The sequence below is a fragment of the Lycorma delicatula genome, chromosome 11 (assembly GCF_047948215.1).
Source record: "Lycorma delicatula isolate Av1 chromosome 11, ASM4794821v1, whole genome shotgun sequence".
Lineage (NCBI taxonomy): Eukaryota > Metazoa > Arthropoda > Insecta > Hemiptera > Fulgoridae > Lycorma > Lycorma delicatula.
Genome location: NC_134465.1, coordinates 80,999,263 through 81,282,868, shown reverse-complemented (window position 1 = coordinate 81,282,868; position 283,606 = coordinate 80,999,263). Strand labels below are relative to the sequence as shown.

Here is a 283,606-nt window from a genome sequence, read left to right as displayed (position 1 = left end):
ACTATAAGTGATTTATAAGTAGAAAAATGGGAGATAAACCTTCATCTGGTGTGAAAACGGACTGTGAAAGGTTGTTGAAACACTTTGCAAGTACTGGTAGTTTGTTATATAAAGATTTTGTTAAAGAATGGCAAAAGATTTTAGTTAATTTGATGATGGTGAGAAGTGTATAAAGTAAAAACTGCAGATGAAGGTAAATAATTATATAAAACAGAAATCTGAGGATGTAGGATATAGTAAATAAATCAAGATTAAAAGATTCGTACAGAACGGAAAGGAATTGAGAATTGCAGTAAACCAAGAAATGGGCAAATACTTATACTTACATCATACTGCAATAATACTTTACGTAAGTGTAGATATTCAAACAGAATTATAAGTATTTATTCTTAAAATAACGAAATAGATTTAACTTGTAAGAGTATGTATTTCAGGGCAATGATTAACTATGTTTCCATGAAAAAGGTTATTAGATTGATATCTTGTTGAAATAATTGCGTTTCAATATTGTTCATTCTCATTCGTGTCTCTTAATTATTATTTGATGTAGATTTCTATACCTGCATGATAAATCGAGGTAATCACAGCTAATATGGACTTCCTTCACTCAGGTGTGAGAGAATGAATTATTGTCATTGCCTCAAAAATTTGCTACATCTATTTACTTTGCTAATCATCTTTTTTTTTACCTACTGTGATATTTTTGTCAGTTGTTTATATTTCCTTGTGAAAGTGTTTACTGAATATCAAGGTAAAGTCATGTTTTACATAATTTCAGCAAAATCTTGTCTAAGTTTGTTCCAAGACATTCCATTTTTCATCCTATAGATTAAAAAAGACATTCCATTTTTCATCCTATAGATTAAAATTTTCCAATCTCTTTTTCATATCAAAAACATCCTCTGGATAGATGGCATCTCAAGTAATAAGCCTGTTACAACATAAATTGATTTGCTATTTTTCTTATCTTAACTGAATATTGTTTACCTTAAAAGCCATCCATCTATGTTTTATTCTAATTTGCAGACAAGTTCAGACTGAAAACATAATTTTTTTTTTTTAGAATGAAAACAATTCATAAAATATTTTCATTCTTCTGAAATGTAACATAGATGATTTCATCAAAATTCTTATCACTCAAGCTAGTAGTTAAACCTTAATATTCTTTTGACCTTCAGAAAATGTCATTTGATGGCTAGCAGACATGAAAGTTTTTAAAGCTTAACGAAAAAAAAATTTCATAAAGATGTAAAACTAAAAGTAAAAATAATTAAGACAAAAATTAAAAGTTGTTGCATATTTATGCATTGTTTTGTCAGTTTACAACTAAATAATTTTGTAAAAATAACTATGAAAATTATTATAGCAGGATTTTATTTGTTTTTATGGCTTTACTCCATGAAAAATGACCCAGCTAAATGCCAAAAAGTACAGTTGAAATAGAATCAGTAGATTCAGTCATTCTTATACTTTGAGAATTGAAATTTATATATTAGATTTATCCACTGTTATTGTTTGTATTTGTGATAAGGTGTTCCTTTTATCTCATCTGTCAGGTTTATAGACTTCAGTCTAACACATTAATAAGAGTAAACATTGTTTCTCAATTTTTAGTCATGAATAAGATGGAAAACCACTGAATATAACCTGATGGTCAAACGACATTTAAAATGTCTCGAAGAATACCATCCTGGAAAATGAAGGGTTTGAAGTAAGGCCAAATTTAAATAGCATTAGCCGTATAAAATAAACTGGTTCCTATAGATCATCAGAGTTAACAAAATTTTTGAACTGTTGAGATTTATCGGTGGATAATGATACAATAATATAAAATGTTGCTTTACATTTAAATGTTTAAGTAGTATGAAACTATATCATAGTCATTCATTTGAATTGTACAAAAACATGTGTAAAATCTACTTCTGTAATGCAACACAGTAATGATTTTCATAACATTTCATTCTGATGTGAGAAACCAATAAGTTTTTTTTGGTTGGGTAAAGGAGAACAACTATTTGAATCATTAAAAGCAATTTTCTTCTGACATTTTTGGGCTAGAATGTCCAATATGGGCTTATTTTAAGGCTGATGAAATACTTTCCATACGACATGCATTTTCCTTTTTTTTCAATATTTACCATAATAATTTCCAATGATTGGTTTTCACATTATCCACAGCTTCAATTGGTATTAAATTCTATATCTATTACATTAAAACATGTATTTTAATAATTTGTCATTTTTATTTGAAGTTATGTTTTCTATTCTGAATGATATTATGAGTGTGTGTAAGTTTTCCTGTTCAGTACTGGAATTATATACATATATATATTTAAATTACATATATATATATATATATATATATATATATATATATTTATTGTATAATTTTTTTATTTTTCATAATGTTGGCTGGCAGTCAAAACCTGCTAAATTGTTTCACTAGGAAGCTAAAAGTTATCCTCATTATTAATTCATAATTTTTCAAATATTATTAAGTTGTAGTGGTCTCAAATATTATAAAACCATGATAGTAGCCATATTTTCTTTGTAAATAAAACTTAGCAGATTTTGCAATGGCACCTAAAGCAGACATAACAGTTTTTTCAAATGCTGAAGGAAATTTAGCCAATAAAAGATCATAATAACAGTAAAATTTTTTATTGTTAAAAATTACAAGTTTTATAAAGAAGAAAATTGCATACTCGTATAATAACTTTTTAAACATTTCTTCTTAACTTCACTGTTCGTACCAAAGTTAATATACCAAACGCACATCAAAAACTTCGATTAAACAAAATAAAAAAAATTATAAAAATTAAAGAAAAGAATAATAGAAAAAATACTAAAAACAGAGGTAGCAGAACTTGCAAAAATATGAGAATTTGAACTCCTTGAATATAATTATTACTCATGATTTAAGCTGTCATAAAATGAATTGTAATCGGTTGGAATGAACAATTTAAACTGTTGAAAGATGGTTGTACTTTTGTTCATAATTTTTCTAGTCTTGTGAGTATAATGCTTTCAGAAACTTTGTATTTTCTTCTCCAAATTTGCTGAAATGCCTAGGAAGAGGTTTCCACTCACATATTTTAATTTATAATAAATTCCATCAGAACTGTATCTCATAGATCTGATATCAGTTATGTTTGGATCTCCTGCACTACATCCTGGCCAAATAGACAATACATAATTTAATCCTGACCTTTCCCACAAAATTTTTGAATAATTACAATATTCAGCTTTTGACTCTGATGAATAAAAAAACATTAGATAATGTCAAATTCCTATACTGATAGGGGCAACCATCAGTAAATAAGAGACGGTTTCACCTGATTTTACACAAGTCTTTTAAAAAATAAAATTGCAAACAACAAAAGAAAATTCTTGGGAGATGATACCACCTTCTGATTCATGTCATAAGTAGCAGTCCTTTTTTTGTAACTATAAAATGTAAAATTATCCACACAGAGTTTGTTTGTAATAAATAGCTGAAATTTTAAGGTTTGGTTCCATAAGCACTTTTCCTAAATCCATTGTGAACACATTAACCCCTTCATTACTCAATTATCTTGTTCCTTCTCTTTCCTAGCATCCCTTTTATTTTTTATGTAATTATTATAATCCTCTTTAGTTGTATTTATAACTGGTGCACAGATGACACTGGTCTTTTTTCACAGATACATGACAAATCTAAACTTTTTCAACATTTGTCCAACCGTCTTGAATCTAAAAGTTGTTCTTTCTTGTGAATACATTTCTTTATATTTGAACAATTCCACTTTTGAGTTTCAAACTGTTTCAAAGTATATTTTCTCAGTATCATGACAGCGATAATGGGATTCCATTTTGAAAGGTCATAACTAAAAATCTGAGGGTGATGAAACTGCTTTCAGTTTTAAGATTCAGCATAAAAAATAGATTTTAATTCACCTACTTTTACCTCAATTCCAATTTTTATTTTTAATTATTATTTTAATTTTAAATTAAGTTATTCTGTTTTATTTTGAAAAACTGATAAATAATAATGTTTTATGACGAGGGGAAAATTTGTTTTGCCTACAGTAAAAAAAAAAAAAAATCAGAAACAAGTTGAACATAAATCCCCTTTTGATATTTTGTCAGTGTGTTGGCAATAAATGTTAAAACAGGACCATTTGTTTAAAAAACATTACAGTTTTAACATCAGGATCAAACTTTGTAAATCACCTATTACAGGTTCAAAATTAATGAACAAAGATATTAACCATAACAGGAAATTTAACATATAGCATTTTATTGTAATTGCAAATATGATGGAACAGAATGGAGTTTAAAAATGCACTAAATTTGACTTTGACAAATGCAACATATTATATGAACTGACATAATACTCAAAAAGTTATCTGTAAATATTTTAATTAAAATACTGATTCTAAATTTCAGTTAGACAGAACTACTGACTTTTTACAGTTTTACTATGTATTTTACGTTACAGAACACTAATAGTATAGATTTGACTAAAAAAACCAGCCATCCCATACAGAATTTAGCACAGTTTAACTAAAATATATAATTTTCTATAATATATTACTGCAGTTCCTCTGTAATAAATATAAACCAAGCTATAGCAACAGTTTAAAGTTCTACATTAGGCAAACAGGATGTAGTATCAAACAATGAACAATAAAGACCAAAATCTCTTTTACAGTGATATACAGGTAATATTAGCTAGCCACATCATAGAAAAAGTCACAAGTACTATTATAAACAATCTCAGTTCTGTGTATACTCAAAAAAGGATAAACTTAGTTTAGTGAAACATTGTGAATACAATATAAAAAAACACATAAAATTAAACATTAAATTAACAGACCATGTTGATTTAATAGACTATTAAATCATATCCCATGTAACTTCCTAACAAAAAATTATCAATACCTGTGGCTATTGATACATGTGAAATGATACCATTTATAATGTCATATAATAGAGGATGGAAAGTGGCAAAACATGGTTGAGAGAGAGAGAAGGAGGGAGAAATTATGTAAAAAAAATTCAGGCAAAATATCTTCTTTCTCTGTATTTAAAGAAATTGTTCGACGTATAACTCTCACTTTTAATTATCATGGATAACATCACGTGTAATCCAATGAAAATTATATAATACAAAACTTCATCCGAAAGGTTTTATAAGTTGGTTTGATTGTTTTTGCACGATCTATAAATGCAAGTAAAGTAATGAGTGAATGCGCTTCATTTGTGCATATAACACATGTTACCGTGACTAGAGTAATCTGAATAATATACTTACTTCATTGTCATCCAAACTTTGACAGTCCTTATTTCCTTATTTCTGTGCTGTGTATGTCATAAGGAGACAAGACTTCGCACGAGCACGGAACTGAAACAACAGTACAGCTGTTTTTTGCACTGCAGTCTAACGTGTGACGAGACATGAATTCATCATTATGAACGGGAATCAAGAAGACAGCATAAAGTAAAAGCGTAAGAATTCACGGGGCAAAAATTTCCGAAACCGAACATCGGAAGAAGAAATCATGATGACAATCTTTTGGTATGCAAACACCTCGTTTTTTGTCGATCATCTAAAAAAATCAACGAATAATAACTACCGCATACTTCTGTGACGTGCTTATTATTAATAAAGTTAAGCCAACAGAGTTGAAAAAACGCCCTGGATCTCAGCGCAAAGGCCATAATTCTACTTCAATATTAACTCAAGATTATTAGCAGACACTATCTCCCAAAGCGGATTAATGCCTTATCAGTTTACACTATTAATTCAAATAAATATATCCGATAACAATTTCAGCAAAAGTATATGACAGTATGAATATTTAAAATTATAAACTTCTAGAAAGAAATATATGTTAAAAAATTTAATATATTGAATTATGTACAGTTTTTAAAAAAATTGAGTAAATAATATGAATTATATAAATGCTAGAAAACATTGTCAGAAATTTGTTGATCGTTGTACAGAGGAGGTTCAATAGATCGACTAAATACAATAGCATATTCTTTTATGACGACAGTAAGCAGCTAATTACATCGTTTACTCGGGAAGGTGTATTGATGTAAAACAATTACATTCTCAATACAAATTGGAATAATCAAAACAAATAATTAATACATTTTTCAACGTAAACCGTGGCAGTTCTTCGTAGCTACAAAATTTTTCTTTTATTACACTGATGAATTTTAAAAAGATGTGTACTTTAAAAAGATGTGTATGAATATCTATGTATCCTACCATCTAATGTATAATATCTATAAAAGTAATTGATTTTTATAAGATTTTCGCCCCTGCCAGCATATAAATGAGATCGTGCAGGAAAATATAATGTTCTCAAAATATTGCTATTGTATAATGAAATATTTTACCTTTTGGTAATTATATAACTACGTGACATCGTATCGTCCCGTAACTCAGAATGAATTAGGAATTACGAATATAAGTTGGCTGTCATTATTTTACTAAATGACTTATGTAAATGAATCGCATACTCTAATGTTAAAGGGCGTCTGTTTGTATGAGAAATTCGTTTTCTCTCTGGATGCGCATTCACTTTATATTTTTACTCTCCAAACAGAAATATTTAAAAACATTAAATATTCGATTACCATACCTTTTTACTTTAAATGAATTTAACGTTTTAACTTTTTTCAAAGTTATTTTATTTTATAAGTAATGAAGTTGATGCACTAGTTTTTCCAATTTGCGTCCGTGAACGGAATATTTCAAAATGTGTCACTGAAGCGAAATATGACACGGGTTATTTCTTTTTGATTAAAATTACAACAATAACCCTAACACAGAACGTCAATTTCAAAATTTCACGAATTTGCACGAGTATAAATTGTACACTCTCCTTATAAGCGTATGGATTTTAAAATAAGTTAATTCCTTTTCTTGTGCTTCTTTTATTTCTTCTCTACTTTCGGGAAAATAAATCCAGTCTGCATCATACGAAATATATTACAATACATTAAATACTGAATTTTAATTTCTTTTAGTAAAAATTAATCTACTTTAGCCAAAAAAAAATTAATATTATGTTCATTAATTTTATATCCAAATACTGTATATATACACAAGTGAATGTATTTAAAATATATATTTTAGATTATAACGGATAAATTAAAAAAAAAAAAAATTATTTCGGTGTCGAAGGCAGAAAATCATCACTCTACTATTATGATTTGATATTCTACATGATTTACTTTATCTAGAAAAAACGTTGTACGCTAACAACAAAAATGTATCCTAATTATCACATTTCAAACTATTTTAACTCTTTTTTTTTTTTAATTAAAAAGTAACCGTTTTAAAATGGTTATTATAAAACTTCTTTGGTCATTGATATACTCCAAACTTATCAGCATTTATTTTTTTTTTTACTAAAAAATTAATTTAAACTACTATCCGGGATAAAATTTAAAGGTAAATAATATAAAAAAAGAACAACTCATATATATATATATAAACCAAAAATAAAAATAATAAATTTAACAAACAAAGAGGATTGTAAAAGGCTCCTTCTCGGATAACAAAAAAATAAAATTTTTTAACGAAATTCGTAACAGTATTAAAAGGTATCTAATATACCAAACTTCTAAGTAATAAAAATACCCGGTCCACAACTTCTTTATCGTTACCCGGGATTCGACGAACGTTCCTGGGCGATTTAAATTTACGACGCAAGGTCGCATAACGGATATAATCCACAAGGATCTGGCGCACAGTCATGAGGCAGTTGCATCGTATGCATATCGGTGCGTTTACTGCTGATATCAGATAACCGTGAGAAACTCTCGTATGTCCTATCCGCAATCGGCAGAGGACCACTTCCTCAGGACGATTTTTCTGCAGAGTCCTATGGCAACACAGAATCCTTAATGTGCCGGAGTTAGTTACCAACGGTAGCCGTCCAGTCTCCTTGCCGCTTTGCTCGAACAGACTGTTTTATACAATTAATAAAGTCAGAAGCAGCAGCACGAGTGGTAAAGGGAGGTTAATTGCATGCGTCTTTAGTAGCGGAATCTGCACGTTCATTCCCACGTACCAAGGAATCCCAACAGAAACTTCTTTGTTTGTTGCGATGGTTCGACTCACTGATTGCGTTATAGATTTCAACGACCAAGGGATGTTTAGAGTAAACATTTTCTAAAGTTTGGAGTGCACTCGCTTCACGACTCGCTACAAATAAGGATAATTCGGTACTTAGGGTTAATGATATTCACAGTATAGCTATTGCGTCAGGGTTTATCTTGGAGAGCATATAATGAAACGTTTGCTGGAAGACGTTAGGTGGTGTTGATTGTTTATTGTAAATCGTAAGGTCAAACGTAAAATTTGTAAGGTTGATTCCCAAAGAATCGTGTCAAAAGCCGGGTGATTTGGCTGTTCTTGAGGCAGGAAAAATAAGAAACCAAAAGCTGGTCCCGTTTATCCCAAAGTGATAGCTCACCACAGTCAGCAAGTAAGCTTGCGACAGGGCTGGATCTAAATGCATTTTTGGCAAGCCGAAGGAAAGCATGAGGTACAGCATCCGGCATTTTAAACACGGTATGACGCGCTGAAGAGTAGGCGACACAACCGTAATATAAAGGATACCGAAATAAGGAATAATAAAAACGTATCGTACATGACCGATCGGCTCCCCAATTAGTGTTGCTAAGAACTCGCGGCATATCTAAAAGTTTGGAACATTTTGTTTTTAATTCTTTCATGTGTTTGACCAAAGTAAGGCGGCTATCAAAAAATAAACCAAAAACTTGATAAATAGTTAGTCGGACTTTTTATTTTTACGTCGGTGAAATCAACTAGAACGATTATACAAGGCATTTTGAACAGCGTATTCTATTTTTGTTTCGCGTCGATTTCAGCGGCAGTTCGCGGAAAATGGATCCGATCGGGAGCTTTTTCCGTTAACCTTTGCAGAACATAGTCGACTGTTTTACAGACGACAGTTCTATGTAAGCCACAATCTTTGCTGATGCCGCTTTGAAACCCCGGATCAAGAAATATTTTCATCTTCTGATAACAATTTAATCCTTCACCCTTTCCTTTATTTACCTCAGACAGAAACCGATTACATAGATATTCAACCGATTTTGTTTGAAGCAAAGATATTCTTTATATCTGCTAGCGCCGAAAGGATCTACGCTCTATGTAAATTTGCGATTACGCATAACTCATCCATTTTACAACGCTCAGCACTTGATTCTACTTTTTAGATCGATCTGATCGATCTGTTAAAATTTTTGTAGTAATTAAAAGAAGAAAAAAGCTATTATTCGCTTCCTTTTTAAGTATTTACAGATACTAAAAAGTATTTATGTGTATTTTACAGAAAATACTCTTCAGGATGGTAAATACTCAAAAATTTATAAAAACCAAAAAATGTTAATTTTTTTTAAATTAGAAGATATGTACTTCATCGGTAGACATGTACTGCCCGTATTTAATGTAAAAGATGTTACATTGCGTGGAATATTATATTTAGCATTCCTGATGCTGAGTATATATATAAAATTTTTAAAACTTTACTGAACGACCGAAAATTACATTTTTGAAAAAATCTTTGTATTCATCACAACTGAATTTTCAAAACATACGTAGTCAGTTTTTCTTAATTTAATAAATATTACTAATACTGATTGTAAATGCCATGTTGTTTCATAAAATATCGATCATTGACGTTTCCAATAATATTTGATGTAACATTGTACAGCAAATATGATTACGCATTCGTATGTATGATTAAATTCCATAAAAGCATAAATTTTTTAGATGACCTGACATGAATCACGAGTTACTTCTAAAACTGGTAGAGTCATCCTCAAGAATAACAAACATTCCGTGCCGCATTTACTAAGAAATGTGAGGACTGAAATGTTTCCTGTCGCCTTATTCATCGCGTCAAACATATCAGCATGCCGAGTCCGCACAAAATATCAACTAATATTTAGCTGACAATGGACTTTCAACTGTGCTCCGTAGGAGTCGCGGCTGTAGAGCTAGGTCACTTTCAGTATCTGGAGTTTTCGCCTAATTAAGGTCATATGATTGTTAAAAATAATTGTTAACGATTAAAAAATAATATTTAAAAAAAAAAATTTTTTTTTTCAAAAATCCACACCAACCTCCAAAAAATTCTGTTTTAGTCTTCTGCTATGTTTTGACGACACAGGTGAGCGGTAGAATTAAATAAATGAATAATACTTAAACTTGGTGTGCCCCGGTTTCGAACTCGATCAACCGGTCGACTCGGTACCTGCGTTAAGCCTCGAATGTCACTTAATCCCAGCCTTCCGCTATCGTTATCGTTCTGCCGTTTCTGGTTTTATGTTTCTTTTACTTATTTTAGTTTTCGTTTACATTATAGTCGGATTAGCTGTTTTAAGTTTTCTTTTGTACTTTGTCTCCTTTGGTTTTTAGTTTCTTCTAAACTTTAAAAAAAATGTTTAAACCGGTGGCTTTCTTTCATTTATGTGATACTTTAAGGTTGTTTCTTAGCTCTTTTTTTGTGAAGCCTCTTTTAGTTTTATAAATGTTCAACTCTGCGGTTCTCAAAAATACATTTTTTAAAGTCTATATTGTTAAACTTTCTTTTTAAAATTTTGATTTTTTTCATTATATCTAACGAAAATTATTCGCAAACTTTGTTAAGTTTGATAGTAAATTAATAATTTCAAGATAAATTTAATACAATTTAGAAATCAAATCTAATAACCCGATAATTTCATTGCAAAATCAATTTTATTTCACCCAAATCGGTTAAAAAAGTTTGGAAATATTTTAATATCTCCCATAATATTAAAAAGTCCGTCTGACGTGTTTTCTTTTTCTGAACGGGTAGGTACAGAATGCTCTTAATTATTAATTCAAGTGTTAAATACATTTAGAAAAAATAAAGGAGTCAGAACAATCGACTTATAAAATTTTACGATGAGAAAAGATGCTAATCGAAGGATCGAAAACTGAGTTTTGGATTTTTTAAATCTGTTAATCCATATAGCTAATTTTTTTCTGCAATCTTTATGAACGACTAATTTTTGTTAAAAAAAGTGGTCGCTTATACTTTTAAAAATAACAATATCTACCTTTACAAAACCGGACGACGGAACTGTTTTCGTTTATAACTCGATACTATATTTACGATAAAAGGATCTTCTTATGGTATCGTTTTAATAAATTTCCAAATCGTTTGAAAAATCTTCCAACCGATGTATTTAAAATAGAATAAGAGACTTTTTTTTACGGGAACGTTAATGAATTTTTAGATAATATTAATTAAAAAAACAACAAAAAAACACGATTTATCTGTTTCCCGTTCAACGTGTACTAAAAGATGCGCTCAAAGTAATCTTTAATACCGAAATTTTAAATCATTTTGTAGTAATCTTTTATATTTAATGTACATTATATTTTAACATTATTTCACGCGTTTGTATTTAAATAATTAATTTGGATTTCAAACACATCCATTTTTTACAGAATTTTCGAAGAAAATTACGGTTCTAGTTTCGGTTACACGGTGAGTGTGGGATTGAAATTGAATTTTCTTTACTTTTTGAGATATCAGGAAATTTAATCGAAAAAGTAGCAGAAGAAAATAAACGTTAGAGAAATTAAAAAGACAGGAATGTACAGATATTCACGAAAAATATAACAAACTTTCAGGACTTGTTCTAACACTGTAGGCACAAAACAACTCGGCTTACCGGTCTCAAATTAAGAAAAATACACTTCCAGAATATTGTATTTAAAGGAAAACATTCAACGTGGTTCTAGCATTCCACATATCGGTTATCTGTTTAATACAGAGTGATTCACCAAGTATATAACAAATATTTAGGACGTGAAATACCGGTGAAAATAAAATTTATACTAATATATGTTCGGAAACGCTTCGTTAACGAATGTCGGTTGGCGAAAGATTTCGCCCTGCTTTCTGTGCCTTCCATAAAATTAAGGGCAGAACGAAGAGGTCTTCGGAAGTAGAAGAAGGAAGACCAACCACTCGCCTCAACATCACGGACTGGAGTCCGGAACAGAGCCCAGCAGAGATGCGTCCTGAAGGGCAGCCATACCAGAAGCGGATGAAGAGCTTCTACACAACCTCTCCTATTTCAAAACTTACAATAAGACAAAATAACCCAGCAATTGCGACTCCTCCGGAAAAGGGGACGCATTGCTCCCTCCTTATAGCTAGTGCCCCGTTGTGGCGTATTCCTGCTAGCCTATTAAAGAGTTAGCACCGAAAGGACTTCAGTGGACGGTCTGAAGGGGAAATACGTCGGAAGGACAGGCTTTATAAGCCTAGCCTTCCGCGGTCGGCCCATGAAATGGGTTCGATAACGCTGGTTTAACAACGGATTGGAATGCAATTAAATCCGTCTTAAATTCACTAAAATAATAATAGACAAAACTTGAAAAATTAGATCCGAGATTAAAAAAGATAACCTTTTAAAAAAAAAACAAGCCCGATTAGAATGATCCAGCAGCAAGGGACTCTGTCCAGGTTCTGCGATAAAGTAGGGAGTAATAGACTCCTGCCAACTTTGCATTCCATTCCATTCCTAAAATTAAGCTAGACTGTAATACTGGCATCCAAATTAAGGGAGAAGTTGTAGTTTTATATGAAATCTGACCTGAAAAATTGAAAAACGTAGGTCTTAGAATTGTATTTTTTGAGAAACTGTGTTTTTGAGAAATTTGGTGTAATAAAACAAAAGATTGTAGTTGAAAAAAAAAAACACTATTTTACGTTTGGTTTAAAATAACATTGTTAAACGGGGATAAACACATTAAGGTTTTAAACAAAATCTGTAGAGAATTTGATTTCGAGTAAAACAGTACGAATAAACTGCACAGAAACATAACGCAAACAAAAGAATTTGGAAGTTTATTAAAAAAAATATTTGAAAATGCGATAGATTTTAATCGGTATTAAACGAAACAATATGTTCAAAATTACAAAACAAAAGAATTAAATATTTTAGAAAAATAAACGAAATAGAAAAAAAAATCAATAAAGCAATAAATCAGTTATTTTTAAAGCTAATTAATAATTAATTTTATTTAAATTTATTTAGATTCCAACGATTAAGGTTTGCATTTGAATAGTAGTAAATATTTATTGCTGTTAACATTTTGTTTCGTTTAAATGCGTAGTTAAAATCTGCCACATTTTGAAATATTTTGGTTTAAATAAACTTCAAAATTCTTACATTTATTAAAAAATAAAAAATAACTATTAATTTGTACACATCTTTACGTGAGACTACATCATCGTCGCTTCTCCTTTAAAACCATATATATATATATATATATACTCACGAAATTCCCTCTCTTTTCTATTTCACCTCTCCCCCACCATTCCAATTCCATTTCGGTTGTTAATAATACGCTAGTCAATTCAACAAACTGAATATAACTGTCTTTGATTTAGCTTATCCCTTTTATAAAACTTACTAGTAAAACCACTGTCACACGTCGTATTTATTTATAAATAAAAATTCTTGTTCAAGATATGAATATAAATATTTTAGACGACAATAAACCGACAAATGAATATTTAACCGCCTTACATATAAATGGTTTTAAATCCTAGATAAATAAACACAATACGGTTCAAATTGAAAATATTTCATGTATCGACCGTATTTTCCTTAAAAGTAACAACATAAATACCGTTTTGAAAACGGAAAAAACAGATCGCTTTTCCACTTCAGTGCATACTAATGTCGACAAACCAAACAAGCTTAAAAGTAATTCGACCATCACTAACGTAACTAAACTTAATTATGAAAATTTAGAACAAGAAATATAGATAAGCATTTATTCTAATAACTCGGATAATATAGCCGACTCGGTGAAAACTTTCACTACCACACTGACAGAATACATAAGAGATTACGCTTATACATTTATGATATCCCGTAAAAAGCAACCGCTTAAAAATGGACAACCCCACGCACAGGAAAGAAAGACAGTAGGTTTACCAAAAAAATTAAACAACCGTTTAATATCAGAATGAAAAAGAACTATAAAAAATACATTTATTTCGAATAATGTAATTTCAAAATAAAAAATTGAGTATTTTAATAATAAATCTCTGAACGTATAAGGTAACGCAAAGAAACCTTGCAAATATATTACCCAAATGATAAACCCGATAAACGATGAACGTCAACCGAAAATCGACTCTGAAATCTTAAACGATCACATTGTGAGAAATACGCCAAAAAATTATCGAACGATAATATAAATATTAAATTTTTTATATAAATATTACATCGATGACATCATGTCCTGCAGCTAGATTCGCTACCGAACCGCTGATACTAATGAAATCTATAATACATTATTCGTAATTTAAAAAGTAATTTATTTATCGCCAAGAATAGAGAATTGAACTGGAATCTGTCTGAATAAAATTCAACTTTTATTGTAAATCTATGGGAATCCACACAAATGCTAGACAGTTTTTTTTTATCCGCAGAGGAGCACATCTGCCATTTCAGTTTAATAAATTTATCAGAATAAAAAATGTATTTAGGAAATTCTTTTTTAATCATAGGTCCTAAGTCATTTTTTTTTAACCGTGTTCCTCAGTCAGATAACGTACATAGGGAAGTGGTGTTTATAATTTCGTTGGCATGTTAAAATATCAATTTTCTTTTGTTATTTATTAATTTGTTTTTATCCAGATTAATTTTTAACCGTTATTATTATTATTATTATTATTTATTTTTCCATGAAAATAAATCATTACTTTAAATTATCTCAGATAAAAATATTAATTTTATAATTTATCAGAGAACAGAATAAATTTTTCCAAACATTTTTTACAAAAATACTCAGAAAAACATTTTTTCATGAATTTTATACGATCGCTTACTTAGTGATATCGTTAAAAATTAGTCTTATCGCTTGAAACATAGGTATACAGTTTTACAGGTTTGAGAGTAAATAAATTAGTTTATAGTATCTTCTCTACGTTCTACTGAATGTAGCAAATTAGACGTGCATTAATAACAAAATATAAAGAACACAAAATAGAATAAACCTTTTTAAACCTCCTCGTGGAAACTGAATTATTACGTAAAGTTACGAACCGCACCAAACAAATCCTAACTTAAAATACGGATAAAATTTGCGCGATCCACCGCTCAGGAAGACAAAAATTGCTAATTACATGAATATTATTCTCATTAATAGTAACATTTCCGTTGTGTACATTACGTAAAAGATTTGGACTTACAATATTAAGTCCAAATGATTGAATTACTTTTAAGATCGTTTTGGTTAATCGATATTAATATGTGAAAAAGCGGTCTGTTGTTCATAGGCCGCTTTTCAGTACAATCAATAACCATTATCTTGTAATTTGAGTTAATAGCCTAATAAAAGTAAATAACAATAAATACTGTAAAAATAATTCATTTTTTATCTGATGTTTTCGTTTCGCACCGACTGAATCGAGGTTATTTATTAATTAATTACACGGCAGCTATATTTTAGGTTATATCGATGCTGACAAACCGCGATAGACAATAACGTATTAAAAAAATACCGGTAAGGAGTAACAAATCGACTCACCCGGTATATTACTGCACTAATGCAATCGCACACGTTGCAGTAAAACTCACTGCTACAAACAGCAGCTAGGATAGCCCTTATCCCGAACATAATACAACAACGAATTTTTAACCGTTGACCTAACTTGCATTTCGAAACGGAAGCGGTTTATTGCATTGTTTCTCAAGCTGTGGAGCGCGCTTCGTAGGGGGGCCTGATAACATTAAATAAGAGCGCGAGCATATCGAAAAGAAAATATTATTAAAAAAATGTATTAATTTGCCGAAAGGAAAGCAAAATAAAATACATTCTTACATAATAAATAATAAAATATACATTTACACTGATATAATACATTTATAACTAGTTTAATAATTATTAGCGACTCCCTTGGGCCCGTCTGGCAGAGTTAAGTTTTTTAAAGGAAGGTTTAATATTCGAAACAAACACTCTTCTTTTTTCTATATTCTTTTTCTATATTTAGCCGAGATTTATATTTTGCCTTCAAAGCAGCCACCGCAGAAAATCCGGTTTCGCTAAGGTAGGATGTTGAAAACGGTAACCGTACACGAAACGCTCTTGTTTTTTGTACAAAATCCATCTACCCCTAACAAAATTCAAACAGCGATTTTTAATAGATTGTCTTTTGCTTACGCCACTTTCTACGAAGACTATGAAGATTTCTTCGGCATTTGAAAGCCCTTAGGTAGTATTTTGGAACGGAAACCTAAGCTACTCGTAACTTGCTATCGAGTTTTCATCAGCAAGAAAAACTTTTTAAAATTCTTTGTCGGCACCGCTAAATGATTTTCAACGGTTAAAAAAACAACTTTTAAATTTTTTTCTTCGGCCCTGTAAGTTTTAACACGTTCATTCGCATTTACAAATATTTCTAGATCTTTTTACTTTAAATTTCTGCTCCGCTATTCCAATTTTCTACAAAAACATTAAATTTATCACTCGTACCAAACATATGTGTATTTGCTCCGTGGAACTGAAGATTCAAGGTATTTAATTTCTCAAATATATCGACCGAGTAGGTCAGTTCCATCGTAAATAAACCATCTCGAAACTTCTCGGCTTCCGGTCGGTTTTCCTCTTCTACAAAAATAGTGATTTTATCTCTTAATTCATAAACACGTTGAAAAAATTTCCCGTGTGATAAACATATCGACCCGCAATGAGATAGTAACGCTGTGAATGTACTGCGACCGTGTCTTTACGAAGTGCAGAAAAGATTCTTGATTTTAGGGGTTAGCACAATACACAATATTCAGACCGCGAATCATTTCTTTGGAAACCAGAGCTTCTCTGCGGATCATTCAATATATCCAGACACGCTGTGGAGATTTTGTTTCGTAAGCGCTTTGGAATCTTAGAGACACTGAAGGAGCACCATCGGTGCATATTCCGACGCAATTTTTCTACTCTACGTTTGCCTCGTTTATAATATCATTTAAAATAGCAAATAATGCGAGCGCTGTTGCTTCGAGTTCTATCGGTTTGCATTAAAGGTGTTCTTCTACCGTTGACATACCATCACAAAATCGCAACATAGTCAACGAAATACTTTCTGCTATTTATCGCTATCTGTTGTCTCATCAAGCTGAATTGAAAAACGTTTAGTCACGCGACTTCCCGAAAAGCTGATGCTGTACATCTTCAGCTACATCGCCGATTCGACGGGCAACAGAGTAATTTGATAGAGGTATGGACTGCGATTGTAAGTTTTCACCGATGGTGTGAGGCTTTACATGAAACTTTGTAAGAGGCAAGTACGGCTTTTTTTCACAAGGTATTTTTTACAACGATATTGTCTTTCGTGATTTTAATTTTAATCCGAATAATTCTCGGGGTTTGTTACCGTACTCGCTATGAAGCGTTTCCAAATGTCGTTTAAGTTTATTAGGTGTCATGCTAACTGCTGAAAACCATTTGAGCAAATGACACGCACGGCTTTTCTTTTTTATTTACTTCAGTACTAGTAAATCCAAAATTTAAGATTTCTTGAGAATATTTTTTGATTTTATTTTCAGAACCACCCTCCTCTGTGCACCTGTTGATGCTTCAATATCGTCTAATGCTCGCTTACACCCGCTTAAAAATTTATCCGTGATTCTGTATAAATTTACCGCCGTGAATATTTTATATCGTTAATCGCAAATTACAACATACGCATTCACGATAGATTCGAATAGCGATATAAGGATCGACTCGACCGAGGTGCAGCATTTATACACGTTTGCGCAGACGTTCCAGAATTTTCGAGACGAATCGGAACTTATCGCGAAGTCGCGAAAATATCCAATATGGCGGACGTATGACTGAGAGCAATAGAGAGGCATCGATTCTGGTTTTGTCAATGCAGCGGGCGGATCGGAGTCGGCAAATATCAGTAAACTTACTTATTCTTGGCAATTTGTAAGGTTTGTAATTAAGGTCGTGTGTAGCTTTCATGTCAAAATACTCAAAATACATATTTATTGTATGAGAGGGGCGATGAAAATTATGATTGAAATTTGGGTCGCAAATACTGAAAGGTTGAAAAACGCTGTTTAAAGTAGTAAACCAATAACACAAAGAAAATAAATATTTCTTACATCAGTAACCATTTTAGAGCCGTAACAAAATAATAAATACAGTATTGCGAATCACGTACAAACTGCTGACGCATCGTTATTTGTAATGTACGACATTATTTGTGATTACGCTTGACATGCCGACACCATCAAACAAGTAAAGTAATAACATGTATCAAATTATTTTTAATTTATTTTTTGTTATCAAGATTATAATTTATAATGATAAATTATAAAATATTTAATAAAGATTACGAAATTCAAATAATGTGCAAACTACTTTAACATCATAAAAATGATTTACTATAATACTTTTGAAAATAATAACTATTAAAAATAAAATAATAATAATAATAATAATAATAATATGTGTGTGTGTGTGTGGGTGTGGGTGTGTGTGTGTGTGTGTGTGTGTGTGTGTGTGTGTGTGTGTGTGTGTGTTATACTGTAAAAATGATTACTATTTTTTCACTGAAATTTCGATTTTCTTTTATCTTCACTTTCGTGAAGAAATTATATATATATAATATATTATATATAAAATATGTATATAAATGTGTAAATAATATATATATATATATATATATATATATGTATATAATATATATTATATATAAAGTATGTATATAAATATGTAAATAATATATATATATATATATATATATATATATATATACACCGAAAAGTTTTTGTTGAAATTAAATTAAAAAAATATTCAAAATTAACATCAAAGAATAATAGCTGCATATAATTTTGTATTACGTTTATCAAGTTACTAGGCGATAAACATACCTCGCTAAAATTGTTATAATTTAACTAGTAATGCTTTCTACTATGTATTTCAATTTACTCAATGTATTTCCAAAAAAATATTCGCATCCTGCGAATGTAAACAACGTCGAGGAATACATAAACCGGTAAGTAGAAAATTAAATTTTTTATAAATAATTATGTTTACTGCTAGAACAATTTAGATTCGGAGTAACAGTACAAGGTGAAAAGATAAAGATGCTACGATTTGCTGATGATATAGTAATTCTAGCCGAGAGTAAAAAGGATTTAGAAGAAACAATATACGGCATAGATGAAGTCCTACGCAAGAACTATCGCATGAAAATAAACAAGGACAATACAAAAGTAATGAAATGTAGTAGAAATAACAAAGTGGACCGCTGAATGTGAAAATAGGAGGAGAAAAGATTATGGAGGTAGAAGAATTTTGTTATTTGGAAAGTAGAATTACTAAAGATGGACGAAGCAGGAGCGATATAAAATGCCGAATAGCACAAGCGAAACGAGCCTTCAGTAAGAAATATAATTTGTTTACATCAAAAATGAATTTAAATGTCAGGAAAAAATTTCTGAAAGTATACGTTTGGAGTGTCGCTTTATATGGAAGTGAAGCTTGGACGATCGGAGTATCTGAGAAGAAAAGATTAGAAGCTTTTGAAATGCGGTGCTATAGGAGAATGATAAAAATCAGACGGGCGGATAAAATGACAAATGAAGAGGTATTGCGGCAAATAGATGAAGAAAGAAGCGTTTGGAAAAATATAGTTAAAAGAAGAGACAGACTTATAGGCCACATACTAAGGCATCCTGGAATAGTCGCTTTAATATTGGAAGAGCAGGTTGAAGGAAAAAATTATGTAGGCAGGCCACGTTTGGAATATGTAAAACAAATTGTTAGGGATGTAGGATGTAGAGGGTATACTGAAATGAAACGACTAGCACTAGATAGGGAATCTTGGAGAGCTGCATCAAACCAGTCAAATGACTGAAGACAAAAAAAAAACTGCTAGGATGTAATTTATTAAAAATATTTCACTCACACCCACTGACAGACAGAAACAGGGAGAGATTGAAAGGTTGCTTGGGACTTACGTACTACTAAAAACGCAAAACATCATTTGCACTTTGGCGCAAGGTCAAAGTAGTAGTAAACAACACGTTCACCGCATGAACTGGAATACGAGTGAAAAATATGTTTAAATTATTTTTATTATACTACTAAAAACTTCCTAGAAGCTATATATTTAACGATGAAGATTAAATATATGATATAATTATCATTTATCATTAAGATAAAATGATAAATGAAAAAATGTCAGAACTTGCCGGGAATCGGACAATTATCGAGTAACTATGCTCGTTATAATGATGGAACTATCTTAATTTTTATTTCCGAAATATGTCAGACAAAATTAGATCGTTCTTTGTGTCCTTCATTTATACAGTTGATACAGTTTATACAGTCTTCTTTAATCGTAGTCGAAAAGAATCGATTAGCCACCGATGATAATTTTAATTTAATTTTATTTAATTTGAAAAAAAGCCTACACAATTTGTAAGAAATATCAGTGTTTTGTAATTTCTTCCCAGCAACAGTTTGGTCAGCACAGGACCCGAAACTTTAAACGAGCTGAAGAATGCGGGTTTCAAAATAGTCGGCATATTAATTAGTAATTATATTACTAATATTATATATTAGTATTAAGCATATTATATTAGTTTATAAAAGGTTTCTATAAATTATAATTTCCGCTTAACAACAATTATTAGTCGAGATTATATTCTAGCACTTTCGGTAAATATTGTTTCCATCTTCAGGAACATATGTTAATTAAATATATATTTAACAATCATTTGTTAATTAGATGAACAAGAGATTGTTATCTGTTATGAATAGCGGTGTAATGAATGAAAATACAAAACATAATAACAATATAATTCGTAATAATGCAATTAATTGGGAACATAAGTTTTGAGCGGACTTACTCAACACTGCTAATATTGAATTTAATGATAAAGAAAGTAACATTATTAAACACCCGTACAAATTAATCTATCAATTTCAATAATCAATCTTTATAAAACAAATATTTTAGAAAAAATTTCGTATATATTGTAAGCCGTTGCACCCCTTAAAAAATCCCGAAACTGTTTTTTCGATATATATCTGAAAGAGTATTTTGTAAGCCCCAATCTAGCGAATACGTATCTCGTTTAATATAGTCGGAAAGGGGGAAAATTTGCAAGGATTGCTCAAATATGCTTTTTTTACTTTTCTTATTACTTTTATGGCTGATTTTCAAAAAATGAAGAAACTTGTTTTTAAATATTTAAATGAGAATTACATACGCCAAAGACCAAGTTGATATCTTCATTTGTTACTAAAAATAAAAAAAAAAATACTAAGTTTCATTGTTACTCCGTTTTAACTCTATATACTGGGAATTTAAAGAAATTCATTTTACTGAAATGGAACACCGTAAGAAGAACAAAATTCAAAATTTCATCCGTTTTTCAGTACTTTTACTGGACGTTAATGAATCAGTCGATCATTCAGGACATGTTCTTTTCTATATACCGGGTGATATTTCAGTACGGGAATAGCTTTATACTGCGTATCTGAGAGGTATTTGGAAACGGAAAGAAATGGAGTTCTACATAATTTTAAAAAATCTGCCTTAAATTTTGTTTAAGTCTGTTTTAATCTGTTTTTTTTTTTTGATCTGATTTTGTTTTAATCTGTTTTTAAATTTTGTCCGCCGTATTGAATCAATTTTTTTTAAATAGGAAGTTGGACGTATGACGCATGATTTCAATGGTGAAAACCGTTTTTCTGTTAACCTTCATGGTCGAGGTATAAGCAATCATATTTTCCATGACGGAAAAATCGTGTTAACAATAAAACGAGGTAAACGGGCTGCATGAACACTTTTATTGTACTTTACGTTCATAATGCATACAATAATGATTTTTAACAGATGCTACGATACTGATAACAAAAAAAAAATACTGATCGTAAAAAAAATTGCAATAAATAATTATTCATTATTCAACAAAAAAAAAAACAAAATGGAAAAATATCGGTAGTTTTGCTGAAATAATATTTTATGTACTTTTCACTTAAAAAAATGTGTATAATATAATTTAATAAGCGTGCAAGGAAGTCAAATGATGTCCATACCATTAAGATGATTAGCTATTGAAAACTTTAGTTTAATTGTGGAAAATTGTCCAGATACAAATCTCGAATCCAACCCAAGACCTTTGATGTAAGATGTAGTAAGCAAGCACGCTTTCTGTGACACCGACTCAGCGATATTACATTTTTATTGTTAATTACACTTCGATTTTTTAAATTTCTGCTTTAAATTAAAATAATATTTATCAGAGTAAGTAATATTAGTAATATTTATCAAAAAAAATCTAATGTGGACACCACATGACTTCCTTGTACGTTTATTAAATTACATATACACATTTTTAAAAGTACATAAAATATTATTTCACTAATAACTTTTTTATCGTATTTTTTTATTGTTATTATTGAATTATTATTTATTGTATTTTATTTTTTATAATCAGAGGTTAATAATTATTAATAAATTAATATATTTAGACTAAAAAAGTTAAAAAAGGGAAGAAAATGATGCAAACAAAGAAAGAATAAAACGATTAAGAGCGGATGATGAATAAAAATGGAAAAAATTTGAAAACTAGAGAACGTATACGCAAATTAAGATCAGAAGAATTATATCAAACCAAAGAGCGATTAAATGATCGGCAACAAAAAACAAATAAACGAAATGATCGACTCCGACTAAGAGAGAATATTGTCTGACAGTATCAGAGGAGTAATGAACTAAAATATAAGAAAATATTTTGCAATTTATTAAAGATCGGGCATGTATGCTTCAGTTTCTATGTTGTTCTTGTGAGAGTCTATTTTTCAGTCGCTGTAGTTAACTTTAATGTAGATAAAATTAAACGGAAATTCAGAATAATTAAATAAAATTAAACAGAAATTGAAATAGAAAATCCAAAAATAATACGATTCTAAATTATAATTTTCAATTAGTATTAAGAAATCAGATGTTTAACCAAATCTGTTACATATACACATGTGTAATGGTGCCTATTAAATTACACATACACATTTTTAAAAGTACTTAAAATTTTATTTCAGTAATAACTTGTGATTTTTTTTTTATTATTGAATAATTATTTATTGTATTTTTTTTTACAATCACGGGTTAATAATTATTAAAAAAATAATTATAATTAAAAAAAAAAAATTTTAAACAAAAGGAGATGAAGTCTTATTCAAACCTATGTGCCTTCCTTTATAAGCTCCAAATATTTCATTAATTAAAATTTTATTTGGCTATAACTATGGAACCACTGAAAATAAGTATTCCTTATGATTATTACAGTTGAAAATCTCTTACGATATATCGTTGAGGGCTTATTACTGCAGTTAAGAAAAAGTCCAAAATCAAAATGTTTTTGGATTTTGGACTTTGTTGAATACTTTTGGTTCAGTCGATTGCAGTCAAAAAGGAAGGTGCACAACTAGATTTTACAACAGTCCTGTATCAACATGCTACGTTTTGAGTCGTACATAATCGTTTTTGAGTCGTAATACGTAGGTACGTATTTGTACAGACGTCACGCCGAAACTATCAAAATGGATTCAGGGATGTTCAAAATGGATATTTCCGTTGAAATCTGAAAACCGAAATTTTTTGCGATCTCAATACTTTACTTCGTGGAAGGAAGTAAAAAGGATTATAAAAACACGCAGGCGAATGTGCTTTTATGTATACGTGCAATCATCACGATATCATGTGCTGTTGAAATTATATATATATATAAATTGAATATTAGATAAAATTAAATAACTGAAAGCCTTACCATTACCCGTTCATGTACCGTTGGCGATGTTCTTCAGCTAATACATACAGGTTAATTTTAAAAGTCGCTTTCATTTATTATATTGTACATCGTAAGTTATCACGATTAATAAAAAGAAATCACAACAAAAATATCGGCTAAAATTTTTTGTCGAATAAAAAAATTAATAATAAATCTGACCATCTAAAATAAAATCCGACCGTTTTGATCTGCAGAATACATTAATATAAGTTAAAAAAAGTGCCAAAAATTTGTAAACTATTTCGTACTGAACGATACCTTTCTAAAATAGATACCTAATTTATTAATCACGAAATGCAGACAGGCAAAAGATTTCGTTATTAACAGAAACGTAACTTTTAAAAAAGTTAGATTAGAACTTCAATAAATATTGATACACGAAATAATTAATAAGCAGCAATTATTAGAGCACATATAAATAGAAATAAAAAGTTTAGTCTACCAAAGAATCCGCAACCGTCTTCTAGTTATCGGTACTTTTTTGAAAGCAAATCGTTTTTATAAAATAATCTATAATAAATTTTATTTAATTTAAATTAAAATAACAGGAATAAAAATATGTTTGGCTAAGTTAAAAAAAAATTATTTTTTAAAGCCTTACAAATCGAGCAAAAATAAAACGTTTAGTTCATTAAACTACCATAATTCCTGCTAATACTTGTACTTAATAGCGTAATATTTTTCTTAATACAAAATACTGTTATTCAAAGAACTTACCTAGTTACATGTAGAATTCGTCGTTAGATTCACATAAAATTTGATAGTAAACAAAATTTGATACGGGTTTAAACACGGTACTACATATCGTAAAGAAATACATATTATTACTGTATTTGACAACGTTAATCGTAAATAACACTTACATTAGATTAATAAGTTATCAGAAAGAAAATATCACATAATATGCTATATAAGTTTTGTTTATTTTCACTATAATCGCCGTATATAATGAAAGGAGCTAATAATATTATAATCAAATATAATTTTTTATCAACGTAGCAAATAGTTTGACACACCAGTTGTTTTGACGAACCAAGTCGAAGGAGGAGAGGTCGAATGCACTCATAGCAACTAACGCTATCTTGTGCCATTTCTTCGTACACTCCCTCTCACAATCAAAATTATGAGCAAAGTTATCAGTTAGTAATTTTTTTTTTTCACTCTATCTTTGTTAAGAAGCCATCTTTTTATTTAAATTGTTAGGCTTTTTTACTTCCTTGTACGAAATAAAGAAAGTATTGTGATCACGAAAAATTCCTGTTTTCAAATTTCAACAGAAATATCCGTTTTGACTAGTTCGGCGTGACGTCTGTACGTACATATGTATGTATCTCGCATAAATCAAATACGATTAGCCATAGGATGTTGAAATTTTGGATTTAGGACTGTTGTAACATCTAGTTGTGCACCTCTCCTTTTGATTGCAATCGACTGAACCAATAAAGTCCAAAAAAATTTGAATTTAAAAATTTTTCTTAACTGCAGTAATAAGCCCTCGATGAGAGATTTTCAACGATATGTCATAAGTGATATTTATTTTCATCGGTTCCAGAATTATAGCCAAAATAAATTTTAATTAATGAAATATTTGGATCTTACAAGGGGAAGGCACATCGGTTCGAATTCGACTTTATTGAATTTTTTTAACTTTTTTTATTTTCATTTACACGGTCTTAATGTGATGAATAAAACTGATAGCCGGATAAGCATAATACGCTACGAACTTTCGCCAAGCTGAGAAATACTCTTAGATTTTCAGCCTAAGGGTAACGTTTTTTTTAATTGATAATACCCAGAAAAACATTAAACATGTCAGCTATCGTTCAAGCCAAGAATCGGACCCAAAACCCTCAGTATATCATTCGGTTTTTCCGTTACGGAGATGACAAAATAGATTACAAAATCCGAAATCCGACTAAATCTAATTCCATATTATTTAATGAACTTTCAGTTTATTTTTTGGATTGTTTCATTCATCGAGAGCCAAGTATTATTTAAGAACGACGAAATATATTTTAAAAGATCTAAATAAAATTAAATTAGGATTTACACGTGTAATAAAGTGTATTAATAAATAGATCTGTGGGTGTACAATATCCATTTGATTTTGATATTGCAGACGGGCTTAACAGTAAAGTACCGAAATCGGCTAGATATGATAACTTTGAAATTTAGATATAATACTAATCATTACCTCTTTACGTACCATTTGTAGTTTTTATAATCTGTCATAACAGATGTGGCTTTGTTATTTTTCTTTTTGAGCTGATAACTATTAAAGTAATTAGAGAATGCGCTATTATAAATTTTCCAGATCCTAACCGAGTAACGAATCCGGAACATTTAGTCTAGCAGGTAAGCAACTACCTCTCTAATATTGTAGAGGTCACGTTACATCTAAAAAAAATAATACTATTTTTTTTTAATCCCTGATTTCATATTTAGACAAATACAGTAATAGTTAATAATAAAAAATGTACGCGTGGGTGAGGGTCCGTATTTACATGTATTTGATTACTTATATAAACTGATAATTAGGTGTAATTAAATAATAAGTGAAAATCTCATTATAACCCCTTTGTGTCTGGTTGGCTGTTAGAGTAATACGTACATTTATAGTGTAAGTGAAAATTTATTCTCATTAATATAAGTTCCGCAAGATTGATAATAAATTTTAAAAATAACAACAGTAATTTAGTATTAGACAACGCATAATGGATGGTCTAGTTAAAAAAATTGAGGGTGAAAGAAGCAGTTTGCGAACTAAATTTTAGATGGAATAATTTTGTTGTTTAAAAGTGTGGTTGTTGTGTCTTACGGGCGATGGTCGTTAGAGTAGGGGGGGGGGGGAAGGAAGACAAACGTCATGATGGTAAACTAAAGAAATACAGGCAGTTGTTTAGTCTTGCATTATTGGCGGGAAACTGTCGGACATAATTACTCAATTCACCGTACCTTTAAAGCCTCTACCCAACAGTGTTCTTTAACCTAACGTAATCAACGCATCCATTGTACATCTGTATTGGTATATTCCTTATTACTGATTAAGGTAAGTTTTATTTGCTTTTCTAATATTAGAATTTTTTAAACAATTATTTGCAGTTATTTTATTCTTTGTTTATATTATTCAAATAAAATACGAGTAAATTAAGCAATATTTTTAACAAAAATTCTTTCGTATAAAGATTAGAATTACTGAACAAGAAAGCACTTCAGTATAATGTAAATACACCTTAAATAAAATTTCACATAAACACATACACAAAATATTTTATTAAACCTCCCCTTTGAGATTATTGAGTGCGATGTAACACCCGATAAACCGTCTTTATTCTGTTCGTTATTTACACACAATTACTGTCATTGTATTTACTAAATTAGTATCTACTCAATATTCCATTTTAAAAATATTTATTAATTAAAAATGTTAGAATCCAGTTTACACTTGTTTATTTTTACGAAATAAATTAATAATTATTTATCTTAATAATGTATCTAAATAGCAGTGAAACTGTGTCGAAAAAATAAATAAAACGAATCACGTTATATATTAGGTTATTCGACCATTAATTAAGAAGGAAAGTAAAATATATTGTGTATCAAATTAACTGTCTCATATAAGCAAAATGTATTTCACGAGGAAAAAGAGAGTTTTTAAGTATCGAATTTAATATTTCATTTTAGATATATTAACAAGTTTTAAGTCGGGTAACGAGAATGAAACGTGCTACGCAAGAAAAAATTTGCATCGGTATCGTTATCAAAAATATACTCTGATTTACTGGAGCTCCTTAGTTCGATTCCCAAGTAGCTTACCGTTTGTTCACCGATCTCATTCGTGTCGTTAAATATTCATAAATGAATAGATTTAAGAGGATAGGTAGTTTGACGAACTTATCATTGTTCTGTCACTCAAGAAAATATTTTTAAATAGCGAAGGAAATAGTGAATATTTGTAAATAGTGATATTTTTTGAATAGTGTATTTTTTAAATAGTGCTCTCTCTCAAAAATTTGAAAATTTTATCTGATTTAATTTTTGTAATTACAAAGGTTTTGCTATAACAAATTTTGAGTGAGAAAAAAAAATTATATTTATATAGAACAGTATATTTCAGTATTTATATATAATTAAAATTGTGCGCGCGCGCTTCGGTTACTATACACAGAATACTATTCTTAATAGGGAGGGAGCTTGTATATGAAACAATTCTAACATTTTGTGATTGACAAATGCTATGTTGCCATTTATACTGATTTTTTTCTTCCCTGTTGACTCTTCACCCGCCAAAATCGGCATCTCTTATTTTACTCCGTTGCGTTTGACTTATTCAATACCTTTACATAATAAATCTTGCAACCAGTAAGGAAGATGAAAAAAAAAAAAAAAAGTCAGTCTTAAATTCTCATTCAACAATATGGTTGTACTATTAATGATTTTGTCGTTTATGTAGTAGTGTTAAAAAGTTTAAAAAAATCATACTTAATAACTTTTTTGTTTATGTTAATTTTTTAATTTGTATAATACAGTTAGTAAAATGATCACTGATCTTATATATCCGATCTGTTGATTAACCGGACCTACATATTTTATTTATCCGTAAAATTTACATAAATCATTGCTTGATTTAAGTACTCGAATTATCAGAGAGATTTTCTTGTAACAAAATTCAGAAATAATTTGTGATTCAAATTAAATATAATCTGAGATTAATGTTTATTAAAACGTCGATTATTTGGACCTCCATATCTCAAACATTTTGCGACTTAAAAGCGATGACAAATCTAAGAGAACTTTGATAAATCTTAAATAACGTTTTTGTTTATGGTAATTTTTTAATTTGTATAATACAGTTAGTAAAATGATCACTGATCTTATATATCCGATCTCCTGATTAACCGGACCTACATATTTTATTTATCCGTAAAATTTACATAAATCATTGCTTGATTTAAGTACTCGAATTATCAGAGAGATTTTCTTGTAACAAAATTCAGAAATAATTTGTGATTCAAATTAAATATAATCTGAGATTAATGTTTATTAAAACGTCGATTATTTGGACCTCCATATCTCAAACATTTTGCGACTTAAAAGCGATGACAAATCTAAGAGAACTTTGATAAATCTTAAATAACGTTTTTGTTTATGGTAATTTTTTAATTTGTATAATACAGTTAGTAAAATGATCACTGATCTTATATATCCGATCTCCTGATTAACCGGACCTACATATTTTATTTATCCGTAAAATTTACATAAATCATTGCTTGATTTAAGTACTCGAATTATCAGAGAGATTTTCTTGTAACAAAATTCAGAAATAATTTGTGATTCAAATTAAATATAATCTGAGATTAATGTTTATTAAAACGTCGATTATTTGGACCTCCATATCTCAAACATTTTGCGACTTAAAAGCGATGACAAATCTAAGAGAACTTTGATAAATCTTAAATAACGTTTTTGTTTATGGTAATTTTTTAATTTGTATAATACAGTTAGTAAAATGATCACTGATCTTATATATCCGATCTCCTGATTAACCGGACCTACATATTTTATTTATCCGTAAAATTTACATTAATCATTGCTTGATTTAAGTACTCGAATTATCAGAGAGATCTTCTTGCAACAAAATTCAGAAATTAATTATAATTCAAATTAAACATAATCTGAGATTAATGTTTATTAAATTGTCTAATATTCGGATCTCCATACCTCAAACATTATGTGACTTAAACGCGGTGAGAAATCTGAGAGAAAAATAATTATTAAAATGCTGAAAAAAAAATCGCTTGTTTAACCAAGACTCAGATTTAAACAAGTTTGTATTTATAACGAAGTTATTAGTTATGTAATTTCACAGCCGATGGTAAATAATGGCGTAATGTGCTAACATTTAACTTATCACTCCTTCATTCGAGATTTGTAGGATATGAGAAATACCAAATCTTGCTGGGAATAAACCCAGAACTTTCCATTGACGCTACTACTCTCTCCGTCGTACGTGTTTCCTCAGCATCATTCAGGAAATGCTATTATTCTGTTTTATATTTGGGCTAGTTATAGGCTGAAATTTTTTCATTGTATTTTATTCATTTATTAATTATTAACTCGTAACAAAAATAAAGCTAATTGGCCAACCCGTTAATTTAAATAATTATCGATTCCTCGACTGTTCCGCTCACAAAATCGTTTTTCTGCATTTACACTCTCAGGCTGTTCCTTCATAAAAATAAAGATTACAGGAAAGTAATTTGGAAGTCATAAAATCTTTGTAGGCATTTTATTAAAAGTGAATTAAACTTTAAAAATTAATGATTGTCTCCTCCAATAATATTTTATGGGGCCCGGTGTATATGATTTTTTTGGCATCTTATAAAATTGTCTTTTATAAATTTTTTATTATTATCATTTTTTTAATTTCAGAAATTAAAAAATAATAAATTGTATTATTTTTTATTGTTATATTTATCAGAGACATGATTAGTCATAAATAAAGTACGATTCATTTGTCCGCTTGTTTAAATGTAAACATCTGTCATTTTTTTCTTAATTGTTAATGAACGAACTTAATTATTGTTAAAATTATTAATGTATGAATCTTAATTTCCTTTAAAATGTTGAAGAAATAACATTAGTAAGTTCTACGTCTGTTCTAGCTAGGCAGCATATTTAATATACAATTAAAAATGTGAACTTAATTAAAAGTATGAAACTATTGCAACAATATAATGAATGATTAATTCAATGTAAATTTCAAGTAAGATACTTGGTTACCCGGCAGTTATTTAATGTATACACAACCAACGAATTACTCCGCGGCTGGAATTGTTGTACAGGTATATACACCCTTCCCTGCGGTGAAAGAAGTAAAGTTGTCATTTGTACGACTGAACTTCATTTCCGTTTTCAAAAGGGTAGTTACGTGAAACTGCTTCTTCCTAATTCTCCTTAGCGAATTCGCCAGCCGTAACTCTATAACAAATTGTTTTCGGACATAAGTTTGTAGAACTTCTTAATTTCAAGCTCTGGAATCGGTTCCCAAGTTTTTTCACTTTCTTCCTATATCATTTTGTGTAGGTATATGTATATATAATTACATAAATTAAAATATAAAATCTATAGTTTATATTTTTTATTGTTTTTAAAATCATCATTTACGGGAAGATATTTTCTTAACTAAAAGTTTGAATAAAGTTTATAAATTCAATGCGTCGATGAACTTGAACGTTTAGAAATATCTAGATGGGATTGCTCTCCTGTCGCAGTGAGAAATATAATTTTTTTTATTTTATGAAATAATTTCAAACAATCGGTACACGGTTCATAAAAAATATGTCAGATTAAAATTAAGTTTGATTTGGCTATATTTATTCCTTATAATATTTAACAGAACTATGATCGGTATAAATATGCTGAAGGTCCGATAACGAAATTATTGCTGCAGTGCATTTTTAGTAAGGAATTAAATGATCTTTCGACCCCTCAAAATTTGCGGGCACTTACACGCACCAAAGAGAGAGTGAGAGCATGAGCGAGAGAATTCTCGCGCTGTCTGAGGTAGACTACTGTTTAAGACAAGGGGTGATGATACTGACTGTGATGTTACATTTACTTTCCAAGAGCGACTCTTACTTTTATAATTGTGTTCTCTAAATAAGTATACGTTTTCTTACTAAATTTTTACAGTATTTTGTATTTCATTTTATTCGCTAGTGAAATATTAAATCTCACATTTTAAAATATTTAAATGTTAGCAGAGTGATAAATTATAATGTTATTACTTGTATTTACGAGCGTAAACAGTAAAAAAAAAAAAAAAAAAAAATTTTTTTACTGTAGTTAAAATGTAGTACTAGGTACTACCGGGTTCGAATTCCGGTCAGAATTGGCTTTTTTATACGTTTTATTAAAATTTAAAAATAAAAGTAAATGAACTGGATGTCGGTATATTGTCGATTCAAATAAAAAAATAAAAAAACGTATTAGATATTAATATATATAAGAAGAATTAACAAACATAATATGCGACGATTATTAACCGTTGGTAGCCGCTTTATTATGGAGACAACACCGCCCTTCTGTCGCCGGTTTCTCGCCGACAGACTAATCGTAGAGCGTTAGAACAGCCTTCAATAAACACATGCTTTACACGCTACAATATAAACTCATATTTTGATAAATAATTCAACGATTCTATAATATACATTATATTAAATTAAATTAAAAATTCCAACCGCGCCTGAGATTCGAACCCTGACCTTCCGGACGAAAGATCCCACCTAACGAGGTCAGTCGGCACACTATTTAGTTGTCTCGATGCTTGTTGAAGTATTAAATAACATTATATTTTTTGTAGTTATAAACATAAAAGGATTACATAAATGTAGGAATGTAGGTTTTTTATAGCGTCTAACGCAATGTTGTATTTATCTGGCCGTCTTACTTCTATGTATTAGAACCTTAAATTTAATCGAGTTAATTACAAGTTTTACCGATTACTTTTTTTATCCTTTAATGCTTTATTTCATTTTATAAATTAGTTTATAACATTCTATCGTATTAAAAACTGGCCGACCAGTCGATATAGTTTAATGTAGTAAGATATAGTTTAAGAATTTGGCTTAATTTTTAAATATCTCATTAATTTCATCAACCTCATATTCCTTAAAATATACGTGTAGGATATTACGAGGTCGTATTGTAAATAAAACCGGAAAAATTTATCTGTTATTATTTAATATTAAAATTTTACTTTACAAAACGGATAAACTATCGTAATATTTTTAATATGTTTATTAAAATTAAAGGAGATTAATTATAATTTTTATAAAATGTTATTAGTATAAAATAATAGACTAATCTTAATTTAATTTAATTATACGGAATGTCTACATAAGAAATAGGACTACTAACAATGTTTCCCGCATAGCAATATTGACCGTTACACGGTTGTATTTAAATTGTATCGCGTGATGTAGTACTGGCCTACGGTAGCCAATCACAGCGAAGGAAGCCACCTGCCTTTGTAACCCCTCTCTCACCCCCTCAACATCGTCGCATTAGTCACCGACTGACAAATCTCTTATGTGTCCAGCTACTAAAAAAATTAAACGAAAAAATTATTACCTCTAAAATTCCTCTTTACAAAATAGTCCTCTTTCAGCGTATATCGATACATTTTTACTAATTATCATATTTATCATCGGCTATTGAACAACTTTTTTATTTATTAAAACATTTGCTACTATAAAAAAATATTTTATTAATTTATCATTAAACATATCGTTTTAAACTTAATCTGAATTTTTTTAAAAATATAGCGTAAATAATATATTTACAATAAATAAAATAAAATTGTACATTTTAGTATTTTTTTTTTTACTTTTTCAAATAATCACAAAACATAGTATTTTATTTTAGATAGGGTATTCATTCATAAACGTAATAAATGATAACGATGATGCAAGGTTAGCATTTCATTAAAACGCTTGAAAGAAACACAGTGTGATTTGACTCGCTGTAATGAAATCGGTTTAGTCGTCTCATGAAAATTTGCTACTTAATTAGACGGTCCAAACATTTTACATAATGTACTACAGAAATGTTACTATTAATGGGAATAATATTTATGCAATTAGCAATGTTATTTCTTATTGAGAAGTGGATCGTACAAACTTTTTCATATTTAAAGTTTAAAGTTAGGATTTGCACGGCGGGTCGGTAACTTTATGTAAGAATTCAGTTTCCACGAGAATGGTTACAAAGGTTTATTCTGTTTTGTGTTTTTGTTTGTTGATTTATGCACGTCCAAGTCGGTGATACAGTGAAATGTAGAACAGAGACTACAATTTAATTTATACTCAAATTAGTGACAGCGTATATCTAAGTAGATTTTCAAACAATGAGTTATTTTCAATTGCAATATTTGTAATACCACTACGTTAGCAAACGTATCAAAGTTCTGAAAAAAGTTGTTTTTTTCTTCGTATATTTCTGTAAACTATGTTTGGAAAAATTCTGTTTGTTTTTCGATAAACGGTAAAATTTTATTTTTTCACGTTAGGCAAGGTAGGCGACTGCCTACGGCGGCAAAATTTATTTTTTAGTAAAAAAATAAACACAACTCATAAAAATATATTTCGATTACTTTTATCTAGACAATAATGTTATTTACTATTTATTAGTAGTTTTGTTTATTTTTTAAAAAGTATATTTAAATTATCTCTGAAAATAGTAGGTACTAGTTTTAGTTGTTAACTCGTTAAAAAAGTAATTTTTTTTCTCGATAAAACAATTTTCCGTAAATCGTATTAGTATTATTGTCTTAATTCAGTTATATGCCATTTTTCTGGCTAACATGGTTTTTTTTTATAAGTCTGTTTTTTTAATTTTTAATTTTTTTTAAGCTTGGGGGCGGAATTTTTGGGGTTTGCCTACGGCGGCAAAAACGCTAGGGCTGACCCTGCGTGTTTATCTGTTTTAATTTGACGCGTTAACTTTATTCTCATATAAAATGGAAGAGTAATAATTCAAAATTAATCGAGATAAAAGCTAATTAATAAATAACAAAGGAAAATTTATATTTCAAAAAAGTCGATATTTTAACGCGCCAGCAGGAAGCGTTTACACCGCTTTTAAGGCCGTTATCACAAGATCTGACTGACAAACACTGTGTTAAAAAAACTTAGCGCTTAATTAAAACCCGGAACCTGTAGGTGAAAGGCAGAGATGCTACCACACCGTCAGGAAAATCTATGATATTGTTTTTTCAAAGAAATCTAACAAATCATATACATCTCCATTTTTACTTTCCCGTTTAGATAGCGCTATAGGTATAGAAGAGAAAGTATTGTAATCGGTCCGATTTGGGAATACGCGGTTTTCACTGGATCTTGACGTTTTGATACCTAAGGAACCGAATAAACCAAAAAGCTGGATGTAAATTTTTCGGATGTGTTTGGGGTCGGCCCCTAAATTACTTTATATCTCCAAAACTACTGGACCGATTTTGACCAAATTCGGTCAGATTACTTTTATATATGAAGCATTCATTTGACTACTTTAGAGTTATTTTTGTGGGGGTTGTTTTGTAGCAAGTCTATAGCAAAAACCACTAACATTTGATGATTTCAAAGCAAATATTCGTTTTATTATTTATGGAATTCAATCTGATTTAGTGAACGAATTATGCAAAATTTTGATATAGACTTTGGTTATGTCATGCAAAGCCGTGGAGGCCATACGATTGATATTGATTTTTGGACATAATGTAACATTGTAAGCTTCGAAATAGAACACGATTGGTTGATATTAGACGTATTTTTTATTTTATAGAAATTTTACTTTTTGCGTTGAAAATGAAAAAACCCTATATACAGACAGGATATACAAATAATATAAATAAAAGGTTAAACTAAAAATTTTAATTTACTAATTATCGGCTTAAATCAATCACAATTTTTTAATAACAATACATTAGTTCGTCCAGCGACCAAGTGGTGGCCTGTCCCAATCCCCCGTCCACCGTCCGGAGTCTGAAAGTAATGATGTTTATTAATTAAACAAACCATTTGGCGAACGTTATTAATTAAACTCTTTGAATCGGTATATCAATATATAAAACGTGTTTTGTGAATACAGGGAACCGTTTCATTTCTCATTCTATATTCCCTAGTATGCTTGAAAAAAGGTTTTTTTTTATTGAAATTGTTTTGTTATATTTGTTCGTACAAAAGTTATGTATATATATTAAAGAGAGTTCATGAGCAATTACAAAACTATGATATATAGTCTAAAATTCATTTTATAATTACACTGCTACTTGTGCTAGAAAAAATAAAGTTTTATTAAAACGGATAATAGTCAAAACAAACGCTATTATATGTAAAGATTTCAAGAAGTGATAATGTATAGAAAAACTATATAACAAAAAGTCTTGTACGTGACCACTTTGTAAACCAGCGTTGAATGCACTAATTTCAAAGCTAAGTAATTGATATGTTATAGAAAATAATTTAAAAAAAGTTAATTAAATTTATTTTAAGTAAAGGTTATATTTAAAAATAAAAATTCTAATTCAAATTAAATTAACTTGCATTCCTATTTTAATAAAAGAAAAAATATTTAATTGAAATTAAAGAGATACTTCTTTCCATGCAGTGTAAACATTTTATTTGCTTTACTATGCGCGCGCGTGTGTGTGTGTGTGTATGTATGTATTCAAACGTAATGGACGCACACTTAGATCGCATAGACAAAAAAACAAAAGAGGAATAAAAGAAGTGAACAGATTTGTTAGTTATTTATAATAAATCGTTAAATCACAGTCTGCTTACTCACTAACATCTGTCTCTCTCTCTGCACAAATATATATATATATTAAAACGTATGAACACTTGTTACATGAGATACAAAACATCAACCTTGACTTGTTATTAGTAATATACTGGACAGCTGTCGTTATTTGGCTATAGAGATGACACAATGTTAAATGATTTATGTCTTTATTGGTTCTCTTACGGTTTCACTTCTTTTTTTAACGGTATTGTTTGTTAGTTGCTTTATATCTTTCTTTGCTAATGTATTTAAACCGGTCGTATTCTTTCTAATAAATGCAATAACATTTCTTCAAGGCTTCTTTTTCCTTGAAAGACATCTTTACCACCATTTGAATTATTAAAAAAAAAAAAAAACAATCATTTCTTTAATCTTTTCTCTGTTTTTTTCTGTAAAATATTTTTTCTTAACTAAGAACAGGGGATGATTTTTAAAAATAAAATATTACTTGTACGTATTTCCGTTTCTTACCCTGATTAAGAAAAAATATATACTGTCCCTAAAGTCGCTTGACCGAGAATTACAGTATTTTAAAAGCTGAATCAATACTTGTGCTTTTAAATCGACAATTTTTTATAGATAATAAAATCTTTTATACATTTTTTAAAAATCATACAAGAATTCCTCAAAATGCTCCCCATGTACTCGTACTTCAACACATTTTTACAGCGTTTTTTTACATTTGTATCAATCTTTTGTACAAATGTTTGTTTCTGTTTAACACTTCTTCATTTTCTGGATATGGCTGGAGTTTGAGGAAATTTTTCTCCTAATTGCTGAACGACTTCATCGCTATGGTCTTCCACCATTTTAGGAGAAAAACGTAAGTTAGTTTATATTTCGTGGTTAATTTACAGATCAACACTGGTAAACATGAACAGTGAACTACTTAATCGCATGGGAAAATGAAAACAATATAAGTAGTGTGTCACCAACCTAACAAATATGTAATTTTTTAAACGACATTCGTCATATGACATAAAATATAAATATTTCACCGTCAAGCGACTTTTGGGACACTATATTAGTAATTAAAATTGATTATTATTATGAAGAAAATGAACTGGTATTTGGAGCTGAAAACATTTAAACATATATATATATATATATATATATATATATATATATATATACAGGTGTATCACGAAGTTCTTCTTCCGTAACTTTCATAACATATTCAAGTCGTGAAAATAATGGATAAAGTTCATACAAACATGACTTAAAATGCTTCGTTTTCGAGTTACGACTAGTAAAAGCTTGCTCGGATTTCAGCTACCCGGTGAAATGAGGTCGTACTGAAATTTTTAGGACGTTAATTAAGGAGTAGAATTACAGATTTGTTATGATTTTTAACCTAAAAAATGGAATAAAATATGTCCTAGAACCGTATTTGCAGTTTTTTTTTAGATATCTGTGGTGAAAACAAATAAATTAGGGTAAAAAACCTGTTTTTATGTTTGATGTACAATAAGTTTATTAAACGGGTAATAAACCATGTGTATATATGTATGTGTGTGTGTGTGCGCGCGCGCGCGTGTGCAGGTGATCCATTTAACTCGACAACCACTGACGTGATCTGAACAATTCTTTTACCGATATTTTAATTAAACCGAAAGAATGATTTTAATTAGAAATTTATCCAGGTATCTCCATTATCGTGGAAGCTTGAACTTTAAACGTAATTGCGGTAGTATTTTATAGCGTCAATGTTTTTACGGTATAGTTTTAGTCGTTGAATAAATAATTTCCTAACGAAAAGCTGCGTTATTTTACATGCTGAAATTTAAAGGTGAAGATTATATTTATTTTAATAGTTTATTTATTAAAGTCGGGTAAATTGTTCTTGTGATGTAAACCGTTAAAGAAAAAACCGATGCGGGCACTACATGACTTCCTTGTTCGACTATTAAATTACATATACGCATTTTTAAAAATTGAAAAGTACATAAAATTTTATTTCATTAATAACTTATTGAATTCGAATTTATCGTAAAACACTTTACAATTAAAGATTAATAATTATTAATAAATTAAACGTGAACTTTATTTTTATAATTAACATTATTACAATCGGTATAGTTCAACTAAAATAATTAACTTTCCACATAATTTTGCGTATATGTTAATGATAAGTTAAACAGACGATGAAGCGCATCGAACGAGTACTGCAACAGAACTTTACTCGATGAGAGTCTATTCAGAACTGAATAATTATTCTGTACACTTTGGATGCAGCTGCATCGGTAGATTTCTAAATATTAAGTGATAAGAAGCACACGTGGCTTATGGAATGCAGTGCGTCAGGAGTTTACGGTAACATACTCCCCCATCCACAAATAAAACACCGTGGGTTTGATTATCAGGCACAGGTGTTTTTTCCTATAAATATTTCAATATACAATACAATAATAACAATTACAATTAATATACAGTATAATATTATTACCCAAATCGATATATCAGCTGTGACCGTGTTATTTTTCATATTACTTTTTAAAGGAAGAGTTTAAAGAAAAATAACAGTTTAAGTCTCCAAGATTTAATTCATAATTTTAGTGAAAAAAACGCATGTCGAAGATAGCTTTGCTGAATATGGAAACAGATTTAATACGTAGAATGGAAATTCATTCTTTAGGAAAACTGTTGATCACTTAAACAAAATTATTCGAAAATGACGGAGTATGTTTACGCAAAATAACTGAAACTAAAGGAATAAGATAGCGTCTAATGATGCTTACAAACTATTCGGGAAAAAATATAAAGTTAAGTGCAATATTTCATCACGGGCAGTCAATGAAGAAGGACGATCATACTAGCACGATCAAAATTGGATTAAAGCTAATGATTCATTTATAGCAAAAAAAAGTTGGCCACGAAATTCCAAAAACGTTTACGTTTTAGTTTTACAACAAATTTGCTTTTTTATTAGATAACTGAATACAATCGACGAAAGGTTATTAGCAAACGCACGACAGATACCGGAATTATTATAAACATAAAAATAAAAACAGTTTCGATTTAACGAATGCACAAAAAACAAAATACAGATGATATCAAAACTCCCAAAACAATAAAATTGTTAAGGTTTCGATGAGAGTTTGTTGTCGATTGAAAACATCGAAAATCCAAATTCAACAATTTATTTAATTATAGCACTTCAAAAAGATATTGTCCTAATTAAAAACGTACAGTTATGTATAAAAGGCGACATAATAATTGTTATGCCGTAAATTGAAAACATTAAAAATCGAAAATGCAAAAACTCTTGCCGGCCCGATTTCGTACTTTTAAGAACGAATTTGAACGAAACTTCAATATTTTACGCTTACCATTATCATTTATTGTTCTACGTAAATGCACTGCGATCTCAACAGTAAGTTCAACTTTGTCCGTTACGGGGAAAAAATTCTATAAAGAACAATAATCAATTTCTGATTTCAATAAAAACATCAATATCAGGGGCAGTACGGGTCGATGTGACAATTTAAAGTGAATATTACACACCTTATTATGCGAACTAATTATCATTTGTAGGTTTCTATTTATACGTTTATCATATATTCCTAACGGTTAAAATGTCACATAATATTAATCGTATGTATTTTTACCTTTAATAAAACGGTTCCTTGATATTTTGAAAATTCAAAGTGATGAAATCATTTCTAATGTCACCTTCACTCTAAAGTATCATAACTTCCAGTACCGCCTGTAATTGTGTATTAATTAGCTTGGAAAATGTTAACTTACTGAATAAATATTAATTATTAATTATATTTCAATTTTGTGTACGAAATTTACGTTTTGTTGTGCTATTTTCAAATTATACAACATTTTTTTCTGGAATTGAATTAATTTTTGAAACAAAGAAAATTACGAACCGTTAATATATTTTTTTTATCCGATTAATTATGTTCAACGATTGAATCATTTGATACTGTCATGAATTAAAAATAATAATCAAAATTTTTTTCATTAACTTTAAACATCGTTAAAAATTAAGAGATAAAAATGTTAAGTATATTTTCAAGAAAAATTCGAAAAAAATATATAAAATAAGATGCACATTATTTTGCATGATACTTCCGAATTGCATCAAATTATTTTATACCGTACAACTTCTTATAAATGACTAATTAGGATTTAGAACTAGAGAATGATCGCTCGTATGATTTGCATTGTGAATTATCACCTTTGAAAAACAAGTCAGGAAGTAGAACACTCGCTTACGGATCATTAATTATTACGATTTATGAAGTCGTTTAAAGTATGAAATCGGGCCGGCAAAAGTTTTTGCATTTTCGATTTAAGGCGTAAAAATTATTATCTCGTCTTTTATACATATCTGTACTTTTTTAATTAGAACGATATCTTTTTGAAGAACTATAAATAAATAAATTGTTGAATTTTGATTTTCGATTTTTTGATGTTTTCAACCGACGGCAAACTCTCGTCGAAACCTTAACAATTTTTTTATTTTGGGAGATTTGATTATACATTCACATATGTAATAATGCCTATTAAATTACACATACGCGTTTTTAAAAGTGCATAAAATTCTATTTCACTAATAACTTAAGATTTTTTTTATTGTTATTATTGAATAATTTATTTATTGTAATTTTTTTAAAATCAGGAGTTAATAAATAAATCAATATATTTAATTTTAAAAAAAGTTAAAAAAAATAAAAGGAGATGAAGTCTGACTCGAACCGATCTGCCTTCCCCTTATAGATCCAAATATTTCTTTAATTAAGATTTCATTTGGCCATAACTCTGAAACCGTTGTAAACAAATACCACTTATGATATATCGTTGAAAAGCTCTCGATAAAACCTTATTACTACGGTTAAGAAAAAGTCTAAAATCCAAAATTTCCTTGGATTTTAGGTTTTTTTGGATACTTTTGGTTAAGTCGATTGCAGTGAAAAGGGGAGGTGCACAGCTAGATTTTACAACAATCCTACATCCAAAATTTCAACATACTACGGCTAATCGTTTTTGAGTTATACGAGATATGTTCGTGCAGACGTCACGCTGAAACTAGTCAAAATGAATTCTTTCCTTTTGGTTGCAATCGACTAAACCAAAAAAGCCCAAAATCCAGGCAAATTTGTATTTTGACTTTTTCTTAACCGCAGTTATAAGCCCTCATTGAGAGCATTTCAACGATATGTAATAAGCGGTACTTATTTCATCGGTTCCGTAGTTATAGTCAAGTAAAAGTTTAATTAATGAAATATTTGGATTTTAGGCGTAGGCACATCGATTCGAATCAGACTTCATCTCCTTTTTTTAACCTTTCTTTTTTTATTTAAATATATTGATTTATTAATAATTAACCTCTCACTGTAAAAAAAAATTACGATGAATAATAATAATAATAAAAAAGAAACAACAAAGTGAAAAAATATCAGCAGTTTTTAATGAAATTAAATTTTATGTACTTTTCTTGTGTAAATGTAATTTAATAGGCGTACAAGGAAGTCATGTTGTTATTATTAGGAGAGCGGTTATTTGTTTAAAGGACTAAAAGAGCAAAAAACTGTATCTACAATTTTTAATTTTACTTTCTGTTATTGATCTGTCGTACGAGTATTAAAAAGCTGTTTTGATAATGCATACGTCTCCGCAAATGTTCTCGACTAGGAATGAACTAATATACTTCAATTAATTTTAATATAAAACATGTTTTCACAGCGATTGTAGTAGTATAGAAACCTCAGCCTTTGGATCTGGCCGACCAGTTCTGAGCACAAGTCACTGATCTAGAACCTGAGGTTTTTTCTCACGGAGAGCACCGCCACTTTCCAGTTAAATTTTCACCACGAAAGCGTCTATCTACTACAAAAAGCACACCAAAACACGACTCTGTTTTCTTCAATAAATCAACACGTTAAAAGATTGATCCAGAACCCGAGTAAGTTATTCAATACATTAAAGAAGATCGATCCCGTATACGAGTAAATTATTCATTACATTAAAAATAACAAATAAAATAATTTCTACTTATGAAGGTTGTTTTATTACTTTGCCGGTTAACGGCGAGTAAGCCGCTACATTTTCATATATTAATAAACAATACGCGATTGTATTTGGTTTAAAATTCTCTTCGACTTCAATATTAATTTCCCTCTAAATCTTCGTACGGATAACAGTTTGAATTTATAAATACTTTAATATTTTTAACGTTGCACGAATCAAATTCCGATGCATTTTTAGTAGCTTTAAAATCTATCGGTTTGAAAGTCTACAATAACGATCTAGATTTGTCCAATTGTGATGATGTTTTTACATTCCAAACCGTAGATTTTGTCTGTGGCACTATTGGATTCTGATGAATTTCCTAACTGCAAAACGGTATGCGCAATTCGTCATTTTTTTCTCTCAATTTGGCCAATTCCAACCGATATTGACGCGATACCTTTTAAATATGGTACAAGCCATGCAACATCTGTTATTTCTAGTCTAGATTTATGATCTGAAACCGTGGTCAGTATAGCGTTTACATCATCACTAGTTCGTTTCAATAACAATTCTTGCCTGTTGTTTTATAATTATTAAAACGCCCCATCACCGTCTATATTAATTTTATTTGAACCAGTAACAATTGAATCGAATTGTTTGTCATTAAAATTACATTTTTCATAATAGAGGTCACGGCTACGTTCTTCGTGCTGGCCACCTCTTGACCGTTATTTTGTAAACAATCTCATCGAATAGAAAGGCCCCGCCAAAATTAACCGATTCTGGTGTTGTTGATTTTTTATTGTTTTCACCAACAAGTTTCCCACGAATACGTAGACAACTGTAGCCCGGAACGGTATACTCCTCCGGTTGATTTATTATTATTATAATTTTATCATCCGTTTTAAAGTTGTTTTCGAACGGGGTGTGTTTATATGTTAACGATTCGTCAGTAGACGCGACTTTAAATAATTCATCTCTATATAAAAATAAATTATTTTTCATTTCAACAACTTATTGGTGCTTTTTAATTTTCCACCGACAATTTCAAATCCTAGAGATTTTAATTTCTTAATGCTTTCCTCTTTTAACATCGTCATCACAGTCACTTTTATATGGCATTTCTAATAAAAATAAAATAAAAATCAAATTGCAACAACTTATTCGCATTCTCTCAATACCAACGACATGCTTACTCGTTCGCCGCGTAAATTTAACAACTGATCGTTTTCATCGGTCAATTTTATTATCAAGTTGGTAATTTCTTTTTCATCTACCGGTACGAGTGTAATATAAAATGGACATTTTTCAATCGTTTCACCAGATCGACACTCGGTGGGAAATCATACAAAATGCAATCTTGTTTCTCGTTTTTATATCCGCCCGAAATAATATTACATTTTACACGTATTACATTTACAGAAGCGATATTTATTATTCGATCTGAATGATGTGTTTGATTTGGTTTGCGAATTCTCGCCCCATAGCCCAATAGATTGCCAATACTTGAATCTGTTCTGAAAAATCTATCCACACCGTGCTTTTAATTTCACATTGTAACGTATTGGTATTCGCCTTTAACGCGATTGATTTTTTAATTTTCTTCATTTCATTTTGTATATATTCACCGACATCTTCAATTTCATAACTACCCGTCGGTATTATGTAATTTTTCTTTGTAAATTCATAATTGTTATTTTCATCTTTTTTAACGTCCTTGTCGAACGCAAAACACAATTTATTATTTTTGTTTTCTTCAACATTTGGAATCGTGTTGGCCGTCATCGACGGCCAACACGTCTTAAGCCCGTGTAGTCAACAATTGTTAATGTCAACACGTTTTAAGCCCGATTCGTATTGGCCTTTTGAAAGTTCTATCGGAGGAAAAAAAAAGTTTTTTTAATCGACGAATCGTTTCCATCGATCGACAATAAACACGACATGTCTAAAATGAGAAAAATAAAAATTAAAATGTACAATTTATTCCGATAAAAATTTCAAACACAATCGACCACAAATTACAACATTATCATCGGCTTGATATCTGTTGTCATTGTACGTTACGTTATATTATAAAGCTTCTTCTTCGGCCAAAGCCATTATAAAGGCTGCATGTTTATGTTTAAAATTTTTATTAAGTTTATCAATTTCAATCATTTGTTTCTCCCTTTTTCATTGCTCTATAAAGACAAAAAAGGAACTTAAAAACGATCATTTTATTAACTTATACGTTACGTTCAATAATGATGAATTTATCGATATTGTTTCCATATCGACCTTTATTTTTACCCTTTTTTTGTCGATGGCTAGAAAATTATATCGGTTTGTATTTCAAACTTGATCGCACATCGACTTATAATCATCAAAAGACATGTCGACGTTTACATGATCATCGTAAATGTGTTTTAAATTTAAATTGTCTTGTTTGAATAAAATTAAAAAATTGCAATTGTCACGTACGAGTTGTTTTGGTATTTTGGTATATGTTTGTGTTAGATAAAAACAATCAATTTTATTACGACGTCCCCGTGCAAAATAAGCACCGATGTTATTTTGTTTCTCTCTATTACATCATCAAAAATCATTTTTGAATGCGGTTCAATCGCCTCTGGTTGAGGGACTTGATCGTTTTCAGTATATTCATAATAGCCCGTTTCAGGATTCATCATCGTTAAATATGACAACATTCTATAGAGAGGTTGATGAAGCGATTTTGAGAAAATGTACAAGTTTTGAAAACGAACACCGTTTTCTTGAACTGAAAGATTAAAAACTACATTTGTTCTACCACAATTAGATGGGCCGCATACAATATATCTAACGGTGATTGGCAATAGAGAACCATGTTTAAATTTGTTTTTAAATGTACATCCACCCAATACATTTACAATGGGGAGAACAACGGAAGCAATCGCCTTTCCGTATCTCGCTATTCATTTACCATTCAACGCCATCAGAGATTAATCCAGTAACAATGTAATCAAAATAAGAAAGGCGATACATAATATTTAAAGCAATAAAAAGAAGCAATCGCCTTTTCATATCTCGCTATTCATTACCATTTGGTGCGTTATTGAACTTTAAACTTGGGTGACGAGGCAGATGGGGTGAATTTATGAAGAGTGACTACTTCTGGATAATAAAAAGAGAAGACTTCACCGAACACAAAAGGAAAGTAAGAAAAAAAAAATAAGATAAAAGTAAATGTCTGCAAAATAAATGTAGTAATTTTAATTGTTTTTTTTTTGTCTTCAGTCATTTGACTGGTTTGATGCAGCTCTCCAAGATTCCCTATCTAGCGCTAGTCGCTTCATTTCAGTATACCCTCTACATCCTACATCCCTAACAATTTGTTTTACATATTCCAAACGTGGCCTGCCTACACAATTTTTTCCTTCTACCTGTCCTTCCAATATTAAAGCGACTATTCCAGGATGCCTTAGTATGTGGCCTATAAGTCTGTCTCTTCTTTTGGCTAAATTTTTCCAAACGCTTCTTTCTTCATCTATTTGCCGCAATACCTCTTCATTTGTCACTTTATCCACCCATCTGATTTTTAACATTCTCCTATAGCACCGCATTTCAAAAGCTTCTAATCTTTTCTTCTCAGATACTCCGATCGTCCAAGCTTCACTTCCATATAAGCGACACTCCAAACATATACTCTCAAAAAACTTTTCCTGACATTTAAATTAATTTTTGATGTAAACAAATTATATTTCTTACTGAAGGCTCGTTTCGCTTGTGCTATTCGGCATTTTATATCTTTCCTGCTTCGTCCATTTTTAGTAATTCTACTTCCCAAATAACAAAATTCTTCTACCTCCATAATCTATTCTACTCCTATTTTCACATTCAGTGGTCCATCTTTGTTATTTCTACTACATTTCATTACTTTTGTTTTGTTCTTGTTTATTTTCACGCGATAGTTCGTGCGGAGGACTCCATCTATGCCGTTCATTGTTTCTTCTAAATCCTTTTTACTGTCGGCTAGAATTACTATATCATCAGCAGATTGTAGCATCTTTATCTTTTCACCTTGTGCTGTTACACCGAATCTAAATTGTTCTTTAACATCATTAACTGCTAGTTCCATGTAAAGATTAAAAAGTAACGGAGATAGGGAACATCCTTGTCGCACTCCCTTTCTTATGTTCTTCGATTATTACTATTGCTGTTTGGTTCCAGTACATGTTAGCAATTGTTCTTCTATCTCTGTATTTGAACCCTAATTTTTTTTTAAATGCTGAACATTTTATTCCAGTCTACGTTATCGAATGCCTTTTCTAGGTCTATAAACCCCAAGTATAATGGTTTGTTTTTCTTTAATCTTCCTTCTACTATTAATCTGAGGCCTAAAATTGCTTCCCTTGTCCCTATACTTTTCCTGAAACCAAATTGGTCTTCTCCTAACACTTCTTCCACTCTCCTCTCAATTCTTCTGTATAGAATTCTAGTTAAGATTTTTGATGCATGACTAGTTAAAGTAATTGTTCTGTATTCTTCACATTTATCTGCCCCTGTTTTCTTTGGTATCATGAATCATAAATATTACACACCAGTTTGTATAATCTATCAATAGCTTCCTCACCTGCACTGCGCAGTAATTCTACAGCTATTCCGTCTATTCCAGGAGCCTTTCTGCCATTTAAATCGTTTAATGCTCTCTTAAATTCAGATCTCAGTATTGTTTCTCCCATTTCATCCTCCTCAACTTCCTCTTCTTCCTCTATAACACCATTTTCTAATTCATTTCCTCCGTATAACTCTTCAATATATTCCACCCATCTATCGATTTTACCTTTTGTATTATATATTGGTGTACCATCTTTGTTTAACACATTATTAGATTTTAATTTATGTACCCCAAAATTTTCCTTAACTTTCCTGTATGCTCCGTCTATTTTACCAATGTTCATTTCTCTTTCCACTTCTGAACACTTTTCTTTAATCCACTCTTCTTTCGCCAGTTTGCACTTCCTGTGAATAGCATTTCTTAATTGCCGATAGTTCCTTTTACTTTCTTCATCACTAGCATTCTTATATTTTCTACGTTCATCCATCAGCTGCAATATATCGTCTGAAACCCAAGGTTTTCTGCCAGTTCTCTTTATTCCGCCTAAGTTTGCTTCTGCTGATTTAAGAATTTCGCTTTTAACATTCTCCCATTCTTCTTCTACATTTTCTACCTTATCTTTTTTACTCAGACCTCTTGCGATGTCCTCCTTCTTCTTTACCTCCTCTTCCTCAAGCTTCTCTAAATTCCACCGATTCATCTGACACCTTTTCTTCAGGTTTTTAAACCCCAATCTACATTTCATTAACACCATACTATGGTCGCTATCATTGTCTGCTCCCGGGTATGTTTTGCAGTCAACGAGTTGATTCCTAAATCTTTGCTTAACCATGATATAATCTATCTGATACCTTGCAGTATCGCCTGGATTTTTCCAAGTGTATATTCTTCTATTATGATTTTTAAATTGGGTGTTGGCAATTACTAAATTATACTTCGTGCAAAACTCTATAAGTCGGTCCCCTCTTTTATTCCTTTTGCCCAGTCCGTATTCACCTACTATATTTCCTTCCTTGCCTTTTCCAATGCTTGCATTCCAATCTCCAACTATTATTAAATTTTCATCTCCTTTTACATGTTTAATTGCTTCATTAATTTCTTCGTATACACACTCTACCTCATCATCATCATGGGCGCTTGTAGGCATATAGACGTTAACAATCGTTGTCGGTTTAGGTTTTGATTTTATCCTTATTACAATGATTCTATCGCTATGCGTTTTGAAATACTCTACTCTCTTCCCTATCTTCTTGTTCATTATCAAACCTACTCCTGCCTACCAATTATTTGAAGCTGAGTTAATTATTCGAAAATCGCCTGACCAAAAGTCGCCTTCCTCTTCCCACCGAACCTCACTAATTCCTATTTTAATTGTAATTATAATTATTTTTGTATTCTATTACACAAGCCAGCGATGAGTTATGTTTTTAGTTTTTAATAATTGATTCTTATGTATTTTCTACCCCTGAATCCGAAAATAACGTTCTTTTTTCCCATTACGTCGGGCTTTTTTGCAAATCGTGAATTTCAAGATTTGTAAAAAGTTGACAAATTGTGAAAATGTGATACAAGAAAATAGATATAAAACTTTTTTTTTTATAATAAATTAATGTAATATATTCACTTTTATGGCTTATACTATGCATTCTTATAGTTGAACAATTGAGTGGTTGAAGAGGTTGGTAGGGCAGTCACTGACCCCTTTGTTTCTAATGAAAATTTCCACAAAATAAGCCTAATTTCTATTATAGTTCATTTTAAATTAATTTATTTTTATTTGTTTATTTAATTCATTTTTATGAGGTAACTCATGCCTTTGGAAAATATTCCCCCCTCATCACCCACACTGTTAATGATGAAGTATACACTATTCCTTCTATTCACCCTCCCTTAATAATGAAGTATGTAAAATACTTACATTTCTATTCCATGTGTCGAAGTTTATTTGGATGGCTTACACTTTGCTTGGCACTTTTCCTTCTATGTTCCCTGTAGGGTTCATCCCTGTATAACATCGAGCAATAGTCTGCCATCATCGTAGTAATACTTTCCTTGATACCTTCTTTCAATTTCTTTCATGTCCTGATGAAATCTCTCACCCATCGCTTCACTAACGACACCCAGCTTTTTAGGAAAATAGTCCTAGTCCACAAGTGAATTTAGGAAGTGAAACTTCAAGCTCATGGAACATCCTAAATTTTTGTACTTCTACAGCAAGTTTTCAATGATTGATTTGAAGTTCAAATTCTTCTTATTGCCCGGGGACTTGATTACTACATCTTTAAAGGCTCCACAGGTTTCTTTATCTGCAACTTTCATTTGTTTCTCAAATTACCATCTTTAAGAAGTTTTCTAATGTCAGGACAAGTAAACACACCCTCTCTTAGTTTGGCGGTTGATGGACTGTAAATTTGTCACAGATATATTTAAAACATTTACCTTCTTTTGGTAAGGCGTTGACAAATTGCTTCATCAACCTTAACTTGATATGCAGAGATTGAAGAAGAACTCTATTCAGATATATGAAAACTTTTCAGAGCAAATTTTGGTTCCAGGTTCTAATGAAGTTCTATTTGACCAATCTTTCCTTATCCAATCATTTTCATTGTCTTTGCTACCCTATTCACACATAAAACAAGGAAACTTTGTGTATCCTCCTTGCTGTTGTAAGAGCATCGATATTATTTTGAGATTGTCGCATGTAATCCTTAACACAAACACAATCATTTAATTTTATTGAAAATGAATTCCAAATCATTGTAATCCTCTTTTAAATGGACAGAACGTTTGACTGGTATTGACGGACACGTATTCACATTGTGAGGAAAGATAACTTTGAAGCTTCTTTTGGATGAATCTATGAACACTCTCCAACCACTACTTTTGTAAGGAATGTTACATAAATTAAAAGTTCACTATATCAATGCAGAAGACTAATTTTCCTTCTTCCAAAACATATGGTAGAAAATCCTTTTTTCTGTACGTGAATCAGGAAAACGAGGTGCTGACTGCTAGCAGGTTCTTCTCTTTAAGCATCAAACCAAGCAATTCTGAATTTTCTTTGATCAGATGTATACATAGACTGTGAATAAAGCTATGGTGTGCAGCTATCTCCAGATTTGTACTCTTCAATGTTATCTTAATTTAAATCAGTTATGGAACCATCTATTTCAGGTAAATTTTCTGGTGGAATTGACACTGGTACGTCTAGACCATAAGGAACCGGGTGTAAAGCAAATGGCATATTTGGATAGATGATTCTTTTTTTATTCTTCAAATTAAAACTGTGAACACCAGTCAAACAGAAGTAAAAATCATTGGTGTGATTTCATGGCTCTGGCTCCTACCATACCATTGGAACTCGAAATCTGAACACTTCTTTTTCACCCTTTGACCACCATCTAAGTCCTTAAACACATGGGTAGCAAACATAATGGGATGCTCAAGTTTTGTCTTGATCTCTTATTTTCACTCCGAATTATGTGAGGTACACTTGTCGAAAGAAACTTTTTATATCTTTTTTCCACCATTAACTCGCTACAAATTAAGAAAAAGAATCTGCAGAATTTTTGCAGTCTGTTGAAGCTTTTTTGAAAACAGAAATTTGCTTTATGGCCTGAAACTATGTTTTCCGTTAACAAAAACACATTTATAATCATGGAGGATGGAAAAAACTTGATTTGAGCTCACTGATGGTTGAAACAGCACTGATAGTACATGCATAGTGCATGAGTGGTGCAGATAGCTGCCAATAAACATGTTACATGTTGTTAAGTCTTGTCACAACCTGTCAACCGAGCTCCTCCCACCATCTCATCGCCATCAACCCAAACCACTTCCTGACCCACCTCTTCTGACCATTCAACAGTTTAGTTATAAGAATGCACAGTATAAGCCAAGAAAGTGAATTTATTATTAAAAAACGTTTTATGTCTATGTTATAGTATCACAGTTTCACAATTTTTCAACATTTTACAAATTTTGAAATTTGCGATTTGCAAAAAATTCTGACGTGATGGAAAAAAGTGAAGGTTATTTTCTGATTCAGTGCTAAAATATACATAGAAATCAGTCATTAAAATGTTAAGAAAACATTACACAACCCAAATTTTGCAGGCTTGTGTTATTTAAGAAGTTTCTCAATATTTGAAAAGTCATAACTAAAAATCTGAGGGTGATGAAGAAAAACTGATTTCATTTTTAAGATTCAGCATAAAAATACATTCTAATTCACCTACTTTTATCTCAGTTCCAAATTTTTTTTTGTTCTGTTGTGTTAAATGATTTATAAATTATTAAGTTATTCTGTTTTATTTTGAAAAACAATAAATAATAATTTTTTATGATAAGGAGAAAATATGAAAATTTGTTTTGCCTAAACAGTAAAGAAACATTCAAAATTTCTTAAACATCATAAACATGTTGAACATAAATCTATCACAAACATGCTGACAAGATATCAAAAAGTTAAAACAGGACCACTTGTTTAAAAAACATTACATTTAACATCAGGATCAAACGTTGAAAATCACGTATTACAGGTTCAAAACTAATGAACAAAGATATTAACCGTAACAGGAAACTTAACAAATAGAATGTTATTGTAATTGCAAATATGATGGAACAGAATGGAATTTAAAATTGCACTAATTTTAACAAATACAACATATTATACAAAGTGACATAATGCGGACTAAATAAACTATTTGACTACATATTAAGGGGGTTCCAGACCACTTTTAAGATAGGTAACATCATAACAGTGGTGACTTTTACTTCACTTTTTAGACTTTTATTTTCTTTTATTTAAATTCATTTTATCACCTTCTATGATGTCAAGATTTATTTTTTGTCTTGAGTTCACTAAGCTCAAAAAAGGAACTAATTAATGTCAACATGCAAATTCTGTATTTATTATCAACTGAATTATTAATTATCATTTACTTTACACTCCCAGTTGTAAATTGTCAACTCTTTAATTTCCACAAAAAGAAGTTTTTTTTTAAGCGTAACTAAAACAGTTATAATAAAATGTTTAGTGGAATTTGTTTGATTAGTACTGTCCCTTAATAAATTACAAGTTGAGTTACAAAACTGAGTTATTCTTTTGATAATTGTTCTTAATCAACCAATCTTATATTAATCAATGCAAGACAGTTCCAAATTGAATGAGATTAATTTATGTTAGTAAAGTGATATTAATGTATAAAAAAAAGGAAATTTTTTTTAAAAATGGATTTGAATTAAATTTTTGTTATTTCTTCTTTTGTGATCCCTAGTTCGATTCCTGCCAAGACCTAGTATCCTTTTATCTGTGATTTAAATCCTTGAGTTTGTGTTTAGTATGTCAGGATATCATAATACAGTATTTTATTAAATGTTCATCTTAAAATTTCATTTTTTTGTTACAGGATATAAAGGATGTATGATATTCAAGAAGTAACGATTAAAATTCATCAAATTTTATTGTTTAAAAGCTCATTAAATGTATAAATAATATACAGTGAACGTATCGCCAATAAATTTCTTTTACTATGTATATGCCTTTAATACTGTAGCATATTACAGACATAAAATATTGTAAGCTCTTCTGACCAAGGTTTTACCACGGTTTCCCTTGGTCCAGTAGGGTAAATGCCCGAACAGTTAGTTTTACTTTCCGTGGCTTAAATAAATTTCCTTATATTTTAAACAATAAAATATTATTAAATATTTAACTAATTATTTTTTGCGTATTTGATTGCCTTAATCCTCAACTGTTAGTTGTTAATGTATTACTGTTTTATATATATTTCTGTTGTTTAACAGAAGAATGAACTCAACTTATTGTCAGATTGATATAAAATCTTTATAATAAACTATGATGCTGCTCTGATCAAAATTTTACCATGGTTTCCCCTGATCTATCCAGCTAAATGCTGGAAGAATTCCTTTTTTATCAGTGTAGTAATATATTAGAAAAATGAATTTAAGATATGGTGCTGAAAATATATAACTATATAATATGTATAATTAACTGTAAATTTTGTGATGTTGCTATTATTATTATTATTTTATGTTACTTTTATTATTGTTTATTATTATTATTATTATATTTTTGTTAATTTTTTTATCAAAGTTTTACCATGGTTTCCCTTGATCTATCCAGCCAAATGCCTGCACAGTTCCTTTTTTATCCATGAAGTAGTATATGTATGCACTTCAAATGCGATGTGTATAATGTATTATTAAATACAAATTAGAAGAAATGGTTTATTAATCTATATTTATCGGAATAAATACTAGAACACAAACGTCTGCTTATCATTTGCACAACTACCATCTGATGAGTCCAGCTGTATCCTGTTTATGCCACATTCAAATTTATTGGAGTATTCTGTTATTTTATTTATAGAGTGAATACATTGTTCCAATTTGTTGGTTTAGAAAATTTTTCATGTATTTTACCTTTTAATAAAAGTATTTTTTAATAAATTTTGCTTTGACATGGTCAGTAAGAAAATGCTCTTTACTTTCGTTTTAGAAGTCCCTAATGAGCTGATGAGTTATTATTGCCTATTTAAACCAATTTAAATCATTTAATCCAATGATTCTCTACCTTTTTTATCTCCACAACCTCCAAAAAGTATAAATAAAAAAAATATATAATGAATATTTTGCAACCCCCCCAACAACAACTCGATGAAACCTAGTTAAAAATATTTTAGCTGTGTTGATGTGACGGGGGGGGTATGAACATGCATGTATATAGTGTATAAACATGAGCAAATTACACTTTCCAACTTTATGTATACATGGTCCTTATAATTTGGTCTACTTGTATAATATTCAGTATGAGAGCAGCATTTTTGAACATGCATATGGTACATTTGAACACATTGTGTTCTCAGCAGTACGAAAGAGGTGCAAGGAATTGCAGAATCACAGTTTAGTTTCAAATGCAAAATGTGCATCTAAATTGATAAACAGAAGCACCAAAAATGACTAAAATCTGGTTTACCACTTATTAAAAATTTACATAATCATAAATCTTCAGCTGACAAATGTATGTATGTCTACAGGCTCTGCATGTTGATATGATCCAGTACAACCATGTTACAGTTTTATAGACAGGTTTGTGTTTTAGAAGTAGGTTATATAAAAATTTGTAATGAACAGGATTAAAGTAAAGAAAGAATGTATTAATTTAAAGTAAATTAAAGTATTTTTATTAAAAAAATGATACAATTTACAAATTAGGAAGAATTTTTCTAGTAAAGGCACTTACTTTTATATGGATTTGAATACTAGACCATGGATACCGGTGTTCTTTGGTGGTTGGGTTTCAATTAAGCACACATCTCAGGAACTGTCGACCTGAGACTGTACAAGACTACACTTCATTTACATTCATACATATCATCCTCATTCATCCTCTGAAGTAATACCTTACAATAGATCTGGAGACTAAACAGAAAAAAGAGAGTAAAATGTAAGTTGAAATTAGAAACGAAAGAGAGGAATGAAGTATAAGCCCGCTTGCATAAAACAAAACAGTACTTAGTATAACCGAGATATAGTTATAATATAACGGTTTAAGGATTGTGATGGTGTTCTAGTAAATTCAACAAAGAATTTCTATCATCACAGTAAGGGGCTAGTACATTATCATGTAAGGAAAACAGGTGCTGAAAGTTTTGGTGATTGATATGGTAGTGCCCCTTTTGAAGAATTTCCAGGTCAGTAAATTACTTTTTTGAGTAAGTTTATAAGATTTAGTGCTCTCACAAGTAATACACAGTTTATTTATCACTGCATTATGCTTTTGTAGAGTCAAGGTTAAAGTTTGGGGTGATATGTTGGGGTGGAGCTTACTACAGTGTTTTTTGATCTGTTTATATTGCTCAGAAGCATGCAGTACATATACTATTGGGTAAAAGTAGATGAACTGAATCCTTCCCATTATTCAGAGGCTTTAAGATCTTGCCACTGCATCGTATGTATTTCTATAGAATACCAATGACGTATTATGAAGGCTGTAAACAAGATAGGATTCTTGGTACTTTGGTTACAAAGCCTTTGCGGCAAGCGGATAGTGTAGTTCCTCCTAGGACAAGAATTGAGTAATTTAAATGTTCTTTCTTAGGTCTAAAAATATTTAATCGCCTACCAAGGGAATTTAAATCCATAGAAGACTAAAAGGTTTTCACCATCAATTTATGATCGGTTATTGTCAATTGAAGATGTAGAGAGTTTTATTTATCGGTTGACCTGTGATTCTGGGTGGAATCGGTGACTAAAAGTTTCATATTTTTATTATCTTTATATTTCTTTCAATTTTATCTAGGATTAATTTCATTTTAAATTTTATCACTGTATTCTTGTATGTATTTATGGTTCTGAGTTATTTAATCAGTACGTATGTACATATAATCTTGTCACTAGCTGAAAATTTTAGTACTGCAAGACTTGTATCGTGCAATTAATTTTGAAATCCACTTAGAAATCCACACTTGTAATAATTGATTAGTTTATTATTTTATTCGCTGAAAATATTTTGATAGTAACCTGCAATAGAGTTATTACTATAGGGGGTATCTAGTTGAACAAGATTATGTGATAATTGTTTACGTTTATTATTTTACTTCTCATTTTATATTGCTTGGTTGTATGTCTACTAAGCTTATGTATTAAACATTTTTTAACTGTAAATAATTCTATTTTCACTTGTAATCTGTTTATTCTGTGGAATTAAGATTATTATTATTTAACATATGTGTAACATTCCTTCTTGGAGATTTAGTAGTAATTAATTTACCACTGAAATAGCAAAACTTATTACGATGATTTATACAAATACAAGACAGTTATTTATTAATTACTAGCAATACACGAAAAGTAATATGTATAATTCGGTGCAGTTATCTGTATTCAGTTCATTATTTCAAATATTCTAATTCTTATTTCAACAAGTTTTTAAAATCATACCGTGCAATGCTATGCTGGTTACGGACAATTTCTGATGATGTTATAGATTTTTCATTATTTGTATTTAGTTTCCTATAACGCTACTTAAAATTGGTATTTACATAAAAAAATTGTAATTGTATATTGTTTCAAAAATAAAACTTTTTTTTTAATTTCAATTGTGAAGTGTTCAAAAGCAAATTTTAGGAAGTTCTTCGTCACCAGCATTCTTATACTTTTTACGTTCATCCATCAACCGCAATATATCCTCTGATAACCAAGGTTTTCTACCGGTTCTCTTTGTTCCGCCTAAGTTTGTTTCTGCTGATTTAAGAACATTCTCCCGTTTTTCTTCTATATTTTCTACCGTATCAGTTTTACTCAGACCTCTTGCGATGTTCTCCTCAAAATTCTTCTTTACCAACTCTTCCTATCGACCTACTATTCCTTCCTATCGATCTATCAGACTATACTATTGCGCCAGGGTTTATCTTGGAGAGAATATAATGAAACCTTTGCTGGTGGAAACGTTTGCTAAGACGTTAGGTGGTGTTGATTGTTTATTGTAAATCGTAAAGTCAAACGTAAAATTTGTAAGGTTGATTCCCCACGGAGGATATGCGCACGGATAAGTTGGAAAGATAGATGTGCCGATATTTATATGCTGCGGTAGACGTCGAGTACAAACACGTACATGCGCAGTACAACGTGGATGATCCTTGTAACTTTGCAAATTAGGATTCCAAAGAATCGTGTCAAAAGCCGGGTGATTTAGCTGTTCTTGAGGCAGGAAAAATAAGAAACCAAAAGCTGGTCCCGTCTATCCCAAAGTGATAGCTCACCACAGTCAGCAACTAAGCTTGCGACAGGGCTGGATCTAAATGCATTTTTGGCAAGCCGAAGGAAAGCATGAGGTACAGCATCCGGCATTTTAAACACGGTATGACGCGCTGAAGAGTAGGCGGCACAACCGTAGGCGACATACCGAAATAAGGAATAATAAAAACGTATCGTACATGACCGATCGGCTCCCCAATTGGTGTTGCTAAGAACTCGCGGCATATCTAAAAGTTTGGAACATTTTGTTTCTAATTCTTTCATGTGTTTGACCAAAGTAAGGCGGCTATCAAAAAATAAACCAAAAACTTGATAAATAGTTAGTCGGACTTTTTATTTTTACGTCGGTGAAATCAACTAGAACGATTATACAAGGCATTTTGAACAGCGTATTCTATTTTTGTTTCGCGTCGATTTCAGCGGCAGTTCGCGGAAAATGGATCCGATCGGGAGCTTTTTCCGTTAACCTTTGCAGAACATAGTCGACTGTTTTACAGACGACAGTTCTATGTAAGCCACAATCTTTGCTGATGCCGCTTTGAAACCCCGGATCAAGAAATATTTTCATCTTCTGATAACAATTTAATCCTTCACCCTTTCCTTTATTTACCTCAGACAGAAACCGATTACATAGATATTCAACCGATTTTGTTTGAAGCAAAGATATTCTTTATATCTGCTAGCGCCGAAAGGATCTACGCTCTATGTAAATTTGCGATTACGCATAACTCATCCATTTTACAACGCTCAGCACTTGATTCTACTTTTTAGATCGATCTGATCGATCTGTTAAAATTTTTGTAGTAATTAAAAGAAGAAAAAAGCTATTATTCGCTTCCTTTTTAAGTATTTACAGATACTAAAAAGTATTTATGTGTATTTTACAGAAAATACTCTTCAGGACGGTAAATACTCAAAAATTTATAAAAACCAAAAAATATTAAATTTTTTTTTTAACACGTAGCCGAATTATTTACTGAAAAACGGACCAGAAAAAATAAATACTTTTTTTATTCACTTCACCAAGTAATCGTCATAAATCCCAACACAGGCACACTTTATGTAAGCGATTTTCCAGAATCGGCGTTCTTTTGAGTCAGAAAAATAAGTGTATCTAAATGGGTCAGTTTTAGCACGATAGCGATACTTTTCTTCGTAATTTTCATCTCAACCAATTTTTTTTGCAACAAAGTTAACTAAAATTTAAAATCACAACTATATAACCCACCAATCAGGATTGTTTTTTTAATTTAAATCTGATATAAGCTTCATTTTTCTTAGAAATTACATTTTTATCACGAATATTAAAAGCATGGAGAGCGCTTTCATTGTATTACATAGCAAATTATGACTGAAATGTATATTAAATATAATTAAGGACGCCCCTAGGCTTTTATTATTGGTGATATAAGATGTAAAAAGAATTATAAATAAATGTTCACGTAAAAGTACATTCACTATTGCGAATAGAAAACAGATTTATAGACCATTTTCAATATAAAATATTATTTGAATTTAATCGAAGATGTTATATAAATATTTATTCTTGAATTAACATGAAAGTGAAATTATTTTCCTTTTTTTAGTGCACCTTTTAATAAAACCGTATTTTAAATTTATTTATTATTTTTTTTTATTCGTTTTGAGAACAATATTTGAGATTTATTGTAGATGTATTATAAACTAATTGTGAAAATATTAAATGGCCACCATTTTTATAGGGTTGTCGGAGCCCGAAATGTTTTACCCCAAGATTTTTGTTTTTTAGAGCGTGCGTGTATGTTAATCTAATACCGAAATATACATCGTTTTCAGGTTGGAACGTTTGCTAAATTTTATTTTATACATTTATTTTTTGGTGTTTGATTGTTGAACAGCTATGTAACAGGTACTGCAGATCATTTTTGTAATAAAATCTAAAAAACATTCGATGACCGCAATTTTAATTAGAGTTGACGTAGCCTGATGGTTTTACATTAACATTTCTGTTTTTGAATGCCCTTTAAAATTATGTGTCATAACCTTTCTATTTAAACATTTGAATAGCTCTTCCATGGGAGTCCTCTGCTGACTTAAGGTGAAGTGGCTCATAACAAAAAAAACTAGATCATTTTAAATTACTAGAATTCGCTAAATTTAACTTTTCTATGTTTAACTGTTGAAAAGTTATTTAAGGATTGCCATATTTTGTTAGGATTCTGTATAATAGTCCCCATAAAATTAACGGTAATTTTTATAAAAACGTTACTTTGATACGAAAGTAGTACTGTAGCGATTTTTTAATTTCTTAAATGAGTAAAGATTTTTAATTTTATATATAATCGATTTCATATAATATATGCTGTTATAAAAACACAAAGATTAAAAGACAGACCCGATGGAATCGTGCTCGGTTATTAAACCGAAACGTCTCTGGTTTGATTCCCGGCTAACTTTAAAAAAAATTGTAAATAAATAATCAATAATATAATGCTAACTATTTTTAAAAAAAGTTGTCATTAAAACGAGACAGCATAATTTTATTTATGAACTCACCGTGCGTAGCCGAGTAAAAATTCTTATTAAAATTTGTTTATGAATATTTAGTAAAATTTATCAATTAATAAAGACTTACATATGTAAACAAATAAATAAATCTTTATTCTCATCGAAATATAAAAATACATTATATACATCACGTCAGTATAAGTTATAAATATAAAAAGAAATTATAAGATAAAAAATACACACTGGAAATTGTTTTAAGCACATATTTATGTACGCGTTGAACGGAATGCAGAAAAATCATCTTTTTAATTAGTATTATTTAAACTTCATTAACAGAATAATATTGTTCCCGTAAAAGAAAGGACACCACAGTTGATGAACAAAGCCCGTGTAAAGCCGGGTACAAATTCTAATATTTTTTTTTTTAACCTTTAGTACAATCTACTGCTTACATTTGATTATTGTTTTTATATTATCTATCTTTATTAAAACAACACAGTAAAACTAAAAATAAAACTGTTAAAAAACGTTCGTGAACGTAGACTAACCTTTCAGTTTTAAAATTTAATAATAATTTGGTTAAATTGTAATTAGGTATATTTAATTATTAATAACCTTAAAACCGTTACAAGATTTTCTTAAAATACTGCTACAACCATTTATTCTTTAAACGTTCTTTCAATCTTTTTGCTCGTTACAATAGATTTTAATTTCATCTAACCTATCTTTGCCCAAAACATATGATCTAATAAAATCTATATACAGCTGCATTGATCACGTTCTTTTTATTGATGAATATTTCTATAAAAATAGAGATTGAATTATTTTTTAATTTACTATAAAATAGATATTAAATTATATTCATAAATAAATAAAAGAAATTAAAATTATTCACTGATTAAAATTAGAGATTATAAATGCAATTAAGAAAAAGAAGAAAGTTAAACGGGTGAACAACGATCATGTATTCGACGTTATCGGTTACCATACGTCTCTTCGTCGTCAACTACCGAACCGTTAACGTTGTATCCGTCGTTACTTTAAAATAAAATGTAAAACTGAACAGGATTTTAAGGTAAAGTTAGGTAAGCTTATTGAACACAACATATTTATGCGATGAATAATGTTATTTTATAGTTTTAAGTATTTTAAATTGAATTATTTAACTAAAAGTTTAACGTAAATGGTTACTGCGTTTTAATAGAAAACGTGGCACATACATTTGCCCAAAATTATAAAATGCACTGATGCATTAAATATTCATTTAATATTTTATTTATTTTTTATACAAATATGTATTGATAGAGTTATGAGATGATATATTTTTTGTTATATTTGAAATTGATTTAATATGTTTGATAAAAATAGTTTTTCCACAATGTTCCATGCTTTCATGGTGACATACTCATTCCTTTTTTTTGTATTATAGTAATGTAATTAAACATTTTTATGCATCAACATTTTCAATTTCTTAGGAATATTTATATTTTTTAATTCAATAAGATTATTTTTTTCTATATTTTTATTAAATTATAAAAAAGCTGTTGCAATTAAATGCCTGATACCTTACATAATGAAAGATTATTCATTGTAGACTGTGAAATTTTGCTTTCCATTTTAATTAATGTGAAACTGAATGTTTCATATCTTAATTTACAGTATAGTTGTTATGATTGCAGCAGAATGAAACTGGCTGCTACCTTACATAAAAAAAGATTATTCATTGCAGGGAATTGTATTTTTTCTAAATCTTATTTGATGTGAAACTGAATGTATCATATCTTTATTTACAGTAGGATTGATAAAACGTGAGGAACAGAATGAAATTGGCTGCTAACTTACATAATCCAGGATTATTCATTGTAGGCAATTGAAATTTTGCTTACAATCTTATTTGATGTGAAACTGAATGTTTCATGTCTTTATTTACAGTAGAGTTGTTACAATGGTTGCAACAGAATGAAATTGGCTGCTAACTTGCATAATCCAAGATTATTCATTGTAGGCAATTGAAATTTTGCTCACAATCTTATTTGATGTGAAACTGAATGTTTCATATCTTTATTTACAGTAGAGTTATTACAATGGTTGAAACAGAATGAAATTGGCTGCTAACTTACATAATCCAGGATTATTCATTGTAGGCAATTGAAATTTTGCTTACAATCTTATTTGATGTGAAACTGAATGTTTCATGTCTTTATTTACAGTAGAGTTGTTACAATGGTTGCAACAGAATGAAATTGGCTGCTAACTTGCATAATCCAAGATTATTCATTGTAGGCAATTGAAATTTTGCTCACAATCTTATTTGATGTGAAACTGAATGTTTCATATCATATGTTACAATGGCTGCAACAGAATGAAATTGGCTGCTAACTTGCATAATCCAAGATTATACATTGTAGGCAATTGAAATTTTGCTTACAATCTTATTTGATGTGAAACTGAATGTTTCATGTTTTTATTTACAGTAGAGTTATTACAATGGTTGAAACAGAATGAAATTGGCTGCTAACTTACATAATCCAAGATTATTCATTGTAGGCAATTGAAATTTTGCTTACAATCTTATTTGATGTGAAACTGAATGTTTCATGTCTTTATTTACAGTAGAGTTGTTACAATGGTTGCAACAGAATGAAATTGGCTGCTAACTTGCATAATCCAAGATTATTCATTGTAGGCAATTGAAATTTTGCTCACAATCTTATTTGATGTGAAACTGAATGTTTCATATCATATGTTACAATGGTTGCAACAGAATGAAATTGGCTGCTAACTTGCATAATCCAAGATTATTCATTGTAGGCAATTGAAATTTTGCTTACAATCTTATTTGATGTGAAACTGAATGTTTCATGTCTTTATTTACAGTAGAGTTATTACAATGGTTGAAACAGAATGAAATTGGCTGCTAACTTACATAATCCAAGATTATTCATTGTAGGCAACTGAAATTTTGCCTACAAACATGAAACTCACCTTGAAACTGAATGTTTCATATCGTTATATTTACATTTAAATTTTTAAATTTGTTACAGCAGAATGAAATTGCTGCTTATTTACATCAATTATTGAAAAAGACTGGTAGAATTTATGCTATTTTATAAGCAGTAATTTGAATGTCTTTATTTGAGTTTAGATGACCTCTTGTAATTTTAAATAAACAAAATAAATAAAAATTATTTATTTTTATTTGGGCATAACATAAACCATTGTTTTCTGTTATTTCTTCTTTTTTATAAAAGTATTTATTGATTTTATTTCACGAGTACTTTTTTTAATAATTTTAAATAATAGTAGCTTTATAAACATACTAATAATGTTATTTACTAGTTTCCTATCATTCATCTAACCTTTTTTCAAAATTTCTATAACTTTTAATTGACGGAAACCTGAATATAACATAACTTTCAGAATAGATTACACTTTTGGAAGATTCTATCAAATACAATGTCCCAAGAGTTTACTTTTTCCAAGTATTACTTTGAAAAATTCTATATTGAATAAACAGGATGTAATTTCAGACAAAGATAAAAATGAGAAGATATAACTGTTTTTTTCATCGTAAATAAAAACAAATCATTCATTAATATATATGTGCTTTTTCGAAAGCTTATAGAAACTATATACTTAAATATATCATAATTCATATTTAAAGATTTAAATCGTTTAAGAGAAAGAAACATGCAGCAATTACACCACATTAACATTATTTATGCTCTAAGCTATTATATTTTTCATTTATATCTCAAGAGATTTTAATCTCTATAAAAGAATTATATTTTCTTTTAATTAACTAATTAAATTATTATATAATTAATTTAATGAAATATAATTTAATGTTTACGTTTAGTTTCTTTCATCTCTATATTTCTGGAAATATGGAAACAGAAGCTTTTATTGCATATCTGTCACAATATGTAAACTCTCATAAACTAACCTCATGATTTTTTTCCATAATCCTTTCTTTTTCCTTATCCTTTTTAAAAGGATATAATAATCCTTTTTTTCATTTTCCTTTTTTCTTTATTCCTATAATTCTTAAAAATTATTTTGTCAAACAAATCGATTATAGAAATATATTGCCTGACTTTTGTTTTATGTCTGATTTTCTCTTATTATATGAATTCTATTGGAAAATAAATAATTTTAATCAGATTATATTTAATAAATAATAAAAGATAAAATCTGTATAAAAGGGAATTCATGGTAAAAAGTTAACATTTCAGTAAACTCTCCCTTGTTTCTTTTTCGTTTGGACCTTCTATGTATCGTATTAAAAAAAATCTTCTCTGAATTTTCTTTCCTTTTCAGCCATTATTTTTTTCATTCTTTGACTTCATCTCTTTCTTTGTGGGAAATTTTCTTCCCCATTTTCCTCTTTGTTTTTCCTGAAAACTATTGAAATTGTTTTTTATTTCTAAAAGTATATCGGTATAAAATTTTTCTTCTTTAACATTTAATTCTTTTAGATCTTTCTCATTTTCATGAAACCATCTATTTTTCTTTTTAATTTTAGAAATTTAATTAAAGATTTTTTTTTAATTGGTTGCCCATTATGTTTTTTTTAAGTTTCCATATAAGCCCTGCACTTCTTCATATGATTTTAAGATATTTTGATTATTTATATATTTGGATCCTGAAATTTTTCTTAAATTTTCCTTTCTTTTATCCAGTATAAGATTCTTTGATCGTTATCATCATTTCTGCAGGTTATAAACGTCTGTCCTGTTTATTCAGAATTTTTCATTTTTCCCCAGCAACACAAATTTCCAAACATTTTTTGATGGATGACTATCCCATGTCCTTGAGAATCGTGAAATAATTTTTCGTCATTTATATACACAATTTTACGATTTAATTTTTTTATTTACCCTTAGTAAAATTTTGAATAGTCATTTTTATATGTTCATATTTTACATTTACGTTAATTATTCCATGGCCAAATATAACAGCTCCTTTTATTTTCACAATTTTTTAGATTTCTAATTTCATATATTTCTCTAGATAAATATCTTATGTACCCTTTCTATACAATATTTTTTTTTTTTAATTTTCTAAATTAATATTTTTATAGTCTTCATATTTATTCTTTGAATAATTATGATTTATCATGCCATTCTCAGTTTGATATTCATTAATGACAGGCATATATATATATATATATATATATATATATATATATATATATATATATATAATAATAATAATAATAATTATTATCTCAACCTTCCAATCAGATTGAAAGTTGTAAACATACATTTTCAATATGTTAATGCTTAAAACTTTTTTTTTTTTTGCTGAAATATAGCAACATTAATATGTACATAAAAAAATGTAGTATTACTTAAATGCAGTATTGTAGTATTACTGACAATTAATGTACTAACTACTAACAATGACTAACTATTAACTTTAACACTAATTATCACAATATATGTGTTTATAATGGGTTATATGTTTTTATAATGGTAATGGTTTTTTTACTAACTTATATTCTTCTTATATTATACTTTAACTTTATATGTGTTTGTAATGGATAATGGGATTTTTATGTACAATATTCATGTTGTTATTAAATATTTAAGTATAGATAAAATTTTAGTATAACCACTGATGAATTTATTTGATAACTACAACATATTCAAAGAATTTATCTGATTGTTTGAGGTTATGATAATATAATAATTAATTATATTATAAGAAACTTCTTGAGAAGTTTACTGTTTTTATTAATTTTTTCATCTTTGAATTAATGTTTTATAAAATATTTATAATAGAATCTTTTAATGAAGTCAGTATTTTAAAATAAGAAAACAAATATTTTCTGATTCGTTTAGTTTCATCTATCGCAGTTCAAATTTTCATAATATAAATTATTTTTGTTATTTTTTTCATATTTTATGATCCGTTTTAATATTTTCACTATGAAGTCTTTCTATTTTCCGATTCTCTTTTATTTGTTAGTACTGCTTTGGGACAGAGCATAACAAATTAAAAATTAATGCTTTTCAACCAGAAGTTTCTAGGTTCAATCCCAATCGTTTTTCTTAAGCAACAGAATTCATCAGTTCAAGTACGGGCTTAAGCCTGTTAATGGTTTGAGAAAAAATAAAAAGTAAATAATTTTATCCCACCCGGTCCCATAAAATATATTGACCAAAAGTTATTTTAAATATGTTGCTGGTGTAGATGTATAATTTATTTGTGAATTTAGAGATTTGTTTTAATTTTATTGTCCAGTGTCGGTAAACAAACACTTATATATTGTTTAAATCAAATAAATTAATATTATTGTTATTATATGGATCGTCCACTATATTTGGAAATAGATTTATTATTCTGTTTTATCGCTTCCTTTATGTATTCAATTATATTTTACTTCTATCCGGGTGTTTTGTACCATGAATTCGATAGAAAAACTTTTTCTTCATTGTTTAACCTATTTTGCCTTGAGTAAGCCGAGCAAAAACTCTAGAACCAAAATACCTTTCTAAAAACATTTAAAATTTATTCAGATAAAAAGATCGTGTAGTTATTTTGAGATAGAATTCATTTGTTTTATAATTTGTTTCATAATTTTATTTCTTAAAATTCTAATAAAAGTTTTTCATTAACCCCTAATAATTCATACTATATTATCATTTGAAAACAAGGTTAAAAAAAGAGGGCGATGCATGAAGCTGTACGTGGAAACTTCTAGAATGACCGAGATGAAAGATAAAAACATACAAATCTTATTTTTATTTGTTACCGTACTTGTCTAATCATAAAAATTCATAAAATTAAATTTATCAGAAAGTTCCAAAAAGCTAAATCCATCTGTTTTATAACAGTTGTTGCAAACTCAATTTAGCCAGTAAAATTTATAGATTTTTTCCTATTTATAACTTGTTCTACTTCTAATTTCATTCTCATCACGCTGTCATATTCATTGCAGTCTTCCATTTTTATGGGAATCTGTTAAACTGCTGTTTCTTATAATTAATTATTATTCGCTAAATACAACTGTGATTTCAAACTTTGGCTTTTTCACTTAACAATAATAATTAATGGCTATTTGTATTCAGGTTTTGATTTCTTTATTTGCAAATTGTAAAATAAATAACTTTACATGACAATGTCAGTACGTCGGTTTCATAGTTTAATTTTTTCTCCATTAGTTCATTGAACATCTGCATAATACAATAAGCCTCCCTGATTGTGTTATTGATTCATATGTAATATAATTGTGTATTAAATTTAATTGGCTTTATTAAAATTATTTGCTGTAGTTTTTTATCTAAAGGCATTCGTATCTGCTAAAATTGGTATAAATACTCTACCGGTTGTATGCTGTAGTTTGAATGAATTGTAAGGTTACAATTCGATATTAAATTAAACCAGTAACCATTATAGAGCAGTGTACTGTACACACATTATCAGCATCATCATTCTCTGCTCTGCAGGGAATGATAATTATCATGTAAATGATAATATATTATCATTTACAACAGAAGATGTGCTTTGCTTTGCAGGGTACATATTTTCTGCTTTGAAGGAAATTATACGATGTCAGTCATAAAAAAGTTGTACTGTGTACTGCAGGGTCACCAGTTTTATAATATAATACTGATAAACTAATCTGTAGACAAGACAGATCTCTGTCTTGCAGAAAATATTGACTTCAAGCTATCAGAGATGTGTTCTGCTCAGCAGGATACATGGTGAAATCAAAATATTCTCTTGCTTAGGAGAGAATGGCTGATATGTTAAAATATGTATAGTGTTCTAAAAATGGCTTTAGGATCTTGTTTGCGTATAAAAATTAAACACTGTGGAATATTTTGTGTTTTTTTATTTAAAACTGACGTACTATTGGCTGGATTGCCTTGGGTCGATAATTCTTCTGGAATATAAAACTCACAAAACGGAACATTTTTGCGCATAAGGTGATCCTTATCATCTTATTAGATGGTCCTTCGTGAATCATTCTAAGGTTTTCTTCCCCATCAAATGCGACAGTTTTGTTCATTAATTGTACCGTTTAATGAGAAACGAGCATCATCGCTAAAGATTATTTTATGCTAAAAATGTGGATCCGTTGCCTTTTTGAATTATCCAAGTAAAAAAATTTCTGCGTTGCTGATCGTTCATCACCATTAAATCTTGTGTCAGCTGAATTTTATATGCATGTAAATGCAAATCCATGAGTAAGATTCTCATAAATTTTACCGTGGAATGCATAATTAATTCTTGAGATAGCCCTGAAATTGATGTTTACGCTCATTTGCGATACGTTCTCGAACAAAATTAATGCTTTCAGCAGAACGTGCAGATTTTGGCCTGCCTGATCGTGGTTTGTTGAGAACAGACCCAGCGTTTTCAAAATCTTTCACAAAATCTCCAACTGTTTGTTTCGTAGGACGATAAAAAGCTCCGAAAAAATTACGATATGTTTCTTTCATGAACTGACCATTTTCAAAACAAATTTGTATAATTTCTACACGCTGTTCTTACTAAATCGCGGTGCCGTGGTTAGATTTTTGCACAACACAATTTGGTATACATAAAAGTTTGCCTGAAACAAAAAAAATCTTTGTAGTTTTATTCAGTGTCATTTAAAAACGCGAAGCCATTTTCGGAACACCCATTATATTAAGCATTAGTGTAATAAGCATAAATATGTTGTTAATTCAATAAGCGACGCGTACGTGTGAACGCGATCACCCGTGTCGGTCACCGGCCGTCCTTCGATACGGGTCAATTCGTTAATGTGGATTACGCGAATGGTATAAGATGGGTGTTACTAATGTTAACACCCATATGTATTTTTATGTTGTGTCTTTTCAGGTGTAATTCCAGCTTCTGCAGCAGCAGCCCTTCCAATTGCCCACCCGAAGGGGGGGGGGGAAATAAACCCATTTTTCAAAATTATTTTTGTTATTTTGTTTTCTTTGTATTAATACGTTAATGAAAATTATTTTTTTTATTTTAGTTTAAGAAATCTATAAAATTAAACGTATAGATTATTTAACATGTTTTTTATTTCTTTAAGGGTTGTGTGGTTTCTTTAAGGGTTGTAATTTTGTATTTTTTTAAATGCTTGCTATATTAATCGATTTAATTAAGGAAGTAATTTACAAATTTTTAATTAATGGGGGGACAATCCACCTTGGCCCTTGTCCTTATCCAGCGAATTGCAGTCAACTTTCATCAGCGTTCTTCAGTTCGTCACTTCAACTTCGGCAGCAGTCCTCCCTAATACCCACCCAAAATAAAAATATTACCTAATTTTTCAAAATTTTAATTTTTGTATTTCTTTTACTACTACTATTATTATTATTATTATTTTTTGTACAGTTTAATTACTAAATGGAAATTTAATTTTGTTACAGAATTAAGTTAATGATAAATTTGGTTGAAGTTTTAAGAAGAATTTTTTTAAATTATGAATTTAAAATTTTTTTATCAACTGCAGTAGCTTTTTTAATTTTATTCAACTTTTTTTTTTAATCATAAAAAATAATTTTATTTTTAATTTTTATAAGGGATATAAAATATATTAAGTGTAAAATATTGTCCACCCTGTCCCTTTTACCCGATCAGCAGTGAGCAGTCGATGTGCAGTCATCATCTTCAACTTCAGAAATATTGTTTATTTTTTTTTGTGTGTTTTAGTTCGAATCAGGATAAGCTCATATCGGTTCGATGAATTTGATAAAAAAAATTTACTAATTAAAACTATTAATTAAAGATACTTAATAAAAATTTAAATAGTTTTTTTATTATTTTAAATGAAATAGTCGTACGTGTAAATGAATGAAAATTTAGCGGATGCAGAATGAAATCGTGACGTTATTGATAACTGTAATTATTTCCATGGTTATTCATGGAAATAAATAATAAGAGCCGACCCTGATTTGAAATTTCAGTTTTAAAGAATAGGTTCTGCGTTACAGCGGTCTTATTTTGCAGTTCTTCAGCATCTGTATCTACCGACGCAAGTCTATGCCGGTGGATACCGCTGATGTTCTGGCAGATGATAAAGCAGTTTGTTGTTCGTTTACCGGTAGACTTATCGGTTGATTATAAAAATGAAAAAAGAAGACGAATCGACCTGGTTGTTATTAGCAGGGCTGCAACTATAAGACCGCAAAAGCAAGAGGGCTAAAAAATTAAGGTAATTTTTACTCTATCATTAATGTAAAATACGTTATTCAGATCACGTGGCACTAAAGCATTCAGTGAAGCGATAGCTAGAAAATTCTGATGCTTCTTCAAATTTCCCACGTAATCTTTGTATTGTTTTATATTTATAATTTTTATTCGTACTTCTATTATTGAAAGCAAGAGGGCTAAAAAATTAAGGTAATTTTTACTCTATCATTAATGTAAAATATGGTATTATTCAGATCACAAAGCATTCATTGAAGCAATGGCTAAAAAATTCCCATGCTTCTTCAAATTTCCCATGTAATCTTTGTATTGTTTTATGTTTATAATTTTTACACATACTTCCATTATTGAATGTAAAAGAGTATATATTAGACACAACTATTAAAATTGATGTTATTTCATATATAGTTTTTTTTTAATTGATAAATTAGGTCCTGTTATCCAATCAGTCTTTTAAACTTTTTGTACAAAAGTTAATTATAAACAAAGTTGATTAAAAACAAGAATATTCTTTGTCTTCATTATTTAATACTTCCTAATTATACTAATATTTGACATCACTACATTTTATAATTGACTTAATAATCTAGTTCCACATTCCTTTTCAGGGAATGTGGAAATGCAGAATCAGATGAAGAAAAAAAGATGTCAGAATTACAATTTATTTGAAATGAATTTTGCCTTTATAAAACAACCTGAAATGATTATAAAAACTTAAATACAACTGTATTTACGGTGATTTTCTTTGAAACGTAACAAAACGCCAAAGAACTTGCAATTTACATATTTATAATGAACTTTCTATTGTAACAGAAATTGTATTTGTAATGGCTAATCATAAAACGGTTGGTGAATACAATATTCATTGTTGTATTAGTACTGAATAGACTCCCCATCCTGACAACAATGACCGATAAGGCTTTATCTCCATTGTTAACTACTGTCATGTTATGTGAATATGTGGAGAATGATAAAGTGATAATCTACCCATTGATGAATAGTGACGAAATAAGACGAATAAACCTATATATACCCTATTTAGGTAGTAGATACCGACCTAATTTGTAATTTTTTGAGATCACATTATTTTTAACCTAAATAAGAATAGAAAATTAATAATCAATAACTTTGTTTTGACCGGCTCAAAGATATGCTGTATAAAAAATTTATTTTTCTCAAGGTATAAAAGAACTGCCTAAACACAAGCTGAAGCTTACACTTATAAAATATTAACTTACTGAAACAGAAGACATCATCAGAAATGGCATAATTCAGTGTCAGTCATATTAGGGAAGCAACAAACCTGTTTCAGTTGACATTTTCATGGGGAAAAAAATCAAAAAATATTATATATCAATGTCATCATTTGTCATTATAGATCATTGTCATTATCAGTGACAGAATGAGACAATGGAAACGGTTTTCCATTTTGCTCTGTTCTGTGCTTCTTTTCTCTTCTTATTCTGGTAATCTCATTTATCCTTCAATCAATTTACATCCAATTTTTTCTTCATCATCTTCTTTTTCCAGCTATCGTTTTTTTGTTTGTTGTAAATACATCTATATTAATTATTTTGATCTTTCTTTCATACCTAAATCTCAAAGCTTTCAAAATAAGTCAATGAATTTTTTATTTTATTAGCAGTTCTTGTATTAGCAGTCTATCATATAACAATTAACTAAACTGTCTTAACTCCATGTGGATATTTATCTTTCTTATCAGAGTGCTTAATTACTAGCATGTCAGCTTTCCTTGCCCTAACCTGGTTTTTACTTTCTCTGTGTGATCTTGCATGTGATAATACTTGCTAAATACTTAAAACTCTTTTAATTTGTTTCAGTTGTTTTCCCTTTGCTTGTTAACTGTTTTCAGTTTTCAAAATTTTCTGTCTTTCAGCATTTATTCTCATTTTAAGTAACCCATAATCTCTATATATATATATATATATATATGTAATATTTGTACTTTACCTTTTGAAATTATTACCTGATCATCTGCGTATATTATCTCTTCTTCCCCTGATATCTCAGTAAATGATGAACGGAAACAAAAGAAAATATTCTACTGTTAATATCTATTCAGATATTGAAAATTAGGTAAGGCGATAAAATATTAGAAAAGAGGTCTTAAAACAATGTAAGGTGTATGATCTGTAGTAAGTCTTATAAAGAGATGGATTAGGTTATTATGTTATATAGTAAGACAAATAGGAAAAAAAAAAAAAATTGAAGGAAGATACACATTGGAATCTTTGAAACTGTTTAACTTGTACGGTGAAGTTATTATTATGTTAAAGTTAAAAAATTTACACAGAATACAAATGAATGAAGAATAGCATTAAACCAATAAAAAAAAAAAAAAGGTAGCATTTATACTGCCATAAGTCACTCATTTTATCAGTACATGAATGCAAGATGCAGTTCTCTTAGATAGTTTATTTTTAGGTAAAATCTGCATTCTTACATTTGGAACAGCTCGATGTAATTGTTGCTTATAATTTTAGTAATTAAGGAAAATGTTTTTGGAGAAATTGTAATTCTCTTTTTTTATATGATTAATAAATAAATTTGTGTATTTTTACTCATGATTATTATTTGTACTAATTGATTATAATACTACATTGAGATTGGGGTGCAGATCTGTTCTTTTCATTAAACCATTAAAAAAAATTATTAAATGTATTATAAAAAATATATCTTAACACCATTCGTTTTTTCTTTTGTTACAGGTACGACACCGGTCATTTACTACATAGGTTAAAAAGTGTGGATCACTTGAACAGTGTTAACGTGACTTAAATAATTATTACTCTAGTAATGTAGTGATAATGATTGGAAGAAAAAGTACTTACTTTGTAACTCCTTTTTTTAGTGTATGTATTTTTTTACAGGTACATCAGCAGTTTTATTTACTTATTTTTGTTAATATGTGCATGTTAGTTTTAAGAAAAATATCGCGTTCCTCCCAGTAGGCCCCTTTGTAGGTTTTGTTATGTCTAGTTGTATGTGTTTTTCAGGTTTTACATGTATTTTTTTTATTAGATTAAGTGTTAGTTTTAAGTCGCGATCGTGTCCATCCTCTTCACAGGGTACAAACATGATGTGTGATTTTTTCTGATTTGGGTACAAATTTTTTTTTAGTAGAATTAATTTAGTTTTAATGAATTTAAGTTGCGTTAACCTGTGGGGAAATTTATTGGGTATTTTTTTGTATGTATTTATATTTCAGGTTTAATTGATTCCATATTAATTATTTTATATTAATTTTGCTTCAGAATATTTTAAGTTTCAGATGTACAACTATGATATTTTAAATAATTGTCATGAGACAATTAAAAAAAGTATAGATAATAAATTAATAAATAAAATAATAAAGAAAAATGGAAAACTGGTTTCAAACGGAACAAAATTATAGAAATATTACCTATAAAACATGAAATGTTGAAGAAAACTTAATGATTTCAAGTAAGTATATAATTTAATTGTAACTTAATATTGATTATTCTGACATACCTCTTTCACAAAAGAAAAAAGGTTTTTTAAAAAAATAAGCATTAATTTTTATTTCTTATTGTTGAGAAGTTTTAACAACACAATAGTTTTGACTTGTAAAGTATTTTAGAAAATCAGTTATATTACTACCAAAATATCTATGCAACAGTATGTTTTTATTTTAAATTTAATTTTCACTCAATTTACTAGCATTTACGTACTGAGCTTGAGCTTTAGATTCATTCAAGGTATATGAAAAGGAATTTTATAAGAGACTATGTTTGTCTTTATACCTGCAGTTTATTTTTTTCAAATACTGTTAAAGAGGTGTTTTACCAAACTTGTAACATATGTTAGTGACTGACCAAATAAACTCTCTTTTTGTTGGCGTCACGACAACTTTAGTCCTCTTAAGAGTAAAATAAATAATGTGTTTCATGTATTAATGTGTTAATGAGTAAATAAATAATGTGTTTCATGAATAAAATCATGAAAAAGGAATGTTTTGGAGTAAATAAATTTCTAATGGTCAATGAACTGGTCCCTATAGATCATCCAGGTTAAAAATGTTGGATGCAATTCCCTTTATGAAGTGTCAATAATAGCATATGACATGATTTATAAATTGCACTACTTTATAGTCATAATTCTTTTTATATACTATTTTGTTCCACAGTCATTTGACAGGTAATGTGTGGGTATATTGTTGTACCTTTTGTAAGTCTTTTGAACACTATCAAATTTCTAAGGAAAGTGACTGGGAACTTTTCCTTTTTTTATTTTATTACTTTTTTAATATTTATTTTTTTTAAAATTAAAAATAAAATATAATTTTTTTTAATGATTTTTATATTTTTATTTTATATTAGTGGACCCGGCAATGTTTTGCTATTGCTGGAATCTATACCACAGTTCAAACCTCACCAATCTCACTACTATATAAATCATAAGAAAAAATGTATAAATAAATAAAATAAAGTTTCTCTTACCAAATATCATTGTATATCATAAGTCTTATAAATAAATTGTGACTAAATAAATTTTGAGTTATTAAAGCACACATAAAACGAAGATTATATTTTATTTATATAGATGCAGTATTATTTTCCTTTTTGTTTTGTCTCTCTTTCACCCTCTGCCACTCTTTTCTTTTTTTTATCTGTTTCTCAAACTGACAGTTTACAATTAAACTCTAATATCTTCATTTTCTAGTATTTTTATTCCCCACTGGAAGTTTGTTAAATTTTTCTCTTTTGTATGATTTTTCAATAGTGTTTTTTACAATACTCACCTATCTTTTCTGTTATCTAACTAGATAATAATTTGTTTTCAATAACACAACAAATACTTCAGTTTGCAAAAATGTGATTATACTTTTATTAAGAAAAATGAATACAAAGGGATTAAGAAATTACACTTCCAATTGTGTTTTTAATTAATTATTAAACATAATTAATTATCTCCCCCCCCGTAACATATTTAATTGTCGATAAATTTTTAAATTACACTTATTAAAGAATTAAAGAAAAAACCCTGAATTTTCTTTATTCAACTTCGTAAATAAGGATGTACTCCAATAATTATTCATTAATGTCTTTGAATTGTCATTTATTTTGTATTGAGTTTTATGTTTAATATCTTCATTATTTTACCAGATGATCCATCCAGGTAAATGTTGGGAGAGTACTTTTATTCACCCATGAAGTAAAACATGTCCATCCATTCCTTATATCATATATTATGCATCTATCAGAATGAAAAATTTATTTACTTAATTTATGTACTTGCCACAGTTGACCCAATTTCAGCAATCATTGCACTCATATAGATTTTTATTGTAAAATCTTGATATTTTAGTTGTTTTTTCAGTTTTATTTGTGACTAGTAATCAACATGACAAGTTACAAACGTGGTCTCTTTTATATGTTACTGTTTCTTTAAGCATAATTGCGTTATGCTTAAAGACACAATTCACCTGTTAGAAACATAACACAACAGTTAGAAATTATTGTTTGTTTGTTTGTTTTTTTTACAGAATCTTATTAATAATTTGTCTCACAATTCATGATCATCTACAGGATCATAATTTACTGGATGTGTGATACTTGCCTACTATAAAGAAGAGCTAAGATCACAGAAATAATTAAGAATAAAAGTAAGTTAAGAAACAAAGGATTTAGAATTTCCAATTCTTAATATTATAATAATTTATAATATCATGTCTCAGTTCATAATATTACATGAGAAATTATAAGAGCTGTTAATAATGGGGGAGTCTACTCTGAGAGAGGATAAATCCCCAACTGAAGAACTAATAAAATAATTTTGTTAAAGTTTGGTTTCTCTTTAGATGTACCTCACGCGTGGTGAAGACCAGAAGAGTAATTGCGACTGATATTTATGTGATTTGAGGGAAAGGCTTTGCCCATTAATCCTATCCAGGGACTTTATTTTACTATTGTAAAATAAATTAATCAAAGTATTCTTTGATTAAATAAAGAGCTCTACCAGGTACTGATGAGCTCATCCAAATAAACCCATGTTTCCCATTCCTTCTGTACATACACTCCAAAAAATACTGAGCTTATATCACTAAATGAATATGGATATAGGTAACAGTTGAACTTAACTGAATTACATTACACTCTGTGCATCTTGAAAGCTTTCACATTATCATTATCTATCTGTAGGAAAACTGGTATTAATAGAGACTGGAGTTTACTAATTAGAAGGATATGTAGTTAAGAAAGGGAGGTTACTTAACATAACCTCTTCTTATGTTAAATAACCTCTTTCAATAGCCAAACTTTAGCTTATTTTTAAGTTTAATAATATTAATTTTAAGTTTTTAATATTAATTTGGTCAGTCGATTAAGTGGTTAATACCATTTATTTAAATACTTAACATTTTAAAAGTTATTTTAAGTATTATTATTTTAACTAATGAAAAGTAACTATTTTTTTTTTGGCATGACTAATCCTTGGGATACAGTATCGCCATTTTTTAAACAAGTTGAAAAAAAAATTAAATAACTTCAGTTTGGTAAGGGTTGTCATAAAATGAAGTAAGGGTGCTTGAGAGGTGTGTTAGTCATTCTGAAAAAAATAGGTTATTTGAGAAAGGGGATTCGCTATTTTTTTGTCTCTCTATTGGGCAGTTATTTAACAGGTACTGTAGATCAATTTTGAAACTACATGTGAAAAAAATTAAATTTATAACATTTTGGTTACAGGTGTTAAACACAATTTGTTTTTTTTTTTTTATATATAAAAAGAATGTTATTTCAATGCTCTTTAAAATGATTATAACAATGTTACTCATTCCATTTAAAATTTTTGCAGGAGCACAGCTAGAAAATATGAAATAATATTTTGAGTACCATTATATTATAAAAAAGGAGTAGTTATGAGAAAGCAAAACCGATGGAAAATCAAGAATTAACATTTTTCATCAACATGACTCGATGTCTAGCAGTGGTTGTGAAAGAACATTTTTCTAGTGCTCTATGTTGTGTGTGTGTACCTTACAACCAGCAGTGTCATCACCAACATTCCGTTAGGACGCCCAGTCCAGCCAGCAACAGCATTTTATCTTTAGTTTGACTTTCCAGTTAAACCGGATAAGTTTTAGCATAGTTTACATTTATTCTATTTTAAAGAAGTTATTACTAGTGTTATAAACTTTTATTAAAAAACTATTCTTTAACATTCAAATAAGTATAAATAGGGTTATAAATTTTTATCTAAATACTACTTTAATTACCTAAATTTATTTTAAATACGGTTCTCTTTTTACCAGTGTTTATCCATTAGTTAAGAATGTAAATGTTATTTTTAGTCTTACGAAAGTAATATTACTTTAGAACTATTTTATAGATTAAGTAGTGATTATTGGTTTGCTTGGAATTTATCCCACCACCACCCCATTCAGTTGCCCTAAAGCATAAGATTGAATATTTGTGCCATAAACGACTACTGAGCTTCGAAACAGTTTAGCGACCAGTGTCCTAACTAGCTCCTGGAGCTAACCAAAAAGCACGAGCGAAATAAGGGTGATACAGTACAACACTCGCTTTCGTGTCCCACCACCCACTTGTCATACATCACAAAATGGGCAGGCACACCCCGTCACCTAGTAAAACATATGATATCAATAATTAAATTTATCTCATCGAAGACAGCAATTCGCTGCTAGGCTGCTGAGTGACAGCAAGTATCTGTCCACCACTAAACCGCTTGGAGCCTTAACCTAGCTGGTATGCATCCATATCGCTTGGTTACCTTTCTACAGCAGTGCAGTAGGAGTCTTTTCCCTTAGGTAAACTACTGATGTCAGTTGAACAAAGCAACCGCATAAAATAACTCCCACACAGTCCGACAATGCGGCTTGTGAGTGGCCAACTTTCCCCTTGACTTCTAAGCTCTGGCCCCCAAGAGCTGGGCAGTCGAACATCATGTATTCGTTCGACAGGACCTTCCCGCAGACGCACAGGTCATCAGCTACCAAGCGGAATCTAAACAAATATTGGTTTAAATTTACATGGTTGGAGTTCCCGTTGCCCTTAAAAACAAAGAAGAAGTATACAGTCCCCCAGATTCTGCATAAATCTATACAAGGACCTTCCCTTAGTCGTGGCATGCCATTCTTGCTGCCATGCTTTCATCGCGAGGCTGTAGCCTCCTCCACAGGTGGGAGATGGGCAACTATTTGAAATTTAGAACCGGTGCATTGAGATCAATTTGCTCCGGTACTGGCCCGGCTCGAAACCGCATCCCAAATACCATGGCCTCCCTGCCTCTTCGCAATTTCCAAATGGCCTCCCGAACTTTCAGCACTAAATCGATTGGGAGAGCCTTTCCCAATACAGTGGTAGCCTCGTAGGAGGTCCTTTTAAAAACACCAGTGCTACAATTAAGGCTCTGCGCTGGGTTCTCCTTAAATTTTGAATAAGTGCTCGATTTCTTTCCAACTTACGCGCCCTAACAAACGCCGCGTAAGAGGTCATAGGTCCGAAGACACCTCGATACACCATTTACAAATGACGGCCCGACAGCTCGTAATCCTTTCGAACAATCCTCCTAAGCTTGTGCATCACAGAGACGGCATTCGCCGCTACTTTCCTAATTTGGTTGCTAAACAGCAATATCTCATCAAACAAAACACGTAGGTACTTATGAACTCGGCTGATTACACAGCCTTTATACTTAATACGGGCGTTACGATTGTATGATAATTTGTCTGCATCCTTGAGAATCATAAACTTCGTATTGGGCACAGAAATTTAAATTTTGAATGTCTATCCAGCTCTCTGCGGTTAACAAAACCGCTTGCGCTCGGTCTTCTAGCTGCGATCGTGAGTTGCCACGAACTAACAGGTGAGAGTCATCGGCGAAAGCCTGGGACGTGACCCCTTTTGCGAATCTTAGTCCCAAAAATCTATGGAATACCAGGTTCCACAGCAAGAGACCGAGAACGGAGCCCTGCGGGCTTCCCCTGGTGACTTTTCCACAACTAGGTGCGCATCCTTAAACAGAGTCGTGCGATTGGACAAGTAGTCACGTACGTCTTCACGGCTGTGGAAACATTGCGCCGTTCCAACTCGAAGAAGAAACATTGCGCCGTTCCAACTCGAAGAAGACAAAACTCCAACACAAGGAAGGAATGTCAATAAAAATTGCCAAAATATTTTTACAGATGGCGCTTTCCACCTTGGAAAGACCATTTAAGATACAATCCTTGGTGCCAACCCCTTTCAAGAACCCATACTGGCCTAAATTTAGAAGCGAGTTCATATCGATGTTTTTCCAGAGCCGTTCCACAACCAGCCATTCTAGCAACTTGCCAATTACCGGCAAGATACTGATGGGTCGATAACTGTTGACATCACTCGGAGCCTTTCCTGATTTTAAGAGCACCCTCACCAAAGCCACCTTCCAACAAGTCGGAAAGCAACCCCAGCTTAGGCACCCCAGCTTAGGCACCCGAGAACAGGCTGCTAGGCAGCTCTCTTGAGGCAGGCAGCAGATGATAGAAATTATCTGGGTCAAGTTGGTCAATCCCTGGTGTCCCCCGATGTTTAATATAGTGTAAAAATGTTAATCGATACTATTTTTTCTGAATTGAATAACAAATTCATGAAATACTATTTTTTTGTTTGTTAAACAGCAGGTAATAGTTTATTAGTGATGTTGAGATGCACTGTTAGCCTTGACCAAAAAATTGTAAATAAATATTTTTCTTATTTAAAAATTTATGAATATGTTGATGATGGAACGGAGCAGAACGCAAGGATAGCGGGAGCTGTTTTCTCCCTACTAATTGCAGAACTTGGATAAATGTCCCTTGCTGCTATGTCTTTCCATTTTATCTGGTGGGTTATTATTTGTTTAGTTGCCGTTATGTATTTTATTTGTAGACGGATTAGGTATTTGCGTTCCGATCCTTTATACCAATGAGAAATAATTGACAGGCTGATACGGGGAGACTAAACGTGTATGTGTTTGTATCCTAGCAATATTCCCCTTCGGGAATTTGTCTTCCGCGGGAGCCTTAGTGTTTAGAGGAAGCTTCCAGACACACGTGTGTCCGGGAATGGTATGGGAGGATCGCGTGGCCACTGTCATTGTGCTGGTTCACCTGAAACAGATATAAAAAGAATGTATATTCTATATATCAAGAAATATATATAAGATCACGTTAAGGACAAGACAAACCCGTCATGTTTCACCAGTCTTTAACAATTATGTATGTAAATTTAATTTTTAGGCTTACAACAAAGTAATTCTATTACTTTACAACTATTTAATAGATTAAGTAGTGATTAGTATTAATTATATAATTTAAACTTAAATTTTATTTAGTCATTCACTAATAAACTTTTGCAGGTTTAACCACCGCCTTTTATTAGTAATTTACCTTTTATTAGTAATCGTCAATTAATTTTTTTATCATTATTAAGTTAATTTATTCCTTTTGTGAATATAAACTTGAGCTAGTGTTAAAATAAAGACTTCATTTTTTAAAATTTAGGCTAATAGCGACTAATTGCCCAATCAGCCAGCTCCTTCACACTCCCGTAAATTTCCTGTAGAGGAGAGTTTTAAATCTTGGGAGCCCAGAAGAGTGCCAAGCGCGAGGCGTTAGTAATCATGGACATGGAGCCAACCACAACCGAGGTCGGCTTCCTCACAACTTCCGGTCGAAAAGCGGGGAAAAAATCCAGCTCATAATGATGAACTGCCCTAGGGAGTGGCCCACGTTGGCGAGAGCCATATCCGCCTTAGTCCGCGGGCGCCTGGCCGCAAAGAGCACTGGACTCTCAGTAAGTCTGCAGTTAGGCAGCGAAGACGATTTCTGGCAAGTTCAGAACGTTCTGCACTTGAAGGTTATCGCCTTCCACACTTACCAGCTCACTAAGGGGTGGGAACTTAAATCCTTGTGGCACTTAAAAGAACGCCAGCCACCAGGGGTATCTATAACCTGGACTACAAGTTTACTGTCGCAAAGAGCACTGGACTCTCAGTAAGTCTGCAGTTAGGCAGCGAAGACGATTTCTGGCAAGTTCAGAACGTTCTGCACTTGAAGGTTATCGCCTTCCACACATACCAGCTCACTAAGGGGTGGGAACTTAAATCCTTGTGGCACTTAAAAGAACGCCAGCCACCAGGGGTATCTATAACCTGGACTACAAGTTTACTGTCGCAAAGAGCACTGGACTCTCAGTAAGTCTGCAGTTAGGCAGCGAAGACGATTTCTGGCAAGTTCAGAACGTTCTGCACTTGAAGGTTATCGCCTTCCACACTTACCAGCTCACTAAGGGGTGGGAACTTAAATCCTTGTGGCACTTAAAAGAACGCCAGCCACCAGGGGTATCTATAACCTGGACTACAAGTTTACTGTCGCAAAGAGCACTGGACTCTCAGTAAGTCTGCAGTTAGGCAGCGATCTGGCAAGTTCAGAACGTTCTGCACTTGAAGGTTATCGCCTTCCACACTTACCAGCTCACTAAGGGGTGGGAACTTAAATCCTTGTGGCACTTAAAAGAACGCCAGCCACCAGGGGTATCTATAACCTGGACTACAAGTTTACTGTCGCAAAGAGCACTGGACTCTCAGTAAGTCTGCAGTTAGGCAGCGAAGACGATTTCTGGCAAGTTCAGAACGTTCTGCACTTGAAGGTTATCGCCTTCCACACTTACCAGCTCACTAAGGGGTGGGAACTTAAATCCTTGTGGCACTTAAAAGAACGCCAGCCACCAGGGGTATCTATAACCTGGACTACAAGTTTAGTGTCGCAAAGAGCACGTGACTTTCAGCAAGGCTGCAGTTAGGAACCGAAGACGATTTCTGGCAAGTTCAGAACGTTCTGCACTTGAAGGTTATCGCCTTCCACACTTACCAGCTCACTAAGGGGTGGGAACTTAAATCCTTGTGGCACTTAAAAGAACGCCAGCCACCAGGGGTATCTATAACCTGGACTACAAGTTTACTGTCGCAAAGAGCACTGGACTCTCAGTAAGTCTGCAGTTAGGCAGCGATCTGGCAAGTTCAGAACGTTCTGCACTTGAAGGTTATCGCCTTCCACACTTACCAGCTCACTAAGGGGTGGGAACTTAAATCCTTGTGGCACTTAAAAGAACGCCAGCCACCAGGGGTATCTATAACCTGGACTACAAGTTTACTGTCGCAAAGAGCACTGGACTCTCAGTAAGTCTGCAGTTAGGCAGCGAAGACGATTTCTGGCAAGTTCAGAACGTTCTGCACTTGAAGGTTATCGCCTTCCACACTTACCAGCTCACTAAGGGGTGGGAACTTAAATCCTTGTGGCACTTAAAAGAACGCCAGCCACCAGGGGTATCTATAACCTGGACTACAAGTTTAGTGTCGCAAAGAGCACGTGACTTTCAGCAAGGCTGCAGTTAGGAACCGAAGACGATTTCTGGCAAGTTCAGAACGTTCTGCACTTGAAGGTTATCGCCTTCCACACTTACCAGCTCACTAAGGGGTGGGAACTTAAATCCTTGTGGCACTTAAAAGAACGCCAGCCACCAGGGGTATCTATAACCTGGACTACAAGTTTACTGTCGCAAAGAGCACTGGACTCTCAGTAAGTCTGCAGTTAGGCAGCGAAGACGATTTCTGGCAAGTTCAGAACGTTCTGCACTTGAAAGTTATCGCCTTCCACACTTACCAGCTCACTAAGGGGTGGGAACTTAAATCCTTGTGGCACTTAAAAGAACGCCAGCCACCAGGGGTATCTATAACCTGGACTACAAGTTTACTGTCGCAAAGAACACGTGACTCTCAGCAAGGCTGCAGTTAGGAACCGAAGACAATTTCTGGCAAGTTCAGAACGTTCTGCACTTGAAGGTTATCGCCTTCCACACTTACCAGCTCACTAATGGGTGGGAACTTAAATTCTTGTGGCACTTAAAAGAACGCCAGCCACCAGGGGTATCTATAACCTGGACTACAAGTTTACTGTCGCAAAGAGCACTGGACTCTCAGTAAGTCTGCAGTTAGGCAGCGAAGACGATTTCTGGCAAGTTCAGAACGTTCTGCACTTGAAGGTTATCGCCTTCCACACTTACCAGCTCACTAAGGGGTGGGAACTTAAATCCTTTTGGCACTTAAAAGAACGCCAGCCACCAGGGATATATATAACCTGGATCACAAGTTTACTGTAAAATAAGTGGCTTTTAGCTACTGTAAAATAATGTAACTTACTGTAAGAAGCGGCGTCTTGTCGAGCGACTTTCTTTCGAGGATGGCAATAAAGGATGTCCTGCCCGAGATTTTGGCTGTATTACCCCGCCTGTTACAGGCGAAATCTATTAGGAACCTACTCCAGTCTTTGATTCAATTCCTCATGACCTTACTCACCCGATATGGCTAGGCAAACTTTGCGACTGTTGCAGTGGAACGCGCCTTCTGTAGCAGGCAGGACGGCAGAGTCTTCTTCTGGTCGTTGCCGTCTGGCCGATGACCTACAAATTGATGTGATACTGTTAGCAGAATGCCATAAGTGGGATGTTAGATGACTGAGATGCTTGAACGAGAGTAACGACTGCGGTGTCAGCCATAATTCAAAACAACGCAGCAGTGGAGAGGGGCAGGCAGGCTCAGGTCAACTGCAGTTGATCTGAGGCTGAGCAACCGATGCCAGACGGCTGTGAGCGGCCAGCCTTATGGGTGTGCGGCGGGGGGGGGGGGGGGGCTCCTCGGAATTGTCGTTCGTCGATGACCCTCCTGGGGACGTCACTCTGGCTATTCTATTCGGTGACAAGAGCGCCCGTGTGATTGTGCAGGAGCTGTGTACATACATGTGGATTAGGTGTGTCCCCTGCGTGGCTAGAGGCGGAGGTATTTTAGCGGGTGAGAGCCCCACACTTGCCGTCAGAGCGGGCCTGGTGGCGGCTGGCAGAGCTTTTTCCTCCCCTACGGATAAAAAAGCCTTCCATAAAGTTTGGCACGACGGCCTACTAAGTAAATTTGCTCATAGGACGGTTCCTGGCCACCATGTCAAACTAATACGTTCTTACCTTCTGGGAACAGTTTGCAATATGGGTTAGGGCATCCTTATCAACCACCAGGGTGATAATCGCTGGGGTACCCCAGGGGGCAGTCCTTTCGCCGATTTTGTACACTGCTTATACAAACGATATGCCGTTGTGGGAAGGCGTCAACACCGCTTTATACGCCGATGATACGACATATTACTACACATCCCGAAATATGGATTACGCGGTCGAGAGACTCCAACGGCAACTGAATTTCGTGGAGCCGTGGCTTCATATATGGAGAATCAGGGTCAACGAGGAATGGTCCGTCGTCGTGCTATTCACACGCTTCGGCAAGACAGCTGGAAATCTCAGGGGAAAAACATAACCTTAAAACAAAAGTTAAGTTCTGGGAACTCAAGAAAAGTTAACATTCAACTTTTCTTGAAAACATCTGAATCTATAAGCCCATACCATCCTAATTAATATTTTTCAACATTATAAGGTTTTGATTTTTTTTTGCACGCGCGCGCGCGCGTACGGAAGGGTTAAGAGCGATTTTGCCGCGCTTCATAAAAATTAAATTTTATGATAATTTAACCAGGCCACGCAATCCCCCCAAACCATACCCGAACACACGTGTGTCTAGTCCTCCAAACATTAGGGCCCCCACGGAAGGCAAATTCCTGTTAGACCGAAAGGCTCTAGCAAAGGACTTAAGAGGACGGACCGAAGGGAAATATTGCCAGGATAGAAAGCAAATACACGCTTAGTCTCCCTGTATCAGCCCTAATCAATTATTTCTCATTGGTGAAAAGGAACGGAACGCAAATACCAAATCCGTCTATAAATAAAATATATAACCGCCACTAAACAAATAATAACCCGCCAGATAAAATAGAAGATAAAGCAGCATGAGACATTTATCCAAGTTCTGCAGTTAGTAGGGAGAAAACAACTCCCGCAATCCTTGCGTTCCATTCCGTTCCGTCCATCATCAACATATTGATAGATTTTTAAATAAGAAAGATATTTTATTTATTTACAGTGTTTAGGTCAAGGCTAACAATACATCTCAACTTAACATCACTAATAAACTATTACCTGCTGTTTAATAAACAAAAAAAATAATAAAATAGCATCTCATGAATTCGTTATTCAATTCATAAACAATGCTAATGATCAGCATTTTTACAATACATTAAACACGGGGGGGGGGGGCACCAGGGATTGACCAACTTGACCCAGATATTTTCTATCATCTGCTGTCTGTCATAAGAGAGCCGCTTGGCAGACTGTTCTCGGGTGTCTAAGCTGGGATGCTTTCTGACTTATTGGAAGGTGGCTTTGGTGAGGGTGCTCTTAAAATCAGGAAAGGATCCGAGTGATGTCAGCAGTTTTCGACTCGTCAGCCTCTTGCCGGTAATTGTCAAGTTGCTAGAAAGGCTGGTTGTGTAACGGCTCTGGGAAAACATCGATATGAACTCGTTTTCAAAATCGAGGCCAGCATGAGTTCTTGAAAGGGGTTAGCACCGAGGATTGCATCTTAAACGCTCTTACCGGGGTGGAAAGCGCCGACTGTAAATATGTTTTGGCAATTTTTATTGACATAGAGGCAGCATTTCCTTCGTTGTGTTGGAGTTTTGTCTTCTATGAATGGAGCAGCGCAATGTTCCCGTAGCCCTGAAGGTCATAGTATGTGACTATTTGTCTGATCGCACGGCTCTGTTTAAGGATGCGCACCTAGTTGTGGAAAAATCCGTCACCAGGGGAAGCCCGCACAGCTCAGTTCTTGGTCCCTTACTGTGGAACCTGGTACTCGACGGATTTTTGGGACTGACATTTGCAATAGGAGTCACGTCCCAGGCCTTACTGTTTACTGCAAAAGGAGCCACTGTCTTCTGTTAGTTCACGGTAACACACGACCGCAGCTAGAAGACCGAGCGAAGCGTCTTTTTCAACCGCAGAAAGTTGGATGGACGTTCAAAATTTTAACATTTCTGTGCGCTACACGAAATTTTTGATTATCAAGGATGCAGTCAAATTACCATACAGTCGTAACCCCCGTATTAAGTACAAAGGATGAGTAATCATCCCAACTTCGTATGGGGAAGACACCTAAAATGTAATGTTACTGGTCGTCACACCACCCCCCTCCGTTCGAAGCCCTGAGGGGCTTTACCGGAGGTCGTCTTTGACCCTCTAACTATCAGACTGAGCCAGGCCTCGGTCGGGATTCCACGGATGTAAATGCCTCGGCAGACATTTGCTCAGTAAAATATATCTCAAATTTCGCCTTCACGTAGGATTCATTCGGACATCTTCACATGCAACATAACTTGATTCCCTCAAACCGAAATCGCGGAAGCGCGAACCCCTCGCCTAGTCCAGATTTGACAACACTTTCGTGACTGTGAATGCCTCAGAAAACAAACGAGTTAAAGTTAAATCAGTGCTACCCTCATACCAATCAAAATTATGTCTTATGCATAAATTGTCTGAATTTAGAAATTCAGACCTACACCCAAATAAGTCGGCCAATTTAGGGCACCTAACAAGGGGAACACAACCTCATTCCGGTCCGTGCAGGAGCCGGGTACAAACTCCGCTCCGCCTCCCGGTCAAAGCATGGTATTACCAAATCATGATGAGAACCGCCACCGTCGGAGGGAAGCCACACCCCGGTCGCACGAGTTAACATACCCCGGCGGCGCGGCCACCACCAACCCTACCAGCGGGAGCCACAAATCGAATCACAAACAATACCAATATAACCGTGGCACGATGCCAATGCGCCTACTTCCAACAAATCCAATGCCTAAGCCGGAACACTAGCCACCCGGGATCCTACCACGATCGAGTACCTCGATTAAAGTCCATCTGAAGACCTACATACCTCTAGGGCGCGAAGAAAACCAGCCACTACAGACCACTCCTCGCGAATCATCCAGTTAATATGGAGTTCCAGAAAGGAATGTATTCTCTCAAGTTCCGTAACAGCTCATGAACATTCGACTTCGTATCGGAGACAGTCGTAGAGGACGTCGTCCACTGTATCATCAGTCCCACAATCCGGGCATTGACTCGAAGCCACCAAACAAAACATAGTCAAACTCGCCCAAAAGGCACCATGCCCGGAGAGAAACTATGTGTGATATACCGATTGGGGGAGACCCATTCAATCGCACCTAAATCAGACACTATAGGAAATATACCATGCGAGTAGCGACCTGTGGGGAATTCGTCCCACCTGACCTGCCAAGATGCAAGGCCTCGGTGTTCAATCTCCTGCTTTCATTCTGACGTCAGTAGGTTATTTATATTGGAAATGAAGCGTTCCTTATGCTCATTAGCCAAGTTATCTATTGGTTTGACTCCCGCTGTAACCCAGACTGCCTCCCGCGAGATTGTTCTATAACCACCGCTTATAACAGCCAGCAAGAGGAGCCACTGGTCCCGCAGGTAAATGTGTGCGCAATACCTAAAGGTCATGCGGTGAGCCCAGACAGGCGCAGCATACAGCATAATAGCTTCGCTGACACCTTTGCAAAGGATACGCATGGTACGATAATTCAACCACCAATCGGGATGAATGACTACGAATTCCATAAAAGGCATCAGCGGCTTTCTTGCTACATACTGTAGATATTCCTTGAATCGAAAATTCTCATCAAAGATGAGACCCAGGTATTTTTGGGTCGTAATGTACCAAATGGGGAGACCAGCCATCTGAACCCGGATTCGTTAGGAAGTAGCCAATCGGCTCTTAAGCAACATCATTGTGGTTTTCTCTGGACTGAAAATCATCTTATGTTGGTAACTTCAAAGTAGGAGTGTCTCACAAGCACGAGCAGCTCGGGAACTCGACTTCGTAACACAAATCCCCTTCAATCAGTAGCAGCGCGTCGTCAGCATAAGCGACGGCACGACAACCACATAGCAACCTTAAACGCAACATCGAATCAAATTCTATGAACCAAAGAAATGGACTCAGAACACTGCCTTCAGGACATTCTTTAGTTAAGGTCTTACGAACCTCTGAGCCGCCATCACGCAGGGAGACTGTCCGATGTCTGAAATAACTTTAGAGCACTTCTAATTCATTTCGTGTTCACTTATGCTTCTGCATTTGAAACAGGGCAGAGGGCCATCATAAGTTGTTAATGCTTCGTATATGTTCAGAAAAATCCCTAATACATATTTACATGGACTAGAGGAAGCTATATCCATCACCTTTAGTATGGCATCTTCAGTGCTCTTGCCCGGTATATTAGTTGTCCATTAGCAAATCATCAGTGGCCAATCTAACATTAATACGCAAATATAGGGCCTTCTCAAAAGTCACAAGCGGTGAGTCAATGTGGCGAGAGCCGCATTGTTGGACCGTGTGGGAGTTCTTTGATGCGGTATCTTTGTTCAACTGACATCAGTAGTTTACGTAAGGGAAAAGACTCCTACCCCACTACTGAAGGAAGCTAACCGAGAGACATGGCTGGCTATTGGCCAGATTAAGGCTCCAAGCGCTTTAATGGTGGACAGGTACTTACTGGCATTCAGCAGCCAAGGCGTGGCAGCGAATTGATGTCGTTACAAGATAAATTTAATTATTGATAGTCATATATGTTTTAGTAGTTGATGGGGTGCGCCTACCCATTTTTGTGATATATGACAAGTGGGCGGTGAGACACACGAGTATTGTATGGTACCATACTTTTAGGTTAGCTCTAGGAGCTAGTTAGGACACTGGTCGCTAAACTGTTAAAAGGCTCAGTAAATGTTTATGGTACAGACATTCGATTTTATGCTTTAGTGTGACCGAATGAGGTGGTGGTGGGTGTAATGCCAAGCAAACGAAATATATTAAACATGTTGCTTAATAATAATAATAGTAATTGTAGTCATAATAAAGGTAAGAAAATAAGGAAAAGAAAGAAATTTGCTCAGTGTAATTTCAACAACCTAATTACATTATCATGTATAACATTGTTCTTAAACTCAAAGTATAAATATCTGAAATCTATATAATTCTGGTAATTTGGGTCATTTTAAATGATAAATGTATTGTTTAAAGTTCAATTTATCAAGTAATCTGTGTCAAGTCTTGATTTCAATGTATCTAGTGTACTTCAATATATCACATAAAAAAATAATGTTTAATGTTATCAGAAAAAATTAAATTGCTTATTTTTTTTGTTGTAGGATCACATAAGAACAGGATTAAAATGTAGGAAAAAACATACTTTACCACAAGCAAAAGAATTATAAACATCAGGATAGATTTAAAGTTCAAGCCTACAAGATTAGTGTGGAATTTACAAGACCTCTTCAACAGAAGATGAAAAATACATTAAAAAACGAAGGATTAAAAAAATTATATATAAAATTAAATAACAAGGGACTGGAAATTGTAGCATTAAAAGAACAAAAAGGGAAAGTAATTAGAGAATATGGTCAAACTCAAAAATAAAAAGAGAGCTAGGTTAACAAAATGTTATGCAACAAATAAACTAGCAACCCAAAACTCCTTATTTAAAGATCATAAAAGAATATGATATAAAAAATATGACAGAAGATGATAGGAAAATATAGAAAAAGAAAGATTATTTTTGATTTTTATGAGTATCCAGTAGTTGTAATAAAGTAAAGAAAGTTAAGAAGTAAAAAATCTAAAAAACAGAAAGAAGTAAGGGAATGGTGTACCTTGTCTCCTCTGTATTTTTAAATTAGTTGTGGAAGAAGCAATTAAAAAAAAAACCTAAAGAAAAATTGAGGGCATAAAAACTGTAAAATGTTTAAGATACACAGATGACATTATCTTAGCTGAAACTGGGAATCGATTAGATGAAATGACGAATTATGGACAGATTGCAGGACAGCAATTCAATTTTGAAATTAAACAGATTAAAAATGGTAACAAAATTGAGGATTATACAATGAGGCAAGGGTACCCAGCATACCAGTTAAAAAATTTTGTTATTTAGGTAATAAATTTACAAATGATAGATTGCTGAAGAAAGAACCTAAAACGTGGATTCAAGTATTAAAAAGACTTAAAATTATTTATACAGAGTGTAGAATAATATGACAGTCAATGAAGTATGATTATCAAAGCCATTAAAACAAAAGGTAGAGGTTTTGAGATTTGAGGTTACAAAAGAATGTTAAAAATTTAGTCTGTAGTATATGAACTGGAAAGGTTTTGAGGTAAATTGTTGAAGAGAGAGGTTTACGGAAAAATTTTGTAAAAAGTACTTAACTGATGGGACACGTATTAAGATATTCAAAATCAGATAAGTAGAAGCAAGGATTTTTAATTTATGAAAAACATAATTTCATGTTGTAGGAAGAAGAAAAAGAAGTGTTTGGGCTAATAGATAGACACAGAACAGAAACTAATGGAGAACTGCAGTAACCGATCTAAGGATTGGGAAGATTTCATTATCTGTAACATTTTTTTATGGAATAAGTTAGATAATATGACATCATTAATACCCATATGTGGATGTAGTAGAAGATGAAGAAAGATGGGCTCTAATTCAGATAAAAGTCTACTTTGTTCTCTATTACATTTCTACTTTTACATAAAACTGCCATATGAACTAATAAAAAAATTTTAAAATACATTGAAGGAGAAAAAATAAAAAAGTTAAGCATCATCGGTAATATTGTTCTTTTGTCAAAGACCAAAAGGGATTCAAAAGAAGTAGTAAAGGGCATGGATTAACTGCTTGGATGGAAATTCTGAAAATAAAAAGAAAAAACCGAGTAGTATAATAAAGAATTAAATATTCATGAGTGGAACACAACATATCACAAATTTTTGTTGTTTAAGTCATAAATTTATAATGGATAGACAAAATAAGGTAGATGACTGTACAGATGAGGAGAGTTTTCATGCAGAAAAATAAATCTTGTTATATCAACTGTGGATCTAATAATTTTTGAAAGTATTTATGGTGATAGTAACGATTAATGACAGCAATACAACAATAATAAAAAAAGCGTAGAAAAGAATAAAGGCTTTAGAAACATGGTACTGCAGAGAAATAGATCCTGGAAATTTGTGTCAGCCTCTTTTAGAAAAACTAATTAGGTTGGTGGGTCATATAGTAAGACATTATCTAGTTTTAGTTAATTTGATAATGTAGAGAAGTGTATAAAGTAAAAACTGCAGATGAAGGTAAAGAATTATATAAAACAGAAATCTGAGGACGTAGGATATAGTAAATAAATCAAGATAAAAAGATTCGCACAGAACAGAAAGGAATTGAGAATTGCATTAAACCAGCCAAGAAATGGACAAATACTCATACATCGTACTGCTGCAATAATACTTTATGTAAGTATAGACAATCATACAGAATTATAAGTATTTATTCTTAAAATAAGTTGTAAAAGTATGTATTTCATGGCAATGATTAACTATGCGTTTCCATGAGAGAGGTTATTAGATTGATGTCTTGCTGAAATAGTTGCGTTTTAATATTGCTCATTCTCAGTCTTGTCTCTTGATTATTATTTGATGTAGATTTCTATATCTTCATGATTAATCCAGGTAATAACACAGCTAATATGGACTTCCTTTACTCAAATGTGGAAGAATAAATTATTGTCATTGCCTCAAAGATTTGCCGCTTCTGCTTACTTTGCTAACCATCTATTTTTTTACCTATTGCAATGTTTTTGTCATTTGTTTATATTTCCATGTGAAAGTGACATACTTAGTGTATTTACTAAATATCAAGGTACAGTCATTGTTTTACTTAATTTCTGTAAAATCTTGTTGAAGTTTGTTCAAAGACATTACATTTATCATCCTATAGATTACTTAAAATTTTCCTATCTCTTTTTCAGATCAAAAATATCCTTCTGGATGGCATCGCAAGTAATGAAGTGAGTTGCCTGTTACAACACAAATTGATTTGCTATTCTTTCTTACCTTAGCTGAAGATTTTTTACCTTAAAAGCCATTCATCTATGTTTTATTCTAATTTGCAGACAAGTTCAGATTGAAAACATTATTCTTTTCTTTTTTAGTGTGAAAACAATTCATTAATTATTTTCATTCTTCTGAAGTGTAACGTAGATGATTTCACAAAATTCTAATTATCGCTCAATCTAGTAATTAAACCTGAATATTCTTTTGACCTTCAGAAAACACCATTCAATGGCTAGCCGACATCAAAGCTTTCAAAGCTTACTGAAAAAAAATTTTCATAAAGATATGTCAGTCATTCTTATACTTTGAGAATTGAAATTTATATATTAGACATATCAACTGTTATTGTTTGTATTTGTGGTAAGCTGTTCCTTTTATCTCATATGTCAGGTTTTTATAGACTTCAGTATAACATGTTAATAAGGGCAAACATTGTTTTTTTTAATTTTTAGTCGTGAATAAGATGGAAAACCACCAAATATAACCTGATGGTCAAACAACATTTAAAATGTCTCAGAGAATACCAACGAGAAATTGAAGGGTTTGAAGTAAGGCCAAATTTAAATACCATTAGCCGTATAAAATAAACTGGTTCCAATAGTTCATCAGTGTTAACATTTATTTTAAAAAAATCATCTAATCTGCTTAATACAACTGATTTAAAAATATTACAGAACTATTAATTTGAATTTTTAAATAGTATGAAATTGTATCATGAAATTTTATTTGTCCAATTCATTTGAATTGGACAAAAACATGTCTAAAATCTACTTCTGTAATATGCAACACAGTAATGATTTTCACATTTCATTGTGATGGGAGAAACTGATTAATTTTTTTTTGGGAGAAACCGATAATTTTTTTTTTTATTGGGAAAAGGAGAAATAAACTAAATAAACTATTTTATTACATATTAAGGGGTTTCCAGACCACTTTTAAGATAGGTAACATCATAACAGTGGTGACTTTTATTTAACTTTATAGACTTTTATTTTTATTATTTAAATTCATTTTATCACCTTCTATGATTTATTTCTATGAAAATTATTCTATGATTTAATTTTTGTTTAAAGTTCACTAAGCTCAAAAAAGGAACTAAGTAATGTCAACATGCAAATTCTGTATTTATTATCAACAGAATTATTAATTATTATTTACTTCACATTCCCAGTTGTAAATTTTCCACAAAAATAAGTTTTTTTAAGTGTAGATACAACACATATAATGTTTTTAAACAAGTGGTTCTGTTTTAACTTTTCCTTTTAATATTTTGTCAGTGTGTTTGTGATAGATTTATGTTCAACATGTTTCTGAAATGGAATTTGTTTGATTTGTACTGTCCCTTAATAAATTACAAGTAGAGTTACAAAACTGAGTTACTCTTTTGATAATTACTCTTAATCATCCAGTTTTGTATTTATCAATGCAAGAGAGTTCCAAATTGAATGAGATTATTTTATGTCAGTAAAGTGATATTAATTTTTGATTAAGATAAATGTTCTTTTTTTTAAATTAGATTTTTGTTATTTTTTCTTTTGTGATCCCTAGTTCTAATCTTGCCAAGACCTAGCATCCTTTTATCTATCATTTAAATCTGTCATTTATTGTTGAGTTTGTGTGCAGTATGTCAGGGTATCATAGTACAGTATTTTATTAAAAGTTTTATCTTAAATTTTTTTTTTTTTTTTTTTACAGGATTTGAAGGGTTTACGATATTGAAGATAACAATTAAAATTCAGCAAATTTTATTTTTTAAAAGCTAATAAAATATAAATAATATACAGTGAATGTATCGCCAGTAAATTTCTTTTACTATGTATATGCCTTTAATACTGCAGCATAATACAGACATCAAATATTGTAAGCTGTTCTGACCAAGGTTTTACCACGGTTTCCCTTGGTCCAATTGGGTAAATGCCAGAACAGTTAGTTTTACTTTCCGTGGCTTAAGTAAACTTTATTTGAAACAATAAAATATTAAATACTTAACCAATTATTTTTTGTGTATTTGATTGCCTTTATCCTCATCTGTTGTTAATGTATTACTGTTCTATATATATATATATATATATATATATATATGGCTGTTGTTTTTATAGAAAAATTAACTTAAGTTATTGTCAGACTGATATAAAATCTTTATAATAAACTATGATGCTGCTCTGATAAAATTTTTACCTTGGTTTCCCCTTGAACTATCCAGCTAAATGATGGCAGAATTCCTTTTTTATCAATGTAGTAATATATTAGAAAAATGAATTTAAATTATGGTGCTGGAAAATATATAGCTATATAATATGTATAATTAAATATAAATTTTGTGATGTTGCTGTTATTATTATTTTACATTACTCTTATTATTGTTTATTATTATAATATTTTTGTTAATTTTTATAATCAAGGTTTTACCATGGTTTCCTTGATCTATCCAGCCAAATGGTGGCACAGTTCCTTTTTTAACCATGAAGTAGTACATCTACGCACTTTGAATGTGATGTGTATAATGTATTATTAAATACAAATTAGAAGAAAAGGTTTATTAATCTATATTTATTGGAACAAATACTAGAATACAAATGTCTACTTATCATTTTCACAACTACCGTCTGATGAGTCCACTTGTATCCTGTTTATGCCACATTCAAATTTATTGGAGTATTCTGTTATTTTATTTATAGAGTTAATACTTTGTTCCAATTTGTGAGTTTAGAAAAGTTTTCATATAATTTACCTTCTAATAAAACTTATTTTCTAATAAAATTTGTTTTGACATGATCATAAAAAAAAAATGCTCTTTACTTTCATTTTAAATGTCCCTAATGAGCTAATGAGTTATTATTGCCTATTTAAACAAATTAAATCATTTAAATCAGTGATTCTCTACTTTTTTATCTCCACAATACTCAATGAAACCTGACATGCATTTATATACTGATGGGTATGAACATGCATTTATATACTGTATAGACATGAGCAAATTACAGGTTGCAACTTTACGTATACATGCTGCTTGTAATTTGGTCGGCTTGCATAATATTCACTGTGAGAGCATCATCATCTTTGAACATGCATATGATACACTTGAACACGCTGTGCTCTCAGCAGTACAAAAGCGGTGCAAGGTATTGCAGAATGTCAGTTTAGTTTCAAATGCAAAGCGTGCATCTAAATTGATAAACAGAAGCACCAATTGCTTAAGGTTGCCCCAAAAATGACTAAAATCTGGTTTGCCATTTATTAAAAGTTTACATAGTCCTAAATCTTCAGCTAACAAGACCATGTATGTTCATATGAACAGCCTCTGCGTGTTCATATGAACCAGCACAACCATGTTACAGTTTTATAGTCAACTTTGTGTTTTAGAAGTTATATAAGAATTTGTAATTAACAGGATTAAAGTAAAGAAAAAACTATTAATTTAAAGTTTTTTATTAAAAAAAAATTTACAAGTTACAAATTTGGAAGAATTTCACAACAAATTTTTATATCACAGATATATTACAATAAGTAAATATGTATTATGCTTTTGTAGAGTCAAGGTTAAGCTCACCAGGCTGGTGTAATGGTTAACTCATGATTGCAAATCAACTGATGTTCTGATGTCACTTTGTTACTTTTATACAAATTTGAATGCTAGATCTTGGATACTGGTGGTGTTCTTTGGTTGTTGGATTTCAATTAAGCACACATCTCAGGAACTGTCGACCTGAGACTGTACAGGACTACACTTCATTTACATTCATACTTATCATCCTCTGAAGTAATACCTTACAGTGGTTCCGGAGGCTAAACAGAAAGAAAGAGCGTAAAGTGTAAGTTGAAATTAGAAACGAAAAAGAGGAATTAAGTATAAGCTCACTTGCATAAAACAAAACAGTGCATAGTATAACCAAGACATAGTTGTAATATAATGGTTTAAGGATTGTGATGATGTTCTAGTAAATTCAACAAAGAATTTCTACCATCACAGTATGGGCTACTATATTATCGTGTAAGGAAATCAGGTGCTGGAAGTTTTGGTAATTGATAAGAAAGTGCCCCTTTTGAAGAAGTTCCAGGTCAGTAAATTACTTTTTTGAGTAAGTTTGTGAGATTTAACGGCCTCACAACTAATATTGAGTTTATTTATCGCTGTATTATACTTTTATAGAGTCAAGGTTAAAATATGGGCTGATAATGTTGGGATGAGCTTACTACAGTGTTTTTGACTTCTACTTGTACTAAACCCTCTTGACTTCTACGTGTGGGGCCATTTGAAACATATTGTTTATTCAACTCCAGTACTCCTAAAATGGATTTCAAGAAATTACGAATTATCCCGGAATTTTTGAACAGTTAAGACCACCTCTCGGACGCCTGGGAGGCGTTGGGTGGGTGAAACACCTGACATACATTGGGTGGGGGAATGCCTTAGAGGGATTGGGTGGGGAAAACGCCTAAGTGGTGTTGGGTGGGGGAAGCAGCTAGTCCAAGTTCCCTTAATGTGCAGTATGGGAGGGGGGAACGCCGCAGATAGGTCACCATTCTCAATCTTCGAGCAATCTCAAAATTCCAAGTACGTAAGAATTATTTGCAATGTATATATTATATCTGGACTTACCTATCATTATTTTTATTACTGAATATATCTTCAAATTTCATCTGCTAAAAAGGTTTTTATCTAATATGTTGGTACAACTTTAAACCTGGTAAGACCACACTGATGCACCAATTTTACCAAAATCACTTTAGTTTTTTCAGGTACTAATGTTATTCTTACATGTGCGAATATGGAAATGATGGAAAAAGCCTAAAAAAATGCTGGCAGTTTTAATTTTTTTTTATCGATGAATTACATAAATAGGTTTATTATTAAAAACAAAATAAACAGTATTACTTTATGATGTAGTATAATATGTGAACGTATAGTTATGTTTGTTAAAAAATAAATACAATAAATTCATTAGTAGTTTGATTATAAAGCTACACAACTCTATTGTTTCATGAAAAATAACAAGAAACCCGGAAAACGTCAGATGGTTTTATGATATGTTAATTATTCATAAAACACGTCATATGTTTTTTTTTTTTTTATATTTACATTACTTAAAAGTAATTCGTAAATACTCTCTAATATACGGCAGGTTGATAGTAAAAAATATACATTTATTAAAAACAGATATCACACATTTAGCTGTATTTTATTAAGTTAAAATATTACGTCATTGATTTTAACATTTTATTTGTACGTTTCTGTTATACGATTTGTAAATTTGTTACTTCACGGTGTATTTTTTTTCAGTGTTTAATAGAATTTTTTTCATGAAATTCTCTTCCTTTATCTTAATTTAATACAAGATTTGGTACTTACGTATTAACGCCACCGCCGCTACAGCTTTATTTAAAAACGAAGTAGTCAATCGGATTTTAACGGAAAATGGGCCGAAACAGATTCAAAACAGAATATAAATGGTTATTTATATTTATTTATTTTATAAATATAATTTAACCAAACTTAACCTACGCTTGTTTCGCTCGATAACCTTGACTAATTAACACCGTAATTTTTTGAGTATTTATTTAATAAATTCGATAATTATTGCAACTTTATTATTTAAATAATAATTAATTGTATTTACTGAATTTATTAAATAAATACTCAAAAAATTACTTGTTAATTAGTCAAGGTTAGCGAGCGTTAAGTTTGGTTAAATTATATTTATAAAATAAATATTTATTTATTTATTTATGTTAAACTCTATATCGGCCCACTTTCCACCGAAATCCGATTGACTACTTTGTTTTTAAATAAAGCTGTAGCTGCGGTGGCGTTAATACGTAAGTACCCAAGATTTTATGATTTACTTCAGCTAGTAATAATAATACGTATAATTAATTAAATTTATAATTTAACCATCTAAACAATTTTATTAGTAATTCATGGTAGTGGTTTTATTTTTCAAAACTATTTACTGGGAGGTTGTTTTATAATTGTATTAAAATAACGATTTAACTGCAACTTTATAATCATTCTGGATTTTTTTTTGGAGCGTTAGAACGAGTAAATCTTTATCAATGATTTTTTTTACTCAAATTAATGTTATCAAGAACAAAATTTGAAAACAATATTGATCTTCTAACAGCTGTTATTCAGTAGTCTAGTCAAATTTTTTTTTTGCAAATAGCACTAATAATGATCGTTCGATGTGATCGAGTATAAAAATAATCAGAACAAGACTTCTTCCAACATTGATTAACTCGTACTTTTAACTTTTCTTAAAAATACCATACGAGGTATGTTACGGACATAATTTAAAAAAATCACTACCTCCTATGTAGTAAACAAATGGTCCTCCATTTGTTTATCCAGGAGGAAAAAGATTCCTTCCTCCTCTAAAATCTGCCATTTGGTATATCTAGTTTACGTATACTCCTAGTTTACGAATGGAAGATCGATTGCAGACTGCGATTCACCCCGTATAAAAGTTGCTCCTTGTTGATTAATACACTCCAATCTTAGTGCTTGAACTATTTCACTTAAATGTGTTCCTCTATGTTACGCATGTTACCTGCAAATTTAGGAGACTTTGCATTAAAGTTCCCAGCCACTAACACGCTCGTGCCTCTTCTTCTTTGGATCTCCTCTCCAAGTTCGTCTAGGAAACGGGTGAAATCCTCTATTTCTTGATTGGGTGACTGATAATAAGAGAACACCACAATGTTTCCAATATCGGCCCAGACGAAACCACTGCCTCTACCCCTTCTTACCATCGGAAACCCAGGACATGGGAAACCAATCGCTGCCACCGAGGTTTCATCAAGTATCCAGTTATCTTTCATAATTGACACTTTGTTGGGCTCCAAAGATAAGATGATATCAATATTATTCTTCCTCACTGTTTCCCATGTGACGTCCATTGATCGTCTAATAGAATTATTATTGATCTGCTCACTTTCATTATGAATCCCTACAATTCACAGCTCGGTGACCCTCCTTACTCCATAAACAACATGCTATCCGGTCCTCACACTGGGTATGCCAATAGTCCGACTTGCCACAATTGAAACGTACCTTGGTTCTGTCCACACCCTTGCAGCCCGCAGACACATGCCCTTGACTCCAACATCTATAACATCTCTCGATGGGTTCTGTTATCAACGCACGACAATGGACCATCCTACTCGCAATATTTGGTCAGTTAGCTTCTACGCCGCCCTGTAGATTGTTATAATAGTGACATTTTTAGTATCGCCAGACGCCTATCGAACTGATGCAATCTTAAAATCCTCTTCGCCTCCTATGACTTGCGCTACCGCATCCGACACTTCCTGTTCCGTCGTATCAATGACTACATCCTTCAGTTGGACCACCATCCTCCGGTTGTTCTTCGACATCAAATTAATTTGAAGGTCTGCCATTTTATTTCGGAGGACCGATCTGAACTCCTCCGCTTTTTCTGCGCCCTTGACTCTTATTCGTAGCTCATCGTTATTACATTTGCGCAAAGACAACATTTCTCCAACTTCTTCTCTATTTACTGTTTGCTTCAGTGTTGTCTTAAAAGAATCAGCGTGTCTTATCCGCTGCCTTCACTACAACGGTTCTGCTATCGGAAACCACCGGTGTCGTTCTCTCGATAACTGGCCGCAGTTGTTTCTGTTGCTTGGCGTCTGTCTCTGAGGTCGTCACCTTCACATGCCCGTCTTCCTTTCTGTATAAATATAATATTTTCTTAATATATGCACCCATCTTCTCGCCAGGGAGAACAAATACTGATTCTGGTGAACCCTCCTTAATTCTTTTCAGTGATTTCAATATCAAATTCAGCGACTTGACCTCATCTTCCACCGAATCATAATAAATCGTAGATCTACATCTCTGAACGAACTCAATGTCCCCACTCATCATTGTTGATACTTCTTTCGCAATATCAGCCGGCTTAATATCTACTCTTCTTTGTCTGTCTGCACCCAACTGCCTGCCTGCTAAGTCACGAATATAGCAAATGTCTTCTTCATGATGTGGCAATTTACCAGTTTGAATAGCTTTCTGAAATATCGTTGACGGTCATTTCATTCTCGTAAGACTGATGAGTTCCTCATCTGTTACATCTTCTTGCAGGATGTTATTCATGTCTCTTTCTCTAGGAATATTGGTTTGCGTCTCTTGAGTTTTCACCGTCAGCGCCGGTGACCTCTCCGTCAACGCCCTCAATCCAACTCGAATAGTGTCTAATTCTTTCTCATGTTTCCATAAGTATTTGGACAGCCCAGCACCATAATTCTGTTTCAGCCTGCAGACCGCACACGCCAACTGCCTTGTCAGGTCTTCCAGCGATCCCGGAAGAGGGTCTTTCTCTTCTGACGACAATTTCCTCGAATGTTTTGTGCCCTTCACATCTACCTTCTTGGATTTTAGCATATCCCCTCTTCTTTTCAACGTGTACATTAATATGTTCTTAAGTAATGTTCATTAACGCCTTATAAATTATGATTTTCTTTTTCCAGTTATTTCTTATTGTTTTTATCTTTATCTATTTAATATTATTTCATGCCTTTGTATTTTAAATAATTAATAAGGACTTTAATAACATCTATTTTTTTTAAATTTCATTTGATCTGCTGTATTCAAAATTCTAAAACATTTTCCCTTGATCCATTCAGCCCCTTTTTTATATCCATTAAGTGGCAATTTATATATTCAATACTATATTAGCATTATTATGCATTATTACGTATAGATTTCTTTTTTTAATTTATACTATTCTCTAATTAAAGTGGTAAATTAGTTTAAACGCCTACATAGACAGTCAGTTAATCACTGCTCTTAATTAATTACAGTCACTGTTTCTTTCTTTTCGTCGAAAAAATGTTAGGAAATCTTAATCGTCCATTTGTGAAGTATGTAGATCACGTTAACTGCTTTTGATGGAATCTTCCACGATATCGTATCGTATATTATTTGCTCCTATACATCATTACTTTCTTTCTCTGTTCAGGCTTTTCGTTCTCTCATCATTATTTTAAAGACATCCATTTCTTTTTTTTTAAATTGATCGTACCCTGTGTTTTAGTTGCAATTATTTTTACATTTAAAATACTAATATCATAATTATAACACAAGAAATTTTACAAATATATTTATCGAAGCCTATATTTGTATTCTATAAACTTTTAACGGTTGCAGAAGACCTAATATGAGTTATAAGTCGCTTCCATAAATTACATAGCCATGTTTATAAGAATAAGAAGCATCCCGTGCTAGATTTAAAGGGTAAATGAGAAGTAAAGTGGTTTCCCGTAGCCTATATCAGTTAACTTATTGTTGTATATTAATATGCAAAGTCGACCATTCGTTCTCCACAAGGAATACAGCGTATAGTGAACATTATTCTCGGAGAAAAACTTACCGGTGTTTCTTATACCTTATATTGTTTTATAAATACATCACGGTCACAAAGATCCGTAGAACGACATTATTTCATAATAAACTGTTGTCTTATGCAGTGTGAAATTTCATGAAGTAATTATACTATGCTATTGTTTATAGTAATAGAATTTGTTTTTATATATAATAAAAAGGCTGTAGGATAAAGGAGTTTTTAATTGAAAAGTGTTTTTATTTCACTGGAAAATTCTTTTTCATTACTTATCACAAATAAATAAGTTAGGTAATTGTACGAGTGTGGCTGAAATGTAATAAATATTTTCTTATAAATAAATACGGCATAAAAGTACATTTTATTTGCTTCAAAAACTTAAATTTATTTTTCTACACGGTCGCTATTTACGGCTCCATCTTACAACGGTGAACCAGTTTTCTCATTCATGACATGAAGAGTCATGACAGTCTTTCCTTGATATACAAACCTCATTGCAACCTTCCGTGGTGTAACCCTCTTTAATCGGGGAAAAAAGTGAAAATTTCACGGCGCTTAAATCCGATTAATATGGAAAATGTAGATTAGATTTAAAATTCACAAAAGATTCATTGTGATTTTTATGAGCAGCGCAAACTGATTTTACGGTAGCCCGATCGTGTAATAACATCTATTTGTTCTTTCGATACGCTTTGCATTGTTGTGTGATGCGATGTTGGCTTTGTTATCCCGTCAAATTAAATTTATGGATTTAGAAAAAATTCTTTCTTTTTACGGTTGACAGAATTACATTATTTAAATCTGCTAGTTCATTGTAGTTAATAATTGCTTTTCAATTGATAATTTATGAAACTAATATATTTGTTTAAAATTTAGTGAATATTTTCGTTATGACTACTACGCTCTCTATTTTTTCTTTTCTTTTTTTTTAAATTTTTTATTTTCGATATTAAGACTGATATAGGTGATTTTTTTCTTTTGTTTGTGAGATATGTTTTTCTTTTACATTTATTGGTCGTTTTACGTTTAACTGCGAATCTGTATATATTTTTTGTAGTTATTTTATTTTGTTGGCGATTTACGTCTGGAAAAAATTTATCAAATATTTTTTAATTTAAACTTTGATTCAGAAAGAAATGAGTATGTGTAATATTTACTTTTCCCAAGTTCATTTACAAGATGGCCTCCATGGCGCGAGTGGGGGTAGCGTGTCTCGGCCTTTCTAGAGGTCCCGGTTTCGAATCCCGGTCAAGAATGGCATTTTCACTCGCGCTACAAATCAGTCATCTCATCCTCTAAAGCAGTACTTGATAACAAAGCGTATTCGGACATGTTTGTATGACCATTTCTAGAATCAGTTCCCAAATTAGTTTTCTTTCCCACGAAGAAAGAGACAAACTTTCAGAACATGTTTTACTGGTTAACGCTTTGTTTTCGAGTTACAGCTAGCGAAAGATTTTAGCTCTTCTAAAAGAAGAAGCTCCACTGTAATTTTTGGGACCCGTAACATGTGAAACTTTTTTCACGTGCAACCATTGTCGTATTGAGTAAATTTGAAGTTTTTCTTAATTTTAAGGTCGAAATCTTTTTTATCCCCTACTTAGCACCGGTGAAATCTATCTCCGCCTTCAGCGAGCCTAAAGGGGTTTCCGAAATGTTGCTAGAATTGTAAGAAGATGGGGCTTGTCGTATACTTTCTTATGAAGTAAACTATCAAATTCTTTAAAGTTCCTACTATTCTTTGGATAAGGGCCTAAAACTTATCTAAATAAAGTTTTTTGATATCACCAACCGCTGGCCCAGGGGGTGGAAAAAAATGGGGTTTCTAAGACAAAAAAATCATACCTCCCTTAATAGGCACAGTATCGAATCGGTTTGAGGTGGTCGTTAGTCTTCTAAATATTACCTAACACTAACATCAACCTAAACATATACACCTTAACGTTAACCTCCTCTAAACATTACCTTTTTTATTATTTTCACCAGTAGAACATTGGTTTGTATGATCTGCAAGTCAAAATTCTAACCGACGCCAATTAGATAATAAAAGACACCATTAGTTAATGGTAAATCAGTTTTATCTAATATTAAAACAGCTTAAAATTCAACGTACACATACGCGTAATAATCTACACTTAATGTTACATATTTCCAAAAATTTTAAATGTAACGACGAATATAATGCGTAAAATATAACGACCCAAAATCTCGCTCGAGTTCGTTAATAGGCAAAATCGGACCATCGGGGTGGAAATGGGGGCTTCAAAAAAAAAACAAAGTCGCTAAACCTTCTTATTAAATAAACTGTCGAATTGTTTTAAGCTCCTACTATTCTTTGGATAATTACCTAAGACTTATCTAAGTAAAGTTTTTTGATATCACCAATTATTGGCTCAGGGGATGGAAAAAATGGGGTTTCGAAGACAAAAAAATCATACCTCCCTTAATAGGCATATCGAATCGGCTTAAAGTGGTCGTTAGTCCTCTAAACATTACCTAAAACATTTGTCTGAAACAACTTTAGATATGACCAACCCTTACGGAAACGGATGACCAAAATGTTGCTGGAATTATAAGAAGATGGGGCTTGACGTATGCTAAACGTGTGAATTTTTTTTCACTTACAACCGTTATCGTATCGAGTAAATTTTTAATTTTTCTTAATTTTAAGATGGAAATCTTTTTTATTCCCTACTTAGCACCGGTGAAATCTACCTGCGCCTTCCGCAGAAGGCGAAAGGGATTTTTTTTTTCTTTTCTTTAATTTAACCTCCGGGACCATCATTAGGTATTGCTTCAGAGGATGAGATGAATGACAAGTAACGTGTGAAAATGTCATGCCTGACCGGGTTTCGAACCCGGGACCTCCGGATAAAAGGCCCAAGACGCTTGTAAATGAGTTTGGAATAAGTAAATCTTACTCATATTCATTTCTATCTGAATAAAATTTTTAATTATTAATGTTTTTTTTCGGACGTATATTGACAACTTAAAATACTTATCGTAAAATAACTATAAATAAAAGTTTCAGTTTGCAGTTAAACGTAAAATTATCATTAACCATTCATATTCATATTTGGTATCAAATACATACGGTATTTGTAGTTCTTTATACCCGCAATGACAACACGATGTTAATATTAAAGCCCTCCACCAGATATGTGTAATTATGAAAATAATATCCTCACGAATCATTCTGCCTATCCCATGGGAACGGTAAGTTAATTCACCTTCACCCATCATTACGTGTGACTCCTGATTGAAGGTCGGTTAACCGATCAATTTTACTTAGAATTACTCAGCTCTTCAAGACGTGACTTTGCTATGCCAGTGAACGCGGTCTATTATTTGAGTCATCTGTGCAACTATTCTGTAGAAAAACAATCCGTGTTCTTTAAAAAAAAAAAATGTATGCTTAAATACAACAATTGTAACGCTTTTAATATTCTATAACATTATCGTAGCCGCTGTTTTTTTTGTTTTTTTTTACAATGAAAAAAAAAATTAAAAATATTTTAAAAAGAAGTGAATTTGCACTAATGACTACTTTGGTAATTAGTGCTAATCGATAAACAATTTTACACGGTTTGTTTTAAAGTTGAATCTATTTGTGTTTGTTATGGTTGTTTGCAAAATATATTTTATGATTTTACAGCTGTTGTGTAAAGTAAAGGTAGGCCTACTCGATATCTTAATCCTTTGTTCATTGAAGCAAGTATAATTTTTAAGATAAAAAACTAACCTTCGTAGGAAAAAAATTATTTTCGCTTTTTTTGTATAAACGTGTATCTGTTAAGAGAAGTGATTCAAATTGTTTTGATACAAAATAGATAAAAATTTAGAAGTTATGAAAGAAAATTAAATATGAAAATTCTTTTTTTCATATTAATTTATCTTAAAGCGATAGAATTTCGATACAGGTTTTGAAAATATCTTTCCCTTTTGTAAAAGCAGAAAAGAAATGTAGATTTAAAAAACAAATTACGTGTTTTCACCTTTTTATGAAAATAATCAGTCGTTAATATATGGTTAATTAAATAGAAACTTGTTACTAAGTCTTATCCTGGAAATAATCGATCGTTTAAATGCAGTTGAACGGTAGGTAGCAATTATTTAAATATTATATGGCATTATTGTTCTTATCAGCCGGTTAACAATGATTATGCAGTGATCAAATCTAGGTTAATGATTACTTTTAGCTTCTGTTATATTATTTTAATTACTTAAATTTACCTTTCTCCTATTTTATCAGCCGTTAACACAGGAACTTGAGCTGCGAGTAATGAACAAAATCACTTGAAGAAGAAAACTAATATTGTTGAAATATTAATTTACAACAAAAAAACAGTTTGAACTGTAGCTTCCTTTAGAATTACGAGTTAAATAATAGCTCACAATATTTGTCTACTATTACGACGCTGTAATAAAGGAGTGATAGTTTAACAAAATAAAAAAAACAAAAAAAAACTGACTGTAGGATTTTCTCGTCACGCGGCTGAAGCCGCGATCCGGGATATTCCTTCAATTGTGGATTGTTTCTGATGCACAGTTTACACACATACAGCTTAATTTAAAATATTTTATCATTTTATTTAAATATATTTTTCCGTTTATTTAATTCAACGGTTCTAACTAAAGCGCGCCCGCGAATACGGTATTTAATTCGCGCGAGTGTGGTGTTACTAGCGGCGACGGTCGGCAGACTTGTGTAGCCGCGAGGCTTAACGCACCAGGTACCGAGTCAATCGAGTGATCGAGTTAAAAACCCAGCCGCATCGAGTTGTCTTTTTACACTTTAATTATTATTCATTTATTTAATTCTACCGCTCATCTGTAACGTTACAACATAACAGACGACTACAACAGCATTTTTTGGAGCGGGGTGCAAAACAAAACTTTGAAAAACGTTTTTGCAAATATTGTTATATTTTAATCGTTAAAAAATGTGCCTAAGAAAAATATGACCTTAATTAGGCGAAATTTCGAGATACTGAGGGTGACCTTGCTGTACAGCCTCCCTCCCTTGAGCTTTTAAGTTGAAAATTTATCGGCATCAATGCCCCTTGTATACAAGTAATCTGACCGAGTTTGGTCAAAATAGGTTCAGTAGTTCTGGAGATATAAGGTGATTTAGAGGCCAACACCTGTATCACAACATTCTATAGAGGATAACACATGTACATACGAACATTAATACCTGGAAAATTTCGTCCGGGGTTTTTGTGTTCCTTAGATGTTAAAACGTCAAGATTATTCGGCGAGAACCGCATATGTCCAAATTGGACCGATTACAATATTTTCCTTTTAGAGATAGCTCTTTCTTATTTTATTTTCCTTTCTGCTACAGCGCTATCTAGACGGAAAGGCAAAATCAACTTGTATATATTTATTATTTTTTAATAGTAGCTGCCATATAGAAGGGCTCCGATATTATTTGTCATGTCGTGGCGATTTTTTTGAAAACTGACCAAGATAGATGTTAAATCCATTAATGATTTATAATATCGGTTAAAAAATTCGAAAAAAATACTTTTTTTAAGTTTTGTGCCTTAAGGAGACATTTAATTTTTTTTTCAGCAAAACAAAAGAATTAATTTGTAAATATTGCAAAACTTATTTACTCCAATCCGCCCAAGTCTAAAAGATCTATTTTTTCAGACGGAAGTTTGTGCGTATATTGGTCTTATAACTTGACCCCTTTGACCGATTTTCTTCAAACGTGTTAAAGAGGTACTACTTTCACGGAGAAAGACTATTAATTTTTTATTAAAATTGAAAAAAGGAGGGGGTGATTTTGCAAAAAAAAGATTTCAAATCTTGTGTGAGATACTGTAGCAAAAAACTTTTCTTAACAAAAGTTTTTATTTGATATTCACCTCCTCTCCCGAAAAAGACTATATATATTTTTCTTTTTTTAGTTATAGCTTGCTTCAGAAACGGAATTAATGGGGTTTTTTGCATCTATATTTTCTGCATCAGTAAACCTTTAAACTACGATAAATTTTCCCCTTCCATTACAATGGTCTGTGGTAACAAAACGTTTTTTGTTTTTTTTAGTTATTTTAAATTTAAATCCACCTCGCAAGTTATCCATTGCATTTAAAATGTAAAAAAATCTTAATTTTTTGATAGCCCTTGACTCTGTTGTTATTCTTGAGAAAATAATTAACCAAAAATTTTCACTCCTTCCTAGGAAATTACAGTTTTATTTATTTAGAATTATAGCTGTATCTTTGTAATTTTAAACAATTTTAAAAAGTTATTTTTTTTAAACTTATTATCACTTCAGGATTATTTTTTTTTTAATTTTATTTCAACCGAACGCTTCCTCTTAAGTTTGAGGGAGCTTCCAAAATTTTTACGCAATTTCAAATATGTAATGCTCAAAAAGTATTTTGTTAAACAATAAAATCACTCAATTTTAGTGAATATTCTGAATAATTAAAAAATAGCCTCCTGATGCATGAACCTTCAAATTTTTAAAAAGTCGAAAACATATTTTTCGAAATTGTGATGTTAATATTAATAAAAATGTTGGTTATTGCTTTTATTTGAGCTTCTTTCAAATTTTTAAAAGAAAAGATTTGAATATATTAAACAAGTAATTTTATATTTAATTAAACAAAAAAAAATTAAATCAATAACATTAAAATTTATTACGATATTTTCTTTTTTAATATGTCAGTGAACAATGACGTGGCTGACTAAGTGAATGTTTTTGAATTATTTTATTATAAAAATGCAAATAGAGGTTTAAAATGAATGAAGTGAAAAAACTTAGAAATTTTTTTAAAAATAAATTGAAATAAAATAATAATAGGAATAAGAGATAAATATAAAAAACACGATTGTCGAAAAAATATTGCTCTTTAATGCAGGATGGTATACTGATAGTGTGATTAAACAGCATGCGGGTGACAATTTTGTATATAGTATAATTTTTTAAATGTATTTAAATATACATATCCTATGACACTCCCAGTAACGTAAGGATTCCAGCGCGGGGTCATACATATAAATCGGTTCAGCCGTTGAGCTGCTACGGAGGAATAAACTTACATGCATACACCCTAAATACATTAAAGTCCTCTTTGGACAGTTGTGTAAAAATATATAACTTTGTCTGACTGCCGTAACACTTTTGGCATTTATTAAAAAACTTTTTTTATTTCCAGATGAGTTAAAAAAATATATTAAAAAAAGAACATATTAAAAAAATAGAATCTATGTTTTTGTTGTGAGTATTTTTTCAAAAGTATAAAATTAATAATTATTGCTATTGATTTATAATATCACCATGTTTTCTGTACTTGAAAATATCTGTTATTTTCAAATCTGACTTTGATTAATCAGATTTTTGTTCGTTATATTTTTACGCTTAGTTCCTGAAAACAATCTGTTTTTTATTCAACATTCTTTTTACCGTATTCCTCTCCTTATTTTATTTCATTCAGCTAGTACTTTCTGGTACTTTTATGAATTTTTTTAACGCTCCTTTATCTTTTTTAAAAGATAATATATGTTAACGAGTTTTCAAAAGCACTTGTGATTCTAATTTTGGTTTTGGGATTCCATAAGGCTTTGGACTCATCAGAATCCTTAGGCCCAGCTACATTGCTGATTGTAACGGTCGATTTTTATTTCCGATAACCACCTGAAGTAATTCTTTCGAAAGTTCCATAATGTATGGTTTATTTTAGTCTGTTGGGAAATCGAGTGTAATTTTAGTTAAAACTACGGTTCTGATCCGTTGAGTTTATCTGTTCAGTTGAATTTCTTCAACCTATCCAGAACCACAGCACGAGGAGGATCGCATCCCTGCTTGGATCTTATCAACAATTTTCTGAAAAATTTCTTCCAAAAAATTGTTGCTCCAAAGTATTTCGGCGCACGAGATTTGAGCTTCTCATATTGTTTTTATAAAAGTAAAAAATAATTCATTAGATATCTTTTTTTAATTAGGAGTTCTTCTGATCTTGATGATTTATTATTTTCAATAACTATCTGCGTTGTTGTATATTTAAGTCACAAGTAAAACTTTTATAAGAAATATAACACCGTTGTTCCATTCCAAGTTATTTTAAATTAAGTTCCAATAATATTTTCCGTTTTATTACTTTGTTTTACAAATTTAATCTATTTTTTTTAATTATAAAAATTCTTGGGAGAGAGCAGAATCAATACTGACCAGACTTATAATTACACAGTAACACTGAAAATTTATGAAAAAAGAAAATTTCCTACCGTTTGATATTTATCAAAAGATTAAAAAAATATATTTATAGCGATAAAAAATGTTATTTATTATTTCTAGATTTTCGGAATAATTTAGATTTGACACATAACAATCTCATCACGTTACAATCTACAGTTTGCTTGTCTAATCCGGTATTAAGTGGTGTAGATCGGCTAGTGCAGTTTACACGGTTAACGACAGTTTACTCGACTAGCTCGGGATTAACTAGGCTAGTGCGACAATTTTTGTTCGTCTAACACGGGATTAACTCGTCTAGCTGGTCTAGTACAGTTCCACGACTAGTGTGGCAATTGCTGTTCGTCTAACACCGGATTAACTCGTATAGTACAGTTCACACGGCTAGTGCGATAATGGCAGTTCATCTAGCACGGGATTAACTCATCTAGTTCATTTCATACGACTTTTACTTATTACTATACCTATTACTTATTATCTATACTCATTGTTATGATCAATTTTTTGGAATAACAAGTTACAATTTCCTACGAGGGTTGGTGTTTACCGGGTGAAATGTACTATGAGGGACGCAATTGACCTGGTTCTTTTTCAGGCGGACACAACTGACCGACGTCCTCTAAAACTCTATGAAAATTTTTATTTTAATCAATCATCATTGTTAGATACCGAAAATTAATTTTTAAAAGCCCAAACAATAGAAATAAAAGATGAATTACAAATGAATAATAATAATAAACAAAATATTCTTTACAAAACATTCCATTGTTTCTGTTTCTATAAAATAAAAATTCTTGTTGACTAAAACTATTGTTGTATCGTTTTAGAAGATCTTTATTGTAAATGAAAAAAAAAACAGGTCAAACCACTCAAACTCTCTACTAGGATTGCCCACCGTGGCTTAAACACGTCCCCTTATGTAGAGTTAAATAAGATAAAAGTTTACCGTAAAAAATGCATAAACCTAGATGCATGAAACTCTAACCACTCAAATAAATAACTGTTTAGTATTCATATACAATAGAAAACTTTTACAGAAAGATAGGTCTCGTATGTTATTCAACAATAAAGTTTCGGTGCAATTTTCGATAAAGCAAGTTTCTCAGTTATCTAATATATATATTTACTATGAAAAAAAAGTATCCGTTAATTAAATTCTAGATTAAAAGCTGTGCATTGTAGTTTTGGGCAATCCCAGTCGAAAGAGTAAAGTTATCTCAAAAAGAGAATAACCGTTGAAACGTTGTCCATTACGACGTAATGCACGCTGCCTAGCGATTGAATAACCCTCGAGATAGATTTTTAATCGATCAAAAAGGATATCCCCTTGCCATGGACACAATTTAATAGAAGGGGTAACCGTTTAATGTTATCACGATTGAAAACTTTCATAGAAAGATAAATTAAAAATTGTATTCGGTCTCTTATCATTAAACAATGAATTTTCTGCTTCATTATTGATAAACTACAAGTATCTCAACTAAAATAATTTCTGTTTATTAAGAATACATTTTTTTTTTAAATTTTAACCCTTAAAGAGAGTATCTTATAACTCTTATTTAAGAAACGTCTTAAATAATGTGATACAGAGGCATGTGTTGACACACAGACAGGTATATGGGACGTTTGCTATACTAAGGTTAGTGTTAACAGAGGGAGATTCCGTGTAATGCAGTACAGAATTATGTGGCTCTACGGTGTCTCCCCAGTATCTTCACATTTTTAAAGAAGCTGGTTCACAAAATAGTATATGGTATTCCACAAGGGTAGCCAGTTCAGTAGGAATAAACAGACGATATACAGTGTGTTCAAAAGATGACACAGCCTTATGGAAGAATGTTTCCTTTTGTAGCAAGTTGAATTGAGGAAAATGGATTACACAATACAGCAGAAAATATTCATTGTCTCTCAATATATTAGATGTGTTATGCCCAGACCCAGAATGCCTTCATAGAAAATTATGGCGCGGGTGCACCAAACAAGTTCTCCATCAAGCGACTGTATGACAAGTTTCAAGAGGCAGGGAATGTAGCAGATGCAGCCAAAAGTGGTCGACCGAAGTGTTAACACCAGAAAGGTTGATCGCAAGCTGCATATTCTGTTATTCCCAAGAAATACGTGTGACGCCTATGTAGCCAATCTGGTAGGTAGGCGGTAGATAAGTATAGTCTGACAGATATGGTATCTAACTCTGTACTTCGTTGGTAATGCCCACACGGCATTGCGCAAGTGTTTAGAGATGCATCCGTACAGAATTCGTGTTGTTCACGAGTTGTTACCTGGAAAACGTGTATCTTTCTGTCAATGGTTCATGTCATCTGTAATACCAGATGTGATAGAACTCGATGATCGGTTTTAGTCTGACGAGGCATGTTTCCACCATAATGCACAGAATTCACTTGTTTGGTGCACGGAATTCCGCATCAGTTGTACGAGTCTCCTCTGAGTCTGTCTGCACTATACCTGCAGACCGGCTAGAGTGCACGTGGTTTCAGCAAGACAATGTTACGGCTCATACAACCAATAACACTATGACTTTCTTAAATCAGTGTTTTCATGAACAAGTGATTTCAAAGGGGTTGTGGCCCCTTCTGTCTCCTGAATTATCCCCTTCTTTCTGTTTCTTGTGGGATACCTTAAGGATGCTGCTTGCAAAACTCATCCTCACACCATTCCTGAATTGCTAAATGAAATTGAATGATGTGTAGCTACTATTCCTCAGCAAACGTTACAAAGTGTTTAAGAGCTTTTTTTACCTCCGGATCCACAGTTAGGCATTCTTCAGAAGATGAGATGAATGATTTGTAGCGTGTATGAAAAATTGCATGCCTGACCGGGATTCGAACCCGGGACCTCCGGATAAAAGGCCGAGACGCTACCACTCGCGCCACGGAGGCCATAAGGTTGCGTCGCTTTTTGAACATCTGTATATGTTGCGCGCCACAATTTCATTTTTTACTTTTTTTTTTGTATACTTTATTTTTTACTTACTATTTATGAGTTCCATTTTATCTTATTTATAATGTTTACATAGTTTTAAAAAATTATTTAAAAAACGAACAGATTGGTTAATCATCTTGAAAAAAGTAATGAAAAATTTTGACATGGAGATATTTGTTAAAGTAATTCGCAATGATAATGCCCAGAAAAATAATTTGATTGCAAAGTATTTTAAACTACTTAGAAATTCTTTAGTAAGATAAAAAAACTTGATAAACGCACAAAAAACGTAGAAGAATCACGAGAAGAAACGGTAGATTGAAAATTTCAGTACGGGAACAGCGGAAGAATCGAGGGTTCAATGATGAATAGAAGGTGGGTGTGACGCCAGAGACGCTGGTTTTTCCAACTGGACGTGCCGGCTATCAAAATCCGACACTGGCCGGTATTCACTGGCATGATTTGTTAGTTTAATTCGACTCTACATAATACTGACGTTAATTACAGTAAACAATGATAATGTCTAGCTTTATTGGTGTAATAGTAATAATAGTAGCAGCTCTTTGCGCGTTTTTATATGATATAGTGGCGTACGAATGCGTGGAAGTTATTAAGTAATTAACCGTAATAGAGACATATGGTGACAAATGAAGAGGTATTGCGGCAAATAGATGAAGAAAGTAGCATTTGGAAAAATATAGTTAAAAGAAGAGACAGACTTATAGGCCACATACTAAGGCATCCTGGAATAGTCGCTTTAATATTGGAAGGACAGGTAGAAGGGAAAAATTGTGTAGGCAGGCCACGTTTGGAGTATGTAAAACAAATTGTTGGGGATGCAGGATGTAGAGGGTATACTGAAATGAAACGACTAGCACTAGATAGGGAATCTTGGAGAGCTGCATCAAACCAGTCAAATGACTGAAGACAAAAAAAAAAAAATGGTGGTTGAAGGCGGAAACGCAGAATGCCTTACAATCGATACTAGCGCGCAATCAAGGATTTTTTTTAGTTGTCCTGACTTAATAGTTTAGATTATATATTTTTATTGTTTCAGAACCAGAGAAAACTTTGTAAAAATTTTTATTTCTTTAAAAGTCAAAAGAAGACGAGCTGAACAAAGTTTATGAGAATTTTAAAGCTCGCATCACATCGCTTGAGTCGCGTTTGACATGTATTTTTCAAACTTGGGACCAATAATTCCACCTACTTTTTTATGCTACTCGCTTACAGAGTACCTCTTTTTTTTTGAAATTGTTAAAAATAATTTTATTTTCTTAGAGACTTCTTTAAGACGACAATTAGTTTGTATGGATTCTAACAGTTATGTTGAAATGAACAATTACTGTTAAAGATTAACAGGTATCGGTTATTGAGAATCGCATCATATTTGCCAATCGGCTGAAAGATGTCGAAATAAAACTCTTTTTAGAGCGTTAATGTTTTATAATGTATGTTGCCAAAAAATTATTTATAAAATATAAATTTAACATCATTCTTTGACCTTTCGACTTTTACCTTACCTTAAAACCAATGTCTAACAGCGGGAGGCATTTATAGTTGCAATTCATCGATCCGGACCGGACCACCTTCCACGGTCAGCAACCGTACAGATAGGATGAGAAATCTGTAACGTATAAATGATCGGTACGGGTCTATAACAGAAGTAAGAATTGAAGGTCAGCTAGTTATTACAGTATTATTAGCGTACTACTTTTAGATTATATGTCTCTGGTTCGATTCCTGGTAAGGGGTTGTATTTTTTTTTAACTTTCATTCTTCCTATTTACTTTGTTAAATACATTAAAAATACGTGTACAGCATATCCGAGATCATAATACTAAAATTAAAAAATAAATAAATTAGTGATTTTGTAAGCAGCAGACATTCATTTCCGACTGAAAGTCGACTTGTCGATCGGTCGACAATTCGACATTCACAATAACCTTTCACGATCGACTTGTTTGCGGAAGGTTTAGCCAGTACGTAAGAGAAAATATAATAGTTACTATTTCCAGGAACGATATCATTATTGACTGATGAATGTCTAGGCGATATTTGCATTATACTTCCACGTATTTTTCTCACTACCTTCATACTTATATCTCAGATCATCTTGGTTATAGATGATATATACAGTAGTCCCCCTGTTATCCGTCCCCCGTTTAACCGACTTTTCGGGTTAACCGTCGAACCCTTTAAAATTGCTGTTTAACGACCCTCTAATTTTTTATAAAATAATTAATTTTCCAACTTATTTTTTATAATTTTATTTGTATGATTTAATGTAATTAGCTCCTACACAAGTACAGTACTGTATTGGTTATGCGGGATAATAATTAGGCCTGCATGCAGAGGAAACATTTTTATGAAATGTAAAATGCGGTACACAAGTAGACTTTATACACTACTGTATGACATCGTGTCTGACTCGTATATTTCCTCAGCTAGCCTAAACATAAACAGACAATTTACGCTGTTAACTCTCGCATTAATTTCACAACATCGATACATTAACCCAGTGATTCCCAAACTGTGCGCCGCGGCGCCCCGGACAGCCGTGGTCTCTTCACAGGGCGCCGCGAAATATTGTAAAAGCTTCATAATTAATTGAACCGAGACATTTATATTAATTATTAATTTAATGTTAATAAAGAAAAAAATAATGAACATACACGAATTTTATTTATTTTTACTTCTTACTTACGAATAGTAATACTTAGGATAGGGCGCCATGGAAAAATTTTAATTGAAAAAGGGCGCCGCGACTCGGAAAAGTTTGGGAAGCACAGCGTTAAGCGGTTTTATTTAAAAACCTTTTCAGTATGATGATAACATAACTGCGTTATAATCTTGCATAAATCATCACATCGGTGTAGTTTTGAATGGTATGATGTAAAGTGGCGTCTATATAGTGAAAAGTTATATTATACAGTACGTACATATTATAGCGATTGCGAAAAATAACCGTCTTTTAAGTAACGGACTTACAGTGCGTAGGTTATTTAGTACGCGTACATTAAATTTTAGTTTAAATTCAGTACAGTACAGTAATTTTTAAGATTCCTTTTTATTTTCGTCTATTTTTGTGTCTACTCAGTATAATGTAATGTTTCTTACGTACCGATAGCTGCAATTTTTTTAGTTTCAGGTAACCTTTAAAATTCCGTACAGTTTACTTTTTATTTGTACTTGCAGTTATGAGTTGTGAAAGAAAACGTGTGGTAGTTTCGATTGAAATTAAACTGAAAGCGTTAGAACAATTAGATAAAGGTCAATCGGTAAAATCAGTGGCATTAGGTTTAGGTGTTGGTGAAACAACGGTTAAAGATCTGGTAAAACCCGTTAACAGATCGAAGCTTATTGCACGCAGCAAGGCCAGTCAAGTGGCTCTTCAGTCGAGGTGCACCTTAATAAACTTGTCTTAGATTTACTAGACGAGGCGCTTTGGATGCGGATCCTTCAAGAAAAAGGAACATCTGTCGGTGGACCTCTGTTAAAAGAAAAAGCCATTATTATTCTGAATGGAAAAATCGTTTCACCGAACGGTTCTGGCAGCAGCAGTACTACTTTACAGCAAGTGAAGGATGGTTACATCGTTGGTAAAACATAAATTGTTGGTCAAATTTGGTGAAAAATTATCTGCAGACCACGCCGCAGCAGAAAAATTTATGAACTCATAAAAAAGAATTCGTAGATGAAGAAAAAAAAGTCAATGAGGCGGGACTTTATATAAGTTGCTGCCCAATAAAACGATGGCCGTTCGTGATGAACACGTTGCTCCAGGATATAAGAAATCAAAAGACCGGATAGCTGCCTGCTGTAATGCAAGTGGTACTCGTAAATTACCACTTTTTTAGTAGGATAGTCTAAAAATCCGAGAGCGCTGAAAAACATTAATAAAAAGACGTTACCAGTGTATTATACAGCACAAAAAAATGCACGGATGAGTTCTTCGTTATTTAAAGAATGGTTTCATCACGAATTCGTTTCTAAAGTAAAACGACAAATAAGAAAATTAAATTTACCTAAAAAGCTATGCTATTCCTAGACGATCGATACTTTGTGTCATCTTTCTTACGACGAGCTTGCAGAAATAACTTTAAGGCTCAGTTTCTATTGCCTAGTGTAACACCGTTGACCTCTTGATCAAGGGGTTATAGAATTATTAAAGAGGCGGTACCGGAAGAGATTTTTATCTTTAATTGTAGAAGAAAAAGAAGACGCTAATGTAACTTTGCCTAATTTAATTTAAAAAATTAAAATTAGTGACGCAGTTTACAACGTAGCCGTTGCCGGAATGAAATATTATCCGCGACAATAAGTAAGGGCTGGAAACGTCTACAGAAATTCATGGCGCGTGTAGCAGTAGCGATGCGGATGAGACGTATAATCCTGATCCTGAAGATATTGGAAATTTTAAACGATTTGAGGGAGCTAAACATGGAAAGTGCAGCGTTATTAGATACGAATGACGTGAACGAATGTATATGCAGTGACGAGAGAACGAAATTATTAACGACGATGATATTATTGAAGTTTTAACAAGAGAAAAGCAACCTAATGAGGAAGACGAAGAAGAAGAATGGCATGTAGACGAAGACGATACAACAAAACCAGTGGCGGGTCGCGTATAGGCACTGGAACTGCAGCATCCCATATTTAAACTTGATATTATCGATAACATTTAATATGAGTCCTTTTTTCTTTAATTCTTTCTTTATACTTGTACAATATATAATCCTTAAGCTTAATGCCACTACCCATCCCCCAGTTTATGAAAAAGCTACTAAAATCTTAGTATGGAACTGTGCGCTTCACATTTCCAACGGCGTGGTGTTAGCTGTTCTGCGAATGTGCACATAGGAAGCTGCACGCGAGGCTGCGAGGGAAAAGGCACTGTCACTCCCGCAGTGCCGACCCTGGCGTGCTGGTGGAAGGTACATTTTTCTTACTCCGTGTGTGTATGGAACGTTCCTTGTTCGTTCCCTTTTCTAGTTTAGTCGGTGGAAAGAATATAAAAGTGGTTTAGTTGTTTTTTTTTTCAGTAGTGATCAAAAGATGACGGAAGCAAAAGGCTCTTTGCCAAATCTGTTCAAAAAACACGCTGGAAGGGCGAAAGAGAAGATAATTAGTAAAAACTAATTATGTATTTGTTTCTGTGTACATAAAAATTTAAATTAAGTAACATTGGAGTATAGAGTTTTTAAGCGGACATTTTATTAAGTTATAATAATACTAAAAAATATTATCTGTATTGACATATATTATTTTTTCGGTTGAACCGAATACAGTTTTTAAGTGCAATGTCACAAACCGTGTACCATATTTTTTAATGTGATAAAATGTAGAACCAAATTATCATCCTGCCTCCAGCTATTGTATCGATTCATTTTTTCGGTTCTTTTATTTTACAGAAAACTTTAACTGTGGCCTTGAAAAGGCTCAGCAAAACATTTTCTTGTGTAGCACCCCCCAACTAATTTTAGCTCCGAGCCGCCATTAGAAAAGGTTTTTTATGTGGCTATGATGCTTTACGTCGAACAAGAACTTAATGGCACACATTACGACGTTCTACAAATGAAAAAATGAAGAGATTCATAATGTTGTAGTTAAAATCGGAGGTATAACAGTGTCCAATATCTATAAACCACCAGCTGTATCATAGCCAACGTCGGTAATCCAAATACGACCTCATCCTGCGGTCTACTTGGTGATTTTAATAGCCACTAAGAGCAATGGAAATATAAGGATTGTGATGCGAACGGTGAGGCTCTGGTGAGATGGGCTGAGGATGAGAATTTTGGTCTTGTCTTTGATGCTAAAGACCGATTTACTTTTAAATCAGCGGCTTGGAGGCGGGAGTATAACCCGGATCTATGTTTCACCTCGAATGACAGCACAAGTCAGCCGCTGCTAGTCACCCGAAAAGATCTCTGCAACTTTCCCCACAGCCAGCACCGTCCAGTTATTATAGAGGCAGGTAGTCGGATTTCTCTCGTGATCTCTGTACCCCGCCCTAGATGGAACTTCAAAAAGGCTAATTGGGAAAATTTTTCTAGGAATCTGGATAAATGCCTAGGCTGGAAACCACCGATAGGCAAAAACTATAGCAGATTTATTGGAGCGGTAACAAGTACCGCTAAGAAGTGCATCCCTAGAGGGTTTCGCAGAGAATATATCCCAGGGTGGTCCCAAAATAGCGAAGTTCTCTACCGAAGCTTCCTCGAGACGGGCGATTAAGAGGTGGCAGACGAGCTTCTCCATAGCCTCGATGCTGCAAGACAACAGAAATGGTCGGAAACGGTGGGAAGCCTGAACTTTCAGGCTTCGAGTCGTCGTGCATGGACTCTGTTAGGAAAATTAGGAAGCGGATCTCCTATTCAGAGACCAAAAGCAGGTGTCTCCCAAACACCGTGGCATCCCACATAGTGGCAACATCCAGAGCACCAAGAGACAGGGCGCACACAGTTGAGATAAAACGCGAACTAAGGAACTTGAGGAGGAAGGCAGGAGAGACTGAGTATGCTCGCCCTTTTACGCTTGAAGAGATTGAGTCGGCGCTCAAAGGTGTTGCTCCAGGGAAAGCACCAGGGTTCGATGGTATCAATCCGGAATTTTTATTAAACTGCGGAAAATACGCAAAACTTTGGCTGGCCAGATTCTTCACTGACATAATGCAGACCTGTAGCGTGCCTAGAGAGTTCAAGCGATCGAAAGTAGTAGCCATTTTGAAACAGGGGAAACCAGCAAACTTACCTAAGAGCTATAGGTCTATAGCATTGCTATCAGTGACATGTAAATTACTAGAAAGGCTTATCTACAACAGAATCTGTCAGAGGATATATGATGTTATACCGATTGAACAAGCAGGTTTTAGGCCAAAACGAAGTTGCACCGACCAGGTTCTCTCGCTCACAACGTACATTGAAGCGGGGTTCCAAAGAAATGTTAAAACCTCTGCTGCGTTCGTTGATTTATCAGCTGCTTACGACACTGTCTGGATAGAAGGCATGATTTGTAAGTTCCTCGGTGTAATCCCATGCAAACTAACAGTTCTCCTCCTTAATAACATGTTGAACGACAGAATGTTCTGTTATCATGGGATCCGATATAAGCTCACCTAGGAAACTCAAGAATGGCCTGCCACAAGGGTCGGTACTTGCGCCTCTCCTTTTCAGCCTCTATGTTGCGGACATGCCAGAGTCGAGATCTAAAAAAGCATGGCTACGCCGATGACTGGGTGCTAACAATAAAATGTAGATCATTTGAAGAGTCGGAGGAGGTCCTGATGGCTGACCTGGAGAAACTGGGGAGGTACTTCTGGAGATGGCGCCTCCAACCGAATGCTAGTAAAACAGAGGTGTCATGCTTCCATCTGAGTAACAAGTTTGCTAATAGGGAGCTTAAAATTCTATTTGAGGATACGTGGCTCTTTCACAATAGCACACCGAAATACCTAGGTGACACTTGATAGAACGCTTTCATTTAAGGAGCACCTAATGAAAGCTGTAGGGAAATTGAGAGCGAGAAACAACATCATACATAAGCTCTGTGGAATGACGTGGGGAGCATCGGCTTCCACTTTGCGCACATCGGCTTGGAGCCTGGTCTTCTCGGCTGCTTAACAGCCCTTATTTTCATAGAATTGATGATCAACTTAATGACACTATGAGAATGATTGCCGGGGTTATCAGGTCTACTCCCGTGGAATGGCTCTCGGTATTGAGCCACATACCACCCCCGAACCTGCGCCGTATGAACGCTCTTGTAAGAGAGCACAAGAAGATTATGGATAATCAAAACCTGCCAATACATGAGGACATTGAGGATGCCAATCGGGGTCGCCTTCGGTCTAGAAAGCCACCTATCAAAACAGCAATTGGTGTCACAGAGGACGGATTTGACTTAACTGACGCCTGGTGTCGAGAATGGACCACAAAGCAGAATAACCAAATCCCATGTACTACTCAAAGGCCGCCGGGTTTTGACTTGCTACGTAAGACATGGTCAACGCTAAACAGAATACGGACTCAGCATGGTAGGTGGGTCTATTTCCTGTATAAATGGGGTAAAATGCTCGTGAATTTTTACTGATGTTACTGCTGACTTTTCTTCTTTTTTATTAGGCAGGCCCTATTAAAGTGTGTTGAATTTAGAATGGATCTGTTCATTTAGTATAAAAATTGCTATATGTTTGTATATTTCCTAATGTTCAAGTCTGTTAAGAAGTAAAATTTTGTGCATGTGTAGAATATCAAGGTTGTTGTCAATGTTTGTGGGGTTTGGTTAGCAAAACCTCACATAAACTAAACAACAAATAAAGTACAGTATCCTTGATTGAAAACAAAGATAACTGAAAATGTTCTGAAGTTAGTTTTTTAGAAATGTTTTATTATTCAATTCAGTAAAGTGTATTTTTTACAAAAAGTTTAAATTTCAAATTAATATGTATATTACTTTTAAATTAATTATATATATGAACACTAGTCTAGCCAAGAGATGGAGCCACTTAGACCCCCATGGCCTAGGTCAGCCCAAGTGAGCCCTGGAGCCAACCCAGGGTTACAGAGCTTGCCTTGCTCGCCACTCCCATCTAGTAAGGGACAGATCCTCCTGGATCCCCACCCTGTTCGTTACCCTCATGGTTAGGAGAATAATACTGATAAATAACAATTAAAGTATTCAGACTTCATAAAAACCTGAAAAAGAAACTAAAGTTCATGTACCTTTGATGCCAAAAAAATTCATATTATTTCTATTGCGATGGTGACAGAAATAATATAATAATGAAGTAAAAGGATTAATCTTTTTTTTTTCTTTAATAAATATTTTTACTTCAAAACTACACCTCTAAGGAGTCTATGGTCTTGGTCTATGACTTAAAACCTTGCTCGGGATAACAAGAATGTATCCTACAAATTTTAAAGCAATCAGTCTGGTTGGTTCTCATCTGATATGGTTTCCAAATAGCCACGATCTGGTTGATCTACAGCATACCTAATGTATATAATAGTTAGCCTCAATGCACTATCACATTCCCTGTTTGAATTGTGAAAATTGGATGAACCTTACAGTATATGTTTTAAGAGCATCCCAGTACACAAACCCAAATGGCCAAATTGAAAAATCAGGCTTATTGCAATGTGCTCGGCTAAATGGAAAATGAAATATAATATATCTGCATTATTGCTTATAATTAGAAATATAATCTAACCAAACTACACTCACTTTGCTTGCTAACTTAACTAGAGAACAAAGGTTAGCTAACATAGATTAAGTTTGGTTAGATTAAAATTATAATTTACAAATTGCCAGGTGCATTGCATAAACCTGATTTTTTCAATTTGCCTACAACATATATAACTAAAAATGTAATAATGCATTTGCTTTACTGTTCAGGTAATTTACATTGCATTTTATAACCGATTGGAAAAAAACAATTACATTTGCATCATATACTGAAATTACATCATATAATGAATTAAATTACATCATATATGAATTACATCATATAATGAAAGATTACTAGTATTATTGTATGTATGATAATTTTCAAGATTACTACAATATTTATAAAAATTTAATTATAATTACATTTATAGAATGAATAATTCTTTTTTCATTTATGTGCAAGTGAAATGTTGAAGTATAGTATGTTTTGCATTAGTCAGCAAAATGAAATAAACTATAATTGAAAATTTAGCTAATTAAAAAATTTAGCTGTTATTAAAAAAAAAATAATATATTTCGTTTTCTAAGAAAAAAATACATCAAGCACCAATTGTAAATTACCTTATAAAAATTATGTAAAACAATGAATTTAGACTTTTATGTATTATTCATGTTTTATGTTCGTATTGAATTGATTTAGTATACTATAAACTGATATTTGCATAATTTAAATAAATAAGGCAAGATATAATAAACATTTCTTAATAGAAATAAAACCTCTAGTAAAGGTCTGGCCAAACAATGTATAATTCAGTTTATACTTTTACAACCGCACAATTTCAGGGATGGCATGGTTGTTGCTTTATAAACTCTATTTCTATTCTTTGATTTCTGTTTATTACAGAAAAAAAGAGTTTTATTTTGATCATATATTAAAAGTTTAGAGATGCAAAATCATTGATTATTGATCAATGATGCTTTCATAATGCATTGATGCAGTGCTTTCATCTGGATAAGCATGCCCCCAATCCCACCAGGTTGGTCTAGTGGTGAACTCATCATTGCAGATCAGTTGGTTTCAAAGTCCAGAGTTCTAAGGTTCAAGTCCTAGTAAAGGCAGTTTTTTATATGGATTTGAGTACTAGATCATGGATACCGGTGTTCTTTGGTGGTTGAATTTCAATTAACCATACATCTCAGGAATGGTCGACCTGAGACTGTACAAGACTACACTTCATTTATATTCATACATATCATTCTCATTCTTCCTCGAAGTAATACTTTATGGTGGTCCAGAGGCGAAACAGAAAAAGAGAGATATGGAGTATGTGCCATCTGTGGATTATCTTACCCTTGGGAAATTTTGTGGACTGGAAACATATCTTGAACAATTGCCATGAATGTTCTGGTAGTGTGAGCTGTTGCCCCATTCTGATGGAAACTACACTACATTGAAGATGATATGTCTTTTGTAAAAGGTAGTCATAAAAGTTTGAAGTTAGGATGGTATGAGATAAATCTACACATCAGGTTGATGTGTAAAAAAATTTGATTTTAAAAATCAAAATTTCTATATTTGATGCATTCATTTGAATTTAAATATTTTATATTATTTTACTGGTAAATATGAGCTAACACAGACGATGGTAATTCATTAACTCTGCACTAGTATTTTTGGATCTTTTTTAGGAGCTACAAAACACTCCTGTTACTTTGTTGTATTCTATTGATATATTCTAACTTATTACTTTTTATGTGTATTAACAAAATGTTAGTAGGTTTCCTGGTAGGCAACATTTAGAATATCTTTTATAATTTTGTACTTTGTACTTTTAAAATCCTCATCAAAATGTATTAATAGAGCCTGAAACATTTCTAGGTAAAAGAGAAAAGTAACTTTTAGTAATACCTTTGCTGTTTTTTCAGTTACGCTAATGTTTATGTGGTATCTTATGTTTTGCATTTTATATTTTTCATAATTTTTTTTTCTTTGATATGGAAGTTTAACTTATGTTCTATTTATCAAACTGTTATTCATAATATTCTAAGTTAAGCTCTTATTATTAACCGTATTGTAATATATAAAACAAATTTATCTTATCATTGTAATAAAATAATGTACCTAACAAACAATTTTATTTTTTTGCGATAACAATTTCCTTAAATTTTTCATGTTATTTATGACGTGTTTATCTGTTCAGAAAATAGCTAAAAACTTTTTATTATTATTTTTTTAAAATTTATTGATAGAATATAAAGAACCTAATGTTGCTGTACTGAATTGAGGCAGTGTATGTATTGATTGTTTTTTTTAAAGGCATAAATTAAATGCATTAATTTACTGATTTACAATATTTGTTTCTGTTTTTTTTTCTTTTTTTTTTTTGCTGTGATTCATAATATACCTAAGGTATAAAGATGCACCATTCTCGATTACTTTGAGGTTAGACAGCGTCATTCTGCTGTTTTTATCGCTTTCAGGTCCTTCTTTTTTCAATACCCATTTATTACTAGGACACAACTTTATTACTATTGTTGTTTCTTGCAATATAATGACTTGCAATTCTTTTTCTAATTCTACTGAACATTAATATGTATTTCTTTTCTTTGATTTTAAACCACTAACAAAGACTTAAGAAAAGCAGCAACCTACTTAAATTAATTTAATTTCTCAAGTATTACTTATTTAATATAAATTTCCAATCAGTTGGAGTAGTGGTTAGCATGCTGGCTTTTAGATTATTTTGTTATAGTACAATTTGCAACTTCTTTTTTTTTCTATATATATATATATCATTTCATCCATCTCATGATATTTCCATGGGTCTTCAAATCACATTTCATCTGTGATCTTGTATTATCAGCTACCTCCATTTCTTTCATGGTTTTTTTCCAGTGGGTCCACACAAGATAACAAATTAATGTGATCTACCCTGATTGGGAGATTATTTATTGTCACAACTCACCTTGTTTCTTTATCTATCAACCCTTCTGTTCCATGATCTATTCTATAGTTATGTTATGTTCTTCCTACTGATGATGTTGAGATTGTAAGTTTGAGAATTTCTGGTATCTGTTAGCAGGATGCCTGCAGACCGATCCAGGGACTCCTTTTCTGCCCTGTGGCTGCACAATAGCCCTAATGGTCAAAGAGCTTATAAGTAAAATTAGATTTTCTGACTCCTTTAAAAAATGCATCTACCTTCCTAACATTCAGCATTTGTATGAGCTCTCTCACAACATCCCACCACTACAATGGAACAGTAGTTTCCTTTTGTTAATCCTGCCATTCTCTCTTTATTATTTCATTCTCTGGTTTTCAGAGGATTTTACCAGTTCAAGTAATCAGCACTCTTTATGTGCTACTACATCTGGGCCAGTACATTTCTCTTGGCAATCTCCATTACTTCTTTCTTACTCTCATCTGTATTATCCCAAAATAATAAAAAAACTTCCTGAGTACCTTTCCTTCATTTTATCGTACTTGCTGAAGTTCATATTAAATATTTTGAGTCACAATACCAAAATAAAGTAAATTTAGCATTTAATCTTTCCTTCAAGTTCATAATTTTACTTGTTATCAATAATAATAAAAATAATTGTCATATTTAGTGTTACACTACCTTATATAAAATTTGTTCAAATTATATTGACTGTTTGGTGTCTTCTTGAAACATATAAAATTGTGGATAAATTTTTTCCCCGTTACCATTATAATCACTACACTATAACTCATTCCCAACTCTGAACATACTTTTATTGCATCGAACTTTAAATTGTAGTAGCCAGTTATAAACTCTGCAAAGGATGACAAATGAAAACTGGCTATCATTATCAGTAAATAAAGTAGGATTTATTTCCTTAAAGTAGAAGAAAATGATAGACCCTAGAAGGTAAGGAAGGTAAGGAAATGTCTAAATGAAAACTATGCATGTTTGAGGGCTTAGAGATGGCTGTTCCACCATTGAGCTTAATTTGCAGGTGGGAGATGAGAAGGGAATTTTACATACATTATCAAGTTTTCGTAATATACTTAAAGAGAAAAAGGCAGAAATAAAAATTTTGATTTGATTTTTCTATATTCTTTAGTTTTTCTGTAATATTAAAACATTTTTCTACGTCTAAAATACAACATTTGTAAATCTTTGTTTAAGTTATTAACTCTAACCAGTTGACTTTATTCACTAATTTAATGTTTATTGATGGTGTATATTTGCTCAGTATTAAATGTACATTTTGATTTATACAGTAATTACAAATACTATTTTGATTCATTGTTATACATGTTACATTCTCTATCGAAGTTAATTAACATTACAGGTGGTGTAATTTAATAAATTAAGTACATTTATATTCATTTCTCTGTGAACTTTATTCATTATTTAATTGTAGAGTTTTTAAAGTACCGCTTCTTTGTTTTGTAGATTAATAAACTTTTATTCACATTTCATTTCTTATTTCTTAATCTTGTACTTGTTATATGATCTGAAGACTGTTTTTTTTTCAAAACAAAGAATTATCATTTGCAATTTAAATTACTTTTTTAAAGAGAATATTAACACTAGTAGTAGTAGTAGTTGCTCATACAGTTATTTAAGATTAAATTATGTGGAATCACAAACAATTATTATCCTTGAAATCATGTATGTAACTAACAAAGCTGCACAGTGTCAGATATTCATTTTAAATCACAATAATTTCATGTTATAAAAATTGTTCTTACATATATACAATTCGTATAAATATTTGTTTTTGTTATTTAAATTTGAAAGGAAAAATATGTATGGGAACTTTTAGATTCTGATATTTGTATTTCTCATATTTTTGAACTCAACTCATTTGCCATTCTTCCCAACAGAAGAAAACTATTTTTTTTAAATACTAAATATCACCTTCATGGTAGAGTGGTAGCATCTCTCGTCTTTCATCCACAGTTCCATGTTTGAGTCCTGGTCAGATATGGCATTCTTCATTCATGAAGAATGCCATATTAATTATTATTATTCATCAATAACTGTTATTGGATTTCTAACCTGTTGTTGCTATATAAATTAATGAACAATAATAATAATGCAGCTGGCAAACAGTTTATTAAATTTGGCTTTCGTTGTTGGTAAAGTTACCTTCATACATTTTAATTTCCAGAAGTTATAAGAATATAACTTCAGGATGTTGCCTGAATCAGCACTCAATTAACACTTGATTTGCTAGTCGCCATGATAATATGTGGTAACACTTTTTAAAAATTATTTAACTTTTAATGATTACTTTATGCAGAAATTTTGTAAATCTTTTCGTAATTAATTATTGAGCTCCCTCATTAGTTGAGTTGGAATGGAATGCAAGGATAGAAGAAGAATTTGTATCTCCATACTAATCGCAGAACCTGAACAAAACTCCCTTGCTGCTGTGTCTTTCTTTTATCGGGCGGTAATTATTTATTTACAAGTAGTGTGGTTGTATTTATTTTGTTTTATTTATGGACAGAATTATTTGCTGCATTCCAATCCTTTAGACCAGCGAGAAATTATTTGACCGGGCTGGCCAAGGGAGACTAGCTGCATATGAGCTTCTTTCTCTTGGCATGATTCCATTTCATTCCTTCTCCTGAAGTCCTTTCGCTTCTAGAGTCTTCCAACCTAGCAGGAATGCGCCTTTTGGGAGCCTTAGTGTTGGGAGGATACAATTCGCTCAACTTTCTGGAGGGAGTTGCATATGCTGGCAGTAGTTGAGTCTCTAGTTGTGCTGCTATTAATGACATCAGTCTTAAAATATTTAGGAAATACTACAGTGTGTGGTTGAGTAATATATTTGATCTGTGCTGTGCTTGTTTGTTGATAAGTCTGTGAAACCCATTTCTATCTTTAAGTTGCATTTCTATCTTTCATACAGAAGATTCCAACATAGAATCATGATTAGACTTAATTATCACTTTTCATGATCTTAAAAAAATTTGTCTCTCTTACATAATTGTAACTGGGTGTTGGGTTTTAGTTGCTAAAAGAAAAAAGTTTTTTTTTCTTGTAAGTTTGTCATTAATATCTTTGACTGTATGTGCCCAGTTTCTATGAATTGATAGTATTAGTGTTTTTGTTACTTTTTTATGTGTTTGCATACTCCTGGGTAGGTGTACACCAACTGTTTTAGTACCCTTTTTTTGTATTGTAGATTAATAAACTTTTATTCAAATTTAATTTCTTATTTATTAATCTTGTATTTCTTATATAAATCTGGAAACTAATCATACTCAGATTTTATGTCTTTTGTTTGTGGTTTTGAAAGTGACAATGTTGTAAGATTGTTGGATGATGTATGTTTTTTCTACATTAGTTGTATTTTTGATTATGTTGAAACCAGAATTTATTAAAAATTTGACAAGAGATAATATTTAACTTTCTGAAAACTTCAATTAACATATTAATAAAAAAACTTATTTTTCAGTAGTAGTTAACAACACTAATGCAATTACATATCATCTTTTTTAATTGTTGAAAAATTATAAACATCTTTCTTTATAAATTTTAGTAATTCTACACTGTTGTAACATTTTCTCATATTTTTCAATTTATTTTAATAAACATGATAAGTCAATTTGCCATGCATTCAGATTTAAATACTATAACATTCTGGAATAGTTGGGGAAGTTTCAATTTTTAATTGGTAGTATTCACTTAACAAAATTTGCTATGTAATTGTTCATTTTATTCGTCTATCTTTATTTAGACTAATGGCTTTTAATTACACAATCAAGAAAAAAATTTTACTTTTGTGTTAGTAGAAAAATAAAAAGTGCATACTGCTGCCATTCATGAAGAATTCCATATAATATTTTCTAATTCCCCATAACTAACCTGCCAACATTTCCATAATCTAAATATAAAATTTAAAATTATTGGTGGCAAACAAACAGTTTTTGCAGATAAATTGAGAGCTATCAAACCAGAAAGTCAGAAATGCTTTCATTAGATAAGAAATAATAAAATTTATTTTTCAAACATTCATTGATGATGTACATAACTACTAATTAATAAATACATAAATAATTGCAACTGCATAAATAAGTATATAAGTAATACATAAGTACATAAATATAATAATACATAAATAAATACTTTAAATGTATTAGATAGATTTAACATAATTAATATACCATCTTAACATACTTAAAGATATAAATAGTAATACAACTAATCATTAACAAGAGTGAGAAAAAGACATTTTGGAAAATTAGACAACCCTTGAAAATAAGTTTTTTAACACTTCTTTACTTAACTAAATTCCGAACAATTACTTTCAGGTAAACTATTTAGGAAATAGTTAGTGGTACAGCAGTGGCAATAGCATTTATTTCTGTTTGCTTTCTAATTATTAGCAAATAAAACTAACTTTGTACTAAAAGGTTTATTTTTCATTTTAGATGTTTTCTTCAAATCAGCAACCCTTGACTACGTAATTATTTTACTCTACTATTTATAATTAAATTTTTTTATTGTTAACTACAATAAAAGAAATTATATTTTAAAAACAAAATCAAATGTACACTCTTTTTAGTTGTGTAATTCATTAATAAAGTAATTTTATTTTGTTTATCAAAATGAACTCTCTGTACTCTTATACTGAAACAATTTTTCAATTGTTTGTAACACTTTGTTGCAGTTCAATTGTAAAATATTGTTATAATTTTTCAAACAACTCACTAAGCTGTTAAAAACATTTGATGATACAAATAAAATCTTTTAAAACCTCAGCTTAGGTAACATGAAGGTTCCTTAATTCCTCAATGCCCACTCAACTTGGGTATTAATCCTATCAAAACACCAAAATCAATAAATACAAAGCACTTTATAAAAATATAAATGCCTCAAGAGTTCATTAGGTTCCTTAAAAATTGGATATGTATTGATTTTACACCATTTTGCGTATAACTTGTATAACACCTAGAATAAGTTTACCAAGTATTCTTAAGGAATTTAAGTAGAAGTCTTATAGGCCAAAATTCCTTGAGTAAAGGGGAGATTTATATTTTGTAAGGAGTTTATTAAATCTTGTGAAGCAGATCCTCATTTTTCTACACAGCAATTGTTTTTACTGATTTGATGAAAATCCTCGTTTGATTAAGGAGAAGAAATTTAATGAATTTAAAGCTAATGTTTAGTATGGGATTACATAAAAGTCTGGGACCTTTTTTCTTTGATGAAAACATAACATGTAATTCATATCTTGAGACATTATGAGATCTTATTCCTGAGTTTTTAAATAACTCCGTGTTTGACATTTGACAGTAAGATACAGTATCTTCTCACTATGTTCTTCAGTTTTGAAACTTTCTTGATAAGCTGCTTCAGAATGAAAATGGCAATGAGAAATGATTGAATAGGCACCATTTCATGTAATTTGATACCTTGCAATTTTTCATTTATTTCAGGAATTGTCAGAAATAGTATTTTCTGCAAATCAAAATGATCTGAAACATCTCAAGCTATCAATTGAAAACAATTAATTTTATACATCTTAATCAAACTTCACTGGAAAAAATATGCTAAACTGTCATGAATGCATAAAAGTAGAAAGATGACATTTTGAACAGTTCATCTGATATGAATTAAATGTGTAGTAACAACTTATTTTTTATTTACCTTCTTTTAATAAATGTTTTCTTGTAAATTTGTTGTTGTTTCTTATTGTTTTATTGATTATTTTCTTATTATTGGGAAACAAACTTTTAACCACCATGTCAAAAAGATAATCTTTTACTTTTGTTTGAATTGTAATAAAACTGAAATCTTTTGGAATATTTTAATTTAAGCCATGACATAAACAAACACCTGTTTTATTCTTTTTTTTTCTTTTTTTAAATCTAAGTTTATTTAATTCAATATTTTTGTTTCAGGCATGCTGATGTTTTAAATAATACAGCTAATAAAATACATCTATTGTCAAGTACAGATGTTATTAAAACACTTACCCATGTAGATCATTATGATCTACAGGTAAGGCCCTTAAATCCTAATGGTGGGCCTTTAATAGTCTCATGTCGAGTCTATGTGTTCTTTTTGAAGTCTCTTGATGCACCAAGTCTTGTAAGTAATTTTTTATTTAGTCTTAATATTCATTATTTTATGAATTCACTAAATAAATTTAGAACCTGATTGTAGAAATATATTGTGAAAATGTATTGTGAAATATGCCAAGTGTGACTGAGAGACCAAAACCCATGAACTAATTTTACTTCAGATTAGCCATTCACAATCGGATTCAATTATAAAAATAAGACCTAAAAGTTAGTCATTGACTTAATTTTTTAAAAGGTTTCAAGTTTATCTCATCAGAAATGAATTTTGATAACTTTGTTTAATAAAATTTTTACTTCCTTGTGCAAAGTAAAGAAAGTATGTGATCGCGAAAAATTTTGGTTTTCAGATTTCAATGGAAATTTCAATTTTGACCATCCTTGAATCCATTTTGACCAGTTTTGGCATGATGTCTGTAAATACTTACGTATTTATCTCGCATAACTCAAAAAGGATTAGGTGTAGGATGTTGAAATTTTGGATTTAGGACTGTTGTAACATGTAGTCGTGCATCTCCCCTTTTGATTGCAATTGACTGGACTAAAAGTCTCCAAAAAAGCCCAAATCCAAAAAATGAGGATTTTGAACTAACTGCAGTAATAAGCCCTCATTGAGAGCTTTTTAACAATATATCTTCTTTATTTCAAGATCTAGAATCGGTTCCCAAATTTTCTCCTTTTCCTCCTGAATCATTTTATATATAAATTAATGCTGCTCTAAAAAGTTTTAAAATTTAAAAAAATATATATGAAGTGGTCGTTCTAAAAGAATAAATAAAGTTAACTTAAAATCTATTATGTATTATACAGTATATAAAATTCTACTTTAAAAATTGTAATTTTCAAAGTAGATTTAATAATCTAAATTAAAAATCTAATATAGTTTACAAGGTGGCTTTATTCCATAAAGCCACCTTGTAAACTAAGAACAACTGTAATGCAACAACTTTTACTGCAAACTTACCACATATACTCTTTATATTTTATTACTTCTAATATTGATGCCGTAGTTTCATATGTTTCTTTCATGTTGACTACATGAACTGATAGAATGAATGGCTGTTACTATTATGCAACAAAACTACTTTCATGCTAATTTTAGAAGAGTCAGTAAAAAGACACCATTCTTCAGGAATATGCTAAATTCCAAGCTGTTTCATCAGGCCATCAACATCAGTACAAACGTGTAATGAATTTTTCATAGTAAAATAAGTTGAAGACTTTTAGTTTGTGTTCTAAATGTAGTAACTTTTGTTTTTTCCACTGTTGCAGTCTAGACCCCAGAAGTTCAGCTTGGTGCTTTAATAACTTTAAATCGCAAAATAAATGATTAAATTAATGTTGTTGAATTAAATGAGGAGATTTCTCATCAGAAGGTGGTACAGGTACAGGTATCTCCTCTTTGTGTGGTACTGGCTTTAGAACTGAGAATTAATTTGGATATTTTATGAACTTTCTACTTTTGAATGAAAATCCAAATATATCTGTCATACAAAAGTAGCAGTCACCGAAGTGGTACTTAGGTTCATGCCAAACTATCGGTACAGCAAACGGCATAGCTTGTTGTTTCCCCTTGAAACATTCAGTTAGAGTTACTGAGCACAATATGCAAGTAACATGAGGCGTCGAGATTTAATTTTGATCCCCGAGTGCACAACTCAAATAAAATTTATAAGCTGTTTTTATCAATTCAGAAATAGTCTTTCTTTGAGATTTAGGCATAATTTACCACAGACGTAATAAAAACTGTCTGGTTGATTTGAAGATCCACAAACTTTTGCAGAAGCCATGTTGTGGCAAATAAAAATGAGAAAAATCACTTTTGTAAAATAAAGAGTTGATGAAAATATAACAAAACAGTAATAACTCTGTTAAAACAAAACACAGTTTAGACAAGTGAAGCTTCACTGAATAAGATTTTAAGCTCTGAAGTAGGCATCAACAGATATCTGTATGATATCATCATACAGACATGTTTGTATGTTTCTACTTCTCATGATACAGTGTATATATATATTTATTTATTAAGCATTTATGCATTTTGTTTAAAAGTAAAAATACAGAAACTATTCATAATTGTAATCAGAAGTTGATCAAAATGAGTATTACAAAAACATTTACAAATTTATGATTTACATAAAACCGTTTCATGATAATGCAATTTCAATAGCATATTTGAAATCAGAACCAAAATTTCAATGAGAAAAGTTGTGTAACATGTTAAGACACAAATTTTGTGTTGACTAGTGTTTTTATTGACATAGTTTATTTATTTTAAGTATTTATTTAGTTTCTAAAAACTTCAACCTTACACTAGTTTCAATACTCTTAGTTAACCTCTCTTTAGATCCACTTCCATTGTCTAACTTATTTATTTTATCGTAACAAAATTCATGACATTTTCACATATGCTACACAAATATTGTGTTAAGATCATAAACAATTTCAAACTAAGTTTTTTATCTATGAAAACCAAATAACTGATTGCATATCTTTCTTTTTTTTGGACAGGACCAATGTGAATTTCCTACTGCAGAACAAAGACATGGTTGAGCTTGATAAGTGTTAATACAAGTGATCAAACTCTAAACTCAACCAAGATCATCTCAGTTTATATACTACATATATTTTCTGACTTTCTCATATAGTTTTCTTACTAGTATGTAAAATGAATAGAATTTTAAAATTTTAATAATTTTTATCATCAAAACAGAGCAGCTATGCTGTGTAAATAATTTTATTTAAGAGTATGATTTATTATTATTGGACAATTTAAAACTTTTATCTGGTTTTTTATTAATTGTTATTTAAAATTAAATGTTGATGTATTTCAATACCTTATTATTTGAATAAAATAATTTAAAAAAATTATAAATTGTTTTATTTTAAGATTTCCTTTTTTATCTATTTTTATTACCTAAATCTCCTCTTTCTAGGTCCATTTGGTTGCCAATAATTTACGACCTCAGTTTCCTTTTCTTATTCTGTTCTTATCAAACTTTTCTAATATCTTTCTCTCTTATCTTTGTCCATTTGTTATACATGTTCAAATACCTACATTACCTCTTGATCTTTAGTTAGGGAAATGCTGTTATGCAGAGTGTGTTATATTGATATTAATTTTCAGATGCAACTCCTTTTTTTGCCAGTATACAGAGCGATTGTGGTTAATTATTCATAAGTAATGCATTTTTAAAATGTGTGGGTATACTTTAAAAATATATCCTGATAAATCTGAAGTACAGAGCTGTATCTTGTTTATGGAAAAAGTAGTGGTCAGTAGAAATTTATCAGTGGATTTTCTGAACATGTCATTGTGACTCAAAAAAGATTAGATTAATGCTTAGTATGAAGAAAGGAGTTGTCACCCATCATAGTTCTCTGATATCTTTCCTACAAAATTAATGAAATAATTTAAACCAAATTAACATTTATGGAGTTGATGTGGAAAATTTTTACTAAAAAATTATTCTGTTACCAAAATTTGAATTATTATAAGAAAAAAAACGTAATAAATTATTACTGAATTTTCTTACGAAGAGCTTTTGCACACCCTCCTTAAAAAAACAACTACCAGGAATGCAACCAATAAACATCATCCATCAGCTCTTCTGTTTCAGCGTTTAGCCAGATGAGAGTGTAGCCCTTTATATTTATTTTGTAATCAATATGATGATGTTTGTTATTCTTAAGAATAGTTGTGCCATTTTCAGGAGCATATTGTGACTCATATCAGATCGTCATTAACCGTTACGGTTATTTGACTTGATAAATAAAAAGTAAATTTTTATTGATTTACTAGCATGCTTTTGTCTCAATTCAAAACATTATCCAATAATATGTGACAAAATGAAAGAAATCATTCATTAATCTCATAAATCAAATTTGTATTATAAACTCATTTTTTATAACATTTGTTAATGGGCTGAATTAGGAAGATTCAGTCCAGCCTTTAGATGTAGATGAGCATAATTAGGTGTAAAAGCATCTTTAGTTTAAGGTTATCCAATAGCTAGAAGGTAATATGCACTGGCAAAAGCTACATATCATTAAAACAAATTAATGTATATTTAAGTGGCTGGTTTAAAATTTAAGTAAAACAGATATTTGAGTACGTATATATTTGCCTGTTTAAGTATGAATTATGAAATAATCAGTGAAACTGGCTGGAGTAATTTTAGGTTGGCACTTTCATATGTTCTGACTAAACGGTGTAAAATTTCCTATCATTTAACCATACTTAACAAAAGAGAATAATCATTTCATTGAGCATTTAATAATTGGCAGCAAATTTGGTGCTATGGCCAATGTAACATTGCAACAATGCAACATTCAGAGAGCATTCAGCTTGGTGATGCAATCAATTGTTCTTTTACATATGAAATATGACCAGAATTATTGACTGTGTTCATTCATAGTATTGCCGAAACAATCTAAGCATACATTGATAGTTGGCCCATATGGTAAGATGCTTTCAACCTTGTATTCAGGCATATTCAGGTGTCTGCAATGTGTTAAGTGTTGAATTCACTGTTGACCCTGAACCAGTTTTGCGACGATTGTAATATCAAAGGTGGTGTTTAATTATATTTATCCTGAATTATTGTATAAAGTAGTTTTTAATTTTTAGAAAGTGCTTATTGGTATGTGCATGATCAACAGAATTAAATATAATTTTTGACTTTTGGTGAGGGATTTAAAATTTTTTGTCATTTTTTATTAGTTTTCTATTTATTTATTGATAAGTATTGTAATCAATAATAAAGAAAGCAACATTTAGTGGGTGTTGGTTTTAAAACACAACCCAAGCAAATTATTTTTAGAAAAGTCAATACAATAATTTTCTATGAACAGATTGGTACCATTATGTATTGTTGTTTTATAATCAGCCTATATAAGTTTTTATTTATTTTTTGTGAACAGTTAGCTATTTATAGTTATCTGTGTTTGTTATTAAGAAGACATGGTTTTGAACACGAAGAAAGAATTTTTGTTGAGGAAAATTATTTAACAATTAAATCTTTTCTTTTGTTCCAAGAAGCTTTATATTTGCAGATGATCATGCTGCTAGGCTTCACTATTGTCAGTGGTTTAATCAGTTTGTTCAGGAGAGCGTTAGTATTGGATATGTATTTTTTACATTAGAGACTTTGTTTCATTTAAGTTAATAACTATATACAATAGTTATGTTAATAATCAGAATGATTGTTACTGGAGCTCCAAAAATCCTCACATCATCCATTCACAACCTCTACACCAACAGAAAATTTATGTGTGGTATGCAATTTCAAGGTGAAAAATAACTGAATGTGTGAAGAATGTACGAGACCACACTTCATTTACATTTATACATATCATCATCATTCATCCTCTGAAGTATTATCTGAACGGTAGTTATCGAAGGCTAAACAGGAAAAAGAAAGAAAGGTGAAGAATAACTAACTGGCTTCATTTTCTTTGAAAACACTTAATGCGGAAATCTACCAAAAAAAACTGTAATGCAATTACTAAATAAACTGAAAATATTTCATATTCAATACACTTTTTGACCACATTTTAAACATGTATCTGCCTAAATTAAAAAAAATAATAACTGCTATCAGTAGTAATAATTGACACTAGGGTGAGAATGGCAGATCAAATACACACATAATTTAACTTCTTTTTTTTTTGTTAATGGAAAACAGCCAGATACTTTTTAGGACCTGAACCCAGGATTAGATAAGATGAACAAGAAGATTGATCACAACACAGACTGACTGTAGTCAATAAATGTAGATGTTTTAGATATTTAAAAAAAAAAATTAAAAAATATTATAGCTACATATTATCTTGAAAATGCACTTGACTGGTAATGGTTGCATTCTGATCTATTAATAGATCCCTACAATGACACAGTAAATGTTCTAAAAATAAATCTAACTTCATATACTATGCTAGTGTTTCATACACATACAGTATACTAAGCACATGGTTCTCTCGTATTTTTGTACTAGTAGTGTTCATTAGAAAAATGTTGAATACATTAGAAAATAATATTGGTGGATTTTTTAAAAAACAACATCTACAGTTATATAGTTCACTTGAAGAAAATGATTTAAATAACTTCTCTTTGTTAAATAATAATGAAGATAAATTTAAATTTGTTTGTATTAATCCATTTGTAAGATCTAATCAAATATCAAAATTAACCAATGATAAAAATTTAAATGTTGCTAAACAACTTAAAACTGATGGAAATAAAGCATTTCAAGCTAATGATTACAGTAATGCATTATTCAAATATTCAAAATCAGTATTAAAATGTCCTCAAGATAATGGTGGTGAGTATTTAGCTCTTTCTGTGTATTGTTTTTACTTATGTTTGTTCACAGTTTACGTTAAAAAAATCGTTATCGAAAAAAAAATTAAGATTATCTTTAATTTTTAATTAATCTTAATTTTTTATTTTATATTAGTTATAAGTTTTTAAAATTATAGTGAAATCACTGTTAATATTCAAGTAAATTTAAGTGTTTTTTATTTAATTTCAGTAAAGTATCATTAAATGTGACAATAATTACAGGAGTTGCTTAATGTAAACTGTCGTTCAGTGTAACAGTGGTCAATGATTCATCCTTTTGATTTTTAATTTTACAATTTATGGATTTAAATAAAATAAAAAAAGTACGTCATCTTAGAATTAATTTTGAATTTTTTAAATTCTTCTGAGGTGAACACAGATGTTCAAAATAAATTCTACTATCCGCTGGGTTTTCATAATTTTTTAAATTATTATGAAATAACAATCTCTTTTGACATCTTTTATTCAATTAGTAATGTTTTTTTAAAAAGTTGTAAAACTTTTTCTTAAAGTTGAAATTCTTTTAATTTTTTTGGAATGTTGTTTATCTTAATTTTTGTACTATTTCTAATATGCAAATGAACCAGTTTGAAAACAGTAAAGTCAACATAATTTTTACATATTGATATGTGAATAATCACTAATGTTGCAGGTTGTTACTTACAGGACTGTAGATGTTTTAACTGCATTACTTATGCAGTTGTATACTTATTTTTAACTGCAAAGACTTTTTAAGTTAGTAGCATTCAGTTAACAATAGGTGTTAATAGTGATTACCTATACTGTTAATATTGTTTTAATAATTTACAATTTGAGTTTTATTTTAATACAGAATCATTACAGGAACTGGCAATAGTATTAGCTAACAGGTCTGCTGTATTTTATCATATTGGAGAACATCAAAAGGCGCTTGACAACATCAATGCAGCTTTTGAATCTGGTTACCCTTCTTCGTTATACTATAAAGTGTACGATCGGTTAGTTTGTTTTTTTACATAATTCTATATTTAAAAAATAATTAATGTGTACAAATTTCAAACATTCATGTTTAAATTACAGTACATATAAAGTTTATCTGAACTGCCATGTTCAAATGTCTAGTTTACTGAAATCATATGCAATTACTATCACAAGTTAGCTACAAAGAAAAGAAATTGGTTATTTAAATAATAAATACAAGTCAGTATGGTACATTAAAATAATTTTAAGAGATCATTAGTATACAACTGTAGCAGTTAACATTTTTGGAAACTAACTTAAATTTCAAATTAAATAACAAAAAACACATAATGAATATGTTCTATATGGGTCATTCCATGTTAAATCAACAATGTCCACAACCTGACCAACTAGGATTTTCATGAAAATTGGTATGAATTAACTACTGATAGAGTTATGCGAAAATACTGAATTCCAGATCTCGATCATTAACTGTTTCGTTTTTAGAGCCCTTCAAATTTATTAGAAAATGGAAAATTTTTACTTGCAGTAGTAGTAGGTCAGACCCATCAAGTTAACCTATCGGGTTGGTCTAATGGTGAACAGATCTTCGCAAATCACCTGATTTCAAGTTGAGAGTTCTAAGGTTCAAATCCTTGTAAAGGCAATTATTTTTATCGGAATTTGAATACTAGATCATGGATACTGGTGTTCTTTGGTGGTTGGGTTTCAATTAACCACACATCTCAGGAATGGTCAACCTGAGATACACTTACACTCATACATATCATTCTCAAAAAAAAAGTAGTGCTAGGTCAACATAACTTTGGTAACTATTAAGGTGATAAAGTTGGTCTCATTTTAAAGCTTATTGATACTATCTTGCAAATTGAAACATCTTTTGCATGGGTGATTATGTCAAATCATAGAAAAGTGAAGTTACTTGAAGATTTAATGGCATCAGTTTCTTACGTGTTTGTAGAATTCATCAACTGAGTAGTTTAGTGAACAGACTCTTTAAGAAAAGCAAAAAAAAAAAGAAAGAGTCATTCTTCAATGGTTATTTAACACAAACGTCAGGAAAATATTTTATTCTAGTGACAGATAAGGGCATTTGCACAGTCCTAAACATATAATGTTAATTTTGTCTGTTTTGGTGCACTTTTACAGAAAACCAGAGAAGATAAAGGTATAGAATTTTTTTACTTCATTTTTTCAGGGTTTTGTTCAACACTATGGATTTGGTTTTTTACTTTAGTATCATTATTTCACATTTTTTTAAATTTTACCATAATTACTTGAGGTTTTCCTGTGCCTCAAAAGAGAAATTATCAATTTTTAAATTTTGTAATGTGTTCTTTGAAAATTAACTTTCTGTAGTGTTAAAGAGATGTTTTTTTTAAAACGTTAAAAGAATTGTTCAAATATCATTTCTGGTTGTTGAGAAAAGTGTACCTAAAAATTAAAATACAAGATTTTTGGGAAATCAACTTTAAAGATTGTACTGGGGACCCACATGAGAATGAACAAAGTGTCAGTGCCTACCAGCACTATAAGATGGGTTGTCCGAATCCTCCTACTCCTCAAAGTGTTCCAGCTTTTTTCTTTTCTGCTTAAGACTTTGCATTTATTAATTTCTTATATATCCTTATCAGCCTCCCTGATGCAAGTTTCATCAAAATGTTTGGAAACTTTGACACAGTTCTACCCAGGATTTAACCCTACCTTTTCAAACATTAAACATTTTGTCATATTCCCAGCATTGTAGGAGCTCATAGCCTCATTAACGCCAAATTCCAGAGTATTCCTACATACAAACATATTTTTTGGTATCCTTGACTAAATAATATTGTCCAAACACTCCCTCAGATACTTTTGCAGCAGGACTGGATTTGGAAGATCTTCAAATATTGGTTTAATTTCCTGCATTACTGCTTTTGGTGGGTATATATGTTTATTGTCATATGAGCACAGGCTAAATGAGCCGAGCCTGTACGTATTTACACTATATGTCATCAGTCTGTGACACAAACCTTGAATAGGTCCTTCATTAGTAGATGACAAGTGGAAATAGTCAGTCCAATTAGCACATCTTACGTCATTAACATTACTGGTGTTCCTAAAAATAGCTAAGCCATAAAAGTTTTTATTTCAGCAACAAATAATTTTTAGAGGGCCTTGGCAAAATTTGCATATATTTATTTCTGATAAAAGTTTACACAAATTGTCAAAACTTTCTTTTTCCTGTTTAGCCTCCGGTAATTACCTTTCAGATAATACTTCAGAGGATGAATGAGGGTGATATGTATGAGTGTAAATGAAGTGTAGCCTTATACAGTCTCAGTTCAACCATTTCTAAGATGTGTGGTTAATTGAAACCCAACCACCAAAGAACACCAGTATTTACAAGTCTCTACACCAGTAGATACATATCTACATATCTAGTAGATACTAGATACACCAGTATCTAGTATTCAAATCCATGTAAAAATAACTGACTTTACTAGGACTTGAACGCTGGAACTCTCGACTTCCAAATCAGCTGATTTGGAAAGATGTGTTCACTACTAGACCAACCTGATGGGTTAAGAATGATCGACCTGAGACTGCCAAGACTACACTTCTTTTACATTCATACATATCACCCTCATTCATCCTCTGAAGGAGTACTTTATAGTGGTTCTGGAGGCTAAATAGAAAGAAGAAGCTTTAATTATGGATGCTGGGTGTAATTCATAATATGAACTTGAAATTTTTATTTAGCAATGATCATTGCAGTTTATGCCATTTAAAATATTATTAGTTTCAGGGGTTCTGTGCCTCTGAATTCCATAATACCTTGGACAAACCACAAATAGCAGATTAGTGAAATCTATACCAAAGTTAACAAAAAAAGAACACTGGATGTAAGACTCCTCCACAAATAGATATTTTCTTACTGTTGGCATTTATTAATGGCTACTGATTGCACATCAATAGCATATTAAAGGAAGTATCTTTATCAAGTGCAGAAAAATTGTTCTCAATCTTTCAAATTGTTGAAAGTGTTTCAGATAGATATGATTTAACAGCTTTTGAAATTTTCTTTAACAAAAATTCAACATAAGAAAAATTGCAAGATATTATCTAACACTTAATTAATTAATTTTTGGTTATAAAATTTGTGATTAATAAGTTGTACAATCTAAATAAAACACTTTTATTTATAGGAAAGCAAGATGTTTACTGGCATTAAAACAACATAAATCAGCAATAGAAGCATTTCGGTGTACACTAACAACTTTAGATGATGCAAAATTACCTTTGGAAAGACGACAGAAATGGCAGAAAGATGTGCAGATTATGCTTGCTATGTTATCAAAAAATCCTGTTAAAGATGGTAATCACATTATATTATTACTATAACATTTTATAGACAAAGAGATGTGTGTGTGTGTGTTTTTTAGTGAATGTATATGCTTGCATACACATAACACAAGATGAACCTGATCTAAAGCTGATTATTATTCATTTCTTTTTTAATAGTTTTCTTCACACTACTTAACACTACTATTACTTGTATGAACTTCACCAAAGCAATTCATCTAAACCAAAACTATACTGACTGTCATCTTGAAATGTAATCATTAGTGGATCCAACGGCTGAAATGAGTCCTTTCCAAAAAATATCTATTGTAATTGGATTTTTTATATGTATAAATTCATGTAAAAAATAATTTTATATTTTACTTAGAATTTGAATGAAAGGTCAGGCTTTTTTTGCAAAAACAAAACACACCAGCACAGCTTATTTCTTATAACAATAAGCAAAAGAGATAAAAAATAATAAAAGTTACAAATAATTGGAGTATTTTTTAAACTTTTTATAATTACAGTTTTAATAAGGATAAAATCAAAACCTAAACTGACAATGATTGTTAACGTCTATATGCATACAAGCGCCCATGATGATGATGAGGTAGAGTGTGTATACATACGAAGAGATTGATGAAGCAATTAAACACGTAAAAGGAGATGAAAATTTAATAATAGTTGGAGATTGGAATGCAAGCATTGGAAAAGGCAAGGAAGGAAATATAGTGGGTGAATACGGGCTGGGCAAAAGGAATGAAAGAGGGGACCGACTTATAGAGTTTTGCATGAAGTATAATTTAGTAATTGCCAACACCCAATTTAAAAATCATAATAGAAGAATATACACTTGGAAAAAGCCAGGCGATACTGCAAGGTATCAGATAGATTATATCATGGTTAAGCAAAGATTTAGAAATGAACTCGTTGACTGCAAAACTTACCATGGAGCAGACATTGATAGCGACCATAATTTGGTGATAATGAAATGTAGATTGGGGTTTAAAAACCTGAAGAAAAGGTGTCAGATGAATCTGTGGAATTTAGAGAAGCTTGAGGAAGAGGTGGTAAAGAAGATTTTTGAGGAGGACATCGCAAGAGGTCTGGGTAAAAAAGATAAGGTAGAAAATGTAGAAGAAGAATGGGAGAATGTTAAAAAGGAAATTCTTAAATCAGCAGAAGCAAACTTAGGCGGAATAAAGAGAACTGGTAGAAAAACCTTGGGTTTCAGACGATATATTGCAGCTGATGGATGAACGTAGAAAATATAAGAATGCTGGTGATGAAGAAAGTAAAAGGAACTATCAGCAATTAAGAAATGCTATAAACAGGAAGTGCAAACTGGCGAAAGAAGAGTGGATTAAAGAAAAGTGTTCAGAAGTGGAAAGAGAAATGAACATTGGTAAAATAGACGGAGCATACAGGAAAGTAAAAGAAAATTTTGGGGTACGTAAATTAAAATCTAATAATGTGTTAAACAAAGATGGTACACCAATATAAAATATGAAAGGTAAAGTCGATAGATGGGTGGAATATATTGAAGAGTTATACGGAGGAAATGAATTAGAAAATGGTGTTATAGAGGAAGAAGAGGAAGTTGAGGAGGATGAAATGGGAGAAACAATACTGAGATCTGAATTTAAGAGAGCATTAAAAGATTTAAATGGCAGAAAGGCTCCTGGAATAGACGGAATACCTGTAGAATTACTGCGCAGTGCAGGGGAGGAGGCGATTGATAGATTATACAAACTGGTGTGTAATATTTATGAAAAAGGGGAATTTCCGTCAGACTTCAAAAAAAGTGTTATAGTAATGATACCAAAGAAATCAGGGGCAGATAAATGTGAAGAATACAGAACAATTAGTTTAACTAGTCACGCATCAAAAATCTTAACTAGAATTCTATACAGAAGAATTGAGAGGAGAGTGGAGGAAGTGTTAGGAGAAGACCAATTTGGTTTCCGGAAAAGTATAGGGATAAGGGAAGCAATTTTAGGCCTCAGATTAATAGTAGAAGGAAGATTAAAGAAAAACAAACCAACATACTTGGCGTTTATAGACCTAGAAAAGGCATTCGATAACGTAGACTGGAATAAAATGTTCAGCATTTTAAAAAAATTAGGGTTCAAATACAGAGATAGAAGAACAATTGCTAACATGTACAGGAACCAAACAGCAACAGTAGCAATTGAAGAACATAAGAAAGAAGCCATAATAAGAAAGGGAGTCCGACAAGGATGTTCTCTATCTCCGTTACTTTTTAATCTTTACATGGAACTAGCAGTTAATGATGTTAAAGAACAATTTAGATTCGGAGTAACAGTGCAAGGTGAAAAGATAAAGATGCTACGATTTGCTGATGATATAGTAATTCTAGCCGAGAATAAAAAGGATTTAGAAGAAACAATGAACGGCATAGATGAAGTCCTACGCAAGAACTATCGCATGAAAATAAACAAGAACAAAACAAAAGTAATGAAATGTAGTAGAAATAACAAAGATGGACCACTGAATGTGAAAATAGGAGGAGAAAATATTATGGAGGTAGAAGAATTTTGTTATTTGGGAAGTAGAATTACTAAAGATAAACGAAGCAGGAGCGATATAAAATGCCGAATAGCACAAGCGAAAAGAGCCTTCAGTAAGAAATATAATTTGTTTACATCAAAAATTAATTTAAATGTCAGGAAGAGATTTTTGAAAGTATATGTTTGGAGTGTTGCTTTATACGGAAGTGAAACTTGGACAATCGGAGTATCTGAGAAGAAAAGATTAAAAGCTTTTGAAATGTGGTGCTATAGGAGAATGTTAAAAATCAGATGGGTGGATAAAGTGACAAATGAAGAGGTATTGCGGCAAATAGATGAAGAAAGAAGCATTTGGAAAAATATAGTTAAAAGAAGAGACAGACTTATAGGCCACATACTAAGGCATCCTGAAATAGTCGCTTTAATATTGGAAGGACAGGTAGAAGGAAAAAATTGTGTAGGCAGGCCACGTTTGGAATATGTAAAACAAATTGTTAGGGATGTAGGATGTAGGGGGTATACCGAAATGAAACGACTAGCACTAGATAGGGAATCTTGGAGAGCTGCATCAAACCAGTCAAATGACTGAAGACAAAAAAAAATATATCGTCATCTCACTGGGCCTGAAAGTTGTTTATTGTTCACTAATTGAACAGAATTTAATGCATACATCAGGAAGAAAATAAGATAATATTACACATGTCTTCAAAATAATGTGTTTTGGAAATTGCAAAAATTATTTAAATTTAAATTGTAAACCGCTGCCAAACTTAGTAAAATACTTTTGTTATTATATAAGAAATATAACTGAGGTAAATTTTTTATCTACTAATTGAAAATGTAACAAAAAAAACAAAATTAACTACGTATTGCAAAATCATCGCTACAAAATACTGCATTTTTCCAAACACATATTTTCTCTAAAGAGTTGGAATATTAATCCATAAATTATTCAAAATTTAACTAAACCAGCCTTTTTAAAAATTTGTTAATTTTAGGAGTAGTTAAACCTTACATTTCCTATCGATTCGGTCTTTGACCTCTGAGGCGAAACATCCCCTTACATTCTGCATCAAAAACAGGACATACATTAAAGAACGGCTTTCCCTTTCACAATATTGTTTTTCAACAAAATCCACCCTTTTACTAATAAATTTCTCAATAAACAAACATTTATTATCGGAAATATACCCTTACATTCCGCATCAATTTCCACAGTTTGTTATTTAATGCAATGAGGCCAAAGGACGAATCGATGCGCAACGTAAGGTTTTCTATACTACTTTTAGGTCTTAATTTTATAGTAAGACAAAACGTAAAAAAAATGAGATTAAGGGAATTGGAGATGGCTGAATCGGGAAATAATTTTTAAAATTTAAAAAGATTACAGTCAATCTTTGAATAGCTACAAATTAAAGAACCACCTTTTAAGCTCAACTTAAGGATTTATTCGTGAATTTTGTAATAGTCGTGAGACCTTTAGTATACCTGCTGAAGATCAGCAGGACATTTGTATTTGTAACTATTACGTTACAGGTTTGAACAATCGTGAGTTTTAAAAAAATAACAAGTCGGGAAAAAGAGAAACAAAGAAAATTACCACTTATCGTGGGAGTAATGAATTCTCAGTTTCAACTTACGAGAAACTATTAAACTTAAAACGTGAAACTACCCTTTATATATTTTCTTCTTTTCTAACTCGGCGATTGTATCGCCTCTTTAATAAATCCATCTTATTTGTTACTCTAATTATATAAATTTTGTTTTATACTGAATCTCATTAACCTAGCCGCAATTACTTTAAAATGAGTAGTTTTGTTTTTCTACCTTAAAAAAAGTGCATTATTAACAATCAGTAAGCCCTATACTACATAGGAATTTCATTCCACACAAATGTGTAACGAGTTATTTTTATAAAACTATATATTAAACTTAACGTTTAACAACTGTTACGTTAACGTAAATATTGTTAAATAAGCACGTAAAACAATATTAAATTATTAAACAACTATACTTCAAATATTATATTATATTTCATATTTATACGGAAAAGGTAAACGTGAAAATTAACAAAGTTCCTTCCACCTTTTACTCATTTTTCATTCAATTTCATAAATCTTTTCTCTCTTATTCTCCCCTCAAAGAGGGGTCAACTGCTTCAATCATATGTCTCAAGTCGGGTAACAGTGGGACATACACTTGATTCTTTATAAACCCCCAAAAGAAAAGACATCACACAGGATCAAGTCGGGTAGACGTGACGACCAGTGCAAACAAGCCCCGTCATCTGGTACTTGACGACCGATCCAGATATCGAGGTGTATTTCATTAACCGATGATGTACAGTGTCATACCAGCGAGGAGACTCACCATCTTGTTGGCGTGTATTACAGTTGAGGAAAGTGCCATTAATTGTACCATAGCCTAGAATTTCCTAGGATTATGCACAAAAGATTCTCTTACACTTTCAACACTTGGTCGTACACAAATACACGCAGTGGATTCAAATTGTTTATACCGTCAATGAACGGTTAATTTTAACGCGGAAAATCATAATAGAATTTCAAAATGAATGTTAAACAGTAATTACAGATTCCCACTACGCAAACTGCAAAACACAGAACGCTTTCTTTTTTTGAGGATTCACCATCTTTGTTAGTAGAACTTTCAAATGAGAAATACAGGAAAACGTTTTAGTTACTCTTTCATTTCATTAATCGATTTACTTGAAACATAAAAAATATTACATAGCATTAAAAAACCCGGATATTAATTTTGAAACATTCTGTATTTATCGATACTATTTTAATTAAATCATCACTGAGACTGTCCCAGTTCCAACCTCCGGCAAGATAGAACACAAAATAAAAAAATATCACGTCCTTCTCGTTGATTCATCTCGATTACAAATCCTGCCAGTTCTACTCATTTTTTACTTTCCCTTCAGTCTTATTCTTTTCTACAACACTGTATTTGATGCAGTTTTGGTTTTGAAATATTTCGCAATACAGAATAATTCAGGAGGAAAGGGCAATACTTTTGACAACTCATTCTAGAGGCTAAAAATAAGAAAAAAATTCATATAAACGTAGATCCGAAAACGCTTCGTTAACGAGTTATACAGGTGAAAGATTTCGCTCGAGTTTCAGTTCTACCGGGTAAATTAAGGCTTTCTGAAATTCTGGGAAGGTCAATTAAGGGCAAATTCAATAATTTCTTACGGTTTTTGAGCTGGGAAATCGAAAAAAAATAGGTCCCAGAACTGTATCTCTCATAGGTTCTAAGATATCCCGTGTAAAACGCCAAAAATAGGGTCAAAAAACACATTTTTTACGTTTGACGTATAATAACGTTGTTAAATTGGCGATAAATCGTGCATTTTTTGAACGTAAACTGTATAGAATTTGATTATAAGAAGATTGAGATGTAAATAATGTCAACAGAAAACAAATAAAATTTTAAACATGTCGACTCATATTAACAGCAAAACAGATTAATTTTTAACAGATGAAAAAACTTTTTCTTTATGTACAGTAGAAAATAACTGGAGGAAGAAAGAATAGTTACTGTGTTTTTTTTATGATAATGATAAAATGCTGCTTACAAGTAGTATTTCATGCGGTTTAATAACTTTCAAAAATGCCACCGTTGTGTTCAACGCACTTTTCAACGCGTTGTACTAGATTTTGTGTCGCCGGTCTAACGGTATCTTTGCGTTCTTTGATTATAGCTGCAGCGTTGAGAATGCGAGCGATCAGTTCATCGCGTGCGTCTACTTTTTGCTTGTAAACCTCTTTCCACAAACAATAATCCAACGGACTTTACTTTACGATTTGGTACAACGCGACCGGGGGATACCTATGTTGATATTCCTAAACCGCTGCCGTAGCACTTTCGTTTTAAAAATCCATAGATGAAAATCACGTCGGAATATTCGGCATTAGTGAAGATACGCGGCATTTTTCAAAACAAAACTAAACAGAATTTCACTTTTTTTAACAGACTTGATTTTTATGCGCTGTAAAACTAATACAATATTACACTTCTTAACAGTTTTCTGAAATTTTTACGATAAGAATTAAATATTTTTTTGCGTTTTACAAGGGATATCATAGAAACTAAAAGAGATACAGTTCTGGGATCTATTTTTTTCAATTTCCCAGCTGAAAAACCGTAAGAAAAAATTGAATTTGCACCTTAATTGACCTTCCCAGAATTTCAGAAAGCCTTAATTTACCCGGAGGAACTGAAACTCGAGCGAAATCTTTCATCCTGTATAACTCGCTTGCGAAGCGTTTTCGGACCTATGTTTACGCGAACCTTTTTTTTTATTTTTAGCCTCTAGACTGAGTTGTCAAAGTAGTCCCTATCCTCCTGAATCATTCTGTATTTCCTTGATTTTGGGCATAAAAATAATTTGTCAATAAAAAAAAAATATTTTTTTCCTCGGTAATCAAGTTTGAACATATTAGGAATTCACTTAATGTAACCACTTATAGTTATTTATTTTATAAATATAATTTAATCAAACTTAACCTACGCTCGCTAACGTTGCTTAATTAACACAGTAATGTTTTGAGTATTTAAATAAAAAAATTCAGTAATTCTGACAATTATTTATTATTTAAATAATGAAAACATTATTGTTAATTTCTCTCGATGTCAGCGAGCGTACTCAAAAAATATTTTTTTCCTTAATTCTCGCCTAAAAATTGTTATTTTTAACAAAAAAAATGTGTGCTTCACACCGCACGGCCGAAGTGAAAACTTGTATGGGATCGCAATCGTTTCGAATTAATATATATATTTATATATTACAAGTAGCGTATAACGATTACATTCAATAGCCGCTTTAACCTTTCACCCCTAGAACCAATTTGAACGTGTTTTTTTCACGATTATCCCGTTTGTAGTAAAATTTTCCCGGACAAAGACTGGATTTGCTGCAAAATAATTTTTAATTTTTTATAGTTGTGATAGCTAGCTATTGACAGCTGATGTTATTTTATTTATATTATACATAAGAAACGAGATCGCTCGGACATATCTTTTGTTAAATAAAAAAAAAAAGGGCGTACCTCGAAAACGGCGCGTCGTAGAACATTTTTAACGCCATTTTAAAATTCTTAACCCGAAAGGAACTTTGCCATCGCCCGGATCGATCGGTCCTAACCCACGCGTCTAGCGGCTACCGTTCTCGAAATACTAGCGCGAGCGAAATTCGCCCCCGCAGAATTGCAGGACCAAAATATTTCATATAAAGTAATTTTTTAACGGTAAACAGCAATCTTTACAGACAATATTTTCAAGGTTAGTGATATTTTTAACGCGTATAAATAAGGAATTTAAAATCTTCACTTACACTGACTTAAAGAATTATTTTTATTATTATGAGCGATAGAGGGAGAATTATTTTGAATCGCCGGCACTTTTTTCTCCCACCTGGCAACCTTTATACTACATATTACACATCAAATGGAAAATGACCTCGGAAGCCGAGTCGAATCGGAACGGCATATTTTTTCACGTATCGATAGGACTAACGGTTGCCGAGTTATTGGCGGTGAAAAATCGGCAAAAAAAGCTCCCTTAGCCTAGAAAAACGCCCTTACCGCGTCGAAGCGATTTTTCCAAAATCGTTGTCACAGTTAAAAAGTCGAAAAAAACCCAAAAAATACTAGATTTTCTGCTGAATTTTTTGACGGCAAGCACGTTTTTGTCGCGCGACGAGGGTCCGGGCAGTTAAGTTTTGAAAAACGGCCTTAAGGGCTGATTTATAAAAAAATCGTAAACGAACGAACCGAGCGTCAGAGTAAGAAAAGGAAGCTACGCAGTAGGTAAAGTCGGCTCGGAAATCCGATTTTTCAACTATAAATGGATTGTCTCTAACCGTTATCGGTATAGAATAGTGCCGTTAATTGAACCGAAACCGATAGTAGGATCGAGTTGAAAATACGGTAGACTGTTGAAAGCGATCGGTCGGCCGGTTTATCGGAAATTCAAGTACGAAATCCGATTTCACGTTGTCTCAGGCGAAATCCAAACTTACAGCGTTTCCGTATACCCGATATATGCATTATGACGGAGAGAAACCGTTCACGACTAAAAACGAGATTCGCCCAAGATAGGGTCAGGAGTGATGAACTAAAAAAGAATTCTCAGCCGGCAAGACAAACAGGCTCGCTCTCTCTCTGTCTCTCGCTCTCTCAGAGAGAGAGAGAGAGAGAGAGAGAGAGAGCAAGTGTGTGTGGTGTGTGTGTTGTGTGTGCACATTAAATAGTCAATTGTCAATGTCTCTCTCTCTATCTGTGTCTGTGTTAATGTATATATATGTATATATATATATATATATATATATATATATTGTACATATGTACTCTGTTGTCATATTCACTCACTCTCTCACTCAATCTCTCTCTGTGTGTGTTTGTGTGCGCGCGTATTTCTATTGTAAATATGCTTACTGTAAACTTAGTAATCGGGATGTGTGCGTTGGTGTGAGGTTGATGGATGTTGCCGGGCTAGACGCACATTCTTACTCTGTTATTATTGGCGCGGAGGGGATAACGTGATGCGCACTGCTGCTCTGCGCACCTCGCTGCAGTCCGCTTAGCAACAACCGCCTCTCCTTGTAATCTCCAACTGTTCCATTGAAATGGCTTTTCTATAATTACCACCCTTTTCTGTTAATGTAATAAGATTAAATAATATTTAAATTAAATTATCATAATTCCCTATACGTAATCTACAGTATCTTATTATAATAAATAAATAAAAATATACATATAATCCTCATTCATCCTCTGAAGTATTATCTGAACGGTAATTACCGGAGGCTAAAACACGAAAAAGAAAGTATACATAATAACATATGTTTTGCATCAAAAATTACCGTTTATTATATATATATATATACTAGGACATCATTAGTCGTAATAAAATATATATGTAAAAATAATAAATAAATAAAAAATAGCATTATTTTATGTGAAATTGCAAAACCGGCAAGGAGTTAAGTGTAATCTAAGATACTGAAGAGCGAATCTCTGTTATCATCGGCTTAATTTTTATCGAATTTCCTATTCTGATTAGAAAGGTACTGAAGGAATTTGTGAGGGCGGTGTATAGTAACGCTTTACCGGACTATGACGGATGATAATTAAAGAAAAAAAATTTAATTCACACACACAGTTTAAGATGGTCGAAGTATACTAAGAAAATTTCATTTTTCTCCTGCGCAACTTATATACAACATTTTTCACGAATTGCACTACGTAGGCCCTGTAGCCGAATGGTCTAAGGCGTCAGTCAACCCGCCTCACTGTAACACTTAGACATTCATCCAAACAGATGGATGTCCAAGTGAATCCAAGACAATGCTTTTGTTGAATCTGAATACAAATGAATTTCATCAATATGTATATTCAGAGCATTTATTAACTTCACTAATAAACATGAGAGTAGTAAACAAACCGATAATTCAAGCCTAGGTAGCATTATTTGCTTTAAAGCAAATTACATGAAATTGTCTGCTTAGCTATTAAAGTTTGAATGTAGATACAACAGCCATAACCCTTTATGGAGGCGTCTGAAAATCCATGTATTAGAGTTGAGTTAACCTCATCGCCATTGTTGAATTTAACTGGACTTATCATCTTAATTAATTCAATTAAATGCAACTGATCGTATAATTTATACCATCGAGATAACAACGTTGTGGGTAATCTATCGTCGTGATTCTAATCTAACGGGTCAAATACAACTGCAATAATAGAAAGAATAATTCTTTTAGTATCAATAGATTGACTAATTTGAAATGATAATGTGTCTATAGTATTGTTCCATAAAATGCCTAAGGCACATTAACTGATGTCGGTGAGCTAAAGGAATAGAACAATTATGCTCAGGAGTAGCAATATTATGATTATTAAAGAATCATCTATGAAATGGTAATCCACAACATTGGAGTAGATTAAAAACATCAACCTTTAGTTGGATAGCTTCATCTAGATGGTCAGAGCCTGAAATAAAATATTTCTAATAGCATTGCATGTTAATGGGAAATCTCTTTGGTTTTCATTTGATATTTGAATTAGGCATCTAGTGGCGGTTCCATATGTTATAGTTTTAGAGATTCACACCACAAAATGTGTTGTAAATTAGTGTCATAAGGTTTAACTAGTATTTGACAACACATTTTCGCTATGTCTGATGTAATGAGTTATTATTGAGAATAAAACCTGTTGGACAACAGGCCCAACTAATAGTGTATCATTAAGAGATAAACCATTGAAGGTTTCAGCTGAGCCATCAAAGACAAGTCGCATTTTAGCAGCTAGACTTGTGGGCTTAAATATTGAGTGGTAGGTAAATAATGTACATCTGAAGCATTAGTTAATAAATCGTCAGAATTAAGTAATAGTATATGACCCTAATCTTAAGTATTCTAAGAAATATTTTTACGATTAGAATTGTTGCATAATCTCTGTTCCAGATATAAGAACCTACTTTTGGTGTTAATGAAAGAATCACCAAGCCGGAGTTTATCGGATTTACGTGGTAATGAAACAATAAATCTGCCTTGCTTGTTTCTAGCGGTATTAAGTTTGAAGTGTGTTTCGCATGTAAGAAGTTTCATTAAGTGAAACATCAGAATCAGTTTCACAAATTTTCCAAACCTTTTCAAGTACAGTTCAATGATCTAAGGTATTATCGCTTGTAAAAAGGAATGTAACAGTATTCTTATGTTTAATGTTAGATCTAGAATAGTAACTTGGATTATGTAGTTTATGAATGTTGTTAACGTTTGAAGTAGGATATTTGTGATGAAATTTAAATGCATTGTTGTATTTTAAAATTTCCATTTCCTAAACTGAATTCCCTAATCTGGCAGTACTATAATCTAGCCGTGTTAGAAATTAAATTACGATGAATTCAAATATGTAAACTAGAAGTTGCATTCCTTCAAGCGAGTTGACAAACGAAGAAATGTCATTAATGAATTTAGATGGAAGATCTGATTCTATTTTCAAAAAGTTTTATCGATAAATCTAATGTGATTTTATAATTTTCATCAATTATTGGAAGATTTTGAATAATCGCTAAGATTTTGTCTTTTACTGACAAATGTAAATAATGTAATTTTTGAATATTTGTTAAATCAATACATTAAAAAAGTGAGGCCATTCAAGAATGTCACCTTTAAACAATGGTAAATTGATAAGTTGCAATTGTAATTGTTTAATAACTGTGTCTACAGAATGTTCTTGATTATTTAATCTATGCTGACTATTTATCTGCGAATAATCCAATTCTTGTAATAGAGTCCTTAATTGATCTTCTTTTGACATAATTTTGTTCCTTGTCCTTAATGATTACAATTATTAATATGGTCAAAAAACATCACAAGTCAAACTAAATTACACAAATATTATATAGATATTGGTGTTAATGTAAATTACGAATCCAGTTTCAATGTAGTGAAGAAAACTCCAAAATAATATTTTTGTTCATTCATAATTTAATTATTATTGAAGATAACCAGTGGAAATTTAATTTTCCAAGCTACAATATATATATATTATGTGTAATATCAGTTATATGTGAACAATATTAGAACTGATATTTCACATAATTATTTAATTATCTGGCCTTATCCATTTTTTAGTCCTTCGGGCTAGATCATTTAATCAGAGCCCAATTTTATTTAGATCTTGTTTCACCTCGTGAATTTATCCAAAATTAAAGTTATTCAAGAGACTAAGCTAGAATATACTTTCACCGGCAACTATATGCAACTATATACAACAATATCTTCAACTGCCAGAGAAAATAAATTATGAAAAAGTATTTCACGCGCACATCCGCGTGTACGGGACGGCAGCAGCAGTTTAACCTTGGACACAGCTGCTGTTTGATAGAGAAGGTTAATAACCTCTCATAGCAACAGGATTGTAGACAGCATGTCGCCGAGCTCTTCCGTCGATTATTGCTGTATGATTTACAAAGTTATCTCGCACTAAATTAAACTAATTTTTATAACCGGTTCTTTTTTTTATTAATTTATTTTACTCGAATTGACAACATCTATATGAGTAAGAGTTAAATAAAAATATAATGTGTGTGCGCGCGCGCGTCCTCCATTATTCTTTAATTACGCAACAGACTCAAAATTTAACGAAATATTTTTTGTACATCGCAGATCCATTCTTTTGATTTCATCGACCCAAAAATGTAAGGGAAAATTATTTTTTTTACAGAAAATTTAGTGCATTAGAAACTGTCAGGTCAATTGAGGCGCTTAACTAACAGACAACAGATAATACGTTTTACAATGGCAACAGGATACAATTTTCCGGTTATTTTTTTAGTACTACCGTTCTGGTTGACAAAAAATGTACATTTAATTTTACTTTATCAGATTAAATGTATCACACGTAACTGACTTATATCCGAAAGGTTCTTGATACGAATCCCGTTAATTTTTTACGTACGAAAATGTTTATCTACCTCACTGTCATATTTAAAAAAAACAACAATAATTTTAATTTTGGGCATGAGCCTGTAGGGGTTAACAAAGAAATAAACATCGAACTTATATAATATAAAAATAGATAATAATTTTATAAGATGCAAAAAAAATGATATGCACCAGGCCCCATAATGTACTATTGGTGGAGACATTAATTTTGAAAGTTTAAATAATTTTTTGTAAAAAGCTTTTAAATATGTTTTTTTTTGTCTTCAGTCATTTGACTGGTTTGATGCAGCTCTCCAAGATTCCCTATCTAATGCTAGTCGTTTCATTTCGGTATACCCCCTACATCCTACATCCCTAACAATTTGTTTTACATATTCCAAACGTGGCCATCCTATACAATTTTTTCCTTCCACCTGTCCTTCCAATATTAAAGCGACTATTCCAGGATACCTTAGTATGTGGCCTTATAAGTCTGTCTCTTCTTTTAACTATATTTTTCCAAATGCTTCTTTCTTCATCTATTTGCCGCAATACCTCTTCATTTGTCACTTTATCCACCCGTCTGATTTTTAACATTCTCCTATAGCACCGCATTTCAAAAGCTTCTAATCTTTTCTTCTCAGATACTCCGATCGTCCAAGCTTCACTTCCGTATAAAGCGACGCTCCAAACATATACTTTCAAAAATCATTCCGAACATTTAAATTAATTTTTGATGTAAACAAATTATATTTCTGACTGAAGGCTCGTTTCGCTTGTGCTATTCGGCATATTATATAACTCCTGCTTCGTCCATCTTTAGTAATTCTACTTCCCAAATAACAAAATTCTTCTACCTCCGAAATCTTTTCTCCTCCTATTTTCACATTCAATGGTCCATCTTTGTTATTTCTACTACGTTTCATTACCTTCGTTTTGTTCTTGTTTATTTTCATGCGATAGTTCTTGCGTAGGACTTCATCCGTGCCATTCATTGTTTCTTCTAAATCCTTTTTACTCTCGGCTTGAATTACTATATCATCAGCAAATCGTAGCATCTTTATCTTTTCACCTTGTACTGTTACTCTATTTAAAAAAAAAAAGATTCTAATATTGCTAATAGCAGATAAAATTTTTCAAGTTATATTAACAATTCGACCCCCTAATACCTTACACGTGTATTTTAACGAGCGAAGAATAAGCGGTACATGACATTGTGTACATGAAATTATATATATATATATATATATATATATATACTGAAATCTAGCGTAGTGAAGAAATTGCCGGGGTCTGCTAGTTAAAATTAATAAATTATTTAAAATATTTTAATAATTATTAATTTATTTTACTCGTATTGAAAACATACTAAGTATCTACATTTTTTTTCATTTCCACAGCCAACCGTTATGTATCACCGATTAGAGTACTTAAAACAAGCAATAATTTATGTAAATTTTACGGATAAATAAAATATATAAGTCCGGTTAAATGAGAGGTCGGATGTATAAGATCAGTGATTATTTTACTAACTAAAATAATAATAATTAATAATAACAATAATTTTACTAACAAAATTAAAATAAACAAAAAAGTTATCAAGTACGATTTTTAAGTTTTTAACACTAATGCATTAACAATAAATATCAAATAAGTTCATTGACCTTATTGTCAAACACAAAGAATTTAACACGATTTAATTTTTTTTTTTTTTAATATATAAATATAAATAATAAAATAATAATATGATTCATTATTAAATTTAAAAAAAAAATCTTAATCTTAAAAATTTAAATTATTCTTTTAGAAGATAAGAGAGAAGGAAGAGAGAGAGAGATCCTCTCTCTCACTTCCTCTCCATCGTTGATCCCCCTATCAGCCCTCTCTCAATCACCCTCGCTCTCTCACCCAGCTGTCTCTCACTCTCCCCTCTCTCACTAAGTCACTCTCTTACTCATCCCCTCCATCACACTCTCTCTCTCTGTATGCGGTGGCTACTTAAACATGTTTGTATTTTTTAAATTTTCTCACTCAAAGTGCATTTTTACAAAAACTTTGTAATAAAAAAATTGACCGTTAAGGTTTTCGAAGCTTTTTAAATTTATTAATGCCTTTCCGTTCGTGAAAAAGCTTTAAAAAATTTCTCGTTGGAATTAAAACAAAAAAACGGAAACTGTAAATTAAAAATTTACGTAAAATTTAACCTCTGATCCCAATATTTTTCCCGACGAGAAGAAAAGTTATAACGGCGTTTGTAGTAATAAAAAATTACGCGTATAGAATTTTCGGTATATCAGTCGCTTAATTTATCAACCAATCTATCTAAGGAGGGTCCTTATATATTTCTTAAAAATAGTTTTCCTCTAAAAGAACGATCGACTATACATTTTCAACAATTTTGTGATTTTTTTTTATTTAGCTTAAAAATATAAATTAAACACGGGAAATGTTAAATATAAAAATTTGGTCATGAACTGTTTGTTGTATATATGTCGTACTGTTTACGAATAATTTCTGCTTTAAATATTATGTACGCATAATTATTAAGATATATTATAATTACTCGGTGTCGAACTCAGAACCTCACATAAATTATAAATATCGGTCGCCTTCTACAAACTCACTACCGATGTTTTTTTCCTTTCTTACGATTAATTATTGTTAAATACAAATGTTAAATAAAAAATACGCCGATACATTTCTAAAAATATTTTTACAAATTTATTAAAATGATTATTTGTAGCTTTCTTTCCTATCAAAAATTATTTTTTTCAAATTTTTATGTTATTCCCTATACATTCATTTATGAATATTTAACATTAACTGAGATCGGTGAAGAAACGGTAAGCTATTTTGGGTGTCGAACCCAGGAGGCTCCAGTAAATCAGTATATTCTTTATAACGATACAGATGCGAATTATTTTCTCTCTAACACGATTCATTTTCATTACCAGACTTAAAACTTAATATATCTAATATATCACTCACGAAATACCCTTTGCTTATATCAGTTTAGTTAAATATATACACCGTTAATGGCCAAATAACCTAAAATACAACAATATAACTTGTTTCTCTTTATTTATTAATTATTATTAAATTTATTAATTTATTTTGTAAAAATCAATCGGCGTTAACTGGAATCTAACATTTTTAATCTAATAAATAATTTGAGTAATACATACACAGAATAAAACACCTGCCAATTATTGTTTAAAAAATTGTAATAATATTAACAAAATAAATAAAACTCACCTTAAATCAGTAATAAGGAATATCTCAATAAAAAGATGAAATTTGGATAACGTTACATGTGGATTAGGTTAGACTAAACACTGTTATGTGAAGGCAGTAATTGCACTACCTATTCAGTCGCCTATCTACCGATAATTCCCGCCAATAACTAACTACAAGACAAAACATCTCGGTGAATTTCGTTAGTTTATACTCATGATGCTCTTCTCCATCTTTCCCCCACCCCATACGGAATCAACTGACATCGATAGTCATCGAAAGACACAAAATTTCCGTCAATGTTTTTTTACATTAGACCATCGGTTACACGTCCTCTAATATTTAATTGTTTTTAAAATTTACTATCAATCTTGCCGAACTTATAATTAGATAAAATATTAAAGAGAATTATTTTTCCCTTAAAATATAAGTGGACATATTACTACAACAGCCAACCATATACAAAGGGGTTATAACGAGATCTTTACTTATTATTTAATTACATATAATATTTATTTTATATACGTAATCAAGCTCAAGACATAGTAGATGTAAATACGGACCCGCACGCGCGCGCACATACAATTTTGTTATTAAGTGTTACTATATTTTTTAAATATCAAATCAGGAATTAAAAAAAAATATATAGTATGTGTGTAAGCGCGTACATACACCCGTAGATCTATTTATTAATTCACTTTATTATACATGTAAAGCCTAATTTTATTTTATTTAGATATTTACAAATACATTTCGTCGTTTTTAATCAATACTTGGCTCTAAATGAATAAAACAATTTAATCAAAAAATTTTTGAATTTATTTAATTGTTTTATAAGATAACACTCAATCCTGCTATTGCGTAAGAGATTTATAAAAGCACTAGACTCTGTGTTAACCTTGAACGTTCGTAGTTGGTGGAGTGAGGAATGTTTACAAAACAACGAAAGCCGGCTAGACACCGCAGCAAACAACTTTTTTTTATCTCTTCATCACGCATTATTAAAACAAATATTCTTATCTGTTTTAAATAATTTATTAATTTTAACTAGCAGACTATGCTTCACTATGCTAGATTTCAGTATATATATAGTATATATATATATATATATATATATATATATATATATATATATATATATATAATATATATATAAGAACACAATTGTAAGTTATAAGCATTAACAAAATGATCATTACGGAAAAATACAAAATTTAACCTTTCCTTTTTACCCTTTCTCTCTTTAACTTTTCCCTTCCCGCTTCCCAATTTTAATTTTATCACGTCCCCTTTTCCTTTTCCCAGTTTCTCTTTCCTTTTATCTCCCTCCCTTTTCCTTTCCCGTTTTCTCCTTCTTCCCTTTTTTGATTTTTTAAAATATTAAAGAGAATAAATTTTCACTTAAAACTATAAATGGACAACAGCCAACCGTACACAAGGGGGTTATAACGAGATTTTTACTTAATATTTAATTACATGTAATAATCATTTTATATAAATGTTTGTTGTAGTTTTTTTTTTTTTAATATTTCATTCTTAATTTGCACATAAAAATAATTCTTAACCCGACAAGAAATTCAAAAAAACTATCAGACTGTGAAAGTGAATACAAGCTTAAAGTTGCAAGTTTTATTTTATATTTTTAACTTTATTTCCTGCCACTGGGTAAAGGGATATATAAAAGCGATAAGACTCTGCTAACCTTGAACGTACGTGATTGGAGTGAGGAACGGTTACATAACTATGTACAACAACAAAACGCTGGCAGGGCGGCAAGGAACTTTTATCTTCATCACGCACTATAAAAACTAATATTCATAATCTATTTTATCTTAAATAATTTATTAATATCAATTGACAACATTAATATCCAGTTATTTTTTCTCTTTAATTATGAAATAAGGATGACAGTTAACGGTTTGGAAAGAAACAGTTATTATTACTTCTTTTTTTTTAACCTCCGGGATCACCGTTAGGTATTACTTTCAGAGGATAGGATGAATGATTTGTAGCGTGTGTGAAAATGCCATGCCTGACCGGGATTCGAACCCGGGATCTCCGGATGAAAGGCCGAGACGCTACCACTCGCGTCACTGAGGCCGGTTACAGTTAGTATACTTGATTACTTTTTTTATAATCGTAATTTATTTTTCTCGGAAAACCACAAAAAAAAAATTCATTTAAAATAATTAATTCTAAAAGAAAATAAAAGTTTAGAGCAAAATTAAATCATTTTTTTTTTAATTATTGATTACGGTTACAAAATAGGTTTATAATAAATTATATTGAATGTAGTTTAAAAGTGTTATAATATAAAAAAAACCTTTCGGCACGCCGGAAGGCGAAGGTAGATTTCACCGGTGCTAAGTAGGGGATAAAAAAGATTTCCACCAAATTAAAGTTAAGAAAAACTTCATATTTACTCGATACAAAAATAATTGCACGTGAAAAAAAGTTTTACATGTTTAGCGTACGACAATTTTAGCCCATCTTACAATTCCGGCAATATTTTGGTCGTCCCTTGCCGTAAGGGTTGGTCATATCAAAAATTGTTTCGGACAAAAGTTTTAGGTAATGTTTAGAGGATTAACGATCACTTTAAACCGATTCGATATTGTGCCTATTAAGAGAGGTATGATTTTTTTTGTCTTCAAAACCCCATTTTTTCCAACCCCTGGGCCAATAGTTGGTGATATCAAAAAACTTTACTTACATATATGTTAGGCCCTTATCCAAAGAATAGTAGGAACTTGAACAGAAGTTCAATATTTTACTTAATAAGAAAGTTATAGCGATGTTTTGTTTTCTAAAAAAAAAGCCATCCCATTTCCAGTCCCATAGTCCGATTTTTTCCATTAACAAACTCGATCGAGATTTTGGGTAGTTATATTTTATGTATCAATTTGAAAGTGATTGGCGCAAAATTACGGCAGTTATCGTGTCCATAATATAAAATAAGTGAAATATATATATGTATACTTATGATATGTAGTTGAAAAGCCCTCAGTGAAGGCTTATTACTCCAAATTTTTTGGATTTTGGGCACTTTTTGTTCAGTCGATTGCAATCAAAAGGGGAGGTGTACAACTAGACGTTACAACAGTCCTAAATCCAAAATTTCAACAATCTAAGGCTAGTCGTTTTTGAGTTATGCGAGATAAATACGTACAGACGTCACGCCAAAACTAGTAAAAATGGATTCAGGGATGGTCAAAACTGATGTTTCCATTGAAATCTGAAAACCGAAATTTTTCGCGATCATAATCTACTTTCTTTACTTCGTACAAGGAATTAAAAACTATTAACTTGAAAATTAAAACTAATGAATGCAGTAATCTGTATTATTAATATAAGGAAGTAATAATAAATAAAAAACTAACATTAGTAAAATAAAAAGATGGCTCTGAACAAAATTTACTTCCTGTAATAACTTTGTACGTAGTGATGATTGTGTGAGGGAGTGTGTGTGTGTGAAAATTTCTGGAATGTTCCGACTCTCGTCCATCTGCTTCGCGCCATAATTCGTCAACAAAAAAAGAACTGCGTGTGTCAAAATGTGATACGTTGATGAGACATTATATTTATAATATTATTATTACCTGTTCCATTATATAAAGCAATGTAGATAAAATAAACCAAACTTATATATATATTATCTAATCTTTTCTTTCTGATAATTTGTTAAATTAATATTACTGTTATTAACGATTAAAGTTGTCAAATACACCAAATAATATTTATTTCTTTACGATCTGTAGCGTCGTTATTAAAGCCGTATCAAATTTTGTTTACTTACTCAGTATATTTAGCAATATTTTAAATGAATCTAAACGACCATTCAGAAAAGAATTCAACATGTAAACCGGGTAAGTTCTTTTAATAATAATATTTTATATTAAGAAAAATATTTTATATTATATTTTATAATAATAATATTTTTATATTTAAGTACGAAATTGAATAATGTGATTTGCATGTATGTTATATTAATTACAATGTTACGTTAAGTTAGCAGTAATTATCGGAATTGTAAGGCTTTAAAAAATTATTATTTATAGCTTAATCAAATATATTTTAAATAAAATAAAATAAAATTTATACAGATTACTTTATACATAATAAAAATAATTTGCTTTCAAGTAAGTACAGATACAATAAAAGAGAGGTTTCTGATTCTTTTGTAGACTAAATTTTTTGTATTTAATTTCTATTTAAATGTGCTCTAATAATTGCTACTTATTAATTATTTCGGGTGTCAATATTTTATTTAAATTCTGTTTTTTGTTTTAAAAAAAAATTAGATTTCTGTTAATAACAAAATCTTTTATCTGTGTCTGCATTTGATGATTAATAAATTAGCTATGTATTTTAAAAAGGTAAAATGGCCTTTATTGTTGCATGAAATACTTTTAAATATTTTCTCGCTTTTTTTAAACTTACATTGATGTGTTTTGCAGATCAAAACGGTCGGTTTTTATGTTAGATGGTCATATTTATTATTAATTTTTTTTTTCAACAAACATTTATTCTGATTTTTTAAAATATTTTTTATTAAGCTTGATAGCTTACAACATAATAAATGAATGCAACTTTTAAAATTCACCTGCATGATTAGCTAAATAACATAGCCATCAGTACATAAACAGGTAATGATGAGGCCTTCAATTATTTAATTTTATGTAATATTCAGTATGTATAAATATAATTACAACTAAAAAAAAGATCCATATCATTTTTTTAAACATCATGTCTCTTTTACTTTCTCTTCAAATACTTCATTTCTAATACTATAACCTCACGGGATACTTTTCTAAACAAAACATATTGTTATTACCTGTTCAAATTCACTATTCTAGAATACGTGTTTGGTTCTCAGTGAAGATTTCCTCATCGTTCAAAAATAATATTCATTATTTTATCATTGTAACTAGTCTCTAAGCTCAATCAACTTGTATAGTTCTTTGTACTCTCTTCTCTAATTTAAAAAAAGTTTTACACATACTGAACACAAACCAAAACTCACCAGCAACAACTTCACACATAAAGCTGTAGATTGTAAACTGGGTAATAAATCATGTAATAAGTGATGTTAGTTCAATGAATCTTGGTAAGCAGTCACTAGTTAAGTGGCAATGTAAAATCCCATAGGTTTATTATCATTTATAATGTTTCTTAATGGAAAGTACCCGTAAAACATATACAAATGTACCCACGGCAAAAACTTAGGATTATCTTCAAACTTAATTGTTAAAATATATACAGCAGCATTTAAAAGTAATATAGTTACTGTTTGTTTATAACGATTAAATATTAACAACAAATTATTCCACTTCACTGAGAATATCTTGGGTAATGTAATAATAAAATTTATAAGTTAAAAAATAATAAAATAACAAAATAATAAGTTTGAAATTAATACAGACCTACACAGGTGAAATTCTAAACCACAATAAGGAAGTATCAAAGGTCTCCCGACTAGTTCAGTATACTCTCCAATAACATCACTTGGTGTTCTTATATACACAATATATATTCTTAAACATTTCTTTTAATTCTGATATGAAATATCTGATTTTTATGAAAATTATTTTTAAAAAAAGAAACTATGTAATTTTATTAATAGGAATATTATTTTAAAGTAAGTAACTTGATGAAGTAATTTGAATAACCAATATTTTAGTATTAAATAAGTAAACAATATTTGCCAACCCCTACTACTTTGCAATATAATATTTACCAGTGAAAAAAAAAATTAGTCTTAAAAATTATTTAAAATTACAGCCAAATAAACAGACTTCTCTTTTTATTGTTATGAACTTTTATAATAGTACGCTCGCACAACACAACACACACATGCGCGTGTGCGGGCATGCCTAAGATGGATGACTCATTATGGAAAGAGATAAATTATAGAGCTTTTACAGTATCTAACGTTTTGAATGGAGCCTGGATGATGAATACACAAGATCTGTAGTTTTATAGTAGTGGGTACTTCAAATTTCTCTCAAACCTTTAAAACAGTGATTCCCAAACTGTGCACTGACACCCCAGGGCAGCCACAGCCTCTTCACAGGGGTGCCACAAAATATTGTAAAAGCTTTATAATTAACTGAACCAAGACATTTATAATTATTAATTTAATGTTAATAAAGTAAACGAATAATGAAGATTCATGAGTTTTATTTATTTTTATTTCTGAAAAAGGGCGCCATGGAAAGGGGGCCATGACGCAGAAAAGTTTGGAAACCACTGCTTTAAAACATAAAACAGACCCAAAGCTATTATGATGCCATAAAATTGAAGTTTTACTTTATCTCTACATTAGATTATTTGTAATAAAGCCAACTAGGGCACATAAAGGTAATTTTTTTTCTATAATTAGCTTTTTGTCCCACCCAATTCCTTAACTGTTAAAATATAAAACTGGAACCTTTTTAATATATTCTCTGACAGAAAATTAGATTTTTTGTAAGATTATGAATTTTACATAACTATAATAAATTTTTGATACAGATTTAAAAAAAAAACGTTTGTTCCTATTTATCAAATTGAGTGTATTATTTAAGTGAAAACCAAACATATAAGAGCATTTAAAAGCATTTTCCAAGCAATAATTTTTCCCATTTTATAAAATGTAGCACCATTGTAACCTGTGTTTTTTAAGTTACGAAAATATTTGACTTTAGAATGATTTTATTTAAATGTTATTGTGCAACATATTATTTTTATTCATAAATGATTTGTCTACAGATTGTTTACAAAATTGATAATCTTGGAATTTGAAATTTGTTTTTTTTTATTAATAAATGTGTGGTCGACTCTTTGAAGTAAACTTAAATGTTTGTTATTTATGATAATGTTATTAATTTTATTGTACAAATATTTTTTTATATGAATTGTCTACAAATAACCAAAGTTCAGTACACTAGATAAATACAATAATCACATGCAGTCTACATATTAAAAAAAAATTAAATTACAAAACTCCTCATCTAACAAAAAAAAAAAAAAAAACTACTAAAAATATTATTAATCTGTAGTCAATCAGAAGAGATATTAATTTTATAATACCCATAATTAACATTGCATTAAGTATAAAAATGAATATGTATAATTAATTTTTTAATTACTTATCAATATGACTAATTATGATTAATATTATGACTAATTAATATCAATATTATTAATATGGAAGAAGTGTTAGGAGAAGACCAATTTGGTTTCAGGAAAAGTATAGGGACAAGGGAAGCAATTTTAGAGCTCAGATTAATAGTAGAAGGAAGATTAAAGAAAAACAAACCAACATACTTGGCGTTTATAGACCTAGAAAAGGCATTCGTTAACGTAGACTGGAATAAAATGTTCAGCATTTTAAAAAAAATTAGGGTTCAAATACAGAGATAGAAGAACAATTGCTAACATGTACAGGAACCAAACAGCAACTGTAATAATTGAAGAACATAAGAAGCTGTAATAAGAAAGGGAGTCCGACAAGGATGTTCCCTATCTCCGTTACTTTTTAATCTTTACATGGAACTAGCAGTTAATGATGTTAAAGAACAATTTAGATTCGGAGTAACAGTACAAGGTGAAAAGATAAAGATGCTACGATTTGCTGACGATATAGTAATTCTAGCCGAGAGTAAAAAGGATTTAGAAGAAACAATGAACGGCATAGATGAAGTCCTACGCAAGAACTATCGCATGAAAATAAACAAGAACAAAACAAAAGTAATGAAATGTAGTAGAAATAACAAAGATGGACCGCTGAATGTGAAAATAGGAGAAGAAAAGATTATGGAGGTAGAAGAATTTTGTTATTTGCGAAGTAAAATTACTAAAGATGGACGAAGCAGGAGCGATAAACTAGCGAAAGAAGAGTGGATTAAAGAAAAGTGTTCAGAAGTGGAAAGAGAAATGAACATTGGTAAAATAGACGGAGCATACAGGAAAGTTAAGGAAACTTTTGGGGTACATAAATTAAAATCTAATAATGTGTTAAACAAAGATGGTACACCGATTTATAATACGAAAGGTAAAGTCGGTAGGTGGGTGGAATATATTGAAGAGTTATATACGGATGAAATGAATTAGAAAATGGTGTTATAGAGGAAGAAGAGGATGTCAAAGAGAATGAAATGGGAGAAACAATACTGAGATTTGAATTTAAGAGAGCATTAAAAGATTTGAATGGCAGAAGGCTCCTGGAATACTTGGAACCTGGAACTTTGCCATAGTGCATGTTCCCAAAAGACTGCAAAAATGTATTAATGAATATGGAAAACATTTTGAACATAAAATATATTTGTAAGTACTGTCTGTAATAAATAAAATAAAATAAATTCAGTACTTTTATAAACAAATGTTAAGTGACTTTTGTGCCACTCTGTATTATCTTCAAAGGCAGTCAATAAATAAAATAAAAACAAACTTGGGTGATAAATTTATCTAATTGCAAAACACTTAATTGATTTTATGTCTAGAATACGACAGGTAATTTTTATAACAATAGGAGTACCAATAAAAATAAGTGTAAATAAAATATACCACATTGATAACAATAAAGAAAAATAAAATAATTAATAAAATGGAATAATTATGATTCATAAATGGTGTTATTATATTTTTTAAACATTTCTTAAAAATAAATTAAAATTTTAACTTCTCTGTTAAAACTGTACTTAATGCAAGGTATTTGAACCAGGTTAATCCTTACAGGATTTGTCATACTATAATTACCAGTGCATTTATAGAAGATTAATTATTTGAAGTGTTTTATGAAATATAAAGAAAGGGTAATGCGTCATGTAACATTAAGCTAATTGATGTCTGTCAGTATGGTTTGGTGTACAATTTCAACTGAGCTGAAATTAAATCCACCTCAATCGACCATTTGAAAGAAAACTAGGCAAAACTTCTTTACAAAATCAAATTTTACAAATTTCACTCCATAAATCTGCATAATTTTTAAATCTCTTTCAAATCTATTTCTCAGATTCAGTTGTTTAAAAACTCAAGTGGAGTATACAATTAGTGATTTTAATATATAATGACTGCTGGGTAGTACTAACCTTTGTATTTTATTCCGGTAATAATATCCTTTACCCCAGCTATTCCACAGGAATCGATAGATTATAACATTTAAATAATTCATTAAAATTTTAATGATAATTTCTTAAAAAATGTAATAATTTCTAAAACTTCTGCTGCTCAATTATTTTTTAGTGAACCTATTTTAACAAAGTGATAAGTAAAGTAAATAAGTAAGTAAATAATCCTATTTCATGCAATCATAAATTGATGAAGAAGATATAATTTGCTTTGTAACCGGTGTTTCTAAAGCATTAATTTGTGGGATCATTAAAATATCACTGTTTTAAAGCAATTTTTTTTTAATCATTAAATCTGCTTATATAAATTTTTTAATGGGAACATTAAACAATAATTCTGAAAAATATGCTTCAACAAACATCAACAACTGAACTTGAATTTTATATTAAAAACTTAGTATTTTCATAACCGATTATGAAATCAAAAATAAGCTTGTAACATGAATCAGTTGGTGGTTAATAGAAGATGAAGATCTCTGATCTCCGATTCAGGTAGAAATAAGACGAGGATATTTGTAATCTGTTCCTATTGACTGTCAAATTATATATAGGAGCAATATGGAAATTGAAAGATAACAATTTAAGAGAGATTTTGAGATTAATTACAATTTAAGAGAATTATATAATAATATATCAAGTTTACTTAATTTGTGAGGGATGTTTAAAGGGTAAAGACTATAAAGAAAGACAAAAACTGTAAGTATGCTGAAGTTAATTAGCACAGAACAGAAAAAGAAAAGAAACAATGAAAATAACAGATTATTGCATAACTTTGTAGAACTGACAATAAATCTAATGTTGCAATTTAATCCTGTAATTTTAAGATAAACTATTAATTTTGCAGTTACCTCAACAATTTTGGTCATTTCCTGTATATCAATTACACCGTTTCCATCAACATCATACATTCTAAATGCCCATTTGAGCTTTTCCTCAGGTGTCCCAGATGAGGTAACATCTATTGCCAACAAGAATTCCTGCACAAAGAAAAGTTAATTTAAATATATTTAAAATTTTAACATTTATTTTCAATACTGTAATAGCATTAAATCTACCTAAACTGTAAATTTATCACGACTGAAAAATTTATTTTTTTACTTTGCTACTACAAAGTAGCTTAAAAAAACTCAATTTTATTCCACATTTCCTATTAAATGTTTAACTGCTTCATCACTCTTTGAGCACTTCCATATGAAATCTGACAGTGTGCTGATAGTCTCCTCAAGCTTTTTTAAGGTGAATGATGCATCATATTCTTAACCTTAGCCAGTTTAGCATCAGTCAAAATGGCCTGTCTTCCGGTTCTCTTCTTGCCTGATACACATTCTCTTCAACTGATTTGCATTCTCTAAAATGGGTGATTAATCTCATTATGGTCAAATTGTTAGGCACTGCCACATCCGGGTATTTCCCATGAAATTCATCTACAACATATGCATAAGAACGACTGAAAAAGTAATGTTCAACAATTAAATTTTGTTGCTCTTGGGAAAAGGTTGTTGCTTGTTGTTCTTGTTTACCAAACAATAAACAAAACACTGCTGCAGGCATCATGTGATAAATACACCACAATGGCGTCTACGTTTGTTGTTAATACCCATGATGCAATCTTGGAGTAGCCAACAGAACTTTTTCAACTATACTACTATTTATAAACACTTTAATTTTGATGTGCATTACTTTTGGATCTCTCTGTACTATATCTATCTCAATACAAGTGTCAAACATATCAACAATTATAACATAAGTGCCACAAATATATCTGTATTGAAAAAAATATATATAATATGTTTTACACATTATTTTTTCATTTTTTACTACAATAAGAAAGGCATATTCATCAAATACAAAACTGAATTTCAAAGCTTGTTCTGCAGCCATAGCTTTTCTTATAAATTAAAAAATTGTCTGCTCCATCTTATTTCCTTAGATCAGCCTCCTTCTGACACTGTTTTGTAATTTCATCTTGAGAATACTATTACTATTCATCCTACTCACAGAGTTCACTTCCATTTTTCTCTGTATCTCTTAAGTGCAATACCTTGAGCTTGTAACAATCATCAACTACTATTGTTTGGTTTAGGATCCCTTTGTTTTGTTTTCTCCAACCACTTTTCCAGCTACTGCTGGGTCTGGGTGTGTGTGTATGGGCAAATGCAATTGTCACATCGGCTGGCCAGGCCTGTTGACGCTGCAGTTTAAGTATAAATGTACCGATAAAAATGTAGTTTGGAACAGACTCAGGTCGTGTGGTTAATTGAAATCCTACCACCAAAGAACACCAATATCCACAGTCTAGCTTTCAAATTCATATACAAGCAACTGCCATTAGAAGGACTCAAATCTGATCCCTTAATGATACTTAATATTAAAGATCACATTTGTTATTAATACAAAAGCAAGGTCTGAGTTTTAAAACCAGACTGTACTAATTAGACCACAATTCTGTAAAACTGAATAATTTTCCAACCTTATAATTCTGAACCTTACGAATATGAGTTCTTTGAGCTGTCACAACAATCTTTGTAATTTTTTATTATTATCTTTTATGATCACATAGGATCACTATAGTCAGTCCATTATCCAAGTCTCTTCAATGGGACTGTTTGGGCCTTGCAGTTCTCCTAGTACTTTTTCATACATTCTGATCTTTGTGCCCTAACTAATATTGAAAATGTTCGTGTTGCGAGTTTTTTCTTGTGAATGTGAAGTGAGTGTTTTTGTTCTTGATTTGCTTGTTTAATTTTATCTTATCTGTGACGTCTTCTGGTATAAGGCTAATTTCCTTCAGATCCTTTCTTACTTCTCTGATCCATCTGCATCCTGTCTTGGTGTTTTTTCGAGTTGATATTGTACTGTACTAGCTGTTTCGTGAGTCTTGAAACCTCATGATATGTCCAAAGAAGCCTAGTCTCCTCTTACACACGGTATCAGTGATGGGTTCTAACTCTTTGTACACGACTCTATCTGGCACAATCCACCACTGCCCATTTTTCTGGTACTTTTTTAGATGCAGGTTCTTCCAATTCTTCTTTTGATTTTCTGGAGTCTTTCTGGCTTTGATTGTTTGTTCAGGTGGAAGAGTGTTTCTGCTGTAAAAGTGGCTTCTGGTTTTACAATTGTGTTGTAGTGTCTTATTTTTGTATTTATTGATAGGATCTTTGTACATTATACAACTAAAGATAATCCATATAACACAAGATAGTTGATATAACTAAAGATAAACAATATCTTTTGAATTATCCAAATACAAATGACAGCTTCTCACCTGTTCAACATTTCTGTTAAGGATTTTTCACCTAATAATAAAGATAATAGAGAGAAATTATATGAACTATATCACTGTTATATAACTTGGTTAAATGTTATGTGTAACTGACAATATACTAAGGAATAATGCAACTAACTTCATACAGCATTAGATATCTATTATTAACTAGATGAAATTAGCAGAATCAATATATTAAAAAAAAAGTATTTTTAACCTCATAGCAAATTTAAATTTATCAGCTCTCAAACACATCAGAAGTTCACATTACAGCGAAATTACACAACTAAAAGTAAAACATAAGAATAAATGAAAAGTTATTTGAATTAGTGCAATCTAACTGATTATTAAACCTAATAGGATTGATTATTGATTATTTGGAGGTGAATATTAAGTTGAGTATTTTGATATATGTTTTTATCTAACATTTATCATTATGATTAGTGTTTAGGAGCATATAATTCGGTGAGTTAGAGCATGTATGTGTGCATGTAGACATACATGTACGTGTCATTGTTTTCTCCTTTTTCTATTACAAGTGTTGAAGATTTATGAAATCTTTTTGTAAAGTTTTTACAAATCTTTAAGTTACATTATAGTAATCTGGCAATTGAGAAACTCCTCTTTTATTTTTAATTTATATTGCTGGCATTCTATTCCTTTTATACTGGCAAAAACATCATTTTTCAAAATTATGTTATAAAAAATACTTTATATGTTTACTGGTTTCACTCTCTTGCAGCATTTTCAAGCAATTATAGTTATTCATTTGTCTGATTAAATTTAAAAACAGATTCTTTAGAAGATAATATATATTTCTTTTTGCAGCTCCTTCTCAGCAAATCTCTTTCGGTTCATCTTATTCTACATGCTTGTTTTTATTAATCAATTACCATTTTTTTTTTTTTGTCTTCAGTCATTTGACTGGTTTGATGCAGCTCTCCAAGATTCCCTATCTAGTGCTAGTCGTTTCATTTCAGTATACCCTCTACATCCTACATCCCCAACAATTTGTTTTACATACTCCAAACTGGAGTATGTAAAACCAAAAAGTATGTAAAACTCCATACTGTAGTCAATCAGAAGAGATATTAATTTTATAATACCCATAATTAACATTGCATTAAGTATAAAAATGAATATGTATAATTAATTTTTTAATTACTTATCAATATGACTAATTATTATTAATATTATGACTAATTAATATCAATATTATTAATATGGAAGAAGTGTTAGGAGAAGACCAATTTGGTTTCAGGAAAAGTATAGGGACAAGGGAAGCAATTTTAGAGCTCAGATTAATAGTAGAAGGAAGATTAAAGAAAAACAAACCAACATACTTGGCGTTTATAGACCTAGAAAAGGCATTCGTTAACGTAGACTGGAATAAAATGTTCAGCATTTTAAAAAAAATTAGGGTTCAAATACAGAGATAGAAGAACAATTGCTAACATGTACAGGAACCAAACAGCAACTGTAATAATTGAAGAACATAAGAAGCTGTAATAAGAAAGGGAGTCCGACAAGGATGTTCCCTATCTCCGTTACTTTTTAATCTTTACATGGAACTAGCAGTTAATGATGTTAAAGAACAATTTAGATTCGGAGTAACAGTACAAGGTGAAAAGGTAAAGATGCTACGATTTGCTGACGATATAGTAATTCTAGCCGAGAGTAAAAAGGATTTAGAAGAAACAATGAACGGCATAGATGAAGTCCTACACAAGAACTATCGCATGAAAATAAACAAGAACAAAACAAAAGTAATGAAATGTAGTAGAAATAACAAAGATGGACCGCTGAATGTGAAAATAGGAGGAGAAAAGATTATGGAGGTAGAAGAATTTTGTTATTTGCGAAGTAAAATTACTAAAGATGGACGAAGCAGGAGCGATATAAAATGCCGAATAGCACAAGCTAAACGAGCCTTCAGTAAGAAATATAATTTGTTTACATCAAAAATTAATTTAAATGTCAGGAAAAGATTTTTGAAAGTGTATGTTTGGAGTGTCGCTTTATATGGAAGTGAAACTTGGACGATCGGAGTATCTGAGAAGAAAAGATTAGAAGCTTTTGAAATGCGATGCTATAGGAGAATGTTAAAAATCAGATGGGTGGATAAAGTGACAAATGAAGAGGCAAATAGATGAAGAAAGAAGCATTTGGAAAAATATAGTTAAAAGAAGAGACAGACTTATAGGCCACATACTAAGGCATCCTGGAATAGTCGCTTTAATATTGGAAGGACAGGTAGAAGGGAAAAATTGTGTAGGCAGGCCACGTTTGGAATATGTAAAACAAATTATTAGGGATGTAGGATGTAGAGGGTATACTGAAATGAAACGACTAGCACTAGATAGGGAATCTTGGAGAGCTGCATCAAACCAGTCAAATGACTGAAGACAAAAAAAAAAGTTCTATGGTTCAAATCCTAGTAAAGGCAGATACTTTTATATGGATTTGAATACTAGATCGTAGATACCGGTGTTCTTTGATGGTTGGGTTTCAATTAACTTCACATCACATAAATGATCGATTTGAAAATGTACAAGATTACATTTCATTTTCCTCATCCTCTGAAATAATACCTGAACGATTTGTAGGCTAAACAGGAAAAAAAGAGGTAAAGACCCTTTAAACCCTTATCATCTTCTGTTTTTTGATAATTTTTGACAAAATTTTATAAGAAATTCATTTCTAAATAGAAGAGCATGTTATGTTATATTTTCAGAGTTTCAATAATTTTTCACAAGTCTGTTTTAGATTTGAAAAGATAAAACCAGTCCTGACTTCGATTCTAGTGTTTTTGTAGAGGAAATAAATAAATTTTTTTTTTTTTTTTTTTTTATGTAGAAAGGGTCTAATGACCGCAATAGTTGATGCCCTTAAAATTTCAAAAAGTAAAAGAAAAAATAAAAGCTTTAAATCCTTATCGCATCAGAATGTTGTTCATAATTAACTCGTACATTTTTACATATTTGTTGTTCCTGAACTTGTAGAAATTCAATAATTTTTTACATAATTGTTTCATGTAATAAATACCTAACCTGACATTTGAAAAAAAAAAAAAAGCAACTCCATAAACCCGCATCAAAATGGAGAAAATGTATAGAACAGGGAGATGAAAAAATTAGCAAGATTCAGGATATAAATACAATTTAACAGTTATAATTACGATTAAGAACCAAATATAATGATTTAAAAATATTAGGCTAGTTTTTAGAAATTGAAATTGTTAACAAAGATTTAGAAATCAACTCATTGACTGCAAAACTTGCCCTGGAGCAGACATTGATAACGACCATGATTTGGTGATAATGAAATGTAGATTGGGGTTTAAAAACTTGAAGAAAAGGTGTCAGATGAATCGGTGGAATTTAGAGAAGCTTGAGGAAGAGGAGGACATCGCAAGAGGTCTGAGTAAAAAAGATAAGGTAGAAAATGTAGAAGAAGAATGGAAGAATGATAAAAAGGAAATTCTTAAATCAGCAGAAGCGAACTTAGGTGGAATAAAGAGAACTGGTAGAAAACCTTGGGTTTCAGATGATATATTGCAGCTGATGGATGAATGTAGAAAATATAAGAATGCTAGTGATGAAGAAAGTAAAAGGAACTATCGACAATTAAGAAATACTATAAACAGGAAGTGCAAACTAGCGAAAGAAGAGTGGATTAAAGAAAAGTGTTCAGAAGTGGAAAGAGAAATGAACATTGGTAAAATAGACGGAGCATACAGGAAAGTTAAGGAAACTTTTGGGGTACATAAATTAAAATCTAATAATGTGTTAAACAAAGATGGTACACCGATTTATAATACGAAAGGTAAAGTCGGTAGGTGGGTGGAATATATTGAAGAGTTATATACGGATGAAATGAATTAGAAAATGGTGTTATAGAGGAAGAAGAGGATGTCAAAGAGAATGAAATGGGAGAAACAATACTGAGATTTGAATTTAAGAGAGCATTAAAAGATTTGAATGGCAGAAAGGCTCCTGGAATAGATGGAATACCTGTAGAATTACTGCGCAGTGCAGGTGAGGAAGCGATTGATAGATTATACAAACTGGTGTGTAATATTTATGAAAAAGGGGAAGTTCCGTTATACTTCAAAAAAAGTGTTATAGTCATGATACCAAAGAAAGCAGGGGCAGATAAATGTGAAGAATGCAGAACAATTGGTTTAACTAGCCATGCACTAAAAATCTTAACTAGAATTCTATACAGAAGAATTGAGAGGAGAGTGGAAGAAGTGTTAGGAGAAGACCAATTTGGTTTCAGGAAAAGTATAAGGGACAAGGGAAGCAATTTTAGGCCTCAGATTACTAGTAGAAGGAAGATTAATACAAAGAAAAACAAACATACTTGGCATTTATAGACCTAGAAAAGGCATTCGATAACGTAGACTGGAATAAAATGTTCAGCATTTAAAAAAAATTCGGGGTTCAAATATAGAGATAGAAGAACAATTGCTAACATTTACAGGAACAGTAATAATTGAAGAACATAAGAAAGAAGGTGTAATAAGGTTCTCCATCCCCATTACTTTGTAATCTTTACATGGAATTAGCAGTTAATAATGTTAAAGAACAATTTAGATTCGGAGTAACAGTACAAGGTGAAAAGATAAAGAAGCTACGATTTGCTGATGCTATAGTAATTCTAGCCGAGAGTAAACAGGATTTAGAAGAAACAATGAACGGCATAGGTGAAGTCCATCAGATGAAAATAAACAAGAACAAAATGAAAGTACTGAAATGTAGTAGAAATAGCAAATAAGGACCACTGAAAGTGAAAATGGGAGGACAAAAGATAATGGAAGTAGAAGAATTTTGTTATTTGGGAAGTAGAATTACTAAATATGGACGAAGCAGGAGTGATATAAAATGCCGAATAGCACAAGCGAAACGAGCCTTCAGTCAGAAATATAATTTGTTTACCTCAAAAATTAAATTAAATGTTAGGAAAAGATTTTTGAAAGTATATGTTTAGAGTGTCGCTTTATATGGAAGTGAAACTTGGACGATCGGAGTATCTGAGAAGAAAAGATTAGAAGAAGCTTTTGAAATGCAGTGCTATAGGAGAATGTTAAAAATCAGACGGGTGGATAAAGTGACAAATGAAGAGGTATTGCGGCAAATAGATGAAGAAGGAAGAATTTGGAAAAATATAGTTAAAAGAAGGGAGGCCAGATATTAAGGAATCCTGGAATAATCGCTTTAATATTGGAAGAATAGGTATAAGGAAAAAATTGTGTAGGCAGGCCACGTTTGGAATATGTAAAACAAATTGTTAGGGATGTAGGATGTAGGGGGTATAGCAAAATTAAACGACTAGCACTAGATAGGGAATGTTGGAGAGCTGAATCAAACCAGTCAAATGACTGAAAACCAAAAAAAAGGTTAGTTTTCAAATTGTTAGTTAGTTGTGAATTGTTAGGTTAGTTTTGTATTAAATTAAATATATTTTGGAAATTATACAAACTCAATTAATGATATTTGCAGCTTGTAACTGTTTAATGTAATTAAAATCAGTACACTGATCAAGAAAAGTATTTAAAAGAAAAAACTTTTAAATTAACATTGAAATTATTAGGTTAGTTTTATGTTTTAGTTATGTACAGGAACCAAACAGCAACAATAACAATTGAAGAACATAAGAAAGAAGCCCTAATAAGAAAGGGAGTCCGACAAGGATGTTCCCTATCTCCGTTACTTTTTAATCTTTACATGGAACTAGCAGTTAATGATGTTAAAGAACAATTTAGATTCGGAGTAACAGTACAAGGTGAAAAGATAAAGATGCTACGATTTGCTGATGATATAGTAATTCTAGCCGAGAGTAAAAAGGATTTAGAAGAAACAATGAACGGCATAGATGAAGTCCTACGCAAGAACTATCGAATGAAAATAAACAAGAACAAAACAAAAGTAATGAAATGTAGTAGAAATAACAAAGATGGACCGCTGAATGTGAAAATAGGAGGAGAAAAGATTATGGAGGTAGAAGAATTTTGTTATTTGGGAAGTAAAATTACTAAAGATGGACGAAGCAGGAGCGATATAAAATGCCGAATAGCACAAGCTAAACGAGCCTTCAGTAAGAAATATAATTTGTTTACATCAAAAATTAATTTAAATCTCAGGAAAAGATTTTTGAAAGTGTATGTTTGGAGTGTCGCTTTATATGGAAGTGAAACTTGGACAATCGGAGTATCTGAGAAGAAAAGATTAGAAGCTTTTGAAATGTGGTGCTATAGGAGAATGTTAAAAATCAGATGGGTGGATAAAGTGACAAATGAAGAGGTATTGCGGCAAATAGATGAAGAAAGAAGCATTTGGAAGAATATAGTTAAAAGAAGAGACAGACTTATAGGCCACATACTAAGGCATCCTGGAATAGTCGCTTTAATATTGGAAGGACAGGTAGAAGGGAAAAATTGTGTAGGCAGGCCACGTTTGGAGTATGTAAAACAAATTGTTGGGGATGTAGGATGTAGAGGGTATACTGAAATGAAACGACTAGCACTAGATAGGGAATCTTGGAGAGCTGCATCAAACCAGTCAAATGACTGAAGACAAAAAAAAAAAAAAAAAAAGGTTAGTTTTCAAATTGTTAATTAGTTTTGTATTGTTAGGTTAATTTTGTATAAAATTAAATATATTTTGAAAATTACACCAACTCAGTTAATGATATTTGCAACTTGTAACTGTTTAATATAATTAAAAACATACTGATCAAGAAAAGTACTTAAAAAAAAAAAATACTTTTAAATTAACAACTCTACATTAACCGGTTTAATTGTAAATTCACAATATAATAAACTACCTATTCAAATTATTGCAGAATTCTATCACAAATTTAGAAATTTGTATTTGTGCTTTATATCAAGTTATATTTAGTTTCATAACATATCTAATGTAACCATAAATTGTTTTATTGGTGCTACAAATAGATGAAGAAAGAAGCATTTGGAAAAATATAGTTAAAAGTAGAATATGTGACTTATAGGCCACATACTAAGGCATCCTGGAATAGTCGCTTTAATATTGGAAGGACAGGTAGAAGGGAAAAATTGTGTAGGCAGGCCATGTTTGGAATATGTAAAACAAATTGTTGGGGATGTAGGATGTAGAGGGTATACTGAAATGAAACGACTAGCACTAGATATAGAATCTTGGAGAGCTGCATCAAACCAGTCACATGACTGCATCAAACTAGTCACATGACTGGTTTGATGCTGATGCAGCTGCAGGAGTGTTTTGATTATTTAAATAATAAATAATTGCAATAATTACTGAATTTATTAAATAAATACTCAAAAAATTACGGTGTTAATTAGTCAAGGTTAGCAAGCGAATCGAACATAGGTTAAGTCTGGTTAAATTATATTTATAAAATAAATAAATATAAATAACCATTTATTATAATTAATAAAGAGACTGTTCATTTTCCACCGAAATCAGACTGCTTACTTTGTTTTTAAATAAAGCTATAGCTGTGGTGGCATTAATACCTACAGAACAATTAGTTTAACTAGTCATGCATCAAATACTTAACTAGAATTCTATACAGCAGAACTGAGAGGAGAGTGGAAAAAGTGTTATAAGACCAATGTGGTTTCAAGAAACGTATAGGGACAAGATGAGCAATTTTAGACCTCAGATTAATAGTAGAAATAAGATTAAAGAAAAACAAACCGACATACTTGCCATTTATAGACCTAGAAAAGGCATTCGATAACGTAGACTAGAATAAAATGTTCAGCATTTTAAAAAAATTACGGTTGAAATACAGAGGTAGAACAATGATTGTTAACATTTACAGGAACAGTAATAATTGATGAACATAAGAAAGAAGCCATAATAAGAAAGGGAGTCTGACAAGGATGTTCCTTATCCCCGTTACTTTTTAATCTTTACATGGAATTAGCAGTTAAAGATGTTAAAGAACAATTTAGATCTGGAGTAACAGTACAAGCTGAAAAGATAAAGATGCTACGATTTGCTGATGATATAGTAATTCTAGCCAAGAGTAAATAGGATTTAGAAGAAACAATGAACGGCATGGATGAAGTCCTACACAAGAACAAAACAAAAGTAATGAAATGTAGTAGAAATAACAAAGATGGACCACTGAATGTGAAAATAGGAGGAGAAAAGATTATGGAGGTAGAAGAATTTTGTTATTTGGGAAGAAGAATTACTAAAGCAGGAGTGATATAAAATGCCGAAATAGCACAGGTGAATCAGAAGTATAATTCCTTTTCATCAAAAATTAATTTAAACGTCAGGAAAAGATTTTTGAAAGTATATATTTGGAGCATAGCTTTATATGGAAGTGAAACTTGGACGATCAGAGTACCTGAGAAGAAAAGATAGAAGCTTTTCAAAAGCGATGCTATAGGAGAATGTTAAAAATCAGATGGGTGGATAAAGTAACAAATGAAGTTTTGGAGCAAATAGATGAAGAAAGAAAAGAAACATTTGGAAAAATATAGTTAAAAGAAGAGAGGCCACATATTAAGGCATCCTGGAATAATCGCTTTAATATTGGAAGGACAGGTAGAAGGAAAAAATTGTGTAGGCAGGCCACGTTTGGATGTAAAACAAATTGTTAGGGGATATACCCAAATGAAACCACTAGCACTAGATAGGGAATCTTGGAGATCTGAATCAAACCAGTCAAATGACTGAAAACAAAAAAAAAACGTATAAAAAAATTATTTTAATAGTACGGGGGTAAAATTAAAAAATGTATTAAGAAAATATAATTGTTTTCAAAATACATCGTATTTTTCCCCATATTCCTGAATATGATATTAGAATTATTTCAAGTAATATTATTACTAGAATTATCGGTATTACTTACGGAAGTACTTTAATATTTTCATAAATCGGCAGACCACTAACCTCAAATTCACTATCACTTTCTTCTTCCTGAAGACAAAAAATTAAGAGTATTTTCATTAACTGTTGGTTCGCAGTAATTATCATCACTAAACATACTTTCTAAATTTTCACTGGAAAATTTATTCATAATATTTTCAAATTCGAAATCACGTATTCGTTTATAACAATCAAAACCTCCAGCCATGTTTCGTACGTAACTTCTTTACTTACAATTCGGACAAAATGTCAGAACATAGCCTACTAGATATGTGTGTACGTTCATTCACGAACGAACGATTTTTTTTTTTTTTTAAATGTATACGAGATCTATAAATAAAGTAATGAGACTAATTTAAAAAAGCTTTTTTTTCTATCCAATTATACATGAATTTTATCACCTTCGAAATAGTTTGATTGGAAGCCATGCGACGTTTTAAACGGTTCTACCAAACTTTATAGTAGTGTTCTCCAGAAATCCTTCAGGTGGTAGGTTATGTTTTTATTAATTTTTTATACTTTGGTAAAATGGTGTCCTTTGAGGTGTTTTTTTTAGTCAGGAACAGGGATTAAACTCAGGTGGTTAAGGAACTACAGGAATGTTTTTCTTTTCCAAAAAATAATTAATAGAGTGATGTAGCATCCAGTTTTCTTTGATGACCGGCAAATTTTTTTTTTCTACAGTGTTTCAAGAATTTCTCTGTAAATATATTCATTTAAATTGTGTGCTGTAGGTAAAAACAACTTATGGATAATTCCATTACTATCGAAGAAACAAATTAGCATGATTCTGATTTCCTCATTTTTACTTTTTTGGGACATGTTGAGTTTAAAATGTGACATTCCTTGCCCTGGGTTGTATTCAAAACATTTTTTAAAAAATCAGGATCACTTTCAATTTCACCTAGAAGATTGCGTTACACTTCCACCCTGTTCTTTTTCTATTCAACAATGAGATTTTTTTAGAACAAATTTTGCACAGACTTTTTTCATGTCCAATTTTTTGTTAAAATTTAATTGACTGTGGTACGGTGCAATAATTTTGACAGTTTATTATAACTATTTGATGTTAACAATATTCCAGAGGGTCATCTAGAACTGATTCCTGGCCATTTGAAAATGCTTTAAACCACCTAAAAATTTTGGGTCTTGACAGAGCATCATCTTTGTACATTGTTTTAATTTTGAAAAACATTTCAGTAGCATTCTCACTGAATTTAACACAAACATTGATTGCACATAATTAGTATCATTCATTTTTGAAATGCACAACAAACCATTTAATTATGTGACAACAATAGACTAAATATAAACCCGCTGTTCATATAACTACATATTTACTACTAACACCCTTCTATTTAGAAATTAATTTCTTATAAAATTTTGTCAAAAATTATCAAAAAACAATTCATTGTTATATAAAAATTAAAGATATACATTGAAAAAACTAAAACAGAAGATTATGCTTGTTTTTTTTCCTGTTTAGACTATAAACTGTTCTGGTATTACTTCATAGAATATGTTTGAGTGTAAATGAAATGTTGCCACTTTGGCTCCCAAAAAAACTAGTTTTGTTAGTTTATTTACAGGTCTTATGTGTATATATATATTATACGAGACAGAGGAAAAAGCAACGAATGCCAGTTTTTTCAAAAAATTAATGTAAAACATTTAATTTTATTACAGCAGATTCCGTTTATTAATTAATTTTACACAATTTTTCTTTTTAAGTTGATTTATTTCAATAAACTACAGTATTATAAAAAGGACATTTCTATTTTAGTGGTGAAATTAATTAAAATTTAATGTTAATTCATTAATTAAGCTAACAAAGTGGGAATATTGAATTCTTTCAGATATTTCTCTTGATTATTGTGTTACTACAAATGAATTGAAACATGATACTTGAATACTAAATTTAATTTTTAATTAAAAATTTTAAATGAATTGTATTACAATACAACAATTGTAATATTATAATCATGATTTTTTACATACATTGCACATTTCCAGTACATTTAAATCTTCAAATAAACTTACTGCAGTCATATTTGCTAAATTTCTAGGTTAACCTAAACTTCTAAAAGATTTTACAAGATTCAGTATTGAATTTTGTTATTTATTAGAATTAATTAGATAACTTTATATCCTTCAGGATTAATGTTCTCAAAATATCTCAGGAATTTATAGCTACAGTTTAACCTTATTTAACAGTTTTTTATAGATTATAACCTACAAACAATTTTTTTTTAAGAAACACACAAATATTAAAAAAAAAAAATAAGCCGTAACAACACAGATAAACTTTGCAGTAAAGAGCTCACAACAAACAAAGAACAAAGGAAAACTAAATATTATAGACAAGAGATTAATGCATAAACATTATTGGTTTCTTCTGCTAAAGCATGGATTTTCTAGTTTTGTTTTCGCTGCTACTTATTAAACAGGAATAATTCATAATATTTCATTCTTCTAAAACAATAAAGGAAATGTACAGAAATAAATTGCTAGATAACAAGGAAATGTCAGATTTAAAAACTTTGTAACATTCAATATTTTTTCCCTGATTTCCCATTAACCTACATTACACATTAGCCTACATACTAATTAAATTATAACAAATGAGATGAAAACTATTTGCTGCATGTAATATTTCAATTAAATTTATTAATTGTAATAAGAAAAAACAAATGTTTGTTTTGTAGTATTGTTTAATAATCTCAAATCATTAATTATTTTAGGTATGATATTAAAGAATCAGTTTTAAGAAATTATGATCTGTAAAACACAACTATTTTATTAAGGATGAATATTGAGTATGAACAAAATACATTAACCAGTAGATTTATTTGTTTAGAAATGCCCTTTTTCCCCTTTTTCATAAATATTACACACCAGTTTGTATAATCTATCAATCGCTTCCTCACCTGCACTGCGCAGTAATTCTACAGGTATTCCATCTATTCCAGGAGCCTTTCTGCCATTCAAATCTTTTAATGCTCTCTTAAATTCAAATCTCAGTATTGTTTCTCCCATTTCATTCTCTTTGACATCCCCTTCTTCCTCTATAACACCATTTTCTAATTCATTTCATCCGTATATAACTCTTCAATATATTCCACCCACCTACCGACTTTACCTTTCGTATTATAAATCGGTGTACCATCTTTGTTTAACACATTATTAGATTTTAATTTATGTACCCCAAAAGTTTCCTTAACTTTCCTGTATGCTCCGTCTATTTTACCAATGTTCATTTCTCTTTCCACTTCTGAACACTTTTCTTTAATCCACTCTTCTTTCGCTAGTTTGCACTTCCTGTTTATAGTATTTCTTAATTGTCGATAGTTCCTTTTACTTTCTTCATCACTAGCATTCTTATATTTTCTACATTCATCCATCAGCTGCAATATATCATCTGAAACCCAAGGTTTTCTACCAGTTCTCTTTATTCCACCTAAGTTCGCTTCTGCTGATTTAAGAATTTCCTTTTTATCATTCTTCCATTCTTCTTCTACATTTTCTACCTTATCTTTTTTACTCAGACCTCTTGCGATGTCCTCCTCTTCCTCAAGCTTCTCTAAATTCCACCGATATATTTCTTACTGAAGGCTCGTTTAGCTTGTGCTGTTCGGCATTTTATATCGCTCCTGCTTCGTCCATCTTTAGTAATTTTACTTCGCAAATAACAAAATTCTTCTACCTCCATAATCTTTTCTCCTCCTATTTTCACATTCAGCGGTCCATCTTTGTTATTTCTACTACATTTCATTACTTTTGTTTTGTTCTTGTTTATTTTCATGCGATAGTTCTTGCGTAGGACTTCATCTATGCCGTTCATTGTTTCTTCTAAATCCTTTTTACTCTCGGCTAGAATTACTATATCGTCAGCAAATCGTAGCATCTTTACCTTTTCACCTTGTACTGTTACTCCGAATCTAAATTGTTCTTTAACATCATTAACTGCTAGTTCCATGTAAAGATTAAAAAGTAACGGAGATAGGGAACATCCTTGTCGGACTCCCTTTCTTATTACAGCTTCTTATGTTCTTCAATTATTACAGTTGCTGTTTGGTTCCTGTACATGTTAGCAATTGTTCTTCTATCTCTGTATTTGAACCCTAATTTTTTTTAAAATGCTGAACATTTTATTCCAGTCTACGTTAACGAATGCCTTTTCTAGGTCTATAAACGCCAAGTATGTTGGTTTGTTTTTCTTTAATCTTCCTTCTACTATTAATCTGAGCTCTAAAATTGCTTCCCTTGTCCCTATACTTTTCCTGAAACCAAATTGGTCTTCTCCTAACACTTCTTCCATATTAATAATATTGATATTAATTAGTCATAATATTAATAATAATTAGTCATATTGATAAGTAATTAAAAAATTAATTATACATATTCATTTTTATACTTAATGCAATGTTAATTATGGGTATTATAAAATTAATATCTCTTCTGATTGACTACAGTATGGAGTTTTACATACTTTTTGGTTTTACACACTCCAGTTTGGAGTATGTAAAACAAATTGTTGGGGATGTAGGATGTAGAGGGTATACTGAAATGAAACGACTAGCACTAGATAGGGAATCTTGGAGAGCTGCATCAAACCAGTCAAATGACTGAAGACAAAAAAAAAAAAAATGGTAACTGATTAATAAAAACAAGCATGTAGAATAAGATGAACCGAAAGAGATTTGCTGAGAAGGAGCTGCAAAAAGAAATATATATTATCTTCTAAAGAATCTGTTTTTAAATTTAATCAGACAAATGAATAACTATAATTGCTTGAAAATGCTGCAAGAGAGTGAAACCAGTAAACATATAAAGTATTTTTTATAACATAATTTTGAAAAATGATGTTTTTGCCAGTATAAAAGGAATAGAATGCCAGCAATATAAATTAAAAATAAAAGAGGAGTTTCTCAATTGCCAGATTACTATAATGTAACTTAAAGATTTGTAAAAACTTTACAAAAAGATTTCATAAATCTTCAACACTTGTAATAGAAAAAGGAGAAAACAATGACACGTACATGTATGTCTACATGCACACATACATGCTCTAACTCACCGAATTATATGCTCCTAAACACTAATCATAATGATAAATGTTAGATAAAAACATATATCAAAATACTCAACTTAATATTCACCTCCAAATAATCAATAATCAATCCTATTAGGTTTAATAATCAGTTAGATTGCACTAATTCAAATAACTTTTCATTTATTCTTATGTTTTACTTTTAGTTGTGTAATTTCGCTGTAATGTGAACTTCTGATGTGTTTGAGAGCTGATAAATTTAAATTTGCTATGAGGTTAAAAATACTTTTTTTTTAATATATTGATTCTGCTAATTTCATCTAGTTAATAATAGATATCTAATGCTGTATGAAGTTAGTTGCATTATTCCTTAGTATATTGTCAGTTACACATAACATTTAACCAAGTTATATAACAGTGATATAGTTCATATAATTTCTCTCTATTATCTTTATTATTAGGTGAAAAATCCTTAACAGAAATGTTGAACAGGTGAGAAGCTGTCATTTGTATTTGGATAATTCAAAAGATATTGTTTATCTTTAGTTATATCAACTATCTTGTGTTATATGGATTATCTTTAGTTGTATAATGTACAAAGATCCTATCAATAAATACAAAAATAAGACACTACAACACAATTGTAAAACCAGAAGCCACTTTTACAGCAGAAACACTCTTCCACCTGAACAAACAATCAAAGCCAGAAAGACTCCAGAAAATCAAAAGAAGAATTGGAAGAACCTGCATCTAAAAAAGTACCAGAAAAATGGGCAGTGGTGGATTGTGCCAGATAGAGTCGTGTACAAAGAGTTAGAACCCATCACTGATACCGTGTGTAAGAGGAGACTAGGCTTCTTTGGACATATCATGAGGTTTCAAGACTCACGAAACAGCTAGTACAGTACAATATCAACTCGAAAAAACACCAAGACAGGATGCAGATGGATCAGAGAAGTAAGAAAGGATCTGAAGGAAATTAGCCTTATACCAGAAGACGTCACAGATAAGATAAAATTAAACAAGCAAATCAAGAACAAAAACACTCACTTCACATTCACAAGAAAAAACTCGCAACACGAACATTTTCAATATTAGTTAGGGCACAAAGATCAGAATGTATGAAAAAGTACTAGGAGAACTGCAAGGCCCAAACAGTCCCATTGAAGAGACTTGGATAATGGACTGACTATAGTGATCCTATGTGATCATAAAAGATAATAATAAAAAATTACAAAGATTGTTGTGACAGCTCAAAGAACTCATATTCGTAAGGTTCAGAATTATAAGGTTGGAAAATTATTCAGTTTTACAGAATTGTGGTCTAATTAGTACAGTCTGGTTTTAAAACTCAGACCTTGCTTTTGTATTAATAACAAATGTGATCTTTAATATTAAGTATCATTAAGGGATCAGATTTGAGTCCTTCTAATGGCAGTTGCTTGTATATGAATTTGAAAGCTAGACTGTGGATATTGGTGTTCTTTGGTGGTAGGATTTCAATTAACCACACGACCTGAGTCTGTTCCAAACTACATTTTTATCGGTACATTTATACTTAAACTGCAGCGTCAACAGGCCTGGCCAGCCGATGTGACAATTGCATTTGCCCATACACACACACCCAGACCCAGCAGTAGCTGGAAAAGTGGTTGGAGAAAACAAAACAAAGGGATCCTAAACCAAACAATAGTAGTTGATGATTGTTACAAGCTCAAGGTATTGCACTTAAGAGATACAGAGAAAAATGGAAGTGAACTCTGTGAGTAGGATGAATAGTAATAGTATTCTCAAGATGAAATTACAAAACAGTGTCAGAAGGAGGCTGATCTAAGGAAATAAGATGGAGCAGACAATTTTTTAATTTATAAGAAAAGCTATGGCTGCAGAACAAGCTTTGAAATTCAGTTTTGTATTTGATGAATATGCCTTTCTTATTGTAGTAAAAAATGAAAAAATAATGTGTAAAACATATTATATATATTTTTTTCAATACAGATATATTTGTGGCACTTATGTTATAATTGTTGATATGTTTGACACTTGTATTGAGATAGATATAGTACAGAGAGATCCAAAAGTAATGCACATCAAAATTAAAGTGTTTATAAATAGTAGTATAGTTGAAAAAGTTCTGTTGGCTACTCCAAGATTGCATCATGGGTATTAACAACAAACGTAGACGCCATTGTGGTGTATTTATCACATGATGCCTGCAGCAGTGTTTTGTTTATTGTTTGGTAAACAAGAACAACAAGCAACAACCTTTTCCCAAGAGCAACAAAATTTAATTGTTGAACATTACTTTTTCAGTCGTTCTTATGCATATGTTGTAGATGAATTTCATGGGAAATACCCGGATGTGGCAGTGCCTAACAATTTGACCATAATGAGATTAATCACCCATTTTAGAGAATGCAAATCAGTTGAAGAGAATGTGTATCAGGCAAGAAGAGAACCGGAAGACAGGCCATTTTGACTGATGCTAAACTGGCTAAGGTTAAGAATATGATGCATCATTCACCTTAAAAAAGCTTGAGGAGACTATCAGCACACTGTCAGATTTCATATGGAAGTGCTCAAAGAGTGATGAAGCAGTTAAACATTTAATAGGAAATGTGGAATAAAATTGAGTTTTTTTAAGCTACTTTGTAGTAGCAAAGTAAAAAAATAAATTTTTCAGTCGTGATAAATTTACAGTTTAGGTAGATTTAATGCTATTACAGTATTGAAAATAAATGTTAAAATTTTAAATATATTTAAATTAACTTTTCTTTGTGCAGGAATTCTTGTTGGCAATAGATGTTACCTCATCTGGGACACCTGAGGAAAAGCTCAAATGGGCATTTAGAATGTATGATGTTGATGGAAACGGTGTAATTGATATACAGGAAATGACCAAAATTGTTGAGGTAACTGCAAAATTAATAGTTTATCTTAAAATTACAGGATTAAATTGCAACATTAGATTTATTGTCAGTTCTACAAAGTTATGCAATAATCTGTTATTTTCATTGTTTCTTTTCTTTTTCTGTTCTGTGCTAATTAACTTCAGCATACTTACAGTTTTTGTCTTTCTTTATAGTCTTTACCCTTTAAACATCCCTCACAAATTAAGTAAACTTGATATATTATTATATAATTCTCTTAAATTGTAATTAATCTCAAAATCTCTCTTAAATTGTTATCTTTCAATTTCCATATTGCTCCTATATATAATTTGACAGTCAATAGGAACAGATTACAAATATCCTCGTCTTATTTCTACCTGAATCGGAGATCAGAGATCTTCATCTTCTATTAACCACCAACTGATTCATGTTACAAGCTTATTTTTGATTTCATAATCGGTTATGAAAATACTAAGTTTTTAATATAAAATTCAAGTTCAGTTGTTGATGTTTGTTGAAGCATATTTTTCAGAATTATTGTTTAATGTTCCCATTAAAAAATTTATATAAGCAGATTTAATGATTAAAAAAAAATTGCTTTAAAACAGTGATATTTTAATGATCCCACAAATTAATGCTTTAGAAACACCGGTTACAAAGCAAATTATATCTTCTTCATCAATTTATGATTGCATGAAATAGGATTATTTACTTACTTATTTACTTTACTTATCACTTTGTTAAAATAGGTTCACTAAAAAATAATTGAGCAGCAGAAGTTTTAGAAATTATTACATTTTTTAAGAAATTATCATTAAAATTTTAATGAATTATTTAAATGTTATAATCTATCGATTCCTGTGGAATAGCTGGGGTAAAGGATATTATTACCGGAATAAAATACAAAGGTTAGTACTACCCAGCAGTCATTATATATTAAAATCACTAATTGTATACTCCACTTGAGTTTTTAAACAACTGAATCTGAGAAATAGATTTGAAAGAGATTTAAAAATTATGCAGATTTATGGAGTGAAATTTGTAAAATTTGATTTTGTAAAGAAGTTTTGCCTAGTTTTCTTTCAAATGGTCGATTGAGGTGGATTTAATTTCAGCTCAGTTGAAATTGTACACCAAACCATACTGACAGACATCAATTAGCTTAATGTTACATGACGCATTACCCTTTCTTTATATTTCATAAAACACTTCAAATAATTAATCTTCTATAAATGCACTGGTAATTATAGTATGACAAATCCTGTAAGGATTAACCTGGTTCAAATACCTTGCATTAAGTACAGTTTTAACAGAGAAGTTAAAATTTTAATTTATTTTTAAGAAATGTTTAAAAAATATAATAACACCATTTATGAATCATAATTATTCCATTTTATTAATTATTTTATTTTTCTTTATTGTTATCAATGTGGTATATTTTATTTACACTTATTTTTATTGGTACTCCTATTGTTATAAAAATTACCTGTCGTATTCTAGACATAAAATCAATTAAGTGTTTTGCAATTAGATAAATTTATCACCCAAGTTTGTTTTTATTTTATTTATTGACTGCCTTTGAAGATAATACAGAGTGGCACAAAAGTCACTTAACATTTGTTTATAAAAGTACTGAATTTATTTTATTTTATTTATTACAGACAGTACTTACAAATATATTTTATGTTCAAAATGTTTTCCATATTCATTAATACATTTTTGCAGTCTTTTGGGAACATGCACTATGGCAAAGTTCTCTATCACTGTCCAAATCATCGAATGCATCGTAAATGTAATCTTTCAGTTCATCAATAGTATGAGGCTTTCTAGAATAAACAGACTCCTTGAGACACCCCATATGAAAAAAAATCTATTGGCGTAATATCTGGTGAATCTGGAGGTATATCGATATCTGCCCGTCGACCAATCGCTCTTCTATCAAATGTTTCATTCAAATAATTGCAGACTGCAGTGGTGTAATGTGGTGGAGGGTCATGTTGGAAGTAAATTTCGTGAATGTTTTCAGTACATGTCATGAGTCCTGGTACCATGTAATTTTTAAGCATGTCCGAGTATTTTATCTCCTGTCACTGTTCTTTCAAAAAAGTACGGTCTGAGTACAACAAAAGATGATATTTCCCCCAAACACTCAAACCAACAAAAGATGTTGGTTTTCAGTATGTCAGTAAATGCAGTTATGTGTATTAACTTGTCCACTTAACTTAAAATTGGTCTCATAACGAATAACTTCGGATCATGTTTCTGTCATTTAAGGACATTGATCTGGGTCATCTTCATGTAGCCCATGAAGTAAATGTAGAATGTAGACTTTAAATTTATGTTTGTGTAACATTCTTTGTATGGACCTTTTGATCACTCAAGCTCAGAGGGTCATTGTCTTGTTGATTTTTGTGGACTTTGCATCACTGCTAAACATATGCGCAATTCATTTTCCTCTTTTGCGACTGTTATTGGACAGCCAGATCTTGGTGCATCCATGTTGTTCAGATTTATCTCATATGTCTACACTGTTTGTCTAGGAGGGTTTGATGTAAAATGTGTACCCCCACTCATCAATAACTGCAGTATTACTACTTTTATAAAAAAAGTTTTTAAGTGAAAATCTTTCCTTCTTTTGTTAACATCGTTACAATTACTTAACACAGAAAATCAACTCAGACACTGGAGCTCACTTCAATACACTGAGATACAGATCCTTGTCTCTACATTAGTTTGCCAGTGGAGAGGTACCACTTTGTTATTTCATTTCCCACGCTTAGTTGATGTACACTGGGAGTGATATTGGAAGGTGATTGTGTTGGTTTCAGTCTCGTTTAATATGTAATCTTCGTTTTAGGTATAATTCTGATGGAGATTTACCAGATGAGAGGGGTGTAGATCTATATTGCATTAAGATTTCGTGAATTTTCCTTTGAATAAGTAGTTGCCTGTTGAATGAAGTCATTGCCTGTAGTAACCTTTGCTTGAAAGTCTGTATATTGTGTTCAGTGAGCCCGTAGGTAGTGGATGATCCAGGGCTATAAACATTTGGTGTACATCGATATAAGCTAACGATGTATCGAGAATGGGAGTGATTATGTGGAATCGATATGCATTTCAATGTTTCTTCATCATTGTTCATTATATTATAATAAATAGATATTGTTTTGAAAACACGTTTTCAAAACACGAATAATACACGTTATAATAAACACTATATTGTTTTGATTTGAAAACACGTGTGTTTATTTAAGTAGAGATATAACAATTGGCGAAGAGAATGAGATACAACAGGAAGGTGAGTGAAGTGAACTCTGATCAGGTACTTACTGATAAAACTGTTTTTAAATAATTTTTTTTATGTAATATTATGTAGACTACCGACAGAGAATTTTATAAATCCATTTTTTGTTTTTTTCTTTCATTTTATTTATGGAATTCATTACCATCTAATGGTAAAACAATGAAGGGATAAAACTTTTTAAATGACAAGATTTGCAATTTTTTAAAGTTAGTATACAGGGAAAAACCTTATGTCTATTCTGAACAAGGGAAGATCCTTTACAGGCCCATATGCCTTTCTTAAAAAAACCATTATCATTTTTATATCAACTATTCTAAACCTATCAGATTCAGGTGAACCACTTAATTTTTTTCTCTTTTCCAATTTATTTTCCCTTTCCCAGTCTCACAGTGTTATCGATTTGAAAACAATGATTGAATATGAAAACAGTTTTTATACTGGAGTTTAAAACATTTTCAGTAAAAAGTCGCAGAAATGATATTGTTTTGTTTGCCTCCTTTTTTGCTTTAGATTCATTGTACGTATAGATTGTTGAATCTTCTCTTTATGCTGAATAAAAAACACTGATTGAATACCCGCAATTGTCGGCTATAAAATATTTCTACAACCGGTAGAACAGGCAAAAGATGATTCTGTATATGGAAAGAGTTTTAGTGTGAAACCTTTGATGTTGGAGGATAGCGTGCGGGTCGCACAATCACAAATTGGTTAATTTGATAGTTGAGGGTTGTAAGTTACAGTAGCCGGTTGTGATTGGAAGAGCCGGTTGTATATTGTGTAAATACACTGATAGAAATGCCTGCCGAGGCATTTGCATCGGTGGCCTCCTGAAAGACGCCAAACTGACGACTGTGTTGAGTTATCAAGTTTAAGAGGGTCTAAAAGATGATGACCTTCATCATGCTTCATAAAAGCATGATGACTGCTTTTATCATCTAAAAGATGATAAAGCAACTTCTGGCTAGAAATGGAGGGGGTGGTATGTTAACCAGGATCATCAGGTGTCTTCCCCTTTGAGGGCTAGGATGTTGAAAGTACATAATATTGCCAATGTACCATTTCAACAATGATACTGTTAATTCCATAAGATGTCTTCTCTCTAAAATAAAGTATACTGCACACTACGATTTATTAAGAGCTTGACATCAATTACCAATCAGCTTTTTTATTGTTAAATCTATTATAAATGATTTTATATGAAATAAATTATGACTATATGCATACTCCGGGCCAAAAATATTCGTCAAATAACAAAACTGCCCTGGTTCCACTATACTAATATTAATTTGTTTGTTCAAACACTAATAAATGGAGACATTGTTCAATTTATCTGATGTCCTATTAATAGAGTCAACGAATCTTTAACACTGATATAGTTTTATAATTTTTAGAAGCACCAAGAGAATTGATAATATGGTAATTGATCAAAATTAAGAAAGCTATTAAACAAATTTCAATCTATAGGCAACTCTTGAATGAACTGAACAGAAGTATAATCTGTTGATATTTGAAAAGATGATTCTTCTGTTATTTATAATGCTACTAATATTTTTTATAAATGTCATCAAACAACTGGTGTAAGTTTTCTTTCAATATTTCTGATATGCCTCAATTATTACAACATCATTTTGTCTTGTAATAAATGTTACGACCACAAATTATATTAAGAAATCTTTTGATGATAGCATTGTTACAATAGGATGGCTTTCACTTATGTCATAATTGCCAATAACAGCAAATGATGTATCATAAACTGGAACTGTTCATATTCAACTGAACATATTCAGTAATTAATTCTATTACATCTGCTCCAAATAGTTAAGTTTATTGATGTAGTCACTCAGCCTTTGGTTTTTAAACCGATCAAAATATTAAGCTAATAGTTTTATTAATGATTCCAGTTTTTTATTATTATTGATAGTTTGTTTATTTATCCTGCTTATGCTGTTGACAAATCTATTAACATTAAAAATGTAGTACAAATGATTAATATACAAATCCAACCTGATGTTTCTACTATATTTTTTGTAACTCAACTTATCCTTTTCATTGCTACTATTATCAGAAGTACTATTATCATTCTCCCAAAGAAATTCTGTATAATTAATTTCATGAGTTTTATATCGTCATAAATAATAGAATAATTTGTTTTTGTTCTTTAATTAAATATGATCTAATCAAATTAAGTGAAGTAAAGTTAGGTAGGTGAAGAAAGTATTATTTCAATATGTTTTACATGTGTTTTAAAATAATTCATCATTTCTTATGGTTTAAATTAGTCTAAAACTATTTGGAATGACTTAAGACTAAAACCATAATAAAACCACTAAATTTCAATTGCTATTCACAATAGCGTTTTAAAAGTGTACCGATTGAAAAGAAAATTGTTCTGGCCATTTCTTGACAATGTCAAAAAGCCACTCATACAAAAAGAAATATGATAATTATGTAAAACTTTTTTAACTTTATAAGAGACTTTTTTTTTAAAAAAAGAAGGAATAAAAGCCAAAACAAAAAATGTAAGTGGCTTATCGTTTTAAAGAAATGGTTACAATAAAACATCCTTATCCAAAAAAGCAAAATTAAGACACTAAAAAGCAGTAGCTTTGCCTGAAGTCTTATTCAGTTTGAAGGTCTACAGAATTTCTTAGGAAAAATCTAGTAAAAGTAAAAAGTTATTTTATGAAAAATCCAAAATAAGCTAGTTAAGAAATTGAAAAAGATTTAAAATTATTAAATATTTCCAATGAAATAATTTTTTAACAAATAAAACTAGTAGATAAATCTAAATTTTCCAAGAAACAGAGTGGATGAACCTAAGAAGGAGAGAGAGGTTAAATGAAAGAATTTAAAAAAAGAAAGAAGTCAGGACTATGGATGGGTGAAAAAATAAGGAAAGAAAAAGATTTTCATGAAGAAAATTATTTATTATTTAGTAATAGAAGATAATTACACTGGTAGCTGATCTTAAAGTAGCTAGCAACTTTATCAATGTACAGTTTCAATTATGTGTTTTTTCAGTGGGGTGGGGGACAGAATACTTGCTTTTATTACATAAAAATATGTATGTGATATAAGCATTACATATTTATATGAATACACACTCACAAACATTTATTATGTGTTCATAACATGTGCGCATGGGCACACATACACAAACACAATAAATATATTACATATGTTCACAAATTATAATTTTAAATAACTTTTCATAAACCACATCTCTAGCCACAATGGGGATAATTGAAAAAATTTATGGAAAAGGGTTATGACACATTTTAAAGAACAAAGAAAAACAAAAGTTGTGACATAAAAAATGATTAGACAGCTCTGACCAAAGTGGAGGTCATTTAATACCTTTAACAGCTAGTTTCAATAGTAGCTTACAAACATAAGAAGCGGTGGTCTCATACCACAGAAATAGATTATACTGCTGGCCACTTTTGAAAAATATTAAATGGCTGCCATTTTGATTAGAATTGCTGTAGCCTGATGTTTTCATAGCCTTTTTTTTTAATGCTTTTCAAAATGAGGTGTCATAACCCTACCCTTCCCATTAAAGTTTCTTGATTAAACCCTAAGCCCTTTGGGTGCTTCAAGGTGTGGTGGTGGTCTTATTCTGAATTGTTTTAAGGAAAAGTAATAACTAAATTTTATTTTTCTATGTTTAAGGAGTAAAAATTTAAGAGTTGCCATACTTGTGAACACTAAGTAAATGTGTATATAGTTGTATACAATCATTCATCATTTTAGATAGGAATGGAAAATTTAGTATTCTAGGTTGCATAGTTCTTCAAGTTAAAAAAAGACCCAAGTTATTTTTTTATCCAATATCCAATTAAAAGAGCTTCCATAAAAGCACAGACTGTTATGAGTGAGTAAAGGAAAACCCACTGTTTTACTTTAGCAGTGAACATGTCTTCCCAAATCAGCTGATTTGATAGTCGATAGTTCCAGCATTCAAGTCCTAGTAATGGTACAGATTTGAATACTAGATCGTGGATACCGGTGTTCTTTGGTGGTTGGGTTTCAATTAACCACACATCTCAGGAATGGTCGACCTCAGACTGTACAAGACAGATTTTTTATGGATTATATATATATATATATATATATATATGTGATAAATTTAAAATGAACTGCATTTAGATGAATATGAGGAGCATGACATGAAAAAAAAAAAATTCTGCACACACACACACACACACACACACACATATATATATATATATATATATATATACGTAGATGTAAAAATGTTCAGTTTAAATTTTAAAAAAAACCAAAAGTGACGTAATGAAAAACGCAAGAAATATTATCATAAATAATAATATATATCCAAAAGGGGGAATATGGATAGAAAACATATTTGGAAACTTATTTTTTACTTAAAGTCTTTTTAAGCTATCAAATATTAATTTAATACTGTAAAAAATATTACCATCATGTCTAAGACAACATACTGGTTAATATTGTGATTTATTCCCTATACTAACTGCTTTATAAAGTAAGTTCCCATATAGATCCGATCTGTCCGCAGTGGTTTTTAATTTCTGATGAAGAAAAAATAAATGGACTAAAAAATTTTAAACCAGAGCAACATTATACCGAATAGAAATAAAAATGTCAAGTTTATTGATGGCATATTATTTTGTTTAGAACTAGGGATGTTATCAAATGGCATGATAGGGAAAAAATTGAATCTAAAAGTAAACAATAATTATAATTTTAATTGTGTTTGTGTGTAACTCAAAATATATTACATGTGTTCATAAATGAGAAATAGATTTTCTATTAATTGAAGAGTATTAAATAACCGAAAACACGACATTTAATAACTTTTTTTTTACATCTCATCTGATTTAAATAATTTTTGTGGCATCTATTAATATTTCATGACCTCAGCAATATATGATAATTTTTTTTTAACAACAAATAAATAAAAAAAGATATTTATATACATATATGTTAGCAACATAACACTTTTTTGCAGTAATAACTGACATGCACGGAAACAAGTTGAGAAATTGAATTACGATGTTACAACTAATGTTCTATATTATGTAACTAGTTAAAAAAAGTTAAGAGAAAAAAGAAACATCATGAAAGTTTTACTGTATAGGCCACCAAGGGGGGCAATAACATAAAAGTTCAATAAGAGCAAACAAAAGTTTCAGATAAAATGTACAAAAAAAGTTGGGTCTTAACATTTGCTCCAAATTAACTACAAATGTAATATCTGATTTTGTTTATAACCGATTCTTATAGTATTTCTCATGCTGATTTCAAATATGAAACCAGAATTCTTCTATCAGACTTTGTTTTGTTATAAATATTTTTATTTTCAGATAGTCACTTTGCATGAACTCCATAAACATAGCATTTTGTGAATGTTTTTTATTATATTATTTGTCAGTTAAATACCTTTTCTTTATCTATTACAGGCCCTTAATTGTTGTCACATTGATTTGTTAGAAAGTCATTATATTTATCATTTACACACCAATTAAAATGAACAAAACTCATTCTTCCTATTTTCATCTTACTATAAACATATCCACTCATTAGTTATTTCTGTCATTATATTTACACACACTGTTGTGCAGACTAGAGAAATATTTTTTATTCTCATTCACGTGTGTGTAACATTCAGTTTTGTAGTTTGCTTTCATATTTGCAGTTATGTTGTTCAGTAAAGCGAGTATGTTTATTAAATTAGTGTGTTCATAAAGTGTTCTTTTTAAACAATATTAGCTATTGTAATGTATTAACAATGCCTCAACAGTTGAATTAATCAACCAAACAATTTCAGCTACTTGTGGTGAGGTAACATTGAAGTTTCAGAAAAGAAATAACTTCACTGATAAAGTCTTATGAACTGTATTTTGGATGTAAATTAGGTGATCAGGACAAATCTTGGGCTCCTCATATTTGCTGTGCTTCTTGTGAAACTGCTGACCGGTTGGGTAAATGGATCTTCTCACATTTCATTTGCAATTCCAATGGTTTGGAGAGAACCAAAGGGTCACACTACAGATTATTATTTTTGGGACAAAAAGATATTTGGGATAACAGATAAAACTAGATGTATTTTAAGTACCCTAATATTCCCTCTGCCATGCGGCCAGTGCCACATAGCCAAGAGCTTCCAATTCCATTACCACCAGAAACATTGGAGCTTAGATGAAGATAAAATATCAAATCTTGTGCTTACTTATCAGGCGATGAAGAAAGAGATCCAAACCTTTAAGAGAATAGATAGATATACTGAACCCCATTTAATTAATAAGTTTGAATTAAAGTATCTGGTTCATGATCTAAATTGATCAAAGAATAAAGTAGAAATACTAGCATCAAGACTTAAAGGATGCATCTTTTACAACCAAACAGTAAAATATGTGCTTTCTGTAAGTCAGCATTTGAACATTTCTTCTCTCTGTACAAAAACTTATTATAATGATTTGGACTGGAAGCGTTGGGACATATCCACCATCCTGACTTTTTATTGACTCGTCAAAGCTTAGTTTGAAAGCTTTCTACTTCACACTGGAAATAAATAACCATCAGAACAGTTAGCATGCACTGTTCACATGAAGGAATCTTATGAAAATATGAAACCTTTATTGAGCAGGAATCAGTATGAGAAATATTTGTGGGATCTGAATGTAATAGCACTTTGGTATCCAAAGTGCTATTACTTTAGCACTTAGTGCATCCAAGTTGCAGTTGGACTGCAACTTGGATACACTAAGTTCTGTTGCTTTTTGTTTGAGAAGGACAGCAGGGATAGGAAACAACATTACATAAAAGAGAATAGCCAGAGAAAGTTAGTTAAAACCCAAACCCACTGGGTTGGTCTAGTGGTGAACGCGTCTTCTCAAATCAGCTGATTTGGAAGCCGAGAGTTCCAGTGTTCAAGTCCTAGTAAAGCCAGTTATTTTTACATGGATTTGAATGCTAGATCGTGGATACCAGTGTTCTTTGGCAGTTGGGTTTTAATTAACCACACATCTCAGGAATGGTCGAACTGAGAATGTACAAGACTACATTTCATTTACACTCATACATATCATCCTCTGAAGTATTATCTAACCGGTAGTTACTGGAGGCTAAACAGGAAAAAGAAAAAAAAGAAAAAGAAAGGCATTAGTTAAAACCCGAAAAAGTTTATCTTCCGCCACTACACATTAAGCTAGGTTTATTAAAACATTTCATTAAAGCAATGGATCGTAATGGTGCCGGGCTCTAGTATTTAAAAAATTCTGTAATATAAGTAATGCTATAATAAAGGAAGATGTATTTCTTTTATCAAAATAAGAAAACTAATGAGTGTAGGCGTTTGAAGAATGTTTGAATGACTGAGGTTGCTGCATGGAAATCATTTCAAAATGTGGTAAACAACTTCCTTGGAAACCATAAGTTCAGTAACTACAGAGAACTTGTATGTAACATGTCACTCAAAATTATTATTTTTTTTATTATTAATAATTCAATAACAATTTTTAAAAAAAATCAGAAGTTATTAATGAAATAAAATGTTATGTACTTTTTCATTTAAAAAAAAATGTGTAAATGTAATTGAATAGGAGTACAAGGAAGTCATGTGTTGTCAACATCATTTTTTTTTATTTATTAAAACTTCTTTGGGAGATTTCAACTAAAAGAAGAATTGAAATAGAACAAAGTAGATTAGATAGATTTTTTACAAAAATCAAAAAATGCGTATTTATTAATGAAACTTTATATTTCATATACCCAAGTATACCATTATTTTTCTACATATCTGCCATTCAGTTCCAAGGATTTGGTCAACTTTAGGGGTATCAACTTTCGTTTCCTGTGTCACACATCCCTGCTCCCATCTCCTTTGACCATTCTTGTACAGCATTTTTTACCTTTGTCAGTTGAAAAATGTTTCACCCATACGGTCTTTCAAAAGGGTGAAAATAAAGATGTCACTTGGTGCCAGGGTGGGACTACAGGCTGAACGGTTCAGAATTTCCCAACCAAAAACTGTTGAAGAGATTGATCATTTTGCGTATGGTGTGGGGCAGAACATTATCATGCAGTAGATAGACTCCCTTTCTCAGCTACTCTCTTCTTTTGTTTTGAATGGCCCGATGCTGTTTTAACCAATTTTTCTCCTTTCAGAATGTATCCCAGTCAGTTATTCTTGTAGAATCTTATTATCTCTTCATTTTTCAGTACATCCATTTAATCTCCGGTTTCCTCCTTACAGATATTTTAACTAATTCTAGCAATTTTTTCCCGTTCCCCTAGTTTCCATGATTCATATGCACATGGAGGTACATACACAAGACACTTCATCAACCACCTTACCACATAATAACCATTTCTTTCTATTAAATGTTTCCTTCCTTGTTGCTATTCTTGTTTTTATTTCATTTTCACTTTTGCAATCTTTTGTTGACATCATATTAAAGTATCAGTACTGTTGTATTTCTTCAACTGTTTTCTTATTTTTTAGTACAGATATTCATGGGCTTATTTTATCCTAATCTCATTATTTTTGTTCGCTTAATATTCATTTTACTCTATTTTGCAATAATGTATTCCAATTTTTAATGTCATTTGCTTCATTTCAAAAAATAAATTGTATAATCTCTGTAAACATTTTACAATTTATTTTTTCATTTTCTAGAGCATTTTTGATCATATTTTCAACTACATATTAAATAAAGGCAGCATCCTAGGTTAAACTCAATTTGAGTATTTTAGTAACCATTTTCCAATTCAGGTGCAATTCTGTAATTAATCTTGTATATGTGTTCTTTGTCTTTTAATTATTTACATTAGTTTTTCTATTTGACACAGTATTTTATTCCTTTATCACTTTCTATTTACCTATTACTAACAGTTTTGATTAGCCTAATTGCATCTATAATACCTATATTCCTTGTAAATCTATTTTGTTTTATGTATATAAAATTGTCTTTTTTTTCTTCTTTAGTCTTTTTGTTGAAGAGAAGATTAAAATTTAACACCACTTCTGGGAAATGAAATCATGATTGTTTTAAGAAAATCTGACTACATCCCACTGTTGTAGATCCCATTGCATAATTTTGTTATCTCCTGAACTCCTCCTTTAAGACTTAATCAGTTCTGTTGATGCTGATAAAACTTCCAATTTTAGTTTTTTTCTCCTACTTCAGGTTTTCATTTTATTCCAGCCTTTATAAGAACATTTGGCTTCCTTTTGAACAGTGTTGTTCCTTTATACACTTATTCCACCTTTTAAATATCTTTCCCTCTTCCTATAACACTATAATTTTTACTGGCAATTTCTTTAGTGCATGTACCATTCCTATACTTATCTCATGTTACTGTTTTTACATTTTATCACATCGGTTCATACTAATCTGTTTTTTCTGAATTTTCTATATATGAGTGGTCTCAAAAAGTCATTTCTTCTTTGCTTGTAGTGTTATTCTATTTAACACATTATTTGGTTATCTCCATGGTCAAGTGTCTTCATATTTCTTATAAGACGAAGAAAAAGGTAAGAAGCCAGTTGTATAATTTTCATTGCGATGACTATTGTATTATAAAATTGTAGGCAATGCTGTCTGTTTTCTGTTTTTCAGACTGTATTGCCTCCAATTTTAAGCACATGGTGAGACGGAATGTACAGTAGTAAACATTGGAGTCAATGTTTGAAGCAAATTTGAGACCATTGTTGGACACATTGTATGGCAGTGCCTTGATCATGACGTGGATTAAAAATCCCAGAGCTATATAAAATCATATTTTGTATACAGAGGGGTTGTTATAAAAGTATACTAATGTATATTCTCTTTTAAAAATGGAACCCATCCTTCTGTTGAAGCCTAGACATCTGTAAATGAATAATGAAATAAATTGAAAATCTCTTGCATTATAGACATGAGTTAGAACAATGTTATTAGTTGTACAACTATGTTAAGGAGGATTCCTTTTACTGAGTAAAGAGGAGAATAATTCTCTTCAAAAAAAAAAAATGTAATTATTACATTTTCCCTTATTCATATTTCCCCCCCCCCTTTCTTTTTCCTGTTTAGCGTCCGGGTAATACCGTTCAGATACTTCAGAGGATGAGAATTATGAGTGTAAATGAAGTGTAGTCTTGTACAGTCTCAGTTTAACCATTCCTGAAATGTGTGCTTAATTGAAATCCAACCACCAAAGAACACCGGTATCCACGATCTAGTATTCAAATCCGTGTAAAAATATCTGACTTTACTAGGACTTGAACCGTTATTCATATCTGGATCATTTTAAATGCACAATCTGCATCAACCCAAAACATAATGTAGTCATTCAGTTCAAAAATGTGTGGAATTGAGTGTAAACAAAGCAGTTACGTTTTTGTGTGTAATTTTTTTTATTCGTAAGTAAAAATAATAATTGTTAGTGCATATTTTAGTGCCAAGTTATATAGTTTTCTCTTCAAATATGTATATTCACGATCCAGATTAATTTGTGAAACGTTACCTGAATCCCATTCTTGTGAAGATTTGGACTGTGAACCAAGGTTTTTTTTTTGAACCATTTTATCTCTGAATAACCATCACCCTTTTCTCAAAGGGAAAATTTGACAGTTGATGATGAGGTATGTGGATTTAGAGTCAGGATACGATTTCTTGTTTATGGCATAAAACTATATATTGTTTGTGATTCCTCAACCGTATATGTACTTCAGTTTGAAATTTTCACTGGTAAAAAAAAAACAAAAATTCCATAAGTTTTGTTTTCGAAAAACTTTTTTCTGATTATCTTGACAAAGGACATACAATATTCACGGACCGGTTTTACAGTTACCAGCTGCTTTTGGTTTTTTTATGGCAGTGACAGACTAATGGATGTCCTATTGGAAAGAGTTGCCAAAAATAAATTTAGTAAAAAAAAAAAAGCTAAAAAGAAACGAGTCTACACGAGAAGAAATCATCTCTTGTGTGTCAAATTGAAGAGACTAGAGATGTATTTAACTTATCTTCAGTTCATAGAATGACAAAGTGAAGTACATATGCGTTCTTGGGCACATGTTAGTTTTTGATTTCAAAAAAAAAACCGTATATGATTATCAATTATAATAAAAATAAAACTGATGGATAAAAATGACCAGATTATTTCATACTATCCATTCTGATGTAAGCAAATAAATGGCTGAAAAAATTATTTTTCCATTTATTTATCAACAAAATTGCCAGTGCCTTTATTTTATCATGGGAATCACGACCATCACCCGTGGGGAATAAATGTCATTTAGAAAAATTTATTGTTTAAAAATTTATTGTTCCTCTTATAATTTTCTGAGTTATTTTCCAACATATATATATATATATATATATATATATATATATATATATTGGCCTACATTTTGTTTAATAACTTCAGACTGGATTTACTGATTTGGATGAAATTTAGCATGATCATTTCTGTACATGGAATATTGATGCCATTTGTTTTTGGTCACATTCTGTTAAGAGGACAGAGAGATACGGACAGATGTTATGAGTCCGGTATTTCAAATTTTTTTTCAAAGAATAGATAAATTTTTTTCATATATAATTTAATTGTCTCCTTAGTTAGCTAAAATATTTTCTATGGTATTATACTATAGTTTTATTCAAACCCTTTATGAGAAAAAAAAAATTTGTCTCCCATATTGACTCCCTTTGCTTGACATTGATCTGCCCAGAAAATAACCAAACATAATTTTTTTTAATCTTTATCATTAATTTTACAGATTACTGGTCCTTGTCCTTTTCAAAGTACTCCCATCCCCTACTCGCACACTTTTCCCAGTGGTGTTTTCACTTTGTGAAGCAGTCTGGATAGCTTCATTTGAAATAGACTTTAAGGTCCTTCCTTTAATGTCATCAATAGTCTCAAAACTGCATCCTTTCGTCTCTGATTTTAATCTCGGAAGTAAGAAATAATCACAAGGAGCCAGGTCTGGCGTGTAGGCAGAGGGAGGACAGTTATCTGAATTTTGGCACAAAACTGATGATTTGACAAAGCTGAGTGCAGGTGCTTCATTGTGGCGAAAGAACCATGACTTGTCTTGGCACAATTTTGGTTTCTTTTTGCAGATTTTTTCATGTAACCCTTGTAAAACACCTTGATAGTACGCAAGGTTCATTGTTTCACGTTGAGAATTCAAGAATTCAAACTACATAATACCATTAATTCCATTAAAATTGAAAAAAATAGAGAGCATCACTTTGACATCAGATTGATACTGACATGCTTTTTTGAAGTGTAGAAATCCTTTGCTTATCCATTGTGATGATTGAATATCTCATTGTTGTAGCCATAAACCCAATTTTCATCTTTCATTATGATCCTTTTCATGAATGTTTCATCATAAGCTTCTTCAAGAAGTTGCCGACAAATGTCCATTCTATGGTCTTTGCTGTCAAACGAGGAACAACTGCAACTCTATGCACATTCAATTTTTCAGTCAAAATTTAATGGCACAATCTAATCGACATGCTAACCTCTTCTGCAAGTTCTTTGGCAGTCGATTATCAATTGCACGCACCAGATGGTTGATTTTCTAAATGCGGCTGTCATCAGTTAAAGTCGAAGGTATTCCCGGTCGAGGGTCATCTTCAGTTAACTGATGACTACTTTTAAATCATGAGAACCATTTTTAGCGTTGCATACAACCCAGACCATCATCTCTGTAAGTTTGTTTCAAAAGTTCAAACATTTGTGTGAAAGTTTTACCCCAGTTTCATGCCAAACTTTGCGTTATTATTTCTCCCGAAAATCACACATCACAAAAATCGCTACTAACACTAAAACATGTTGCATTCAAATAACAACACAAAAACTAAATGAGTTATCAACAATCCAAGAACATGTGGTTACAGAGGAGGTTATGCGTAACACAATATTACCAACTGTACGTCATTAAATATCTTCATTGGTGTGGAATTTAAAATGTTCGGTTGTTTTCTGAACAGACCTCGTATTTTGAATATTACAAAATTTTCCTCTACAGAGCATTGTTTCCATTAATTTGCACTCCCTACATGTTCTTCATATTAGTTATTATACTCCTGCTATGTACTGAAATTGTGGATAATTATTAAACTATCCTTGTATACTCACTTAGCAGCAAATTTGTTAATATATATATTTTTTCCTTAAATTATAGTATTTTTTCAGATTTTTCTTTTTGTTTCTTTATCATTAAAGTTTCAAAGCAATGGAAGTAGACAGCATCTTCATCACAGTTATGTTATTTTTTCAAACTGTTAGTATAATAGTAGCAGTCTTTATAAGTTGTAATTTATTCCTTTAAAATTTAAAGTAATCCAGTTTCCATGATTAATTACATTATTTTCTGTTTTATTTTAGGCTGCTGGAATTGATGTTCAGTTATGTGAAGTGGGTGCTGCTGTACAGGAAGTTATGGAGTCATATGAAGTCGAATTGGATGGCAAAACATATCGTGTCAAATCGATTCGTAATCTCAATGGCCACTCCATTTCACCATATCGTTAGTATTTACATTATAGTTTTATTTTAGTTTTTTTTTTTTTTTTTTTTTTATTATTTATTAAATGCCATTCGTTATTAGTACAGTTTATACTTTTTAATTCTATGTCATTGATGGTCATAGTAAATGTTAGCGGTGATAGTTTTTTACATTGCTAAAAATTACACCTTTGAAAGTTTACTGACCGTGCAGCAAAACTTTCTTGTGGTTTTTTGCACATTTAATGTTTCCAGCAAATGTTATTTGGAGATGAGCTGGGTGTTAAATTTTTATTGGAGATTGCATTTTTTTTGTTGTTTTTAGAATTGCATTAAATGTAATTATCAAATATATTTTTTTACATTAATATAAAGCCACTTGTAAAAGATATTTTATGGGAAAAAATTATTTTAAATAACTTAACAAAATTTTTGTAACTTGTAATGGTAAAAAAATTAACTTTTTTTTTAATTTTTTGAAGGAAAAAACCAAATATTTTAGCAAAAATACATATTCATCAATCATTTACAAACTGTAATTTCATTACACGCCCGGCTTTCATTGTGCTTGTTGCTAGAATTTATTCATTCGCTTGACTGTATAAGTCCAATTACAGCTACTTGTGACCAGGATTTAAACCCATAATCTTCTGGAATAAATGACCGAGATGCTACTGCTTCACCATAGAGGTTGCCAGAAATAGTTTATTTATAAGTAGAAGGGCAACAGATTGTTGTGATCGTTTATGATTATGATGTAATATTTATAATAATAATGTTATGCATGGGAAAACTGTGAGAGATAGATTAGTGTTGGATATTTGGATTGACTGTCATAAAATTCTGAAAAAAGAAGGCCAATTGAATTGCAAAATGATGATTTATAATGTTTTTGGATTGGAAAGAATTTTTGCTGATAAGATTAAAATTTTTATATTGTAGAATGTAACTGTCAGAAGTTCTTGGTGGAATGCCTAAAATAGCTTGAGGATGCTCGCTAAAGAGTTACTTTTCTTTATGTCAAAGCATGACGCTGTTTCACAAGTAAAAAATAAGGTTTTACTCATGTAGAACCAAACGAGGAATTTTTTACCAACTTCCTTTCAGCAGAGATTCAGATCAGAGTGTCTACTATCACTTCATCGAGATGACAACCAATTGGCTTTAATTACTAACTGTTGAAACCAATGCAAGAATGATGATAATAACTAATTTAGTACCCTGTTCAGGGAATAATGAAACAGATTCATTACAGGTACTGTAGTGAAAAATCAATCATTAATTGTTTTTTGCCTGCATGACGAACAAACCCTGAATAAATTTAGTATTTTATTGGTTTTTACTAAATTTTTTCAGCCATACATCTTTTTATTTAAAAAATTATTCAGTTTGTTGTTAAATGCTCAAAATTTTTTTTTATGTTAATTTTAAAACTCTTCAGTCATGATTTTTTATTTTATTACATTCACTTAAATACTGATTTTATGTACGATTAAAAAAATATTTTCTAAAAATTGGCAGGATTTTTATCTGAAGGGAAGAATATGAATGAATGATTTTTTCATTACGGTTAATTTTTTTTTGAAAATGTTTTAATAAAAACTAGGAAAGAGGCATATATACTTTAATGAATTAATACTTGATGTGGCTGATGTACAATCATGAATCCGAAAAAAGAGGAGTCCCAGAGGCAGTCAATGGTCAATCTCCCCCTTAATAATACAAAGGAATGTATTATTTCTTCAAGTTTTGGTATTATCAACTTAGAGAACATAGTGGGGGGTTTGTCAGGATTGTGTTCACAGAACTGATATGAGGAAGAATTGTTCAACGATAAGAGTAATGAGCGACGGTAAGAGAGGAACAATTTAACTGTTATCTTAATTTTTACTACCTTTTACCCAGTGTTGCTTAATTAAACCAGTCACAAAATTATTAATTTTTGTATTAACTGAATGGTTTAGATGGATTTCTGATTAGATGAATATACTCAGTTTTATAAACCATTCAATTTAAGTTACATAATGAAATTTTTATTTGTAATGAAGAGAAGTAGAATTTTTATAAAATGACAGAATCAGAGAATCATAAATTGAGAGAGGAAAGAGAGTGTTAGGAGTGGTTGAGATAAATGCTGTATTGGCCAAATAAATTATTTTTCTTTTCTTTTTTATTTAGGTATCCATGCCGGTAAGACTGTTCCCATTGTGAAGGGTGGTGAAGCCACAGTAATGGAGGAAAATGAGTTTTACGCGATAGAAACTTTTGGCTCGACTGGACGTGGTCAAGTACATAACGATATGGATGTTTCACATTATATGAAAAACTTTGATGCCGGTTACATACCTTTAAGGTAATACTCTTAAAAATTTTTTTGTATAAATTTGATTAATTGTTAACATTTTTATTTTTCTGGCTGTGTAGTTATATTGTTTTGTATGGACTGATTTAGAAGATATTCAGCAATTATTTTTGTATAAGGGAAATCGATGCTGTTTAATTTTGATCACAGTCAGTGAAGGAGGAAGCAAGGGAGTAAAAATCTGGTTGCTGTATCTCAAAATTTCACTGTGTATAAATTTTTTACACTTTATATAAATATATACATATACTGAGTGATTTTTAACTATTGAAACAGCTTTATACTGCACATCTTAGAAATACAGAGTGTCCCATATAAAACGCAATCCATCATCCATGAAATTTCAAAAGTCAAGCTTACTCCCCTACTCGTTACTGAAATGGACTCGTCCAACATCTGAACTTCGTGGCGACGCAGTAGAACACTACCGATAGTAACAACAATGCAATCATAACGATCAGTGTATTGCTAGAGACAAGATGGTGTTTTTGCTAGATGAATGGGTTTTCATTGTCGAGTCGTATTTCAGTACGAAATCAGCGGTCGCAGTGCAAGATTTATTTCGCCATAACTAGCCGGATAAACCGGCTTCTAACAAAGCATTAGTATAAAAGGTCAGTTGCAAAATTTAGAGAGACCGGTTCTGTTAATAACAAGGAACACAAAAGATCTGCGTCCGTATTGAATACTCAAAAAATACTTATCATTTTTCAACTCAAGTCACATTCTCAAACTGATTAGTTGATTTCATTACATTACTATTTCTCTTCAATTGTGCATTTGGGCAATTTCATTTAGTTCTGAGGGCCAGTATAAAATATCTATTATAAATATCTGATTTTTTTGCTTGATTCTGATCACATATCATTGATGTTTATTAATTTTGGTTACAATGTATGGGTTTACAACTGCCATGGGTCATTCCATACTTCAAACTTTTACTCAAAGAGTACAATGATTTACTTACATAATTCTTTACTTGCATGCTTGCATTCTCTAATGTTCTATTTTATTTTCTCAGGAAAGTTATGAAGTTCCGCTAGCTTTTTTAAAGATTCTCATATCTCCAATTTTCATTTTAGATCATCAATATAATTTTTACTTTTTTTTACACTACCGATTCTATTTTAATCAATCTTCCTCTCATAATTTGTCTCAGCCAGTTTTTTCTGAATTGCTTTGAATGAGTTTCTACTCTTGTTAATTCTTCACGTTACCTTTTCATTTTGTCTGCCCATTTGTTAATTTTCTTTTCACCTCTTCCTGGCCCATATTAAAATCGTTCAATTTTTTTTCTTAGTGTCCATATTTCACATCCATTTAGAAGTACATTTCTTCTTATTTTGAAATGTTAACTCCATTTTATGGTGTGATAACCATTTCTTTCTATCAAACGCTTTAGGCACTACTATTCTTTGTTTCGTTCTCTCTTTTTTCCTTTTTTCACTGTTGTAATTTTCTATTAACAGTATATGTATGTTTTATTTATTCAATTTACCATTTTTTGTCCTGAGATTCATCGTCTTATTATTGCCTTTTATTTTTCATTAATTTTCTTTTCTCGATATTTATTTTTATTCCGTATTATATTATAAATCTTGTAATTTTAAAATCATGTGTTTGAATATTTTTGATCATATCTTTAACAATGTGTGTATCAAATAAAATCTGTTACAGGCAGTACTATTTCTTACTCTTTTTCATTTGTTAAACCATTCAGTTTGAGCTGCTTTTTTCCTTTGTCAAACCACTCGGTTTGAGCATCCTTTACTCTTATTCGGGTATAATCTGTAAATAATCTTCACAACAGTTCTGTTTTTTCGGTGTGAAATGCTTTAATAAAATTCTAAGCTTGTCACCATTTTTAAATACATAACATTATTATGCTTATGTACATTCCCTTCTTAAGTGTATCATCCCTTGAGTCTTTCTCAAAAGGTAGAACAAGTTTTCAAAATACAAAAATTGGCTGTTTGGTGCCCATAAATCTTTGAATTATGTAGACTGTATTTTGTAAAATGTTAATTTATCTGTTTTTTTACGTTCATGAATGTGCAATCTTTGCTAAAAAGAATAGTCGTAGCTGGGAAAGTCATGCAACACTTTGCCATCTTTTATATATATACTAGCTGTACCCGCCACGCTTCGCTGTGGCACATTGTGGTTGCATGGATGAGAAATGAGAAACAAAAAAAGCATACGTTTCCTAGAAGTTAAATTTTGCAATACTTGTGGATATACAATATTTTTTTGTTTTTCCACTGTCTGCGTAGATATAAAGGTTATCTGGTTTGCCGACTCAAGAACACGCACATACAGTTGTCCATGTGAGAAGCAATCCGCATCTAAATTTAAACCACACAATTCTAAAGATTGACCTTGAGCTTTATTGATTGTGATTGCAAATGCCAATCGAATTGGGAATTGCAATCTTTTAAATTGAAATGGTGTATCGGTCAGGATCATGGGTATTCGAAGAATGAGGACATCTTCACCTTTGAAAGGTCCCGTTAAAATCGTTGCTTCCACTACGTTATTCATCAATTTCTTAACTGCAAGTCGCGTGCCGTTGCAGAGTTTTGGTTGATTAATATTCCGCAACAGGATAATTGGCACACCTATTTCCAATTTTAATATGTGTGGTGGCATCCCTGGCAGATCAAGTGAGTTTAAAAATTCCGTTGGATAATTAACTACTTCATCTGCTTCCACAACGATGTCTATCGACTTATATGCAATTTCCTCACTTTGAATGCTGGATTGAAAAACATTATTAAGTTGATAAACATCTTTATTCTTTGCGGCAAGGATAGCTCGTTCACTGAGCCGATCGTGATTTCTATGATTAGTTTGAATATCAGGAAATACTTTTTCGATCAGTTCTTCTTTCGATGTTACTAAATTACAAAAATTATCAGGAAATGATATTCGTCTAGACGTCTCATCGACTGGCAGTTGTCCGTTTCCAACGCCCAGTAACTGTCGTGAGAATACCTCAGCTGATGGATCGTTCTGCAACTGGACACGCATATTCGTTGTCGACTGCAATGTACATACGTGTCGCCACAGTGTTGAATATTTCAGGCAAGCATTTATTTCGTCTACTGGTGTCGATCGAGAAATTACAGGCAATCTTTGCCTAAAATCTCCTGTGATCAATATCAAAGCATTCCCGAACGGTTGAACGTTTCCACGCAAATCTCGTAACGATCAAGAGCTTTATGCGATTTTTTATGTGCCATCGTGCATTCATCCCAAACAGTGAGTTTACATTTTTGTAATACTTTTCCCATACAGGATGCTTTGGAAATATTGCATGCAGGAGTCTTGATGATTTGCATGTTTAATGGCAACTTCAGAGCTGAATGCGCAGTCCTTCCACCTGATAACAATGTTGCAGCTATTCCAGACGAAGCAAGAGCTAAGGCTATGCCATTTTTTGATCGAACCATTGCTAGAATCAATCTAATGAGGAATGATTTCCCAGTTCCTCCTGGCGCATCCAAGAAGAAGGTCCCCCCAGCTCCGTCATTTATCATTTGCATTATGCGATCGTAAATGCCTATCTGTTCACGCGTTAATTTGGGAATGTTTGATCGGACATATGACTGAAGATCACCGATGTTGTAACTCTGTTCACGGCGTAAATCCACATCAAATGAAGCAATCTCAGCTCGGGTGGGTGCTGGCATTCCCATTGACTAAGAACTTTATATGCATTAGCTAAGCACTTGTCTTCAATATTTATCAATGCTTTGTTGTAAGTGCCTTCTGTAAATTCAGACAAAAGTGAATATTTAGCCTAACAAAGGATTTTTTGGTCATTATGTAGGGATATTATTTTCTGTGTATTTGGTTATTTTGACTTTTTTTGTTTGCATAGTCTTAAGTCTATCTGGCTATAAGAAAGTTGGGTGTTTTAATTTATTTACTGTAAGTCATCCTTCTTGGTGGCTTTTTCTTTTTGTTTTGGTGTTTTTTTTTTGTAATAAAATACTGATGTTTTAGCTGTTATTTAACAGCTAAAACAATAATTCAAAGAAATTTGATACTTAATCAGTTGTGATTTTGTTTACATTGGCAACAACCATGCGGGCTCTTTGTGATTCATCTTTGTGTTTGACAGCGGCCATCTTGCATTGATCTGATTGGTTTTCCTTTGTTTACATTTCCAAATTAAAAATGTACAAATTAAAAATAGATAGATAGATTTATTAAAAATAGATGAAAACAATCTTTGATGTGGGTTATATATTGTGATAAAATTTGAGCTCAATCGGTGCAGAACATTTTGAGTTTTTGAAGCGTACACAAATGAACTTAACATTACTTTACACATTAACTTATCCAAGCAAATGCCGAATAAATCAAGGTTTCTTTTTTTATCTGTGGAGTAGTATTTCTACGAGGTCTGTTCAGAAAGTAACCCAATTTAATGTTTTTAATCTTTATTATTAATTTTACAGATGATTGGTTTTTGTCCTCTTCAAAGTATTCATCTCTCTTACTAATACACTTTTTCCAGCGATGTTTCCACTTCGCTAAGCAGTTCTGGATAGCTTCATTTTAAATGGCCTTTAAGGTCCATGACGAATTTGCTGTAATGTCATCAATAGTCTTAAACCTTTCATCGCCGATTTTAATTTCAGAAATAAGAGAAAAATAATTTGACCAGCAGGAAGGCAGATGGAGGACAGTTGTCTGATTTTTGGCACAAAACTGAGTGTGCGGGCGTGCATTCTGTTGAAGGAACCATGAGTTGTCTTACCACAGCTCTGGTCCCTTTCTGCGGATTTTTTTCATGTAACCATTGTAAAACACTTTGATAGTATGCCCATGCCCGGTTCACTGTTTCACCTTGAGGCAAGAATTCAAAATGCACAGTTCCGTTAAAATCAAAAAAACAGAGAGCATTTTGACATTGGATCGAAATTGACATGCTTTCTTAGGGCATGGAGATTCTTTGTCAATCCATTGTGATGATTGAACTTTTTGTCTCAATATCGTAGCTGTAAACCCAGCTTTCATCTCCTGTTATGATCCATTGCATGAATATTTCATCGTCATCTGCTTGTTCAAGAAGTTGCTGCCAAACATCTACTCGATGTCCTTTTTTGTTGAATGAACAAACTGTACTGCAACTCGATGCGTGTTCAATTTTTCACTCATAATGTTATGGCATTATCCAATCAAGATGCTTTAACCTCTTGTGCAAGTTCTCTGACAGTCAATCGGCGATTTGCACGCACCAGGTAGTTGATTTTCTGAATGCAGGTGTCATCATCAGTTGAAGTCCAAGGCCTTCTTGGTCGATGACCACCTTCAATTGACTGATGACCATTTTAATCGTGAAAACTGTTCGTAACATTGTGTACACCCAAAGTGTCATCTCTGTAAGCTTGTTTCGAAAGTTGAAACTTTTCTGTAAAAGTTTTCCCCAGTTTCATGCAAAATTTTATATTGTATCCATTGCTCCCAAAAATTGCACATTACAAAAATCGTTTTACTAACACTTAAACACGTTGCACTCAAATAATAATAACGTGAAAATTAAATGAGATACCAATAATCCAAGAACATGTGGTTGCAGAGGAGGTTATGCAGAATAACAGTGCTGCCAACCACAGTCACTAAATATCTGTTGGCGCATAATTAAAATGGTTGGTTATTTTCTGAACGGATCTCGTATACTCATTCCTAATGTGAGCTAAATAATATATTATTATGTAAACATCAGAATAAAAGATCTATTTGTATATTTCACCGGTAGTTCTTGTGAAATTAATTTCATCGTTGTTTGTATATGTCTTTTATCAGAATTTAAATTCTGTTAAAAACAACTTAATTCTTTTGTTCCAATAAATTAAGAAAATTTATGTTATTCTTTATTTCATTTTATAGTTTTGCATGTTTTTATTTATTTATTTAACTTCTTTTTTTTAATGAATTTGGCCGACAACCACATGAAGCAACATTTTGCATTCTTTTTTCTGATCAGACGTTTTCTTTTTTCCTCTTGGAAATCCTCGAAATATTGTAACAGTTTTCTGATCGTAATCTTATACTATTTCTTCAGGTTTTTTCATTTCTTTTAGGCCTTTTTGCACTGAAGTTTATTGAATTCTGTTCTTTTTGTTGTAAATATGATTGAAGATTTGTTTTGTGAACCTGCTATTCGTTCTTATTAAGTGGCCAAAGAATTTGGTTCTTTTTTTCTGATGGAATCTGATGTTTTCTCAGTTTGATTGTATTTGTAAATGCATAAATACGTGTAAATACTCATATTTATTACTTCTAAATATTTGTTTTCATCTATTTTTATTGGTCCCAAGATTTTCCTTTCTTTATTAATATTGGATTTATTTCACCTGATTTCAAACTGAAGGTATGTTCTTATGTGTTTTAGGCCTTCCAGCTTGATTATTATATTGCAATGCCTGATATCGGTTTTTATTGAGATGCCTTTTTTATGTAAATATCTTTTGTTGGTAGGCCAAATTCTTTTTTCTCATTCTTCTTTGATCAGCTTCTTTCTCTAAACCATGATTTAGATTATTTCCCCAAGATATTTAAGTTTATTGACTTTGTTGATTTTTCCATTTTTTGTATTTAGGGACTTAATTTATTTATCGTTACTTTTTTTTTATTTGTTCTAGATTGGGATCATCAAGAAGTTTACTGAATACCATCAATACTCATTTTGGTACTTTAGCATTTTGTAAAAGATGGTTGGACAGTCAGATGTACTAAATATCAGATGGCACTTAAATATCTTTGCGAAAAAGGTATTTCTTTTTTTTTATACAGGGTTATCATAAAAGAATGGTGCAGTTTTGAACACGGTAAAACTAAATTACAGTTTGTTTTTTATTTTTCAAATTTGTCGTCTCAAACATTTTTTTACATAATTAATAAATTTCAATATGTGCACCCTTAGTCGCTTGACAAATGTCCAAACTATACTCGACTTCTCTCCAAACATTAGTTAACATTTCTTCGTTAACGGTTGTCATCGCTTCATTAATCCTGTTTTTTAAGCGGTTTAGGTCGCAAATTTTTTTGTGTATAAACAACGAAAGATGCAAGAGAAAATCGCAAGGTGTCAGGTCTGGAAGCCAAAGTACGGGTCCTTGCCAGCCTATCCATCGATCTCTAAATTTTTCGTTCAAAGTGTCCATAACCGGTGCATTGAAGTGCGGGAGAAGCACCATCTTGTTGGAAATGAAGTCGATGAATGTTTTCGAGTTCACCCGGCTGAGGAAAGCAATAATCTGTTAACATGTCAAGGTACACGACTCCATTAACTGTTTTTTCGGCAAAGAAGCAAGGCCCTATTACATGATTTTCATCACACCACACCAAACATTAACTTTAGGCAAATCGCGTTGTTTCTCGATAATTGCGTGTGGGTTTTCAGAGCTTCGTATTTGTGGATTGTGTCTGTTAACACATCCATTCACGTGGAATGTAGTTTCGTCTGTAAAAATTATATCGTCTAAAAATGGTTCGTTTTCAATCATTCTTGTACGACATTTGAACAGCGAAATTGGAACGTTTTACACCATTATCTGGTTTCAATTCCTGCAGTATCTGGATTTTATAAGCATGTAAATTTTGTTTTTTACATAAAACTTTGTGAACTGTTGATTTTATACCTAATTATACCTAATTCGACGCTTCAACGGGGGATGGACTTCCCAGCACTTCTAATTGCCGATCGTCTAATTATTCACCCGTTTTGTCCGGTACACTCGGTCTGCCGGTTGATTTCTGTTTCTTAACCGATCCGGTTTCTTCGAATCGTTTGAACCGACGCGTTATGTTATTTTTGTGCAGTGGATCTCTTCCGAAATCACGTCAAAACACACGTTGAACTAAAATTACGGATTTTAATTCGGCCATCAATAAAACACACTTTGCTTTGTCTTTATCTGAGAACGTAGTAACTCGCTAAACTCACCGCAACAACAATACAAGAACTGACGTTGTGGTTACAACTGCTGATAAACAAACTTTTGGGTTGGAGGCTTTCAGGGATACCGATATAACATCTAGAAATTTTCCTACAATCTTCCTATGAATTACTGAAACTGCACCATTCTTTTATGATAACCCTGTATATATATTATATTAACTTAGTAAAATATTTTTTTAATTTTATATTTGTTTATTTTGTTTTTGTTTTTTGGTGTTTTTTTTTAATTTTATTTTCCTCTGCTAATTATATCAAAGACAAAAGTTTAACTTAGCTTTCCGTCAATAGTACAAACTCTAACAATGTTTGTTATCTTATTGCTTTTTCAATTTTTGTATTAAAAGCACTTTCGAGGGTTTCCCCTCATGGTCAGTTAATAAAAACGTTTGTGAAAATTACACATTAAAATTAAAGCTTGTTGCATATTGTAAAATATGTAGTTTAACATTAAAACAAATAAAGTTAAAATAAATATTGCTTGTATTAAAATAATATTGGCTGTAAGACAGACAGTATTTATTTAATTTTATTCTATTTTTATTTAATTTGTCTTTATTTCTTGACTACATATTTTACAATATGCAACAATTTTTAATGTTTTAATTTTAACGTGTAATTTTCAAAAACATTTTTATTAACTGATGATGAGGAAAACTCTCGACAGCACTTTTATGATAAAAATTGAAAGAGCAATAAGATAAGGTAAGCAACATCGTTAGATTTTGTACTCTTGGTAGAAAGCTAAGTTATACGTTTGTCCTTTATTATATATTATTTAATATATGAAATATAAACAACCAAAACACAATAATTAGATAAGTTATACTTAGAATATTAATTCCAAGAATTAATTTTTGTGGAATAGAATTCAATACCGACTGAAGATGCGGGATCCTGTGAAAATCAATTATTGGAATTAATATGGTAAGTATAATTTTTCTGATTACTGTGTTTTGGTGATTTATATTTTGTATAATATTAAATTTTATTATGAAGTGGTCAATATGTTAATGAATTATTTGAATTTTCAAAAATTTATTTATGCAGTATACATATTTATAACTTTAAAGTTTTGATTGAAATTAAAAGTATCAGAGAAGTAATTTGAAGCGTGTAAAATGATCTGTTTTTATTTGGGTTGGACAATAACTTTCCTGCTAATTAGCATTCTGATGAATCGTTCCTTTTTGTTTATCGATAGAAATAGCATTCTACACTACAGCCATATTATGACAATATATCACAGTTCTGTGATATATCAGTTCAGTAATATATCATAATACTGTGATATTTGTACCAGGAGATAATATTTATAAAGTACGGGCAATCTATGTCCATCATTCAAAATCTGGTACAGAAGAAGTAATACATTGAAATTTGACATTGAAGTAACAACTATTCAAGGAAAAAACTTAAAATGTAAAAATTATCCTGTGATGTTATCTTTTCAAAAGAAAATCAAAGATAAATTAGAAGAAATACTAGATGTCATGAATTTATTCCTAGGAGAGAATTTCTGTCTGAAAATAAATAGGGTAAAAAAAGGAAATGAAGTGTGACAGAAAGAAACATTACTTTAAACATTATCTTACTATTTAAAATGTATATGTAATTTAATAGGCGTACAAGGAGGAAGTGATCTGGTGTGCACAGCAGATTTTTTCCTGCACTTTCGCATTTACACTATACAGAAAAGATGACATGATCGCCTAGTTTTTTCAGAAACTAGGAGAGCTTTTTCAGAAAGTCAATTAAGATCCGTGAGCATTCCAAAAGATAGTGGCCATCGATTATCTTTGCTGTTGATGTCAATGGTTTTTCTCTTCTGTGGAATGAATTCCTGTACTTTGACTGTTTGTTTTCAACAGGTCAGTAGCAATATACGAGTGTTTCCCAATATGAAATTGCACAAAATTTCCTCTTGAATATGTTGAAACAGCTCTAAACTGTGTTTAAAAAATGTTTACTCGCTCACACTTTTGATAGATTGTGATATAATTATGGCATCCATCTTGAAAACTATTTTGGATATTTATCCAAAATATGATGTACTTAATCATTTAAGATGTCATTAGTCTTTGTGATCGGTTTCTATTCTCAGTCATCATATGAATTTTTATTTAATATTTTGCTGTTTAATCTCTATAGATCGTTATCCAGAATATTCAAAACCGGTTCTAATCGATAAAGCTAACTCGCAATAATTATCTCCCCCGGTTTTAATTTCTTTGTGGTTTTCACTTTCAAAAAGTAATGATTGATCACCACACATAATTCTCTTTCATTCGTTTTTTACAAATTAAAATACTCAATCGACTCAAATGATTGCCAGCAACAGATTTATGAATGTACCTGCCAGAAAGTCGGTGTATGCTCTAGCGGAGATGCGGTAAACTAAGAACAAAGAACAACTTCAGTAATGTAGTGTGCATGGAAGTAATCAGACACCCTTCATAAGAAAGCGTGTGAAAAAATCTTTTCATGTAAACTGAAACCTGGTTTGACTGTGGAATTAAAAAAAAGAAAGATTTTAAATTGATCTCTCCCCTGTTGAATATTTCTTTGTAAGTGTGTTATTGTGTTGTTTATAAATTTTATTTATTTTTTCAGATATTGTTGAAGCGTATCCGCCATTGTGCGACATAAAGGGTTGTTATACTGCTCAGTTTGAACATACAATCGTGTTACGACCTACATGCAAAGAGGTTATTAGCCGTGGAACTGATTATTAAATAAATGTGTACAGTAACCTCGTCGTATTGTTCTGTTTTGTTACATTGTTATTATTTTTTATTATTATGATCATTATTGTGGAGTTTTATATATATGTTTCTTTTTTGTGAAATTTATTTTTTTTTTGCTTTGTTAATATTTTTTTTTAGTTTTGATGCGATCCTGATTATGTATCTGGATTCAGTAAGTGGAATATTGTGTTTACATTTTGGATAGTGTATTATGTGGTTTATTGAAAATCCATTAAAACAGTTGATAAAAAAAAATTGTTATTTTACTAAATTTTGAAACCCGATGGAGCAATTTAACATTCTGAAATGTCACATTGACTTCTGAAAAAAAAATGGTTTATATAATTTTTTCCATCAAAGCTAGGAAAGTTACGTTGTGGTTTTAGGTTTCTTTGCCCTCAACAGACTACTACTTAGAAATCTTTCTAAGTATTCAAATAAAGTATTATGTTAAAAAAATTATTGTAGTCTTTGAGTAAAAATTTCAGATACAGCATCCACGGTGACCGTTTTCTTACTACCTTCTTGATGAATTATAAGCAGTATTTTTAGCATCGGTGAATTATAATCTGAAATAATTTTACAAAATTTCATAATCTATTAACCTTTTTCGATCATGTAGCCTTGGAACTGGTTACGCACGGCGTCAGTTTTAAAACGCTGTTACAAAATCATTTTATATGGCATCTAAGTCGGTTTTTTTTTCACAAAGGAATCTGTTTTATTACACAATTTGAACGACTTTTATACGATGTAAAATGTTTTATTTAGACTAGAAAGAATATGACCATTTTTTTATCAGAAATGTGCTTGTGTGTGTGTCTGTGACTTGTGTATTATAATTGCTATGAGGATTACTGATTTATTTATTATTTTCAAAAATAGCTTATTATATTAGCAACATATCGATGTATTGAAACACATAATAAATTATGTTATACGGTACACAAAAAAAAAATGAAGGAATTTGTGGTCATAAATATGTCACTTTTACTTGAGGTCTATAAATATCTTTTCTGACAAATGATATCGGTAAACATGTAACACATATCGATTCATAATGAATAACAGTGTACAGTAAAAATGGTTTTTGTCAATCTGAATAGCCTTTTGAGTGGTGGGGATTTTTATAAAACGTAGTTTTCAAAATCTACTTTTATTTATACTAACATATGTTACTAATCTGTGATTTATGACACGGGTTTTTCATCATATTTTGTCCAGTTTTCAACCGATTTGCTTGAAAGTATTATTTTTTAAATCTGCAAACTATTTCACAAACGCAAAGCAAAAAAAAAATTTTGCTAATAAAAACACGGTAGAAAAGCGCAAAAAAATTCTGCAATTAAATTATCGTAATTTTTGTACCGTTACAATTTTTTTGTTGTTACAGGCATAAAAAATATCCAATCGTAACGGTTTTTTTTGTCAGAATCTGTTAAATCTCTTTAATATACTTAATTTTTAGAAATTTTTTTCACAAGAGGGTAGCAGCATAAGACTATGAAGGGAGGCAATTAAATACCAACATATTTTCACGGAGCGCTAATCAACCACGGATCATCGTGATGGGAAAAGGTTAATCCATTCTGAATATATAAATTAAAATGATAATTGACAAAAAAAAAGAAGAAAATTTAGGCTTATTATCTTTCTTCCCTGCATGAAATTGCCCAAATACTTAACTATGGTGACGTAGTGGAGTCATCTAATTAGTACAAGAATATATTGGAGTTTCAATACAGAAACAATAAAAAGGAAAATGGATTTTACTCCCCCCCCTTATGGGATTTGAATCATTCCAAATATCATTGCGTGCATGTTTATTGAAACATAATGGACGCACACTTAGATCGCTTAGACAAAAAACCAAAAGTGAGATAAAAGATGAACAGATTTGTTCATTATTTATAATAAATCATTTATATTACAGAGCTTGCTTACTCACGTATTATCCCCCCCTCGTTCTCCTCTATCTATCTGTCTGTCTATCTATCCATCTCTCTCCCCCCTCACTCTCGCTCTCTCTACACAAATATATATATTTGTATATATACAGGTGATTCAAAGAAACGGGAAATTTTGAAAGTTGTGTTGGTAGCCGTGGGCGATTACCACTTCATAAGTGGCGCCAGCCTCTCTAACCTAACCTCTCTTTTCCTGTTTAGCCTCCGGTAACTATCGTTTAGATAATACTTCAGAGGATGATATGTATGAGTGTAAATGAAGTGTAGTCTTGTACATTCTCAGTTCGACTATTCCTGAGATGTGAGGTTAATTGAAACCCAACCACCAAAGAACACCGATATCCATGACCTAGTATTCAAATCCGTGTAAAAATAACTAGCTTTACTAGGACTTCAATGCTGGAACTCTCGGCTTCCAAATCATCTGATTTGGGAAGACGCGTTCACCACTAGACCAACCCGGTGAGTCTCTCTAACCTAACCTGCCATTTAGTTGTCATGGATCCTTGGAGTGGTGTGTAACGTGCATTTGCTATCAAAGCGTTTTACAAAATCAATGACAGTGTGGAGGGAGCGCATAGAGAATTTTGCCGTTATTTTAATCTGGGACAGCACGACTGTGTTTCATCAACACATGTAATTAAAACACGGATATCTAATTTTTATATCCTCCACTTTACATTCAGTTCAATTAACTGTTTTTATTTACAGTCGATTGTAGTATGTATCAAATTAAGTAATAATTTACTCCCGTAGTAATTACATCATAAAATTACAACGTCGATTTTTTCCTGTAACTCGACTATTTGTTACCCGATTTAAAAAATAAAATGACATTTTGTTCAAAATTAAAGGCGTAATATTTTAGCAAAGATAAAACCAACGTTTACGGAGATATAACGGATTGAAAAATAAACATTGCCGCCGTTTTGTAATTTAGGAAGGTATTTAATTTCTGATTTTTTTCTACTTTTAAAACTTTATTACCGAGACGCTTACCAAATATTAATCTTATTCCTCTATCCGATCTCGAGATATAAAGTTTTATATAAAAATAAGAAACTGGCGGACAGGGGGAGAACAAAGGAGAAATTGCTGTAACTAAGGATATTTTTCGTTTAGTTTTACCAGTAGAATCCGAAAAAGTATTGCCAGCCCAGTATTTTAGAAACACTCTGTATACACATACGTAATCGTGCCATTTAAAAATTAAAGCTCTATGGTTTATTCGTTTGGGAATTTTTTGTTTAGTTTTACCAGTAGAATTCGAAAAAATATTGCCAGCCCAGTACTTTAGAAACACTCTGTATACACATACGTAATCGTCCCTATTAAAAATACATTTAAAAATTAAGCTCTATGGTTTATTGGTTTGGGATATTTTTCGTTTAGTTTTACAAGTAGAATTCGAAAAAATATTGCCAGCCCAGTACTTTAGAAATACCCTGTATACACATACGTAATCGTCCATATTAAAAATACATTTAAAAATTAAGCTCTATGGTTTATTGGTGTGGGATATTTTTCGTTTAGTTTTACCAGTAGAATTCGAAAAAATATTGCCAGCCCAGTACTTTAGAAACACTCTGTATACACATACGTAATCGTCCCTATTAAAAATACATTTAAAAATTAAGCTCTATGGTTTATTGGTTTGGGATATTTTTCGTTTAGTTTTACAAGTAGAATTCGAAAAAATATTGCCAGCCCAGTACTTTAGAAATACTCTGTATACACATACGTAATCGTCCCTATTAAAAATACATTTAAAAATTAAGCTCTATGGTTTATTGGTGTGGGATATTTTTCGTTTAGTTTTAAAAGTAGAATTCGAAAAAATATTGCCAGCCCAGTACTTTAGAAACATTCTGTATACACATACGTAATTGTGCCTATTTAAAAATTGAATATCTATGAAAATTGAATGTTTGGATTAATCGTATTAAAGATCTCTTTAAATTTTAAATTACTGCTTTTAAATGTTTTCTTATCCATGTAACACCTAGTGAGGACTTTAATCTTTAAATGTCTACTATTTCTACAACGACCTCTCTGAAAATCGATTTTTTCGATTAATCGAATTAAAGAACTCTTTTAATTTTAAATATTTTCGTTGGAGGATAAATCGATATAAGACAGGTGAGGACTTTTAATTTTTAAATACCTCTGCTATTTCTACAACGTCATAATCCATTAAAAAATTAAATCTCTCTCAAAGTTGATTTAATATTTAAATCCCTCGTAACTATGTTTAATCCTTCATTTAATTACCTTGATTTCTATTTTTTTAATTTATTATTTTCTTTAGTCAAATTTAATTCTTTTAAAAAGATATTTTTAATTTTTCCTTTTTTTTAATTTTTACAATTGCTTTTATTATTATAAACATTTATTGTTATATTATTATTATATATCTATATACCGCACACACACACACACACATATATATATATATATCGTGGCTTGGGAAAAATGTAGTACTTTTTAATAGGATCCGAATTTTCGAAAGAAAATCGCAAATATCTCGAAAACGGTCGGTCCTAGCGCTCTGAAAAATTTTCTCAACTCACCTCGACGCAACCCCATCCCCTCCCAGCGGTTCCCGACAGACGATAATGTTTTCAAGCGCCCCCGGGGTGCCGTTCGGAAATTGGGTAGGGGGTGCCGCCGTGATATCTCGGCAACCGCTCGTCCGATTTTTACTATTCAAACGGCGTAAGTATCGGCAGGTCGAGCGCTAATCGTTTAACTCATCTGGTACACTCTCGATCGACCGGATCTCGGTTATCCGGAAATTAATAAATTTAGCCCTCTGTTTTGATCGCACTCACCCGACGTAATACCTACAGATCTGATCTTTCGCTAAATACGCTGAAATCTGTGCGCTAGCAATTACCGGTCTACAGGGTCTAGCTGCGGAGGGCGTGCCACAGGCACGCCTCTGCAGTTAGTATATGCGCAAAATAGGGCGACGGAAGCTAAGAAGAAATATAATCGCCGAATCCTTCATAAAAAAAAAAAACGTGTAAATATATTGTAATTCGAAAATAGCGGGTACGGGCGCAGAAAGAAATGGGGTTCAGGAAAGTTAAAAAATCGGCATTACGGTGGGCTTTTAATTTTTTCCGCCGTATTGAATCAAATTTAATTTTTTAAATAGAAAGGTTGACGTACGATACGTGATTTCGGTTTAAAATTTTATGATAAAAACAACGGTGAACGCCGTTTTTCTGTTAACGCCTTCGTTATCGAGTTTTAAGCGTTCAAATAGAGAACGATGGAAAAATCATGTCGGTAATAAAACACGATCAATTTTATTGAGAGCTTTTCGACTATATATTATAAGCGGTACTTATTTTCATCGGTTCCAGAGTTATAGCTCAATAAAATTTTAATTAATGAAATATTTGGATCTTACAAGAGGAAGGGATATCGGTTCGAATCAGACTTCATCTCCTTTTTTTTTCAATTTAAATATATTGATTTATTAATAATTATTAACCTCTGATTGTAAATACTAAATAATAAGTCAAGTTAATAATGAAACAAAATTTTATGTACTTTTAAAAATGTATATATGTAATTTAATAGGAAGTCCCGGTGGGAAATTCCCTATTCCCTTAATCCCAGCTGGATGTTTGAAATTACGCAGGGGCGTCAATTTGGTTAATATTTTCGTTTTAAATATTATTTATAATAATTAATTATAAAGGTTGGTTTGAATTAAATAAATAAATAATATTTAAAGTGAAAAAAAATCTAGCCCCCCTAAGACTCGAACTGTTACGAGCACCGCAGCGGAAAGACGCGTTATACCAATCGGCTACAACGTAATCTGAGGCGTCGGGTGAAAAATGTTGTATATAAGTTACGCAGAAGAAAAATTAAACGTATATTAATACACTGTAAGTATAGTAATATACTATTTTCTGGGCGTCTGAAACCAGTGTTTTATTATGTATTTTGCAGCAAATCCAGTCTTCCAGCGGGAAAATTTTACTACAAACACGGGATAATCGTGGAAAAAACACGTTTAAATTGGTTCTAGGGGTGAAAGGTTAAAGCGGCTATTGAATGTAATCGTTATACGCTACTTGTAATATATAAATATATATATTAATTCGAAACGATTGCGATCCCATACAAGTTTTCACTTCGGCCGTGCGGTCCTAAGCACCCTTTTGTTTGTTTTTTTTTGTTACAAATAACAATTTTTAGGCGAGAATTAAGGAAAAAAAATATTTTTTTACCTACGCTCGTTGACATCGACAAATTAACAATAATGTTTTCATTATTTAAATAATAAATAATTGTTACAATTACTGAATTTATTATTTAAATACTCAAACCATTACCGTGTTAATTAGGGAACGTTAGCGAGCGTAGGTTAAGTTTGATTAAATTATATTAATAAAATAATTAACTATAAATGGTTATATCGAGTGAATTCCTAATATGTTCATACTTGATTAACGAGGAAAAATATGTTTTTTTCATTTTAAAATTATTTTTATGCCCAAAATCAAGGAAATACAGGGCAAACTTTGACAACTCATTCTTAAGGCTAAAAATAAGAAAAAAGTTCACGTAAACGTAGGTCCGAAAATGCTTCGTTAGCGAGTTATACAGGATGAAAGATTACGCCCGAGTTTCAGTTCCTCCGGGTAAATTAAGACTTTCTGAAATTCTGGGAAGATCAATTAAGGGACAAATTCAATTGTTTCTTATGGTTTTTGAGCTGGGAAATCGAAAAAAGTAACTCCCAGAACTGTATCTATCTTAGTTTCTATGACATCCCGTGTAAAAAGCCAAAAAATATTTAATTCGTATCGTAAAATTTTCAGAAAACTGTTAAGAAGTGTAATATTGTATTCGTTTTACAGCGCATAAAAATCCAGTCTGTTAAAAAAAGGGAAATTCTGTTTAGTTTTGTTTTGAAAAATGCTGCCTATCTTCACTAATGCCGAATATTCCGACGTGATTTTCATCTATGGATTTTGCTATGGAAGGACTGAGGCAGCGGTTACGGAAAATCGAAATAGGTATCCTGGTCGTGTTGTACTAAATCGAAAAGTCCGTTGGATTATTGTTTGTGGGGACGGTTGAAAAATGAAGTTTACAAGCAAAAAGCAGACGCACGCGATGAACTGATCGCTCCCGTTCTCAACGCTGCAACTATAATCAAAGAACGCAAAGATACCGTTAGACTGGCAACACAAAATCTAGTACAACGCGTTGAAAAGTGCATTGAACACAACGGTGGCATTTTTGAAAGTTATTAAACCGCATGAAATACTACTTGTAAGCAGCATTTTATCATTATCATAAAAAAAACAGTACGTATTCTTTCTTCCTCCAGTTATTTTTTACTGTATATAACGAAAAAGTTTTTTAATCTGTTAAAAATTAATCAGTTTTGTTGTTAATAAGAGTCGACGTGTTTAAAATTTTATTTGTTTTCTGTCGACATTATTTACATCTCAATCTTCTTAAAATTAAATTCTCTACAATTTACGTTTTAAAAATGTATTATTTATCGCCAATTTAACAACGTTATTGTTCGTCAAACGCAAAAAATGTGTTTTTTGACCCTATTTTTGGCGTTTTACACGGGATATCTTGGAAACTAAGAGAGATACAGTTCTGGGACCTATTTTTTTCGATTTCCCAGCTCAAAAACCGTAAGAAACAATTTTCCCCTTAATTGACCTTCCCAGTTTTTCAGAAAGCCTTAATTTACCGGAGCAACTGAAAGTCGGGTGAAATCTTTCACCCTGTATAACTCGCTAACGACGCGTTTTCGGACCTATGTTTATATGAACATTTTTCTTATTTTTAGCCTCTAGAATGAGTTGTCAAAGTATTGCCCTATCCTCCTGAATCACTCTGTATAATGATTGTTGAAGGGGATTAGGGGGGGGCGGAGCCCCACCGATTTTTACAATATACGGTCTAAATGTAAAATTATAATTTTACGTTCCGATAATTTAAAAAAAAATATATAGAAAAAATCGAAAAAATTTTTTGCAAAAATTGAAAAACATTTTTCCCATTTTTTGTCGATCTAAAATTGTTTTTTTAACATGATAATTATTTTTGAGTGATTTGGGCAAGAATTTTTGGGTAACATATAACGAAAGAGTACTGAACATTATCGCCAGGTATAATTGCTATGTTCAGCATTTTAAAAAGTTTACGGTTCAAGAATAGAGATAGAAGAATAATTGCTGACATTTACAGGAACCAAACAGCAACAGTAACAATTGAAGAACATAAGAAAGAAGCCGTAATAAGAAAGGGACTACGACGAGGAAGTTCCCAATCCCCGTTACTTTTTAATTTTTACATGGAACTAGCAGTTAATGATGTTAAAGAACAATTTAGATTCGGAGTAACAGTACAAGGTGAAAAGATAAAGATGCTACGATTTGCTGATGATATAGTAATTCTAGCCGAGAGTAAAAAGGATTTAGAAGAAACAATGAACGGCATAGATGAAGTCCTACGCAAGAACTATCGCATGAAAATAAACAAGAACAAAACAAAAGTAATGAAATGTAGTAGAAATAACAAAGATGGACCGCTGAATGTGAAAATAGGAGGAGAAAAGATTATGGAGGTAGAAGAATTTTGTTATTTGGGAAGTAAAATTACTAAAGATGGACGAAGCAGGAGCTATATAAAATGCCGAATAGCACAAGCTAAACGAGCCTTCAGTAAGAAATATAATTTGTTTACATCAAAAATGAATTTAAATGTCAGGAAAAGATTTTTGAAAGTGTATGTTTGGAGTGTCGCTTTATATGGAAGTGAAACTTGGACGATCGGAGTATCTGAGAAGAAAAGATTAGAAGCTTTTGAAATGCGGTGCTATAGGAGAATGTTAAAAATCACATGGGTGGATAAAGTGACAAATGAAGAGGTATTGCGGCAAATAGATGAAGAAAGAAGCATTTGGAAAAATATAGTTAAAAGAAGAGACAGACTTATAGGCCACATACTAAGGCATCCTGGAATAGTCGCTTTAATATTGGAAGGACAGGTAGAAGGGAAAAATTGTGTAGGCAGGCCACGTTTGGAGTATGTAAAACAAATTGTTGGGGATGTAGGATGTAGAGGGTATACTGAAATGAAACGACTAGCACTAGATAGGGAATCTTGGAGAGCTGCATCAAACCAGTCAAATGACTGAAGACAAAAAAAAAAAAAAAATATCAACCTAACCAATCACGGCAATATTATAAATTAAATTAGTAGGCAATGAAAATAGTTTACTTTCTTAATTAAAGTGCAGTAAAATTATTTTTAAGCTGCATATCTTTCATTTGGTTTTAAATGAAAGACATCAGAAAAAATGTTAATAAAGTACGGGGAATGTTAAATAATTTTTCTATCATTAAACACCGAAAAACAACATTTATTTTATATGACAGTACAGAACTACTTCAGAAGTCCTGTGACAATCTTTGAAACTAGTGGTAAAAAATACTAAACAGCTGTAAAATACTACGTAATGTAAAAAATGGTTAATAGCTGGAATAGTAAGGGGTAACATAACCTGAATTTTTTTAATGAAAAAATTGTTGTTCTGCAATCACCTTTAAAATATTGTCGCAACCTTATCCTAAACTTTGGTCCTTCTGATGCGTATAATCAAAGTTGTTACCGTGACTTAGGTTAGCTTTGGTGTTTTTTTAAACCGGTGTCAAGCGGTTACGTTCCCCGGGTTTTTAATTCTTACTGACTAATGTTTTAACAGCATCTGCATAAAAAGGGTGGATTCGTTCATGATTTGACCGTTTTCACCGAGTTCCTTTTTGGTATCTGGTGTTTGATTTAGACATGCATCTGCCTCAAGAGCCTTGTAAAGCGATCGGCTTTTTGTGGCAACGACTGCTGGTGTAAATACCCTTTTTATGTCTTTCTTTTTCCTGTTTAGCCTCCGGTAACTACCGTTTAGATAATTCTTCAGAGGATGAATGAGGAGGGTATGAGTGTAAATGAAGTGTAGTCTTGTACATTCTCAGTTCGACCGTTCCTGAGATGTGTGGTTAATTGAAACCCAACCGCCAAAGAACACCGGTATCCACGATCTAGTATTCAAATCCGTGTAAAAATAACTGGCTTTACTAGGACTTGAACGCTGTAACTCTCGACTTCCAAATCAGCTGATTTGGGAAGACGCGTTAACCACTAGACCGACCCGGTGGGTTTTGGTATAAATACCCTGTAACGAGCAAAGGTTCGCCCAGGTAGGGCGGACAGTCTACCTGGGCGAATTAAGGCGATTACTCCTGTATACGCTCTTTTCAGAGCAGGGACCGAAATTAGTATTTTCGCTTAAACTATTCAGCAGCGGTTAAGACGTGCAAAAAGTGACGTGAGGGAATCAGGCCACCGGCTGCTCGTATTTCAAATATGTCGGCTTGCCCGACAAAGTAGTAGATGACAGAGACTAATTAGGGATACCAAAAATTAGTCTGAATAGTGATTTAGTTAAGGCTGGTAGTTCTGTATCTCTGGTACACAATTTGAATAACTGTGTGAGCAGTTGTTGGATTTCTTGAAGACGAGTGATCCCTAGGCATAATGAGTTTAGGGAAATGTTCTCTAAACATAAATGTTTCCTAAACATGAGTTTAGGGAACTGTGCTTTGGCGAACGGATTTGAGGCGCTTGTCTCTAAGCCAACTGAAGTCAAGGAGGTTATAGTTAAAGAAAAGAGGCAAATTCCGTCCCGGTACCAGCGCCCAGCGCCTGTACTTATTAGGGCGAAGCGGAAACTCTACGCCTAGGTGCTTAAAGGCAAGCGAGAGACCAGCTTAACCCACAAGCAACCAGAAGTCACATTCATAAACAGGAAGGAAAGCTCCACAAAACTATTAAGGAAATTAGAAAGGAATAAAAGGAAATTTCAAGGAAATTTGAAAATTAGGAACATAAAACACAGTAGGAAAGGTCTGGTTGTCTTAGCGGATGATAAAGAGACAGTAGAGTCATTTCAGAATCTGTCGTTAGTAAAAGGCTGGAGGTCAAAGTGCTTCAGAAACGTAAAAGGAGGCCTCGAGTAACTATGATGAGGTGTTGACCTCGCTCCCGAAAGCGGATCAAAGCAAAGAGAGAAGGGTATGTTTTTATTACAGGCTTATTAAATTTGTAAATCTGTTTCTTGATTTTTAAGTAAACCAAGAGGACTCTGAGTAAATTGAATTGTACAACAAAACTGTCGTTGTTGGAATCAACACTTGCTTTCTTAGCATAGTATTTTTGGCGTTTAAAGACGTAATCAAAAACGATTTGGCGCATAGTCTAATTGAAGTTAGATATAGGGAGAATTTTATGTGAAACTTCAGTGTTAGGAAAGGCGCAAACCTAATATATCCCTTTTAATAAAAAATATTATGTCTGGAAATTAATTTATAACCAAATTCATTTTTTATTTATCAAATTTCATCGGTATTAATTTGTTAATTAAATTAAAAAAATTAATTAAATTAAAAAAATTAATTAAAAAAATTGGTTATGTTATATTCTCTAAGACAGTATAAGGTCTTATACTGTCTTAGAGAATATAACATAACCAATTTTTTTTTCTTAGCTGAAAAAATAAATACCGATGCAAAAAACAAAAGTTCAGTTCTGTAAATTACTATTCAAAAAAATGTCTGTTTAATTTTCAATTAGATCGGTAATTTTGATGACGTAATTTGTTTTTATTAATAAATATATTAATACAGGTTAAAGTAAAAAAAATCATTTTGAAATTAGTTCCTTCTTTTTATTTTAAATTCAAATATATATTTTAATGCTATTATGTGTTGAAGATTACAAGTTACGACAGGATGGATTCATTAGAACGATTTAACAATTTTTAATACTATTCACCAATCAGAGACGCAGAAAAGTAATTAACTTGTTTTTCAATTCGTATAACAGAGTTGGTCTATTCTTTTAACGTTGAACGGATTAAGAGACGTCGCTCGGGTCTGTAACGAAACACTCCGATATTATTGACCAATCAGAGACGCAGAAATGTAATTAACTTGTTTTTCAATTCTTATCACAGAGTGGGTCTATTCTTTTAACGTTGAACGGATTAAGAGATGTCACGAGGTAGCCGCTCGGGTCTATGACGAAACACTCCGATATCATTGACCAATCAGAGACGCAGAAACTTGTTTTTCAATCTTGTAACCTTATACGAAGTAAGACATATTTTAGTTGCGTCGTTACCGTCTAAAAGTGAACATCTCTCGTCTGTATGGTAACTATGAACAATCTTCTAGAGAGAAAAACCATACAATTTAGGACATTATTTTAAAGTGAGGGACATTTATTTTATTGTATGCAACATAGATTTATTATTTTTTTTTAATATATCTGTTTTAAATTAAACATTTTTTTTTCTTAATTTACAGTTTAATGATGATTCAAATTTAACGTAGATTTTTTAAAGCACGTTGCTACAGTTTATATGATGATCTTATTTACATGAAATTTTGTTTTTTAATTTAAAATCTATTCTAGATTAATAATTATCTTCCATTTTACAAAATTTGTTTTATTAAAAAAAACAGGGGTGATGTAACCTTTTTTTGAAATGGATACATCAACGTGGCAAAATTTTTATAAAATTAATTACCGATGAATTTTATGTAGGTACTAAAATGAATTTTATTCAAGAAAATGCTATAAAATGTATTAATATTTTAAATAATTTTATAGGAATTGCCTAATTTTTATATTACATCTGGATACATTACTTGTATAAATAGTTAAGTGTAATTTATATGAACTGAATAGACATGTTTTTTATTGCGATTGGCTACCTTTAATGTGTACTGAAAATAAGTACAAATACCTTAGTACGATGAATATCTTGAAGGAACTATCAAATTTTATTGTTTGATGTATCGAACACTTTAATTATTATTGCTGAAACAGGAAATATTGTTTAGAAACTATATTAAGAAACAGTTTGTATTTTGAATTAGGAAAATAACAATGTGCAGTTTTATATCATATTTAAAATGCAGTTATTCTTTTTTAGTTTTTTCAGATGATAATAATTGTGTTATCTTCCCGTTAGAACGATCAGAATCTTCTTTCATACAAAATCATTGAACTAAATCTTATCGGACATCCACACATTTTCACATCTACGATGTTCAATTTATTTTTTCTGTAATTCTCTAGAAAATTCTAGAAATAAAAGCCAATTATCACATCTACAAATATTTTCCATTATTGCAGAGGTATTCTTCATTTATTTCTCAAGAGTTTATATTAATAAGAAATTATCTTTTATGTTAATTAAACATAGTTTTAAATTTATTTTTGTTTCCTATATTTCTAAATTTTTCCTGGACGTCAGTTGTAGTTAACCGCATTCATTTCTGGGTCTCTTGATTGTAACCTGATAAAGAAATCTTTTGTAAAGCTGTTTCACAGTGTAATCAACCAATACTGTTTCAGATTTTTTGCCAAAATTTATTCTAATTCCTTCAGTTCACAAATAAATACCAACAGAATACACTAATCCAAACAAAACTTGCTCTAATCCATTTTCAATATTTTCCCCGTCCATTTTCATTTGATTTATTACCGTGTTTAGTGAATTGCCAACAGGCACACAAATTTCTGAATACTGTATGTAATACAATCAAAAAAGTTTAATCGTATTCTTTAATTATTTTCAAGCAGGTGCAAATTTTTTATTTTTCTGTTTATACAGGTGACTAGGTAGAAAGAAAAAATAAGGGCATAATTTTTTTAATTACTTATTCTTCTAAATGAATTTTTGTCTACGCTTGGTAGACAAATGGTACCTTCCTTGGTACCTCCCTTGTCGCTACATTTATATCAAAACGTTAGCCGATTATTTCAAATAATTTCTTCGTTGAAATCATTTACAATTTTTTATTCTGCTTTTTCTTTTCAGTTACAATTGTTTTACTCAATTTATTTAATTATGTATAGCTGTTTGAAAAACTTCATACAGGAAGAAAAATACAATCCCGGTTTATATTCGTGCCTTTAAGCAAGTAGTCAAATGATCATATACTGCAAAGGTTTTATTTATTTTCATAATAACAAGTAGTACACTGTAATTTTGTTCTTTATGTGAATTCTCTGTTTTTTAATGTAATGCCAATAGTACAATTTTTCAAAAATGTCAATAAGCATTATTTTCCTAACCTTTTAATTAAATATTTAACTTTAACCTCTTTGGAGAGAGATAAATGTTTTTACTATTTCATATACAAATTATGTTTACAGGTTTTGTTGGCCAAATACAGTAATTTTAATAATATACATAAAATAATTAGGTAGCTTGTAATTGCATGTACTTGTTATGTAGAGAGTAATTTCATGTTTCTTTATATAGGTTGTAATTGCATGTTCTTTTTATGTAGCTTACAAATATAACTGTTTTATCATAAAAAATTGTTTTGGTAACATCGACTAACTTACTAACATTAATTACACTAATTTAAGTTTAGATGATGGGTATTTTATGTATATCATTCATTCTGCTGTATTTGAGTCGAATATCTAAGTTTAAAAGTAATATAATTTGATTTTCAAGTATTAAATTAGAAATGTGTCTTCAAAGAGGTTAAATTATAATATGATTAATCTTAAGTAAGAGGGTACATAAACCACTTAAGACTGTTTATACAACTTTACCATTTTTTTAAAAATAAATAGAAATTTATGATTTGTTAATTCATAGTATTGGCTTTTTTCAATCGTATTAGATCTGTTTATGTAAACAGTCTCTCATTTTATTTTTCTTTCTGGATTCGCCTTTATTTTTATAATTATATGAAGTAATTTCTTAAATAAATAATCATATTTAACAACAAAATTAAATCCGAAATGTCCCTTTGATTATCTATATATAAATAAATTTAAGGATACAACACATCAGATTTTTTTAGCTTTCATTTAAAAACATCTTCTAAGTATTCTAAAAGCCCTAACTATTCTAAAAGCATCTAACATTACATAAATCTATTTTTGACACCGTCACACAGTATTTGAACATATACTAGTCTTCGGCCCAGAAACATCAAGGAACTATTACAGTATATCGGTCAGGAATCATTTTAGTTCTATTTAAAGACCCATCATTATTACCTTTGATAATTTTACGGGAATATTAAACCTAAAAATACACTACATTAAACCTTTTGTATGAGCAAACTAAATATATAAACCCGCTGTTTTAGTCTTCTAGAGTATATGCCATATCTTGCCCGATGGTTATCCACTGAAATTATTCGTTTATTTCTATAAATGTATATTTTTTATAAACCATTTTTCCAAACCGTGTAAAACTGAAATCGAGCACCTTCTCTATTCTTATACAAGATTAGAATTTGTGATTTAATCGGTACCTGTCACCTGCTATTAATCATTCTGCACCACCCGGTGTTCACATATAGAATTCCTTTGTACTTATATTACATCGTTGATGAAAAAAGACCTCCTTATGGATTACTTAATAATAAGTTTTAATTTTTTTCTATAATCCTACAGATAAAGGTAACTTCAATATTACATTTAGTATTTGCATTATTTAATCCCCCTTTTCACTTGGATTGTCATCGATCACAATTTGATTCCATTTGCTATTCATTAGCAACTTCACCTTTTTTTCAATAATATAAATCGACTTTTTTTTAATTACAACCGGGATTGGCCATATTATGCTGTGAAAATGCATTCTTAAGAGAATCTTAAAAGGGGTAATTAAGAGGTCTGGATAGTAATGCAACATCTACACAAGTACAAAAGGGGAAAAAAGAAATATGGAAAATACAAGTAAATTCATTGATTGAAAACTCTCTGAGTAATTGATTTCTTTGAAAAATCTTCTATTTTTAATATTGAAAATAATACAAAAATCCCTTAAGTTATATTTCTTCAAATCAATAATATTTTCTTGTTGAAATTATAAAACTAAAGTCTTCTGGTTAACTCATATATTTCCCTAGTTCAATCTTCTAATTCGGTTTCATTTTTAGAAATAGTTTCAAATTATGAAATTGTAAAAACACACAGATTAGAGTGTGTTATACATACAGCAAACTTGATGTGCTCTGACAAAGTTCAGGATGTATTATTTTAGATTTTTGATCAACACAGCAAATCTGATATGCTCTGACACACTTCGGGGTGTATTATTTTAGATTTTTCCTCTACAGATAGCAAATCTGATATGCTCTGACACAGTTCAGGGTGTATTATTTTAGATTTTTCCTCTACAGATAACAAATATGATATGCTCTGACACGGTTCGGGGTATATTATTTTAGATTTTTCTCTACAGATAGCAAATCTGATATGCTCTGACACAGTTCGGGGTGTATTATTTTAGATTTTTCCTCTATACATAGCAAATCTGATATGCTCTGACACAGTTCGGGGTGTATTATTTTAGATTTTTCCTCTACAGATAGCAAATCTGATATGCTCTGACACACTTCGGGGTGTATTATTTTAGATTTTTCCTCTACAGATAGCAAATCTGATATGCTCTGACACAGTTCAGGGTGTATTATTTTAGATTTTTGATCAACACATAGCAAATTTGATATGCTCTGACAAAGTTCAGGGTGTATTATTTTAGATTTTTGATCAACACATAGCAAATCTGATATGCTCTGAAACAGTTCAGGGTGTATTATTTTAGATTTTTCCTCTACAGATAGCAAATATGATATGCTCTGACACAGTTCGGGGTATATTATTTTAGATTTTTCCTCTACAGATAGCAAATCTGATATGCTCTGACACAGTTCAGGGTGTATTATTTTAGATTTTTCTCTACAGATAGCAAATCTGATATGCTCTGACACAGTTCGGGGTGTATTATTTTAGATTTTTCCTCTATAGATAGCAAATCTGATATGCTCTGACACAGTTCAGGGTGTATTATTTTAGATTTTTCCTCTACAGATAGCAAATCTGATATGCTCTGACACAGTTCAGGGTGTATTATTTTAGATTTTTCTCTACAGATAGCAAATCTGATATGCTCTGACACAGTTCGGGGTGTATTATTTTAGATTTTTCCTCTACAGATAGCAAATCTGGTATGCTCTGACAAAGTTCAGGGTGTATTATTCTAGATTTTTGATCAACACATAGCAAAGCTGATATGCTCTGACACAGTTTGGGGTGTATTATTTTAGATTTTTCCTCTACAGATAACAAATCTGATATGCTCTGACAAAGTTCAGGGTGTATTATTTTAGATTTTTGATCAACACATAGCAAATCTGATATGATCTGACACAGTTCGGGTTGTATTATTTTAGATTTTTCCTCTACAGATAGCAAATCTGATATGCTCTGACACAGTTTGGGGTGTATTATTTCAACTTTTTCCTTAAGGTAGGTAGGAGATTCGATGTGCTCTTGCACAGTTCCGGGTGTATTATTCGCATCTTAGCTTATCAGGTACCTAATATGATACAGAATTATTTTTAATTATTATTCTTGATTACATATTGACATTGTAAATATCTATGTTGTATGCAATGAATAGCTCTCGCGAGTGCTGGGTACATAAAATATTCGTACCGCGTCAACCGCGTCGCGGCCGCATTTCATCATCCCGATATCGTTCATCGGGTTTCGGTTGGGGGGTGCTGTGTATATAAATGTGTTTATATATTTGGGGGGTGATATAGTTTATTTATATTTGTTCTATGTTTATTATGTTTCTTTGTCTTTTCAGCTCATCACTTCACTACCAGACCAATGGCTGAAGTCCTCCTTATAAATCAATTTACATTTTTTTTTAGTATTACATCACGTAAAAATTCCTTTTGTAGTTTAAATTGCTTTATAAAATTTTATTTGAAATATTAATTAGTAGGTTTTTAAAATTACCCTTTTTATAAATTATTTAAATTTTATTCATTTCATTGACAAAATTAATCATTTAGTTCAAGAAATTTAAAAAATAAGTAAAGATATAGAAGCAATTTCTTAATTAACTGTAGCTTTTAAATCTGGTTCACGTAGGATATAATATATATTTATTTATATATATATATATTTTATATTTATTATATTACATAAGCTTTTTCTTAAATTTTTTTGGTAGGTGTTAATCAAATTGAAGGTTAGAGCATATTTATATCTAATTACAATTTTAAGAATTTTTTTTTTATTTGAAGTATTTTAAATTTTGAATACCCCTTTGCTTTCCCCAATCAGCGTTCAGCCAGCCACCTGCTTCAAAGAAGATGCATGTTTGCATGTTAGTTTAATTTTTTCAAACCAGGGTCAGCCGATTTTAGAGGTGCCATAATAAATTATTTAACTTTATTTGCTTATTTTTTTATTTAAAAAATTAACTTAGTTGCAAAATTTACCATTTTTTTGTGGTAAACACCTAAGGAGAATGATTATTTGAAAAAATCCATCTAGCATAACAGTAATCAAATTACTTCAAAATTTAATAATTTTTATATGTAATATATTTGCCTTGCATATTAAAAAGGCGTGAACTGACCCCGGTTTTTAGTATGTAATTATTTTATCTTTTTCATATTCTGAAATTGTGGGGTAAATAAAGTGATTGGTGTAAATAAAGTGTGAAATTAAAGTGCGATCAAGATCAAAGTGTGAACGTTATCTTCCTCACTATAAAAATTTACAAACTATAAATAAAAATGAGACTTGAAATAATACAGATTACCGGGTTATATTCAACATTTCGTCACTTCATCCTTCATTTCACTTCATCCTGCGTCCTACATCTTCAGAGTACCAGATCGATCGATTCTTTCAGCTGCTCGATGGATTTGATCCTTGGATTAGCCGTGGTGATGAATGGTATAATATTAAGGTACTATTAATTCTTTACTACATTATATATATTTCACAATAATACTAGTATTTATTAAAAGATTCCATCCATTTATGTAATGTTTAGCTTCAGTTAGAACGACCAAGTAATGGAGCTTCTCTGTGGCTTCAACCAGCCATTATCACTTAACTTGTACCAGGGGCCAGGGTTAGGGCATTACCCGACCGGTCTAGTCTAGTCGTTAACTCGTCATTGCAAGTCAAATGATTTCAAAGTCGAGAGTTGTAAGGTTCAAATCCTAGTAAAGATTTTAAATGGATTTGAATACTAGATTGTGGATATCTGTGTTCTTTCACGGTAGGGTTTCAATTAACCATACATTTCAGGAACGGTTGACCTGAGACTGAACAAGACTGCACTTCATTTAAATTTTCATACATATCATCCTCTGAAGTAATATCTTACGGTGGTTCCAGAGGCTAAACAGGAAAAGAGAAGGTCAGGACATTAGTGATACTGCAGTTATTTTTATTTCTAACTTTTTAAAAAAATTTTAGGTAGATCTGATATTAAATGTCATTTGGGACACAGAAATTTTGTGTGGCAAATTACAATATAAATGCAATAAAGGAAACATCAGAATAATAAAGAGACGAAACTTAGTAGCATTACATATAGAGAAGTGCCAGTATCCGGTCAATGCCTAATTTGTCTCTGATATATATTTTATTTGAAATATAAACCACCAAAACACAGTAATTAGATAAAATAAACTTGCCATATAAGTTTGCACTGACTGTTTTTCGCAGTACCCCTGCATCTTCAGTCTGTATTAAATTCTGTTTTTATCGCATTAAAACTTATTCTTTTTAATGAGTTCTCTTTTTTAACATAAATTATAATGTTACCTGTTGTGAAATTTTAAATTATATTATGAACATAAATGTAGAAATATTTATAATGAAAAAAAAATACAAATCAATTAAAAAGAATAAGTTACAATTTAATACAAACTGAAGGTTTAAGGTACTGACTGCACAAACTAGTTATTGGAAATAAATAAGGTAAGTATAAGTAATGTAATTACTGTGTTTAGGTGGTGTTTACACAAATTTTTATAAATTTTGTTAGTTACTGCAATGAAACTTCATAAGATTATCTTGTACATTTGTTGGCTTATATTTCAAGGGACTGTTATTCATATTTTTAACCTTCCTAATAATATTTTGAGTATTTATCGGTTAGCAGTAAATCACTTGATTTTTTCATCGTTGTTAATAAAATTGAAATGCAATATATAATTTAACTAAATTATTCTTTTTGTTGACAACAATTATTTGTTTCTAATGTAAAGAATAGTCATGAAAAACGATTGATATTGAGAGATTTCATCGTGTAAAATGAATGAAATAATTATCAAATTATTGTCGTGACAGTCATCTTTTCACTTGGATACCCCCAAACTTTTAATTATAATAAAAATGAATTTTATGTACGTTTACAGATAGAGAACGGGGTTTTGATAGATGAAACAAAGCGATATCTTCATTTAACGTATTATTTTAATAGAAGATATACTGTGTGAAAATTTAGAAGTGGTTTCACAAGTTTTTTTTCTTTTTTGACATAGAAATTTTGTTTAGTCCTTTATTGTTTTGCTTGCTTTGGCGATGAATCTCTTGCCTGGCAGCGGTTTGAAAATTGAATGAAACCGTGCTCGCACCTCATTGTCAAAACTTGTTGTAGAATATACTTGCAAATTAGACGGTACATAAATAAATATTTCATGAATTTTAAATACCAGAGCGATCAAAACAAGTGGAAATCTATATAAAATTGTAAAAATAATAAGAAAATAAATGATGCAGTTCATTCTATAAAAATATTAAGTATAATTTTAAAAAATAATATATATATAAAAATTAGTAAAAGGATCAGATGGTGTACTGAACCGACATCCTGTGTCGATTTTTGTTACCATTCGACATTATTCTTAGCTGAAAATTTTAGCTCGTCCAAATAGGTTCATATAACACACATTCCTGGATGCGATATAGATCTGCTACCATCTATATCGGTGATCTTAATTCACAATAATTTTTTTGCTTCTATTCTTGGTAAAAGCGCTCTGTTCTTGTAAGAGAGGAATCCCTGCTGCCTTAAAAGCGGCTTAGAATTTCTTTGAGCGAGTTGTCTTGTTTAGCGATCCTTGTGGATTACGCCTTTCTAACATCCACTTTATTCCTTTATTTTCTTCCACCTTGATCTATTAAAATGGTGTTTTTCAATGATTTCTCACAGGATATCTAACGATGTCGGAGATGTAAAAAATTCAGTGTTCTCGGTATCTATCTAGTGGAAGAGGGTATAGCTTATCTTATGTACCTACCTAGCAAGCGATTCTATTTCTATATTAAATTTAAACTATATTAATTTCACAACCGCTAATTGAATTTGTCTTATTTTCTTTTGTTTCAGGTAACTCAACGGTTCATTTAATATTCTAAGGGAGAGCTGCCGTGTAAGTGGCCCTCCTTACATTGCGGTACTCCCTTTTACTGTAGGATAATTTTCTACTAAAGGTATTTACTTTTCTTATTATTGTTTAATATTATAAATTTGCATGTTAAAAATAAGTTGTGTAGTTTTTAAGTTGATAGTATAATATTCATATAAAATCGCGGTAGGTCCCAAGTCCCAGTAGGGTTCCCTGATAGGAACTTATCTGTAGGATTTTTTTATGTGTATTTTTTGTGTATGTGTTTCTGTTTCAGGTTCATCATAAATTTTACATTTTGTTATTATTGTTTAATATTATAAATTTGCATGTTACAATTAAGTTGTGTAGTTTTTAAGTTGATAGTATAATAGTCATATAAAATCGCGGTAGGTCCAAGTCCCAGTAGGGTTCCCTGATAGGAACTTATCTGTAGGAATTTTTTATGTGTACTTTTGTGTATGTTCTGTTTCAGGTTCGACGTAAATTTTACATTAGAATTACTTAGACAAGTAGTATAAATTAAGTTTTATGAAAATAGATGTAAAATTTTGTATATGTTGTGTATGTTTTTTCAGGTTCAACGTAGATATTATATTATTATTACTTAGTTAAGTCGCGTCCGCGATCCCAATCCCTAATAGGGTCCCAGTAGGTTTCCCCATCGATAGAATATAATTTTTTTCAATTTATTTGGCACACAACCGTGTGCCTTGTGGTTAGGTCCAGTTCCTATTTCATGAAGGGGAGGGTTTTTAGTCGGTGCGAGCCCGACACTACCGTCTGTTGCGGGCGCAGACGGTGGCTGCTAGAGCTTTTCCCTCCTCCTACGCAAAACAAAAAAAAAAAAAAAAAAATTAACTATTCATATTATGTACATTACTAATCTTTTTGCCAAGTGATTTTGAGTTGTAGGTTCCGTACTGGAGGTACTTTCAAACTCACGGAGGCTGTGACAAAAAAAAGGTTACCGATTCTCAAATGTAATATTGAAAGTGGAAAATGACTATGAAAGATAAAGAAAATTTGAAACCGTAGTTTCAAATCCGGATTGAATCAAAAGTAAGTACAGCAAATGTCTAACAGAATTTTTAAAACGCAGCAAAACATAAAAAAAAATATATGTATATCTAGAATTGTACATGGTGATTTTAACAAATTTTGGGTGCTGAATTCAAAAATAATAAAATTTTGTGTAATACATCGCATTTTTAGATACATACTATACCGATTAATGCATAATCAGTGTGATAACAATATTTCAAAAAAGTTATTATTTGTGTTTATTCATTTATAATTTGTTTAAATCTGCTAAATTTCTGTTTATTGAAATACAGATGAATTGAAATATATTCGATACAGTTTTTAAACATTTACATCATCGGAACCGAATTTTTAAAATACGTTGACAAACGTTTTCGCTTTTACGATGTTTGATCGGTTTCTCTAAATAAAAACTAACAATAGTCAACCGTCATTTCAGGATCCCATCTTCCTTGGTAATGATGCTCCACAGTCAGAATATCCTGCCGGAAACGCTCTCATCACTGACAAAGCTCAAATTTTCAGGATAAAAGTCTACGTGGGAGTGTAGGAAATGAATTTTTAATAACATCCTACATGCTAAATGTTTGTAGGTTTTTAACCGCTTATTAACCGTAAAAACATAGTTTTCATGATTTCTGTTGCCACAAAAATGCCTAATCAATGTCTTTGAAGGACTTCCATGCAGCTAATTCACATTCCCTAAATTTATCCTGAAAAGTTATATCCTTAAGCATAGTTTTGATTTGGAGACCGATAAATGTACTCTCCGTGAACTTACAATCGCTCAATTTAGGAAAACTTATTGTTAAACGATTAAATCCTCGTCCATTTTGTCGTCAAAATTTTTCATCGGTCTAAGTTTTATGCGAAAAGGCTACGGTATGATTTTACCGCTCATAATTAACGATAAATGCTTTACATTTTTTTCACCGGCCATAAAGTTCTGCCAAAATGGCCGGCTCTTTACTTAATAATGACTTTTTGTGCCGCGACAACTTTCAAACGACTGCAAACTTGCAAATATGCTCTTTGTATTTTATCGCTTTTAATATCGATTCCACAGTTTCATATATTTCTTTCACGTAGACCGCATGACCAAAAAATTGATTTTTTTTGTATTTAGGTACACTTTTCTCAGCTACTATAAAAAAAACTTGAAATTTTTTGTGAATGTACAACTGACTTTGCTCTTTCAACTGAATGTATAGTTTTTAAAAATGTTAAATATTTTTTGAGGAAAAAATGAAACATTTTATTATACAAAAGACTTGTACGTTCAGAATTTGTAAAACATACCAACGTATAAAATGAAAAAAAAGAAGGTATACCTTATTTCGTTCAAGAGGTAAGTGTACCAATGTTAGTTAACATTGTGTTGGATAGGGATCCATGCTGCCCTTTTATTTATATGAGTCTATACAAAACTTTTATTAAAAAACTTGAAATTTAAAAAAAAAGCGTATGAATGAGGTGAATACATTCCTGAGATGCCAACTACCAAAGAGCACCGCTATCCATGATTTAGTATAATCAGTATAATAGTAAAAACAAGAGACAACCTTTAAAGTGTTTGTAGAAATAAAATAAAATCCTTGAGTTTTGACTGTATAGAGAAATGATGCTTTGTCTTTTCATTGCAGTCAAAACTCAAGGATTTTATTTTATAGTGCTGGAATTTTTTAATTTTTTAGTCGCAGCATTTGTACAATTTTATGACCGGTCAATGTAAAATCATTTATTATTTACATTTATCATTAGAGTGTTTACTTTATAATGTGGTTTCTCCATCAATGGTTTCTCAATGCCCTCTTTTCTTTAACCTTCTTTTGGAATTGTTGTTTCGCTGATGTTTTTAAAGTTTAAAGTTAATCTTGTAGGTAAATATTGTTTGTGAATTTAAGAATTGTGTATTTTATACAGTATTTACGCAAGCCTAATGGTTAAAGCACCTGTTGATTGTAGAAAGGCTTTCTAAAATATAACGCTATTACTTTCCTTTGCTATTTGATGTATGTATAAACATTTTTTTTTCATATTTATAAATATTTTTTATAAAATAAAACAATAAAATATTTTTATATTTTGTATTATATTTCAGACAGTTAGAAGGAAATTTTGAAAATTGAATTACACCGTGATGTTTCTGAGTTATTGGAAGTTTTCTTCAGATCATTTTTATTTATATAGAGTGTTTAAAACAATCGTGGAGAGATTATTCACTGCCGGTATGTTTTAATATATCTGTAGAGTGTTTATTTATTTATTTGTAAATCACAGTGCCTATGTGTTTGTTTCTAATTATTGATCGGGTTCTAATAAAACTTATGAACCGCCAGGCAAATCTGAATAATACTTTTACCGTTGTATTAACTGAAAATATATAGAAAATTAACATTGAGAAATGTTACAGCCATGTCACTTAGGGTCGACTGAGGCAATGTCTGCAAGGCAAAATTACCAGTTCCTCTAAGCGGTTAAAAATGTTACAAAAAAAAGTTCCAGTATCAAATGAGAAATCAATTTTGAACGTGTTTTATTTTACAGATTTACAACTTTTACGTAGTAACAGGATCTCTTAGTTATCATGAAATATAAATATAATTATAAAATAAAATAAAAAGTTTCAAAATTTGCTTAGATTTATTGTGAAAGGGTCTGTCTCTATAATGAATTCAGGTCTTTTATTTTAATTAACGATTAAATTTTTCCTGTTATTATTTACTTCCAGAAATAGAAAAAAGTAATATATAGAAAATATAAGTAATTGATTATAAGTAATATATTTATTGATATAAGTAATTTAAAAATTATGTTGTGTTTCAAAAATGTTATGGAATTATATTTGGAGAAAGGTGTTCTACTTTATGGTCTTTAGGTGAAATAGATTAAATGTATATTATGCCAATAATTGAATATAATTGCATCCTTATTTATTGCTCTTCAGTCCAAAGTGTTGTATATGGAGGTAGATTTCTGTCTTACCTACCTAAATCCTAAAGGTTTACCTACCTATAATTACTTCTTTTTTAATGTTACTTGAAATGTTTGAGCAGCACACTATATCTAGTGTTTACTGAAGTTTGTCTTGTCTAGATGAAAGTAAATCTCTCCTGTACAACTGTTGAAATGAAATGAAATAAATATATAAAAAATGAAATATATATATATATTTTCTAAATATATATATTTTATATTTTCTACCTCAAAATGATCTATTTTTTTTGGTATGAGACTTCAATAGGACATTAAACAGAAGTGTTTTGACATACAAACTTCAAGTTACAACAGTCTTAACCATAATAACGTTATTTAATAATGTCTTTCAAAAACTGTGTATAGTACCTCTTATATAACTTCTCAACAATGAAACAACATAGAAGAAAATTTAACAAATGATTTTTCTGCTTCTGCTTGTTTATAAATAAATTATAAATAAAAATTGTTTACGTAATTATTTTATTTTTAATAACTTCTGAAGCTGTAGAAAAGATTATAAATGAAATATTAACATTCAAAATTTAAATAACACTGGTAACACTGGCTGCTCGTGTTGTTGGCCTTTCATAGCCAAAGCAGAGAATACCACAAAGAACAAAGAAAAACAAAGAAAACGGTTAAATAGTAAAAAAAAATAAATGTTTTTATGTTTAAGTTTAAAAAACCTACAACAATTAATCAAAAGCAGCTGATCTACTGCATGCGGTTAGTACGCTTGGTTTTTAGATCAATTGTTCGTAGGTGACGTGGAAACTTTTGTTTAATAAGATGTATGTTTATGACTCCTGTATGTTTATCCTCCTCTATGAATCATGAGACCTTGCCATTGGTGAGGGGGCTTGAGTGCTCAGGGATACAGAGTAGCTGGACCGAAGGTGCAACCATATCGGAGAGGTATCTGTTGAGAGCCAGACTAAGGAATGATTCCTGAAAGAGGGCAGCAGCTCTTTCAGTAGTTGTTAGGGGCATGAGTCACAATGACTTAAACGGCCGTATCAACATCACTCAGTCCTCTGAGTACTGCGCAGCTGAAAGCAATGGAAAACTACAGCTGCTTTTTTTCCAAGAAAATGTGGCTCTCTGCATTTTCACATAGCAATAATGGAGGCGCCTTCCTTGGTAAAATATTCCGGAGGTAAAATAGTCCCCCGTTCGGATCTCCGGGTGGGGACTACTAAGGAAGGGGTCACCAGAAAATTAAAAAATAACATTCTACGAGTCGGAGCGTGGAATGTTAGAAGCTTGAAAAAGGTTGGTAGGCTAGAAAATTTAAAAAGGGAAATGGGTAGGACAAATGTGGATATAGTAGGAATTAGTGAGGTTCGGTGGGAAGAGGAAGGCGACTTTTGGTCAGGTGATTTTAGAGTAATTAACTCAGCATCAAATAATGGGCAGGCAGGAGTAGGTTTCGTGATGAACAAGAAGATAGGGAGGAGAGTGGAGTATTTCAAAACGCATAGCGATAGAATCATTGTAATAAGGATAAAATCAAAACCTAAACCGACAACGATTGTTAACGTTTATATGCCTACAAGCGCCCATGATGATGATGAGGTAGAGTGTGTATACGAAGAGATTGATGAAGCAATTAAACACGTAAAAGGAGATGAAAATTTAATAATAGCTGGAGATTGGAATGCAAGCATTGGAAAAGGCAAGGAAGGAAATATAGTGGGTGAATACGGGCTGGGCAAAAGGAATGAAAGAGGGGACCGACTTATAGAGTTTTGCACGAAGTATAATTTAGTAATTGCCAACACCCAATTTAAAAATCATAATAGAAGAATATACACTTGGAAAAAGCCAGGCGATACTGCAAGGTATCAGATAGATTATATCATGGTTAAGCAAAGATTTAGAAATCAACTCGTTGACTGCAAAACTTACCCTGGAGCAGACATTGATAGCGACCATAATTTGGTGATAATGAAATGTAGATTGGGGTTTAAAAACCTGAAGAAAAGTTGTCAGATGAATCGGTGGAATTTAGAGAAGCTTGAGAAAGAGGAGGTAAAGAAGATTTTTGAGGAGGACATCGCAAGAGGTCTGAGAAAAAAAGATAAGGTAGAAAACGTAGAAGAAGAATGGGAGAATGTTAAAAAGGAAATTCTTAAATCAGCAGAAGCAAACTTAGGCGGAATAAAGAGAACTGGTAGAAAACCTTGGGTTTCAGACGATATATTGCAGCTGATGGATGAACGTAGAAAATATAAGAATGCTAATGATGAAGAAAGTAAAAGGAACTATCGGCAATTAAGAAATGCTATAAATAGGAAGTGCAAACTGGCGAAAGAAGAGTGGATTAAAGAAAAGTGTTCAGAAGTGGAAAGAGAAATGAACATTGGTAAAATGGACGGAGCATACAGGAAAGTTAAGGAAAATTTTGGGGTACATAAATTAAAATCTAATAATGTGTTAAACAAAGATGGTACACCAATATATAATACGAAAGGTAAAGTCGATAGATGGGTGGAATATATTGAAGAGTTATACGGAGGAAATGAATTAGAAAATGGTGTTATAGAGGAAGAAGAGGAAGTTGAGGAGGATGAAATGGGAGAAACAATACTGAGATCTGAATTTAAGAGAGCATTAAAAGATTTAAATGGCAGAAAGGCTCCTGGAATAGACGGAATACCTGTAGAATTACTGCGCAGTGCAGGTGAGGAAGCGATTGATAGATTATACAAACTGGTGTGTAATATTTATGAAAAAGGGGAATTTCCGTCAGACTTCAAAAAAAGTGTTATAGTTATGATACCAAAGAAATCAGGGGCAGATAAATGTGAAGAATATAGAACAATTAGTTTAACTAGTCATGCATCAAAAATCTTAACTAGAATTTTCTTATTAATATGATACATTAAACAACTTGTATAAAAAATAATCAAGAATTAGTTTCTTCAAGAGCAGTAATGTTTATTATTTGGTTGTTCATGTGATCAGCAGAGGGAATATACCACTAGTGGGATATACATTTAGTAATGAATATCATCTACAGTTTGACTAAGCAAGCTTATGTGTAACACTATGTTATTCTCATTAAAGAAGGCACTTATTCCTTACATAATTTCTTGTGACTTATAGCATACTTTTGTTATTGAAAATGGTTATCCTATTTTCAGGAGTGATGTTTTTTTTTTTGTTAGGATGCCTATAAACTGTCAGGGTTGACTGCTTTCCTGTGTCGATTAACATGCTTAAATAAACATAAAATAAATTTTAATTCTATGCAAGCTTAAATTAATTTTGTTTTTGATGTGAGAAAGGCCTTTTCTTAATAATTTAATCCAACCTTTTTCAGTTTTTGTGTCAATTTTAAAAATAAATGGTTCAAATGTTAAACATTATTAAAATCAGATTTTTTTCCAAAATCTTTATAAAGATCTAATATTGTATTATGGATATCCTAATCTTCCTTCCAGGTTCTCATTATTTTTTTAATAGTATCATTGAAGAAACAAATGACAGTTAAATATTAATTTTTTTGAAACCTGAAATAGACATTATAATTATAGATTCTTTAATTTTTCATACTTGAGGAACTGTTTTATAACTACTTTACTACACGATTGTTTTTCATGTATTTGTGGGTATTTAGGTGAAGAGATAATTACAATTCTTTCATCAGGTTAGATAATTTACCAGATTTTATGATTTTTTTCTTTGGTGAGATTTAGACACTTGACGCTGACTAACAGCCTTTGTCACAATTAGACTTGCAGTGTGGCCACAAAATGGAAATCAGCTATCAAGTCAGTACAGCAGGCAGCCCCTGTAACAGATATTAAGAATTCACTGGCTGTCCATGCCCTGGCATCCTTAGAATGAAGAATCTAGTAAGATCAGATCTGCACCACAAAACTAATAAAATTTGACTGGCAAGAAAGAATGATCCTCTCTGGGACATATCCTTTGTAGCATGGGATGGACTAAAGAGAAAACTGTTACAGGTATATGAATTGTTTTGTAAATTATAAGATGAAGTAGTTCTGTAGTTCATCCTTTAAAATAATTTTTTTTATTATAGGAAAAAATTGAATTTGTTCAAAAGAGATGTATTGAATTAGAGCATCCGTTACTTGCAGAATATGACTTTAGGAATGACACCGTTAATCCAGACATTAAGTGAGTATGAATATTTTATGATTGAACCTGGAGTTGTATCAGATCTATATTTTATTGCTGTAGTCTTTGAACAGGTGGTTTTGAAACAGTAATTTTTGTTTTTAAGTGGTTTAGTTACAAAATTTGAGAATGGTATTTGCACTACTTAAATATATGTTACTTCTTTAATTTACCTTATATACCTTGGAATTCTCCACTAAACTCTTAATGTTATAGATATTCAGGTATGTTATGACTAGTTTTTTTGTCAGGAAGAATGTTAAATTGAATAATGTTTAAATTGTTTTTTTAACAATTTAACAGAGATTAGAAAGAATGTCATTATTGGTTAGAATAAGATTAAGGAAGTCATTTTTTCCAACTTGAAATAACTAATCACTTGAAGTTAAAACTCTGAATAATTGTGTTAATGATTAGTTCAAAGTAATAAAATATGGCAGTCCTGAAAAATGGTCCTTTCGTACATGAAATGTTTAAGAAAATAGCTATTGAAGTAAGATAAATGTCAATTCTAAACTTGCTTATTAAAGCAGTTCCAAACAAACAAACTTAAACTGTAGAAGTTGCAGTTCATTTTTAATTGTTTACTGGTCTTAACAGAGGTCATTGTCCATAGCAGCCAGTTGGGCTAAAAATTAGAAAAAAAAACAAATATTAGCAGTTTTATTGATAATGTACGATTCAGTTATTAAATATTTAATTATATTGCTTTACTTGTTTCACTTATTAGTATCGATTTGAAACCATCTGCAATTTTGCGACCATACCAAGAAAAGAGTCTTCGTAAAATGTTTGGCAATGGTAGAGCGAGGTCTGGAGTCATAGTCCTTCCATGTGGTATGTATATTATTTATGTATTTAACAATTTAATCACTGTTATTAATGAAAAATATAAATTGAGTATAAGTTTTTTTTCTTAATGTATTTGTGTAAGTATCCTTTTATTTAATCAATTACATTTGATGTGTTTCCAGTATATCATTTGAATTAGAAGGATTTAAATTTAATGAACACAGTAACATATAAACAGTTTTTTTCATATTACTGTGTGATAAAAATGTATAATTGAAAAGGGAAAAATATTGTAATTGGTTATTGAAATAATAAATACTTGAAGGATTATGAGTTATAACCGAACATAACTTTATATAATTCTATCTATGGATAAAAACTATATTTCAAATCATATTTTATGGATAAAACGTTTTCATTTGTAATTTCATTGTAGGGTTCTAAAACAAATCCACTTACCCTAAATGATTCTTAGAAAAGTTGTATTAGTACTAAATATGTTGTTATTACATAAAATTTTTAGATTAAGATTGGAAACATCATGCCTAATAATCTTTACATTGAATTTTAATGATGTTAGCATAGTGTAAAACGTTTTTGGTTAAATTAAATTACTAAAGATGTAGTTGAAATGGGAAAGGACATTTGGTTTCAAAGGTTGAGAATTATGACATTCAAGAATTTATTTTGATAATTTGACTTTAAAATTAAGAGTGTATTATAAAAATGAGAGGATTTTTACTTCTCCTTAGAATGTTTTGACAGTTAACCGGTCAATTAACCAGCTAGGTAAAATCAAACCTAGTCACTAAAATAAGCACAATCCAATAACTCAATCAAATTTTTATTAAAACAAAATTAAAAACAATCGCAAACTCTATAAAAAATTTTTTGGTATGATTCTTCAGTATGATGTGCGCTGTTGTTTTATTAACTTTTTGTAGTTCTGAAAGTAAAGTTATTGACAAATTAATCTGCAAGGATAATTTTTTCTGGGTGAGTTGAATTATATTGTTCTTTCACATCCTCAATAACTTCTATGGTTAAAAGTGATGTTGACTTGAGCCCTATTGATTCTACGTACATAACTATAACTTAAAACTTATATTATTGACTTATTAGGAATTAAAAAATTAAGGAAATATCAACTTAACTTAACACACATTTGGAAGATTTATCTATAAAATAATTTCTACAATAAATACAGGTTCATTCTTGGATAATAATGACATCGCTGATACAACACCATAAAATAATGGAAAATGAAATGTTGAGAATAGAACATGACAAGGTTACTTCAGTTGCTGCTATATGTTAAATTTGGGTACAGTATTGCCATCTGGTAAATATTGTACTGTTAGACTTTACTCATGCATGCGTAAGTTATACGTATTCATTTTAAGGTTTGTTTCCTGTTTTAAATGCTTGACATGCATTTTTGCCAAGTAGAAAGTATTCCAATTTTTTTTTTAGTATTACACTCGGAATCATATATGTTCTGTTCTCTTATTTCTTTTATAAGATTTATGTTTTAATTGGGTTTTTATTGTGATATAAATTCATTATTTTAATGTGACTATTTTTATTACAGGGGCTGGTAAAAGTCTTGTTGGAGTCACTGCTTGTTGTACAGTTAGAAAAAGAGCATTAGTATTATGTAACAGTGGTGTTTCAGTTTAACAGTGGAAGCAGCAATTTAAAATGTGGTCTACTGTTAAAGCACTTTTTTGTTTAATTAAATTGCTGTAAAAAATAAGAAAAAAGTTGTAGATCTAATATAACTGTAAACATAGTAAAATTGTATCAGACTCATATGATCTGTTTTTGAGAAATTCAGTTTTGAGTTTTCTACAGTTATAATTATATAAAATTGAACCTGATATGCATATTTATATATATATATATATATATATATATATATATATATATATATAACCTTTGATCCAACAATGTCAGCTTTATATATATAAAGCTGTTTTAAAGAAGTATAGCTTTACAATTTTACAAAATAGTAGTAATGCTTATCTTGTAAAACCTTTTGAATTTGACTTGGGATGATTTATTTATAATTTTATTATCAAATAAAATTTGATAAGTTAACATACAAGCCAAATTATGTTAATTTTTTTCTGTTGTACTCAAGTTTTGTGGTTGGACAGTACAAATTGTTTTGTTGGGAACAATGTGTTAAGTTTTTGTAGTTACCTGGTATAAATGAGAGGATTTTCAGTCCTTAGAAGATTGTTTTAAAGTTAAAATAGCCAACCAGATAAAACCAGACCTACTCACAAAAATAAGCACAGTCCAATATCTCAATCAAATTTTCATTAAAACAAGATACTCTATAAAAACTTTTTATAGTGTGGTTCTTTCAGTTTATTTTGATAGCCTCTAATCTTTGAGGATAATTTTTAAGAGTTTTTCTGGGTGAGTTGAATTCATGTGGGTTCTTTCTTGTCCTCTCAATAATTCTATGATTAAAAGTGATGGTTGGCTTGAGCCATATTGATTTTATATATATATATTTAAAAACCATGGTTTTTTATATATATAAAAAACCGTGTCTTACAAACTTATGTATTAGACATGATAACTAAGTATTTACCAATAACTTCAATAACCCCTATTTATTTACCAATAATTTTCATTGGGCTTACCTTACCAGTCAAAACTCAAGCACATCTTATGTAACCATATTTATTTATAATAAAATATATCCTGGTTATTTTCTATCAAAGATTCGTCCATTGATGATTGGTCTGTACACTGTAAAAGTGCCAATTTGAATGATTAATTTATCTGACGCAGATATTGAAAAATTGATAAATAATGTTTTTAGTATACATTTTCTCAGTTCTGTTTTCTTGGTCAACACATATTGTTCTATTTTTGTTTATTATTTTGTTTTATTTATAATGAGTTGATAAACATTGTAACTGAAAATAGAGAAACAATGATAGCAAATGTTACATCTATGTTTGATGAGTTTCATATATATTACATTCAAGCTGGCAGTTAATAATAATTTTACATTCAGTTGCTTGCATCTTTGTTGATCGTAATATGCATTTCTGAAGTATTATTTGAATACTAAGTATTAAAGTACTTAAAAAAAAAGTATTAAAAAGTAAAAGTAAATGCTTATAATATTTACTAAGTATGTATAAGTTAATGTTAAGTATTTTTATAATAATTAAAATTTTCTCGTTTTTTGTTTGGAATTATTACAACAATACTGCTGACACTCTTCTGATAATATATCAAAACATCCTTTTTTGAAATTGCACTATTTATTTTTTATTTTTTTGTTAACAGAAAATGAATTTTTATTTGTTTTTAGATTCAAGAAAGCTTTTTTATCCATACATGAGTATAACACTATTTTTAAGTTTTATTGTATTAAACATTATAATCGTGACTAAATTAAAATATTTTTTATACTTGACAGAGAATCTTCGTAATTATTTTTTTGTTTTGTTTTTTTTCATTAAAATTTTCAAAAATGAACTTTGTTGTAAGGTAAACCAATTTTTATAAAAAATAATATAATACTACTATTGCATTTTTAGTTTTCAAGGGCACCCTGTAAGCTATAATTTAAAAGATTTCTGATTTTTATTAAAAAGTAAAATATGTCTAGGTTTCCAGGCCGCACATTTTTTCTGAATTTTCAGCTTTAAGTGTTAAAAAAAGTATGTCACTGTTTTATAATAGAATAAATGTCAGAATTTGAAATCTAAATGTATATTTTCTTGAAAAAGATGAAAAAGCAAATTATTATTTATTTTAAGTTATATGATAATATTATTCAGTGAAAATGAAAATGTAAATGTGGTTGCTTATTTTTTTATATTACAACAGATGCGAGACATTGTAAGATGTGTTTAATACATCACTAAATTTTGAAACCAGTGTTTTAACTTGTACTATATAAATTAATGTATGAAATATGAATAAATATATAGAAATGAATATTTATATAAAAGCAATATTTTTTAATTTTAATCATTTATTTCATTTTTATTTGTGTAGCGGATGACAGTATGATTTGCCGATTTACATCAGAAGCCAAAGATAAACCAATGGGTTGTGGTATATTAATAACAACATATTCAATGATAACACATACACAAAAAAGATCATGGGAAGCAGATCAGACAATGAAGTGGCTTCAAGATCAAGAGTGGGGTATAATGGTACTTGATGGTGAGTATTTATTTAGATTTTGTAATTTTATTTTCTCTTATAAAACTTATGTCTGAACTTTGTCAATTTTTGGACAGTTTAGTTAAAGAATATAAAATTATGAATATTTTCAGCATAAATGTTTACATTATTGAAACATAATTGCTTATTATTACAGTTAATTTTCCAAGAACTAGTATTAATTTTATTTTAATAAATTTTTACGTATCAATATGTAGTTATTTTCAATTCAGATAATAACCATTTGTCACTAACAAAAATGATTTATATGGTCTGCTTGTGGCTGGATTATCTAAGGAATTATATTATTATTATGTTACTAAATAAGAATTATATATATAAAATAAAAATACTTACTGCTGTGAAAATTCTACTTAAATGAAGATTAAATTTTTCTTATCTGAATGCAGAAGTCAGATAAATAAATAGTCTTATGTATAATATATTTTTTAGTTTTCTTTCCTGTTTTTGGTTTTAAATAACATAATTTTTAATTTGATATAAATGTAGGAGGAAGTTTGAATACATACATCAGATATAAAACTTGCGACAATTAAAAGTGGCACTTATATGTAGTTATAGTATATGTAGGAACATTTCCTGAGGGTGTACAAATTATAGCATACGCAGATGATCTGGCAATCCTTGTGCAGGCCAGAACGATCGATGAAGTTAAAAACAAGGCAAACGCTGCATTAGAGACAGTTGGTAGATGGCTCATTGATAGGGGATTGCAGCTTTCGATTGAAAAATGTAAATACATTAAATTCACTGGAAAACGTGTATTGCAGCCAGTAGATATACGAATTGGAGACTATAATATTGAGGAAGTAACAGTATTAAAATATCTTGGAGTCATCTTACAGAAAAACTGCAGATTTACTGAGCAGGTACTATGTGTCTGTCAGAGTGCAGAGAAACTGACTAAATGCCTAAATATAATTTTGTCAAAGCAGAGCGCTCCTCGGGCATCAAAAAGAAGAGTTTTAGCGACAACCGTAGTGTCAACAATGATGTATGCCGTGCCGGCATGGAGTTGTGCTCTCACTACTAGCAGAAATAGAGACAGGTTGAAGAGAGCACACAGGGGGATACTACTGGGAGTAGTATCTGCCTATAGAACTGTTTCTTACGAGGCCCTCTGTGTGCTCTTGGGAATGTTACCGATTGACCTTATCGCCAGATATAGAACTGACAGGTTTTTAGGGAGAGCAAAAATGAAGTCAGGGAAAACATACATAGAATCTGGCAGGAGAGATGGGCGGAGGCTGGAGTGGCTGGATGGACAAGAACCTTAATTCCAGAATTAACAGGCGGCATGGAGAAAATGACTATTGGATCACCCAGTTCCTGACGTGACATGGGTGTTTCAATGGTTATCTCCATAAGGTGGGAAGAAGGAATGAACCCACGTGCATGTACTGCGAACAGGACGATGATTCTGAGCATACGTTTTTAGTATGTAATAAATGGATAAGACTAAGACACGACGCGGGTATTCATGGAAAAACACCAAAGGAGACCATGGATTTCATGCTCAGCAGTAAGGAAAACTGGAGGAAGGTCGCTGATTATATAAAGACAGTACTAAAACAGAAGAATGAAGATGAAAGAAGTATGGGTTTCTAGTATATTAGGTTGGGTGGACAGCCTCAGCGGTGAGAGCCAGCATGCTTAGTTGTGCTGGTTTCAATGATCTGCTGAGGACTCCTTGGGGTGTGCTGTAGGGACAAGAGAGTATTATAAAAAATCCGGAGGTCACATCACGACTTGTAGGTATGATGTGGTTCCATAGAGGACATAATAGAGAATAAAAAATCTCAAAAGAGCCACCGGTAGGCCTGACCTGCCATGCCGGTATATAGCCAGTAGGCGGAGAGGGCCTATTAGAGTAACAGACACTCCCCTGGGTGGCGTAATACCATCAAGTCGGTCTGGCCCAGGGGATTAGAGAAAAAAAAAGTATCCAACCTTATTTTTTATTGTGGTAACCAGTTTAGCGCAGGAGGTGGACCATTGTGGAATTTGACCTTGACTTATTTGCATATGATTGGTTGTTTTACTGCCCATTACAGTCATTCATTGCATAACAACTGTGGAAGTAAAATGTATGATAGTGCTTGTGTTTCCTTTGCAGTTCAAAATGACTGAACGGATTGAGCAGAGAATCTGCATTGAATTTTGTCAGAAACTTGATGATATGCAAGTAGAGACAATAAGGAAGATTCAAACAGCTTTGGGTGATCAGGTATGGGTTTTAAACAAATTAAAGAGTAGTATCAGCATTTCCAAGATGGGCGAACATCTGTTGAAAGTCAAATGTTCTGGCTGATCTTTCATCAGAAAACCGATAAAATCGAGAAAGTTCATTAGATGGTGATGAATGAATGTTGAAATACAATTAGATAGCTTGAAGATGAAGTAGAAATTTCATGTGGCTCAGTGCAATTGATGTTAATGGAAGATCTTAGATGTGACATGTAGCAGCAAAATTTGTCCCTAAACTTCTCGCTTATGAACAAAAGGAAAACTGCAAGTTGTACAAGACAGGATAAATGTATTACAAGCATAGGTCTAGGGTAATGACCCTGAAACAAAGTTTCAGGGTCGCAGTCATCTCATTGGAAAGTTTCATGTTCTCTGTGACAAAAGAAAGCCAGGCAATCACGAATCAATATAAAGGTCATGCTTAGATTTTCTTTTGATTATCAAGGCATGCTTCATCACAAGTATGCTCTTCAAGGACAAAGTGTCAATGAAGAGTACTACATATTTGTTCTTTGTCAGTTAAGAGTTGCTGTTTGATGCAAGAGATCACAGTTTTGGGAAAATGGTGATTGGACAATTCTTCATGAAAATTCTCCAGCCCATGCATCACATTTTATTTAGAGATTCTTGGCAAAACAAGGGATTGAACAACTTCAGGCTCCTTCCTCACCAGACACAGCTCCCCTCAATTTTTGGCTGTTTCCTAAGTTTAGAATTCCACTTAAAGAAAAATATTTGAAAACAGAGAAGAGATCAAAAGAAATATGACAAATCATCTTATGGAGTTCACTAAAAATTACTTGGAAAAATGTTGACAACAATGTAAACATTACTGGGCTAAGTGTGCTATATCAGAAGGGACCTAATTTGAAGGGTACAAGTCATCGAACTAAATATATTTAAGTATTTTTGTTTTTATGAGACAAGGTCAGATACCTTTGGTCACTTCTTGTATGACCATTTTTTGGGTCTAATGAAAATTGGTTACATTAGACATCTGGTTGCTATACAGCAGTGCTTACTACCTTCTGGGGAGATCATGATAAAGAATTGAAGTGGGGTTTTTAGGATTTACAAATTAAAATCAAAACACCTTACTAAAGTTGTACATTTAATTTGTATGTAAGAATGTATAAAAAAAACTGATTTATTTTTATTGTATTTATAAATTACAGATTTTTTTATTATTAATACATATTAAAGTACTATTATTATATGTTTAAGAAAATAGACAATTTCAATTAGAAAAATAAAAAATGCTTCAGTATTTCAGTTTTTGAGTTAAAAAAAAATAGTTTGATAAATGTGATCTTGACAGTTGAAAATTGTTTTGGGTTTAAAACTATGTATATTCCAAAAACTGTTCACACTTGATTGCATGCTTGTAAAAAAAATGAAGTCAGAATTTTCTGAATCATATTTTGATAAATTTTATTTAGTTCTGAAATACGCTAGAATGAATCAAACTCCCTTTTGTCAAGTGATATCATTCAGAAATAAATTTTTTTATAAATCTGTTCGTTTTATCATGGCCAGTATTAACTTAACATCTCAGTTTTACAGACCATACTATTCAGTGTTTAAAGTGTTCAAAAATATAAAGGAAGGCCAGTTCAAAAAAGAGAGAATTTGACAGTAGTGCAGAGTAACTAGATTGTTCATTTTTCAGGTACTTGAAAAGTCTTGCTCTTAACTGAAAAACTCTTTTCAAGACTTTACCCTTTGAAAGCTGCTTTACTTCTTTTGGGTAACTGGATTTTCGTAGAATCAATCCACATTTTCACAAATTTCATTGAAAATATGAGTTCGCATCATTCCTTTTTTTTTTTGGTGAAATTAAAATAATCCGTTTCAGATAGCCATGATTTTGATGCAAAACCTACCTACTTTTCATGAAATTTACCTACTTTAATGGTAAATTTTAAAACAGTCTATTTTAGTTAGTAATGATTTTGATGCAAGAAACATCTTGTAATAAAATAGTACAGCCATATAGCAATTTGAACATTATCTCATATAATCTGACAGTGAACTCATCCTTATAATCCTATCATTACCTTGGTGTCTTCAGTATAGTAAAAATTTTTCTCTACTGCGTTGCATAAAACTGTTGAATTGCTTTTTATAGAGGCAATTTTAACTTTTAAAAAATTACCCAATTTGATTTTTTGTCTGGGTGTTTTTTGTATGTTTCATATTTTCTTGTGATAACACTTCTGGACAGACTACATGTGAGATTTATTGAAAATAATAGTAAAAGAAGTTACTGTTTGAAATATTCATCATTATACAATTTGTTATTTTTTTTTTAATCTTGTTACTGAGTAGAAGGTTGTAATATTTAAAAAATTTATTAATCTTTAACAAAATTCATAAAACTAGTTGTTGAATGATATATTTTACTCTTCTATCTGTATTTTTATACTTTTATGTAGTTCAGTTAATTCCAAAACATTCCAGTATCATCTAGCAGTTAGTAGAAATAGATTTTTGAATGTCAAAAGAAGTCAAAAAAAACGTTTGTATCAGAGAATTATAGTAAATATAATAAGGGAGTTACATAAGCATACTACCTGGTTTGGAATAATGAAGTTGTAAAAAAACAGAGAGACATCATTTTAGATAGGCTAATAGGCTAATTGTCTTGCAATTAGTAATAGGCATGCATGCAATTATTAGTGTGAATGGTACTACTTATTAAGAAGGATGAATTAGCTGAATATTTTTTTTTTTAAATTATCTTTTATGAAAATGTATGTGTAAACTGTACTAGTAGTAAAAGGTACCCCTGACTTGTAGTCTGATGGCTGTAGATTTAACTTATTGTTTAATAATTGTTCAAATGTTGATTGTTTTTTCAACACCAAATGAGTAGTACTATTCCTTTCAAAATCATTGAGCTTAATCTTTGCACCTAACCTTTCCAACATCATAACTACTTTGATTTTTCAAACTTTAATTTTTAAAATTACTTTTACTGTGTTTTCTTAACACACATCAGTATACAGAATTAATTTTTTTTTTACTAAAGAAACTTAATTCAAATTCTGATTTGAATTTGGCTTTAGTAACTTTTTTATTACTTCCTTGTATGAAGTAAAGGAATGTTGTGATTGCAAAAAAATTTGGTTTTAAGATTTCAACAGAAATATCCATATTGACCATCCCTAAATCCATTTTGACTAGTTTCAACATGACATTTGTTCGTATGTATCTCACATAACTCAAAAATGATTAATCATAGGATGTTGAAATTTTGGATTTAGGATGTTACTTATTTAGTTGTTCACTTCCCCTTTTGATTGCAATCGACTGGACCAGAAGAGTCCAAAAAAGCCCAAAATCCAAAAAAACTGAATTTTGGATTATTTCTTAAGTACAGTAATACGCTTTCATTGAGAACTTTTCAATGATATGTCATAAATGGTACTTATTTTCATTGGTTCTAGAGTTGTAGCCAAATGAAATCTTAAATAATGAAATATTTGGATTTTACAAGGGACGGCACATCGGTTCAATCTGATGTCATCTTCTTTTTTTACTTTCTTTTTAATTTAAATATATTGATTTATTAACCTCTGATTGTAGAAATGTTTTTACAATAAATAATAATTCAACAGTAGCAATAAAAAAAAAAAAAAAAATATGAAAAATATTAGAAGTTATTAATGAAATAAAATTTTATGTCTTTTCATTTAAAAAAAAATGTGTATATGCAATTAAACAGGTGTACAAGGAAGTCATGTGGTGTTATCGTATTTTTTTATTATTAATAAATAAATCAATTCCTAATGTAGTAGAAAATATGATTTTGAATTACTAATTGTGCGATTACAAATTCTTAATACTAAATATTACAGTAAAATGAATTATAAAAAATTAAGCCAAATTAAAAAAAAATTAAAAGCCAATTAAAAGTAAAATCTGAAATCAGTAATTGCAAACCTTTCTGTATTCTCTCATTACATTCTATAATTTTTGAAAATAATATATTTGTTGTCTTAATGTATCTTAAATAAGTGTAATGAGTTGAAAAATCCTATCAAAGGAGTAGAATGGTTTCAAATTTTTGAAGAATGGAAAATCTGAAGACTGTATTGGTCTTGTTTACAGAAAAAATTTTTAATGTGTGTACACTGGAAAAAGAATATTTTCTGTATATTTTGATATTAATAAACTGTTTACTTTTGCATTCTAATGTTAAGATAGAAATTAAGAGCGATTAAATTGCAGATAATACATGTAAGTTATTTAATTGTTATTTAAGTAACAGGAAACATTGTGTTGAAATTAAGATTAAAAATAAAATCTGGTTACAGATTTTAGCTTTGTTAAAGTGGAATTATACAATCCACTTAGTTCAATTTTCTACTTAATTTGATTTATATAGATAAAGGGGGGATTTATTTAATACCAGGCAGTACTATTATGTATACATCTGTTATATAAAAGGTTTTACCCATTCATTGTAGTGCAAGATAATTTTACTTAGCCCACATCTGTCTGATTAGAGGTGAATTAATATTTAATAAGGAAAAGACATGTTTAATTGAATTTTCAGAATAAATTCACATAACACAGATCAACAGTACTCTAAATGAAAATGTTATACATAATTTTTTTAAGAGTTGTCACTAGCAAATTAATATTTATCGTGGAAATGACTTGTAAAATATCATCTGCATATATGCTTTAAGAAAATTAAGAGATTGAACGACAAAAAAAATTAAGTATGTCAGTTTATCATGGTTTTATTGTGTTATGAAGTAAATATTAATTTATCTTAAAAGGTCTATTACTTCCTTATGCTATAATAGGAAAACATTCTTTAAATTGTAAAAGTTATTAGATCTGTATTCTTCTTGGACTTATATAAGCAAGATTTATATCATTAGGTCTAGCAATAGTTCCAAAGTTTATATATAGCAAGGAGATTAAAAAGTAAGAATTTTGTAGGTAAATTTTATACCCACTTATATCTTAATGTAATTTTCCATCATTATAATTCATTTGTTCCAGTACTCTTTAAGCTTCTTGATGTCAGAAGAAAAGTCATTTAGTAGACATATTGACCTGTTCATATATATTGTCAATATTTTTTTATTCAAATCTTATGTACCCCAAAATGTTCTTTAATGGTTAAATTGATGATAGCCCGACAACAGTAAATCTAAGTTGGAAGGGAGGTCTGAACATTCTACTTGAGCTGTTGTAGTTTCCATAGTTATCAAGTGGTAATCTGAGGATGAAGATTGTTCTGGAGGAGACACAGAAAACAGATGATTTTCAGGCTTCTTTTTGTTTTTTCAAATTGCAGAATAGTACTGTGCAGTTGTAGTTCCTTTTTTAAGAAAGTCAAGATAAATTATTTCCTGCAATACCTAAAAGAAAATGTTATTATTTTTTCATTTGAAAATTTGTTATTTCCATGGTAGAGGTGAGCTTGCATATTAGGACTGCATACTTACTCATTTTCACTAGCTTGAGATAGTGCACCTATGTTTCATTTGACTTATTCTTTTGAAAACTTAAATCTTTCACCTTTTCATGTTGCTGCAGAGTTGTGTGATTACAACCAATCTTGTTTTCTTTGGATTCAGGCTGCAAATGGGCAGGTGCAAATTCACCTTCAATCACTTTGCTAAATTTGAGGTCTGTTACTATTCACTATCACTATCACTACCACCATGTAAGTTTTTCAGAGATTTCCCTTGCTGATTTTCTCAAATAAGGTTTTCTGTTCAGTCTGTTTTTTATTGTCTTTGATTCTTGGGCGGTGAGCTTGTAATTCATTTTCACTTCTTTCCTGATGATCACAAAATGACTAACATCATTCCTATATTCCGGACTTTCTTCTCAAACTTATGTTTTAGTGTTATATGAATCATATGTAATGATTCCTACATTACAAAATGATTCCTACAAAATTTAGTACATTTCTGTACATTACTATTATTCGTTCAGATATAATGATTAAAACTTATGAAGAGAAGAAAAAGAGTAGTCAACACTATTGATGTCAAGTTCTTATATACAAGTGTTTGTTCTATGACTCGTGTTTACCTTGCATTCATTATAAGAGCAAAGCATGAAAATCCCTGTTTTTATTTGAATCCCTCTTGTACATAAAATTGTTATCTATTTAAATTCATTCACCTTAAGAAAGAATGAAGGTATATTTATAAAATGAAGTTATATTTGATGAAAAATACAAGCAACCAAGATCAATATCCATATTAAAAGTTTAAAATTATTTCCAAACACAATATCACATGCTAAGGTGTAATTAAAACAAAACTCTCTAGAATTTTGTATAGTAAAACACTATAGAAATCAAAGATCATTAAATATATTTTTGATTGATAAAAAATTCTATATAATTGATAAATTCCTACATCATAAAATCAGGTTGCTCATATTTAATTATTAAAATATTATACTTAGTATGTGGTGATGGTAGCATTAGTAAAAGTTATACTTTGATAATAGTATTGCATATTAATTCTAAGTTTTTAAGAATTTGTATTCTTGTCCTTATGATTTCTTTTATTAAAAAAAGAATCTTTTAAAAATTCCCGTCAAAAAATACTAATTATTGACTCATTTAATTAGTTTTAATGACTTAGAAATATTTATTCACTGAACTGATTGTTCTCTTAAACCATAAATTTTTTTTTCTAGATTCTAGAAGTAGGTTATACTTACTTAAAAATATTAATTTAAGTTCAGAAGATTCTTGTACTTAATTTACTAACTACTATGATAATTTCCTTAAGGAAAGAGGTAGTTGTCCCTTCCATTTGAGAATGCTGTGTTGGGAAATTTAGATTAAAAAAAAATTATAAATTGGACAGTTTGACAAAAATATAAAAGCAAGATTAACTAAACTGTGGATGGGATAGGAGAAATGTGAATGAAAGACACAGAGTGAAATGGTAGTGTATAATTCCTACTGATTTAGATTACTGCATTAGGAAGGAAAATATATAATTGTATTTGAAATTAAAAGTTTTTTATTACATATTAATAAAAATTAAGTAATTTGTTAGAGGAGAAGAAATAAAAACTTGCCTGGATACAACTTGATAAGAGCTAGATTCTGGTATTTACAAGCAAGGAGGTTTTGGGCCACAACTTTGATTTTTAGACTATGATAAGAAATAATTTTGGATATAGTAGAGATTCTTAGTTTGATTTTCAGTAGGATTAATTAGTTTGTCTTTATTTAAACATTTTTGCGGTTAATAAATGAGGAAAAAGATACTGGATAAAAAAGTTTATTGTATGAGCAGGACTGCTATTGTTTTTCACCATGTTCTAACAATCTCACCCAGTTTCCTTTTTTATCAGACTTATGTATAAGATAGTACTGTATATTCAGGAACTTTGATATAAAATTAGTTAGAATTTGCCTAACTATAAAAATGTTAAACTAAAAATGCTTAAACAAATATAAGTGCTGAAAATAAATGATACATAATTCTTATTACACTTTATAAATAATAAATTATCAAAAGGTAATGTCAGGGATTTTGAGTTTCTTAACCTTAAAGAATGTATTATTAGTAATCAGGTTTATCATGTATTCTTTACAGAATCCATGTAGATGTTAAGTAGTTTCAATCTGTTTAACTTATTTTAGACATTAACTGATTTTTGTTTTAATATTGAAAGAAAATGCTAATAGCAAAAATATTTTCTTTTTACAGAGGTACATACTATTCCTGCTAAAATGTTTCGACGTGTATTAACCATAGTTCAGTCGCATTGTAAATTGGGTTTAACTGCAACTTTGTTACGAGAAGATGACAAAATTGTAGATCTTAATTTCCTGATCGGTCCAAAATTATATGAAGCTAATTGGTTAGAATTACAAAAGAGAGGTTATATTGCACGTGTTCAGTGTGCTGAAGTTTGGTGTCCAATGACACCAGAATTCTATCGTGAATATCTTGTTTGCAGAACAAGTAAAAAATTGGTGAGTATTTTTCTTTCTTAATTTTAAAATACTTTATGATAATTCTTTCTGTACAGAAACTTCACTTTTATTTGATTATTTATCCATTCTACAACTAAATATTACTTGTAAATAACTAAACAATATACAAAGTATATTTTAAAAAAGTGTTGATTGAATTGTTCCATTGCAGCACTGTGGCTAATGTTTGTACTGATTTTCCACTATTAGAAAGCTAAAGATGCCATACGTGAGAAAGTATTTGTTGGTATGTATATGTGTGTGCTTATGTATGCATTCTGTATTTAAAAGTGTTGGAACAGTGTGCCAACTGTGAAAAACAGCTTTATTTATACCGTGTTTTGAATCCAAAGATTACGATACGTATAGATCTAGATGTTCAGTGAAAATGCCGTTCGTGAGGAGGATAGGAGGTGAATTGTAGTTTGATAAAGTGCATGATAACTTGCTGGTGGCTGTTTGTGGTCATTAATGATTTGATGCATGTAGTGGACTTTGCAAGTAATAATAATTGTGATTCTTACAGCTCTTTACTTCTTTTCATAAAAGTTTACATAATTTCTCTGTGAGATTGTCCCAATACATCTAGGTTATTCGAACTGTCAACCAGTGTTAATCACTGAATGCTGAAGGCATCTTTTGAGGGAAAATAAAGTGAGCTGGCAATGTTTTGATCTTTCTCATGTGGCTAGAGGACACAAGACGGTGGTTTCTTGAAGAAGTTGTCTTTGGAGACAGGATGTGATCTAACATTGTAGCACCATTATATTTTGAAATGAAGGGGTTCAAATTAAAAGAGGCACTGTCAGTTACTTTAATTTTTAAGTAATAGTTTATTTGTAAACACTTAACATAATAATTTACAGGTGTTGAAAATGATATCCATCCACTTTTAAACAGTTATCAACATGTTTGACTATGTTGGCTACTCTTGTTAGCAGTACCCTGTCTATTTACTGTTTGTCTTCAATTTTTTGCAGGGTGTGTGGATTGCTGCTGTAAACAATTTCTCTTAAGTAACCCCATAGAAAGAAGTCTGAACTAGTCAGATCAGGAAATCTCGGTGGCCACAATTATTTAGAAATGATTCTTCCACCAAAAAAAAGCTGTGCGTCTCCATAGTAGAGCGAGTTATATGGCAAATGGCACTGTCCTGTTGCAACAAGCAGTAGTCATGCTTATCCTCTTGCAGTAAGGTTATGAGCTTGGATAATTTCTTGCTAACGGCAGCATCCATAGTTTTGCACAAAACAAGGGTACTATTATTCCTTGCCTTGAAACTGCACACCATAATGCCTTTTTTTTGTGGGTGTAGGTGAGATTCAAAGAAAATGTGTGGGTTTTCAGTACTCCAATTCTGGTAGTTCTGACCCATCAAGCTGAAACCAAACTTTGTCTTTGAAAAACACTTGATCGAAAATGCCAATGCTGCCTCTAATGAAGTTCTTGAAGCATTGACATTTGTGAACCTTTTAGGATAATCAGCATTAGTTAGCCGATAGAAAACCTGCATTCAATACAGATAATACTTCAGCATTCTCCTTATGCAGTATGGGCTGATCTTAGTAAAATGTTCTTTTTCCAGCTTAGTCTTTGCAAAGATCTATGAGTACTTATAGCTGCTGCTTTAATGTCCTGTATGACCTGCATTCTCATAATAGGAAAACAAAATGTTCAGGCTATTTCAGCCTATAACTTCATTTGCACAGTTTTTGGGACAGAAAAGATTTCTAGTTGAATTTGTGCTTCAAGGTACAAATATAAACGTAGCTTCCTATTGTGAGATTAACACTGTGACACGTGATCCATATTGAAAAGTGTTAGTGCTTTCTTGTAAAGTTGTATTGCTTCTTTAAAATCCTAAGCTTAATACTGCTTTTCAAATTCTATTCTTCAAATCTTATCTGAATGGGATGCCTTCAAATGTTCTTTTTCTTAAAAGAAATGGAACGTAATTCAACCTACATTTAGCTGTTAGAATAATTTTCATGTGTTTCTGCATCTGAAAATGTTTATTTCTGATGAACATTTCAATAATGATACTTATGTCAAAAAAGGAGTATTAACAGCCTGCTTCATTTTACAACTTAGGAATGGAATAAGAATGTGTCCTTAGATGTCCCCAAATCGTGATGGCGAATTGTATTTCTCTCTATCCAATCTCCTTTTTCAGTTGTGGAGGTTGAAGTTGTACCTCCTGACATCAATGGTACTGGCTCAGTTGGTGACGAATTTTGCATTTTGGAATGCAGTCTCTTTAACACTTCTCGGATATGGAGCATCCTAAAACAAATAAAACTAATAATCAATGAAGTATTATTTTTCATGTTATACAGTGACGTAAGTTTTTGTACTCTCGGCCACCATGAAACGGTAAAATAAAATAAAATAATTTGAATCAAGTACATAAAAAATATTTGATAATATGATAATGTGTAATTAGAAATGAGCTATAAAAAATTTAACTGAAGGGGATTTTTTTTGAGATTTAAGTGGTTTATTGCGTTTCAATTTTCTAAATTTTATATATACAGTGAAACCTCTTCTAAACAGACCTTGAACAAGACTGAAACCTTCCCATTTTGGAAAATAATATTGTTCCCATTTAAAAAGTGGAAAAATCAATGTAAATCATCCTGTATAATTTAGAACCTCCACAATGTGGAAACTAAAAGTTAGGCACCCTGTGTAACAAGGAAAGTATATTGTAAAACTATGGATATTAAGAAAGGAAAATTAATTATTTATCAGAATTTTTAGAAGGTGATTAAAAATGATAGTAACCTATAAGGAAGCTGTGACAGATGTATGTGAATTGGCGATTGAACACGTGAGCAGAGAACAGCTATAGTGACACCATACACATTCTACAAAAATAATGTCACTGTTTACTTACTGTATGACAATTTTTCTATGCTTCTTTTCTGTCAGTACTGCAGTCGGGTTTACTTGGTTGTAAACTATTCATGTATGTCAAGTTACCCAACGCTCATGTTAAATTTTTACTATGTAACAATTAATGTGTTTGTGGTTTATTGTATTCTTGTGTATTGCGTCTGTATCTTATTGTGTATACATATCAGTTTATCATAATTTTATGATTTGTTTTTGTTTTAAAATTCACCAAAATATCTTGTAGTAATACTGCTTTAACACTAAATGAAAAATTTAAAGTTATTGAACTAAATAACGAAGATAAATTGACTGTACATCAGTTAATGGATAAACTTAAGTGTGGAAAAACTCTGGATTACAGTACTTTAAAAAATGGGGAAAATTATGGACGAATGGGTTTCTGCACCAGTTTTTTTAAGCGCTAAGCAAACTTTTATGCAGGTTCTTTGCTCTTTAAAATCTGCCATTTAGAATTTCACTGAAGCAGTAAAACACAACATTACACAACCGCAGGAAAGTCAACAATGCAGCCTCTCACCATCACAGCTGTTGGAATACCGATTCACAAAGAGTAGGTTAGCCACATGTAGCGGTAGCAAGTTGTACCAGCAATGGTTTACGCGCAAAATTCAAATTCCCCGAACTTTTGAAACTTTTGTTTTAAAACTGTAGCGGTCTATGCGCTAAGGAAACCTTATGAAATGACTAAGCGAGTGCCAACCTTGTAAAAATGACTGCATGTGAATGAAAAAAATAATATGTGCACATAAAAAAGGGACAATGATGGTAGTCCACAGTCACCCGGTGAAGCCAGTGTAGATGACGGCCGTAGTCCACAGCTCATAATGTGTTCTAATATCTATATACAGACATATCATACGACGTCTCATTTTTGAGTAACTGTTAACCTGTTTTGAATTAAATCTGGAATAAACCTGTAAACCTGTTTTTGTTTACCTGGAATTGTTTGCACCTGTTTTTACTGGGAGTTCCCACCGCATTCTATGAGCCTTTAAAGACTCTGTTATGTTTCTTTAAAGTTTAGTTTGAATTCTGTCTTGCGTACAGTCAAGTGTCTTTAAATGATTTTGTTATATTTTTATATAAAGTGGTAAGTTCTAGTCGTCGATGTTGTAAAAACCCAACGGATAAGTTTTGTTATATTTGCGGAAGATTTACTTTAATGTCAAAGACTAGATCTATATCTCAGGAAATAAAAAAAAAACTACTTTTTATATTTTAAGTGCCAAATTGTAGTTGAAGATAAATGTGCTCCTCATGTTTGCTGTACGAGTTGTCACGTAAATCTAGTGCAGTGAATGCATGTTTCTGCCATTTGCTGTTCCTATGGTGCGGAGAGAACCTTCTGACCGTATAAGTGATTACTACTTCTGCATTACTAAAATAGTGGGGTATTCCAAAAAGCAAAATGGCAAAGTTGAGCATCCAAATTTTTCTTCAACACTAAGGCCCATTCCTTACAGCCAGGAATTACCAGTACCAATTACACTTTTAAATTTAGAAGTTATGTTTCCTGATGATTCTTATTCTTAATCGGCTTGTGATTCAAAACTTCCTAAGATCACTAGTTGCGGCCTGCGTTTTTACAACCATCAGCGGGCCTCATTTAATAACTCAAAATAAATGATTTGGTAAGTAATTTTGGCGTGTCAAAACGAAATGCTGAACTTCTTGGTACCAGACTTCTTCAACACTGGAACCTGTTAGATAAAAATGTAAGCGTTTCACTTTATCAAAAAATGAATATAACATTTCCAAGTCTTTATAAAGTGAAGGTATGCTATGCGTCTCTTATGATATTGATTTAATGAATGAGCTTAATATGGAACATATACCTTCAAAGTGGCATATTTTCATAGATTTAACTAAATGCGGCTTAAAAACAGTTTTGCTTCATAATATAAATGAAAAATCATCTATTCTTTTTACTCATTCAGTGACAATGAAAGAAAACTATGATAACTTGGCTACTATACTAAATAAAGTTGCATATGAATAGTATCAGTAGTATATTTGTGTAGATTTAAAAGTGATATGTATTTTGCTAGGGGGTTTTACAGATCATTGTTGTTTTTTTTTATGCCTATGGGATAGTCAGGCAACACAAGAACATTTCATGGCCTCATAGAACTTCTTTTAAATCGGGTACTTCGAATATAAACTATGCTCCCATAATTAATCCAAAAAAAGGCATTTGTCTCCATATTAAGCTTGATCTAATGAAAAACTTTGTAAAAGCTATGAACAAAGAAGGTAATGAGTTCAAGTACTTAAAAGAACTCGTTTCCTAGTTAAGCGATGCAAAAATAAAAGAAGGCATCTTTATTGAACCTCAAAAAAGGAAACTTTTAAGTGATCCCTTTTTAAAGAAAAATTAAATTACAAAGAATTAGCAACTTAGAACTATTTTATAAGTATAGTAGATGGATTTTTGAGTAATAAGAAAGATGAAAATTATGAAACCCTCGTAGATGAACTCATAAAAGTCTATGAAATACTATGATTTCGAATGTCCTAATGCATTCTACTTTTCTGCACCCTTTCTGGAAAATTTTGGGTACAGTAAGTGATGAACAGACAGATTTCACCAGGCCGATGTAAACACAATGCCAGAGATGCTGGTACGACACATCTACGATGGGCGACTGCTGCTGTTTTTTAAAAAGAGAAGATTTTACTGAACATCAGGTAAAAAAGTGAAATATTTTGTTACTCTATGGTACCCTTTTGTAACATTTTATATATTTAATTACATTTGGTCCTTAATAAAACATCTTTAATTAGATTTAACGTGTTTTAGGTGTAAATATATTTTTTATTCAATATTCGTTACATCCCAAAAACATGTCTTTTGTTTTTAGTCAAACCCCCAATCTCTGTAACAAAAAAAGTGTATATATTTTCCCAATATTTTCAAATATAGGGCCTCAAAATACAGCTATTTTCATCAGCGTTCTTAAAAAAAGTTTAAATTTGTTGACCGTTGTCGGTTCATTGAATTTTTTCATTCGGCGAATATTACTGAACCGATTTCAATGAACCATTTTTCTTTCTTTTTGTTTTTTATAGGAAAACTTATAGGCAACAAAAAACCCACAAGCTGAACTTTAAGCAGGATCTAGAGCTGCAGACACTGAAGATCAAACAAATGAGCGTTGAAGGGATCTAGTTACTTGTCAAGTACACCTGTGTAGTTGTTAGTAAGTAATAAAAATTATAATAATCTGAATTTTTTTTTTTACTTCCAGTTGCTGTACGTTATGAACCCAAATAAATTTAGAGCTACTCACTTCCTTATTCGTTATCATGAACGCAGAGGTGATAAAACTATTGTATTTTCTGATAATGTATTTGCATTAAAACATTATGCTCTAAAGATGGGTAAACCGTTCATTTATGGACCTACATCACAGGTAATATTTGCAGAAAAAATTTATTTTTCATTTATTCTTAATGAAAATATTTAGTTTCCAGACCTACAGATATGTCTTAGTATTAATGAAATTTTCTGTTTTTTTTTTTTTTTTATTATTTTTTAATTTAATAGAGTCCTTGTTAATTTGCCGTCAAACACAGAAGGTGTGTTGAAGTGTGTATTAGTGCCTTTAAATTTCACTAAAAATATGATGAATTAATAATTGAATAAATCGTAAAAAAATATTAACAGAAATAATTAAAATTAATTTAAGGTAATTTAATAAAGAAACAAATAAAAAAATTAATATTAGTGGATAATTTTCAAGCAAGATTAAATTTAATCGCTGAATGTTCTATTAGGAAGTAATTCAAAAGCGATACTGCAATAAAGAAGAAAAAACATCAATAATAGTTTTTAAATTTATATGAATGAATAGGACACTTGTGTCCTATTTAAAGTACTGCTTACATTGTAATTTAAAGAAAGAATTGTTGATTTAACTTTAAAAAATAATTTCTCTGATGATATATGATCTTAGAGCATTCCGCTGTTTAAAAGCATGGATTTCTTTATTTGTGCATAGTAAAAATTTATTTACTCTTAATTTAGTAAAAATTGACAGATGAAAGCAAAACAGTTTACAAGTATATTTTTTGTTAATTTTTATTTACTTAGTCGAATTCTCTTTTATCCAGTGGGTATCAAGGAAGAAAGAGCTCTTCACTTCCATTTGTCAGCTATTTTATGTTATTAAAATTTCTACCTCTTGCCTGAACCCATTGTATGCATGCAGCCTATCTCTCAATGAATTTCTGTTCTTCCTATGGATCTCCATCGAGTCCTGGCCTCCCACACCTGCTTAAGCAATCTATTTTCATCCATTCTTATTAAATGTCCCAGACACCTAAGTTATGATTCCATATTCTTGACCTTCAGCACATTCCTTTTAAATATTTCTGTAGTCTGTCCCTTCTTGTGTTTTCTAGGATCCTTTGTAAGCCTCATTTCCTACACTTGCATCCGCTTTTGTGCTTCTCAGCCAAAATCTGTGACTCACAACCAAATGTAAGAGTTGTTAGAAAATTTGATTTATAGATTGTCACCTTTGTATCATGTTTGATTTCCTTCTGAAAAATAAAACTTTAGTTCAAAGCATAATAAAGCCTGCCAGCAAACACAATTTTAGATTCATTAATAGGCTTTAATCTCCAATTTCTACAAAATATTGCTTTGTTCTTTGCCTAAAACTTTTCATTACATCATCTAAAAATTTGACAAACAGGAAAGGCGATAAATATCCCCCTGTCAAACTTGCGCTATAGTAATAAATTCCTCTGATAATGCATTTGCTCTTGCATAATTCCTGCAGTTTGTATAAAGACTCTGCACAGCTTGCATAACATTTTCATCAATACCTCATACTCTTAGTACTCAATAGAGTTTGCCTTGTTTCGTAGATATCTTCTGCCACCTTTGAAACTAATTATTTGTACCACAGTAATTTCTTCTTTTTTATCTGTGCTTTAAGTTCACTAAACTGCTCTCTTCTCTGGTGTTTCCATTTTAGCTCTTTCATAGGCTTTTCCGTAGCTATTGATATACAAATTTAAAATTCTGCCCATGTGTCCAGTGATTTTAAGTTTTAAAACCTGACTGCATCTATTTCCTTCCCTGAAAAGGTGCTGAACCTCCAGGTTCCTCAGTTTATAGTTTTTTATTTTGTATGTAGCTTTTCTCTCAGTTTTCTTATCTTTATGAAAAGGTTTACATTATTCATACATCTTTATGAATTGCTGATCATTACCAAGAGATGGTGATCATTATCAATGTTTGGGCCTCTCTTCACTCTCATAACCTGGACCTCTGCATAAGCTCCCTTTCTGCAATTATGTAATCAATAATAAATTTTCATTCCTAGATGACGCCACTTGAGTAAAATGATGGATGCAGAAATGTAGTGTTTGTGGTGGCAAAGTCATTAGCAATCAAAATCTCAGTAGTTTTTAACCACTTTCATTTAACTCGCTCTCCATTTGGTCAAATTACATTTTCCCATTCCATTACCCACAAGAGCTTTTAAATTACCCAATATCATTACTTCTCCCTTCACCTCATCAACAGTTTTCTGGAAAGTCATAGAAGGTATCCTTGTTATTAACCCTTTTATCTTCATATGGATCATATATAGCTATTATAGATACAAGTCTTTCTGCAGCCATTACATCCACAACCATGATATGCTCATTTAGAAACTTCCATCCTTTATATTCTCTTTTTCCTTATGAATATAATATATTCCACTCCAGCTCCAGCTCTCTGCGACAACTCCACTCCACAATAGATCAGTGTATATCTATCTCACAACCTTGACCTTTCTTTGTTGTTTTTGTCAGAGCTAAGTATTTAAACTTGGTAAGTTTCGGTTCATCTATCAGTTCCCGTTTCTTACCAAAAAATCTTTTATTTTGATTCATTTCCATATTTACACTTGAATTTCAGTCAAGTTTGCTCTTTATTTTTGCTTTTGATAATTATAGTTTCAGCTGTGTAGGCTATCAGTCTACAGCATCTGATCATGATGGAGGGACTGCCTCCTTTAGGCAGTCATGCTAACCATAATAGTAAAACATTGCTTCAGCAGTCAGATCTGTGACTTCACTTACTTCCTGAGGTGAGAATTGACCTCCGTCAGGTTGCAGTGCTACAGTGAGGAAGGACTCCTCAGTTCCCAACATATATTCACCGCTTGCTGATTCACCTTCGTGTTGAGGTTGTATACCCAAACCTTCTAGTGAGTTCTCAGCTTAACAAGGGCATCATGTATAGGTCATTTTTGGAGTTGGAGTGACGAGTATATGAGAATGCTCTCGTCTGAATTTTTATATTGCACATCACTCCCGTTTGACAGAACTGAAGCTTTCTCCAGGTAAGCTCCTGGAGCCCTATTAATTTTTACTTGTCTGTATTATTTATAATGAGACATGAAATTATTTTAATTGTGTTTACCTTTTATTTTATGTAGACTGAAAGAATACAAATTTTGCAAAACTTTAAATTCAATCCAAAAGTTAACACAATATTTGTAAGTAAAGTTGCTGATACTTCATTTGATTTACCTGAAGCAAATGTTCTAATTCAAATTTCTTCTAATGGTGGATCTAGAAGACAAGAAGCACAGCGATTGGGTCGTATTCTTCGAGCTAAGAAAGGTTTGTTTTTTATATATATGTAGAGTTAAACCCATAACTTACTGCATAGAATCCTACGTAGTAAATGTTATATATAAAATGTTTATTTCTGAAAGAAAAACATGTAGCTTTACCATAACATTTATGTAAAAATAGGTCATTAATAAATATTATAAATAGAATAGGTCCAAGAACCGTATCCATTAAAAATATTCACAATTTCATTCTCATCAGAATCAACATTACCATTTACAAATTTTATTTTTAATAGTAGACATACCAGTATAGGGGTTTATAATCTTTCACTGATTCTTAGTAGGTAATTCATATTTTTAAAATATTAAATTTTATCTGCCATAATCCACACATCTATTTTTTTTTTAAATCTAATGTATTCAGTATAATTTTGTGGCTGTGAGAATTTTTACGCCATTTCTTATACAATCCATCTGAGAAATTGTAATGCACAGCCCAACTGTTGTCCATGGCATAAAGTAAAAAAACAGATTTTGATTAATTAATATACCGTAATAAAATATCTAAAAAGTTATTAAACTGAAAATCAACATCATTATCAAGAATTTTACTGCAGTCATGTTCACATAAATGACCTTAATTTATCATAATCCAGAACCTCTTTAAAATCCTTAACAAAATTATTTTGAGTTCTGCCCTTAGAAATAGTAATGGCAACAACCCTATGACCATTAAAATGTCAGAATAACAACACAAGAAATATTTTGTTTATATAAACTTGATTTAAAAAATGTGATAAACACAGGTTAGCTATCATTATCAGTAACTCTAGTATCCAAGCGATGATAATGTGAAAACATTTTTCGCCCCAAAAAAAAAAAAAAAATAGTATAAAAATTAATTAAGGAGCTGTACCCATTCATAGTGAGTACTTGTAGATATTGTTAATCATTATTATCCATTCTTTCATTAATATTTATGTTAATATTAACCATTAATAAGGTATCGCATGTTGGAATTGTAGGAAGAAGAAGGTGAAGGTCAAATTTCAAGTCTAATTTTTCTTATTCCAGCCATAAACAGTGATATAAACACTGCAGTTAATGTGATTTGTTTTTATTTTACAAATTTTTAATCCATCTCTCACATCATACTCAAAGTTACATAAACTAAACAGAGGCATTCTGCGAAATTCTCACATGTCTGCTTGTTATTATATATTCAAGAACACACAGAACCAAAAATATGATTTTGTAATAAAAAATTAAATAAACTTTCACAAAATACTATTTGTAACATGAAAATTATTAAAGAACAATAACTTCACATTACATGACCTCTTAAAAAATGGAGATTAAACAGTGTAACTACTAAATAGAAATAAACAAAAAATTGCATGTGTTTGCATGCTACTGTATATGTATTTTAACTAATTAATTTACATTGATGTGATAGGTTAACAATTAATATTTGAATGACATATAAAATTTTAATTGCATTGCATTGCAATAGATGAATGAAATGTGTATATGGATGTTGGGAGCATTTATAGAAAGAGAATAACGAGTGTCTTTATTAGAAAACAGGGGTACCAGAACACTTACCAATCATTCAGCAACATATCAGACCAGAAACTGTGAATATTTACAATCAACGCAGGACATCAGGAAATTGAAATTTACTGACCAATTATGTTCAGTGAACAGTGACTGTTGGTATGCAAATGATAGAAAGCCCATGGAGATCAGCTAAAATGGATTGCAGTACAAGCAGAGCACTTGCAGACTCATATCTTTCAAAGTTTATGTGAGACCAGTATAGTACTGATGGTAGACATAGCTGCATACTAGCCTCCACAATAAAGGTATATAGGTGGTAGTTAATTTGTTCTATTTATTCATTATGGAATAAATTAATGAATTGACAAGATCTATTAATATAAAAATACAGCTTAGTAAAATCCAGTATCTTTCATTTCTTGACATATGCTATATAGATCCTTATTTTGTATTATCTTAATAAAAATATCAATGGTAACTTTATAAAAATTGTGATTTTTATGTTTTAGAGCAATTTACACATACTGTGAAAATGCTAAAGAACATTGTGATGGACAATATGAATTTGATCAGAAAGATTATCGACCATCAAATTTTTGTCTTCAACATATTGGGTCTTCAACTAAAAGCTAACCTGAGCTTTTAGTTGCTAAAAGCTCAGGTTAGCTCAGTAAAAACATATCTCCTTACATTATTGTATTTTTCCCTTTAATTAATTTTTGCTATTCAATTGCATTTATTTACAATCTATTTAATTTAAGAATTTGTTGATACCATTAATAATGTCATGTCTCTTATCAGTTGACTATATACTATGATGTAATCACATTAATCAGAATCAGTTATTACAATCTCGTGTTTTATGTAAAATCTATCAAAATATAAACAACTGATTGTAAGATTGTTAAAGGTATATTTTTATTTATACCATCAAATTTTATCAAAAAACACTCTTCTTTTAGTAAAATTTTCAGTTATAAAATCAACTGAGTATTTAATTGAAGATAACGATACAAAAACACTTTCAAGATGAGAATGCTTTTTAGTTATAAAGCCCTTTTTAGGTATGTATTTGATGGTTGTAGATTAAAATATGCCATTGTTTGTGTATGTATTATAGGTAATAAATTTTTTCATTGCTTGTTTTTAGATTGTACCATGAAAGCTGTAATTAAAAAATGAAATTGTTTTTAATCAATAAGCATCTTTATAATGTTGGTCAGCTTAATTTTTAGATTAGGGCAAAAATTAATTTTTTAAAAAATGCAATGATTTTAAGAATCATTGCATACATTTTTTCTTTAAGTGTGTGCTGGACTTTGATTTAAGGTGAAATGGTGATAGGTGAATAGCATTGTTATTTCAGAGGAGGAGGATCTATGTGGATGTGCCTAACAGTTCTATGTTGCTACTTGACAATGGTTCAAGTCCAGTTAAAGGTAGTTAAATTTATATAGTTTTTAATAATATAGCATTAAAGTCACAACACCGTATTGTTACGATGATGTAGCTACATCAATTCAATTGGTAGTTTTTTCATGTGCTTGTTTTGGTTTAGTGTGTTAAAAAATTTATCTATATGAAAAGATAAGTATTCCTTCCTTGTTATGCTTCTATGGAATTTTTTTGTAGTTATATGTGTTTATCTCCTATTATCAATTTTTTTAAATTTAACATTGAAAATTTTATTAAGGAAAATATTTAAAATAGAATTGTCTTTCTGTTACTTTTTCCACTTCTAACTGAACAGCTTTGTGCTGGAAAATAATTCAGTAACTAATCAATTTAGTGTCACTGCCTTTCAGCTGTTTGTTGATGCTTTGGGCAGCTCTTTCAAAGTGTAGGTTGTACTTTCAAATCTTAGTTAGGTACATTCTGCATAGTGCCTGCAGAGTCCACACCACAAGTTTGTGGTTCCTGGCTAGGTCCGATTCTCTTGTTTGGTTAACTTCAGTAGAATAACAGTACAACAATAGAATAACAGTTCAGTAGAATAACTCACTGTTATTCTACTGCAGTTAACCAAACTCACAGCAACTAACTAATTGCTGCACTAGAGTACACAACACATGATGTGCAGGTTGCCCTGGCAGTTTTTGTACTAAATATGGGAGAGTTGAATCCCATTGATTGGACAAGTGTGTGCTGGACTTTGATTTAAGGTGAAATGGTGATGGGTGAATAGCATTGTTATTTCAGAGGAGGAGGATCTATGTGGATTTGCCTAACAGTTCTATGTTGCTGCTTGACCATGGTTCAAGTCCAGTTAAAAGTAGTTAAGTTTATGTAGTTTTTAATAATGTAGCATTAAAGTCACAACACCGTATTGTTATTGATTTAGTTTCATTGAGCATCAGTTACCATTGGTGGTAAGTAGTCCCACCATTTGCTGCTACCAGTTTTAGTAGCAGTTTTTATAGCTTTATTTAAAAAAAAAAATTATCTGAGTTATTAAAATCAGGTTGGTGAAGAAATTGTGTGAATGGCATGTAATATCATTTTTCTGAACACAAAATTTAAATGTTAGGATATTTAAACAGCCAGGATAAAAATTATTTGTAATAATATTTGTTAGTATCTACTAGCCAGCAGTGTTATTCTACATTGCTCAACTTTGTATCACAAATCAAGAATTTCTTTATTTGCCTTATGACACATACTGATTTCTGTTTATTTTAAAGTTTTCAGACTGAAGCTGAAGGAGGATTAGCACCTTGGTTAAAATATCTAACTGCAGCACTATATGCTTTAAGTGAAGCACAAACTGAACATGATTTCCGATGGCCTCCTGAAGACACTGATAAATTATATATGAGCATTGGGGGTGAAGGAATCATTGAAGTTGCTCATCCAACAAACATAGATGCAAAAATGAGGTAAATTTATTTTTTCTCCTATTTTTAAGTTTTGTATTCTTGCTTTTATTTTATCAATGTATAATTTTTTCATGCATTTTTTCCCTCTGTTAATATATATCATTGAAATTAAATTTATATTGATACTTATAATAAAACAAACTGTTGTAGCTTGGCCGGCCTATTAATTCTTATTTTTAACCTTATAAATATTATGGTAATCTATTAAGATTATTTTCCTCATTGGGGATATCCCATACATTTCTACCTGCCATGTTTTAAACTACTGTCACCTGTATTTATCTTGCCTTGTAATCATCCATAAGTGAACCATGTGGTAGAAGAGAAATTTAGAAACTCATGAGTACTGTCTGTTAACACTACATCAGTACTTACTTATCCCATGTAAACATTAGATAATAAATCTACGTTCTGCTACTAATGTCCCGACTGTTCTTTCATTTCTCAGAAACTCAGGTGTCAGCTTACAAAGTTTATTTTATGCCACCCTTTGCAGAGTGGCAGGAGGGAAGGTCCTTTAAACCCAGAATGACAGCTTCTTTATTAGCTTATTTGTATAACTGAAGTCACAACACCAGCAGAACTGAGTAGCAAGAATTTAAAAAATTTTAAATAAATAAATTCTCTTTTCAGCTTGACTGTTACAATACGTAGGATGGCAATTACAAAAAAAAAAATAAACAAATATTACAGTAACATATTTTCAGCACAAAGAACATTAGCAATGAATCTAAGTTAATCTAAGTTTAATTGCATATTTATTGTAATATAATAAATTCTATTTTTTTACTTTTACTACTGCTGCTTTTTGCATATCTAGTCATTGACTGTTTATTTCTCTTTACCAGGGCATCATTTACCTGGTTGGGCCCATACCCAGAGCTGGTTTCACCCCATTCTTTCATTTTGATAATTTCTTGTTGCTTACTTTTCTGTCTGTTTTTTACATCCAAGCATGTACTTATAATATTTGCAGTAAAAAAATTTTACTTTATTTTGTTACAGGTCAGAAGGTAGATCTTGAATACATGCTGGTATCATTGCTTCTGGTCGTGCAATTTGTCGCAGTGAACACTTACGACAAGCGTTTTCACAACAATGTTCAGCCCTCGCATGGGATTCAGAATTCGACTCTGTGGTAGAGTCGATTCAGGGTAATTGCAGAGATAGTTTTGCTCTTGTGAGAGGCATATTTGATTATAAGGATGGTACTCGTAAGTCACCTTGGCAACCATTTGCAGCACTTGCTGCAGCAGCTGTTGTTAAGATTATCGTATGCGCTATGGATCCACCATTGGATAAAAAATGTTCACCTAACTAACTGAGAAGTAACCTTTCACTTGAGTGAAAATGGTCTATGTTTTGTAAAAACTTTTGAACTTCTTGAGACAAAAAAAGCTTCATTACCTTGGGTTGCTGATTGCCACTCAGTAAATATTTTTGTGGAATATAATTTATTTATGTGATAAAATTTCTTTACTGTTCATGATTGCCTTATATGAGGAAAATTTTCCTTACAGATTTTCATGGAACCAAAAATAAAATATTTTTTTGAGCAGGAAATCTTTATTGGTTAACATTACTACATTTTTATAATTATGAGATTATTTAGAATTTTTTTGAAACTTTTATTCACTCAGTTAACAGAAAATTTAATTAATGTTAATTGTAGTCTTTAAATGCAATCCCATGAAGTTATGTTACAATTAATTAAGAAACTTAGTCATAGAAGAAACATTGAAAGCTAATAAAAAGTGATTATTAATAGGTAAAATATATAGTTATTTATTATCAAATTCTATATTCATTAAACTGTATAATTTATATACATTCAGTTATATAATTTATTATTTTATTTATAAATGTTTTATTAATACACAGTATATTTATTTATTATTATAAGCACTGGTTAAATATAAGAAGCCTTTTTTTTTCTAAAATTATCATATTACATAAAAATAATTTATATATTTCACTATTTTTTTTTTTTTAAGTAGTTCTATGTACCTACACATCAGTTACTCTTAGAATAACACAGTAGATATTTATTGCTGTATTGTAATTATGTTTTTAGTTACCAAAGTTACTTTTAGCATTTAGGATGTATTTATTGATAAAGTACTACTGTAATTTATGTAGTAATTGATAAAGATTAAGATTGCAGTACTAATCTTTTTTTTTTTGTTTTTACACTTTACTAGAAATCAGAATTTCTAGAATAACTTTGATAAAATTTAAAAATTGTGTACGTTTACCATTTACTTATATCAAAATTGTTATTTCAAAGGACCTTTTGCAGCTAATAAGCAGGACCTTGGCCACTAGTTATGCTTTTTGTGGTACCCTTGAAAACAGAATCCTCAGCAGTCCATAAGCATGAGGTAGTGTTAAGTATAGAATTAGTCACTTTTAGTGTCCATAGGTAGAGTTAGTTCACTGAGCTGCAATAAAGAATTGATTGCCGCTAGGTAGAAGCGTAGTAAATTTCTACTAGGTCCCAGCTTAATACCATCGATGTATGCAGGTTGTGGCTTTTTTAAAGGAAAAAGTAGTAAAGGATAAGGAAATATATGATTAGTCTACAGAGGGACTGTCTGTATCAAGGTAATTTATCAATTCACACAGGATCCCTACAGTGGAGATGGGTACTATTAAAAAAAATTAGGATTTGGATAATATAAAAAAAAAAAAAATAATAGGAAACCCCTTTAATATGTTGTTTTATCAAATTAAATGTATTTGCAAATTTTTTATTGTTGTAGTGTATTAAGAACAGTTTTTACATGCTATATGTAAAATTTACATGTTGTGTTAATGTCTGTGAGTGTGTGCTCTGTTATTATTTGAATGTATGTCCAGTTTTAACAGTATATCATAGTGTACATTGTAGTATTTAAAAAAATATAATTAATTTATTTTTGAGTGCATATGAAAGGGGTTTCCTTATTGTTTTAGATTATTAACTGCTACATGGAAGAGTCCATACTAATTAACTCCAAAAGTCCTTTTTCTAAAAGAAATTTCATTGTAATTGCAATGATATTTTAAATTGCAATTTATGAATTTAGAACTGAAAATACATTTATTATATTGAATCTGCATATCTCATTTCTATTATTTTTAAAATATAAATATTGGAAAACAAGTTTACAAGCTGTCTAAAAAGAGGAACTGTAATTATATTCTTCAATTTTTATCTAGATTTTTTTGTGATACAAATGGATTATTCCAAAACTACCTTCTAATTGGCTGGTTAAAAGTGTGTGTGTGTATTCTATATTACGTACATATTGGCCACTTCTTAGTTGTGACCCACATTTAGGCAATGTTTTTAGTTCATCTTGGTTTTTAGTTAATTAGTACCTGTTTTCTTTTTTCTTTTACCCTGTAAATGTTTTCAGTTTTCACTATATAAATTGTTGCTAAATATAAGTATAATGCTGTTATTTTTGTAATGCTCATTTAAAACATTTCATGTGTACTCGTCATCTAATCACCATTTCCTTTAAACAAAAAAAAATACTTGATAGATTAAACAAATTGGTGTGTAATATTTATGAAAAAGGGGAAGTTCCGTCAGACTTCAAAAAAAGTGTTATAATCATGATACCAAAGAAAGCAGGGGCAGATAAATGTGAAGAATACAGAACAATTAGTTTAACTAGTCATGCTGGAAAAATCTTAACTAGAATTCTATGCAGAAGAATTGAGAGGAGAGTGGAAGAAGTGTTAGGAGAAGACCAGTTTGGTTTCAGGAAAAGTATAGGGACAAGGGAAGCAATTTTAGGCCTCAGATTAATAGTGGAAGGAAGACTAAAGAAAAACAAACCAACATACTTGGCATTTATAGATCTAGAAAAGGCATTCGATAACGTAGACTGGAATAAAATGTTCAACATTTTAAAAAAATTAGGGTTCAAATACAGAGATCGAAGAACACTTGCTAAGATTTACTGGAACCAAACAGTAACAGTAAAAATTGAAGAACATAAGAAAGTAGTCGTAATAAGAAAGGGAGTCCGACAAGGATGTTCCCTATCCCCGTTGCTTTTTAACCTTTACATGGAATTAGCAGTTAATGATGTTAAAGAACAATTTAGATTCGGAGTAACAGTACAAGGTGAAAAGATAAAAGATGCTACGATTTGCTGATGATATAGTAATTCTAGCTGAGAGTAAAGAGGATTTAGAAGAAACAATGAATGGCATAGATGAAGTCCTACGCAAGAACTATTGCATGAAAATAAACAAGAACAAAATGAAAGTAATGAAATGTAGTAGAAATAACAAAGATGGACCACTGAATGTGAAAATAGGAGAAGAAAAGATTACGGAGGTAGAAGAATTTTGTTATTTGGGAAGTAGAATTACTAAAGATGGACGAAGCAGGAGCGATATAAAATGCCGAATAGCACAAGCGAAACAAGCCTTCAGTCAGAAATATAATTTGTTTACATCAAAAATTAATTTAAAGATCAGGAAAAGATTTTTGAAAGTATATGTTTGGAGTTCGCTTTATACGGAAGTGAAACTTGGACAATCGGAGTATCTGAGAAGAAAAGATTAGAAGCTTTTGAAATGTGGTGCTACAGGAGAATGTTAAAAATCAGATGGGTGGATAAAGTGACAAATGAAGAGGTATTGCGGCAAATAGATGAAGAAAGAAGCATTTGGAAAAATATAGCGAAAAGAAGAGACAGACTTATAGACCACATACTAAGGCATCCTGGAATAGTCGCTTTAATATTGGAAGGACAGGTAGAAGGAAAAAATTGTGTAGGCAGGCCACGTTTGGAATATGTAAAACAAATTGTTAGGGATGTAGGATTTAGGGAGTATACCGGAATGAAACGACTACCTTTTGATAAGGATCTTGGAGAGCTGCGTCAAACCAGTCAAATGACTGAAGACAAAAAAAAACTAGTATTTATTGTGTTCGAGAACTGAATACGCCGACTCGCCGCATGACCGTTTAGGTCGAGTGTTTTGCATGCTTGAGTGGCTTGGATTTCTGCCTCCCTCGACAATCAGTAGGCCCCCGTCAGCCAGGTTGTTGTCTTCCAGATGAGTTCTGAACTATTTTAAGGCATCCAATCTGAGAGTAGGTTGTTTGCTGACTTCTCTTGTCGTAAGTCCAACGAAATTGTAGATGTAAAACGATATTACAAATGCAGGCAGTTTTGACACACAGATGAACTGTGTAAACATCAGGTGGTAGTGTACTTCCACATTGGGGATTAGAGACATAATCGAGAAAAGTATCCTAAGAAGTCGTTAGACCCAATTTTGTTAACTGCAGACATCTTCAGAAGGATCATAAGCACTCTTTAAAAAGTAACAATTGTGCGTGGTACAAATGGGCAGTCATAATGATTTACAATTAATTAACGTTATATGTTTAAAATTTGGCAATTAAATGCCACAGGGTTTCAGATTGCACAGATTTCAGTTGGCGAGATCGCCATGCGTAGCCAATTCATTGTACCTCGAGCCTCTGTTTTTATTACAATATTTAAGCCTATAATGAAAACATTTTACAAAAAATTGTAAAAAATATTAAGTACAAATTATAAAAAGATGTTTTAAAAAATTGATCAAGTAAAAATGTTCTGAAAAGAAATTAATAATAATATTAATCTGTGAATAAAGAGTGTAAAAGATACAGTTGCGTTTCCTCATAAACCTGGAGGTAGCAACCATTGCTGTTGAGATATATTAAAAATCAGATGGGTGGATAAAGTGAAAAATGAAGATTAGTATTTTTGTACGATGTATAATCACCATAATGGTAAGGTGAATATTGAATTAAATAATCCATGAAACAGCTACAGGTGCAGTCTCTTCTACCGCAATTAGATGGCTCCCAGTACCATGTAATATACCTCCACCTCATCTCAGGCGATAGAATGCCCTGATATTACTCTGGAAAAAGATACTGATGCAGGGGCATCGATCAACATGACTATCAGTGAATTAACTGGGTTTGAAATCGCAGAAAACTGTATGGGAATTGGCCCAAAGACTTAAAGAGGAGAATTTTAATATCAAACAAAAAGTGGCAGATCTCATGGGATGAAAACTACAGCTGCCAATAGTAGAAGTGGTGCATGCACATGTGGCGGACTTAGTCTTATTTAGTCTGCCAAGACAGTGTGGTGTAGACTTATTTGCATAAGTACTAGACATGGTTGATGTCATTAATTACTTTATGCAAAAATTAATAATATAATTACTTTATTATACTTTTTGAATTTTTAATATCTTGGACACAACACATCTGTGTACCGTACAATAAATAAATGAATGGCATTCATTCTAACCAAGATTGTTTAATTCCAATTATCTAGAGGACCAGTTTTTACAACTTAGGTTAAGTTGATAGCTTATCCTAATATTACACTCTTTAGTTCCATTATCACAGTACTTATATCATAAAGGAATGTTTTCTAATTTTAACTGGTTACAGTGTCAATAAATAGTTGTTATTAAGATACAATTTTTGTTTCCTTTCATCTGTGGTATTAGTGTAGTAAAGATAGTATTAAAGTAAAATTAGGTAAAATAATACAAGAAAAATAATTCTAACCTATATTATTTATTTTTAGATTACAATAATATAACTTATAAACTTTAAGCTGCACACTTTATGTAATTTATTTTATTATAATTAATATAAATTAATAACATTACATATGTATAATTTAAATACATATCATAATTACATCAATTTTACATTTTTATTATTATGAAACTATAAATAAATAGCATAGTTACAATAACACTATTTTAAAAGAAATCTCACTCGCATATTTATTTCTTTTAATTTATAATGATGGTAAACAAATTTTCTGATGATTGAAAAAAGATTGTTAAACTTTTATTTTAATCGTAATTAATTCATTATGAACTGGTTTATGTAAATTTTTATCCATTAATGAATTAATTTCATCCACATCAAGAATTTCTTCCAACTTTTTCCTTACATAGTTACTTATTAGAACTATAATAATAATAATTATACACAAAAAGATTTATTAATTTTGAAATTACTTTAAGAAAAGGGGAAACTCTCAAAATTTAAACGATATGTATTTATTTTTTTAAATATCTTACTCTTCTTTTAAAGTAAGCTTACTTTTTTAAAGTAGCTGCCTTTTTTTCTTGCAAGAAATTGTGTTTCAACTATCTCCTATTCATACTAAAAAGAAAGAAAAAATTATAAAATAAAATTGGCATTATCAGCTATTCCTTGAAGTCTGCCAAAGTAAATATTAGTAAGTTGTTGGTTGTCATTTCTTATGTGGTATGCAATTTAAGAAAATCTTACTTTGAAGAATAGTTGATAATCTATTTTTTTTGTAACTGTTTTTGCAATGAACTTTTTTTCAATCCTGAATCTCTATTTCTGTTTATCCATTTTCTTGGAACTTCAACATTTTGTCTTAAGAGCAGGATGCAGCCCCAAAAAAAAGTGTTTTTTTTTTTTTATATCTCATCACGAAGCTGGCAAAATCGGCAATCACAATGAATTAGGACTGAGAATTTAGATTAATAATACAAATTTTTTTCAGATTAGGGATTCAAATTTTATGAGGAATTGAAAGTTTGTTTTTACCAAGCGGGTGTCTAATAATTTGGTTTTTTGAATGACTAAACAACTGGAAATAGGTCCTTAGTACGATTCCATAGACATCTAGGGTAGTTACTCCACTGGGTTAAAGTAAAAAAGTGGTTGACTACTAGACAGTATCAGCTTGAAACAAGGGTGATGACTAGTCCAATTCCCATGGTGTTTATCTGAAGAAACTCAAGGAAGATTTACGGGTAACAGACTCACAGGTCAGCCACTGATCAGGTTGGATGACATAGTTTTTGCCACAGGAATAGATTTCAATTATGTTATAAATAAAATTTATACAAATTATTTTTTTTTCATATTTGATCAATACCAATATGATATGGCCATTTATAAATAAATGATTTCATTCATAAATCGATCGATAAAAACAATCATGTTTTTTCATTCCTTCATTCAAATCTATAATTTATCTTTCTAGAGTTTAAAAAATTTTAGCATGAGGTAAGATTTCTTATAGTAAATTCCTGTTTAGTTGATACTTTTAAATTATTAAATAGCAACAGTTCATTCTAAGGGGAAAGCAGAGATAAATCTGTGGCTTCTGGAAAAATAAAATTAAAAATCAAAATTTGCTCTACCTAAAACCGATATTAGATTCAGATAGATCTCCAGTTCATTCTATGAAATAAGTTATATTATTCTATATCTTAAAATCAGTTATACAATGTTTTTTATTCCAAAACATGAGTCAGTGGTGATACTGCTCCCACTTTCAAACTATCAGAGAATCTGTAAAGTAAATGAACGCTCACCCATCATTCATTACTAATTATCCCTGATTTTATTTAACTTTAATGTTTGTAGGCGAACTTTTAATAAAACTAATCGTGACAATCTGCCATGATAATTTTGGTAACTTTATGATCGTGATCATAAATTTTCATTTTTTATACTATGTTTTTGTACAGACTCATGAAGTATCTCTAGTGGAAAGTGACTTACTGTTATTCTATTCCATAAGATTTAGCTAAACACATAACTCTATATTGGTACCTATAGTTCAATTTATAAAACAACAAATAATAACAATCGATGAAATAAAAATGTAATTTTTATTAATTCCCCTTTTCATCAAAATATTTTATAATAATACCACAAACCTTTTTGATAAATAATATATACTTTAATTATAATATTTTATTATATCTTACATTAATAATTATATTACATTACATTACGATTAAAAGATTTTCTAAAATGATATAACAATTTTAAGCCCACATTATTAATTACAGCAGGCATAAAAAATATACACTTAAAAAAAGCATAATATTTTACCACCTTATTATTCACTAATTAATTTTATGTGTTTATTAACAACAGTTTAGTTAGATAAACGTACATACAATTTATCTATTTAGAATAATAATTTAATAAAAAAGTCACTCAAAGTTTAGAAAGTTCATTTATAAGCAGAGAAGGAATCAAATACTGGACCGGCTTCTTGCTATATCATGTCACAGTAAAATTATCTTCTCCGCTAT

General features: G+C 31.1%; 3 protein-coding genes and 2 pseudogenes across 8 annotated transcripts; 4 read left to right on the top strand and 1 right to left on the bottom strand.

Moving 5' to 3' along the window:
* Nucleotides 1-74,204: 74,204 nt before the first annotated feature.
* LOC142332019 (neurocalcin homolog) lies at nt 74,205-178,275 on the bottom strand. 6 transcript variants are annotated; one of them, XM_075378085.1, is made up of 4 exons: nt 178,050-178,274; nt 166,718-166,846; nt 113,185-113,288; nt 94,582-94,936 (listed from the first exon to the last, which is right to left on the bottom strand). In XM_075378085.1, exons 1-3 carry the CDS (start codon nt 178,131-178,133, stop codon nt 113,229-113,231), a joined length of 273 nt encoding a protein of 90 aa, XP_075234200.1. In that variant the 5' UTR covers nt 178,134-178,274; the 3' UTR covers nt 94,582-94,936; nt 113,185-113,228. The 6 variants fall into 6 exon arrangements, with proteins under 6 accessions (XP_075234199.1, XP_075234200.1, XP_075234202.1 ...); XM_075378084.1 differs by lacking the exons at nt 94,582-94,936; nt 113,185-113,288 and adding an exon at nt 74,205-74,687 and having other exon boundaries at nt 178,050-178,275; XM_075378087.1 differs by lacking the exon at nt 113,185-113,288 and having other exon boundaries at nt 94,586-94,936; nt 178,050-178,272.
* On the top strand, nt 95,615-132,780 carry LOC142332018 (uncharacterized). The gene is made up of 3 exons (XM_075378083.1): nt 95,615-95,705; nt 129,726-129,915; nt 132,417-132,780. Exons 1-3 carry the CDS (start codon nt 95,632-95,634, stop codon nt 132,456-132,458), a joined length of 306 nt encoding a protein of 101 aa, XP_075234198.1. The 5' UTR covers nt 95,615-95,631; the 3' UTR covers nt 132,459-132,780.
* LOC142332016 (protein-lysine N-methyltransferase SMYD4-like) lies at nt 135,829-151,772 on the top strand. Its single transcript, XM_075378082.1, has 4 exons — nt 135,829-136,228; nt 137,081-137,225; nt 140,397-140,566; nt 151,561-151,772. The coding sequence occupies exons 1-4, from the start codon at nt 135,919-135,921 to the stop codon at nt 151,584-151,586; spliced, it is 651 nt and encodes a 216-aa protein (XP_075234197.1). The 5' UTR covers nt 135,829-135,918; the 3' UTR covers nt 151,587-151,772.
* On the top strand, nt 160,606-216,048 carry LOC142332017 (methionine aminopeptidase 2-like; annotated as a pseudogene).
* Nucleotides 216,049-241,140: 25,092 nt separating this feature from the next.
* On the top strand, nt 241,141-275,804 carry LOC142331979 (general transcription and DNA repair factor IIH helicase/translocase subunit XPB-like; annotated as a pseudogene).
* Nucleotides 275,805-283,606: the final 7,802 nt, after the last annotated feature.

Excerpts from the sequence above, each read along its gene's own strand:
- LOC142332016 (XM_075378082.1), top strand. The coding sequence starts at position 135,919 with ATGTTGAATACATTAGAAAATAATATTGGTGGATTTTTTAAAAAACAA. Across the intron at positions 136,229-137,080 it reads ATGTCCTCAAGATAATGGTG|AATCATTACAGGAACTGGCA; the intron begins GTGAGTATTTAG and ends ATTTTAATACAG. Across the intron at positions 140,567-151,560 it reads AAAAAATCCTGTTAAAGATG|ATATAAGAACCTACTTTTGG; the intron begins GTAATCACATTA and ends TCTCTGTTCCAG.
- LOC142332019 (XM_075378084.1), bottom strand. The coding sequence starts at position 178,133 with ATGATAATTACTGCGAACCAACAGTTAATGAAAATACTCTTAATTTTT. Across the intron at positions 166,847-178,049 it reads AAAGTGATAGTGAATTTGAG|GAATTCTTGTTGGCAATAGA; the intron begins GTTAGTGGTCTG and ends TTCTTTGTGCAG. Across the intron at positions 74,688-166,717 it reads AAATGACCAAAATTGTTGAG|GTGAATTGTGTCTTTAAGCA; the intron begins GTAACTGCAAAA and ends TGTTTCTAACAG.
- LOC142332018 (XM_075378083.1), top strand. The coding sequence starts at position 95,632 with ATGTGCAGTATGGGAGGGGGGAACGCCGCAGATAGGTCACCATTCTCA. Across the intron at positions 95,706-129,725 it reads GAGCAATCTCAAAATTCCAA|GCATGCTGATGTTTTAAATA; the intron begins GTACGTAAGAAT and ends TTTTTGTTTCAG. Across the intron at positions 129,916-132,416 it reads CTCTTGATGCACCAAGTCTT|GACCAATGTGAATTTCCTAC; the intron begins GTAAGTAATTTT and ends TTTTTTGGACAG.